This window comes from Balaenoptera musculus, chromosome 1 (genome assembly GCF_009873245.2).
Source record: "Balaenoptera musculus isolate JJ_BM4_2016_0621 chromosome 1, mBalMus1.pri.v3, whole genome shotgun sequence".
NCBI lineage: Eukaryota > Metazoa > Chordata > Mammalia > Artiodactyla > Balaenopteridae > Balaenoptera > Balaenoptera musculus.
This window is the reverse complement of record NC_045785.1, coordinates 16269478-16505492: the sequence shown is the minus strand read 5'-3', so window position 1 is coordinate 16505492 and position 236015 is coordinate 16269478. Positions and strand designations below refer to the sequence as shown.

The following is a 236015-nucleotide window of genomic DNA, read 5'->3' as shown; positions in this document are numbered from 1 at the left end:
TGGGTATATGCCCAGGAGTGGGATTGCTGGGTCATATGGTAGCTCTATTTTTAGTTTTTTAAGGAACCTCTGTACTGTTCTCCATAGTGGCTGTACCAATTTACATTCCCACCAACAATGTAGAAGGGTTCCCTTTTCTCCACACCCTCTCCAGCATTTATTTTTTTATTTTTATTTTTTGTATCTTTATTGGAGTATAATTGCTTTACAATGTTGTATTCGTTTCTGCTGTACAACAAAATGAATCAGCTATATGTATACCTATATCCCCATATCCCCTCCCTCTTGAGCCTCCCTCCCACCCTCCCTATCCCATCCCTCTAGGTCATCACAAAGTATCGAGCTGATCTCCCTGTGCTATGCAGCAGCTTCCCACTAGCCATCCATTTTACATTTGGTAATGTATATATGTCAATGCTACTATCTCACTTCGTCCCAGCTTCCCCTTCCCCCTCTGTGTCCTCAAGTCCATTCTCTACGTCTGCATCTTTATTCCTGCCCTGCCACTAGGTTCATCAGTACTATTTTTTTAGATTCCATATATGTGCGTTAGCCTACGGTATTTGTTTTTCTCTATCTGACTTACTTTACTCTGTATGACAGACTGTAGGTCCATCCACCTCAACACAAATAACTCAATTCCGCTCCTTTTTATGGCTGAGTAATATTCCATTGTATGTATGTGCCACATCTTCTTTATCCATTCATCTGTCGATGGACATTTAAGTTGTTTCCTTGTCCTGGCTATTGTAAATAGTGCTGCAATGAACACGGTGGTACATGTATCTTTTTGAATTATGGTTTTCTTGGGGTATGTGCCCAGTAGTGGGATTGCTGGGTCATATGGTAGTTCTATTTTTAGTTTTTTAAGGAACCTCCATACTGTTCTCCATAGTGGCTGTATCAATTTACATTCCCACCAACAGTGCAAGAGGGTTCCCTTTCTCCACACCCTCTCCAGCATTTATTGTTTGTAGATTTTCTGATGATGCCCATTCTAACCGGTGTGAGGTGATACCTCATTGTAGTTTTGATTTGCATTTCTCTAATGATTAGTGATGTTGAGCATCTTTTCATGTGCATTTTGGCCATCTGTATGTCTTCTTTGGAGAAATGTCTATTTAGGTCTTCTGCCCATTTTTGGATTGGGTTGTTTGTTTTTTTTTGATATTGAGCTGCATGAGCTGTTTGTATATTTTGGAGATTAATCCTTTGTCAGTTACTTCATTTGCAAATGTTTTCTCCCATTCTGAGGGTTGTCTTTTCATCTTGTTTATGGTTTCCTTTGCTGTGCAAAAGCTTTAAAGTTTAATTAGGTCCCATTTGTTTATTTCCGTTTTTATTCTCATTACTCTGGGAGGTGGGTCAAAAAAGATCTTGCTTCGATTTATGTCAGAGAGTGTCCTGCCTGTTTTCCTCTAAGAGTTTTATAGTATCTGGTCTTACATTTAGGTCTTTAATCCATTTGCCATGGCTTCTTACCTCAAGGAGTTTCTAGTCTAAAACAGAGGTTAGCCATCTGCCGGGGGACCAGAATAGCCGTGCCTGACAATTGAGGACATAATTTTGTCAGCAATAAAAGAACAAGTGTTATGACTATTCAATAAAATTAAGTATGCCCCTATGCTTGCATTAAAATGACCTTAATTTCTGGACAGATGGAGCTAGGTTGCCAGGAGTTGTGGTTTTTAATGACCTTATATGGCAATTCTACGTCAGTCCCTGTATCTTTTGACACTGTACAGGCTTGTGAAACCCCAAGTCTGGGAACCACTAACTCAAAGGACACTTGAAGGGGGATCAGTGGACAGGGAGAGCCAAACTTCGGAGTCAATAAATTGAATTCACTCAAGTATTTGCATGTTTATAACCAGTCAGTGAAGTAGTAGACATTTGCCTGTGGGAATGAGTTCCTAGGAAGGCTTTTTTCTATTATCTTTTGCTTGAGCAATTGTTTCTCTGGGGCTGGCATTTCCTTCCTGTGTCTGCCTGCTCCCTGTTACCCAGGTTTGGGACAGAGAAGGGCAAGGGTGAGGTGAGGCTCTGCAGAGCAGGAAAGAGGCAAGGTCAGGAGAGAGGGCTGAGCTGCACCCCTAGGTGTCAGAATCGTATCCTGCCACTCTCCTGCTTTGTGATCCAGGGAACTCACTTCACCTCCCTGAGCCTCCATTTTCTCATCCATTAAAATAACATCTCTTGGGCTTCCCTGGTGGCGCAGTGGTTAAGAATCCGCCTGCCAATGCAGGGAACACGGGTTCGAGCCCTGGTCCGGGAAGATCCCACATGCCGCGGAGCAACTAATCCGTGCGCCACAACTACTGAGCCTGCGTTCTAGAGCCCGCGAGTCACAACTACTGAGCCCGTGCTCCACAACAAGAGAAGCCACTGCTCCCTGCAACTAGAGAAAGCCCACGCACAGCAATGGAGACCCACTGCAGCCAAAGATAAATAAATATATAAATATTTTTAAAAATAAAATTAAAATAACATCTCTTCCCACTGTTGGACAGTTTCTGCTTTTATGCTCAATTTTTTTTTTTTAAGATTTATTGATTGATTGATTGCTATGTTGGGTCTTCGTTTCTTGCGAGGGCTTTCTCTAGTTGCGGCAAGCGGGGGCCACTCTTCATCGCGGTGCGCAGGCCTCTCACTATCGCGGCCTCTCTTGTTGCGGAGCACAGGCTCCAGACGTGCAGGCTCAGTAGCTGTGGCTCACGGGCCCAGTTGCTCCGCGGCATGTGGGATCTTCCCAGACCAGGGCTCGAACCCGTGTCCCCTGCATTAGCAGGCAGACTCTCAACCACTGCGCCACCAGGGAAGCCCTATGCTCAATTTTAAGGCTCAATTTCCTCAGCTGTAAAATGGGCATAAAAATCTTGCCCACCTTATAGCATGGAGGTGAGGATTAACACTTAGCACAGTTCCTGGCACATAGTAAGTGCTCAGGAAATGCTTGCTAATGCTGGCCATTAGCTTTTACTACAGACCTACAATCCCTTATCTGCAATTTGAAATTCATAAAGCTCTGAAAACTCAAGTGTTTTTGTAAGTTTGCCACCAAAACTCATTTGATGGCAGAACCTGATCTGAATTGATGCCAAGCTATTTATAGTCTTAATGGAATAACCCACTGATTGTAAGTTAATGTGGTTGATTACCAGGTGTGGTCCCAGAATATGCACCAAATCACCTTTTTACAATCTGAAAAATTTTGAATTCTGAATCACCTCAGGCCCCTAGAGTTTAGACAGAGGACATTGAGTTTATAGTAAGGGAGATATGATAGAGGCATAAAATAATGACTGGTTATAGCCAGGACTTGCTGGCTGCAGGGAGGGGGAGATCCTTTGTGCTGCAGGAGCCTTAGAAGTGAGAGAGAAGGACAACCAAGAAGAACCTAGCAGAGGGGGGTCTTGGTTACAACAGAAACTGACTCTGGCTAATTTAAGGAGACTTGTTGGAAGAGTATCGGGTTCATCCCAGGGTATTGGTAGGAGGGAGAACCAGGCTCAGAGGCCTCAAGGCCAAGAAACTATCGAAATCACCCACAGAACTGGTCAGGTGAATAACAGCCGAGCCCCAAAGCCACAGCCTGCAGTGCCAATCCTGACCCACAACTGGCACCAGATGAGGGCAGCCACTTCCAGCCTAGCTGCTGCTGCCCCACTGGGCACAGTCTCTCTGTCCCTGCTTTGAATTCAAAGTTTAGAGTGGGAACATCTGATTGACAGAACCAGATCACGTGACCACGCCCAGACTGCAAGGGAAGCTGGGAAAACAAACATCTAGAAATTTTTGCTTTTAAAATGGGAGGCAGTTCTGCCTCCTCCCACGACTCCTAAGGAAGAGACTCCTCTAGAATAGGAAAGAGGGTTCAGATGTCAGGCAGTCAAAACAAACAAGAACAGGCAAAGGCTCAAGCAACAGTTTCTCAGAGGAGGCATTGATTCTACCAGCACCTTGAAGAGAGATCAGACTTAGGCTGGAAGGGGTATGAAGGGTGGAGGGGTTCAGACCAGGGCAGGGGCTTATGTGTCTGGCTGGAGGGTGCTTACTAGATGACAGTCACTGAGCTCAGCACTTTATTCACACTTAATTCTCACAAATGTAGGCAGCAGGGGAACTATTATTAGCAACTTTTTTCAGACAAAGAACCTGAGGGTCAAGGTGGTTAGGTCAACTTGCCCAAGATCATACAGCTAGAAGGTGGCAGAGCTGAGATCTGAATGCAGGCAATCTGACACCTGGCCCATAACCTCTACACTCTACAGGAAATAGGTTCCCTATTGAGGTCATACTCCTATCAATTGATAGTGGCTGCCTGGAGCCCTATGTTGAGAAGGATTCTGAGGTTGTCTCTGATATATAATGTAAGAAGGGCTGTGATCAATTAGTGATATTTTCTTAACGAATTTGACCTGAGAATTCAAAATTCACGTTTTCAAGTGAACATACAATATTTATCAAAATTGACCATATACTGGCCCATAAAAAAAGACTCAACACATTTTGAAAGACTGAAATTATTCAGACTGTATTCTCTAACCACAAAGGAACTAAACTATAAATCAATAACAAAAAAGAAAAATTAAAAACCCCAAGTGCCTGGAAATTAAACATTAAACTCATCAAAGGAAAAATCAGAAAACTGTTTGGACTGAATGATAATAAAGATATCTCATATTAAAACTTGCAGGATGCAGCTAATGCAGTTCTTAAAGGAAAATTTGTAGCCTCAAAATGGTTATATTAGAAAAGGAGAAAGATTTGGAAATTAGTGATTAAAGCGTCCATCTCAAGAAGCTGAAAAGTAACAGCAAAGGGGAAAAAAAAAGAACAAAGGAAAGAAGAAAACAACAAAGATAAGAGCATAAATCAACAATGCTAATAGTTGGTTCTTTGAAAGTATCAATATTAACAAAAAATTGAGTAAGTCATATCTACCATAGACATAATGACAGAACATGTGCCAGAAAGTACCTATCCTTGGAACCCTCTACCTTTTATATGGTATATGCTTACAATAGTATTAGTTAAACTGAATTTGAACAAGGGCAGAGAGACACAATGTTTAAGGAATGATGAGTAATTCAGTTAGGTTGGAGTTGAAATGCTGTAAGGGAGACGAATTAGACTGGATTCTGTTGTAGGTGACAGAAGTCCACATCAAATTGACTTAAGCAAATAAGAGACTTTATTTGTTTGCATAACTGAAAAGTCCAGGAGGAAGTCTGGCTCTACACACAGGTGGCTCTAGGTGTTTAAGTGCTGCTGCAGGAGTGGCTCTTTGTGCTTTTTATCCTCATCTTTCTGTATTCATTTAATTCTCAGACAGTCTCTCCAGCCTAGGCTGGAAGGGCAGTGAGCTACTTGGGTGTTTTCATGGTGATGGCAGAAGTGCAAGAGAACAAGGGCACAAGTGTATTTCAGGCAGCTAAATGTGACTCATTTGCCAATACACTATTGGTCAAAGCAAGTCACATGACCAACCCCAAAGTCTAGGGCTTGGGAAATTCTCTCTGCCCATCCTGAGGTTGTGGCAAGGATATAAAATAAATAATTAGGAGCACAATTCAGTCTACATAGATTCTAACTCAGCATTGGGCTTTCTGGGTCATAGGGTACGTGCATGCTTAATTTCACTTACAAACTGCCCGACTGTTTTCCAGAATGGCTGCACCAGTCTACATTCCCACCAGCAATTCACAAGGGTGTCTCCCTGAATCCTCACCAATGCTCAGCATTATCCACTTCTCTCATTTTTTGCCAGCCTGATGGATGTGAAATGGCATCTCACTGATGTTTTACTTTGTGTGTCTCTGATTATGGATGCATCTAAGTATCTCTGCACCTTGTTAGTCATTTGGATTCTCTTTCTGTGAGTTGCCTATTCACATCCTTCACGCATTTGCCCTCACATTTTGGTTCCTTTTCTTATTGATTTGCAGGAGTTTCATGTATAGTCTAGATATGAATCCCTTGTCAGCTTTTGACATTGAAAACATCTTTTACAAATCAGTTTTCCATCTGTTAATTTTGTTTACAGGGTCCTTCGTTGAACAAAAATCTTTGATATAAGCAAATTCAACATTTCTTCTCATGGCTTTTGCTTTTTGGGTCTAGTTTAGGAGGTGCTTTCCCCACTTCTAGATCACAAAATATTCTACATTTTTTTTCTTTCACATCTAGGTCTTTCATACAGCTGGAATCCACGTTTGTGGTGGCCAGGGGCAAGGAGTCAGTTTTGTTCTAAAAAGTCTGTTCCTTCCTTCTTTGATTCATGGTGCCATCTTTGTTATATATCAGATCTATCTATCCATCATTTATTTTTATCTATCTATCTATCATCACCATCATCATCATCATTGTCATCATCTGTATCTATATTTGTATCTATGTCTATCTATCTATCTGTGTATATGATAAGACAAGTTCTCCCATTTAGTTTTTCTTTTACAAAGTTGACTTAACTCTTTGTGGACCTTATTCTTGCACATATAATTTAGAACAAGCTTGATGAGTTTCTCCAAAATGAAATCCATCTAGAATTTTGCTTGGGATTGTACTGATTTTGTAGCTCAATTTGAGAAGAACCAGCAAGTTTATGACGTTAAGTTACCCTAACCATGAGTATGGAGTAGGTATCCATTTATATCTTCTTTTATATTCTTTAATAGAATTTTTAAAATTTCACCTTAGGGATCTTTTGCATTTCTTAAGTTAATTTCTAGAGACTTTTAATGTAAATCTTAGGATATTAAAAAATTTTTAAATAATCTTAAACATACAGGAGAGTTGTAAGAACAATACAAAGAGTTTTTTTCCTGAACCATTTGAGGTTTTGTTGCCAACCTGATGCCCCATCATCCTCACATACTTTATTGGGTATTCCATACAACAAGGACACTCTCATACATAGCCACCATATAACCATCAACGTTGGGAAGTTAACACTGATGTATTACTATCATCTCATCCTCAGACCTCATTCAAGTTTCAACAATTGTCCCAATAATGTTCTTTTTTTTATATATAAATTTATTTATTTTATTTATTTAGTTTTGGCTGTGTTGGGTCTTTGTTGCTGCGCGCGGGGCTTTCTCTAGTTGCGGTGAGCGGCGGCTACTCTTCATTGCGTTGCGCGGGCTTCTCATTGCGGTGGCTTCTCTCATTGTGGAGCACGGGCTCTAGGCACATGGGCTTCAGTAGTTGCAGCACGCGGGCTCAGTAGTTGTGGCTCGCGGGCTCTAGAGCACAGGCTCAGTAGTTGTGGTGCACGGTCTTAGTTGCTCCATGGCATGTGGGATCTTCCCGGACCAGGGATCGAACCCGTGTCCCCTGCATTGGCAGGCGGATTCTCAACCACTGCACCACCAGGGAAGCCCCCCAGTAATGTTCTTAATGGCAAAAGGAATCACATGTTCAGACCACACCTTGCATTTGCTTTTCGTGTCTCTTTAATCTCCTTTGGTTTGGAACTTGTTCCTCAGTCTTTCTTTGACTCACATGACCTTGATGCTTTTGAAGATCACAGGCAAGTTATTTTACAGAATGTTCCTCAATTTAGATTTGTCTAATATTTCCTCATGATTAGATCCAGATTATGCATCTTTGGCAGGAACATCACAGAAGTGATGCTGCATTCTTCCTGTGGCATCCTACCAGATGGCACACAGTTTCAGTTTGTCCTGTTGCTAATGGTGTTTACTTTGATCGCTTGATTAAGGTGGCATCTGCCAGGTTTTGCCATTGTAAAGTTACTCTTTTTCCCTTTGTAATTAAAAGTACTTTGTGGAGTACTTTAAAATTATGTAAATAATCTATTTTCATGAAACTTTCAATTTATTCATGGTTTTCATTTTATTGAATCCATTATTACCATTATTTATTTTGCTCTCAGATTGTCCTATTTTTGTCTAGTGGAAGCCCTTCCAAGTTGGACATGTCCTTTTGGCATGTCCTCATCATTCTTTTTTTTTTTTAATTAATTAATTAATTTATTTATTTATTGCTGTGTTGGGTCTTCGTTTCTGTGCGAGGGTTCTCTCTAGTTGTGGCAAATGGGGGCCACTCTGCATCGCGGTGCGCGGGCCTCTCACTATCGCGGCCTCTCCCGTTGCGGAGCACACGCTCCAGACGCGCAGACTCAGTAATTGTGGCTCACGGGTCCAGCTGCTCCGCGGCACGTGGGATCTTCCCAGACCAGGGCTCGAACCCGTGTCCCCTGCATTGGCAGGCAGGTTCTCAACGACTGCGCCACCAGGGAAGCCCCATCGTCATTCTTTGAGCCCTTCCTTGCTTTCTCTTATAATAAGATGATCTAGGCTCCTTTTCTACTTTCTCTGCCCGAAACCTGGGATCAGCGATTCATCCAAAGACACCTGGTTCCTTCTAGTGGAGAATAGTATTTAGAAGCTAAGAGCTGAGAATAGGTGTGCTTATTGCTGCTGGGGTATCACTGCTCCCAGGCCCTCTCAAAGCTAGAGAATATATGTTGCTCTCTTCACCTGTCTCAGGCCCCAGCTTCTCATGCCAGGCTTGCCCCATGCTGGATGCCTTCCTCACCCCACTTGAGTCCCAACACCCCACACAGGCTGCCCTTCTGCACAGATGTCACTTTTCTGCGTGCCGCCTAATGGCTTTAGGACTGAACTTTGGGGGGAAGGGCAGGAAAAAGAATAAAAAGGAAGAGGAAGCTAATTTCCTTGTTACTTTAGTATTTTATTTTCCTTTATATTTTTCAGTTAGCTATTGCTGATATGGAAAAATGCTTTCACTTTTTATAGGTAGGTCTTTTATATGGTGATTATTGCATTGGTTTTTCTGTGTAGGTGATTAGTAAATAGTCTGCAAGTAATCACAGGTTTACCTGTTATCTTCTAATCCTTACATTTCTTTTGCTTTTCTTTGTAATGTGAACTAGAATCTCGGGGCTGTTATATAGTAGCTGTGATAGCAGGCATCTTTGAGTTGTTTCTGATCTTAGAGGCATCTAAAGTTTGTCCATTAAGAATATATTTGTTGGGGGGCTTCCCTGGTGGCGCAGTGGTTGAGAGTCTGCCTGCCAATGCGGGGGACGCGGGTTCGAGCCCTGGTCTGGGAGGATCCCACGTGCTGCGGGGCGACTGGGCCCGTGAGCCACAACTACTGAGCCTGCGCGTCTGGAGCCTGTGCTCCGCAGCGGGAGAGGCCGCGATAGTGAGAGGCCCGTGCACCGCGATGGGGAGTGGTCCCTGCTTGCCGCGGCTAGGGAGGGCCCTCGCACAGAGGCGAAGATCCAACACAGACATAAATAAAATAAATAAATTAATTAACTAAAAAAAAAAAAAAAAAAAGATTATATTTGTTGGACTTCCCTGGTGGCTTACTGGTTAAGAATCCGCCTGCCAATGCAGGGGACACGGGTTCGAGCCTTGGTCCGGGAGGATTCCCACATGCCGCGGAGCAACGAAGCCCGTGTACCACAACTATTGAGCCTGCGATCTAGAGCCCGCAAGCCACAACTACTGAAGCCCGCGTGCCTGGAGCCCGTGTTCCGCAACAAGAGAGGCCGCTACAGTGAGGGGCCCACGCACCGCAACAAAGAGTAGCCCCTGCTCACAGCAACTAGAGAAAGCCCGCGCGCAGCAACGGAGACCCAATGCAGCCAAAAATAAATAAATAAAATAAATTTATTAAAAAAAAAAAAAAAAGAATATATTTGTTGGACTTCCCTGGTGGCGCAGTGGTTAAGAATCCGCCTGCCAATGCAGGGGACAGGGGTCCGAGCCCTGGTCTGGGAAGATCCCACATGTTGCGGAGCAACTAAGCTCGTGTGCCACAACTACTGAGCCTGTGCTCTAAGAGAGCCCATAAGCCACAACTACTGAATCCCGTGCGCCTAGAGCCCGTGCTCCGCAACAAGAGAAGCCACCACAGTGAGAAGCCCGCACACCACAATGAAGAGTAGCCCCCGCTCGCCGCAACTAGAGAGAGCCTGCATGCAGCAACAAAGACCCAACGCAGCCAAAAATAAATAAATAAATAAATTTATTTATTTTAAAAAAAAGAAAGAACATATTTGTTCTAAATTTTTGGCATATAATTTTTATCAAAATTTGCAGCTTATTTTCTATTTCTAGTTTGTAAAGAAGAATTTTTAAAATCATAAATTATTGCTAAATTTATCAAAACCCTTTTTTGTGTATATGTGCCTATAATGAAACAAATACGATTTTTCTCCTTCAGTCTACTAATTAACATGGAAAATTTAAAGAAATAATTTTCTGATGGTTAATTCTTGTTTCTTATATGTGATAAACCCCATTTGGCTGTGATTTTATAACATCAACAACAACATAGGATCCAGTTAGCCAATATTTTGCTTAGGATTTTCATCTTCATATTCATAGGTGAAAGAACCTATAATTGTCTTGTCTTGTTTATTTTTCCAATTTTGAAAATAAGATTATACCATCTCATCGAATGTCTTAAACAATTTCTTCTCCCCCTTTTTTCTGATCTCTCTGCTTCAGAATTGAAACTTTGATACCCAGAGAGAGGGATGGATTTAACAAAGATCACAGAGAGAGGAGAGAGTCTGTGACATTTTCTACCCTGAAAAAAATCCTTCTTGGAGATGTCACCCACCTGGGCTCCTTTTTCAGGCAGAAGTGCTCCAGCCACTGCGTGATTATCTATACTTTGTGTGACCAATCAGGTAGAACACTGGGGTCTCAGGTTCAGGTGCTTGCTTTGCCACAGGACTTTGCCTCTACGACCTTGTGCGTTGGTTTCCTCCTCCTTAAAATGGGAACACGGGATCAGGCAACCCTGAGCCTGTTCTGTCTCTGACAGTTGAGGCCTTTTTCAGTCTCAGACACCCTCCTGGGGTTTTAGGCCAAGCTTCAGGGCACAAATAGAATCTGGTGAAAAGGGAAGTACTTGATGGGAGCATCATCTACACAGGCAGCCAGGGCCTTGTTTGTGATTCCAGTCTTGGCCTTGATTGCAGCCTTGTGTGGTTCTCCACATCCGAGAGAATGGGCTCTGGGTGATGTGTCTGCTGAGACCATGGGCAGGGGAGTGAAGGAACCTGGGAGAAGCAGGAGGAAGAAGAACAGACTGCCTTATTACTGACTAGCAGCAGAGTCAAGCCTGGTGGAGCACCGGCCCCGGCCCAGGCCCTCCCTCACCCTTCAGAGGCCTCGTCTGGGTAGAGGAGTGCTTGAGGCCAGGGGAGGCCAGCTCAGACTGGCACCGGCTGCTGGGTCTGGGACTCCAGCAGAAAGCTGCATCTGGGGCCTGACTCTCCTGGAGGCCTGATTGGTTCTCCCTGGCCCTCCTCCTTTGGCACCTCCACCATGATTCCCTGCCCCAGCTCCTGGATGCCAACTCAGCTTTCCAACTCCCAACTGCAAAGCCCATTTCACACCCCAAACCCCAACCCCCAAATCCCTGCCTAAACTCTGCCCTTTCAATCCCAGTACAATTCCTTCCCCCAGACTTACCTAAGCAAGGCTCATTCTTATCTGAGTTCTTCATCTCATTCTCCCCAAGGTGTCCCTGGTCACCCACACAGGTCTGCTTTGGGCCCAGGGAAATATCTAGTATTGATCTATTTCCCTCTTGACTCATCCAGGCTGCCCATGAAGCTGTCCTAGCTATTCCCAGGGACAATCCGTGAGTCCACCCGCTGGCTCCCACCCCACCTGAGATGGAGCTCCCCCTCCTCTGCCACTCCTAACCTTATTATCTACCATACTGGGGCTCCATGCTGGCCTGGGCCCCCTCCAGCCTGCATCATTGCCCCCTTGGGTACTACGACCTGAAGGTTTGCACCAAGTCCTTCCCTGCATGGATATGCTGCCCCCTGCTGGTAAGTTGGTTATAAAACATGAACGGTTTTCCAGGCCCAGGGAGGCTTGCAGAGCTGCCCTGCTGCGCTCTTACCACAAGTTGTAAGCACTTAATATGCTTTATCTAATTGAATCTTCACAGCAGCTTCATGAGGAAGGTTCCGTTATTACCCCTATTTTACAGATTGGGATGAATGGAGCTGGTTTTGAACCCAGTACAACTAGGAATAAGAATGAGAGCAGTTCATCAACCCAGCTCTTCCTTAGGATTCAGAACCGCATTAGGCCTTTCCAACGTGTTGTCTCCTTAAACCTTCTCTCCCACTTTCCACAGCCTGGTATCAAAGGTTCTCCATGGGCCCCACCCAGCAACCACCCCTTCCACAAACACAGCCTGCATGGTCTCCCCCGCTCTCAGCTAGGGACCCTCAAGCTGCCCACAGCACGTGTGAAACTCCTCACACCTGCATCCCTCCTCAACTCCCTTCCCACTACCCACCGCAGGCCAGTCTGCCTCGGTCCTCTGGGTCCTATTCCTTCCTGTGTCCAGCTAATTATCCCTCTTTCTCCAGCTCCTTCCACCCCCCATCTCAACCAAAACTTTCCCGGAGACATTTAAAATGCTAACGTCTCTCTCCTCTTAAAAATATAAGCAAACAATCCCTCCGCCCCCTGCTCTTCAACTCTAGCTACCCTCCTATTTCTCCTCACAGCAAAAGTTCTGGAAGGGCTGTCTACACTCACTGTGCTCATTTCCTCACTTCCTCCTCATTTTTCAGCCCAGGCCGTTTTGGCTTTTGGCCCACAGCTTCAGCAAAGCATCCTAAGGTCACCACTCAGGGGACATTGTTCAGGCTCTGGGCATTTGATTTCTCTCTCAGCTGCGCTTAACGCTCTTGGCCACACCCTCCTTCTGGCAAGAGTCCCTCACCTGTGTTTCTGGCTTCTGGTTCTCCTCCCACCTCTCAAGCCTCTCCTCCCCAGCCTCCTCTGATGGCCTGTTATAATTATCTGGCCATTAGATGCTGGCGCTCCTCAACACTCGGTCCTGGACCCTCTCCTCTTTCCATCCCATTCTCTCACCCTGGGTAATCTCATCCACACCCGTATAGATGCTGATGACTCCCAAGTGTATACCTCTAGCCAAGGGTCCCAACTGGGAGCAGTTTGGCCCTCCAAGGGACACTCAGCAATGTCTGAAGACATTTGTGGTTGTCACAACTATGGAGGGATGCTACTGACATCTAGTGGGCAGAGGCCAGGGATGCTGTTAAATATCCCACAATGCACGGGACGGCCCCCACAGCAAAGAACTGTCTAAGCCGCCAATGTCAGCAATACCCAGGTTGAGGACCCCCTTCCTCTGAACCCCAGGTTGGTACATCCAACCACTTGTACCACATCTCCACTTGGATGTCTCAAACATACCTCAAACTCAACTTGTCCAAGTTGAACTCATGATCTACCCCAACCTGATTCTCTAACAATCTTCCCCACCTCAGTTGCACCCTGTTATGTGAGCTACAAACCTGGGAGTCATCCTGGAAACCTCCCTCTCCCTCACCTCAGTATCCGGTCCATCACCAGCTACTGCCCATGTTCTCTTACCATCTCTCCAACACCCTACTCCAGATACCATCATCTTCTGCCTAGGCTTTTATAAAAGCATCCTGTCTGGTCTCCTGGCAACGTCTCAGGGGATTCCCTCCAATCTTTTCACCACACAGCAGCCAGAGTTGTCCACATCAAACTGTGGATCTGATTGTGACACCTCCTTGTTTGCAACACTGAAGGATTCCCGTTACTCTTTGGATTAAGACCCAAAACCTTAATGCAGCCTGCAAGGCCACATGTTCCGGACCCTGGCAATTCTCCAGCCTCTCGTAAAGCCCTTGCCCACCCCCCTCTCTGCACTCTAGTCACCATTGCTCTATTTTTCAGTTCTTCAAATCCACTGAGCTCCCTCCCACCCCAGGGCCTTTGCATATGCTGTTCCCCTGCCTGGACTGCTCTCCTTCTGCTTCCATTCCCTTCACCTAGTTGACTCCTACTCATTCTTTAGATATATCAACAACTTCAGAGGTCACCACTTTAGGGAGACGTTACATGACCCCAGCATCTAGGTCAAGTTCTATGGTAAACCCTATCAAAGAGCCATGTTTCTTTCCTCACGAAACTTAGTTTAGCATGTAATTTCTTTGCTTATCCATGCAATGACCTGATTAATGTCTGTCTCCCTGACTTGATTCTGTACCCACCAGGTGGGACCACATCTGTGCTTGCTCACCAGTCCCTAGCATAGGCCGGGCACTTAGAGGGGGTCAGTACAATCTCTGAAGGATAGAGTGAGTGAAATCTGATCTTTCCTGCCGGCAACACAGTGAATGGCACAAAGAAGAAGCATCTGAGTCATCACCTTTTCTTTTCCCCTGAAAGGCATTGCTTCTATTTCTTCCTTATCACAAAAGCAATCCATGCTTGTGATGGTAAAATCAGAAATACAAATAAACAAAAGGAAGAAAATATAATCCTGCTGCACATACTATTTCGCAAACTACTTTTTAACCTGAGCAATAAAACATGAACATAGGTATAGATGCGTGTCAGGAGTTACATTTCTTTATTATTGTTTTTCCTGCATAATATCCCATTATATGTTCAGTGTATAGATTCTTTCTCAATGGACCCGCTGCATTAGAATACCAGGAAGCTCTTTAAAATACAGATTTCAAGCTCTACGCCCAGGAGACTGATCTGGGAAGACTTGGGTGGGTCCCAGGTATTGCTACTTTAAAATTTCCCCTGGAGATTCTGCTGGGCTTGCCGGGGTTGGGAACCACTAATTGAACAAATCCTCTATTCTGGGCCACAAAGGGAGCACCCAACATTTTGTTATTCCTAGTTGTGCAGCAATGAGAATCCTTATGTCTGCGCTAGCAAATGACCTCAGTTCTTTCAGAAAGCTGGTTCCCAGGGTGGCCTTGCACAGTGGTAAGCCTGGCTGGGCCATGCTGCCAAACAGCTTTGAGTTTTCAATCCCCTTTCTCTCGATCGGGTCTCTTCTCCCAAGTCAAGTCAAGAATGACTTGATCTGGGAAGGGTAAAGCAGTGGTGGGAGAAGCATGATTTTCATTTCTTTACTTTATACCCTTCTGAATAGTTTGATTTTGTGATGACTGGCATGTATTCTTTTTTTTTTTAATTACTTTTACACTAAGACTTGGGATTTTTATTTTATTTTATTTTAAATGTTTTATTTATTTTATTTTATTTATTTATTTTTGGCTACATTGGGTTTTCGTTGCTGCCCGTGGACTTTCTTCTAGTTGTGGTGAGCGGGGGGCTGCTCTTTGTTGCGGTGCATGGGCTTCTCATTGCGGTGGCTTCTCCTGTTGCAGAGCGTGGGCTCTAGGCACACAGGCTTCAGTAGTTGTGGCACGTAGGCTCAGTAGTTGTGGCTCACGGGCTTAGTTGCTCCGCGGCATGTGGGATCTTCCTGGACCAGGGCTCGAACCCATGTCCCCTGCATTGGCAGGCAGATTCTTAACCACTGCGCCACCAGGGGAAGCCCGGCATGTATTCTTTATGCAATTAAAAAAAAAAAAAAAGGATTTTCTGAAATGTCAAATGAGCTTCCAGCCTGGATGGATCTCTTTTGCTGAGCTCTGACCTTGCTCTCCAGCTGCTGCCTTGTGACCCTCAGGTGTTTTACAGACATCTCAAAATTGACACACATGTGAAAATTAACAGAGCCAAACTCATTCTCCCCTCTCAAACCTGTTTCGCCACAGTAAATGGCACCTCCGCTCACCTAGCTGCTTGGACAGAAGCAGGGAGCCCTCAGCACCCTCTCCTTCACCCCCAATATCCATCCTTCCCAAACCCTGGGGACTCTGTCTACAGATCCCATCTCACACTGATCCAGTTCTCTCCATCCCCACCACCATCATCTTGGTCTAAGCTGTCTTCATCACTTGCTGGACTTCTGCATCTCACCCCCAAACAAGCCATTTTACCCGTGGTAACTAGAGTGGTCTTTCAAAACCTAAGTTAGATCAAGACAACCTGACTCGGGATGTTCTGATAACTTCCTGTTGTACTTAGGATGAAATCCAAGTCTTGAAGGTGACCTACCAGCCCCATGTGGTCTGGCCTTTGCCCACCTCTTCTTGCCTTACCTCTCTCTGGGCTGCAACAGCCCTGGCCTCCAGTGACTCCTCATGACAGGAGGTGAAGCTCCTTCCCACCTGAATGCCTTCACACATGTCTGGAACATTCTTCTGACCAAGCCTCACCTTCCCTTGGCTCTCAACTTGAGCGCCCTTCTCCAGGGGTTTCTCTGACCTGATCTAGGGTAGAATCCCCCTCCACCTTCTTTCTAGCTGCTTCTGCTTCTTCATAACCCTCAGCCTCCATTGCAATGATATGTTTAGGTGTCTGATAATTGGCTATTGTTGGCTTCACTTACTGGAACGTAAGTTCCCCGAGAGAGTAGAGACATGGCTGTTTGTTCACCGTGAATCCAGCACTAGCTCAGTGCCTGACACATTTAAGGTTCTAAGTACATGTTCATTAAAGACGTTGAAGGACAAGGGGTAAGAGTATCATTCTTCCTGTTTTAAAGGGGAGACAATACAGGCCTGAAATGTAAAGGGACTTACCTGATGTCATACAGCAAGTCAGTGGAGCTCAGGGACCTCACCCTGTAGACCCTGGATGCAGTGCTCCCTTACCATCTTAGGCTGCCCATCATTTAAACTCACCATAACCCTGAGAGGAAAGTGATGGTCTCCTCATGTCACAGGTAACTGTGCAAATTCAGGCCCACTGAGGTCATGTGACTTACCGAAAGTCACCGGGTTAAGAGAGTGGACGCTGTACTCACACCCAGTCTGTTCTCTCTCTGTTCTTTCTCCTACAACAAACTACAGTCCACACATTTTTACTGAGTACCTACTAAGTGCTGGGCACTGTGTTGGGAGCTGGGGAAGTGGAGTGAACCAGAAGACACATCCCTGCTCTCCTGGCACTCACATCACTGTGGAAGGAGGCAGGAAAGCACCGCAGAGAAAAGCCCACTAATAATTATGAGTTGTGATATCCGGCTTGGAAACCCAGCCAAGTGCTTTAGGCATCATCCCTGGCACGCCCCCTGTCTCTGGGCATCTGGAAATTCTTCTGCTCCCAGCCCTTCCCCAGGGCCTCCCTAGCTTGCCAAAGCTGGCCCCTTACCAGAAATAATAAAGGCCAGAGTGGAAATAAATGAAATAACAACTAAAAAAAATTTAGAAAAGATCAATGAACAGAGCTGGTTCTTTGAAAAGGTAAACAAAATCAACAAACCTTTAGCCAGACTAACCAGGAAAAAAGAGAGAGGACTCAAATAAATAAGATAAGAAATGAAAGAGGAGAAGGTACAGCTGATAACTCAGAAATACAAAGAATCATAAGAGACTACTATGAACAATTATACACCAATAAATTGGACAAACTAGAAGAAACGGATATTTTCCTAGAAACATACAATCTTTCAAGACTGAATCATGAAGAAAGAGAAAATCTGAATAGACTGATTACTAGTAAGGGGATTGAAACAGTAATCAAAAATCTCCCAACAGCAACAACAACAAAACCCCAGACCATATGGCTTCACTGGTGAATTCTACCAAACACTCAAAGAAAAATTAATACCAATCCTTTTCAAACTCTTCCAAAGTAGAAGAGAGGTGAATTCTTCCAAACACATTTATGAGGTCAGCATTATCCTGATACCCAAACCAGACAAAGATACTAAAAAAAAAGAAAACTACAGGCCAATATCCTTGTTGAACATAGATGCAAAAATCCCCAACAAAATATTAGCAAACTGAATTCAACAATACATTAAAAGGATCATACACTATGATCAAGTGGGATTTATTCTAGGGGTGCAATGATGGTTCAGTATCCACAAATCAATCAATTTGATACATCACATTCACAAAATGAAGGATAAAAATTATGATCATCTCAATAGATACAGAAAGAGCATTTGACAATATTCAACAACCATTTATGATAAAACTCTCAACAAAGTGACTATGGAGGAATGTACCTCACCATAATAAAAGGCACATGTAACAAACCCATAGTTAACATCATACTCAGTGGTGAAAAGCTGAGACTTTCCCTCTAAGATCAGGAACAAGACAAGGATATCCACTCTTGCCACTTGTATTCAACATAGTATTGGAAGTCCTAGACACAGCAATTAGGCAAGAAAAAGAAATAAAAGGCATCCAAATTGGAAAGGAAGAAGTAAAACTCACAATTTGCAGATGACAGGACTCTATGTACAGAAAACCCTAATGACCACCAAAAAATATTTAGAGCTAGTAAATGAATTCAGTAAAGTTGCAGAATACAAAATCAATATACAGAAATACATGACATTTCTATACACTAACAATGAAATATTAGAAAGAGAAATTGAGAAAACAACCCCATTTACAGTTGCATGAAAAAGAATAAAATACCTGGGAATAGATTTAACCAAGGAGGTAAAAGACCTGTAAACTGAAAACTGCTAGATATTGATGAAATAATTTGAAAAAGACACACACAAAAAATGGAGAGCTAGTCCATGCTCATGCATTGGAAAAATTAATATTGTTTAAAATGTCCATACTACACAAAGCAATTCACAGATTCAATGCAATCTGTATCAAAATTCCAATGGCATATTTCATGAACTAGACAAATAATTCTAAAATTTGTAGGAACCACAAAAGACCCTGAATAGCAAAAACGATCTTGAGAAAGAAGAGCAAAGCTGGAGGTATCACTATCTCTGATTTCAAACTATACTACAAAGCTATAGTAATCAAAACAGTATGATACTGGCACAGAAACAGACACACAGATGAACGAAACAGAATTGAGAGTCCAGAAATAAACTCAAACATATATGGACAACTAATTTACAACAAAAGAGCAAAGAATATACAATAGAGAAAGGATAGTCTCTTCAATAAATGGTGTTGGTAAAACTGGACAGCCACATGCAAAAGAATGAAACGGGACCATTATTTTACACCATACACAAAAACTAACTCAAAATGGATTAAAGACCTGAATGTAAGACCTGAAACCATAAAATTCCTGGAAGAAAACATAGGCAGTAACCTCACTGACATTGGTTTTAGTGATGTTTTAGTGGATCTGACTCCAAAAGCAAGGGAAACAAAAGAAAAAGTAAGCATATGAGACTACATCAAACTAAAAAGCTTCTGCACAGCAAAGGAAACCATCATCAAATCAAAAAGGCAGCCTACTGAATGGGAGAAGATATTTGCAAATTATATATCCAATAAGGGATTAACATCCAAAATATATAAAGAACTCACATGACTCAACAATAGAAGAACAAACAACCCTATTAAGAAATGAGGATCTGAAATACACAGTTTTTTCCAAAAAAGACATAGAGATGACCAACAGGCACGTGAAAAGTTGTTCAACGTCACTAACTACTAGGGAAAAGCAAATCAAAACCACAATGAGATATTACCTCACACCTAATAGAATAGCTATTATTGAAATGACAAGAAATAACAAATGTCAGAGAGGCTAGAAACCCTCGCACACTGTTGGCAAGACTGTAAATTGGTGCAGCCACTATGGGAAAAGGTATGGAGATTCCTCAAAAAAAGAATAGAACTATCATACGACCCAGCTATTCCACTTCTGGGTACTTATGCCAAGAACAGGAAAACACTAATTCAGAAAGACATATGAACCCTGTGTTCATTGAAGCATTATTTACAATAGCTAAGATATGGAAACAACTTAAGTGTCCATAGATGGATGAATAGGTAAAGAAGATGTGGTATATATAAAATGAAATACTATTCAGCCATAAAAAAGAGTGAAATCCTGCCATTTGCAGCAACATGGATGGAACCTGAAGGTATTACACCAAGTGAAATAAGTCAGATGGGGAAAGACAAATACCATATGATCTCACTCATGTATGGAATCCAGGCAACAACAGCAACAACAAACAAACAAACACAGATACAGAGATCAGAGAAGTAGTTAGCAAAGAAGGGTATTGGGAGGCGGACGAAATGAGTGAAGGGGGATCAGCTGTATGGTGATGAATGGTGGCTAGACTTGTGGTGGTGATCACTTTGCAGTGTATACAGATGTCAAATGATAATATTGTACACCTGAAACTTATATTAAAAAAAAAAAAGCTGGTCTCTTACCCAGGTCTGTCCCCACCACCACACGCCCACTTCAGACTACCACCAGGGGGCAGTTGTGTGCCATCTCAGATGGTTCCTCCACCAGCGCAGCTTGGGATGGGGAGAGAAGGGGAGAGAAGCAGATATCTAAGGGACAGAAGGGAACTAAAAGGCTGCCAGACTCCCCAGCTCCGGTGTCTTAGGGAATAGGCTCTGCCCAGATCTAGAGAAAAGTTTCTCAATTGTTTTTCCTCCCTTGTCTCCCTCCTACTTTTTTATTTTTTTTATTTTTAGCTGTGTTGGGTCTTCATTTCTGTGCGAGGGCTTTCTCTAGTTGCGGCGAGCAGGGGCCACTCTTCATTGTGTTGTGCGGGCCTCTCACTGTCACGGCCTCTCTTGTTGCGGAGCACAGGCTCCAGATGCGCAGGCTCAGTAGTTGTGGCTCACGGGCCCAGTTGCTCCGCGGCACGTGGGATCTTCCCAGACCAGGGCTCGAACCCATGTCCCCTGCATTGGCAGGCAGATTCTCAACTACTGCGCCACCAGGGAAGCCCTCCCTCCTACTTTTATGTCTCCTCATTCATTCATTTAATAAACTTTTAAAATAGGTTTATTGAGATAATTTCTATCCCATAAAAGTTCACCCCCTTAAAGTGGACAAGACAATGATTTCTAGTATATTTACAGAACTGTGCAACTGTTACCATAATCCAATTTCAGGACATTTTCATCCCCCAAAGAAGCCTTGTACCCATCAGCAATCACTTCCCAGCTTTCCATCCCCTGTTCCTCTCCCTCCCTGCCCTAGGCAACCACTAATCTACTTTCTGTCTCTATAGACTTACCTATTCTGGATGTCTCCTATAAATGGAATCATAGAATATGCAGCCTTTTGTGACTGGCTTCTTTCACTTGGTGTAATGTTGTCAATGTTCAACCATGTTGTAGCCTGTATCAGTACTTACTTCCTTTTTAATGGCTGAATAATATTCCATTGTATGGATAGACCACACTTTATCCATTAATCAGTTGATGGATATTTGGTTTTTTTTCTACTTTCGGGCTATCATGAATAACACTGCTATGAACATTAGCATTCCAGTTTTTTAAATTGAGATATAATTCACATACCATAAACTTCATCCTTTTAAAGACTACAATTCAGTGGTTCTTAGTATATTCACAAAGTTGTGCAACCATCACCACTACCTAATTCCAGAACATTTCATCATCCTACAAAAGACCCCATACTCATTAGCAGTCATTCCCTATTTCCCCTTCCCTCTAGCCCCTGGAAACCATGAATCTACTTTCTGTCTCTGTGTATTTGTCTATTCTGGACATTTCATGTAAATGAAATCATACAATATGTGGCCTTTTGTGTCTGCCTTTTTTACTTAGTATATGTTTTTGAGGTTTGTCCATGTTGTTACATGTATCATTACTTTATTCTTTTTGTTGCTGAATAATAGTGCATTGTAATGATATACTACATTTTATTTATGTATTTGTCAGCTGGTAGACATTTGGGTTGTTTCCAGTTTTTGGCAATTATGAATAGTGCTGCTATGAATATTCATGAACAAGTTTTTGTGTAGACATGTGTTTTCATTCGCTTGCGTATATACCTCGGATTGGAATTGCAGGCAATCATATGGCAACACAAAACAGCTGCACCATTTTCCATTCCTACCAGCAATGTATAGAAATTCTAATTTCTCCGCATCCTCACCCTTTTGATTCTAGCCATTCTCGTGGGTATGAAATGTTATCTCATTTACTCAGTATGCTTTTACAGAGCACTGAACTATGTGCCAAGCCCGTTCTAGGTGCTAGAGATGAGCAGTGAACAGGACAGAGATGGCCCTGCCCTCATGGGGGCCCAAGACCTACTATAGATTTAGATATTCAAGGAGTAATGAATACACTAACCAGACAAGTTCAGGAAGTGCGACAATGACTTGAAGCAGAGTATGGGTGGCAGGGCAAGGGCAGTGGTGGCGGAGCTGCCTCATCCAGGGGATCAGGGGAAACGGCGCTGCTGGGAAGGTGACATTTGTGATGAGACGTAACAGGTAAGAAGGAGCCATCCTGCTCAGCCCTGGAGGACAAGGTCCCAAGTACAGGGAACAGCAGGGGCAAAGGCCCTGAAACCTGATGAGTGTGGTGTCTTGTAGGGACAGCAGGAGAACAGTGTGGTGGGAGCTAAGTGAGCAAAAGTGGGGAGAGGAGGTGACAGGGGTGGTGGAGGAAGATCACTCATGCCTTTGAAGGCTACCATAAAGAGCCTGAATTTAATTCTGAGCTTGGTGAGAAGCCACTAAAGTTTTGAGAGGAGAGTATCTACATTCTCAGAATCTCCCTCTTTCCGTGTGTGGGGAAGTGGCTCTCGGGAGACAAGGGCAGAGCAGGGAGACTGTTGAGGGCACCATTCGCACAGTCCAGGTGAAGGATGGCGGAGGCTGGGAGGGTTAGGCCTGGGTCTGGATATGCTTCGGAGGTAGAACTAAACAATTTACTGGAGGATTGCATGTGAAGGATGAAGAGAGGAGAAGCATGTTCCTTCTGGCCCCTCGCATTTGGCAAACATGCAGTGAGGCCTCAGTGTACTGATTCGATCCAGTGGACCCACCAGGACCAGAAGAGGTACATCTTCTGCCTTCAGCCCGGAGAGCCAGGACTCTCCCCCACCAGAAAATTGCAGGCTGGTGGCCAGTCTTCATCAAGCTCCTGTGGCATCCTGGGTCCTACCCTTGGCACTGTGAGGGCTCAAAAGAAGACCCTTATTTTTGCCCTTAGGAGTTCAAGCCTCATGCCAACCCTACTCTAACTGCTTCTGGTCGTCCAGAACACGCTGCCCAATTCATCTCCCTGGCACCGTGCTCCCACCAGCTCATCCCCGACTTGGAGCCCTTCAGTAGGTCGCTGTGCCCCTAGCCGTGTTTCCCAACTTGAGTAATGTATAGACAGGCTCTCCAAAAGGAAGAAGATCCTCCCATGCCAGATACTGTTGATTTAAAATGCTTTTATCATACTGTTCCTTAAGATATAAAGCTAGGTACAAACTTCAAGGGCTCCTATACAACCATAAAACCAAGTTATAAATTAAATACAAACACAACTAGAAACCTGATAACACTCAGACGAATGTTATTCATTTAATGTGCTGGATGATGTTGTTTTGCAGAATCAAAATCACCCCCTTGCAATTTTGAGCCTTGCAATTTTATTGGCTGTGCCAGTGTGGTGGTTTGTTTTGTCTTTGTTTGTTTGTTTTTACTTTGGAGCTCCTACACGACTGTGTGGGCTGAATCGATTTGCTCACTTCTTTTCTCATGTGGGTGAGGGGAACCCTCTCAAAGGGTGAGCGCATAGCCTCATCATTTGGCTCCTTTGCTGTGGGCATGTCCGTTCCTCTGTGTTTTAAGCCCAGGACTGTTATAAGGACCTTCATAGGCCCACAGAATTCTTACCTTTGGAGGCTCCACCTCACCCCTTGTCAAACATATGAAAATGTACCCACACTTCACATCAACTATACTTTTTCTTTTTGCTATTAAAAGGGATTTATTTTTATAATTCTGCAGTTGAAATTATTTCAAGGAACAATGTTTGCAGGTGTGTCTGTTATTTTAGTTGTTGTTGTTTGTTACTTCAGAGTCATTAACATTCTTTTCTCAGATGTGAAACATTGTCTGGGCCCTTGGCATTCTCCCAGGCCCAAGGGCTGAGCTCACGGTGCTGGAAGATAAACCAGCCAAGCCGAGGCCTGCTTCTTTCTTTCCTCATCAGCCCAAGACAATTAAAGTGGGGCAGTTGGCGCCAACCTGACCCCAATCACAGACCAACATGGGCATGAAAATGGGGTTGGCTTCTCTGGGTTATGAGACCTGGGTCATTCAGAGGAGTCAGAATTATGCTTATACTTGTTGTTTTTAGATTATCAGTGAAATGAAAGCCCTAAATTATGAAAACCCTAGTGAAGCCAGATTACTGGGAACATGCCTGAGGCTCCTCAGAGGTCAGAGACCCCAGTTTGAGGCCCCTTGGCCTTCAAGGTCAAGTCGCAGCACCTCGGCCTGGGACCAAGTGCTGCACATTGTACGGCTAGTTCTCCTTTCCAGAGGTTTTCTCCTCATCACTCCCCTACCCGATACCAAATATAGGAGCTTCTCCACAGCCAGCCTTTGACCCTACTGTTGTCTCTGCTCAAAATGACCCCCTTACAGTTTTCAGACTATTTTATTTTTTAAAGGTTTTAAAACATTGTGCGGGTTATACATGTTAACTATAGGAAAATCAGAAAATACAGGTATAGGAAAATAAAAAAATAAAAATAATCAGTGATCTCATCACAGAGAAATAATCATGATTAACTGATTATTTGCTATATATGCTCTTTAAACTTCAGTTTTCCACATGCATATATTTATATTAACAAAATATAATGAGTGTGATTTTTCAAATGAAGTATCATAAGTAAATAAAAACAGAGAGAGTACTATAACATGTACTTCTCATAACCGAGTTTTGAGAAATCTTAACACTTTTAGCATATTTGCTTCAGCTCCTTAAAAAAAATAATAAAACCTGACAGATGTGGCTGAAGCACCCTCTACCTTTGACCTAGTGCTCCTTGGCAATCCCTCCCCTGCATCCCCCTACCAGAGTCAATCTCTCTTACAAATTTGGGGTTTAGCTTTCCCATCCATGCGCTGGATATTGTTAAACTTCAAATGAATTGCATTGTTGTGCATATATCCTTCTGCAACCTGCCTTTGGGTCTGACGTTATGTCCTACAGGTGCGTTCGTGTTGATTCATGTCACCTAGTTTGTTCATTCACACTGCCATTCCCAATTCCGTGGAATGAATGGACCACAGTTTCTTTACCAATTCCACTGATAATTGATTGTGCAGACTGTGCTACAGAACACCTTAGTACGTACAGTCTTCTTGTGTTGGGAACATGAATTTCTCTGGGATCAATACCCAAGACAGAATTCCTGAGTTGTAGGGCACATGCAATATCATAACCTTCCTTTTTCTTAATTCACTCACAATTCATGAACATTTTTCCATTTCAATACCTATCCCACATCAATATATTTTGTTTGTTTGTTTGTTTTGGTTTTTATAAATTTATTTATTTATTTTTGGCTGCTTTGGGTCTTCGTTGCTATGCGTGAGCTTTCTCTAGTTGCAGTGAGCAGGGGCTACTCTTCATTGCGGTGCACGGGCTTCTCATTTTGGTGGCTTCTCTTGTTGTGGAGCACGGGCTCTAGGCTCGCAGGCTTCAGTAGTTGTGGCATGTGGGCTCAGTAGTTGTGGCTCGCAGGCTCTAGAGCACAGGCTTAGTAGTTGTGGCGCACGGGCTTAGTTGCTCCACGGCATGTGGGATCTTCCCAGACCAGGGCTCGAACCTGTGTCCCCTGCACTGGCAGGCGGATTCTTAACCACTGCGCCACCAGGGAAGTCCTAATATATATATATATATAAAAAATATTTTTTTTCAAAGAGACATCTGCACTTCTATTTTTATTGCAGCATTATTCACAATAGCCAAGACATGGAAACAATATAAGTACTCATCAAATGGATAATATCTCTCTCTCTCTCTCTCACACACACACACACACGCACAATGGAATATGATTCAGCCTCGAGGAAGGAGGACATTCTGCCATTTACGACAACATGGATGGACTTGCACACGTAGAAAGACAGAGTATGACATCACTTACATGTACAACTTAACAAAGCTAAAATTTTAAAAACAGAATAAAATAGTGATTAGCAGGGGATGAGGGGGTGGGGGGACAGATGTTAAGAGTACACATTTACAAGTAGTAAATAAGCCCTAGAGATATAATGCTTAGTACCGTACAATAGGGACAAAAATATTATAATCATCAAACTTGCTAAGAGACTCTAACAATTTTTCCAACTACTAAAAAGAAAGGATAATTTTGTAATGAGATAGAGGTGCTAATTATTGCTACAATCACATTAAAATATAACAATGTCCTTAAATTAACATGTTGTACACCTTGAATTTATATAACTTTACCTGTCCAATGTATCTCGATTTAAAAAAAAAGGATCACGGTCAAGGTCTGGATGAGTCAATATCAAGGCAAGGGTGAGCCTAAGGGTCACAGTCAGGTACAGGATTGGGCCAGTGTCAGGTTGAGGATTTGAATAAGATTCAGTACGTGGGTGGATCTGGGTCATGAGGGTCAGGGACATAATCGAGTCCAGCTGAGGTTCAGTCAAGGTCACAGTCAGTGTAAGGGTGAGGGTCAGAACACCTTCTGGTCAGTCAGTATTATGATGAAAACGTGGAACAGGGTTAGGGTCAAATTCAGATGAAAAGCCAGGTCCAGGATCAGACTGAGTTTGAGGGTCAGTGTGAGAGTGAAAGTCAGAAGGGTCAGGCTGAGGATCAAAGTCAGGTTCAGGTTGAGGTTTGTCGTCAGGGTATCAGGGTGAATCTCAGGGCCTGAATGACAACTTCAGGATTGTTGAGTCTTGAATAGGGTCAAGGTCAGGGTCAAGAGTAGAGTCAGATCTGTGTGAGGGACAGGGTCTGGGTGATGGCTGAGTTTCAAGGTCAAGGTCATAGTCTGGTTTAGTGATGAGTGAGGGTCAGGATTAAGGTCAGATTTAAATGACTTTCAGGTTCACAGTCAAGGTCATAAGAGTTTGGATGAGGAGCATAATCTGTCAAAGCGAACATCAGTGTTACCAGTTAGGATGAGTTAGGGTCACCGTAGGAGTCGAGACAGTGTTAGGATGAAGTCTTCAGTCAAGTTTCTGACTGAGAGTCAGGGTTACATAAATGTGAGGGACACAGGGTCAGGGTCATGGTGAGTCAGTCAGTCAGCATCAGAGACAGGATGGGGACGGGGTGGGGCCTGGTTGGCACCCTCAGGTAAGAGTGAGATTGAGGGTAAAGGTCAAGTTGTGGGTGGGATCATGGACATCAGGGGTTAGGATTAGAGTGGGTATGTTAAAGTTCAGGGTCAAGTTAAGGGTACCAGGATCATGGTCAAGGTGAAGGTCATCAGTGTCAGAGTGAAGTTGAAGGTGAGCAATCCCTGTCCCATTTCCCAGCACCATGTGTGGCTTTTGCAGATGCCACTTTCTGAAATGTTCTTCCTCCATTTACCTGCATATCTATATTCCTCACCTGCTTGGAGTCTTCAGTGCGGCCTAACCCTCCCCGTCCCCCTCCACTGGGATACAAGTATTATGAAGGCAAGGATCTTGGAATGCAATGTTTTGGTCATTGATGGGTTCCAAGCTACTCAGAAGAGTGTCTGGCACAGACTAGGTGCAGTTAAGCTTGTTTAATAGATGACTATGTGCTACATTATTTCTGGGGGAATAAAAGTACATCTGAAATACAACAAACTGTTCACAGTAGCTTTCTCTGGGGTAGAATTACAAGTAAGCTTCACAGCTGATTTAATACATGTCCATATTGTTTTTATTTTGAAAAAATTAACATTGTTTTATAATCTCCAAAAATGGATCTTTCCATTTTAAGAGAAAACAAAGAACTTCAGGTAAAGTTCCTGACACAGTGATTGGCACAAGACACTCACTGAACCATAGCTATTACCTAAACCTCAGGAACTGGCAGCCTTCCTGGGAACCCTGGAGCATCCTCAGAGAAACCCTATTCTAGTTCTCTAGACAGACCAAGAAGCAAGACAACATGGAGAGTCTATTTATTCAACAGCCAACTTTGAAGACAAAGCCTCAGTAGTCTGAGGGGATGTATTTCCCCTGTTTCTACTTCAGTCCTTTTCCACAAGTTTCTGTCCTTTGCAGGCTACAGTTTGATGCAAACAGGCTGGTTGCCCTAGATATACTTATACACAACCTTTGAGGGCACAGTTTGGAGGTGCAGATGCACGGGACACTTGTAAAAGTGGGACAGCAGAGTCTCACTGTCGCCCACAAGGATGTAGAACTTATGTGCAGGTAGCTGCCTCAGGACCAGGGCACAGATCTCCACTTGATTAGCCCGGCGCTTTAGAACAAGCTGGTCAGCCAGGCAGCCTGGGAAGGTGCCCAGCATAAATTTACGAAAGAAAACATCTTCCACTGTTCTCTCTGCAGCGTGGTCCTCCCCAGCCAGGTTACCTGTGTGCAGCGACAGCCAGCCCTTGCGATGGGCGATGTGGTGCGGCCCGTGCGCCTCCTCGTAGGTCACTGGCTTGTCCTCCTTGCCCACTCGGACTCGAGCCGCCCGGTTCTTGGCGCAGACCGCGGAGGTGTGCAGGGCGCGCCAGACGCACGGCAGCTCCCGGCTCCAGGACAGCACCAGCGACCGGAGCTCCCGACAGCAGACGGGCGCCGCCAACTTGGCAAGTCCTAATATATTTTTAACAGCTATAGAAATTCTGCCAAAAATTTCTCAACATAATCAAGATAGGCATAATTAGTTTCTATTAAAATCTACTCTGTGAGGGAGTATCTTTGCAGCTATATTTTTGTGCATATCTTTAATTATTTCTGTAGGAGGAATGCATAAAGGTAGAACTTCTGGGTCAAAAGGGATATGTATTTTCAAGACCAACTTCCCTGAGAGTTCTTTAACCAATTGCTCCTTCCATCAGCTCCCACCTCCTACAAGGGTACAAGGGCCTGTTTCCCCTAAATCTGGCCCACTCACACCCTTAAAGCTTTTGCCTCTGGAAATATTGTCCTTACACCTTCACCTCTCCTGCCGCTTCTCCTCTTCCCTCAGCCAAAATCTGGCCTCTGGACTTTCAAAGCCCTTAATAACTCTTGTATAACATTCATCACTTTCTCATTTCCTCCACAGCTATTTTGGTGTGTGATTTATCTTTGCTCCAGATATAAATATTTTAGTACCAGGAATTCTACTTTCTTCAATGTTATTCTTTCATAATTTATACACCTCCAAGTAACATATACAACGTCTATAGTAAACTACACATGCAGACTGTTTAAAAAATACATGGAGTTCTGGAAAATATTTGATTAAAATGTTCTAAGTTAGTGAAGTTACTGCATTTCCATTCCATTCCACCCAACTGACATTTGTTGAGAAAGCTCTCCGGAATAGGAGCTGTGCCAGGCCCCAGGGAACCAGAGGCAAACAGGCCCTGTTCCCTGTCCTCCAGGAGTTCACAGTCAATTAAATGTTGCCCTGAGCATCCTCTCATGCAAGGCAAAAAGGGAAACATGATGTATTATCTCCAACTCATGATTAAAGAATGAAGGCTATTTCAGCTGTGAAAGACCCTTTACCCTGGTGTTAAAGTACAAGAAGGATTTTTCACATAAGTGCTGCTATATGGACCTATGTTTTGAACAATCTCTTTAGCAGTCTTTTAGAGACAACGCAGAGAGGCTCCGCTCCATGTGGATTTAATTCCTCCATCATACGTCAGAGAGTCAAGGACACACTATTAAGACATCATTCAGGGGCTTTCCTGGTGGTGCAGTGGTTAAGAATCCGCCTGCCAATGCAGGGGACACGGGTTCGAGCCCTGGTCCGGGAAGATCCCACATGCCGCAGAGCAACTAAGCCCGTGTGCCACAACTACTGAAGCCCGCGCGCCTAGAGCCTGTGCTCCACAACAAGAGAAGCCACCGCAATGAGAAGGCCGCGCGCTGCAACGAAGAGTAGACCCGGCTCCCTGCAACTAGAGAAAGCCCGCGTGCAGCAACGAAGACCCAACGCAGCCAAAAATAAATAAAGATTAAAAAAAAAAAAAGAAAGACATCATTCAGTAAGGGTCCTTCTGGGGGTTGGGGCTGGGGTTCCACCAATGTAGCCTGGGTATAAAGTGGCTTAATGTCAACCCCAGAGGAGGACAGCCACCGGGTGATTAGCACAATGTTAGACGCCTAGTAGGGGTCTAACCACACGCCAGTTCAGCCAGCATTTGTTTACTCACTTATTTAACTGACTGCTTACTATGTGTCAGGCATTCAGGCTAAATCCTGGGGACATTTTGGTAGATAAAAGACATGTTGCCACCTCATACACTGCTGGTGGGAATGTAAAATGATATGGCCACTTTGGAAAAGAGTTTGACAGTCTCTGAGGAAGTTGAACATACACTGACCATAAAACCCAGCAATTCCATTCATAGGTATCCAGGTATTTACTCCAGCAAGATGAAAATGTGTGTCCACACAAAGACTTGTAGGCAAATGTTCATATCAGCATTATTCTATAGAGAAAACTGGAAGCAATCCAAAATTGAAAAGGCGAATGGATTAACAAATTGTAGCACAACCATGTTAGGGAATACTACTCAGCAATAAAAAGAAACAAACTTCCAATACTCGCAATATGGATGAAGCTCAGACTTCATGCTCAGTGAAAGAAGCCAGACACAGAAGGTCTCATATTATACTGATTCCATTTATGTGACATTCCCAGAAAAGGCAAAACTGGAGAGACAGAAAGCAGATCGGTGATTGCCTGGCAATGAGGGTAAAAGCAGGGATTAATGGCAAACAGGTCTGAGGGATCTTTTGGGGGTGATGAAAGTTCTAAAACTGGATTGTGGTGATGGTCATGCAATTCTGCGAATTTACTAAAAATCATGGAATTATACACTTAAAATGGGTGAGTTTTGTGGCATGTCTTGTAAAGAGACATGACAAAACAAAAAAGACACAGGCCCTACGTTTATGGGTTTTATCACCTAATTAGGGAGAGAGCAATCAAGCACCTAAGTATAGAATAATAAAGTCTGTCAAATAGAAGGAAGGAAATACAGTGGGTGCGGTGACAGAGAATAAAAAGGGGAAGCTCCTTGGAGAGGTGGCCAGGGAAGGCCTATCTGAAGAGGTGTCATTTGGATGGAGACCTACAAGGAGGAGAGATGGGAAGGGCACTCCAGGAGAGGGAACGGCATGGTCAAAGTCAGGGTTGGAAGCCCATGAGCTATACTTTTTATGCATATTTTGTAGTGCTTCAAAGAGGTGCCCTGACCTGCTAACCACATGGCACATGAGTGATGGGGCAGGTGTTTAAAACAAGGTCTGCTTGTGCCTGAAGTTGGCATCAGTCTTCCTGCCAGTTTGTTCCTGCAGCCGATGCGACTGCCCCAGTCACACACAAGCTGCCCAGCATGTCCACACTGGCCTGCCACTGCCCAGGGCTTGGGGCACAATGGGTAGTGGAGGTGCCCGGGCACATGCTAGGCAAGGAGACGGCCAAGGTATGTGTGACCTCATGCTGCCCCAGCACCTGCTTCCCAAACTGTGAGTCACGGGGCAGGGATGACTGCAGGGTCCCCCTTGACAGACTCCACCCAGGCTCAGGCAGTCCAGAGGGCCAGGGGAGCTATAGGCTCCAAGTGGACCTGCCTGCCTGCACCTCCTCTCCATATCCAGACCCAATGCCCCTGAGGGCAGACCTGGATTCAAACTGACACAATGGCACTTCTGAGCTGTGTGACCTTGGACTTCACTGAGCCTTGCTCTCCTCCTTTGCAGGATGAGGACGTTGGGGTATGGGAAAGAGCAGATCTGGGATTAGAACCCACATCCGCTTGGTTCTGAAGCCCTGGTTTCTCCGCCATGCCAGATGGAATGGCTTCTTGCAACAGGCCTCACTGAGGGGCTAGTTGGGTGTTCTCAGCCCTGACCGTGCAATCAGATCACTGGGGAGTTTGATGAACTTTAGGATCCACCCTCAGGGATCGGGTTTAATTGACCTGAGGTGGGGCCCAGGTGCCAGTACATTTTAAAAGCTCTCCAGATAATTCAAATAAATAGGCTGCCAGGGTTGAGAATCACAGATCCAACCCCTTCATTTTCTTTCCTTTTTTAAACCCCTTCATTTTAGAGATGAGGTGACGGATGCCCAGAGATTCTGAGTGACTGGCCCCATCCCCAAGGTCCTCCAGCCATTTGCAGCTGAGCTGGAGTCTTTGAATTCTCCCCTATGTGTGAAAGAACTACAGTGAGGACATATAAAGCCTCAGTAAAGAACAGGAGCTTTGTAATCAGCTAGAGGTGGGTTCAATTCCAAGTTGTCACTTACCTACACACTGTGTGACCTGGGGCAAGTCACTTCACCTCTCTGACCCTCAGGAACTTCATCTGTGAAAACAGGGGTTATGTGAAGTCTAAACCAAATAGTGTATGCAGAGAGGAGGTGCTCGTTAATCAGGTGGCATCCCCTAGAAGAGACCTTCAGTACAATTCGATAGACACTTATTGAGCACCAGCTACAGGCTGGTGCCTGTTTCTGGGGCTACAGAGCTGGGATCAGACAGGGGAGACCGACAGAGGGAACACAGGAAACAGGCTGGGCTAGACAGAGTGGAGGGGCTATGTTAGCAGTAACATAGGCTGTGGGAGCACAGACGTGGGAGCCCTAATCAGACTTGAGATGGGGCAGGGGTGTAGGGTATGGGGGTGTCTCCATCAAAGGCCTCTTTCCTAGTACCCTGGGTTTGGGGAAGTGAATGTTCATTGAAATAACTACTTTATGTTAAGTCTTTTGCTTTTGTCTACTCACCTAATCTTCAAAACACCCCTTCAGGATAGGTAACATCACTCGCATTTTAGAGATGAGCTTCAGAGAAGTACGGAACCTTGGCCAAGGTCCCTCAGCTGAGGTCAGAATCCACTCAAGGAGTCTGACTCCAGAGTGGAAGCTCATCCCATGGTCCCCAGCCCTAGTCATACGGGGTCTTTTGGGGGGTCTTAGTCCACCATCCTTGGTTCTGACTGGCTGGGCAGCCCCTGGGGAGTTGCCCCCTGAGTCAGTGGGGCTGAGCAGATGGTCTGCTTCAAGGGCACCTGGCTCGATGCTTTTCTCCTACCTTCACCTGCACCCCCAGCCCAAAGTCAAAGACACCCAGGAGTGGGAAACAGCAGCTCCCTGGGAAAGCTCCTGAGAACACAAATATTCAGCCCTTAGGATACAGGACACCTCCCTGAGTGGCAAGGCCTGGCCTGGCTCTACCACTCCCAGCCCCAGCTCACCCACTGTCCTCACTGCTCTAAGCACTCCAGCCACTGGAGTCTTCTTCCTGCCCTCCTGCACCCTTCCCACTTCCGGGTCTTTGCACAGGTCGCTCCCACTGCCTGAGCCCTCTTCCCTTCTCTCTGGGTGTGTGACTCCATCCTTCACACTCAGCTACTCCCTCTCTAGTGCCCCTGACCTCCCCGCCATGTGGAATATCTCCAGCACCAAGCACCTATTCCCCAAGTGACCAGTCATATTTGCTAAGATGGTCTTGACGTCCTCTCCCTCCTGCCTGATCCAGCTTCCCCCACCTTGGCCCTGTCCAGTCCTATGCCCTATCCCATTTCTCTAGAACCTGACTCTCTCCAGTTGTCAACCAACAAATTCACATTACAGAATGTTTTTGTTTATGATCAAAATCTCCTCCATTTACAAAAATTCAGTGGAACCGCTGCTCGGTGGTAAAGCAAACATTATAAAACATGGATTTAAAAGAGAGATTGAAAGCCACTAGAAAGAGATAGGGAGAAATCTATCAGGCTTCTGTACCAAATTAGTAACTGAGGTTCAATATGTAACTTACCTAAGAGCTTCCTAGCAGCCAAAGCAAAAGGGGAAATACACTGGGTTAGAGTAGTCTGGTTCTGGGGTGACTTGGTCCCTTGAAAAAACACATCCTTACTCCCCCCACTGAGAGGGGCTGTATATAGAAGAGCTGCTATTGGCAGGGAAGGCCTTTGAGCCTATGTCCCTCAAATGCTCTTTCAAAGCTCAGGCTGCACTGTTCTTACCTCCTTGGTCCCTGCTCTAGCCTCTCCCATCTTTTCCCACCCAGCAATCTCTGCCCTTTCTCTCCTAGCTTGTTTCTTTCCCCTCCCTCCTCCTGTTACTTGGAGGGAGTGGTTTTCCATTCTCTCTGCACTCCTGTCCCTGCTGGCAGTCTCCGTGCTTGTCCCAGCTAATTCTCAGGCATTTCATCTGCTTCACTGCTCCAGCCTGGCCTACTTTCCCTGGCTCTGGGCTCCGCAAAAGTAGTGGGTTTCCCATCAGCAGAGGTGTTCAGACTTGGGCCATGTGACCTCTGTGGGGGAAGCAGCAGAGGAGATTTATAAATGGAAAGAGGGACTAGAATAGATGACTTTTCACATCTCTTTCAGGTCCAGCCCTCAGGGTCTGTGACTCTGTGCCTGGGTGACCGAGATGTAGCCCAGATCCCCACCCCAGCTCCAGCTCCTGTATGGTCCTTCAGAGAAAACACAGTTGAGTTCAAATCCCATGACACAACTTAAAAGCTGCCTTACTCTAGATTAGTGATCATGTCCCACTCAGCTTCAGGTTCTTTTTTTTTTTTTTTTTTTTTTTTTTCAGGTTCTTAACGTAGAAAACTGGGGTAATACTGACCGCAGGGAATCGTGGGGTCAAGGACAGTGCATGCCTAACTTTTATTTATGTATATTCCTGCCCAATCACAAGCAGAAGGGGGTTTGAAGCTCCTTAACAAATAAACACACAAATAACAACAACAAAAACTAAGCAACTACATACCAGACGATTAAAATAATGGAAAAATTATCTCATCCCAGCTCCCCCACTTGCTGGCTGTGTGACCTTGGGCAAGTTGTTTCACCTCTCTGAGCCTCAGCTTCCTCATTTGTAAAATGAGATAATAGTAGTACCTGCCCCTATTGGGGTATTATAGAATTAAATAAAGTAATATGGAAGAATATTTAGCACAATGCCTGGCATATAGTAAATAGTCAATACATTTTAGCAATTATTAATATTATGTAATCTCATTTTTTTGTTTATAAAAAAGTAACCTGGGTAAAGCTGAGCCACTTTGAGGCCAGTCTCAAATCACTATTGAATTAGAAAGAAACACCAGTTCCTCCCCCCGCCCCAGCAACAAAAAATTGAAAGGCAATTTAAAGGGCTTTTTTTCTTTTTTTTTTAAATTTATTTTTGGCTGCGTTGGGTCTTTGATGCTGCGCACAGGCTTTCTCTAGTTGCAGCAAGCAGGGGCTACTTTTCATTGTGGTGCGCGGGCTTCTCATTGCGGTGGCTTCTCTTGTTGCGGAGCACGGGCTCTAGGCGAGCAAGCTTCAGTAGTTGTGGCACACGGGCTCAGTAGTTGTGGCACACAGGCTCAGTAGTTGTGGTGTACGAGCTCAGTAGTTGTGGCGCATGGGCTCAGTAGTTGTGGCGCACGGGCTTAGTTGCTCTGTGGCATGTGGGGTCTTCCCAGCCCAGGGCTCGAACCTGTGTCCCCTGCATTGGCAGGTGGATTCTTAACCACTGCGCCACCAGGGAAGTCCAAAAGGCAATTTAAATATTTATTCAATTCTTTTGAAAATGTTAAAGGTGATTTTATTCATAATCTCAAAAAAACTTCTTAACATTCCTTTTCCTCTTTCTGTTTCTTTTTCTCGTCTTCCCTCCCACCCTCTGCAGACAGCCTCCAAATCTGTATCCTGAGTCCCTCAAATGCTCTCTCAAAGCTCAGGCTGCACTGTTCTTACCTCCTTGCCCCCTGCTCCAGCCTCTCCCATCTTTTCCCACCCAGCAACCTCTGCCCTTTCTCTCTTAGCTTGTTTCCTTCCCTTCCCTCCTCCTGTTACTCAGATCCACAGAATAAAACCAGGCTGAAGCTACCTGAACTACAGAGTTTTCTTCCTCAAAGGCAGGGAGGAAAGGAGGCTATGAACAGGTGAATAATGTAATGTTCTTCCTCTCACAAAACAGACATACATCTGTTAATACAGCTAAATGCAGAATCTCATCAAGGAGTTAACAGTAGTTGATATTTGAGGAGTAGGATTATGGGGGACTTTTCCCCTATTGTATTTATTTCCATATTGTTTACATTATTTTACAGTGAGCACATATTAATTTCACTTGAAATCAGGGAAAAGGGGGAAAACAGCAGAAAGAGTAAAGCAAAAGCAGGGATAATGTGAGTATCCAAAATATATTCCACTGGTCCTGTATTTAAATCATGCAAAGTGCCAACTATGGGACCCAGCACACACTTGATAAATAGCAGCTATTGTTAGTCAAGACCTAATGGACCGCCAATCCCTCATGGAAACTCAAACTGCCCAATTGAATCAGAGTAGCTGGTGGCCCAAGGAGAAAGGGGTCAGGCTGGGACATGTCGGTCCCCAGCCCCACCCCAGGCAAACTCTCTGCAGGGTTGTATCAGTCAAGAAATAGTCTGACTGGGTCTGACAAGCTCTGCCTGCTCCTCCTGGACCAGCCTCCTAACGGGCTCTTTCTGATGCTTTCCTGACTATATCCTCCTAGGCTGGTGGGTGGATGTGTGTGATGGGGGAAGTCTGTCCCTGGAGAGTCTGGTGATGCCCCCAGGAGCTCTAGACTATAACTTCAGTTCAGTTATGGAAGACAAGACAAAATAAAAAATTAAATAATTCTCATAATGAGTCTCATCCTGTCTGCAGGACTGTGGGCTGTCCAATTTTTCCAGACTCTATCTGACTTGGTACATGGCATCAGCAACCCCCCACTCCCCCAAAAACTCAGTCAACCACTAAGGATTCTTTGGGTACCTACTGTATGCTAGACATTACCGAATGTCTATTCTGTACAAGATGATGACAGAGGCAAAGCAGAGGAAGAAGAATACCAATAATAACTGTTGCCATTTATTGAAGGCCTATGAAATGTAAGCCTCTCCACAAATTCGGGAGGATTCTTCTTGGACCTTGGTGAGTCCTGAGGCTGGGATGGCTAGAAATCACACCTAGACTCAAATGCCAGGTGCCTCTGAGGCCCTCACTCTCCATGGCCTGGACAGTCAGAACCCTTGGCCACAGTGATTGGCCAAGGAATGGATACATGTCTCAATAAGAGCCAATGAGACTTGGTTTGAGGAATGTTGTTGGAACTGTTGAGGAAAGAGTCCCTGTTTCTGTTGCAGCTGCTGAGAGACTAGGATGCCTGGCTGGTGCTGCTGGCAGCCACCCTGTGATCATGAGGAGAGAGCCTGCCAGAGAACAAGGCCAGCAGAGAGGGAAACAGTCTTGAGAGACCAAGAGAATGACACCACCAATCCTGACATCATCTGAGCTCCTCAATGCAGCCATGACTAAAGCTAGCTCTACCCCTGTACTTTTCAGTTTAAGGGAGTTCTTCTACCAGTTTGAGCCCTGATGCTCTGACTGCTGTGCCCAGAAACCTGAGTATTTGGAGGAAGCACCCTCACCATCCAGTCTATAGGAGCCTGACAAGGGAAACATGTTTCCTGCCACACAACCACCCAGGTTTCTGTCAGAGAGCCCAGCAAGCCCACAAATGTCAACAGAAGCAGCATGTTGCCAGCAAAGGACCAAATCCTCTTAGACTGGCTGTGCCACCTTGGGGAAGTCACTTTCCCTCTCTGAACATTAATTTTCCTCACCTGTAACATGGGGCTGGGGTGGGAATCATAGCATCTATAGAATAGAATTGTTCCTAGAAGGCTGTTTGGTGGAGGTGAGTTCTGAGGATCCTCAGGGAGCTGGGGGTTAGGGTCAGAGTTAGCAGCAAACCTTCTCACTGTTCTCCCCTGAGCAGCATAAGACCGGGGCCTGTCTCTCCTAGGCAGCCTGGTGGAATGGAATAGACTCAGCCATAGCACTAGGAGTCCTTCATTCTAGTCCTGGTTCTGCTGCCAGCCAGGGAGTGGCTCTGGGCAAGCCCCTCCCCTGCCAATGTGCCCCCTTCAGAGGTGAGAAAGCCACGCCCTTTCTCCTCTTTTCTTCATAGAGTCAGGATCACACCATGTTCACTGTTGTATCCCCAATACTCAGACCAGTTCCTGCCTCGTTGATAGAGCATTCCAGAATGCCCATCGTGTGAGTGAATAAAATGTGGTCAGGATGCCTGACCTTTCTTTTCTTTTTTTTGGAACATGTTGTTGTAGTATAACATATACAGAAAAAAATGCACAGATCCTAAGGCGTCTTCACAAACTGAGCACAGCCCTGTCCCCAGTCCTTCCATCTCCAAACCACCTTACCAGCAGCCGGAAGTCCCCCTGTTGCCCCCTTTCCAGTCATTCCCTCCCCAAAGGCAACACTGGCCAGACTTCTGACAGCATCGAAGTGCTTTGAACTTCATATAAATGGAGCAACGCTTAACATTTTCCAGTGGTTCATAGCTTACAGAGGGCCCATGTGTACATTAACTCATTAAATCTTCCCAACAGTACTGGGGGGTATGCAGGAATTACAAATCCTATTTTACAGAGGAGAAAACTGAAGCTCAGAGAGGAGAAGGGAATCCCCCAGAATCACACTGCTGGCAAGTGGAAAGCCAGGATAACTGGTTCCATTTTCATGTCTCCCTGGATTTCAGAATGTCCCTCCAGGCATCAGGAATGGTCACGAATCTGAAACCAGGAATGGTCAGGAATCTGAAACCAGCCCAGGCCTGGGCAGCTGATGGTATAAGTTACCAGTCCTCCAGGATGGAAAGAGGGTCTGGGCATCCAGGTCCAGAGAAGTTCTGGTCACCTTTTGGGCAGGGCCCACCCCTCCTTTCTAGTCTGTGACACTCAACAAACTTTGTGAATGCTGACAAGTGGCCTCCTCCCTGTCTCCTTCCCTCCACACTGGAGAATTCAGAGGGCTGTTGAATGGAAACAGGGAGAGTTATTTCCACAGCTCCCTCCCTGCCCTCCAGGTGGCCACACACACTGCCCAGGAGCAGATGGTCCCTTTGTAACCTTGCACTGTGTGCCCAGACCCCTCCTCTGCATGCTCAGTCACTGTGGGCCAGCTCCTGACCAGGGGTGGCTGCCAGCTGCTCTTACTTCTCCTCCTGGCAGTAGATGCCCTGTCTTCCAGAATCCACCTCTGTCACCTGCGACTGGTAGGCAAGATTCCCCAGGTCTTTCCTTCTGGCCTCATGAACTCCTATACATCCTTCAAAGCCCAAACACCATCTCCTCTGGAATGTCTTTGTCTCTCCTAAACATCCACTTATCATGGTTCCTGCATATTAGTTTCTCTCTCTCAACACAACATAGAGATAATCACAAAGTCACATAAACAAAACACACACTTTCACCTCACCCACAATCTTTCTCTCTCTCTTTTTTTTGCAAACTGGGCTACACACACAGTTGTACCAAATAACAGCCTTGCCCCTCTCATGTGCACATGCTACACCGCAAAACCAGAGGGGTTTGGGCTCTACTTGTTTACAGCAGGGACACAAAGTCTCTTTCTACCACACCAACGTGCATGCAAAACAGGCCCCAAAAGCACAGATCACACATTCATACAAATACACAGACACACACCTCTTTCACTCAGGCAGTTGCACAACCACATGTAGAGACAGTTTCTCCTCTGACATACAAACGTAGAGGCATGGAGAAACATCCATCCTTCTCTCTGCTTCCCTTCTACCTTCTCCTCTCAACCCTCTCTCACTCTTACACACACACACACACACACACACACACACACACACACACACACACACACACGGAAGCAGGCAGTAACAAACTCCCAAAATAGTCTCTGCCTTTCCGTCACACATAAACACACAGGCACGCGGGATCCATCCCCCGCTCCGCTTTTTCTGTCTCCTCCTCCCCTCTTACACACACACACACACACACACACACACACACACAGCCCACATAAACACACACACGCAGCTGCAGCGCGCTGGGTCACACTCCTTGCTGGCGCCAGGCAGGAGACAAAGGTCGCCGAGGCTCCCGGCGCCGCACACCTGACACAGCTGAGCCGCTCCCCGGGCTCCGCCAGCCCCGAGCCGGTCTCGGCGAGGTCTGGACACCGCACCCTGAAGCCGGAGACCCAGCCCGTTTCTGCCCTCGGGGGTCCGCACGCCGCCCCGGCCCCGGCCCCGGCTCCAGTCCCAGCGCGCAGAGGGTTAAGGCGCGGGCGCGGGCGGGGGAGGCGGTCCCCGGGCGTGATTGGCTGCGCTGCCCGGGCCCCCCGCCCCGCCATTGGCCCCTCGGCGGGCCCGCCTCCTGGGACTCCGCGCCTGTGCCGCGCTCAGCCTCGGGGCCCCAGCGCGCCGCCGCGGCAGGCAGCCGCGGCGTCCGAGGAGCGCGGCCGGGAACCGGGAGTGGGGCCCGGGGGGCAGCGCGGGGCCGGAGCGAAGCGCGCGAGCTATGGTGAGTGTTGCGCCCGGCCCGCCTCGACGGTCCCCCGCGGCGGCGCCGGAGTGGGACTCGGGGCCCGCCCGGCTCGCGGGGGCTGGGCTCAGGCAGCAACCCTGGGAGGGCGTGGAGTCGAGGGGCGCGCGGGCAGGGCTTGGCTCGCCTGGCGGCGCCGCGCTCTGTCCCGTCGGGGGCGGCCGCGCCGAGCTTGGTTCTGGGCGGCTGGACCCGGCCGGGTTTGGAGGGCTTGGGGTGGCCGATTCGGTTTGGGATCCCTTGGTGCGGTTCTGGGCTGGGGCGTCCGGAAATCCCTGTACCCGGCTGGGCTTGGAGACCCTCGGCTGGTTCCGTAAGGGGGTCGGGGGCAATCTGAAGAGGCTGGATTCGGTAGGACCTGAGTGTCCCGGGCCTCTGAGGTGGTTCCAGGTCTCGGCTTGGAGCATCGTGGGTGGCAGCGCCAAGCGCATTCGTAAGGCTAGGTCGGGCGCCCTGGGACTGTGGATCCAGTATTCCCCTAGGGAGTTGAGAGTGGAGGCTGGGCAGCCAGGTTGACGGCTGTCAGAGTCCAGGGGCCACTTGGGGACCCTAGGCCCAGCGATCTGGTCTCCCCAGCATCTCCCAGTAATGGGTCTTCAGAGGAGGGGCTTGCTGAGACCAAGCACTGACTTGGATGGGCAGTGGCACCGGGGAGAAGGGAGCTGGGCATGGGGATTTCAGGGGGGTTTCTGAAGCCTCAGGAGAGAAACCCATTTGGCTGGGCCGGAGCTGTTGAGGTTGTGTTAGAGAGGAGGGTTGTCTCTGGAAGGAAAGCTAAGACCTTTTAATATCTTTCTGGGGCCCAGTGATCACCTCTTCATCTTGGGGGCCAAGGCCACCTACTTCTCTGTGGCTTCTTTCCCCAAGGACAGGCCCCTCTGATTCTCTCTCTAGTCCAGTTCTGTACCCTGCGGAGTGGATACAAGTCACCACGTAGGGCCTGAGGAGGGCACGTGCCAGTGATGGTGGCTGCCAGTCCCGGGGATGCAGCCACCTCCACTTCTCCGTGGCAATGCTGCCAAGCCTGTGGGGGCCCGGGTGGGGGCAGGATGGGATCCCCTGTAGACTGACGAGTCCCCCCAGGGGCTCCCCAGGTCCAGCCCCTGCTCTGCCCAGGGCTGGAGTGCCCTTACAACATCCCTTTCCTCTTCCCTCCAAGCCAGTCCCCTCTTTTCTCGCTCCACTAGTGTCCGCCTCCCCTGCACCACCTGCCTCTCCGGAGTCAGTAGTAATGCAGGTATGGCTTAACTCCACGCCCAAAGGTGCTTAGAGACCATCTTGGATCCAGCCCACCTCTTGGATCAGGAACCTGCCCCTGGATTGCTCTGCTTGAACAGTTTCAGTGGTAGGGCGCTCACTCCCCGCGGACCGGCACTTGATTTAAGGTCTCAGTATACGGGAAATAAAAAGGGTGTCTTTGAGGTCATATCATCCACTTTGCCTCCAAGCCCACCCTGACCTAAGTTACTCAGAAAGAGAACTGTTTTCTCCTTAAAAATCAGTAAAGAAAGAGAGGTCACCTTGCATTGGTGACACTTTTCAGAGCCTTACAACCTAAGAAGCCTCCCAGCCTGTCAGAGAGACCCCTGGCTTTGGCATCAAACAGATTTGGGTTTGAATTCTGGTTCCTCTACTTCCCCAGAGGGACAAATTACGTCATCACCTCCCAGTATCAGTCTGTGAAACGAGATGATGGGTCTTATCTCACAGGGATGGTGTACAGATTCAGTGAGATAACCCAGTGAGAGTGCTTTGCTCGAATACAGCTAACTTTCCTTTCTTGTACAACCTTAAGCTCAAGGTGGGAAGTTCTGCCTGACATCTAACCTATTTGCTAAGTCTGGAAGAAGGATTAAAATTTATCATGTTGTGGGGAGAAGAAGGGAAGAGTGATACTTAGAGAATGGGTCATTGGCTCATCTTTTAACAAAGATTTATTAACACTTACTATATGCCAAGCCCTGTCTAGGGAGGGAAAAACAGTCATAAACACTGTGTCAGGAGAGCTTCCACCAGTTCATAAATGTCCACGCAATCCTCAGGCTAGGTGGCATATCTTTAGGAGAGGTAGAGAGATCCTGCCAGGCGAGGGCTCCCTTCTGTATGGAGAGGTGAGAGAAAGCTTCACCGAGCAGGTGGCATCTGAGTTGGAAAGAACATCCCAGGTAGGGGAACCTGTGTGAGCAGAGGACCAGAGGTGTGGGAGTACGGGAGAGGCCTGAATGGGGCTTGCCTGACACCTGGGCATCAGAGAGGCAGGAGAGAGGAGAGAGAGCGGGCATGGGATGTTGATGGGGCTGGATGGCTGGAGGCTTAGGCAGACCGAGGAGCCGGAGCTCCACTGTGGATTGTTGGTCCACTGCATGTGGGTGCAGAGGAGCTGATGTCAGGCCTCCTTGGCCCCCATCATTTTGGTTTCCCCTAAGCACTAGTCCCTGTGCTCATTCCTGAGGTGGGGGTGATTCAGGGCCGCTAGAGTGTTTATTCCTTGGATCTCCTGCTCCATGGGTTTTAAACAATTCAGCGTTCCCTCCATCGTTGCCAAGTTTCCCCTGGCCCCTGGGTTCCTAGTGGGGCTCCTTTGGAGAGTGTGTGGGCTGTTTCCTGTTGTCCTGGCTCAATCTCCCTGATGGTTCCAAGCTCCCCACCCAGGTCTCTAACCCCTTGGCAGGGAGTCAGTGCTGTTCTCAAAGACCTCAAGTAGACCCCCCCAGTGCAGGCTTGACATGAGGGTTCTCAGGAGGCTTTTTGTGTCTCCTGTCTCTGGCTGTCCCCATACTGCCCAGCAGCAGGCACAGAGGGGTGAAGGAGATTGCCCAGGGTCACACAGCAAGATAGTACCAGAGCGGGCACAGACCTCCCAGATGTTTGGAGGGTTACCAGACGGACAGGTTGGGGGAAGGAGGCCCAACCCGGCATTGCCAGTCCACTCTTGTGGCGCCTTGAGAATGTTCCTTTACATTCCAAACTAGGGGCTGAGCTCAAAGCCACAGCTAAGGGTTGGGAATCATCTTTACTGTAAGTGGCTGAGTTGAGGACAGGTCCAGCTCCTAGGTCTGAATACTGGATATACCACCAACTTGCTGCGTGACTTTGGATCAGTTATTCCCTCTTTCTACACCTCCTTTCCTACCAAGTGGGGCAGATCTGCTCCTTCTGTAAGATACAATGTAGAAATGCTTCATTACCTATTAAGCACTTGAGGGAAAAAGTATTATTAATTAAAGGTGGGAGGCCAGCCATGTCCCCCCTGAACCAGTCTGTAGGGGGTTCCCGGAACACAGAAGTACCTTTCCCGGTGTGGCCAGAGCCTGTGCTGATAACTGGATTATTGCTAACATTTTGGTAAATAAGCATGTTGTTAACTTTTGTTAAAGAATAAATACATTGTTTCTCACACAGAATTGGAGAGACCAGGAGAGGAGCTGGATTTGAGAAGTAAGAGGGCTACAGGGTGGGTTCAGCAGAAAGTTTCAGGCATCAGCCAAGACATAAGCAGTTTGGCTAAAGTCCACACTTTAATGACAGTGAGGGAGGAACCATCAGCAAATGCTTACAACTTTTCGTTCCCCTCAATTTTTTCTTTTTGGTTGACTAGGTAAGCACCTCGCCCCCCGTCAAAGTGCTGCATTCATTCATTCATTCATTCACCAAACAAGTATGCGTGGCATAATGCCAGGAGCTGGGGCTGTGGGTGGTGTGAACGAGACGGGTAGGTCTGTCTTCCACAGTCCGGTGGGCAGGCAGATATGGAGCAGGAAATTACAAGTGTGATTTCTGTTACCAAGGAGACTCGCAGGGTGCTGAGGAGCAGATAGGGCAACCTGGCCTGGGGATCAGAAAAGGCTCCCTGAGGACGTGGCATTAAGGTTGTAGCCTAAAGAATGAACATTCTAGGCAGAGGGAGCAGTAAGTGGGAGATGGGACAAAACATGGTGCACTCGGGAGTTAATTCATTTGCAGTCTGGGAGGTGGCCCGGGGCAGGCACACCCAGGGAGGGCCAGGTTAAGAATTCGGGGCTCGATCCTAAGTGCAGTGAGAGGAGTGATGTGGTCAGGTCTGCATTTTGAGATGATCGTACAGGCTGCTTTCTGGAGAATGGGTAGGAGGGGTGAGGCTGGAGGCTGGGAGACCAGTTAGGAGGCTGCCAGAGTGGCCCTAGGAGAGATGACAGTAGTCTGGACACCAGTCACTGCCCCATCCACCCCACACCACATCCCCATCATGCTGCCCAGAATGGGCAGTGAGGAGAGGAGGGAGCTGTGGCCACAGAGGTCCCACAGAGCCCCCAGCCCTGTGGACATTGACCTTCCTCTTCTCATGCTTTCATGCAGATAACTAGTGGGGCTCCTGGCCTCCAAGAACTTTGACCTAAAAGAGAGAAAGGCGAAGCTTCTGAATGGCTCTGAAACAAGGTAGAAAACGGGGATGCACCTCCAGAGTCACCCTGGCCATGGAGGTGTATCAGGGAAGTCTTGCCAGAGGAGGCGGCATCTGAGCTGCTTCATATGGCAAAAGTTAGTGTAATGGAATGCTTCTTAGGAGCCAAGCTTTGGAGACATGACAACAAGGAGATACTCTCCTGTCCTTAAAGAGTTATAGTCTGGGGGGCAAAGTTTAATGAGCAAGCAACGCTGACTGAACCCCACTGCCAGTGAGAGGTGCTGGGGGTCTAGGCCCTGAGGGTTCTGCCCTTTCCCCAGCGGCCCTGAGGATGGGGTGCCTGGGATATCCACTGGCCTGTCTCAGCTCGCTTACAAGCCTCAGAATGGCTCCCTCCTCCCCACAGGGCTCCTGGCGAGGTGGGCGGGGTGGGGGGCGGTTTACTGACGGGGAGATGGAAACAGAAGAACAAGTTTCTGGAGAACATTTAGGAAATTAGCTGAGGGAGGACCCAATGTCAGGGCGCAGAGATAGGGAGGTGGGCCTGGCTGCTAGATCTTCTTAAAACCTCGAATGCTTGTGTTAAAAGGGGATTTGTAACCGTCTAATTCAACGTCCCCATTTTACAGGAGGGAAGACTGAGGGATACAATGAGCCTCTACCATGTGCCTGGCACTTAAATGTAACCCTTTTGACTGTCACACCAACCACAGGAAGTAGGTTTATCCCCATTACAGAGCTGTGAAAGCTGGTGCCCAACGGCCACTTAGGGAATTAGGAGCTGGAGCTGGGCAACGGCCTCCTGATTCCTCAAGATTCCGGCGTTAGTCCCAAACTGCCGCTCAATTTAGCAGAGACTTCCTTCCTGGGAAAGCCCCCTGAGGACAGGGATGGGACTCCTGGGCAGTGGCCAGGGGCATTGGGAGCTGATTGGGGCTGGACACTGGCCAGGCTGAAATACTGATTCTCTTTCACCTTTGCACAGCACTTGACAGTTAATGAAGTCCTTTCCTCCCCACTCACCAACTGTACTTGAGTCCCACTGCCAGTCAGTGGCAGAGCTAGGACATAAACCCAGGCCTGTGCTTCCCAGCCCAGACCCCCATCTCCCCAGCTCCCGGCATTGCCCCAGGGGCCCCGGCCCACGTCTCCAGTGGCCCCTGACTGGAGCTGTCCCAAGCTTCCTGACCACATGCCCCCGTGAGTGTGAGCCTGACACATAAGCCTCGCCTTCCCTGGGCTCCTCCCCACAAGCTCCTTTGCCTCCTTGGCTGTAGGCAGCAGCGGGGCGGGTGGCAGCCAGGAGGAGTAGGGTTACAAGTGTAAACACCGTCATGTCAATATTTACCTCTGCCTGGAACCAGAGCCTCCCCTCCCACACGCTGCCCCTCCAGGTGCACGTGGCCTGCTCCAGGCCGCTCTGGTCACTGAAGGCAAAGCCAAGGGTGGAGATACATGTAGCTTCCAGCCCAGCTCTGCCTCTAACTTTCCGTGTGGCCCTGAGCAAGACACTCTCCCTTCCTGAGCCTTAGTTTTCCCATCTGTAAAATGACATGGCTGGGATAGACCGATTCAAGGGGCCTTTTCAGCTGTGACATGTAGGATCACAAGCATAATACTCTGGTTCAGAGCACAGGCGTGAAGTTGGCCAGACGAGGTTTGAATCCCAGCTCTGCCGTTTCCTCACTGTGAGATTGTGGGCAAGTCAGTTAATCCCTTTGAGCTTTGGTTTCTCCATCTGTAAAATGAGATCCTAACATACCTGTTTTGGAGGGTCATTGGTGAGGGTTAACGAGATGACGCATTAATGCGCATAGCTTTTGGCACAGGGTAAGAACTGAGTGATGGTGGTGGTGGCCGTTATTCCAGATAAACATTTTATGATTCTCTGAATCCAGACGCAGGGTTGCGTCACTTGGGGACTGGAGCCAAGGGTGGGGACTCTACCCTCAAGCCCTCCTAGTACTCTGGGGCCACTGGCTGGGCTGGGGGAACCCAAGGGCTGGAAAAGCCCCTTGGTTAACACCACACACACACACACACACACACACACACACACACACACACACCCCTGAGGCTCCTTTTTTTGCATGGAGGTCCAGGGCTGACCTCCGAGACTGTGGCAGTGAGAGCAGCAAGGAAAGGTGGAGGAGGCAGAGCGGGGAGGAAGGATGCATTTCCAAAGCAGCTATTTCACAGAAGCTCCGAGTCCAGTACACACAGGACTGTTCCCTCCAGCCCTGGAGAGGAGGAGGCATGGGACGAGGCAGCTGCCGGTCAGCAGAAGTGGACCTACAGACCAGTGGGCCCAGGTTCAAGCCTGGCTCCCACGCTTTTTGCTCTGTCACTTTGGACAGCATGACACCTCTCTGAGCTGTGTTTTCCTCGTCGCTAATATGGAGATGCTGGGGCCTATTTTGTACAGTAGTTGGAACAGTTTTATCAGGTGCCGTTTCAGAAGAACCCAGCTCAGTCCTGGCACATACAGGGGGCTCAGCCCGTATCAGCCTCATGAGAACCACACGCCAGTCCTGGCGCTGCTTGTCTGGGTGCTTCTTGAGGACAAGGTTGTACGTTTTTTTAAAATTGTGGTATAATTTGCATAAGATGCACACATCTTGTACAGCTCAATTTTTACAGATGTACACACCTACATAATCACTCCCTAGATCAAAATATAGAACCTTTCCACTGCCCCAGAAAGTTCCCATGTGCCCCCTTCTGTCAATCCCCCTGCTACAGGGGGCTGCTGACCTACTTTCTATTACTCTGTTTTGCCTGATTTTGAACTTCATCTGCATGAATTCATATGTACGTACACTTGGGTCTGGTTTCCTTCAGCTTCAGTCAATACTGACCGTTTGTAGTTCTTCCATGCTGTTGCCAGTATCTGTGCCTTTTTAGGCTCTATTGCATCCCACTGGGTAGATGTGCATGTGAATGTCCGTGGATGAGATTTGAATTGATTCCAGTTTGGGCAGCTGTGACATTCCCGTGCGTGTCTCTTGGGTGGGTCTTAGGAGTGGAACTGCCGGGCCGTAGGGTCAATGCGTATTTAAGTTTCCTAGAAACTGCCACACAGTTCTCCAAGGAGGATACTGTTCACCTCTTTGCCCAGGGCCCCATGGCCTAACCTAGAGTACTTTCTTCATGAATGTTTTTAGAAGAAGGATGGAATTTGCGTCCTTTCTTTGTCTTAATGCTTCAGATCCACACTGTCGGCCCTGCCTCTGCTGTCAGGGCCTGGCAGCTCCAGGCAGGGGCTCTGCCTAGACCCTGCCTGAGCTTTATCTAGGCGTCTGTCATTTCTCAGGGCAGGGAGGGGGTCCTGGCCCTGGAGACCCCAGGCCATGAGGCTCTACCACTGATTGGCTGTGTGACCTTAGGCAAGTCCCTTCTCCTCCCTGGTCCTCAGTTTCCCCTTCTGCAAAACACTGTGTGGATTGAGGTTTCCGCAGCTCCCCAGTTTCTGGTGGGCTCCCCTCATTTGGGAGCCATTTGCCTCCAATTGCTCTGTGCTTTTCCACCTCCAGGGTTGCGTTTGTGCCACCTGTGAGCCCCAGGTGTCCCGTATCTCTGAGAAAGGACCATTTGGGAAAGTGGGTAGGCTCTTCATCTTGGTACCCTCCCTACGCACCTCACTGTGAATCAGTCCTCCCTGGGTGAGAGCCCCCCAGAGCAGGCCTCTGGCCATGAGAGCCCCGCCCATGGAGGCTTTGCAAAGGCGATGGAGCAAACCTGGGTCTGTATCCTGCCACTTCTGGGCTTTGTGACCTTGGGCAAGTCTCTCTACCTCTCTGAGCTCCTGTATCCTCATCTGCAGGGTTATAAGGATGAAATGAGGTCGTGCATCATTGTGGGGACAGAGGTGGATGGGGCAGCAAAATCCCTGCCCTTAAAGGAGCTACATTCTAGCGGAGGGAGCCAGAGACTAAACAGACCAACCAACCAACCAGAAAGATCACTTCAGAGAAAGGAAAGAAAAGAAAACAATGATGTGGCTGTGAGGTGGGGGAGTGGGTACTCTAGATGGCCGGGGAAGGATGAGGAGGGGGCAACCAGGCAAAGATGCGGGAGAGGAGAGTTCCAAACAGAAGGAACAGCAGGTGCAAAGAGCCTGAGGCAGGGACGAGGGATTTGGCACGTTATGAGTGGCAGGAAGGCCGATGTGACTGGGCAGAGGAAGCAAGGGGGAAGTGGGTAGGAAGAGGTGGGCATGGAGGGGCCAGGTCCTTCAGGGCCTTGTCAAGTGTGGGGGGAAGCTGGCATTTCAATTTTAGAGTGACGAGAAGCCACTGCAGGGGCTCCAAGTAGGGGATGACTCGTTTGGTTTATGTTTTAGAAAGGCCCTGGCTGCTGTGTGGGGGAATGGCCTGTAGGGGACAGGAGTGAGGCAGGGAGGCCAGTGTCTGGTGAGAGTGGGCCTCAGTACTTTCTCCTCTCCTGAGGGCAAGGAGGCTTGTGTTACTCTAGGATGTGGGATTTTAGCAGCTACTTCAGAGGACGGGAGAGCGGTAGTGGGGGCATCCCAGGTGCTGCAGGATGTTCCTGGCAGCAGAGCATGGTGGGCAAAATTTGCCTTTGGAGCCAGATAGACCTGTCTTAAAACCTCCCTTTGAACTCAGCCTTCCAGGGGGAGCTTGGGATTCTCCCAAAGTGACCCCTTTCCCACCACCCCAGGCCCTGGGGACCCAGGGACATGGAGCCAGAAGGGCACAGAGCCAGGGCCTGCCTCCCCCGCTTCCGCACACCCTGCCGAGAAGTGAGGCGGAGGAAGTGATGGCCTCAAAGGCACGCCTAGCCCCTCTGCCCTCGGGCTGCTGCTCCCACGGCCTGGCTCGAGGAAACCCTGTGGCTTGGTGGTTCCTGGGTGTCCCAGGCTGGTCTGAGGCAGGAGGCGGCCACGAGAAAGCAGTACTTCTCTGCCGCTGTGTGGGTGGTTACTTGGTATCCTGCTGGGCTTCCGCGGGTGGAGGGAAGGAGGAGGGAGGGGAGGGCATGGGGGTTCACAGAGTCTCAGAAGATCTAGTGGAAGTGAGATGTAGATATCATCTACAACAACCTCTTCGAGGGGAGGCAAAGGCTCAGAAAGGGAAAGAGGCTTTGCCTGAGGCCACACGAGTTAGAAGCAGGACTTAGACCCTGACTTCCGGGACTCCTAATTTGGTGCTCTTTCTGTTAAGATGTGGGTTTCAGAGCCAGATAGACCTGGGTTCTAGTCCCAGCTCTGCCGCTTAATCCTAGCTGGGTGATCTTGGGCCAGGGACTGTTTCTGAGCCTCGGTTTTCTCCCCTGTGGAATGGGATGATAGTAATTCCTTTCTCATGGTGTTTTTTGTTTTTTGGGGGGTTTTTTTGGTAATTTATTTATTTACTTTATTTATTTTTGGCTGTGTTGGGTCTTCGTTGCTGCTCGCGGGCTTTCTGTAGTTGCGGTGAACGGGGGCTGCTCTTCGCTGCGGTGCGCGGGCTTCTCATTGCGGTGGCTTCTCTCGTTGTGCAGCACGAGGTCTAGGCGCACGGGCTTCAGTAGTTGTGGCACGCGGGATCAGTAGCTGTGGCTCATGGGCTCTAGAGCACAGGCTCAGGAGTTGTGGCGCACGGGCTTAGTTGCTCCGCGGCATGTGGGATCTTCCCGGACCAGGGCTCGAACCCGCGTCCCCTGCATTGGCGGGCGGATTCTCAACCACTGCGCCACCAGGGAAGCCCGCTCATGGTGTTTTAAAGAGTGATTGAAATGATTCATGTAAAGCTCATAGGATGTGCACATAGTGGGTCCTCGGTAACGGGCGCTGTCAATAATGCAATGATAGTAGGATTGAATAACATTGCTATTGCAGTTCTGTCATTCTGAGCCTCGCGAAGAGCCGCAGAGACCTGCTGCATGCTAGGTTTCGCTTATGCTGTTTTCTAGTTCTGGTGAACGCAGTTAGGCTGGGGAGGTGAGGAAATTCCCATCATCAGCCTATCTCACTGCTGGTTTATTTTACTTCCCCATATAGTTGGGAGATCCTTTAACAAGGCCCTTAATTATCACCACCACCCCAACACATACACATACACACACACACACACACACACACGTGCATGCGTGAAAGGCTTAGGTGGGCTGGAGCTATTCTGTCTGCCTGCAGCCTGAATAGGGAGCAGACAGGCATTAAATGCAGGCCCGGGATGGAACCCTAGGCAGCTCCCACTTTCTGCGCCAGGTCCCTACCACACACTCACTGATTCCTGTTTGTGCAGCATGGCCTTGGGGCCAAGAGCAGGGGTTGGGGTATCAATTTGAACTTGAACCCTGGCTCCACCACTTATTTGTTGTAAAGGACCTTTGAGCAGTTAAGTTTTCCTCTCTGAGCCTTGGGTTTCCTATCTGTGGAGTGGGGATGACAACCCGCTCCGAGGTGTTTGCAAACATTAAACGAGGAAAGATGTGCTCAGAGCACGTGTGGTGCATATTCAGCACTTGACTCTGAGAGGTGGGCGTCACTAATTACAACACTGACATATGTATGTCCCAAACCCATTAGCCTGTTCCTCTTTCCACAGCTGTTCTCAGAAACTTTCTTGACCGCCCCTGGCCCACCCATCCCCTTTGAGGGACGAAGGAGACTGTCCCTTAGCCCCCTTCATTCCCCACCCCCGACTGCCTTCTGTCAGGCTACAAGTCACCTTGGACGGAATTTCCCGCTCTTTCTTGTCTCCTGCACCAATGCAGATCAAACGCCGGGACAAGCCTGCCTGGGTTTGAATCCCAGCTCTGCATTTACTTGAGCAACTTTAGGCAAATCCCTTTAGTTCTTAGCCTCTCTTTCTGCCTGAGTGAAATGGGAAGAATAATAGTACGAAACTCATACAGCCGTTTAAACAAGCAGTATAATTCTTGTAAAGAGCCAGAGTCTGTACCTATCATAATCTGGGATCCATACCATAAGTGCCTAGTAAATGTTAACTGATTTTATTATTGGATGGAGTTCTGCAGGAGCAGAGCCCCTGCCTCTTTATATCTGTATTCCCAGCACCTGGCAAGGATGGGCTTGGAAGGGATTTGGGTTCTGTAGGGATGTGCCCCATGGGCAGCAGAGAGTTGTATTGCCTTACCAGTGAATGGGGTCTCCCCGGAAAGACCTCTGTCAGGGACTCGGGCCATACTGTGAGCTTGTTTATGCCCATGTTATGGGCAGACATTTCCCGCAGCCCTGCTCCGCGTCACCCCGTGCTCGAGAGGGTGTGGGAGAAGGTGCAGGCGTAGGGCTGCCGTGGTGAGCTCACAGTCCACAGGGGAAGCTAGGCACCGTGGCTCTGGTCCAATTCGAGCATGATCGGCACTGGCCGGGCAGGTTGCTTCAGAGAAGACTTCCTGGGGTTGGTGACACTTGATGCCTTGGGAGAAATGGTGTATTAACTTCTGCCTACCTTTGATTTTTCTTCCATAATCCTTTTGTTCTTTCCTGCCATAGCGTTTACTGGTCTCAGCTATTACATAAAGATAATCAGGCTATCATCAAAAAATCCGCAAACAATAAATGCTGGAGAGGGTGTGGAGAGAAGGGAACCCTCCTGCACTGTTGGTGGGAATGTAAATCGATACAGCCACTATGGAGAACAGTATGGAGGTTCCTTAAAAAACTAAAAATAGAGCTACCATATGACCCTGCAATCCCACTCCTGAGCATATATCTGGAGAAAAACATGGTCCGAAAGGATACATGCACCCCAGTGTTCCTTGCGGCACTGTTTACAATAGCCAAGACATGGAAGCAACCTAAATGTCCCTTGACAGAGGAATAGATAAAGAAGATGTGGTACATATCTACAATGGAATATTACTCAGCCATGAAAAAGAATGAAATAATGCCATTTGCACCAACATGGATGGACCTAGGGATCATCATACTGAGTGAAGTAAGTCAGGCAGAGAAAGAGAAATACCATATGATATCACTTATATACGGAATCTAAAAAGAAATAATACAAATGAACCTGTTTACGAAACAGAAACGGACTCACAGACTAGAGAATGAACTTATGGTTACGGGGTGGGGGGGAGCGGAGGAAGGGTGGGGGGAAGGGATAGTTAGGGAGTTTGGGATTGACATGTACACACTGCTATATTTAAAAAGGATAACCAACAAGGACCTACTGTATAGCACAGGGAACTATGCTCAATGTTATGTGGCAGCCTGGGTGAGAGGGGAGTCTGGGGGAGAATGGATACATGTATATGTATGGTTGAGTCACTTTGCTGTGCATCTGAAACTCTCACAACATTGTTAATTGGCTATACTCCAATATAAAAGTTTAAAAAAAAAAGATAATCATGTTTTTTGAGTATTTACTGTGTGCCAGGCACAGTGCTAAGTGTTTTATGTTATCATTTCTCTTAACTGATAACATCAGCCCTATGAAGTATTTATTATTATCCCCATTTTAGAGGTGGGGAAACCGAATCACAGAGAGTAATGTATCTCTCTGAGCCAATAAGTGGTAGAGCAAGATTTGAACCCCAGACAGTTTGGCCACAGAGCCCAAGTTCTTTTTTTTTTTTTTTTTAAGGTGTTTTAGATATCTATTCTTTTTTAAAAAATTTATTTATGTATTATTTTTGGCTGAGTTGGGTCTTCGTTGATGCGCGTGGGCTTTCTCTAGTTGTGGACGGGCTTCTCATTGCGGTGGCATACCTGTTGCGGAGCACGGGCTCCAGGCACGCGGGCTTCAGTAGTTGTGGCTCACGGGCTTAGTTGCTCTGCGGCCTGTGGGATTTTCCCGGACCAGGGTTCGAACCCGTGTCCCCTGCATTGGCAGGCGGATTCCCAACCACGGCACCACCAGGGAAGCCCAGAGCCCAAGTTCTTAACCACTACACTAGAGTGCTTTGTCTGTAATTGACTGTCCCCCACAGTCCTATGACTAGGCAGTCTCGCAGACCCTGACTGCTTCCCCTTCCATGGGAGTCCTTTGCAGCCAGCAAAGGTTAAGAAGTTAATATGAGGTCTTTCTGTATATCCTCCCTAAAGCATCAGCTCTGGCTTGAGCTGATGTCCCTTCAGGAGAAAGGGATCTGGAAGTTGAAACCCTGGAGAACAAAGGGCTTGTATCTGAGAGAGGAACAGGGATTAGAATAGAGGCATTTAGTGGGGCGAGGAAGGGAACTCAGAAGGCTGAAAAAGTTGGGATTCAGACTGAACCAATATTTGCCAAATGCATCTTCTGTGCCAGGTATGGGGGTATCTCTGCCCTCAAGGAACTCCTAGGCCTGTGGGAGAGGTAGACAAGTCGACTGGCCACAAGTGAAAGGCAACAGCCTTTAAAGGATGGAGGAATGGATGACTAACTTGGCCCAGGGAGGTGATATTTTGAGTTGGGTCTTGAAGGATGATTAGGAGTTCACCAGCCAGGCAGAGCCAGTAGTGGCAGAGCCAAAATTTAAACCTGAAGAGTCTGTCTCCAGAGTCTGTGTTGTCACCCACCGTGGCATGCTTGGCTCCACTGCCCTGCGAGGCCTGGCCTTGGGAGAGTGATTCTTCTGGTCCTGGGCCACTCAGTGCGGGCCCTGGGCAACTGTCCAGCCATTTCCCATCCAACCCCTGCTTCTGTCCTCGCAAACCCTGCTGCCCACCCCTTCTGCAAGGGTGGTGGGTGGTTGACCAGCCTTGCATGGAGAGTCTCTGCCCTCTCTAGATGGCCAGGACTTGTGTCCTGAGAAGGACACACAGTTTCCACCTCCGGTGCACCTGTGGCAGCAGAAGAGGCATGAGGAGTCGGTGAAGGATTTCCTGTTTTGTTTTGCAGCTCTCCCCATCTCCCCCCACCCCAGCACCTGAAATGAGCTTTGCATAAGGCACTTCCTCAGATCATTTCCAACAACCCCGGCAGGTAGAGGTTGGTTGTTACATTTTACATCTGCAGAAGGCAACAAAGAGAGGTTGAGCGGCATGTCCAGGGTCACACAGCTAAGCAAGTAGAGAGTCCAGAATTTGTTCCTCACCTTGTCTAACTCCAAGGCATGTGCTCATGTTTTTAAGCCATGAGGAAGCAGAACAGTTCATGATAGGCCTGTGCCTTTCTGGTGACAGATGTTCTCACCCCCATTCCACATAACCTATGGGCTTCTAATCAGGGCCCCAGGAATTGCAGGTTAGTGGTAACAGTAAGACTGCATTGACTGCAGTGCTTCTCAAGCCCAAGTGTACATGAGAATCACCAGGAATTCCGGTGACAAATGCATATTTCATTGCCCTTGTCACAGACATTCTGATTCAGTACGTTTGGAGTTGGGTACAGGAACCTACATTTCCAGCAAACTTCCTGATTCTGACGCTGGTGGGCGAATGATCGCACTTTGGAAATCCTGACTTATTACACGTATGCTCTGGGCCCAGCCCTGTCCTGGGCCTTTTGTTTTGTCACTTCAGCCATCAGAACATTGCTTGGTGGGGGAAATTGATGCAAAAGGAGGTGGGGAGTCTTGAAAGAGACCTCTACCAGTCATAATAAAGACATTTGTAATCAATGTGCCGTAAGTGTTAATTTAATCTTCAGATTAATTGGCTGAGGAAACTGAGGCTCAGAGAGGTTCGGTGACTTACCCAAAGCCAAAAATCTCATCGAAGCAGAGCTGGAATTAGAACCCAGATCCCTCAGCTGCTGATGCCTGTGTTCTTCTCAGGCCCCCACATGGCCTCTTTTGCACACTCCCCCATGTAGATTCTTAGAGGCATGGAATATAGGTAAATATGAGAAGATTGGTGGTGGTGGTAACTACCATTTATTGAGCAACTGCTCTGTGCCAGGCACAGGGTATAGAATGGTAAGCACACAGAAATGGTCTTAGATAATTGCATAGATTTCTGATTTTGAGCAGGATACTGTGTGACCTTATGTCTGAGGAGCCCGTCCCAGGCAGGGGCTGGGGGGAGAGCAGTGGCAGGGAAGACATCTCTCAGGAAGAAACATTTGAGAAGAAATCTGAAGGGTGGGTTAAGTATTAACCAGGTAAAAAGATAGAAAAGGATTCTAGGCTAAGAGAATGGCATGTGCAAAGGTCCTGAGGTGGGTGACGTATAGCATGTTCAGCGCAGCTGGAGTAGAAAGCGAAAGTGACCCAAGGTGAGGCTGAGGGGTCACCAGGGCCTGGGCCCCATGGGGTTATGTGGACCAGGTGAGAGACTTGGACTTCATCCCAAGAGCAGTGGAAAATGGAAAGCCACAGAGTGTGTGTGTGTGTGTGTGTGTGTGTGTGTGTGTTTCAAATCAATAAAGTTTAGGCTTAATTTTCTTCTACACGGAAAGACCCCACTTAAGCCTGCAAAGGAAGAAAAGGCAAACATCTATAACTGGAAGGGTGGAGGGTCCACCTGGCCCTGGAAAGGGTGCCAGCAGGGAGATGGCAGGACCTGAATTGCCTTTTTTTAAACTCTCTCTGGCTGCCGAGTGGAGATGGACTTGGGTGAGGGGGCAGGAATGGAGGTGGGAGATGGTGGTCCAGCCCAAGCCCGTGGTAGTGGTGAGGGAGAGGCAGACAGAGACACTGAGGGGTAGAGTTGACAGTCTTGGTGATTGATTGGGGTGGGACAGGGGATCCAGCCCACTGCCTTGACAGATGAGAACTGAGCCCGGAAAGATGTGTGAGCTGCTCTGGGTCAGGGTCACACAGCTTGTTAGCGGGCCTTCCAGCAAAACTCTGACTCAAGGCCCAGACTCCTGGTAGCTGCTTTTGCAGTCCTTCTTCCAGGCCTTCTGGTGGCTGCACTCGCTCCCTGTGCCCCCCAACTCCCCCACTGTGGAGTCTGCTGGCTTCAGAGAAGGGGGAGGCTTTATGGGCACAGATTCTGTCTTTGAAGCATCTAATGGGGGAGGAGCAGCTCTCTGCCCTCCGGATTCTTTCTCCGTGACCTCTGCACTCAGCTGCCGCCCTCTCCAGGCTTTGAAGGAGTCCGCAGAAGTGGGGCTGGGGTGGGGACTGGAGTCGCTGTGCCCACACAGCCCCTCACTGGGCAGGGGTGGGGGCCTTCCAAGGACCTGAGGAGGCTCCCTGCCGTGGAGAGAAAGGAAACACAAGGGCCTCAGCCTGGGCCTCAGCCGGTGAGGTTTCCCCAGAAGTAGGAGATGCCCCCTCATCCAAACCTCTTGTACTGGAAACTGCTGGCTGCCATTTAAGATTTCTGTCCCCCTCCTGCCCCCCCCCATTAACTCTCTGGCAAATAAAATCTCTGAGATATTCAGTTAAATGAATTTCTAGCTCTGCAGGCCTCTCCCCACCTCCCCATCCTGGTCTAAAGTATCCCCTCTCGGGATCCAAGAGAGCCATAACTCCCCTGTCATGGAGCTCATTCCCTCTGTATCGGAGCCCCCATTTTCCTCTTTGGGGCTCAGGCTCCCCCTTTTTCTCTCCAGGTTCCAGAGCCCATTTTCCCTTCAGGACCCTTTTCCCTGGGAATTGCCCCTGGACCTTGGACCCAGGCCTGATCTCTCTCTGGGGACTGGGTCCCCTGCTCTCCTAGAGATGAGACACCTACACACACACACACACACACGCGCGCGCGCGCGCACACATGCGCTCACAGACACACGCACACCCACACCCCAAGAACTGGAACACAGTAGGTGCTCAAGAAATGTGTTCTCTTCCTCCTGCCGCCCCGTTTCCCAGGCCCCCCCACCCCCACATGGGTATTTTTGCTCCGGGAGCTGCATGCTGTGTGGCAGCTGGGCCTGGGAAGCAGCTACTGTTAACTCAGAACGTCGGGTGGAAGAAAATGAGGGCTGAGAAGGGACAGGGAAAGAGCTCAATGGTACTGGCTCAGCCCCCTGGTCCTGATGTCTTCTTGGGTCGGGATGAGGCAAGATTGGGACAAGTCAGAGGAAGTCCCCTTCCCACAGCCAGGAGCTCATTGTACTGGAATCATTGCGCTGGCAGGACATGGGCAGCAGGTTTAGAAGTGAGGTGGGGGGTGACCTAAGAGCCACTGGTGGCTTCCTGGAGAAAGAAGCCGGGATCTCCTCGAGCCTCTGGCCGCCGTCAGGAGGACAGTACCCTGACCTCTGGTGTTGGTGCAGCTCTTTGTGGCACCTGTTCTCTCTGTCCTCTTTCCTGTCTGCTCCGCAGAGCAGGAGGGAGGAGCCATGGTTTGGTGAGCGTTTACTTTGAGCCAGGCTCTGTGGCAAACGATGTATGTGCTGACTCATTTCATCAGAGTCAGATCTAAAGAGATGGGTCCTCTTATGTCCCCACTTAACAGATGAGGAAGCTGAGGCTTGGTGAGGCAAGGTGACTCGGCCAAGGCCACACAGCTTAGAGCCGTAACTCCAGAGCCAGGAGTTTTTTGCAGGCTCCTCTGGAGCGTCTAACTTCCGGGCAGGTACTGGGTGGGCTTGTGGCTCAGAAAGGCTTCAAGCAGTGAAGAGAGAGGGGCCAGCCGAGGAGGACGAGAGGAAGGTTGCTCTGGAACTCCTACTCGGGATCTCTCTGGAGGGAAGCAGGTGGTCCCCTTCGGGGAGGGGCCAGGCAGCTGGAAGCAGGTTTCGAGCTGGATGAGGATCTGGCACTGTTCTGTCCTCCGGGCACTCACGCCCTTTAATTGTGCCTGTTACTTCTCTGCCCCAGAGGGGAAGCCCTGGAGGGCAGAGACCCTGGCTGTCTTGGCCCACCTGCTCTCAGCAGACACCCGTGAAAGACTGAGTGGAGGGAGGGTGCCACCCCACAGGGCTGGAACAGGGGAGGGGTCGGGATGGGGAACAGCCTTCCTGTGCCAGGGCGACAGTCCTGGAGCCAGTGCATGGTTCATAGTGTCGTTAGGGACATGTCTCTAAGTGTTAATGCCAGCTAATGGAGAAATAGAATTCAATATATGTAATTGCACTTTGCAAGCAATTCTGACCCCCATCTATTGTGTAATGTGTTTCTTTAAGGAACAAAAGCTGGAACAAAATGTCAGGGAGCATTTCTGCCGCTGATCTCGGATCCCTCCATTGAAGAGGGATTTTTCCTTCTTTGGTGATTTGTGAGTTTTCTTGCTGTCCCCAAGTGCCAGTGAGTCAGCCGTAAAGCTCATTCAGGAAAGTCCAGAGGAATTTTCCTTCTCCATCAGGTTCCATTTGGGCAGTGCCGGGACACCCAGTGACACACTTGAGGCTGGATGAGGAAAGCCAGGCACGCTCCACCAGCCACTTGTCTCTGCCACCTCCACCTCCATTTGTCTCCCCTTCCTGGGGCCCAGAGCCATCTCAGCCGGATCAGGCAGGCAGATCAGTGACCCAAGGGCTCTTCCAGCCTGACTCGGTACAGCCCTGGCCCTCTCTGGGGGAAAATGAGTCACTTCTTCAACCCTGAAATGTTTCTCTTTATGTGGAAAGGAGGGGGAAGAAGTGGGGGTGGGGAGAGCCCCTCTTGGTTCCCTCCAGACTTGTTTCTCTGGCCGTGGAGGGAGGGATTCCAGGGCAACTTGTTGGATGGGGCAGCCAGACCCAGTGAAGTCAATAAACCGCAGCTTTGACAGCGACCAGGGTCACCCTGGAAGGAACTGTGCTGAGCTGAGCAAATAGAAGTTCCCACCCCTTGACTAAGGCTGATCCCTCGCCCCTTCCTCTGCCCACCCAGTGCCCTCGGGGTGGGGGGCATGTCAGTCCTTTCTACCCCTTAACCGGTCTTTAACCTGGTCAGGTTAAGGAGGTATATGGGGGTGGGGGGTGTTAATTAGCAGTGACTATTCTGAGGATTTGGAAATCTGACTTCAGCAAGGGAGAGAGGTGTGATGGATTCCATCAGTTGGTGATGTCTGCCAGGGCCTGGGGACAGGGCTGCAGGGTGGAGACAGGTGTTCCTGATCACCTTTCCTGGAGAGGAACTGATGGGCCTGGGTTCACTGCTCTCCCCCAGTTTCCCTGTTATTTCCTAGGTGACCTTAAGTAAATCGTTCTACCTCTTTGAGACACTTTTCTCATCTGTAAAACAGGGCAAATAATACCACCCACAGTTGTGAAAAATAAATGAGAAAGCATCTACAAAGCAGCCTCATTTCCTTTGCGTCTTTACCCAGATGTCACTTTCTCAGAGAGACCTTCCTGGCCACCCTACTGAAAATCGTCCCTCCCCCCATTTTCTGTCCCTTCCCTGCTTGATTTTTCTCTTTAGCACTCACTACAATCCAACATACTCCATATTTTATTTTATTTTTTAAAATTTATTTTATTTATTTATTTTTGGCTGTGTTGGGTCTTCATTGCTGCACGCGGGGGTGAGTGGGGGCTACTCTTCATTGCAGTGCGCGGGCTTCTCATTGCCGTGGCTTCTCTTGTTGCGGATCGTGGACTCCAGGCACACAAGTTTCAGTAGTTGTGGCTCGTGGGCTCTAGAGCGCAGGCTCAGTAGTTGTGGCGCACGGGCTTAGTTGCTCCGCGGCATGTGGGATCTTCCTGGACCAGGGCTCGAACCCGTGTCCCCTGCATTGGCAGGCAGATTCTTAACCACTGCGCCACTAGGGAAGCCCCTCCCTATTTTATTTACTCATTTTATTTCCTCTATCTCTTCCCACTAACCTATAAGGGTTTCTGTGTGTCTTGTTCCCTGGTTTAGCCACCTAGAACAGTGCTGCTACATGGGAGGCACATAAATATTGGTAAAAAGAATGAGTATGTGAAAAAAATGAATGAAATAATGAATGAAGGCACCTGAGCCTGGGGCACAGTCTGTAGCCAGTCGTAGGGCCCGGGTACCTCTTCCTCCTTCTCCAGCTGTGTTATTCTAGACAATGGAGTCCTTTCTCCCCCACTCTCTCCAGGTCAGTTGTCCACTTTTGAGGTTGCATACTTTGTATTTGAGCGTTTCATACCAGTGCACGAGATTGCCCTGGGGAGTACAGTGGGGGACATTTATAGTGAAATTAAAAGATACTATTTTGGAGTAGAATGCAGAATTGGCATGAATTTTTAAGATTTTTTTTTAAATGAAGCTTCAACAAAGGCTTTTTATTGTGTCCTCAGACCTCCCTGGCTACAGGGTCACTCTCTGGGAACCGCTGGGAAGGTGTGAGGAGACTTGGTTTTGGAAGTGACCCCAGCCTCGAAGCCCCATGAAGCCATCCCTCCTGAGCCCCTGTCGGGGATTTCAGCAAACGTGCACGATTTCTACAGGGCACAGATCCCAGCGCATCTGGTCATTCCCTGGGAATGACTTTATTTTTTTTAATATATTTATTTATTTATTTATTTGTGGCTGCGTTGGGTCTGCGTTGCTGCGCGCGGGCTTGCTCCAGCTGCGGCAAGTGGTAGCTGCTCTTTGTTGCAGTGCCCGGGCTTCTCATTGCAGTGGCTTCTCTTTGTTGCGGAGCACGGGCTCTAGGCACGTGGGCTTCAGCACTTGTGGCTCACAGGCTCTAGAAGCACAGGCTCAGTAGTTGTGGCGCACAGGCTTAGTTGTTCCACGGCATGTGGGATCTTCCCGGACCAGAGCTCGAACCTGTGTCCCTTGCATTGGCAGGTGGGTTCTTAACCACTGCACCACCAGGGAAGTCCCGCTGAAACCACCTTTCTTTAAATAAGCATTTTATTTTGGAATAATTTTAGGTTTACAGAAAAGTTGCAAAGATGATACTGAGTCCCTGTATACCCCTCACCCAGCTGCCCCTAATGGTAACATCTCACATGACCATGGTAGGTTTGTCAAAACCAAGAAGCCATCATTGGTTCATTACAGTTAATTAAATCCACGCTCTGTTCGGATTTCACCAGTTTTTATACTTTTCCGTTCCAGGATCCCATCCAGAACACCACATGGCAGTTAGTCATCATGTCTCCTTAGCCTCCTCTGGTCTGTGACCATTTCTCAGGCTTTCCTTGTTTTTCATGACCTTGGCAGTATTGAGGATACTGGGCAGGTATTTTGTAGAATGTACTGTGGCCTTCCTCTCTGTCTGCTGCACGTTGGAGTGGTCCCCAAAGCCATGGCCTTTTCCTCTGCCCTGGACTCCACCCATCCTCTCTTTCACTGATGCTGTCGTTCCATGGTGAAGGCCACCTCTGCACCCGCCCTCCTGCCTCCCAAACCCGGCTTTGCCTGCCCTGCTTTCTCAGTCAGCGGCACCTCTGTTCACAGTTGCCTGCATGAAGTTCCGGGTGCCAACCAGATGCCTTCCTGCCGAAGTTCGATCAGTATTCTGCCTCCCCTCCTCTTCTTTCCACCCTTGCCCTCTGCCAGCCACCCTCTTCCCTGGATTAAGGCAAAGCCTCCTGCTTGCCCTCCCTGCCTCCAGCCTTGCTCCTCCAACCTTGCCTCCTCACTGCAGCCTTAGACAGCTTTCTGAAACACATGTCAAGCCCTGTTACCATCCTGCTTAAAACCCTTCCAGTGCCCCCCATTGTCCTGGAGGAAGTCAGACTCCTCTGTAGGAATTCTGGGTTTTTTGTGACCTAGTCCTTGCCCGCTTCTCCAGCATCGTCTCTGGCCTTTCCCTACCCTGTTCTCCCTGCTTCAGGCAAACAGAAATACAGTCTCCCCTCCCACCCCCCAGTGCAGCTTACTCTGCACTCCCACCTCTGCCCCTTTGCATAGACTGTGCCATCTTTGTCTGTTTCCTGCCATTAGAATGTGAATTTCATGAGTATAGAGATCTTATCTGGCTTGTTCTCCACCTCCCTGCAGTACCTTGGACAGCACTTGGCACATAGTAGGTACTTGATAAATACCTATTAATCAATACGATAAGAGCGTGGAGGTAAGAAAGTTCTTTATCAGATAATCTCAGATAAGCATGAAATTGCAGCAGTGACAAATGCCATGAAGACAAGGGTCCTGATGCTGCACGTACCTGTAATAGGGGGATTTGACTAGTAAAGGTTAGAGAGGGCCTCTCTGCAGATGTGACACTCTAACTGCAATCCGAAGGAGAGGTGGTGTAACTAGGAGGGAAGGGAAGAGCATTCCAGGTACAGGGTGTGTGCAAAGGCCCAGTGGTTTAAGGGAATGAAGGACTACAAGAAAAGCAGAGTCACTGGGGTCTGGGGTAGGGAGGGGGAGGGCACATTGTGAAATGAGGCTAAACAGGGTGGCGGTACCAGAGCCTGGGGTGCTTGTAGTTTTATCTTTATCCTCGGAGCAATATGAGGCTTTTGAATGGGGTATGAAAGAGAGAGAGAGAAGAGTAGAGGGAGAAGACAGGGAGAGAGAAAGAATCATGATTATGTCTAGGCTGTGTGACCTTGGACAAATCATTTCGTCTGCCTGAGTGTTAGTCTCCTTGTCTATAAAATGGGGACAGAACCACCTACTTTGCAGGGTCATTGGGTGCATAAAATGATATAAAACACTTTACCGCATTATGATGCATATTTGGGGACCTGATGAATGTCCCATTTCCTCCCTCCCTCTGTCACGCACCGCACCGCCCCCCATCCCCCCCCCCCCCCCCCCCCCACCCTCCCGCCAGCTGCAAGCTGTGAAAGAGACATTAACAAGCCCTGTTCACAGTCCTGCCATCCTCTTTGCTCATGGTCCTTCCCCTTTTCCCTCCCATCTCAGGCCACCTCCAGCCTCTGCCCTGAAGGGAGGAAGGCAATGTCTGACTGTCCCTCCCAACCCAGACCCACCTCCTGCTCTGACCAGCAAGATGCTAGGATCCCTATTGCTTGCCTCTCCCTGAGTGCTGCAGGGACCAGTGAGCTACAGGAAAGCCAGCCGATCCGTTCGGCTCACTCTGGGGTTCAGGGGTCTGGGTGTGGAAGGGCTGCTCCTGTTCTGATAACTCAGGAACCTGCCCAGCCCCTTCCGCCTGCCCACTTGCCCTCAGAGCACCACCTGTCCTGCTCTGTGGCCACCATTTCTCAAGTCCCCTGCTGTAGATGCTCTGGAGTCATTACCCTGTTTAAGCCACAGGCATTCATGCAGGGCACGAATCAGCGTCCCCTTTTCACAGATGAGGAAACTGAGGCCCAGGGAGGTGACATGATATCCCCGGGGTCTCATAGCTTATTGGTGGCAGAGATGGATTGAAAGCAGGTATACCTGACCCGGAGACCCGGTACCGTGCACTGCCTCCTGTTAGACTTGGAAGTCAAGGACACTGGGAGGGTCCTCTGAGGTTAGCAGCCATTGCCTCTGAATGCAGGCACTCTTGGCATTTTGAGAGAGGCAGTTTTTATTATTTTGCAGGATTGTTCCACATATAGCAGGAAGTTAACAACTGTGGCCCCCAGGATTAAATGTGAGTACTCCCCAGTCATTTGACAACCAAAAATGCTCCCACATATATACAAAAACCCCTTAGAGGGGCAGAACTGCCCCAGATTGAGACCTGCTGATAATTCAATAAAAAGTATGGTAATACTAATAGCAGCTAATATTATTGAGAGCCTAGTATGGGCTAATTGCTTAACCTACATATTTTCACTTAATCTTATCAGATATAGGTACCATTAATAGACCCATTTTATAGATGAGGAAATTGAAGGTCGGAAAGGTTAAGTGATATGCCCAAGAAAGATCACTCAGCTAGTTGATGGTAGAGCCAGGATTTGAATTTATGCTTCTGCTTTAAAGAGAAGGCCCAGAGAAGGCAAATGATTTGCTCAATGTCACATAGTAAGTGAGCATCAGGGATGGGTTTGAACTCAGGACTTCAGAGCAGTGCTCTTTTCATTCCACCTGATGCTTAGAAGGACAAGATGAGCCCCACTGGCTGGCAGCTGGCAAGAGAAGCCACTGGCCTACGGTCAGGGGAGGGTTTCCACCTCTGTAGCTCGATGCCTTGGGTCCACCACTGTCCCCTCCACCCAGACAGCTTTGTTGTGTTTGCCTGCATCCCCATTTTCTCCCTCCATCATCCCTGACCTTGTACCCTTGGGCTGGGCCCATCAAGGCCCTCCTCTAGCCTCACTCTCTCTCCTCGTTCTTGGAATTTATCCTCAGTTTTCGTAGAGTGGGACAGTTTAGAGGATCGGGTGACAAAACTAGTGTGAAGAAGGTGCTAGTTTGATGCCAGGTATGTCCTACAGGCTCAGGAAATGTTTTCTAACTCTGAACCCCATTGTCCTTCCCGACTCCATTCTCTGACTGTCCCTCCGTCTGTTCTCCTTCCTCTCCTCTTCGCCTCTGAGTTTTTCTGTCCTCACCTGGCTAGGTATTTAGGCCAGTTTCCAACTCCTAGTGCCAAAACAGCACACCTCCCTGTCTCCTATGCCAACGGTTGGCACTGTCATTTTTGTCACAGGGCCTGGGGCCTTGGGGTGGAGTGCGTGGGAGGAGGGGCCCTGGCAGTCCCAGCTTGTGCCTTCGGCCTGCCCTTTGCACTGGCCAGGTGAGAAAGGCTGACTGGTCTCCTGCCCTTAGAGCATCCTCTGGTGTTTCCATGGCAGCCGTGCAGCCAGGATCCCTTGGCTCTTGCTGGGCAAAGGGCCACCAAATTCCCCACACGTGCCCATAGTCCTGGAACGGAAGCATCTGTTAGGAGGCCAGAAGTGGGCAGCACTGACTGACCTGCCCCAAATTCTTGGAGAGGGAAGCAGTGCTCAGCTCAGGTGGGTTGTGGGGTCTTCTGGTTTCATCCACACACACCCCGTCCCCAGTCCATCTCACTGGGAAGCTGCGTGTGAACAGCCTCGGTTTCCTCATCTGTAAAATGGGGATATAATGCTGATCTCAGAAGTCTTTCCAGCTGCCCACGTGAGCCAGATGGGGACTGTGGTCAGTGGGCCTGGGGAAGCTGTCCTGGGAGCCTCAGACAGAGCAGGAGGGAGGCAGGACCAGACCAAAGGGACACAACTGTTTCATTAGGACTTGGGAATCAGACAGATCTGCCCCTTCCAAGCAGTATGGTCTTGAGGAAACACCCTTCCTTCTCCAAGCCTCAGTTTCTCTTTCTCTAAAATGAAAATAATTCTTCCTGGGCTTCCCTGGTGGCGCAGTGGTTGAGAATCTGCCTGCCAATGCAGGGGACACGGGTTCGAGCCCTGGTCTGGGAAGATCCCACATGCCGCGGAGCAACTGGGCCCGTGAGCCACAACTACTGAGCCTGCGCGACTGGAGCCTGTGCTCTGCAACAAGAGAGGCCGCGACAGTGAGAGGCCCGCACAACGCGATGAAGAGTGGCCCCCGCTCGCCCCAACTAGAGAAAGCCCTCGCACAGAAACAAAGACCCAACACAGCCAAAGATAAATAAATAAATAAATAAATTTATTTAAAAAACAGCTGTTCTTGTTTAAAAAATAATAATAATAATAATTCTTCCTGTATGACAGGATTGCTGGGAAAATGGCCCAGTATACAGTAGGTGCTCATTAAGTGTTGATTACCTGTGAAGGCACTGGCCAGTCACAGCCACTCAGGGCAAGGTATTCCTGTGGTCAGCCCTGTCTGCACAGACCTAAGTCCTCAACAGACCCCCTTCCTGGGCACAGCTGCTGGGCGCCCCCAGGATGTGCTCTTCCCATGGGGAATTCCTCTTGTGTTATTCATACAGACTTCCCCAGGAAGGCCGAGCCCCTCTCTGTAAATGTCCCCAGCCCCTTATCTGGCTTTCCCTGAAGGCCTTTATCGCTTTCTGGTTTGTGTTAGGTTGTTTGTGTCCTGTCTTATCTCCCCCAGGAGACAGGGGCAGCCTGCTGAGTCAGAGTGACCTGAGTTTGAGTCCCCAGCTCTGCCACTGATTAACTGGGGGATGCTGGGCAAGTGCCTTCACCTCTTGGAACCTCAGTTTTCTCTTCCATAAAATGGGGATGATAATCCCTCCAGCACAGGGTGGTCATGAAGATTACATGAGAAAATGTCATTCAGCGCATCGCATGGGGTAGATGATGAGTCAGTGATAGCCCATCCCCCTCTTTTCCAAACCAGGGGCCCAGCAGCAGCGGGATCCTACAGGCTGTGACCCAGAGCCAGAGAAGAACATCACAGATGATCAAGTCACCACCGAGGCAATGGGCAGGGGTGGCTGCACAGCTGAGCCTGAGGCTGCTGGAAGTTCCCGGCACCCCCATGGCCTAGAGGAGGCTGGGACCTCAGGAAGCCTTCCCAGAATGGAGGAAGGGTGGGAGGGAAGACACAGATGCGGCCCCTACAGGGATGTGGGCAAGGGTAGAGGTTAAGAGCACAGTTTCTGGATCAAGCACACACTTCCTCCACCTACCAAGGGCTGTGTGACCCCATATAAGTGACTCGACCTTTTCTGGGCCTCAGCATTCCACCTGTGAAACGGGGGATAATGACGCACCACATCTCCTGGGGCTGCTGTGTGGAGGTGATGAGATGATGCATGGAAAGTGCTTGGCACAGTCTGGCCAAAAATTTCCTATTATTTATTTTTAAGAAGTGCTCTCAAGGGCCCACCAACTGCTTAGCCAAACTCCTCAATTATCCATAAAACAATTACCCATAAAAATTTTTTTTAATTTTAAGAGCTTATTTTTCTAGTACCTTTCAGGAGCCAGGCACTGTACTCTGTGCCTTCATCATGTTACCCCATGTAACCTTCACTGTCACCTGTTATCCCCATTTTGTAGATGAGGAAACTGAGCCTCTTGAGAAGCTGGGCCTCCTGTCCAAGCCCACACAGCCCTTGACTCCCAGAGCTTGGCCCTCTCTCACTTTGCCCCTGTTCTGGAGATCATCATGGCCTGGGTTAGGGTGTCTTGCCAGGTATCAGCTGGATGCAGCAAACCCCAAACATGATCCGCGGAGAGAACCTGTAAACAGAGGATCGGGAGTGGGCTGGAGGCTCCTGTGAGAGTGACGACCAGCCTGGGAGGCGAGCGGCCTGCAGGGGGCTGGAGACAGGAGCCTGTGAGCGCGTGTGTTTATTCAGACTGTTCCAGGCAGGCAGGGGGCCCTGGCCGGCCAGTGTAAACATCCGGTCTGCTTGTGGGCCTGCTGAGGGAGCTGAGGCAGCCGGGGAACCAGCATCCAGGGCCTCCTGGTGCCCGATGGGACAGCACTGACTGAGCACCTAGTATGTGTCATGTCATTTACACGCATCTAATCACATCTTTATAACAGCCCTTTTTGGTCTCTTATTATTTTTACCTTACTGATGAGGAAACAGAGCCCTGGGAATGGCACAGCCCCAGCTGTCAAAAGCCCACAAAATTTGGTTTGCTGAGAGGGTGAGTTTGTAAAAGTGTAACAATATTCCTTTGCGTCTGCCTCTGCTGATACCGCTCTTCCCATGCAAACTCTATTGGGACCCTAATTCACTTTCTCTCCTGCTGGGTTGTGCCCACCTGGGAGCTGTAGTTCTTGCTGTAAACTACCTCCTCCGGTTTAGTACTTTTTAGCGCATCACCGTGTGTGGGACTAGCCGGGCTGAGGAAGGCCAGCCCAGGGGTTTTGCCCCTTTCTCACCCAGGAAAGGGGATTTTGCTGACTCTGGTTATGCAGCCTTGTGGAGTGAGTCTGATAGATCAATAAGACCTTAGGTATCATCCCACCCATTTTATAGATGGAGAAGCAAGAAGCCCAGAGAGCAGAAATGTTTGTCCCAAAGATTCACACTGAGTGACCGAGGCAGAACTGGTGCCCAGGTCTCCAGGGAGGATGCCCATAGTCCTTTGTTAATGGGGGTGGGACAGGGTTAGGAAAAGGCAGGGATGAAGTAAATACGTTCCCCATATGCTTCATGATTTCACAGCCACCCCCCTCCCTTCTGCCCTCTCCAAGCTGTGCCCCAGAAATGCCCTTGGGCTCTCGGAAACTGATAAATTCCTGTGCTTGTGCCAGCAGGGTGGTTTCACTTGGTTCCAGTGGCTGAAAGCCCATGCCGGGCCCCCTGCTCCCCACCTCCTGCCACTCTCTGCCCCGGGTCTTGTCCTGCTGTATATTCACACGTTCCCGTGCCCGGGTTCATCTTGGCGTCCAGCGGAACTGCCACTTGGGTTGTGCCAAAGCCAGAGGAATCATTTAAATATGCCAGCAGCCCGAGCCTGGGCAGCCGGAGTGATCCATCGAACACCTGTGGGGTGCGCCTGGGCGGCGCAGGTGTTCCCCCCCACCCCGTGAGGGGGTGGCGGTGGCCCCAGTCGAAGGTTGGGAGCATTGAGGTCACGCCCTGCGCCTGGATTTGAACCAGGAGATGGACGCCCGGGCTCAAGTCCCTCGGCCACACCTGTTGGAGCCTGGGACCTGCGGAAGTCGCTCCAGAGCGTTTGTTTGGGTACAAGGTGGCTAAGACTCCACCTGGAGAATGAGGAGTAGGGTCTCGGGAGAGGCCGAGGAGAATTGGGCAGGGAGGGAGCCCAGCATTCCTGCCCAACTCACAGCAGGGAGGGGCACCTAGAAGGCCAGAGACAGAGAGTCTGAGTAGGGGTGGGGCCCTAGAGGGAGTCCAGCCAGCCCAGGCCCATGACTTTCTTTTTTGTGTCCTGGCCAAGGGACCAAGATTACCCAATCCCCAGAGCCCCATATGCGTCACCAGTTAAGAATCACTGAAGGCCAGCCTGGCCTTGGGACGAGTAAACCCTTTTCTCCCCTTGATCTGAGGCCTGTGGACTGGCCCTTCGCCTCCATCCATTCATTGTGGGAGACTCTCCTGAGAGCAGTAAGAACAATAACAGCTGCTGTGCGCCAAGCCCCCCAACAGTGCACCGAGCGCTGCTATGCGCCAAGCCACTGCGTGCCAGGCCCTGCTGTGAGCCATCCTGCCCCCGCACTGTGCGCCAGCCCACCTGCCCCCGCACTGTGCGCCAGCCCACCTGCCCCCGCACTGTGCGCCAGCCCACCTGCCCCTGCACTGTGCGCCAGGCCCGGTACAAACACAACCTTGTTTGAGTCTCAGAAGAGTCGTGGGAGCTAGCAGAGGGGTCTTATGATCCCCACTTCACAGAGGAAAAAACAGCTCACGCATCAGCAGAGCCCGATTCCGGCTCTCCATCCAAGTGTGTCTGCCTCCAAAGCCCATGCCTTTTTTGGTGTGGGACAAAATATTTCAGACGTATAAAAAGCATAGAGTTCAGCAAAAACAAATACTGGTGAACCCACCATCCAACTTAAGAACTAAAACATTCCAAATGCAGCTGAACGTCCCACGCGGGTCCCTCCCTGATCCCATTCCCTACCCACCCCTCTTCCAGAAGAAACTATTTTCTTAAATGACTGCCTGGATTCTTTTACTAGATGCTTCTGCCTCCCCAAATGATACATAGCATTGCTCATGTGTTTTAAAACTTTAATTGGTACAAGGCTATGTATTTCCCTCTGCAGCTTTTCTCTCTGCATGTCGTGTTTGAGTTTGTGTCCATGTCATTGCAGTGCCGTGTCATGTGTTGTGTCACATGAGTCTACACAGTTATGCAGGCTGCGAGAGGTGGCCGTTTAGGTGTTTCTCATTCACTGTTTTTTATTTTAAACTTATTTATTTTATCGTATTTATTTTTGGCTGCATTGGGTCTTCGTTGCTGTGCACAGGCTTTCTTTTTCTCTAATTGTGGTGAGCGGGGGCTACTCTTCGTTGCGGTGCGCGGGCTTCTCATTGCGGTGGCTTCTCTTGTTGCGGAGCACGGGCTCTAGGCGTGCGGGCTTCAGTAGTTGTGGCTTGTGGGCTCTAGATCGCAGGCTCAGTAGTTGTGGCTCACGGGCTTAGTTGCTCCGTGGCATGTGGGATCTTCCCGGACCAGGGCTCGAACCCGTGTCCCCTGCATTGGCAGGTGGATTCTTAACCACTGCGCCACCAGGGAAGCCCTCTCATTCACTGTTTAGATGATGCTGTGGAGCTGCCTTGTGCATGTCTCCTGGTGACCGCGGGAGAGCGTCCAAGGTGTATATATGTTATTTATGTTACGGAGGGGGATCCAATAAGCCCACTGTATCATAGGACTCTTTGCTGAGAGAACTGATCAATAATTTGAGGAGGGTTGCTCTAAGAGTTTAAAAACCGCTTAATGACAGGAGTGTTCCTATTTTGTCTGCTGCTGTGAACAGCACGAAGAAGAGTGTCTGGCACATAGTAGGTGCACAGTAAATATCTGTTGACTGAGTAAGTGCGTGTTCCAGGCCCTGTGTGAGGCCCTTGATCTTAATCAATCTGCTGTGAGGAAGGGTTCTTCTCACTTCGCAGATGAGCTGACTAAGGCTTCAGAGGTTGAGTCATGGTCCCAGTGTCCCACAGCCAGTAGCCAAGTCAGTCAGCTCCAGAGCCTGCTTTCTCCCCTAAGCCCAGGTATCCCCTGAAATTATCTGTGTAGCCAGGGAGTGGCTTCAGAGGCCAGGAGCTGCTTCTAAAGCCTAGTTGCCTGGATAGGTGTGCTTTTAAGGTGGTCCGGAGACTGGTAGAGTGAGGTGGGCCCAGCTGGTTGGTCCCCTTTGGCTTGGAATGCCACAGTGGGGTCGGGGTGAGTAACATCTCACCTCTGGGGCTGATCCATGGGGGAACTACAAAGGTTGGGACCATGCTAGGCTCAGGATTCCAGTGCAGTCAGTGGGAAAGACCCATCATGGGGGAGGCAGTCTGACCCCACCAAAGAATCATTTGCGTGGGGCTTGAGCAGACCTGGATTCAAATCCCAGGCCTGCCGCTTATTAGCTGTGTGACTTTAGGTAAGTCTCTCAGTCTCTCTGAGCCTTATCATCTCCATCTGTTAAATGGGGATATTAACTTTCTCTTGCAGAATTATTGGTACATTTAGAATTGAGTGTAACAATCTTGGCACAGTACCTGCATAGAAAATACAGTGCAGGAGGGAAGGACATTCTGTTAGCAATACATACAAATCACTACAGGTGCACAGAGATGGGGCAGTTTAGGACACAGAGGAGGACTTCATGGAGGAGATGACATTTGATCTGGGTTCTGAAGGGTGAATAGGAGTTCTCCAAGCCAAGGAGTATACTGTGAGTCAAGCAACTTCTATGTGTCCTGACTAGACTTGGTGTTGAGAGGAACATCATAGTGTTGCTTGGGAAAAAAACCAAAACAAAACAAATGCAAATTGCTTACAATTTGACAGAGATACATGATCCTGTGACAGTGGTATAGACCAAGTGCTGACTACATAGACAAAGAATCAGGAATCAGTGGTATTGGGATCAGAGGAACATGTGAAAACTGTGGGCTAGGGCAGTCAGGAAGTCCTGGGGGTGAGGGGTAGGGCTTGAATGAGAAAGGAAGACAAGAAGGAGAGGGGCTGCCTGATTCTTGGTTTCCTGGCTGGGCTGGGTCAGGAAAGGGGCCTCCCCAGCCTGGCAGGGGACTAGAGACAGATCTCATGGGTTCCGGCAGAAGCTCTGCTGTGTCCGTCTCACCAAGGCTTCTGCTGTTTTCTCCTTTGGAAGAGAAGAAAAGTTGTGCCTAATTGTTAATTGTGCAATTGCGAATTGGCTCCTGAGCCAGGCTGAGCAGAAGCCAAGCCCCAGGGGGAAGGAGGAAGAGCCCAAGCTGGATGGCTACAGAGCCAGGGGTTTGGGGGCCCAGGAGGGGGTTTGGGAATGCTGCTGTGTGAGTGTCCCAGGCAGGGACGCCCGCCTGGCCTAGTCAGGCCTCCCTGCCCAGAACTCCCACTCCATTCTGCAGGATCCTGTGGTGCCCAAGAGTTGGGTAGACCTGGGTTTGAATTATATCCTCTCCCCAGCTCTGTGACCTTGAACCAGTTACTTAACCTCTCTGTGCCTCTACTTTCAAATCTCTCACCTGCGGTTGCTGTGATGGTTTAACCAGAAAACACATGTAAAGTGCTTATTAGCACAGGGCCTGGATGAAGTCATTGCTCAAGGAATTGGTTTTGTTGCTGCTGCTGTCGTAGTTGTTGTGATTTAGCAGCAGTAACAGCAGCACCCTTGTGGCCAATACCTGCCATCACGCCTCTGTGACCCAGGCCAGGCTGTTGCTCAGGGTGAAGCCCGGGGTCATCCCAGCCGCCCCTGCCATCTCTCCATGAGCCAGGACATTCCTGTGCCATCTTATTAGCGTCCAGCATCACAGCCCGTCCCCTTGGCAGTGCCCCTCTTAGGACGAGGTGAAATTTGAGTTCCTGTGTGCCTTTTCATGGATTATCTCCTCATTTCTCACCCTGTGAAGTAGGTTCAGATGTCCGCATTTTATAGATGAAGAAACATGCTCAGAGAGGTGAGGTGACTTGCCCAGGGTCACACAGCAGTAAATTACAGGATTCAAACCCAGGTCTCTCTGCTCCAAAACCTTTGCTCTTCCCAATCCAGGATGGGGGAGCAGCTTGTTCCCATAGAAAATGAGCCTGGCACTCTCCCTTCCTGCAGTCACCCTCCACTCCCTTTTTTGTCATGTCCCCCTGTCCCTGGTTCTCCACCCCCTTAGCTCTGCTCTGCGCCTCGGGACCTCTCTGGGCCAAGACTGCAGATGGGGCAGCTTGTGTCTCCTGGAGCCAATACAGCCATCGCTCCCCCACTGTCAGCAGGAGCCAGGCCTCCTCTCCCCACCAGGCATTTCCTCCCGGGCTCCCCGGGAAGCGTGACACATGTGTGGTGAGGGGGGTAACGGGGACCAGATGGGAGGCTGAGCCTGGGGTGGGCTTTGTTAGGCGGACATTCCTGGTCACTGAGGCAACGCCAGCTCAGTAGCATCTGGTTTGGCCGAGGGTCCACCCCGATTGGCTGGGGCTGGACTTGGGGAGTTGCCCTCCCGTGAGGCCTTGGTGTGGTGGCAGGTGGGGACAAGCACTTCCTGCTGAGACAGGATTTCAGAGTCCAGGAGGGAATAACAGGGGGCAGAGGGGCAGAGTGAGAACAACAAGGAGTTCAGAGTCAGACCTGGCGCCCAGTCCTGGCTCTGTCACTTTCTGTCACTGTAACCCAAGCAAGTCACTGCCTGTCTCTGGGCTGCAGTTTTATCTTCTGCAGAATGGGAGACAGTGGTAGTACTTACCCCATGGATGCATGAGGGAATCAAATCAATAGCACCAGGGTCAGAATGCTTTGTATATTTTAATTCCTTTCATTCTCATAGCCACCCATGAGAGTGGTGCTGTGATGATCTCTGTTTTACTGATAAACCGAGGCACAGGGGGTCATGTCACTTGCCCAAGTCAGACTGGTAATAGGAGGCAGAGCTGGTGTCTGAATCCAGGCTGCCTGGGTCCCAGGTCCACCACGCTGCTACTGCTCCATTGTCCTGCCTCTTGGTGATGTGTGTGACAACATAAGAGAAAAGTGCCGTTTCAGCGGGCGATGCCACATGCTCTTTTTCCTGCTTGCCCCAGAAGCCGGTGCCTTTGGTGGCCTGTGGGACAGGCCTGCTGAGCTCATAAGTGGGTGAACAGAGGAGTGGGTGGACGCTGGGAACATCCCTGCACGTTGGGCGAGAGGAGGCACCGGCGCTGTGACTCTCGGTACCCTGCGGTCTGGGCAGCCAGTTAGACCCACTGGTTACCCTGAGAGGAACAGGGAACCCAACTCTGAAGGCAACAGCCCCCATCCCTCAGGTCCCGGCTTCGCTCCACATACTTTGTCCGCATTCTCTTCGTCTGTCATCTTGCCCAAGATCGTAACGTGTGTCTTCGGAAGAAGCTGGTTTTGAACATAAGTCCAGCTGACTGCAAAGCCAGAGCCCTTTCCCTACAGGGCACCAGTCTGGGGCCCATCTCCTTCTTTCTGAGGGATGGGTTACAGTCTCCTTGTCAAGGAGGGTTTTTTTGAAGATGATTTTTGATGATTGTGGGTGGAGGGAGGAGGCTGCAGGGTGGGGTCAGAAGAGCCTAGACGACGATTCACATCCAGGTTGGCCCCTTGGGTGACCCCTTTTACTTCTTGAGCCTCTTTTCCCTCATTTGTTGAAAGTTGTTTACAAGTAGGGGGCAGAGTTGAGTGCTAGAGGGCCCAGATGACCAGAGCCTTGGCCCTTTAAGATTTCATGGCTCAGTGGGTGGGACAGCCACATACCCAGTCCCCATGGCGTCCTGTTATCCAGTAGCAGGTGGGATCTGGTGGAGGGGTGTGCAGAGTGCCAGGGGAGCACAGAGCATGGAAAACTTGCAGGGCCAGGGTGTCAGGGGTGATGGCATGGACATCGGTTGTATCTGTCAGCTTCCCTACCCACTCCGTCTGCTAACAGCAGCCCCTTCCTTTGGAAACTGCTCCTCCCCCACTCTTTGTGCTATCAATTGGGTGCCAATCACAGGATCTTGCCCCACCTCTTCCCAGGGAGGGCACATGAACCAGGCCTGGCCAATCAGAGTTCTTCCCTGAGACTTTATAATTCAACACAGGGAGAGAGAAGGGTTCTTTTCTCTAGGGCTCTTAGCTGCCAGTAAGTAAGCCTGGCCCAATTCTCTGGGCCTGAAGGATGTCTAAACTCAGGAGATAAGAACGAGGGTAACACACAGAGGGAACCTGAGGGATGGGGTCAGACGGAGGGAGAGACCCCAGCGGCAACATCTGAACTGGATCTCCTCCTGCCTGATGCCTGATCCTCCCTCCCTCCCAGGCATTGCAAGCCCAGGCGTTTGCTTGAACTGAGTTACAAAACTCAGTTCAAGCTGGGTTTCTGTCTCTTAAAACCCTGAGGGGCCTGAGGAGGCTTCACAGAGGAGATGGCATTTGAGCCACGTGTCGAAGGAGTTCTTGGGATAAACAGCAATAGTGAGGTTGTGTCAGGCAATGGAAGCTGGTGGGAAGGGCCCAGTCGTGACTTGCCTGGGTGATGGCAGAGGGTGAGGTCTGGGCAGTGCCCAATTACATCCTCCTAACAACCCAGTGAGGTACGTACTATTATTTTACCACTTTACAGATGGGGAAACGAAGGCACAGAGAAGTTAAGTAACTTGTTTAAGGTCACATAGCTGGTAAATGACAGAGCTTGGATTTGAACCCAAGCAGTCTGGCTCCAGAGTTATTTTCTTAATCACAGAGTGGAAGTGACCACCCCCTGACTGCAACGCCCTGACTGCAGAGTTCTTTCCGTGGAACTCCACATCTCATGGCCCAGTGGGGATGGAACTGCAGTGCCCATGCTTGGGATGTGACCCCAGGACCCCGGAGCCCCACTGTGGCCTGGGCAATGGGGAAGAGAGGGAGGGAAGGCCCTGTGGATTCTTTCAGAGGATGTGGGGTGCTCTTCTGGCCCAGTTCCACCCCAGGCTAGCAAGGAGCTGGGGCTAGGTTCCCGCCAGGCGCCCTGCCGTTTCTGCGAGCTGTGATAATCTCCAGAAACAGTGAATGATGGTCTCTGGCTGTGTCCGGCTAAGCCCTCAGCAGGAGGTCAGTAACTTTAAGAAGCTCTGGCTTCTAGCCAAGATGCTGGAGAGTTTTAAAACCACTCCCAGCAGGGGAGGCCCTGGGCGGGCAGGAAGGGAAGAAGTACTCCAAGCTGCGGTCTTTGAGAGTGGAGCCCTGGGGATCCCAGCATCAGTCCACAGCTCCAGTTTGCCCCAGGGTCAGGCGTCTCCCATGTGTCAACAGCTTTTACCTTACACTTACAGAGTTAAGGAGCATCAGCCCCATTTCACAGGTGAGGAGGTTGAGGCTCAGCAAGGCTAAGCGACTTGCCCAGGGTCACACAGCCGGAGTTCCTAGGTCTGGTCTATGTCCAGATTTCCTGGACAGCCTCACTCCTGCCTCTTCGGCCTCATCCCTGAACTCAAGGATTTCTGGAATACATGCCAGAGCTTCCTCAGGTCTCCTGGCCCTTCCCACAAGACACCTTCCTTCTTCTTACCACCAATTCCGCAGAAGGGATTTTTCCCCCATGAGAGAGTACTTTTTCCATTCCTCCAAGGGAGGAGCCCAGCAGCCCCTGGGAATCCTACACAGGTGGCCTCTGGGGCAGGGGCTGGGGACTAAGGCTTCCAACTGTGCCCCTGTGTCCGGGCCCTGGCAGGATATGTGAAAGGGAGCCAATCTTGCTTGTTAGACTAAAGCTCCAAAGAAGGATGACTTCAGCTGCGGACAAAGGAAAGACGCTTTAGGCTGAGCCTCAGGTTAGTCCTTAGAGAGTAGAGCAAGGAGCAAGGCTCTCCAGGTGGAGGAAACAGCGTAAACAAAGGTCCAGAGGTGGAGAAGTAGGTGTGCTCTAGGGGGAGGGTGGCAGTTCCCACGTGGGTGGAGGGGCTGGATTATGGCACCAGGCAAGAGCGGGGCAGGCACGTTTCTAGAGGGATCCAGAAGGTATGTGACCCACTGGGGTCTTAGGAAAATGGGCTTCTCTCCTGTCCTGGCCCAGATCTCTGCCCCACAAGGATGCTTAAGGTCGGCTCAGGCCCCCAAGTGGTCAGGGGCCTCTCCTGTGGGCCTGGCTGCCTTTCCCAAAGGCTTATCTGTTCCTTCCTGTTTCCTGTCGAGCCCGGCGCCCCGGAGCAGCAGCCCCCTTGTGGGCACAGCCTGGCCATAACAGCAGGTCTGGTCCCCGCCGGTAAGGCAGAGAGAGCTTCCACCTCCGGCCCTCGCTTGTTTTCCTCAGCGGTGCAAAGAACCCCAGACTCTTGGCTCTAGACCCAGAGCTGCAGACCTGGTGGGGACAGGTAACCAGAATGGCTCCTGGGGTGCAAGGAAAGCTCTCCTGCCTGTCCTCGTGTCCCTGACGTCCTCCCATCAGTGACTGTGACGATGAGGGATGCCCTTTGTGAAACACCTACTCTGTGCCTGTCCCTGCGCTTGGCATTTTCCACCCAGGGTCTCATTTGACACTCAGGACAACCCTGCCAGGAAGCCACTGCTCTCCTCCTTGTGGGGTGGGGGAAACTGCAGCTCCAAGAGGTGACATAACTTGCTCAACATCACCGTCACTAAACAGCGAAGCCAAGTGTGTCTGACATCAAAGTCTGTTTTCCCGTCCATGACGTGGTGATCCTAACTCCGAACCCTCAGGGTTGCTGTGCACAGCAGAAGCAGATTTAGAGGAGTGATAAAGCAGGGAGTCCAGGGTTGTGCAGCCTGGGCTGGACAAATGTAGACAAGTGTCCTGAGCAGCGAGTCCAGGAGCTGACACACTGGACCTAGAAGGAGGGCGGGGATCTGGGTGCAGGGAGACGAGGACCCATCAGCGGCCCTCAGTCATCCTAAGCCCAAGTTGGCTCCTTCACCACCACCGAGCTCTTAGCAGCCATGGCACAGGCATGCAGGGCTTTGGAAGGAGTGTCCAGAGGCCTGTCTTCTGGGCCTGGCTGTGCCCCTGGTGCAGCTTACTCAGGAGACTTCCTCCCTCTGGACCTCAGCTAGTTCATCTGTAGAATGGGATGGGGTGGGCGTGGGGGTCAGACAAGGCTCACCCCTCCAGCCACACTGCCCTTCTTCCTGCTCCTTGATCTCTGCTTGGTCCTACCTCCGGGCCTTTGCTCTGGCTGTTGCCTCTGCCTGAAGTGGCCCCCTCACCGCTGACACCCCGTCATTCTGGTTTCACTTGATGTGTCACCTGCTCACAGAGGGCTCCTCCACTCCTCCTCAGAGTTCCCGACCACAACGCCCTGCTGTCCTTTCTCTGTAACACAAGTCACTCTCTGCAATGAGGCAGTCAAGGTACTGGTTAGGGTTAGGGACTCCAGAATCAAACTGCCTGGGTTCAAATCCCAAAGTTCACCACTTACAGCTGGATGATCTTGGCTGTAACCTCTCTGTGCCTCAATTTTCTCACCTATAAAACAGGGTCAATAATAATATATATTATTATTTTTGTAAGGATTAAATAAGAAATGCATTAAAAAGCACTTACAGTGCTCAGCACACAGTAAGCACTCAATACATGTTAGATGCTATTATTATAATAACTCTTAGCAACATTGTTTAGGGTCCCTTCTATTAAACTTCAAGCTCGTGAGAGCAAGGACTTTGTCTTGTTCAATGATGTATGTCAAGCGTGGAGCCATTTCCTAGCACACAGTAGGTGCCTAATAAGTATTTGTTGAATGAATGAATGGACAGATGAGCGCTGACATTCCCAGCTTTTATGGGGCTCTGTATAGCTGGATGTAGAGAAGGATGGATGCAAGGAAGGCGACCCCGGGCCAGCCCCGGCTCAGGGCCCAGCAAGCCCCCCATCCCGGCCTGCCCTGATGGGAGTCCACCTCCTGAGGGGACAGAGGGGTCTCTGGGAATGGAGGTGGCTCCCTGTCCCAGACACCCTGACCACAGCCATGTCTGTGGGTGTCCGATGCTGTTTCCAGCTCACATTCTGGCAGCCAGGCATGGGGGCTAATGTAGATGTTCCCCCGTGCTCAGCAGCCCTCCCTCTCAGACCCACAGAGCTGGGCCCAGCCTGCTTTATCTTTACCACTGCCCGTGCCCACCCACCCCACCCCAGAGCATTTTCAGAAACAACCCTAACAAACAGAAATGCCCCCAACTGCCCCTCCCACCACTTCCATGCCTCCTACTTGTTCTAGAATTCAGAGTGGGACTGCTGGCACATCAGTTCCCCTGCAGGCCTTTTCTTGGCTCCCGGTCCTCTGAGCACCCCGAGAACATCGGTTTAAGTGCCCAGTCCTGAGAGAGAGGGAGAGATCGCTACTGCCATCTGTACAGACAACACCGAGGCTCAGAGGGCAGGTTTGCTGGAGGCCCCGCAGTTGGCGAGGGCCAGGGTCAGGGTTCAAACTCAGGTCTCGCCATTTGCTGCTTCTATTCTCATTCATTCATTCAGCTCAGTTACTGAACAGCTACTGTGTGTCAGGCGCTGTGCAGCAGTGATCACAGTGTCTGCCCTGGCCTAGGGCCCAGAAGTTAGCCCAGCTACATAGCCAGCGTGTGCACCAGCGCTGTCCAATAGAACTCTCTGTGATATGGAAACGTTCCGTATCTGTGCTATTAACCATGTCTGACTATCGGGCACTTGAGCTGTGGCTAGTGCAAATGCGGAATTGAATTCTTCATTTTAATTTTATTTTAATTTCAGTAGCCACATGCAGCTAATGGCTACTGGGCTGGACATTATGGGTCTGGGAGTCCTTTGAGAGCAGTCGATCGTGGCCTTGGACGGTAGGTCTCAAACTCAGATGTGAGCAGGGGCACGGCGTTGATTTCCCAGGGGGGCACCTTACGTTCTGTCTTCTTTCCCAGTTGTCAGTATATTAAACTCACAGGTGTTTGCTTCACACCCACAAAGGAGTCAGACAATGTTTTCTTTGAAACACGAGACCCTTCTAACCCATTCTAAGTCTTGCACTTTGTTTTTTTTTCTTACTGAGGTGTAACTTGTATAGAGTAAAATGCACAGGCCAGAAGCAAACAGTTTGATGAGTTTTGACAACTGTAGACACCCGTGTAACCACAGTGGAATCAAGATACAGGACATTTCCAGAACATTTGCAGTCCCCCAGAAAGTTCCCTCATGCCCCTTTCCAGTCAGTCCTGTCCTCAGAGGCAACTGCTGTTCTAATGTCTGTCACCATGGATTAGTTTTGCCTGTTTTTAAGCCTCACAGAAATCATTTTCCCACTTTTTTTTTTTAATTAAATTTATTTATTTATTTATTTATTTTTGGCTGTGTTGGGTCTTCATTTCTGTGCAAGGGCTTTCTCTAGTTGCGGCGAGCGGGGGCCACTCTTCATCGCGTTGCGCGGGCCTCTCACTATCGCGGCCTCTCTTGTTGCGGAGCACAGGCTCCAGACGCGCAGGCTCAGTAATTGTGGCTCACGGACCTAGTTGCTCCGCGGCATGTGGGATCTTCCCAGACCAGGGCTCGAACCCATGTCCCCTGCATTGGCAGGCAGATTCTCAACCACTGCGCCACCAGGGAAGCCCCATTTTCCCACTTTTGACTGAGGCAAGATTATAAGAAATATTTCTTTTCTCTTTGTTGAAGAAGTAGAGTACCAGCATGATGAAAAGTGGCAGCTGAGCCTGGGTTACCGTGAGGAGGAGACAAGAAATGGGGAGGGGTGGGGGGCTGGAGAACCCTGGGTATTCCTGGTTGGTCCAAAGGGGGCAGCCGCTCCTCAGCTCCAGCTGGCTGTTGCCACTTGAGAATGTGGGCCCAGCACTGCCAAGTCTGTTTTTCTTTTTTTTTCTTCTGCCAAGTCTTTTTTCGAGGAAAGCTGAAAATACGGATTTTCATGTAAAATCTCCTTAATGTTGGCATTTCAAAACCTATTACAACACTACAGGCCAGATACTTCACATGTGTGGGCCAGACTTGACCTGTGGACCGCCAGGATGTGCGTTCTGCCTTGGGCTGATCAGAATGTTAGTTACAATAGTAGCTGATATTTGTGGACTGGTTCCTTTGCTTCAGGTCCTGTTCTAAGTACTCGATGTTATTAAGTCATCTAATCTTCCTAACAGTTTATTAATGCATCCATTATACAGATGAGTAAGCTGAGACATAGAGAGGGATTAAGTGACTTGCCCAAGGTTACAGAGTACTTGGCTGGCATTTGAACCCCGACTGTCTGCTTCCTGAGTCCCCGCTCTTAACCACTCCAGGAGCGGGGGTGGAGGGCAAAGCTGCCTGGGATGGTTATACCATTTGGGGTGCAGCTTTGCCAGCCAAGGGTGCTATCACCCTGAACGAGCGATGAGAGAGGCTCGGCCCCACCCGCTGGGACGGCCCTGGCACAGGTCGTTTTCAGGTCCAGGCACCTTGGCTGTCAGTTGATGGAGCCCCAATTTTAGGATGTGCTGGGAAAGCAGCCAGGGGTGGGGTTGGGAGGATGGAAGCATGGTTGATGCTTGATGAGGGTGTCAGGGAGCACTGGGCAAGTGAGGACAGAAGCAGCAGGAACCTGGCAGGGAGAGGGCCCAGGCCCAGAGGGTGGCAGGGGAGAGGAGGAGGTGACGGCAGAAGAATCAGCCAGCTGTCCCAGGGCCAGGCCAGGCTGCTGCTGCGGAGAGCTGGTGGCTGGGGCATCTCCACCCACTGGTGCTTCGTTCAGACAAGCTTGTCACCTGGGGAGGTTGGAAAGGGGAAGATAAGGATAACCAGGCCCAACAGTGCTGCATTTCCCTTGTCCTCTAGCACATCCGCGGGAGAGGAAACTGAGGCCCAGAGAGGGCGCAGCCAGGACCAGACCTGGACTTCTAGCTCCCACTCCCGTGCTTTTGCTGCTCCATTTGGCCGCATTCCTCAGGACCCGGAGTTGTGGGGAAAGAAGGTCTGTGGTCACTGGCAGGGAAGTGTTCCAGAAGCCTGAGGGACATGACAGGGAGAGGCCAGACCCTCCCCTCTGGCCCTTGCCTGTGTCACTGAGCCAGGACCTGTCCTGAAGTAAGTGCTAAATAAGTGTTTGCCATTATTTTTTTTTCCAATTAGGTCTGCACACCCACTTTTGAGAAATGTACTCTTATTATTACCCATATTACCAATGAGAAAGCCGAGGCTCAGAGAGGTAGAGATTACTTCCAGAAAGTCGTTGGTGGGATTGAATGAGTGATGAATGCAGAGTGCTCACAACTGTTCTGGTGCACAGCAAAGGGTCGTGGGCCGTGGGCTGTAGGACGGATGACATGGCAGGGCTGGGCTGTGGTCACTGGCAGGGAAGTGTTTCGGAAGCCTGAGAGACATGACAGGGGGAGGCCAGAACACCACTACCCACCAAAACACCAAGTAACATGGGCTGGTACCCCAGGGCCCTCACAAGCCTTCCAGCAGCCTCCACAGCAGGGGAGCCCCCTGGGCCTGGCTCCAGATCCTGTGCATCGTGAAGGGGCAGCCTGGCCTTGAGGTGCTCATGTCACCTCTCTGAACCTCAGTTTCCTCATCTGTCAAATGGGTACAGTGCTACCTACCATGCAGAGTTATGGTGAGGGCCTGGCATATGATAGGTGCTCAATACCCAGGCATCACAGAACCTCTAGGAAACAGCTATTGAATTGAATTGGACTTTTAAGGACAGAGGACAGGCATATCCCCAGTGTAGCCTGGGAAAGCTTGCTCCACACTTCAGTGCAGAACCAAAAAATCTCAACTACAGCTTTTGAACTTGCATGCTTTAGAGGGTCAAGAGGAGCCACTCACCCCTCTTCAACTACGTCTACACTGGATGAGGGCACTAGGGAGCAAGTTTGCCATTAGTTATTGTTCCCCCCACCAAGGGCCAGCAGACACTTATTGAGCACTTACTGTGGGCCAGGCACTATGCTAAGCCCTTCCTTTATGTTGTCATTTTACACAGGAGGAAACAGGCTCGGTAATTGGACCCTGGGCCCTCAGCCAGTACATGGTGGCATCGAGATTTGAACCTACACAGTCTGGCTCCAGACTCTGTGCTCTTAGGAAGGGAAAATAATCTACCAGAAATAAGTGAAAATATTGATTTAGGGCAGTCTTTCACAGTTGCAAAGCCTTTACATGCATGTGGTTCAGTTTGGTCCTGATGTCGCTAGAGGAGAACGATGTTATCATGCCCATCTTATAGTTGAGGACAGTGAGGCCCAGAGAGGTGATGCGACTTGACCGAGGCCATGTGGCTGGGCTGGAATGTGGGTCCATCCACCTGATTCCAAGTCCAGTGCTCTTTCCCCTGCTTCTCAGTCACCTCTTGGGGAAACAGCTATCTAGCTTGAATGGTGACAGCCAACAGGCCCCAGTGAACTCTGCCATAGGTGTGGCCCAGTCTGTCCCACCCACACTGGGTGGCACCATCCCAGCCCCAGACCACCATTGCCTGCATCCACCTCACTTTGATATCAGAGCTTTAGAGCCATTAATTCTCAGAGAGAAACATAGATGAGGGATTTTTCAAACTCTCTTCCTTGGAACCTCTGAGGAAACCAGGCTCAGGGTCAGGATATGGGGTCATTGAATGCATAAGTGGCAGCTCCACTTATATCTCTTTTGTATTTTGGGTTGCAGTGTTAAGTTTTTAAAAACAAAGGGCTCTGGGAATTCCCTGGTGGTCCAGTAGTTAGGACTCCACACTTCCACTGCAGGGGACCCGGGTTTGATCCCTGGTCGGGGAACTAAGATCCTGCAAGCCATGTGGTGCAGCCAAAAAAAACAAAAACAAAACAAAAAACAAAGGGCTCTACAGGACCCAGACCCACCCACCAGCAGGCCAGCAGCCCCTGCACAAGGCAGGGCCTGGTAGCCAACTGGGTCCCCACCTACCCCGCCCACAGTAGTTGGCCCTACCACAACAGAAGGGCTCACACAGCCCACATAGGGGGCACCCCTAGGGTATACAACTCTGATGACCAGTGGGAGTGTTCTGCTGGCTTCATAGGACATCTCCTACAAAAGGCCACTTCTCCAAGATTGGGAAATGTAATAAACCTACCTTATACATGGAAATAAAAACAGAATTATGCAAAATGAGGCAACAGAGGAATATGTTCCAAACAAAGGAACAAGATAAAACCCCAGAGGAAGAACTAAGTGGAATGGAGATAAGCAGTCTACCCAATAAAAAATTCAAGGGAATGATCATAAAGATGCTCAATGAATTTGGGAGAAGAATGGATGTACACAGGGCTTCCCTGGTGGCGCAGTGGTTAAGAATCTGCCTGCCAATGCAGGGGACACGGATTTGAGCCCTGGTCCAGGAAGATGCCACATGCCGCAGAGCAACTAAGCCCGTGCACCACAACTACTGAGCCTGCGCTCTAGAACCCGCGAGCCATAACTACTGAGCCCACGTGCTGCAACTACTGAAGCCCGTGCACCTAGGGCCTGTGCTGCACAACAAGAGAAGCCACTGCAATGAGAAGCCCGCGCAGCACAATGAAGAGTAGCCCCCCGCAACTAGAGAAAAGCCCATGCGCAGCAACGAAGACCCAACGCACACAAAAATAAAAATTAAATTAAATTAAATTAAATTAAATAAATAAATAATTTTTTAAAAAAAAGAATGGATGTACACAGTGAGAAGTTTAAGAAAGAGTTAGAAAATATAAAGAGGAACCAAACAGCTGAAGAATACAATAACTGAAATTTAAAATGCAGTAGAAGGAATCAGCAATAGATTAGATGAATCAGGGGAATGGATCAGTGAACTGGAAGACAGAATAGTGGAAATCACCCAAGCTGAATGGAAAAAAAAGAATTTTTAAAAAATGAGGATAGTTTAAGGAACCTCTGGAACAACATTAAGCATACTAAGATTCACATTATAGGGGTCCCAAAAGGAGAAGAGAGAGAGAAAGGGGCAGAGAACTTATTTGAAAAGATAATAGCTGAAAACTCCCCTAACCTGGGAAAGGAAACAGATATCCAGGTCCAGGAGTACAGAGTCCCAAACAAGATGAACCCAAAGAGGTCCACACAAAGACATTGTAATTAAAATGGCAAAAATTAAAGATAAAGAGAGAATCTTAAAAGCAGCAAGAGAAAAGCAACTATTTAAGGGAACTCCCATAAGATGATCAGCTGACTTTTCAGCAGAAACTTTGCAGGCCAGAAGGGAGTGGCATGATATATTTAAAGTAATGAAAAGAAAAACATACAACCAAGAATACTCTACCTGGCAAGGTTATCATTCAGATTTGAAGGAGAGATACAGGGTTTTACAGGTAAGCAAACGCTAAAGGAGTTCAGCACTACTAAACCAGCTTTACAAGAAATGTGAAAGGAACTTCTCTAATTGGTAAAAGACCACAACCAGAAATATGAAAATTCCAAGAGGAAAAATCTCACTGGTAAAAGCAAATATACATAAAGGTAGTAGATCAACCTCCCAGTAGGGAGGTTAACAGACAAAAGTAGTAAAAATCATCTATACCCACAATAAGGGATACACAAAGCAAAAAGATGTAAAATATGAAGTCAAGAACATTACATGTGGGGAGGGGAAGTAAAAATGCAAGGTTTTTAGAATGCATTCGAACTTCAGAGATCATCAACTTAAAATAATCATATAAATATCATATTCATATATGTGTGTGTGTGTTTGTGTATATATGTTGTTATATATAAACCTCATGATAACCACAAACCAAAAATCTGGAATAGGTAGACACAAAAGAAGATAAAGGAATCTAAACATTAACTCTAAAGATAGTCATCAAATCATAAAGGAAGAGAGCAAAAGAAGAAGAAAGAAACAAAAAAGAACTACAAAAACAACCAGGACACAACAAAATGGCAATAAGTACACATCTGTCAATAATTACTTTAAATGTAAATGACTAAATGCTCCAATCAAAAGACATAGAGTGGCTGAATGTTTTTTTTTTAGAAAAAAAGACCCATATATATGCTTCCTACAAGAGACTCACTTCAGATCTAAAGACACACAGACTGAAAGTGAGGGGATAGAAAAGATATCCCATGCAAATGGAAATGGAAAGAAAGCTGGGGTGGGGAATTCCGTGGTGGTCCAGTGGTTAGGACTCTGTGCTTTCACTGCTAAGGGCCTAGGTTCAATCCCTGGTCAGGGAACTAAAATCCCACAAACCATGCAGGGTGGCCCAAAACAAACAAACAAGAAAGCTGAGGTGGCAATACTAATATCAAACAAAATAGACTTTAAAACAGAGACTGTAAAAATTAAAGAGACAAAGAAGGACATTACATAATGATAAAGGGATCAATTCATCAAGAAGATATAACAATTGTAAATATATATGCACCCAACATAGGAGTACCTAAATATATAAGGCAAATACTAACAGACATAAAAGGAGAAATTGACAGTAACACAATAATAGTAGGGACTTTAACACTCCACTTACATCAGTGGACAGATTATCCAGACAGAAAATAAATAGGGAAACACTGGCCTTAAATGACACATTAGAGCAGATGGACTTAATAGATATATATAGAACATTCTATGCAAAAGCAGCACAATATACATTTCTTTCAAGTGCTCATGGAACATTCTCTAGAACAGATCACATACTAGGCCACAAAACCAGTCTCAATAAATTTAAAAAGACTGAAAGCGTCTTTTCTGATCACAATGCTATGAGACTAGAAATCAATTACAAGAAAAAAAAACTGCAAAATCACAAACAATGGAGGCTAAACAATATGCTACTAAACAACCAATGAGTCACTGAAGAAATCAAAAAAGAAATTAAAAAATACGTGGAGACAAATTAAAATGGAAACACAATGATGCAAAATCTATGGGATGCAGCAAAAGCAGTTCTAAGAGAGAAGTTTATAATGATACAAGCCTACATCAGGAAACAAGGAAAAATCTTAACCTTACACCTAAGGGAACTAGAAAAAAGACAAACAGGACCCAAAGTTAATAGAAGGAGATAAATCACAGAGATCAGAGCAGAAATAAAGAGAGACTAAAAAACAATAGAAAAGATCAATGAATACACGATGGTTTTGAAAACATAAATGAAACTGATAAACATTTAGCCAGACTCATCCCCAAAAAAGAGAAGAGAGCCCAAATACATAAAGTCGGGAATGACAGAGGAAAAGTTACAACCAACACCGCAGAAATGAAAGGATCTTAAGAGATTACTATGAACAATTATATGTCAATAAGATGGACAACCTAGAAGAAATGAATAGATTCCTACAATCTCCGAAGACTGAATCAGGAAGAAATAGATAATATGAAGACCAATTACCAGTAATGAAATTGAATCAGTAGTAATAATTTTAAAAAAAAAAACCTCCCAACAAACAAAACTCCAGGACCAGATGGCTTCACAAGTGAATTCTACAAAACATTTAAAGAAGAGTGAACACTTATTCTTCTCAAACTATTCCAAAAACTTGAAGAGGAAGGAATGCTTCCAAACTCATTTTAGAGGCAAGTATCACCTTGTTACCAAAAGCAGACAAAGACACCGCACAAAGGAAGGAATGGAGGGAGGGAGGGAGGGAGTGGGAGGGAGGAAGGGAGGAAGGAAAGAAAGAAAAGAAAAAAATTATAGACCAATATCACTAATGAACATAGAAGCAAAGATCCTCAGCAAAGTATTAGCAAACCAAATTCAACAATACATCAAAAGGATCATACACAATGATCAAGTGGGATTTATCCCAGGGATGCAAGGATGGTTCAATATTTGCAAATCAATCAATGTGATACATCAAATTAACAAATTGAAGAATAAAAATCATATGAGAATCTCAATAGATGCAGAAAAAGCTTTTGACAAAATTCAACATCCATTTATGATAAAAACTCTCAATAAAGTGGGTGTAGAGGGAACATATCTCAACATAATAAAAGCCATATATGACAAGCCCACAGCTAACATCATACTGAATGTTGAAAAGCTGAAAGCATTTCCTCTAAGATCAGGAACAAGACAGGATGCCCACTCTCACCACTTTTATTCAACATAGTATTGGGAGTCCTAGCTGCAGCAATCAGGCAAGAAAAAGAAATAAAAGGAATCCAAACTGGAAAGGAAGAAGTAAAGCTGTCACTGTTTGCAGATGACATGACACCATATATAGAAAATCCTAAAGATCTTATAAAAAACTATTAGAACTAATAAATGAATTTAGTAAAGTTGCATGATACAAAATTAATATTCAGTAAACTATTGTGTTTCTATGCACTAACAATGAATTATCAGAAGAAGAAATTAAGAAGACAGTCCTGTTTACAGTTGCATCCAAAAGAGTAAAATACCTAGGAATAAGTTTAACCAGGGAGGTAAAAGACCTACACACTAAAAACTGTAAGACACTGATGAAATAAACTGAAGAAGACACACAAAAAATGGAAAGATATACCATGCTTATGGATTGGAAGAGTTACTGTTGTTAAAATGACCATACTGCTCAAGACAATATACAGGTTCAATGAAATCCATATCAAAATACCAATGACATTTTTCACAGAACTAGAACAAATAATTCTAAAATTTGTATGGAAACACAAAAGATCCCCAAATAGCCAAAACAATCTTGAAAAAGCACAAAACTAAAGATATCATGCTCCCTGATTTCAAACTATAATACAAAGCTACAGTAATCAAAACAAAGAACAAGTGTTGGCAAGGATGTGAAGAAAAGAGAACTTCATGCACCATTAGTAGGAATATAAATTGGTATAGCCACTATGGAAAATAATACGAAGGTTCCTCAAAAAATCAAAAATAGAACTACCATATTATCCAGCAATTTCACTTCTGGGTATTTTTCTGAAGAAAACGAAAACACGAATTTGAAAAGATATATGCACTCCAATGTTCATTGCAGCATTATTCAAAATAGTCAAGATATGGAAGCAACCTAAGTGCCCATTGATAGTTGAATGGATAAAGAAGATGTGGTGTGTGTGTGTGTGTGTATAAAATGGAATATTACTAAGCCATAAAAAAGAATGAAATCTTGCCATTTGCGACAACATGGATAGATCTAGAGGGTATTATGCTAAGTAAAGTAAGTCAGACAGAGAAAGACAAATACAGTGTGATTTTACTTACATGTGGAATCTAAAAAACAAAACAAATGAACAAATGTAACAAAACAGAAACAGAGTCATAGATGCAGAGAGCAAACAGGTTGTTGACTGAGAGAAGGCAAGTAGGGGGATGAGTGAAATAAGTGAGGGAGATTAAGAGGTACAGACTTCCAGTGGCAAAATAAAAGAGTCACAGGGATGAAATGTACAACATGAGGAATATAGTCAATAATATTATAATAATTTTGTATGGTGACTGATGCTAGCTGGACTTACTGTGGTGATCCTTTTGTAATGTATAGAAATATCAAATCACTATATTGTACACCTGGAACTAACATAGTGTTTAGGTCAGTTATACTTCAAAAATAAATAAAATTAAAATAAAATAAAAACTGGAAGTGTTAACTAAAAATAATAATAATAAATTAAATAGAGGGCTTTATGGGGTTAAAAAACATATGCTTTCAAACCACTGTTTGAATCCAGTAACTACCTCCCCATTTTACAGATGGGAAAACTGACTCCAAAGCACGTGCCTTTCCCATAAATGATGATAATATTCAGGCATTGTTCTGAGTTTTTTAACTTAACCCTCACAACCCTATGAGGGCAATACTGGTCTCCATTTTACAGATGAGGACACTGAGGCTCAGATGGTTAAGTGGCTTGCCCAGAGCTTAGAATCCCAGGAGCCTACCTCCCAAGTTCACACTCTCAGCCACTCCCAGCCTGACAGGCACACCTTCTCTTTTTGTCCTGGAGAGGGGAAGTCACTAGCTGAGGCCCAGGGTAAGGCAGTGTTGGAACTCAGTCCAGAATACAGATCTCCTGCCTCCCAGCCCAAGTCCTGATTACCTCCTGCTGTCTAGGACATCACTGGGCTGGAGGGGAAGATGAGCAGGCCGGTATGGACCCTGGATCTGTTCTTCACTGGCTGTGTGACTTTGCACAAGTGAATGGACCTCTCTGAACCTGTTCCCTCACCCTAGAAAATGGATAATGGGGCCCACATCACGGAGTTATCATGAAAGCTAAACAGGATTATCCACATGAGTCGGTTGGCACAGGGCCCGGCACAAAGTGTGAGGGCCCTGGCCACCTCTGTTCAAGGATCCAAGGAGTCCCCAAGGCTTCCTGCCCCGCCTGCTTCCTCCCCCTCATCCCAGTCCTCACCCACCCACCCGTGTAACACAAACACTAATTATAACCATTTCCATGAACTGCTTCCTGGCTGAGCCTAATTACTGGGCAGCTCTGTCATCACCATTATAAATATCACTAAGGGAGACACATTAGCTTTGTCCGAAGTTTTATGTGATTAGATCGACAAATGCTTGGGCATGCTTCGTCTTCCCCGCCTGGGACTTACCCAGCCTGGTCATCCTGCACAGCTTATGGCCCGCTGCAGGTTTCTGGTCTGTCTTGAACTTGGTGCTTGGTTATAAGAGTGGACAACCCAGCCCCTTTAACCCGGCCAAGAGGTGGCGCCTGAAGTGGTAGGGATGGAGCAGGTTGGGGCTGCCATCTTATTTGTCATAATGGCAAAACCACAAGTTTTGAGAATAGATACACCTGGGCTCCAACCCAGGCTTTGTTAGTTACCAGAAGTGTGACTTGAGGCAAGTTACTGACCTTCCTTGCATTACAGTTGTTTTACGCTATCTAACGGGGAAGAGTCAAGGAGATCAGGCTCGGTGCCTGGCGTGTCATAGGTCCTCCCAGTTCCTCCCCTTCCCATCTTCCATCATCTTCAGTGTGACCTGAAGAGCCAGCCCTTTCTGAACCTACCGCCACACACACTGACATCTACTGAGCGCTGCTTCTCTGTGAGGCACTGGACTGAGGACTTTATGCATCTTGTTGAATATGTATAAAGACCCTATGGAGTGGATACCATAATCATTTGATAGATGAGGAAACCAAAGCACAGAAAGCTTTGTCAAGGTCACACAGCTGCACTTGGCTGCTGGTCACTCTGGTGGGATGAGATTCTAGAAGGCTGTGTAGCTGCCTTTGGGGAGCATAGAGCAAGGGTCACAGTAAAGTCCAGGAAGGCTGCCTGCAGGAAGATGCCTGGGAGCTGAGGGGTTAGCCAGGGGAGGGAGGAGAGCAAGGGCCTCCCAGGCAGAGGCCAGTGGACATGCAAAGGCCTGGAAGAGGAAGCACGGTGTGTTTAGGGGGCTGACTGTTCATATTTTACTGAGGTTCAAGCATGTGAGAGAGGCTGGAGAGGCGCCAGGAGCCGATCAGGGCCTGGGGTAGGTGGGGGGGCAGTGCTGGAAGCCCAGCCAAGGCTCATGCTCTCTTCTGCCAGTTCCAGGAAGCCTGCGTGAGAAGGAGAGTGACTGGATCATATCAGTTAGTTTAGAAGGTTCTGCTGGAGCCAGCTGGGATATGGCGGACTGGGGGTCTAATCAGGGAAGGCTTCCAGGCAGAGGCGGGGCAGAGCCAAGTGGGCCTGGACAGAGGGGCAGAGATGACAGATGGAGACCATCAGAACGGTGGGGTGGAGAGAGGCATGGTAGGAGCCTTGCAGGGGGCCTGAACGGTCAGTGGTGTGGTGGAGGGCCTACGTGGGGAAGAAGGAAGAGGTTCCTAGCCAGGTTTGGGGCTTGGGTGTGGGCGAGCCTCCTCGGCAGGCGCTGAGGCACAGTCCGTCGGCAGCACTAGGTAAGGCTCTCAGTGCCTCCGGGGCCCCCAGGCAGGTGAGTCAACACCAGGCCAAGTAGGTGAATGTTTTTCAGCTCCCGGCATGTGTGGGCAAGTCTCCCACTGCCAGCACGTTAAGGGGAGCCCAGCCTGGGACTCTGGTCCAGACTAGGGTGATTGACTCATTGGCCGGCAGGGTTGCTGCCTTCTCCAAGGAGGTGGTTAGCAGCCTTGACCTCCCATGTATGCTCTGTGCCCCTGGCCTTCCAATCTTTCTCACCTTTAGGCCTCCCTTAACTCCTAACTAACCTCTCCTAACTGCACCCTAGCTCCTGCCCACCTTCCCGCTTTCCATGCTCAGGCCTCCAGCTCCATCTGGCACAAAATGGAATCTCCCTTCCCAACCCCAACCCCCCCCCCCTCATTATATCCCTCCCTATTTCCCACATCCCGAATGGGCAGCCTACAGTCTCCAGAAGAGGTCAACCTAGAAAAGAGGAAGAGGCCCTGAGAGGGTCAGGAAGATATGGGTTTGAGTCTCAGCTCTGCCACTAACAGGCAAGCCGCTTCCTTTCTCTGGCCTCAGTCTCCTCATCTGTAAAATGGGGATCCCTGGGCTTATTCCACAGGGTGATTGATCATGAGACACAAATAAGATGAGGGTATAAAAGAACCTTGAGAACTGGGCAGTGCTGGGCTTGTGTCAGTGTCGACAACTTTGTTTTCAGTTTTAGGGGGCAGCCAGTTATTTTTTTTAACAAATGTTTTATTTTGGAATAGTTTCAGATTTATAGCATTATTGGGAAGATAGAACAGAGAGTTTCTTTATGCCCCACACCCAGTTCCCCTATTATTAATATATTATATGGTACATTTGTCACAATTAATGAACTGACATTGATACGTTATTACTAACTAAAGTCTATACTTGATTCAGTTTTCTTTAAGTTTCTGCCTAATGTCCTTTTTCTGTTCTAGGATCCCACTGAGGATACCCCATTACATTTAGTTGTCATGTCTCCTTAACCTCCTCTTGGCTGTGGCCGTTTCTCAGACTTTTCTTGTTTTGATGACCTTGACAGTTTTGAGGAGTCCTCAGCAGATATTCTGTAGGCTGTCCCTCAATTGGGATTTGTCTGATATTTTTCTTAGGGTTAGACTGGGGTAATATGCTTTGAGGAGGAAAGCCACAGAGGTAAAGTACCATTTTTATCACATCATATCAAGAGTACATACTATCTTTCGGTAATTAGACTTATTGTTGATGTTAGCCTCGACACCCAGGAAGTCAGTTGGTTTTGCCTGGAGTACAGCAACAGAGCTAAATTCACGCCAAACGTCAGCTGAACTAAGTCCAAGATCAGAAAACCTGGATGAGAGCAGAAGCAAATGGGAAAGGTGATGAAGGAAAATAAAGAAAAGCAATTTATGAGGTGGGTGCTGTAGTGTGTCCCCCAGGTGCCAGGTCACTTGGGAATGGGACACTCTATGCCAGGCAGTTTGTTTCAGCTCATTTAATCTTTACACTGAACCTTTTTATAAATGAGGAAACTGAGGCCTTAGAAGGGAAATGACATGGTCACATGAGCCAGAGAACCTGGAGTTGGGCCCAGGTCCGTCTTTATTGCCTCACTCCCACTGCTGAATAAATACTTTGAAGCTGCATTCCCAGGAGAGTAGAATAGGGAAGGTAAATTCCTGATACAGGTTGTTTCTAATTCACTTTATTCCACAAAGGATTCCTGATGGGTTATAACTGAAACACATCCAATATAATGATATGCAATAGAAATGAAAAATCAGGAGCAGAGAAAATAGAGTGGAAAATGTGGACAAGGACAAAGCTGAACATAAAGACCAGAAAAGTGCCCATAGGTGAGCTTCTCATTTGGCTGTGAGCTTCCTCAGCCAATTCCTGTGATTCCTATAATCAGAGAGCTAAGAAGCAGTTCACTCCTCCAAGAACTTTGTGGTAAATTTAAAAAGAAATTAATCACATGGAAATTTCTCATGTAAAAGACACTGAGCAGGGCTTCCCTGGTGGTGCAGTGGTTGAGAATCTGCCTGCCAATGCAGGAGACACGGGTTCGAGCCCTGGTCTGGGACGATCCCACATGCTGCGGAGCAACTAAGCCCGTGAGCCACAACTACTGAGCCTGCGTGTCTGGAGCCTGTGCTCCTCAACAAGAGAGGCCGCGATAGTGAGAGGCCCGCGCACCGCGATGAAGAGTGGCCCCCACTTGCCACAACTAGAGAAAGCCCTCGCACAGAAACGAAGACCCAACACAGCCATAAATAAATAAATAAATAAATTAATTAATTAATTAATTAAAAAAAAAAAGACACTGAGCAATGTCATAGATAATGTAATAGTAGTAATAGATGTTACATGGTATCATCTTCAGGAGTGATGACTATATTTTTACTATATGCCCCTTGCCCACAGTTGTCGTATTTGAATTTTACATTGTCATCAAGTAACTAAACTCTACTGTTTCTTCTTTGCTGAAGTCACAGATGCCTTTGCCTTGGTGAAAATCTTGGATACAAATTAACCAGTTATCTATATACCAGGTTCTGTGCTGGACACCGGGGATGGAGGGAAATAAAATGATTGCTGCCCATCCCCCCAGGTCCATCCCTGGGATAAAGACACCTAGACAAAGGCCTGAACAAAATGCAGGTGCTATGCTGGGGGTACACCAGAGGGAAGGGCCTAATTCCCTCTGACTGAGGAGGAGGGGGGACTTCATGGAGGAGGAGGTAGGCCAGTCATGGAGAGCGGTAGTTGGGGTGGAGGGGGCACAGTCTTGGGAGACATAGGTCCCTTGAGGGTAGTGACCAAGTCCTACTCAGGGCTGCCCCCTCAGCTTGCTGCACAGAGCCTGACAAACATCAAGGACTCAGCAAACTCCTTTTGAGTGAGGGATAGATCAGGGGTCAGGGTGATGGCCACACACCTGAGAGGTATGTGGGAAGGGTGAGTCTGGAGAGGTAGGTTTGGGCCAATTGCCGGGCGGCCTTGAATGCCAAGCTAAGGAGTTTGGATTTTGTTCTTTAGGTGGTGGGGATCAATTGGAGGCTTTTGAGCCTTGTGTTTTATAAGAATTGATGGTACAAATAATAACAGCTAACACTTGGTGGGCACATGCTGTGTGCCCAGCACTGTTCTAAGCACTTTATAGTAACCATTTAAGTATCACAACAGTCTTACGAGGGAGGTGCTATTATTTTCATCCCCGTTTTACAGATGAGACAGCTGAGGCACAGAGAGGCTGAGTCACTTGCCCGGGCTCACGCAACTGGGAAGTGGCATAGTGGGGATCTGAACTGAGGTTTGGAACTAGAGCTTTTACTCTATCATTGTGTTTGTTAAATGTAAGTATTTAACTAACATATAACCCGAGTGTGTATTAGATGACATGTAAAGATTCAGCAGATCTCAACTAATTACTGGCACGAGAGGCAAGAACTGATGGGGGCTCTGGCCACAAAGGGCAGCATCCCTAAGGAGCTGAGGCTTAGAAACAGAATGTGAAAATGGCTCAGAGGATGTGGTCAAGGAGTCGCAAGCCTCCGAATTTCACTGAATTTCACTTACAGCTGCCTCTGACGGGCTCCTAGATTTCTTGGAAGATCCTACCGCCCTTGGGCAAACCAACCCCGAGAGCCATCTGAGTGACTAACACAGTCGGGGCAAATGCCCGGTGGGATCACACCCATTGCCCCTGGGCCAGAGGCCTTTGTCATCAGAAACACACAAGCGTTTATAATACTTCTCATTTCTGTTCACCCCAGGCCTTTGATTTCCACAGGGTGGGGTTTCCAGAGCCGGGCACCATCACACCCTCCATCTGGCTTTCCTCACCTTCTCTGTGCAGGCGGGGGGACTGGGGACCGTGGTTCCCACTCCTCCATTCTTGGTCTCCGCCAAGCCCTTCTCACGAACACCAGGCCCACATTTCGCATCCAGGGGCTCAGCGGACCTGGGAGAGGAGGGAGCAGAGCAAGGCAGAGACTCCCCCCCAGAGCAGCAGAGGTTCTTCCCCTTCCCTGAAGCTCCCTGGCTGTGGGCATCCCCACAACCGCCAATGAGGCAATTAGGGAGAACAGCGCTGGCTGCCCTGCCACTCAGCGCCTCTGGACTCCACGAGGTCCCACCTGAAGAAGCAGCTCCCCCTCCACAAAGAGCACGGGACCAGGAGGCCAGGACCCAGGTTCCAGGCCCAGCGCTGCCCCTCACTAGCTGAGTGCCTGGCGTTCTCTGGAGGCCGCGTGGTGAGGTCAGGCAGCGAGGATTCACATCCTGGCATCTCACTCTCTAGGCAGGTGACTTGGGGCAGGGGAGGGGGGCAGTAGGGGCGGGGGACGGTGTGTGCTGCCACCTCCCCAGTCCTCAGTCTTCTCCTCTGTAAAGTGGAGGTGGTGATCCCCACCTCACAGGGCTTCACGGGGTCGGGAGAGATACCTTGGGCCCAGTGGCTCATTCTAGGTGTCTGGTCTGCCCAGCCCCTCTCCCTGCCTTGTCCCCTCCCACTTCTCCTAAAAGGGAAGTGATACCTGCTGAGGTTGGGGCTCTTGGTGGGTGTGGGGATCCAGCAAGACATTGTGTGGAAGGCCCCGCCCAGAGCCTGGCGGGTAAGAGATAGGGCTGCCCTGTCGTTGGAATGTCACTCGCTGACTGGGGCCCACTGTGCTCCCCGTGGAGCGGAGCCAGCTAAGCCATTCCCACGTCTGAGGTGGGTTCAGTTTCACTCCCCAGCCCGGGGCCGGCAGGCAGCATTTCAGGAAGGGCCCCTCATCTTTTGTGTGCTGAAAAATAAACAGCTCTTGGTCTCCGCGGATTTCTGCTTGGGAGGTATGTGAGCTTCCTTCGTCATCCCTCCACAGACAGGCTGGCCTCGGCCCCTGGGATGGGCTGCCAGCCTCCTCCTTCGCTTCTCACCTTCGCTCAGATGCCTGTGGAGGCTCTAGCCCCCGACTAGGCCTTTGGGGATGTAAGGCCTGACGAGACCCAACCCCTGCCTTCAAGGTTCTCCTACTTAAGGTGCTCTGTGCTTTCAATAGAAGGAAGCATGGGATGGGGGGCTTGGGGAGGCGGAGGACACAGAGCAGGGGGCCAGATGCTGCTTGGGGTCAGAGAAGAATGGTCAGGAGAGCTTTCCGGAAGGGCTGACCTCTGAGCTGAGGCGGAAGGAGAAGGAGCCCTTGCTTCACTACACCTGGGCAAGTTACTTCCCCGAGCCTCAGTTTCAGGTTCTGTAAAAGGGGCCAAGAATACCTGCTTCAGAGCCAAGAGCTTAAATGAGATGATGGATGTAGAAGAACTGACAAACACCTCATACCCCTAGATGCCTAGGAAATAGTAGCTGCTGTGCCAGGCAGTAGAGATGTTTGGTGACTTGAATTTCTTTTTCAACGGTCTTTTCCTGGAGTGGTTAACACCTGTTGCTCAGTGTAGCTGAGAGTCCTGATTTCAGAAAAAGCCCAGCTGTAGCCCAGCATGAAATGAAGCAGCCTGGGAGCCCTTTCTCTCTCTCGGGTGGGTAATGGGAAGTCCTGCACCCAGTGGGAGTGGAGCAGAAGACCCCAGAATTCAAATTCTTCCCACGCACCCTGCCTCTCCCAGGGTGCTTAGACATGTTTCCTTTGTCTTTGGGCATTGCAAAATTAGATGCACAAGGATTCAAAGGCACTTCCCCAGAGTAATTTTCACTTCCCCTCTAATTGTTCTACCATTCATTTTAAGTTTATTGAGCACCTGTGGTATGCCAGGTGATGGGGATTCTCTGTGCCAGACAAGGTTCCAGCCCTGATAAAACTCACAATTCTGGGGAGGGGGAAGGAGATAGATGTAAAAACCAACATAAATAAATAAATAACAGACTGCAGTAAATACTATGAAGGGGAAAATGGGGTGCCGTAATCGAGAATGTGGGTGTCTACTTAGGATGGTTGGGATATTTGAGGAGGTGACATTTAAGCTGACATCTGAAGCAGGAGCCGGCCATGGGAGGAGTAGAGATGAGGAAAGAATGTTCCAGATAGAGGGAGCAGCGCTATAAAGGTCTTGAGGGAAGGAGAAACTTGGAGAATCTGAGGAACAGAGGAAGGGCCAGAGAAGCTGGGGCCTGAGTGAGATGAGGTGGGGAGCAGCACGAGATGAGGGTCAGGGTGAGCAGGGGCCATGGGGGACTGGTAAAGGGACTGCCCCTGCAGAGTTTGAAGCAAGGGTAACAAGATCAGAATTTGCTGTTAAAGCCTCGCTCTGGCTGCAGAGAAGGCTATAAGAAGGCAGAAGGCGAAGCCAGGAGACCTCAGGAGCTGTCACTGTGGCTGTGACCCTGGCTGTCACCTCAGCCATCTGTGCCTGCTCCTTCACACACGTGTGACTGTGAGAGTCAAATATGGGAATGAACAGAGGCGCACTTTGGAAAGCTGAGAAAAACGTATAAATGCAGGGGATTCCAGGTCTCACTGGACACGGAGGGTCCTTTGGGCAACTGCTGGGTTAGGGTTGTCTGGGGTCTCGGGTGGGAGGGAGAGTGCCTGAGCACCCCACATCTGAGGGAAGGGTCACCTTCCTGATTTTCAACTAGGCCCCAAGCTGTTAATGTTTTGAGGGTAAGGTCACACCTGTGAGCCTGGAGACAAGCATGGGATTCCCCTCTAGCCACCCAAACGCACACACATAACATTTTTCATTCTCAGTCAGGAGAGTTCTCTGGAATTTTCTGAGATCATCATGAACTCTGACTTAAAGACCCCTGAGCTAGAGGAAGGCGGAAATGAGAGGGGAGGCACATGCCTTTTTTTACACCACCTCTTTTTTTCCCCCTAATCTTTCTAGCTCCAATGGGCAAGACTGCTCTTGGGGCCTGTAAGGGACAATGGTGAGAGGAACCTCTCTCCTGACTGTTGTAGGCCAAATTAGGGGTACTTTCCTAATACCTGACTTTTGGTATCTGCCATAGAGGTTTATTTGAAGGGGAGCTTAATGTTTCTTCGAAGGAGGGGTTGCTGCGAGCCCCCTTCCTGCCTGCTGGGGTAAGGCCCCTCCACCCCGCCCTCTGGGAAAGGGAGCAGCCTCCATCTCCCCGGGGACTCCGGCCCTGGGGTGGTCTCCCCCGCGCGGCCAGGGAGGGAACCGGAGCCGCGCCGATCAGGCCCCGCCCGCGAAGGTGGTGCGAAGCCCGGCCCAGCCTCACAGCCGGGCCCGCCCGGGCCAGACCCGCGGGCGCGCGCGGCGGCGGCGGGGATCCGGGCGTCGCTGGGGGCACCATGCGGAGCCTGTGGCCGCCGTGGCCGGTGGCCGCCGCGCTGTCGGCGCTGGGGGTGAGGCGCGGTGTTGCATAAGCGGGGAGGGGGGTGGCGGAGGGAGGCGGGAACCCCTCTCCCCCGCCGCGGGCCGGTCCGTGGGCCGGTCTCGGTGTCCCGGCCGGGGCGGGGCGCGGCATTGGAGGCGGCGGGTGGCCGCTTCCCCATTCGGGCGTGCGAGCCATGGAGGCGCTAAGAGAATCCGTGCTGCACTTGGCCTTGCAGATGTCGACCTACAGGCGGGCTACGCTGGACGAGGAGGACCTGGTGGACTCGCTCTCCGAGGGTGACGTGTACCCAAACCACCTGCAGGTAGGAACCCGGGCCCTCTGTGAGCCCCCAGCCCAGGCCCACCAGGCAGTCGCGCTGGTGCCGCCTCCACCCCACCCCAATCCTTCCAGCCGGGAGGGAGGGGGCCAGTGCCAGACCGGCAGCTCTGGGCTCCTTGTTGAAAAAGTCTTTCTGGGTTAGAAGTGCCCCTGAGACGCTGGACTCCCCCCACCGGCCTCCCCTCCCCAGCTCTGCACCTCCCCAAACCCTGCCGACCACCTGCTACTGGGGCTACAGGCCAGGTGGCAGAGTTGAAGCATCCTGTAGAGGTGAGCTGGTCCAGTTCTCTTTTCACAGAAGAGGCCGTTCCCTGAGTACTGAGAGACCTGCCCAGGGTCACACAGCCCTTTACCAGCAGAGTCTAAAACTGTCCCAGTTGTAGCATGGAAAGCCCTGGAATCCCATCAGTCCTCGGCCAGCTGGGGTGGTTGGTCACCCTGTCTGGTGGGCATTACCCCATTCTTCCTCTTTCCCCCCAGTCCCTGAGTTTGCTGGGGGTTGGAGCCCATCCTCTGCTCCCCCTTTCCCTGCCCCTTTCAGCCTACTCAGGAAGCCCAATTCCTCCCCCACCCAGGGTCTGCCCCTGTGGGATTCCAATATGCCCACCACCTCCCTGCCTGGTAGCAGACCAGTGAGTGTGGCTTCTTTCTGCTCTTCTTCCCCTGTGGGGCTGAGCTGGGACAGTCCTGACCAGGACCTCAGCCCTGGTTGGGTTTGGACTCAAGCAGGTGGATGGGAGTGAGTTGGAAATATGAAGTATGCCCAAGGGGGCCCTGTGAACTGACTTCCGAAAAACCGGCTTAAAGAGGGGCTGGAGCAGCTCAGTCCAGGAGGACTTCTGCCGGGTTGACCAAGGGGTGCATTGAGGAGAGTCTTGGGGCTGCCCAGTGAACTGACAACAAATCACAACTCCTCCCGAAGGGCAAGCTTAGGGTGTGTGGAAACTTAGGCTGCCAGGCCCAACCCTACTCAGGCTCTTAGAAGCTGGGATAATAATATTAGTAAAGGGAAACAGCGTTGATTGAGTCCCTCCTCCAGTCTGGTTAAATAGGCCCAGGGAGATCCAAACGCATGATCCCAAGTGGTCTGCCCGCTGGAATAGAGCACCTTTACCTACATCATCCCACTTAACTTCAGGACCACCCCCATGAGCTATAGGGATTACTGTTCCCACTTACAGGTGAGGAAACTGAGGCTCCGAAAGGGGAGACAATTTGCCTTAGGTCACAGAGCTAGAAATCTGGGAGTGAGAAATCAAACCCAGTCTGTCTAGACCCTCTTCCCCATAGACCCTTCTTAAGAGGCTAAATCCAGCAGGAAATTAGATTTCTGTGGCAGGCACTTTTCCCTTCCCAAATCAAAACAGAATCTAATCAGCAATCTTTTTCAGTCTCATCTTTCACAGAAGGTTCTAAATATATCAGCACAGAAGCATTTCGGGATTCACAACAAAATAATATGCTGTGTTGTCATCATAACAGCAACCCACGTGGGTATAGCCTTTTTTCAGGCCACAAAGTACATTCATCCGCCTGAGGCTGCCTGGCAGAGTGGAGGCAGCCCAGTCTCTGAAGCCGGGGGCCCAGCTTTGAATTTGACACCACTTGTGATCTTGGGTGAGCAGCTTAATCTCTTTAAGTCGCAATTCCCTCATCTGTAAAATGGAGTTAGAGAAAATGGATGTAATGCATATTTCTGGGCCTGCTAGGATTCTTGTTTTTTTTTCTGATCATGAGGTAAGGGCCCCTGTGGCTATGTTACACATGACAAAGCTGACTCTCAGAGAGGTTGGGGACATTCCTGTGGTCACAGAGCTATCATGTGGTTGGAGTGCATACTGCCACTGGTTGGCAGTACACCAAACTGCCAAACTGGGTAAATCGCCCACTTTTACTACAGGAAAAGGCAAAAAGCTTGCCCCAAGGATTTGGAGGCATTTCTGTGGGTACCCAGCCTGGCTTTCCTTGAGACTCCCCGACTTCCCTAAAGCAAACGTGAACTAGCTAACAATTGTTCTTCTAAGAGTCGAGAACCTGTTTATCTCATCTTACAAAGCAGAGTTTTCTATTAATTTTATGTTTTTAATCATAGGGATTTTTTTTCCAATATAAAAACTTTGCATGCTCATTTGTGGGAAAAAAAAAAAGAGTCAAGTATAAAAAAAGATTTACAAAGAAACAGTAACCCCACCACTCAGAGATAACCGCTTCTGGTTTTTTACATTTGCTTATATATATTTTAGAATATAGTTGAGCTCACTCTAAGTACACAATATTTTGTCCTGCTTTTTTCATTTAATGCCACTTCATAAGCATTTTTCTATGTTGTTAAAAACTTTGTAAACATCAACTGTACCTCAATTTTAAAAATACTTCCACTAATTCCCTGGTGGTCCAGTGGTTAGGACTTGGCGCTTTCACTGCTGAGTGCCCAAGTTTGATCCCTGGCTGGGGAGCTAACATCCCGCAAGCCATGTGGTGGGACCAAAAAATAAAATACAATAAAAAAATACTTCCAAAACATGCTGCCATTAAAAATCATAATACTTTATGGTACCAATATATAAAAGTATATTTACTCAATCTGCTACAGTTGGACAGTAGGCCCAATATCTGTAAAACTGTGGGTGACCATTTTCTAGACTTTCGAATAATTTCCTGTGAGTGATTGCTAGAAACGCAACTGCTCCCTCAATTTTAGGCTTTTTAAAATGGACCCAGTCCCCCAAAATCTCCCTCTCTTGATGGGCAGCTATAAAAATCAGCTACTTGATTTTTCGAAGTTTGGAAGCCCATTGGTTCTCGGAACTTCAAAGTCGTCGATACCAACACTAGTAAATGAAAACTTGCATCTTTCAGCCAAACTTGCCACCTTTTTGCCTGAACATGCTGACAAAGTGCTGTATTTAGCTGGAGCAAATTTCTACCTGTACCTCACCTGAAAGGATTTTTCTTTTCCTTGATCTCATATTTGAGGTACAAGTTAATTACAGTCAACTAAAATTAGTCACTGTGGACTGAGTACAGAATTGAAAGCCCCATCTCTAACACGGAGCCCCAGCTTCGCCTCTCATGGGCTCTGAGACCTGAAAACTACTCACTTAAACCGCTTTTTTTGGCAAGATGGGGTTAATATTAATCCACCTCTCAGAGCTGTTGCAGAGATTGAAATGAGACAATATAAGTGAAAGCACCATGTATAATGCACAGGAAATGCATTTGGTTGTTATCGGGATCATTATCAAAACTCACCAGGCATGATATCTCAGTGATGCCCTAAATATAATAGCTTTGCCTCTGTTCTGCTCAAACTGGCTGCCTGGTCTCCTCACACCCCAGTGGCTCAAAGAGAAATAGCTAAAGATACACTTGCAGCCTAAACTGGGGAGCAGAGGGCCACAACTGTTTACCAAAACCTTTGAAACTCATCCAGTTAATCCTAAAAATCAATTTTTTCAAGAAAAAGGAAAGCCGAGATATTTAATTCTTAGTGGTGGTTTTCTCATTTTTCTACCCGCCCCACCCCCACCCCCGCCATGCACAGAGCTGTCTTTCGCAGGTGATTTCAGAGACAGTCCCACTGAGTACTTTACAGAGACCTCTTGGCTTTACCAGGAAACCCTTTCAGCTCTACCTGCCTGTTAGATCTTTATACTCCTGGCCTTCGAGTTGTTCTAGGATCTGAGCTGGTCAGACCTGGCACCTCATCCAAATTCCTCATTTTAAAAATAGGTGACTGAGGTCCAGAGGCTGCCCAGGGACGCACGAGGGATCTTGATAAAGTCAAGGCTGACCTTTGACTTCTCGGATTTGTGCCCTTTCTCCCGTGCCATCGTGTCATCAGCAGGCTGGGTGTTTCTCTGGGAAGCCAAGAGAGCTGGAAAGTGCTTCTTCTAAATACTAGACTTTGATCCTGTTTAGATATAAGGAGTCCCCTCCCTCCCCACAGGTACTACTATAAGCTGTTCTCAGTCATTGGAAGAGAGTCAGGCACAGGGGCAGAGGGGCAGGTAGGGCTCAGGAAGGAAATGGGGAGGACAGGAGGGCATTATAGTTTCACTCTGGCCTGGCCCCAGTGGCCTCAGCCAGAAGCTCACCATATAGAAACTGTGCTAGAAGAAACTTCCCCAACCTAACACCCTGACGGAGGCAGGATATCACGCAGGGCCAGGCTGTCCTGGTCTGTCTGCTCTGAAAGGCTGACTTCGAGGCAGGCAGCCAGGCCTCCCTGCCAGCCCTCACGGAGTGGTCTGGCCTTTGGGCTGCAGCGGGTGCGCTCCCTGCCAAACCTTTGGCCAGACTGACTCCTGTTCGCTGCTCCACTCAGCCCAGGTCGCTGGGGGGCCAGGCGGCGACTCAGGAAAAGACTCTGCCTTCCCTCTGGAGCCCCTGCTTCTTCTGAAAGCTGGGCTCCCCGCCCCTTCTGCTGGCTTGTCTCCTGGGCCCCGGCGTGGTGTCCCATCCTCGCCTGCAGAACTCGTTCTTGCAGAACTTTGCTGAACCAGGCCCTCACTTCTGTAACCGAATATTTATCCCTCATCAGGGCTTTGTTCCCTTGGCCGTGGAAACCCTGGGAACTCCTGGGCTAGACAGCTAGACGGTTCCTGCCTCTTTCTCGTTCTCCAGCTCTGTTTCCTTCTCGGTCTCCCTCTCCACCTGTCTTGCCAGCGCCTCCTTTCCTTTCTGTTTCATTCTCTCTCTGCCTCACATGACAGTCGCTAAGATGTTAAGCCTGCCAGTGAGCTGAGCATTCACCGTCATCCTTACCCCATCTTCCAGGCGTCAGCTCTGCACCTTAGCTGATGCCCCTTACCTGTTACCTCTCCAGAGACCAAGAGGGCTGCCCGTCACTAATCCCCCGACCCTCCGCGTCCCTGCAGACCCTCCTTTCGTGATCAGCACGCCCTCATTTCCAAAAGGCCGGCTCTGAAGGAGGCGAGGCGGGGACAAGAGGCGCTCAGGGAGGAGACAGCACGGAGCCAGACAGCGGCTCAGACCCACAGCCCCAGCCCTGTCCGTTGCACCCAGGAGTTGGACAGGCTCTCCTGGAGAGGCCTCTTGAGCCCGGCGCGGTCTCCCGGTGACTTCTCCTGCCGCAGGAGGATGCCTCTGGATTTCTTCTGCCTTCAGACACAAGGCTTGTGCAGAAACCAAGAGGCCCGTCAACCTGGTAGTTCAAGTCGAGCAAAGAATAGTACAGAGGCTAAAAACCCTATTTTCAAATTCCGTTTGCCATTTCTGCCTAGAACTATGAATTTTTAATTTAATTCTGACTTAATTCTATTTAAGTTCTGCAGTGAACACCATCTGTTTGTTTGACGTTAAACAATGAGGCTCAGCTCGGCTTGCTGCTCCTGGGGGGCAGCGTGGCCACTCGGCTGAGGCTGTGGGTTCGGGAGGGACGTGGGTTTTCTCACGCTGTCTCCTCGCCCCACTTCCTGTGTTTCTTCTGGAGCTAGTATTCATACCTACTCTTAGGGATGTTGTGAAGATAGAATAGCATCATCTAGCAACAAAATAGAATGAACGTGATGCCAGGAGCACCGAAAGCCCTCAAACAATACCTGCCATGATTACTCTTTTTTTCCTTCCCTCCCTTTGTCTTTCATCCTCTCCCTTTTATTTCTTCTTTCTCTCCCTTTCACCTCCTCAGCTTCCCTGCACCTCGATATTGCTCTGTCCACATAAGAGAGGATTTTCTGCTTCCCCAGCCCTGACGGCTGTGATCCTTGGCCTCCGAGGGGACGGGGTACCTGTTACACCAAGGTCGCTCCATCTCTTAGCTTTTCACCCCTCTCCCCCAACGAGCTGAGCCTTGGTAATGGGGGCACTGAGAAGCCCAGAGTGGGAGGCAGAAGGTGAGACCAGCTCAGGGGCCCAGGAAAAGTAAATGTCAGCATCCCCAGACAAGGCAAATCCTTTGGGGGGCCTCTGAAATACCAGTGCCCAGGGTAAACTGCATGAGAGAATTGATGCCTCTGAAAAAGCACTTTATAGACATCGATTGCTGTGAGCATGTCAGCATCGTCCCAGGCTGTGTCTGCACCAGTAGCGTGGTCAGAATCTTCATGTCTCACGTTTTTAAAAAGGTTCTTAAGAGATTTCAGGAGGCGGCCCACCCCGACCCCGACCCCCACCTGACACAGCTGCTTCTGTGTCCGAGCCTCCCGGACCTCCACAGAATTGTCACCAAGCCTCAAGTTCCTTTTCTCGATTGTAGAACCCATCTGTTTTTTTTTTTCCACAAAAAGTTCTTGTCTTCCTCTTTCTCTAGAGCAGCAACCCCCAGTCATTTTCTGTTCACAGAATAGCCAGTGATGACCACGAGGCTGTTCAATGCCCTTCCCTAAGGTGACCAGCCTCAGATTCCCAGGCACCAGTGTGAGGCTCCCTGAAGGCTGTGACCTGCTCCTAGGGGCACCTGTCCCCTCAGCTGTTGGGGGGCACTGACAGGTCAGAGGCTGGGTCTCCTCATCTCCCCTGACATCACCCCCTTCACCTCCTGGCAGGCTGTGGGTCTCCCTGCCTGCATGCCTGCTCCCCTCCAAGCCTTGCTCCTTCCACCTTGGCTTTTCCAAAGGGTAAATCTAATCGTATCACTCCAGCCCTCAGGAAGAAGTCCCCGGTCTTTCACCTGGCTTACGGCACCCCTTAGGATCCAGGCCCCCCTTTTCCCTTCCCCTCCCCATTCACCTGGCCAGCTTCTAGTTATTCTTTAAGACCCAGCCCAGGCATCCCCACCTCTAGGAAGCCTTCCCAGACTGAACCTCTGCCCACCCCAGTCTATTTCTTTATCTGCCTCTCTGCTGGGCAGTGAGCAGCTGAAAACAAGGGAGTCTATCTTTCCCCTCGGTCCTTCCAATGTGGCCCTGAGTTGGTGCTCGACTGTTGGCCACAATGTCACTAAACTGAACCCCACCTTCAGGGGACCCTTCCTGTCCCGCGGCCCTGGCTTTTGCAGGAAGCGCCTTGTAGAACAGAGGGGAGCCCCCAGCTGGCCTCGGGTCTGAGGGCCGGGCCGAGGACTCTGAGTGCTATAGACTGGTGGGTTCCTCCTCAGCCTGGAAGGCCCTGTCACGCCCTCCACTTCCTCCCATTGTGCCTCCTTTCCTGTTTAGCTGGACTGTTAGGCTGAGGACATTTTTTCCTCCCTCTGAGGACCTGCTCCAATGGAGCTATTTCTCCATTGCATCTCCCCTGACATCTCCCAAGACTCTAATCTCTGACCCACAGGCGGGCTCTAGAATCAATACACTTGGGCTCAAATCCGAGCTCTACCCATTTAGCTGAGTGATGAGAGGCAAGGGTCTCACCTCTCCGGACTTCGGTTTCCTCATTTGTAAAAAGAAACTAAGAACACAGCCCTCATGGGATTATGAGAGTTTCGACAGCTAAGGCTGGCTGTGCCACTGGGAAGTGTGCACCGTGGTTGTGTCATCATGGGGCTTGTGTCACCCCCGGCCTGTTGAAGCTGGAGCTCTGAAGAGAGCCCGGCTGGATGTCTGCTGGATGCCTGCGAGTCCAAACATCCTGTTTTTTTTTTAACTCCTTACTGGAGAAACAGGGAAAAGCTGATCTTTTTTTTTCTTCTTCTACCCGTATCAGGTGACACAAAAAACACAAGCCCAGCTGGGTTGACTGCTTGACTCTGATGTTTAGCAGCGAATCTGAGCTGCCGAGCAGGGTGGTGGTTCCTTTCCTGGATTAGGACTGATTCCATGGGAACCAGACCACCCCTGAGGCAGGAGGGGACATCAGGCAGCCCTGATGTCTCCCCAGGGCTGGGTCCTGCCGTGGAGCCCCCTCCTCCTGGGGAGTGGGGGCCCTGGGCTCACGTTCTCCTCGCCCCGCCTGTCTCCTTCCCTACAGGTGAACTTCCGAAGCCCCCGGAGTGGCCAGAGGTGCTGGGCTGCACGGACCCAGCTGGAGAAGCGGCTGGTGGTGCTGGTGGCACTTCTGGCGGCAGGAATGGTGGCCTGCTTGGCAGCTCTAGGCATCCAGTACCGGACAAGTAGGTGCCCCCGTGTTGCGTGACGGGCTTCACTCACTCCTGCCCCAGGCTCTGTCCACTTGTGTAAGGGGGCTTCCCCAGTCTAGCCAGGCCTGGCCTCCGAGGCCAAGGAAAGAGCTGGGTCTGGAGGCTGGGGTTGCTGCAACAGACCAAGACCTGGGAGCTGGGCAGATGGGTGATGTGAAGGTTTTGGGGTCAGAAGGACATGAGTTCAAATCCTGGCCTGGCAACTTATTGTCCGTGTGGCCTTGGACAAGTCACTCAATCTCTCAGAGCCTGTGTCTTCTCTACTTTAAATGGAGAAAATAGTGCTCAGTTTGGGGATGTCTCTGAGGATTCGAGATGATGTCTGTCCCATACCTGGTGCCCAATAGGCCTTCTCTAGCCTTAGCTCCGGGTACTATTATTGTTAGGATGTGGGCTGGTTCGACACATGGGCTGGCCCTGTCCTCCATCCTTAGTTCCAACAAAATAGCAATAATGGCTTCCGTTTGCTGAATACTTTCCATGTGCCAAATACCAGGCCTCTCCTTTACGGATATAATCTCATTGCCTCCTCACAGCAGCCCTGTGAGGTGTGGTTGCTTCTGGCCCCGTTTTCCGCACAAGGAAACTGAGGCAGTGGCACTAAGTGACTTGCCCAAGGTCACGTGGCTAGTGTGAGAGGGAGTGGGGCAGCTGGAGTTCAACCGTGTGCTGGCGGGCCCCAGAGCTCAGGCTTTGTAATTCATGGTGCACCCCAGGGTGGGTTAGTACTCCCAGAAAAGCTGTCCTTCTGTGAGCCAGGGACCTTTGTGTACCTCTGTCATCTCATTTCTCTGTCCTACCTTGTATAGCAGTATGATCAGACCCCGCTTCAATCCCACTGTCAGGGGCCTGAGGCTGGTTCTCTGTGTCTGGCTGAGTAGATGTAGCAAGTGCCTTACACAGAATCAATGATCCATAAGCTCTTATGGACCTGGAAAGGGCAGATCCAAGTTAAAAATAAGGATGGGAGTCCAGTCAATTCCAGGATCTCTCCCCTGGGCCCCAAGATCCAGCTTTCTGATGACAGTAGCCCACCTGGTTGAGTAGCCTCTGGGGCTTTGCCAAGAGTTTAACCCCATCAACTTGGTCACCTGGTACTCATCCCATCAGAGCGATGGTGAACCTTCACAGGATCGGGGAACATCAACTGCAGGTTTTGTTGAGCCTTCTCCACTGTGAATTTACTGGCCTGCGTGGGTGGCCATGCTGCACTGGGATGAGGAAGGGATTTGGGGGCCTGGAGGGAGGGCAGGACTTCATCTGAGTCATCCTTACATCCCTCCTGGATCAAGCACTCATTCATTCATTCATTCATTCATTATTCCTTCCACAAACATTTAATGAGTACTTAATCTATGTCAGGTGCCTAAGTGGTACCTAAGAAATAATCGCTTGTTTAACTGACTATTTAATGATTTGTAGATGTTTTACCAAATGCGCCTAGCACAGCAGGTGATTAATGCATATCTGATTAATTAATTAATGATTTCTTAACCATGTGTGCTTAGCATAGTGCCTGCATGCCATAGATGTGCAAATACTTTGCAAAATGAATAAGTAAATGATTGAGTGAACAAAGAGCAAGAAGGAGGACTAAGTGGGAACAGCCTTTCTCTACTGATCACTCTTGTCCTGCAGCTGCCATCTTCCTGGTTTTTTTTTGGCCACACCACAAGGCATGTGGGATCTTAGTTCCCCGACCAGGGATCGAACACGCGCCCACTGCATTGGAAGCGCAGAGCCTTAACCACTGGACCGCCGGGGCAGTCCTGCTGCAGCCACCATCTTGCTTCATCCTAAATCAGGTTTAGTTCAGAACAGCCTGCTGGGAAGTATAGGCCCTAGCCAGCCTCGTCTGCCCAGCTCTTGGCCCTGTGAATGGGGAGCAGGCTAGACTCCAGCAGGCAGTATTGCCCTGAGATTGCCCCTAGGAGTTCCCAGGCTGTTTCTCCATCAGAAACCAGAAGGGAGCCCCCAAGGCCTGGCTTCTAGTGATTGGGTCCCAAACACTTCTGTCATTGCCAGGTGGGGCCCACAGAGAGGAATCCTGCTTCTGTCTGTCCCTTCCACCTCGGGGCTGCAGAAGGGTTTTCCCCAGGCTGGACCTGGGTGAGGGGAATTCTTCCCCCAGGGTGGAGCTGGGCCGGGAATCCGGTGACCCTTGAGCCAATTCATGTGTCTTTATCAGCTGCCTGGGCCTGGCAGCGGCCACCCCAGATACTGACAATAACCTCATTACCCAGCAGCAGGTGCTGGCTGGCATCAGCCACATCTGTGCAAACATCAGTCAATGCAAATTCTGATGATTCTGAAAGACTCACCTTTAAGTTATGTCTGGGCACTTAAATACATATTTATCCACCTTCCTGCTGCACCATCCTTTCCAGAAACTTACAGATGCTTTGCAAGCAGTGGCAGCAAAACAAACGATAAATTCTCTGGAAAATATTCTGAAGTGTCTTACTTAGTGTCGAGGCCAGGCACCATCCAGACGAGTGCCTGTGAGCTAGATCTGGGACCTGCTCGACGGATCATGCGCGTCCTAAAGGGAAGAAATATTTTCTGCATCCACAGGTGGTGACCGAGGGCTGGACAAAGCTCTTATATTCACTCAGCCATTCATTCATTCAACAAACATGTATTGGACAGCTGCTAGGTGCCAAGTTCAATGCTGGGCAAAGGAACTATAAATGCAAGTAAGATGCTGGCCCTACCCTCAGGCTCCCATTCTAGTGGGAGATGTAGACAAGGAGACGGCCATGACATAGCATGGTCTGTGCTCAGATAGCGGACACACAGGCAGCCAAGGGACGCAGAGAAGGATGAGGGTCTGGGAAGGTTTCCCCGAGGAGAGGGAGCCTGAGCTGAGTTTTTGAAGGTGTTGACAGGAGATTAGGGGACCTGGAAACCATGAATTAATTAATCAAATGTACATTAAGCACCTGCTAGGCCAAGGATAGTTGGTAAAGCATCTACAAACCAGTAATAGTTAAATAATCAAGTGATTATTGCTTAAGTACCACCTGGGTACCTTGCAGTGTGCCTAGCAGATTAGGTGCTTAGTGAAGAACTCAAGCCTCTCAGACTGATTCCTGGGGGCTGGCTTCTTATTTTGTTTTAAAACCAAGTCCCCGTATGATAACTACAAATACCTCTCTCTCTCTGACACACACACACACACACACACACACACACACACACACACACACACACACATTCTGATGTGTCTTCCTCCCTGAGGATCACCCTCTTAACAGCTGGCTTCTGTGTTTTCCCACCAGCAAAGTATTTGTCAAGCTTTACTTCCTGCAGTTTGTTGTATAAAAACAATAGGTATTCTTTTCCTTTTCCAAATATGAAGTTATATCATAATAGTGAATAGGCTTTTTCAAACTACACAGAAATTTTTTCCCCCCACCCCCTGCCCCCATAAAGATTCTGGTACATTCCCTTAGTCGGGAAGCATGCAACTCAAAGATGTCATTTAGAGATATTTTAAATGGTGCCATGTCCCCTACCATTTCCTTTCTCTATTTTCATGCCTAAGGGCTCAATAATCTTTAATTGTTGTACGGTCATCTCAAAACAAGTAATTACCTCGACATAGAGTCACCCTGATTTTTGTGCTGTTGTGCAACTGTTCTGAGCCCTTTGTCAACCTTCAGGACTTTGGGTTTGTCATCAGATGTTAATAAGCACACAGGCTGCCCAGCCCCAGCTGGCATTGTGTCTCCGAGTGAGAGGAAGACCACCCTGCCAGCCCATGCATTCTCTTCTGCTCTCTGAGGATTGGCCTGGGAACACTGGACCCTAAGACTCCAGGGAGCTGAGCCCCCCGCCCAGCCATGAGATGATCATCACCATGAAACTGGTTCTACTGTTCTTCCTCATCTCCAGATGGAGAAACCGACCCTCAGATAGGCGAGGCCACTTGCATGAGGCCAGAAGCAGAAAGCTGGGGTTTGAACCCAGGTCTAAGAAACAGCCCCCGACGCCTGCCCTGCTGCCTTCCTCCCTGTGCAGTGGGGAACCGAACGCGCCAGAAGGGCTGCAGCAGCCCCTGGCATGACTGGCCAAGGGGTGGTGAGGGAGAGTGGGAAAACCCCGGCCTTGGCGTTGCCGCAGCAGCCTGGAGTGGGGTCAGCCCGGGCGCTCCCACACCACAGAGCGACCTTGCTCCGTTCACTTGCTCAGAGCCTCGGCGTCCTCATCCTCCAACGGGGGTGTCGCCCCCGTATCAGGAAACGGTCCCTCTTGTTGCCGGTCAGCTTGGGTCAGCAGGCGGTGCGGCTGGGCCTGCGTGCTTCGTCACAAGCCTCCGTCTCCTGCAGTCAGCTTCATCTCGTCACCTGGGGCTGGGCCATGGCTAAGGCTGCCCACCGTTTGCTTCCTTTGCTTGAGCCCACCGACCAACCTCGCCGCGGGAGTCCGGCCCCCTCCTCTTGCCTCTGCCCCACGTCCTGGGAGAACCGGCTCAAAGGAAGCTGGTTCCTCTGCTCACTGTGTTTTGGGGGCACTTGGAGGATTTGGCAGCCTTCCACACTGCCCACCTGCGCCAACTCCCATCCCTCCTCATGGTAGCACCTGACAGATGCGGCTGCCCTGCCTCCTGGGCCAGTCATCACCGGGAGGGCTCCCTTCCAGGCCCATGGCAGGCATAGCAGAGAGGCTGGGGTTCAAACCCCAGTGGCCACTGAGCAGGGTACTTAGTCTCTCTGTGCCCCAGTTTCCTCATATGTAAAGATGGCCTTAAGCAAAGTGATCTCTTAGGGTTGTTTCATTTTTGTTTTTTTGAAGATTCAGTGAGATAACTCTGCTGCCTTATACTCAGGGGGAATGATTTTTCATAGTTCCTTCTGTTCCTAAGACTCTTTCCTTCTTCCTGAGTCCTGGCACCGTATTGTCTGCATCACCCATTTGGCGTGGACTCAATATCCTCCGTCTATGTTGGTAGAATAAATAACAGACATTTCTCCTACTGTTGTCTTTTTACTTTTCTTGTATAATGTGGGTATCCCCAACGAAATTATTAACTCTTGGAGGAAAGGACTATGCCTTTTATATCCTCCCCACCACACACACACACACACACACACACACACACCACACACACACCACACACACAAACACCACACACACCACGCACACACCACACACACCCACCACACACACCCACACCCACACACACACACACCACACCCACATACACACACCACACACACACCACACACACACCACACACACCACACACACCACACACACACACCACACACACACACCACACACACCACACAAACACCACACACACCACACACCACACACACACACACCACACACACACCACACACAGACACACATACCACACACACACATACCACACACACACCACACACACACACACAGACACACATACCACACACACACCACACACACACGCACACCACACGCACACCACACACCACACACACACACCACACACCACACACACACACATACACCACACACACACACATTCTGCAAAGAACCTGGAAGATACTCAGTAATTGTTTTGTTGAATAAATGAATGCATGAATGAGCAAATAAATTTGTTGAACATCAGGGAATAATAAAGAAATAAATGAATATTTGTGGAAGGAAGGACTGATTAAAAGAAGCACCTTGGTTCTGGGTAATTTTTAAAGCCATAGAAAGGATTTTAGGCAGCTAGACAGAAGTGTTGTTTTACACGTCAGGAGATCGTAAATCTACTGAAATCTTTTCTCCGTAGTGGTGTAGTGACTGTCCAGTTCCAAATCTGTTTGGTCAGGGCTGGGGCGGGGCATGGCACCCCAGAGCCCCAGGCCACCTGCACTATATTCCCATAGCCTCTTCCCTGCCTGCCCTTCACTGGCCTCTTGTCCTTGACCCCTGCCAGGAACCCCCTCGGTGTGCCTAAGTGAGGCCTGCATCTCGGTGACCAGCTCCATCTTGAGCTCCATGGACCCTACGGTGGACCCCTGCCAGGACTTCTTCACCTATGCCTGTGGCGGCTGGATCAAAGCCAACCCCGTGCCTGATGGCCACTCACGCTGGGGGACCTTCAGCAACCTCTGGGAACACAACCAAGCCATCATCAAGCACCTCCTCGGTAAGCACCCCCTCGGTAAGCACCCAGCAGCGGGACCAGTGGACGGGCTGCAGAGGACGGCTGTCCGCTGGACCTACCTGGCCAGGCCTGGTTGAAGGAAGAGCTTGGCAGGATGGGGAGACGAAGGGCTGCGGAGTGGGTGAGACTGGGTTAAATGTCTGCCCCATCATTCGGTGTGTGATCCTGAGCAAGTTACTTCTCTCTGAGCCTTACTTTCTTCATCTATGAGAACAGGATGAATAATACCCAAACTGCAGAGGTTCGAGAACTAGAGAGCACATGTATGAAGCATTAACGTGGTATGTGTGACATGTAGTAGGTGCACAAGAACTGGTAGCTGTGGTCATTGCTCTTCTGGCTTTAAGCTGTGCCTTAGTTTTTGACTAGTACTGACTGTGAGTTTTGCAAGTTATGAGCAAAAGGAATGAAGGCTGAGCACACTAGATCAGATTTTAAGGTTGTGAGCTGATCAAAATTCTAACAAGTTTTATCTGAGGGTTATTCATTGTAGGCAGAAGTCTTCCTTGGCCTCATGGTAATCGAGCTTGTGTGACAAGCCGTCTAACCAAAGTTCTTCTCTTTATACCTTGTTAGGCCTTCAGCACCTCTAGTTGACCTTGTTGTTGGCTGTTTCATCCTCAGGTTAGAATCCCATGTTGGTCTTGTTTGAAGTTGTATCCTTAGTTAATGTCTGTTGAATTAACATCTGCCTGTTGGGTGCTTCTCCATGTGGAATCAAAACACCCTGTGCTGTAACTTATAGAGGTCCCGACTTAAACCCTTCAGGGCCGAGACCTTCACCATACCTGTCTCCTGCTGACCCCTGCCCCATCCTGGGACTAAATGCTGAGAGAGGCTAGGTCATGAAAAGCCAGTCAATTAATCCACCAATGACAGAACTTAGATTTGACAAATACTTATTCAGTTTAAAAAAAAAAAAAAAGCATCTTGATACTCAAAAGTAGGTAAATTGAAAAAGATACCTAAAAGGGGGCAGATCTTCCCAAAGGGACAGAAACCTTCCCATGAGATAGGAAAAGAGTCTAATTTGATGATTATGAATTTCAGGCAACTGTGTCTTTAAGACGAAAGTGGAAATAAGCAAACTAGGTTAAAGAGACCTTTGCTTGTTTTCCCCACCTCAGCTCCAGGGGGCGTGGCTGCTGCAGGGTGAAACCCACCCACCACTTCTTGGCCCCCAGCAGCTGCTGGGCAGGGCCCCCTGGCAGCCGCCTGCTTGTCTCCCTGAGGGACAGAGCCAGGTGGTGTGTGAAGGCGGGGCTGAGGGAACCCCATATGTCAGGAACAGCAAAGCCCTCTGTGTGCTTTATGCTACCCGGGTGCCTTTGCAAGGGGACCCAGCCTTTTATTTCAGAACTAAAGGCAAACATGTCTGTGGTAGCCAGACTGGAACTCAGGGATGTTCCTTCCCCAGCACCTAAAGACACAGCCAGGGACTGGGCAGGGACCATCAACCAAAGCAGGAAAACAGTCCAGATAGGATAATGAGATGGGCTAGTGCCTCTGCTTCAGTCACCAGGACCTGGGTTCAAGTCCTGGTTCTGCCACTTACTGTGTGATCTTGGGTCAGTTACATAACCTCTCTGGGCTCTTGTCTCATCAGTACAATGGGAACCATGCCTCCTCCAGGTTTGGAAAATTAAATGGGAAGATATCTTTAAAGCGCTTTACCTGGGCCAGGTGTATTGTGGTGGCTGCTGTCTGTGTTGGTGTTACCATTATTATTTACCCTTGACCTTTGCCCAGTACTTTTTTTTTTGCCAGTTTACAGAGCTCTTTTGTAGATATCACCCTATGTGATGCTGTAGGGTAGGAGCTAGGAAACTGTTGCTCACCCCGCTTGATAGACGAGGAAACTGAAGTCCAGAGAGCTCCTCAAGACAGGCTAGCAGGTGGCAGAGCTGGGACTGCCTGACTCCTGGTCACGTGTCCTTTCCCTGTCCCACACCACCTCCACCAGGTGCCGGGGCAGTACGGCTCCCTGCCCATCTTGTTGGGGAGAGCCTGCAGGAAGCACGGAGCTCTGAGAGTCTGAAGGAAAGAAGGAAAGAGGCTGGCACTTGCTGAGTGTCTGCTATGTGCCGTGCTCTGTACCAGTCTCGTCATATCCACTGCCTCCGTAATCCTCACAGCTACCCTGGGACTTAGGAACTGTGGTTCCCATTTTATGGATGAGGAACCTGAGAAAAGTTAAGCTTGCCAAGGACACCCTGCCGTCCAGGATGAAGAGGGACTCCAGCCAGGGGAAGCAGTTAGCACCCAGAGGGGATGGGGGAGAAAGGCGGACGGGCCCTCTAACTCCCCAGTCAGGTCCAGAACTGGCCGTTGTGTAGGACCCCCATGGGTCCTGATCCTGCTGGTTCTAGGAGGATCTTGGGTCTTATCAGGAAGACCTTGGGTCTAGGCCAGGACCGAGCCCATCCCCCTCCCCTACCCTGCTGGCAGGAGTCCTGGACCCTGGCCTTACATCCCCCCTGTCCCTGAGGGTCAAGGTAGGGGTGGGGGAGTGCACTGAGCTGGGCACGGAGCAGCCAGAACCCTGGCCCCGGGGCCGGGGCCTGGTGGTATCAGGAGCGAGCCCTAGCATGCTAGCTTATCACGTGTGGCCTTGGACGAGTGACCCGGCTTCTCTACAACTTAGTTTCACTATCTGTGAAATGGGAATAACGGTGCCACCTAACCCTCAAGGTTACTCTGGGTATTGTCTCACTGTGATGGGTCAGAGTGCTTAGCACAGAGCCTGGCGCCTAGTAGGTGCTCGGCAGAGTAGGACTGCCCTTCTCAGTGGTGGTGGGTGAGCTCCAGCCCAGACGCCTCCCTACAAGCTGTGTGACTACAGAGAGGCTCCTCAGCCTGCCTCAGCCCTTCACCTACGAAGTGGGAACTAACTGCGAGCATTGGCAGGAGTGTTCTAAGGATTAATTGGGTGGTTGAAGAAAGAGTAATTATCGCTTATTTTATTTCTTATAGAAGCACTGATAGAGCCTCTTATCAGGAAAGGAGGGGTAGGGTGTATCCATGACCATGCTGGGTTGTTTACTTGTATTATTTTATTCACGCCATGGAGTATGTGCCCATTTTACAGATGAGACTCACAAATACAGAGGAAACATATTTCCTAGGAAATGGTAGAGCTGGGATTCAGCCCCAGATCTGTGAGGCCTCAGACCTGTATTCTCTTTACTGATTCTGCTGTGCACACAGAGGTCACAGAGCAGCCCACAAGTATGGTTGGCCAACCTCCTTTCCCCCAAGGCTGCTTGATTTCGTTCTCCAGGCCAGGTGAGACCTGGCCGAGACCTCATGAACACAGTAGTTGGGGTCACCTCATGTCGTAGTGACTGAGAGCTTCCCCACAAGGCATATCCTGGCAACCCCTCTCCCCGGGCTCAGTCCCGGAAACCGGTCTGGTTACGGCGCCTCACTTATGGGCCTTGATACCTGGGACTTTGATACCTGGAAACTCCCGAAGAGGCAGGAAGTAGGTGAGTGGGTGACCAAAATATGCAGGAATGTGGGCCAGTGCATTCTTGGGCTTAAGGCCAGGCTGGTTTCAGCTCCCCCAAGACAAAGGGGTCAGCCAGCAGGCCTCAGGAGGGAGCTGGAGCTGGCGGGGATTGGAGCACACAGGGGTGCCCCGCTGTCCAGGCTGGCCCTGGGGGGCGGCTTCTCTAGGAGAAGAAGGACGATTCAGAGGCCAGTAAGGATTGTGTCAGCTGGCCAGGCAGGACAGCTATTACCATCAGCTTGCCGTGTGACCTTGGGCAAGCCACTTCTTTCTGTGAACAGTGAGTTTACTCTGGCACCCTCAGAGGAAATCCAGGCAGATCTGTAGCAGGTGGGTTGAACTGGGCCAAGGGCCACCGTGGTGTGTTCTGGCTGCCTGCTGGCTGGAGGGGGGTGACCTCAGCTGCATGAGGCACAGATGCCTCTCCCAAAAGACACTCTGCCATCCACCCAAGCTGCCAGCTTGGCCTGTCCTCGTAGGCTTTGGGGAGACAAGAGTGTCCTCACTTCATCAGAGGAAAGATACAGCTGGACCCGTCACCCCTTTGGCTGGGCCTTGCCTTAGGCTTTGCAGATTCTGCTTTTAGCACAGACTATTCTGCCATCTAGAATACCTACCTCAACCCCTCCCAGTCCTTCAAGACTTTTGTCAAACCTGCTTCTCCCGTTATGCCTTCTGTGGATACCCAAGGGCCTCTCCGGGCTTGAGCTACAGTTATATTTTGTGTACTTGTCATATTTACTACATTTTATATTCTAAGATTAATCACGCAAAAAAAAAAAATTGATGCCTGCTTGTTGTAACAATTCAAGTAACACAGATTCCATAAAGAAAAAGTTAGTGGTTTCCCTTTCTTCTACTCCTGACACCGGTCTCCCTGAGAAATACAAACAGAATCATTCCAGTAGCATTAAATTTGTCCATGTCAGTGACTTGGCAGTTAATCATGTCACCCTGTGACATCTCTTCTATTTTCATTTTGATCTGTTTTTCCAATATTTACTGTCTAATGTAGTTTCATCTGCCTGTACACATTGGAAATTCTACGGACAAGCTCTGCATCTGAAATGCTTTCTAGCCAATATCACGCCTGCAGCAGCAGGCCTTTCTTTTTCTTTCATGTTTGGGGAGTGGTGAGATGGGCTGATTGATAAATTGATCCAAGGATGGGAGTGGGTATCGGGGGCTTCTTAGGGGTGGCTGGACTGCTTCAGATCTACCTCTGGTTTTCCAAGCCAACCTGCAGAAGAGGCAAGGGAAGCAGAGAGAGCTTAGGCCTCTGCTCTGGCCTCAGCCACTCACTGGTGTGACCTTGGACCGGTTACCCAGCCTCTTGCCTATAAATTGGCACCCAGTGGTGGAAACGGCTGTGACAAGAAACACACATGCAGCCATACCCACACACAGAGGAAGTAGCTCATTTTCTCCGGGAGGCTTAAAAATGCGTGGGTTCAAATTCCGGCGTGCCGCCCATTAGCTCTGCCTCCATAGGCGAGTTCCTTCGTCTCCCTGGACCTCGTTTTCCTTCTGTATGAAACGGGGTGACCGTATCCACCTCAGGGTGTCAGTGTGGTGATGAAAAGATCCCAGCACACAGCCTAACGAGCAGTAGTCACCAGTAAATGGGAATGGTCTTATCATGATTTTTGTTCTTCTACAGAAAAAGGCACTGCCTTATCAGCTCCCCCTCTTACCCTCACCGGATGGGGCTCCTGAGGCCTGTGACTGTCTGAATTGTGTCTGTGGTTTTATCTAAAACAAATGCTGGTCCTGCCCTGATGTGGAGTCGGGGCCCCACAGGCTCCTGGCCAGCCGGTCTGGCTGCAGCACAGAGGGGGGGTGCAGAGCCTCAGAATCCCAGGAACCCCCATCTCTGTAGCGTCCCAGCTGCTGGAGCATTTGTTTCCTCCCCAGGAGTGATGTGGGAAATGGTGTTCCAATAAAAACTCCCAGAGGAAGAAGAGGGCCGATTAAATGCTATGCTCTCTTTCCTCTCGGGGACTTTGGGGAAGTGACTGAGGAAGTTTCTGGAATTTGGGGTCCCTAAAAGGAAGTACCCAGGCAGTTGGGAGTCCTATTATCTGGTCCTGGGCTGCCAGATTGTTTCCAGACCACTGGGGCCCTGGAAGTGCCACCATCTCAAAAATGTGGCCCCCTGCTGGGTCCTTGATGCTTCCCTATCCATTCCTCCTAGGCTGCTCCCCACTTCTGAGAAGTGAACACGGTCGGGGGGTGTCTTAAAGGAAACCAAGCTTTTCCTCAGGAGAAAGTTAACTGTGCCTGACTTCACTCTGAAACCCAGCCTCCTCCCTCAGGCTGAAGTGATGGATGCCTTTCTCTGTGGCACTCCCAGACACGCCTTCATTCATTCTCTCAACAGTTACATACTGTCCACTAACTGTGTGCCAGCATCCCTAGGTGCCTAGGATCCTGTGAGGAATAACAGTCTTTTTTGTGTGTGGAACTTACATTCTCACAGGGGAGACAGACAATAAACAAATAAATGAGTTAATAGATAACATGGTTGTGAACAGTTAGGGCCTTGAAAAAAATCAAGTAGGATGCAGGGCCAGAGAAGGGGGAGGTCATGGTAGCCACGGTGATCAGGAAGGATGGGCCTGCAGAGAAGGGGACATTTGAGCAGAAGCTTGAATTAAGGGAGAGAACAGACCACAAGGATGTGAGGGGAAGAGTGTGGCCGGCAGGAGGAACAGTGAGCACGGTGGCCCTGGGGTAGGAGCATGGAATCGAGAGGGAAGGAACAGAAGACAGGCTAGAGCTGGCGGCCAGGAGGTGGCAGGGCCCAGATCATCCAGGACAGTGTCTCTCAACCTTTTTTGATGACTGCTCCCTCCCTAAAATTTTAATACCACAGATATACTACTGTATGCTTGTTTCTGGAGTGTATGTATGCATAAAAAGAATAAGATGTTTCTGGGGACTTCCCTGGTGGTCCAGTGGTTAAGACCCCACACTTCCACTGCAGTGGGCATGGGTTCAGTCCCTGGTTGGGGAACTAAGATCCTGCATGCCGTGCGGTGCGGCCAAAAAAAAAAAAGAGTAAGATGTTTCTGCCATCCAAGAACTAATTCTCTCCCCGCCATTAGGAGCAATATTGCCCCAGTTGAGAATGCATGCTATAGGGCCCTCTAGGCAATTTTAAGGAATGTGTATACTCCAATGCCTATTTGAACTGAAAGTATTCAAGACAACAGCTCTGTAAACTCCCCCCAGGGTTCCACTTGGATGTTTCATAGACATCTCAAACTTAAAACATCTAAAACCGAAGCGCTTATTCCAGTCCCTGAGCCTACCCTCCATCCCCAGTTTCCGCATCTTAGCACCCCCTTGCTCAGGCCGAGGAAGCCTGGCAGCATCTTGACTCCTGTTTCTCTCACGTTCCCCCTGCTTCTCACCCCTTCTGTGCTGTCACCCTGGCCCAAGCCCCACCATCACTCCATCGCTCACCTGGTCTCTTGCAGCGGCCTCTTACCTGGCCATCTCGCTTCGGCTCCTGTCCCCCAAGGAGCCTGCCAGGTCGTAGGTGCCCTGTGAGTGAGGAGGAAGGAGAGGAGGTGGACAATGTGCCATGGGTTGTCCCGATGGGCACAGGAGCCAGAGGGCGGCGGTGGGGCAGGGGAGGAGCTTTACCTGCTCCTGCGGCTCCTGCCCCAGCCGCGTGGGAAGCCGGGGTGAGGGAGGGGGAGGACACATGCTAACCCCTGGTGGGGCTCACACTCCTGTCCCTTCCTGCCCGGCCTGCCTCATTTCCTCCCCGTGCAAGCCTCCAGCGGTACCGGGCTCATCCCCCAGATAGGGCATCCTTCCTCATCAGAAGCAGACCCTGAGCTCTGTTCTTTCATCAAGTGTCGCTGAGGGCCGCCGTGTGCCCGCCGGTGCTGGGGGAACAGGGGCGACGAGGACGTGCACTAGTGAGTGAGGCAGCCCCAGCACAGCCCCCACCGACACTCCACGTGCAACTCGTCCTTCAACCCCAGGGCTCCAGTTCCCAGGCCGCCCCCTGCCATCCTCTCCAGGCCCCCTGCACTTTCTCCTTATAGCAGTCGCCCCACGTACAATCAGATGCCTTGCGATGCTTGCACTGCTGTCTGCCTGGCCCGCCAGGCTGGCCCCGTGCGGGCAGACCCATGGCCGTGTTGCCTGCTGCCTCCCCACACCCAGCCCGGCAGCCTCCAAACCTTCAGAACTTACTAAACATTTGTGGGGAAACAAGCGGAGGTAACAGCCAGGGTGTGGAGCTGAGAGGAAGGAAGTTTGACCTTGACAGTGAAGGAGAGAGGGAGGCGATGCATTCCCCCTCCTCTCAGTGATCATATGGGGCTTGTGTACAGGTGTCGGGGAACGGGGGTTCCGCCTGGAACTCACTGTAATCGGCACAGCCAGGCTGTTCCTTGGGAGTCTTTCTTTGGGCCTCTTATCTCGGTGGCCTTGGCGCCATGGAGGAGGGAGATGCCAGGCCCTTTCGTGGGCCAGAGCACACAGAACACGCCTCCCCCGACACTGGCCTGGCATTTCAGGGTCATGGCCAGAGTCAGATGCTGCTTCTGGAGTCTGATGAGCAGTGATGATTCTTCAAAAGCCTAGGTGATATAGCTGATTCACTTTGTTATACAGCAGAAACTAACACACCATCGTAAAGCGATTATACTCCAATAAAGATGTGGAAAATAAATAAATATATAAAGCCTAGCTGCTGGGGGCGGGTGTTGTCACAGAAACGAGGCCCCTGGGAGGGGCTCTGCTTTCCCTCATGTTCTGCTTCGTCAGTCTGAGGAGCAGGGCGAAGTCCAGCTCTCCCCACGTCTGCGCTCCCCCTCCAGAAGGCTCTTCTCATGCTCCAGTAGGGCCTGGGGGACACTCAGGTGTTTCCAGGGCTCAGCAGTGGTTGCCTGTGGTCTCCAGGGCTGTGTGTACCCTCCACAGATCCTCGGCACGCAGGCCCCTGGACCTCTGTCTCTGTATCTCCCTTCAGCTAGCCCCAGGCTTGTCCCATCCCCTGTTGAGGGCTGTCACCCTGACTGCAGCAAGACAGGGGCTGATACTCTCTGACCATTGACACCCGTGATGCTGTTCATGGTAAGAGCTGGGGGGCAGAGGAACTCTCGGGAGAGGGGCTGGGAAAGCTAATTAGGCTGGTCAGGAAATGACTCCAGCCCTTTTGAAACAGGCTACACCAAACATTTCTTTTCTCCCGTGCCTTTTTATGCTTCCTTGCTTTTCCTCATACTGTCCACTCCCCCCAAACCCAGTACCCTTTCCCCTCATTTCTACCTGGTGGGTAACTTTTCATCTTTCAGAACCAGCTCAAATCATAGAACATCCTCTGGAGAAACGCCCCCCCCGCCCCTCCCCACTCCACCAAAGGGCGTGACTTTTCTCTGGGTTCCAGAACCATTTGCGTTAGTCAAAACACTATCTTGTCTTGAGGTCATATCTTTGCATGTATGTGTCACCATTTGACCATGAGCTCCCTGGAGGCAGGAGCGGGTCTTAATCGTGTCCATGAAACCTAGTGGCCAGCCCAATGCCTGGCACCCAGTAGGTGCTCAGGGTTGAGGCCCTTCGTGAATGAACCTCTCAGGAGAAGCTTCATAGGCAAGATGGCCTCTGAGAGGCCTTGAAGGCTGAGTGGGGTTTGACAGTATCCTATGCAGAAGGCCAGGGGGAGCTTCTTCTTTATGTGTTTACTTGTTTGTTACTTGTGTCCTCACACTGGAAAGGAAGCTCCATGGAGACAAGGACGTTGTCTTTTTTGTCCCCAAAGCTGGCACAGAGCCTAACACAGAGTGCGCAGCTAGTACCCGCTTAGTGAATGAATGGATAAAGCTCTGCCGGAAAAGGAAGCAAAGGAAGGGGTTTCAGGGTCCAGGAGGGATGAGAATGAAATGAGGAAAAGTGGCCCAGAGCAGTGAGGAGTTCCCCAAGCGGGGCGGGGCGGCAAAATGAATGGCGGGAGCGGAGGGAACTGGGGGCCCGGCGGGGTGGGGGTCTGGAGCAGGGCTCTGAGAGAAAGGCAGATCCTCTGTGCCCTGGACAGCAGGAAACCATCACCTTCACTGGCTGCAGACGGGACACTGCCCCCACTTGTGCCCGTGCAGGAGCGTGGCCTCAGCGGGTGGCATCCCGGCCAGGGCACCAAGGACAAGGAGAAGGGACAGAGGCTCCCGCTGTCAGGGACTGAGATGCCGCTTGTGGGGGACGGGAAGGGACACGGCGAAGGGCCTCTGAGTCAGCTCTCAGTCTGATGAACATGCCCGGCCCCTCTGAGGAAGAAGCGGAGAGTCAGTTTGTAATGAACGGGGCCTTAAAGCTTCCGTCCAAGCCCTGTCTTTACCACAAGAAAGGTTCTCTGGGATCTGAAAAAAAAACCAGACAGGTCTCTGTCGCACGCACCGGCTGGGGGTGTCTGGGTCACACGCTGGCCGGCAGGGAAAGCAGACTGTCCTCCCGTTGGGTGGCCCATGCTGCCAGGCCAGGGGCACATCTGAGAACCCATCCAGCAGAGGGGGAGAAGCACAGTCTCCTTACCTGTGCTCAGCGAATGAGGAGCCCTCCAGTCTGCCCACGGCGGTCAGACGCCCACCGTGGCGGTTCCTCACCTGCGCTCACGGGCCCAAGTCCCAGCTCTTGTCACAGCTGAGAACACCGAGGCTCCAAGAGGGACTCGCCCAGGGCCACCCAGTGTGCAAATGGGGGCGTGTTGCAAACTGCTGTCCCTTGTCGTTCCAGAAAACTCCACGGCCAGTGTGAGCGAGGCAGAAAGGAAGGCCCAGGTATACTACCGTGCATGTATGAACGAAACCAGGATTGAGGAGCTCAAGGCCAAACCCCTGATGGAGCTGATCGAGAAGGTGAACCCCTATGCCACATCTCCTCCTGTCCCTACCCCCTTCCCCATCTCCTGCCCTTGCCCCCTTCCCCCTTCCCCCATCTCCTACTGCCTCTGCCCCCCATCTCCTCCTGCCCCTGTCCCCCATCTCCTACCCCTGCCCCCGTCCCCCATCTCCTACCCCTGCCCCCTGCCCCCCATCTCCTACCCCTGCCCCCTGCCCCGCATCTCCTACCCCTGCCCCCTGCTCCCTTCCCCCTTCCCCCATCTCCTCCTGCCCCTGCCACCAGCCTGTCCCCCTGGCTTCTGCCCCAGCTCTTAGCTGCCACCAGGGCCCAGCCACCTCACACCTCCAGCCACCTCGCCCAGCTGGATCATGGAGTCTGTCTGCTGGCGTGTGTCAGGTTGTCTGAGTGAGTGTGTGTGTGCATGCACATCTCTGTGTAGGTGGGAATGTCTGGATGTATTTGTATGGGGCTGTCTGTCACATGCATGTGTCTCTGGGTGTCTGTGAGTGGGACAAGGGCCCTATTTACAGGGAAGATGTTTCTCTACGTTGCTGCTTCCATTTCCTCAGCGGGCATGTTTGTGTGTGAGGGGGGGGTGTGTTCTGGAAGGACCAACAGAAAGTCTGGGATCAGAAACAGAACCCTCCCTGTGAGGGGGGCCACGCTGACCCGGGCCCCCCCTCACCCTGAGCAGAATGAGGCTTCTTCTTCCTGGGCACCTTCCAGTCAGCCTTGGATGGACTTGGGGGTCGGGGGGACGCCCGAGGCTGGCCGCGCTGCCCAGTGCACACAGAAGGGTGGCCATGGGTGTTTTCGGGGGAACTCCTGCTCCCCGGAGGCCCGCCTCCTAGGTGGGCTCAGGGGAGGCACTGCAGCAGGGTGGGGAGCTGTGGGCATCTGGGACAGGACAGCCCCTCCCCGCTGGCACAGGCCCCACGTGCCAGCACGTGCCCAACCAGGGAAGACTGAGGAGATGAAAAGCATCCCAACTCGGAGAGAAACTCTGGTAGACCTTAACTCACCAAACTTTTAAAGAATAAGGACCCTTCTTTTATAGGCACAATTGAATTTCTGCTTTAACAGGAATTACATTCATGTGATTGAGTATGCAAAAGTGAACAGAGTACAGGAAAAGTCTCCTTCCCATCCCCATCCCCAGCTACCTAGGGAGCAGCCGCTGTATGTTTTCATGACTGGTCAGAAACCCCTAATGAAGACAGACCAGGGACTTCCCTGGCGGTCCAGTGGTTAGGACTCTGCCCTTCCACTGCAGAGGGCGTGGGTTCAATCCCTGGTCAGAGAACTAAGATCCCACAAGCTGCACAACATGGCACGGCCAGAAGAAGAGAGAGAGAGAGAGAGGAAAGAATGAGGGAAAGGAGGGAGGGAGGGAGGAAGAGAGAGAGAGACAGAGAGGGAGGAAGGAAGGAAGGAAGGGAGGGAGGGGGGAGGAAGGGAGGGGGAGGGGGAGGGAAGGAGGAGGGGAGGGGGAGGGGGAGGGAAGGAGGAAGGGAGGGAGGGGGAGGGAGGGAGGAAGAGAGAGAGAAAGAAAAAAAGGAAGACAGACCAGCCCTTTCATTTACTCCTGAGGCTCAGAGAGGTCAGAGGACTGCAGAGGGTCACAGAGCAAGTCAGCCGCAGAGTCAGAATCTACACCCGGTCTCCCCCGACACTGCCTCATCCCCTCCCCGGCCCCCCTCCCTCCCCACAGCTCGGGGGCTGGAACATCACGGGGCCCTGGGACAAGGACAACTTCCAGGGCACGCTGCAGGTGGTGACATCCCACTACCGCACCTCGCCCTTCTTCTCCGTCTATGTCAGCGCCGACTCTAAGAACTCCAGCAGCAATGTGATCCAGGTGAGGGGCCTGGAGGCCCGGGGAGAGGGCCGGGCCTGACCGTGAGGGCAGAGCTGCCCTTGGGTGACAGGCTTCTGGTTTCTGAGCTTGGTTATTTCTGGAGGCTCCCAACTGTGAGATTTTTGCAGGCAAGTTGTAAAAGGGCAGGCTTGCCTTCCTTGGGTAGGTGGGGGTCACTGCAGCACAGGTGAATCTTTGGGGTTCTGATTGGTTACTGTGGGTCCCAGGAGTGATGTCAAGTCCTGGGCACAGCTGGAGTCACCTCCCGGTCACCCCAGCTCAGTCTCTGGCCTTTGTGGCTCTGCTCGGAATAGCTTTGAGTCCACCTCTTCCTGCCAGAGCCTGCCCCAGACTGAGTATCAGCACACCTAGGGGACCCCAGCCCTGGTCTGCCCACCCTCAGATGCAGAAGCGAGAAACCCGGGTTGGGGGTCCTGAAGGCTAAGTTCCCACCCACCTCTGCCACTCATTCACTGCGTGACCATGGGCAAGTGCCTCAACCTCTCTGAGATGAAATTTCCTTATCAGTCAAATGAACTATAGCAACACCTACTCTAGGTATGTCAAGGTGTGGCCCAAGGCTCTGATAGGAGCTATCAGGGATTGACCCTCCCTACCTGCCCAGCACCCAGCAAGGCCCTCACTGGCACTCTCTCCTTGAATCCTCATTCCAGCTCTGCGGGTTTGATAGTTCCCCTATTTTCCAGGTAAAGAACCTGAGGATCAGACAGACTCGGCAACTTGACCAAGGTGACAGTGGCTCTGGACTGCTCACCACCTTGGGAAGTGTTTAATGAAGCAGAAGTGCTCTGCCGAGGCTAGAAGGAGTTTAAAGAGGAGGGTGGTTCCGTCTGACCTTCAGAAGGGCCCCAAATCCCTGCAGCTGACCACATGTGTGGGAAGGAATGTAGCCCGACATGTGTCTGTCCCCTCGCTGGGGGGCCCATCCCAGGGGTGGCCTCGGTTACCAGCTTGTGCTCCTCCTGGGGCCTGAGCTGCTCCTCCATTGCCATGTGCCTGCTGTCCCTGGAGCGGACGGAGACCGCGCGCAGGTGTGTGTGCGCAGGTGTGCGTGTGCAGGTGTGCGTGCGCAACGGGAGATCCTCTCTCACCCCCGCCTTTCTCTTCAGGTGGACCAGTCTGGCCTGGGCTTACCCTCGAGGGATTATTACCTGAACAAAACCGAGAATGAGAAGGTAGGTGTGCCTCTTCAGAGAGAATGGCTCCGGCCCAGACCACCTCTCTCCATGGTTCGTCCCCCTTGGTGTTCCCTCAGTGTACACACCTCTGCGGGTCTTTGAAGCTAGAGGAGCATAGAGGTGTCCCTTACCTGGCAGTCCCAGGCAGGGGAGGGGTATCATTTGTCCCCATTCTAGAGTAAGGCTCTTGCATATTCAGGCACCGTGGGCACAGGGGACAGGTGTCATTTGTCCCCATTCTAGAGCGAGGCAGTGATAACGCCCACCACCTCATATACACATCACCTCTGGCCTTCCCAGTAACCCTGCATATACTGAACATCTCTGAACTTCATTCGCCTTATGTGTCACATGGGTATTATTTTTACCTGGCCTGTTACAGAGGAGGAAATAAGGCTCAGAGATGCTAAGTGACCTTATCAAGGTCACACAGCCAGTGGTCAGTGGTGAGGCTGAGATTCTCATCCAGATCCGATAACTCCAAAGCCCACACCTTTCCCTCCCCCTGGCTGCCTCCCGTGATGTCCTAGGGAGACCTGGCCTGAGGTTCGTCGACTGTCCATTCATGATCGCACCCACTTGTATTGAGCAAGTGCCTACCAAGTGCCTGATGCTAGGGAGATAGTGGTGAACAAGACCAGCTTGGTCCCTGCCCCATGGGGCTTCGAGTCTGGGAGGGGAGGCAGATGTTGAGTAACTAACCACCCGATTAGAGGCACGATGATAAATTGTGAGAAGGGAAGGGTGAGCTGAGAAAGTAACCTGGGGACCTAATTCAAATCTGGGGGCCTGGTAGAGCAAGGGTGGATCAGAAGTGCGTTCCAGGAACTGAGCGATGGCCCCATTGGTGGCTTCCATGTGATGAGCGTCCAGGAGAGAGTATGGGCTGGGACAGCAGGGACCAACCCACTTGGGGACCTTTGTGGGCTTTATCCTGAGGGCCATGGGGAACCAGTGAAGGGGTGCACTGCCAAAACCATTCTTGAAGCTGGTTTCCAGCGGGTGTCCTGGGTGAAACCCCCCAGCCCCGTGGCTCCCTGTGCGGGGCTGCAGCTGGCCTGCCCCGCCCTGCCCCCCTTGTCCAGTGGGCAGTGGGTGGCAGCCACTGACGGATGGGGGTGCTGGGTCCCACAGGTGCTGATGGGATACCTGAACTACATGGTCCAGCTGGGAAAGCTGCTGGGCGGAGGGGACGAGGACACCATCCGGCCCCAGATGCAGCAGATCCTGGACTTTGAGACAGCGCTGGCCAATATCACCATCCCCCAGGAGAAGCGCCGGGACGAGGAGCTCATCTACCACAAAGTGACGGCAGCCGAACTGCAGGTAGCTGAGCTCTGCTGACGCGGAGGCTGAGGCAGCACAGAATTCAGGATGGAGGGCACTGGACTGGGGTGTTTACACCCCCTTCACCAGACCCTCAGAGCAACCCCATGAAGCAGGGATGGTTGCTGTCCCCAGTTCACAGACGGAACTGAGGCTTAGAGAATTAGAGTTGCCTGCTGAAGGCCACATAGCCAGGGACCAGCCAAAGCCAGTCTCTTGCCCTATGCCAGTCTGCTTTTCTGAAACCGCAGCCACCTGGGGAGACTCTGTGGTCGTGATAATACTGGCTCACATTGATTGGGCATTTCCAGTCTCTCAAGCTCAAGTACATCAAGCCTGATGCACAGCCAGTAAACGTGAAGGTTGAGTTCTGATGTCACCTCCCTTTTCCGAGCCAGGAGGTGGTTAGGTGATGTGCTCGAGGCCTCTAGGCTCCTAAGTGGCAGGGGAGCTGGGACCTGGACTCAGGCTTGGCTCACTGGAGCTCTGCTTCTGACCACGACCCCTGGTGACCTCCTGGAGCTGTAACAGGGTTGGGGTCAGAACTGTGACGCTGTCTGCACTGGGTGTACCCTTCTGAGAAGTCGATGTCTCTTCTGTAGGTCAGCCTCTACCAAAGCCTGCCCCCTGGTGGCTGCTTGGGACTTGCAGGTAGTGAGTTGATTGCCTGCCAGTTCCTTCTTTCCAGTTCATGGCATGTTGGTGCCTAGCCTTCCCCCAGGCTCTGGGGTCACAGAGGAATCAGCAGAACGGCCTTAGTCAATCTTCCTATTTCCTGCCATCGCCCAGGAATGCTTGGCTAGGCCATGCTTCCCTGCTAGGAAGGATGTCCAGGCCACCTGTGTTGAGGCTTCACTCTTCCTCTGCCCAGCCGAGTCCTGCCCATCCATTAGAGTTTGGCTCATTTCTGCTGCTTTAGGGAAGAACACCTAGGTCCCTACCCCTTTTTCTCTCTCCATCCCTCCCTCCAACAAGTGTCTGTGGGGCTACCTTGGGGCCTTGCTCTTGACGTGCTTCCAGGCGAGTAAGGGACACCAACGAGGAAACAAGCTCAATCTCATTGCCGAGTGCTTTGGGCAGAAGAAGCAGGGCACTGGGGCCAGGGGCAGAGCTATGTCAGGGAGGGTGAGTCTAATGAATAAGTGAGCAAGAGCCAGGCTGACTGAGTGTCCCAGGCAGAGGTGCAGCCCACACAAAGGCTGGGGATGAGGGCAAGAGAGCCTGGCCTCCTTCTGGGTGCCAGCTGCCCTTTAGGTCCCCAGAGAAGCTGGCATCAGGGGGAGTGGTGCTGAGTGGATTGTCATGGAGATCAGCAGCCTGTGCTGGGCACCATCTGGCACTGTTTTTCCGCTCCGAGGCCAGGAAGTCGAGGGAGATGCTGTTTGTGCAACATGATTTGGTTTGCTCCAGCTGCCCAGTTCTCAGCCCAGAAGGGCTCCAGCAGTCCCTCTCCCCCCTGCAGTGGCCACGAAGCCAACTGACAGCCCGAGAGTGGCCGAGAAAGCACAGTAGCCCTGGGCACATCTGCCCCAGCGTGGCTTCCAGGCTCTGCCCCCAGATGTCTTTTCACCATTGCTTTTGCTCTATTCTTCCAAGCAAGCAAGGAAAGGCTTTTCCTCCCTCCCAGCTACAGAGCTGCCAGGGTGGGGAGGATTTCAGCAGAGGCGGCAGCCTGGAATTGTGTGAGTCCTGGGCTTGGAGTCAGAAGACTGCTCTGGCCCAGCCCCACCGCGAGCCTTGGGCAAGTCACATAACCCCCTCTTTGAGCCTTGGTTTCCTTCCTTGTAAAATGGGCTTTGCTTGCTCATTTACACCTGCTCCGTTGCAGAACACAGAGACAAATGAGGGACAGCCCCTGCCCTCATAAGGGGCAGTGGTTCTTAACTTTAAGTCACAGAATTCTTTGAGGACAGGTTGAAAACTGTGGCGCATCTCCCAGAAGAAATGGACATGGTTACATATAAAAGAATTATGTCTAGTGTTTAAAGAATTCCTGGACCCCTGAAGCCTGGTGTCCTGGATGAGAATTGGCCTGCCCTGCCCATGGGGTTGCATGACGGTGAGATAAGGCAAAGGATGAGATCTCATCTTGTAAACTGACATGCAATTCGAACATATTACAGTAATCGATCTTAGTATTATTCCTGTGTCATCCGTAATGACAGCCCACGTCGCCAGCCCTAAACCAATTTGATTCATTCCACCCTTGGACAGAGAATGTCTTTCTGTTCCCTGGTATCTGGAAATTTGGTTTTCTTCCCAGACTCCAGGAGGCTCAGGGAAAGGCGCCCCAGCCTTTCACAGTGTGGTTCTAGGAATACACGGTGGTTCCAGGCAAGCCCGCAGCAGCAGAGTCTGAATTCAGACCCATGAATCAAACATCCTTCTGTTGCTTCTCTAGAGGCTTGAGGACCTTCCTGTTCCTTTCTAGGACCTTCCACACCAAAAGTTGATTGGGAATGAGCCCCATCCTCTGCTCTAAATTCTTCAGCTGAGATAGAGCCTGGGGGCATCCTCTTTCCTCTCCCACTTTTGCAAGCCTACTTGAGCTGGGTGCTTGGTGACCAGCGGTACTCTTTGGCTGCGGGTGTGGAAAATAGAGCTCATCTGTGTGCCCCAAAGGCTTCGAGTCACAAGTGGAATGTCCTGGTTGGTTAAAAGAGCCGTCTCCATGGAGATGGACCCAGGTACTCGGGTTTAAGTTAGGTGTTCACTAAAGCAGTAAAGATTGAAAATGTGAAAATCTTGGTATTCAACATGCACCCTGTTTTCAGAGTTGTGGGAATTTGCCTGCGCAGAACACCTGCTCTCCCTAAAGGAACAGGGCTTGTGTTAAGTACACGGGGATTTATCATCACCTATATCTGTACCCTGATCAGAGAGTTCCAATCACCTGCAGTTTATGAAGCTCTTGTTAATTGTATAAACAGCGACATTTTGTAAACTTGGCGATTTTCCTGGGGGGCTTTGCCAGCAGGTCACACTGTCAGGTGGCTCTAAGTGTTGAGCCCTGTTTGACCATCTCACCTGGACACCTTCAAGTTTTGCAGCCACAGAAATTTGATGGGGAGCCCCAGAGGTCACCTGCTTAAGGAGCTCCTGCCAGAAAGAGAGGGAGGAATGGACAAGCTAGGGGAAAAAAGAAGCTCGATTTATTGCATAAGCTGTCCCGAGAGGCACAGAGCAGCCCACCCTTGGCAGGGATTTTTGTCTCCATTTGAGAGAAAGGCTGCAAAGTGACTTGAGGTCCAGAGCTGGTTCATGGTGGGGACCCCAATCTAGGTCTTCTCCAAAACAGGGCTCTTCCCAGCTCATCTTTGTGCCAGGCAGGTGGGGATGTACTGGGGCCCACTGGGCACAGCTCTTCCCAACTCTGTGGGTAGTTTGCAATAGGTCATGGTGGCAATGCAAATTATCCACCATCACTGAGAGCCAGTTGTTAAATGTTTACTAGCACACCACTGCCCACGGGACCCGCCCTCCTCAGTCCTTTGAGGTCCTTGTTCCCCAGCAGCTGAGCTGCCCTTTAAAACCAGAGAGACTGTCAAGTGGGAGGTTTTTATGGCTGCCTCTGTCACTGAGAACATTACAAGTATTTACCAGCAGGTTATAGATTCATCGATGTCACAGATTGATTTTACGTTCTTAATTGATCTTCCCGTGTGAAGGCCATTTATAAGGCATCTCTCGCTTCCTTTATTTGTCTTGCATTTTGCCCATTTTCAAGGGAACAAAGAACAGAATTTGGAATCAGTCCCAGGACCACTCTCGGGAGGCTTTGAGCAATGATTATAATAGCTAATCAATGATTATAATAGCTAGCACTGATTGAGTGCTTGCTAAATACCAGATACCACTGACATTACAGGCATTTTTGCTGTAACAGTATATGCAGTCCTGAAAAACCTTGCATCCTGTAAAGCTACAGGACTGAAAAGAACTGAAAAGAACAGAACATATGGGGAAAATAGGACTAGAGCAGTCCATTCAGAAGCTGTGTAACTTGAGGACATTATGCTAAGTTAAATAAACCAGTCACACAAGGACAAATACTGCACAGATCCACTCAGATGAGGTATATAGAGTAGTCAGGTTCACAGACAGAAAGTAGAATGGTGGTTGCCTAGGGTGAGGGAGGGGGATGGGGGAGTTATTGTTTAATAGATTCAGAGTTTCAGTTTTGCAAGAGGAAATCTGTGGATGGATTGTGGTGATGGTTGCACAACATGAATATATTATACTTAATGCCACTGAACTGTACACTTAAACATGGCTAAGGTGGTAAATTTTATGTTACCACAGTTTTTTTTAAAAGTTGTGCCACTTGGTCATCAAAACACTCACAAGACAGTAATTGGAACCTTGAGAAATAGCTCGTGTGGCTGGAGGCTGCCTGGTGGGAAATGGAACTCCTGGCTGTGGACGCGGAGACCCCGAAGACAGACAGATGGGAGCTCTATGCAGTGGGGCTGCCGTTAGGCGGGCCAAGGGCAAGTGCAGCCCTCTGGGAGCTGAGAGTTATGCAAAGTGGCATGTGCCTCTGTGGGGAGGGTTGTGTGCAGGTGCTCCTTTTAAATTATCTTAAAATAGAGCTGACTGGCTTCCTGTGTGGGCATCGGCTGAGCTGAGGGCTTTTACTCTCTTGCTGAGGTTATCATCCTATGCTTGCTTTTCCAGATCCCATGGCTGAGAAAGACCTGCTGTGGACCAGAGAATTCTATGCACTCTACTGCTGTTATTCTTGTAGTTACCAATCATACAGAAGACTGATCATATTGAATCTAGTTGATGTTACAGGACCACATGTTGAGTAGAACAGACAGGATTACTTGTTTAATTCTCACACTAACCCTGTGGGGTGGGTTTTATGATGATGAGCCTCACTTTTCAGATGAGATCCCGAGGCACAGAGAGGCTCATCCACTTACTCCAGGTCACACAGCTAGTAAGCGTATGAACCCAGGAAGTTGGCTCCAGATTCTACACACATCCATTACAGACCCCTCTGAGGCTCAGTTTCTTCATCAGTAAAATGGGGATAATGGTACCTACCGCCTAGGCTTGTCATGAGGTCCAACTGAGAGAAGATGTGTGTCACTGATGGTGGCATCTGGCACTGGAGGGGCTTGACCAACAGTGGCTGCCGCTGCTGTCACTGTGTCTCCTCTTATTCCATTTCAAGTTACAGTTTGGTGTTTGGTGCCTTACAGTTTCATGTACAGCGTCTCTGACAACAGTCAGCCAGCCTGGGTTTGACATCTGCCCAGTGCACCGTCAGCCAGCGCCCAGCTCTTTGCTTTGTCCGCGGTGAGGGCTCAATGGCGCCTTCTTCAGAAGAACGACCTAGAGTCCTGGGCTCTGAGGAGAAGAGCCCAGCCAGAGTCACGCTGTCTGCTTCCCTTCCAGGCCTTGGCGCCCGCCATCAACTGGCTGCCCTTCCTCAACACCATCTTCTACCCTGTGGAGATCAACGAATCCGAGCCTATAGTCGTCTACGACAAAGAGTACCTGAGCCAGGTCTCCACCCTCATCAACAACACAGACAAATGGTAAGGGCACCCGGCCGCCTGGGATGGGCCTCTCGTGGGCAGCCTCTTGGTCACACATGGCCCCTCTCCTCAGCCAGGACGGGGGCCACACTGACTAGGAGCATGGGCCCTGGGCTGGCTTTTGTGAGAGGCTGCAGGGTACCCAGGCTCCTCCGCCTGCCAGCTTGGTAGCCTTGGGCATGTTTCTTTCCCTTTTTCGGGTTCATTTTCCTCATCCATAAAATGGGGATACAAATACAGAGAACTGAGTGAAATAATCTGTGTGAAGTATTTTAACACAGTGCCTGACACTGAATGGGACTCAGTAAATGTAAGCTAATAACTTAGTTAATATTTATGATTTTTAAAAAATATTTATTTAGTGGGCTTCCCTGGTGGCGCAGTGGTTAGGAGTCCACCTGCCAGTGGAGGGGACGCGGGTTTGAGCCCTGGTCTGGGAAGATACCACATGCCGCAGAGCAACCAAGCCTGCGCGCCACAACTACTGAGCCTGAGCTCTAGAGCCCGCAAGCCACAACTACTGAGCCCACATGCCACAACTCTTGAAGCCCGTGCACCTAGAGCCCATGCTCCGCAACAAGAGAAGCCACCACAATGAGAAACCCACGCCCCACAATGAAGAGTAGCCCCCGCTCGCCGCAACTAGAGAAAGCCCACACGCAGCAATGAAGACCCGACGCAGGCAAAAATAATAAATAAATTTTTTAACTTAATTATTTATTTATTTGGCTGCGTCAGGTCTTAGTTGCGGCACATGGGCTCTCTAGTTGTGGCATGCAGGCTGTAGAGCACGCAGCCTTAGTTGCCCCCCGGCATGTGGAATCTTAGTTCTACCACCAGGGGTTGAACCTGTGTCCCCTGCATTGGAAGGCAGATTCTTAACCACTGGACCACCAAGGAAGTCCTATGGTTTTTGTTTTGTTTTGCTTTGTTTTGTTTTGAGTGAACAAATCTGAACTTTATTTTGAATACTGTGAGGAACATTGAAAGCTTAATACTTTTTTTAAAATAATTAATTAATTAATTAATTTTTGCTGTGCCAAGTCTTAGTTGCGGCACGCGGGATCTTCTTTGTGACATGCAGGATCTTTTTTTTTTTTTTTACAAATTTCATGTAATGTCTGAAACATTTATATTAACATACTTCCATACAAATAACCCAAAGACAGTTTAGTATTAGTGGGTTTTTTTGTTTGTTTGTAGTGAAGGTTCTTATCAGTCATCACTTTTATACACATCAGTGTATACATGTCAATCCCAATTGCCCAATTCAGCACACCACCATCCCCACCCCACCACAGTTTTACCCCCTTGGTGTCCATACGTTTGTTCTCTGCATCTGTGTCTCATCTTCTGCCCTGCAACCCGGTTCATCTGTACCATTTTTCTAGGTTCCACATACATGTGTTAATATATGATATTTGTTTTTCTCTTTCTGACTTACCTCACTCTGTATGACAGTCTCTAGATCCATCCACGTCTCAACAAATGACTCAATTTCGTTCCTTTTTATGGCTGAGTAATATTCCATTGTACATATGTACCACAACTTCTTTATCCATTCGTCTGTCGATGGGCATTTAGGTTGCTTCCATGACCTGGCTGTTGTAAATAGTGCTGCAATGAACATTGGGGTGCATGTGTCTTTTTGAATTACGGTTTTCTCTGGGTATATGCCCAGTAGTGGGATTGCTGGATCATATGGTAATTCTATTTTTAGTTTTTTAAGGAACCCCCATATTGTTCTCCATAGTGGCTGTATCAATTTACATTCCCACCAACAGTGCAAGAGGGTTCCCTTTTCTCCACACCCTCTCCAGCATTTGTTGTTTGTAGATTTTCTGATGATGCCCATTCTAACTGGTGTGAGGTGATACCTCATTGTAGTTTTGATTTGCATTTCTCTAATAATTAGTGATGTTGAGCATCTTTTCATGTGCTTCGTGGCCGTCTGTATGTCTTCTTTGGAGAAATGTCTATTTAGGTCTTCTGCCCATTTTTGGATTGGGTTGTTTGTTTCTTTAATATTGAGCTGAATGAGCTGTTTATATATTTTGGATATTAATCCTTTGTCTGTTGATTCGTTTGCAAATATTTTCTCCCATTCTGAGGGTTGTCTTTTCATCTTGTTTATGGTTTCCTTTGCTGTGCAAAAGCTTTGAAGTTTCATTAGGTCCCATTTGTTTATTTTTGTTTTTATTTCCATTACTCTAGGAGGTGGATCAAAAAAGATCTTGCTGTGATTTATGTCAAAGAGTGTTCTTCCTATGTTTTCCTCTAAGAGTTTTATAGTGTCCGGTCTTACATTTAGGTCTCGAATCCATTTTGAGTTTATTTTTGTGTATGGTGTGAGGGAGTATTCTAATTTCATTCTTTTACATGTAGCTGTCCAGTTTTCCCAGCACCACTTATTGAAGAGACTGTCTTTTCTCCATTGTATATCTTTGCCTCCTTTGTCATAGATTAGTTGACCATAGGTGCGTGGGTTTATCTCTGGGCTTTCTACCTTGTTCCATTGATCTATGTTTCTGTTTTTGTGCTAGTACCATATTGTCTTGATTACTGTAGCTTTGTAGTATAGGCTGAAGTCAGGGAGTCTGATTCCTCCAGCTCCGTTTTTTTCCCTCAAGACTGCTTTGGCTATTTGGGGTCTTTTGTGTCTCCATACAAATTTTAAGATGATTTGTTCTAGCTCCATAAAAAATGCCATTGGTAATTTGATAGGGATTGCATTGACTCTGTAGATTGCTTTGGGTAGTATAGTCATTTTCACAATGTTGATTCTTCCAATCCAAGAACATGGTATATCTCTCCATCTGTTGGTATCATCTTTAACTTCTTTCATCAGTGTCTTATAGTTTTCTGCATCCAGTCTTTTGTCTCCCTAGGTAGGTTTATTCCTAGGTATTTTACTCTTTTTCTTGCAATGGTAAATGGGAGTGTTTCCATAATTTCTCTTTCAGCTTTTTCATCATTAGTGTATAGGAATGCAAGAGATTTCTGTGCATTAATTTTGTATCCTGCAACTTTACCAAATTCATTGATTAGCTCTAGTAGTTTTCTGGTGGCATTTTTAGGATTCTCTATGTATAGTATCATGTCATCTGCAAACAGTGACAGTTTTACGTCTTCTTTTCCAATTTGTATTCCTTTTATTTCTTTTTCTTCTCTGATTGCTGCGACTAGGACTTCCAAAACTATGTTGAATAATAGTGGTGAGAGTGGACACCCTTGTCTCATTCCTGATCTTGGAGGAAATGCTTTCAGTTTTTCACCGTTGAGAATGATGTTTGCTGTGGGTTTGTCGTATATGGCCTTTATTATGTTGAGGTAGGTTCCCTCTATGCCCACTTTCTGGAGAGTTTTTATCATAAATGGGTGTTGAATTTTGTCAAAAGCTTTTTCTGCATCTATTGAGATGTTCATATGGTTTTTATTCTTCAATTTGTTAATATGGTGTATCACATTGATTGATTTGCATATATTGAAGAATCCCTGCATCCCTGGGATAAATCCCACTTGATCGTGGTGTATGATCCTTTTAATGTGTTGTTGGATTCTGTTTGCTAGTATTTTGTTGAGGATTTTTGCATCTCTATTCGTCAGTGATATTGGTCTGTAATTTTCTTTTTTTGTAGTATCTTTGTCTGCTTTTGGTATCAGGGTGATGGTGGCCTCATAGAATGAGTTTGGGAGTGTTCCTTCCTCTGCAATTTTTTGGAAGAGTTTGAGAAGGATGGGTGTTAGCTCTTCTCTAAATGTTTGATAGAATTCACTTGTGAAGCCATCTGGTCCTGGACTTTTGTTGGAAGATTTTTAATCACAGTTTCAAGTTCATTACTTGTGATTGGTCTGTTCATATTTTCTGATTCTTCCTGGTTCAATCTCAGAAGGTTATACCTTTCTAAGAATTTATCCATTTCTTCCAGGTTGTCCATTTTATTGGCATAGAGTTGCTTGTAGTAGTCTCTTAGGATGCTTTGTATTTCTGCGGCATCTGTTGTAACTTCTCCTTTTTCATTTCTAATTTTATTGATTGAGTCCTCTCCCTTTTTTTCTTGATGAGTCTGGCTAATGGCTTATCAATTTTGTTTATCTTCTCAAAGAACCAGCTTTTAGTTTTATTGATCTTTGCTATTGTTTTCTTTTTTTTTTTTTTTTTTTTTTTTTTTTAATTTTATTTATTTATTTATGGCTGTGTTGGGTCTTCGTTTCTGTGCGAGGGCTTTCTCTAGTTGCGGCAAGTGGGGGCCACTCTTCATCGCGGTGCGCAGGCCTCTCACTATCGCAGCCTCTCTTGTTGCGGAGCACAGGCTCCAGACGCGCAGGCTCAGTAGTTGTGGCTCACGGGCCTAGTTGCTCTGCGGCATGTGGGATCCTCCCAGACCAGGGCTCGAACCCGTGTCCCCTGCATTGGCAGGCAGATTCTCAACCACTGTGCCACCAGGGAAGCCCCTATTGTTTCCTTTGTTTCTATTTCATTTATTTCTGCTCTGATCTTTATGATTTCTTTCCTTCTGCTAACTTTGGGTTTTGTTTGTTCTTCTTTCTCTAGTTCCTTTAGGTGTAAGGTTAGATTGTTTACTTGAAATTTTTCTTGTTTCCTTAGGTAGGCTTGTATAGCTATAAACTTCCCTCTTAGAACTGCTTTTGCTGCATCCCATAGGTTTTGGATCGTCGTGTTTTCATTGTCATTTGTCTCTAGGTATTTTTTGATTTCCTCTTTGATTTCTTCAGTGACCTCTTGATTATTTAGTAACGTATTGTTTAGCCTCCATGTGTTTGTCTTTTTTACGTTTTTTTCCCTGTAATTCATTTCTAATCTCATAGCGTTGTGGTCAGAAAAGATGCTTGATATGATTTCAATGTTCTTAAATTTACTGAGGCTTGATTTGTGACCCAAGAGGTGATCTAGCCTGCAGAATGTTCCGTGCGCACTTGAGAAGAAAGTGTAATCTGCTGTTTTTGGATGGAATGTCCTATAAATATCAATTAAATCTATCTGGTCTATTGTGTCATTTAAAGCTTCTGTTTCCTTATTTATTTTCATTTTGGATGATCTGTCCATTGGTGTAAGGGAGGTGTTAAAGTCCCCCACTACTATTGTGGTACTGTCGATTTCCTCTTTTATAGCTGTTAGCAGTTGCCTTATGTATTGAGGTGCTCCTATGTTGGGTGCATATATATTTATAATTGTTATATCTTCTTCTTGGATTGATCCCTTGATCATTATGTAGTGTCCTTCCTTGTCTGTTGTAACATTCTTTATTTTAAAGTCTATTTTATCTGATATGAGTATAGCTACTCCAGCTTTCTTTTGATTTCCATTTGCATGGAATATCTTTTTCCATCCCCTCACTTTCAGTCTGTATGTGTCCCTAGGTCTGAAGTGGGTCTCTTGTAGACAGCCTATATATATATGGGTCTTGTTTTTGTATGCATTCAGCGAGCCTGTGTCTTTTGGTTGGAGCATTTAATCCATTCACGTTTAAGGTACTTATCGATATGTATGTTCCTATGACCATTTTCTTAATTGTTTTGAGTTTGTTTTTGTAGGTCCTTTTCTTCTCTTGTGTTTCCCACTTAGAGACGTTCCTTTAGCATTTGTTGTAGAGCTGGTTTGGTGGTGCTGAATTCTCTTAGCTTTTGCTTGTCTGTAAATCTTTTGATTTCTCCATCAAATCTAAATGAGATCCTTGCCGGGTAGAGTAATCTTGGTTGTAGGTTCTTCCCTTTCATCACTTTAAGTATATCATGCCACTCCCTTCTGGCTTGTAGAGTTTCTGCTGAGAAATCAGCTGTTAACCTTATGGGAGTTCCCTTGTATGTTATTTGTCTTTTTTTCCCTTGCTGCTTGCAATAATTTTGCTTTGTCTTTAATTTTTGCCAATTTGATTACTATGTGTCTCGGCGTGTTTCTCCTTGGGTTTATCCTGTATGGGACTCTCTGCGCTTCCTGGACTTGGGTGGCTATTTCCTTCCCCATGTTAGGGAAGTTTTTGACTCTAATCTCTTCAAATATTTTCTCTGGTCCTTTCTCTCTCTCTTCTCCTTCTGGGACCCCTATAATGCAAATGTTGTTGCATTTAATGTTGTCCCAGAGGTCTCTTAGGCTGTCCTCATTTCTTTTCATTCTTTTTTCTTTAGTCTCTTCCGCAGCAGTGAAGTCCACCATTCTGTCTTCCAGGTCACTTATCCATTCTTCTGCCTCAGTTATTCTGCTATTGATTCCTTCTAGTGTAGTTTTCATTTCAGTTATTGTATTGTTCATTTCTGTTTGTTTGTTCTTTAATTCTTCTAGGTCTTTGTTAAACATTTCTTGCATCTTCTCGATCTTTGCCTCCATTCTTATTCTGAGGTCCTGGATCATCTTCACTATCATTATTCTGAATTCTTTTTCTGGAAGGTTGCCTATCTCCACTTCATTTAGTTGTTTTTCTGGGGTTTTATCTTGTTCCTTCATCTGGTATATAGCCCTCTGCCTTTTCATCTTGTCAACCTTTCTGTGAATGTGGTTTTTGTTCCACAGGCTGCAGGATTGTAGTTTTTCTTGCTTCTGCTGTCTGCCCTCTGGCGGTTGAGGCTATCTAAGAGGCTTGATGGGAGGCTCTGGTGGTGGGTAGAGCTGACTGTTTCTGTGGTGGGCAGAGCTCAGTAAAACTTTAATCCACTTGACTGTTGATGGGTGGGGCTGGGTTCCCTCCCTGTTGGTTGTTTTGCCTGAGGCAACCCAACACTGGAGCCTACCTGGGCTCTTTGGTGGGGCTGATGACAGACTCTGGGAGGGCTCACGCCAAGGAGTACTTCCCAGAACTTCTGCTGCCAGTGTCCTTGTCCCCACGGTGAAACAGAGCCACCCCCCACCTCTGCAGGAGACCTTCCAGCACTAGCAGGTAGGTCTGGTTCGGTCTCCCCCGGGGTCACTGCTCCTTCCCCTGGGTCCCGATGTGCACACTACTTTGTGTGTGCCCTCCAAGAGTGGGGGTCTCTGTTTCCCCCAGTCCTGTCGAAGTCTTGCAATCAGTTCCCACTAGGCTTCAAAGTCTGATTCTCTATGATTTCCTCCTCCCATTGCCGGACCCCCAGGTTGGGAAGCCTGACGGGGGACTCAGAACCTTCACTCCAGTGGGTGGACTTCTGTGGTATAAGTGTTCGCCAGTCTGTGAGTCACCCACCCAGCAGTTATGGGATTTGATTTTACTGTGATTGCACCCCTCCTACCATCTCATTGTGGCTTCTCCTTTGTCTTTGGATGTGGGGTATCTTTTTTGGTGAGTTCCAGTGTCTTCCTGTCAATGATTGTCCAGCCGCTAGTTGTGATTCTGGTGTTCTCACAAGAGGGAGTGAGAACACGTCCTTCTACTCTGCCATCTTGGTTCCTCCTATGGTTTTTTAATTGTAAAGATTTGTTGCAGAAATGTTTTTAACTACAGAGAAAAATTGAAATTACCCAAAACACTCATGTTGATCTTATGGGATGTGTATGTGTGTTTGTAGAGAGAAGCATGTATGTGAGAGAGAGAGCAAGAGATGGATTTTCTAATACATGGTTCCTTTTTTCCCCATCATTGTGAACACGTGTATAGTCTGCTTTTCCCTTGACCTTTATCATAAGCACCTTCCCCATGTCATCCCAGACCCTCTGCAGGTCTCATTTTTCATGGCTACATAATATTCCATCAAGTATAAATATGATTATTTACTCACTGTTCCCCAGTTGTCAGACATTCAGGTTGATTCCAGTTTGAGGCTGGATGTTCACCATAGTGATCACTATATCTATGTGTGAAGGTGACTTGCTTGCAAAGGTGACACCAGCCACAGATGGTTCTCTGTGCCCTGGGGGTGGGGCCAGTGAGAGCTCTCATTCATGGAGACCTTGGCCCGGCTGGCCAGAGCTTCCTTTCCTGCCCCTCCGATTCTTAGGCCCCCTTTCCCATCTTTGGCCTTCTGGCTGGGTCTTCCCCAAGCATTGGAAATGGCCACTCCTTCCCTTCTTCAGCCCAGTACCACACAGCATCCAGGGTGCATCTCCATGAGCGCCCCCTAGAGGCCAGTGGGGGGAATGCTCCTGTGCATCCAGCCTGGGGCACTTCTGAGCCTGTCTGTCATCCTCTTGCCCCAGCCTGCTGAACAACTACATGATCTGGAACCTGGTGCGGAAGACAAGCTCCTTCCTCGATCAGCGCTTTCAGGACGCCGACGAGAAGTTCATGGAAGTCATGTACGGGACCAAGAAGGTGAGCACCTGCTGTGCGCCAGGCCCTAGAACTCGCGAGGGAGGTAGATGACAGGCAGAGAATGAAGAGGGCCACTGAAGGGACCCACCAAGGTGTCCCTGGACGCACAGGAGGGGATCCAGGCCAGCCAGGGGTGGGCAGAAGTTTCCAGGAAGAGGTGATTACACCGTCTTCAAGTGTAAAGAGGACTTTCAGTGATTTAGCTAATTTACAGCAAAAGGCGGCCTCTGGTCTTTCCCTGCCGACTCCTTCTCGATGGTGATGGTGATGGTGATAAGGCTTTCCTTGTATAACTCATGTGACTGTCACATCCCTGCAAGGTGGGTATGATCATCAGCCCCCTCTCACACAGGGACCCCCCCAATAATACTACTTCTTCACCATAAATGTAAAACCCTTGGAGCAGCCCCTGACTCATGGTAAGTATGACACGAGTGTCCACTGATATTATTATCCTCCCAAGCCCCAGACCAGGTGGTCTCCACCAGCTTTATTTTATTTTATTTTATCTTTTAGTGTTTATTTATTTATTTATCTTTATTTGGCTGCGCCAGGTCTTAGTTGAGGCACACGGGATCTTCGTTGAGGCATGCGGGATCTTTTTTTTAGTTGTGGCATGTGGGCTTCTTGGTTGCGGCACGCATGTGGGATCTAGTTCCCTGACCAGGGATCAAACCCGGGCCCCCTGCACTTGGAGCCCGCAGTCTTAACCACTGGACCACCAGGGAAGTCCCTTCACCGGCTTTAAATGCCCCACTGTGACCCCTGCCCTCTAGCTACTTCCACCTCCCCAAGGAAGTGGAGGTCATTGTGTCCTTCACACGGCCAGCTAGTGCGTGTTCACTGACGCCCTGCCACCATATGCCAGACTCTGAGCCCAGTATGGAGACACTGAGATGGGGTCTGTGCCCCAGGCCCCCACGTCTGCTGAGGGGGCTGAGAGAAACCGATCAGTCCTCACGTGCTGAGGGGATACACCAAGCCGGGACCCTTGCAGGCAGCTAGAGGTGCCCCAGCCACAGAGCAGTGGAGGCTGGAGTGCCAAGCCCCCCTACCCTGGCACACCCTGCCCACGCCCAGCACCGCAGCTAGCAAGACCCCAGAGGGCGAGCAGAGCTGGCGCCAGGTGGGCTGTGCTCCTGCAGCCCCTCCCAGAGTCCAGGGGAGTGGGCAGAGCCAGATGAGGGCTGGCGGAGAATGGCAGCATGTGGGCCCTGGAGCTGGTCCTGGGGAAGGTTCTGTCTCTCCCTCCCCTTGTACACCCGCCTCTGGCAGGAAGGGGACTGAGGGAGAGGGAGGCTGGGAACAATGCCTGCTCCTGGCAAGAGGGGCTTGCTCAGCCACGAAGGCCACACTGGGCCTGCAGGGAAGGGCCAGGGGAAGAGCTGGCTGCCCTGCCCTCCTTCCTGCCCCACCTGCTCCTATCTTGGACCAGCCCTGGGTGAGCGGCTGGGTCACAGACGCGACAAGGCAGGGACTCTGTCCCCTGAACACGTGGTCTCCCAGGAGACTTTATACAGGAGGGGCCTGACCAGGACCCGGGATGGTAGTTACAGAGACGGCTCTGTGTGGGGGGCACACGCCTCCATCATCACTTTACCCCCACCCCGGGTTACAGATGCGGAGACTGAGGCTCAGCGAGGTAAGGGGTTTCCCTAGTCACCCAGCAAGGAAGCAGCCAAGCTCAAATTCAAACCCAGGTCTGGATGACTACAACTTTTGGCACTTTTGGCTACTCACTATTAGTGATAATAAATAAACTATATCATTATTGGATGTTTACTTTTTATAGGCATTATCTCACCAAGCTCCTACAACAGTTCTGTGTGTTGGAAACTGTTGTCATCATCTCATTTAACAGATGAGGCAGCTGAGGCTCAGTGAGGGGAAGGGACTTGTTCAGTCATGCAGCTTGTAAGTGGAGTGGCTCTCAAACCCAGCACATCTGATTCCACAGCCCGAACCCCTGAGCTCTGCACCCTTCAGCCTCTGCTCTGCAGGAACCAAAAGTTAAAATTGAGCTTCCTGGTGGTTGCCAGGGGCAGCAGGTGGGGAGAGGAGAGTGGGGAGTTGTTGAATGGGTGGAGAGTTTCAGATTTGCAAGATGAGAGCTGGTGGGATACAGGAAGGCCTTGGCAGAAGCAAGGGCAGCTGGGAGACCCTGGACCTGGGAGGCTCTGAGCTGGGGCTCACTAGATGCCCCGGGGCTGAGGGGGGAAGACACTGCCCATCTGTTTCTCATTCTCTGGCCCTCCCCACTCCCCACCATGGCTGCTTCTGGGTCCAGGCCAGGTCCGTCCAGCTTGCGTCCTGCACAACTCAAAGCACAGCCCCGCTGTGTGACCTTGGGTAGTCCTTGTGGCTCTCTGAGCCTCAGTTTTCTCATCTGTTGTTTGGGATCATCCCTGACCTCATCTCACAGGACCCTTGGGAATGGCCTCCATTTGGGAAAACACTTAATTTGTAAAGCCTTATAGAGCATCCAGGTGTCCATCCTTGTAGGGAGGTAATAGCACAGAGCTTTGGGTCAGAAGTTCTGAGTTTGCAATGCTTCCTCTAACCATACAGCCTTGGGCAAATCACTTCATTGGATCAGGGAGCTCAGTCTTCCCATCTGTAAAAAGGGGTAACTAATCACTGCCCTGTTTACCAGAGGGTTGTCTGGGATTACATGAGGGAATCCCTACAAAGTCTGCTGTAAAGGCTACCATACTCCACACCATGTTCTTCATCTGCAGAAAGGAGCACAGAGAGTACCTGCCTCGTAGGGTTAATAATGAGGATTCTACAGGGTAGGGCCCCGCACCCAGTAAACACTTAATAAACATTCACTACTACTGCTGATGCTGGTATGCTTTTTATGCATCTGTCTCTCTCCCCCTGAATGTTCTGGGCATTTCAACTGAGCCCTTTGAGGGCAAGACCTAGCACAGTCAGGGCACAGCAGAACTGCTCAGAGAACACTGGCTGTGTGAATTAATGAACGCATGCGTGAATGAATGGGTTTATGCGAAGAATCCCCTGAGAAGACAATAAGAATCAGTCCATGATTCAGCCGTCCCAGCCTGGAGCCTCCACAGAGCCCAGGAGATAGAATCCCCCCGGTCCCGACCTCCTGTGTGGTCAGGCTCCGCCAGATCCAGGTACAGCCCGTGTCCAGCTGTAGGCTTTGAAGCTGAGGAAGAGCAGTGGGTGGGGTTGGGGGAAGGAGAGGGGCGGCCAAGTGGACACATGGCTGGGAGAGTTTAAAAGAACTTAGAGAAGGCTGGAGTGCCTTTTTCTTCCTTCCTTTCTTCCTTCTTGCCTTTAAGAAAATTTTTAAAAAGGTGTAATTTACACACAATAAAATGTATACATTAAGTATACAGTTTAGTGAGTTTTGACAAATGAAATCACTCCTGTAACCACCAACCCAATCAAGACAGAGAACATTTCCATCAGCTGTTTGTCCAGCGTGCTCTGCACAGGAGGGTCCCTTGCCCCCCATTCCCATCAGTCCCCCCAACCCTGCATCCCCAGAGGTGGGCGTAGATGGGACCACACACTGTGCGGGCTTCTTTTGCTCGGCAAAATGGCTGTGAAATTCATCCATGTTGTGTACCTCAGTTGTTCCCTCCCTTTTGTTTCCAAGTCGTGTGCTGTTGTATAAAAATACCACATTTTGTTTATCCATCTGCCTGTCGATGGGCATTTGGGTTGTTTTCAGTTGATGGCTATTATGAAGCAGGCTACCCTGAGCCTGGGTGGTTTCCACCACCTGCTCTTCAGGGTTAAGAAGACTCGGCTTCCTCTGCAGCACAGGGGTTTATGTGAGCAGGGCCACCACTTGTGGTCATACGGACTGTCCACAAAGGCTGCCAGGGCAGGGGAGCAAGTGGGGCTGAACCTAGCGCCTCACCGGGGGGTGGAAAGTTAACTGCCCGAGGCTCTCTGCCACCAGGATCCTCATCCTCTTCCAGGAGGGCAGGAGGGGCGTGGGGTGTGGAATCAGGCACGTGAGAGTTCCGGTGGCTGGGGTACTCTGGACCAGCGGCTTCCCCTTGCTCAGTATCTGTTTCCTCATCAGGCTCCCAGGTTCATTTTGATGGCTCCGGAGGATACCCTCAGCATCTGTGAAGTGCTCTGCAGGAAGTAGTAGATGCCGGTGATTAGGGCTATCCCGTGGCCTCTTGGTCCAGTGCCTAAAATAACTTCCACTGGGTCAGAAAAGGTCTCCCTCAAGTTCTGGACGGAAGCACGGGCCTAGCTGGTGCTACCTCCCAGACAGACAGGGGTTGGGAAGAAGGATGGGGGCCAAGTAACCCCTCTGACTTATGTTTTCCAGACCTGTCTTCCTCGCTGGAAGTTTTGCGTGAGTGACACAGAGAACACCTTGGGCTTCGCCCTGGGCCCCATGTTCGTCAAAGCGACCTTCGCCGAGGACAGCAAGAACATAGTAAGTGTCTCCCTGTGCACACAGGCTGTGACATCACTCCTGCGATGGCCCCTCACGAGCCTGACAGCCCACGCTCTGGTCTGCTCTGGAACTTCCCTACCCGAGGCCAGGGCTCCAGCTTTAACTCCAAGGTCCTGTTTTCTAAAGCCTTGAACAATCTGAGTTACGCACAATAGCTACTGTGATCGGGTACCAGGCGCTTTATCTGTATTGGCTCATGTAACCCTCACCGCAGCCCGGCCAGGTTATTCCAGTCATCTCCACCTCCAAGGGGCAGGCAGGACCCAGAGAGGTAACGTTGACAGAGCACCCTGACCTCGAGGGGTGACAGACAGAGGAGCCTCATGGCTGAGCACCAGGAGACAGCCAGGCCCCAGCTCAGATCCTGGCTTTACCTCTTTCCTGGCTGGGTGACTTGGGATAATATTCTCACTCCGTGAACGTGGAAGTGGGAGTGTCCATCCTGCCAGTGGAGACTAAATGACATAGTGCACGCAAGAGGGCACCTGGCACAGAATAAAGGCTCAATAAATGGTAGCTGTTACGTCATTGGTACCACTTTAATTTCTAACTTTAACTGCGTAGATATTATTTGCAGTCAGAGGTTAGCAAACTGAGACTCAAATCTATTGCGTGACCAACCATGACCTGCCTGTTAGTGACTGATGCCATCAGTCCCTCTGCTCTTTCTGCTGCCCGACTCCACCTCCCCTTGCCCTAGAGTCTTCAGTCTCCGGGTCTGCTCTCGACATTATCACCCTCAAAAGCAGCCATTCATCTCCAGCCCAAGCAGAGCATTTCTGAAACCGCTCCTCAGAACTTGACCTCTCTAGAATTTTTTTTTTTTTAAAGGAACTCCTTTATTTATTTATTTATGGCTGTGTTGGGTCTTCGTTTCTGTGCGAGGGCTTTCTCTAGCTGCGGCAAGCGGGGGCCACTCTTCATCGCGGTGCGCGGGCCTCTCACTGTCGTGGCCTCTCTTGTTGCAGAGCACAGGCTCCAGCTGCGCAGGCTCAGTAATTGTGGCTCACGGGCCTAGTTGCTCCGCGGCATGTGGGATCTTCCCAGACCAGGGCTCGAACTCGTGTCCCCTGCATTGGCAGGCGGATTCTCAACCACTGCGCCACCAGGGAAGCCCCGACCTCTCTAGATTTTAAAGCACGGTCCGTCAGAAAGGAATTCTGTGGTCCAGTACATCTGAGAACAGCTACATATTCTGGCATCTCTGAAAAGAGTTGCAGTGCCTGTTACCCAGTAAAGGCTCTGAAAAGTCCCGCAGCAAAGAGACTTTTCCAGCGCTCCCAAAGCTTGCCCTGAGTGTATTTGACCAGGGAGCCCTGTTTACAGAAGTCCAGTCTCATCTCACAGGATGTTAGTGTTCAGAGGAGCGAGTTTGGGGGAACGTGGCTGTGGCCCCCCTCCTTAGCCCAGCACCTTGGAGCACAAGGCCTCGAGCCAGGATCTGAGTTTAGTCTCTGGCCCGGCGTCATCCTTCTCCCTGGGATGCCCGCTGCCTTTAGGCAAGTCCAGTGCCCAGACCTGACTGGTTCAGCTGCTGTCTCCTCAGGCCAGCGAGATCATCCTGGAGATCAAGAAGGCGTTTGAAGAGAGCCTGAGCACCCTGAAGTGGATGGATGAAGACACTCGGAAATCAGCCAAGGAAAAGGTGAGGCTGGACGGGTGCTGGGGGGGGTCCCGCACAGAGGGCAGCAGCTGCAGAGGGACGAGGGTGGATGAAGGAGGGACTAGTTTTATCCAGTGAGCGCAGCACAGTTGCTGTCCTGCCTTCAGGCGGTGGAAAGTCCAGCCTGATGGAGGGACAGCCTTGAACACATGATCAGATTAACGACTGTAGGAAAACAAACTGTGCTAAGTGTGCAAGGGAGGTGTGACCATGGATGAGATGCGGCCCAGCGGGGGTGGGGGGGGGTGACCAGGGAAGGCTTCCCTTGGGACATGACATTTAGGCAGAGACCCCAAGGATAAGTGGAAGTTAGACAAGAGAAAGGGACGTGAAAGCTCTGAGGTGGGAGGAGCTGGGCCGTTTCCCCTTGGCCCAGACCCTGAGCCCGGCACCCACAGAGCACTGCTGGGCGCTCACTGTTCTCTGTGTCTCTCCTGCCCAGGCGGATGCGATCTACAACATGATAGGCTACCCCAACTTCATCATGGACCCCAAGGAGCTGGACAAAGTGTTCAGTGATGTGAGTGGCTCCCACCCTGCCCCCTTGCATTCCTGAATGCCTGTGGGGCCCCACTTGGGAAAGGGCAGAGGCTGGGTCTGGGTGGGCCGCTGGAGACACCATGACTGTCAAGACATCTGGAGATGATATGGTGTGGGGTTTGGGCATGGACCGCGAACTAAGGAGCCGTTATCTGCTCCTTCCTCTCCTGGGCCGGCCGGTGACCCCCGCCTCCCCAGAGCCGCCAGCAGTCAATGACCGGCACAGCACAGTCAGCTCTACTGAATGAGTAGGAAATAACGGGAGAAAACAGGTCCTAGAAGGTGTAGAGAGAATCGGTGTCCCTAAAGCATCAGGGGGTAGAGTACAGAGTGGAACCCCTCATACACTTCCCAGCCCCCTGAGTTGCCTCCTATCCCCAGGCTTCTCCCCAACCTCCCCAGAGAAACCTGGACCTCTCATTCGGACTTTGAAATGCTAATGGGAAAGAGGAAGCATAAATCCCAAATGCATGTTTAAGCTTAATTTAGGCAACAAGCGTAGTTGATACATCCCTGGTGGTTAGAGCTTTGGGCAAATCACTCCTTTAAATGGATTGTGCTTCTGCCCCGAAAGATAAAGTTTTATACCTTATAATCGAAATTTGTGAATTCAGGCATTTTTGAAATTGTAATAACCGCTCATCATGGTTATATTTAAAACCAAAGAATATTAAAACTACTTCTGAGAATATGGGACTCATTCTGCAGCCTTTTTCCTTGAGAGTAATTTTATATGCTCCAGGGTATCGTGATATAAGACAAGGGGCTCCTGGAGACAGCCCAGGCAGACCCCACAGGATTGGAGTCATGACCCCAAGGGCCTAGCATTTTACCAGAGCCCTGATGTAAAGCCAAAAAGTTCTAGAGCAGATCTAAGGGAGAACCTTGCACCTGGCAAGAACTGAAAGGCCAGGCTGAGTGGTGAGGAAGGTGTGCAGTAATGCCTGTCTCCTGATGTTTCACAGATCCCAGCTGGATTTATGAGGTCTGTGCTGGCCAGCATGGTAGCTACTAGCCACAGATGGCTACTTAATTAAAATCAAAATTAATTAAAATTAAATAATTAAGTTAAAAGGTTGCACTAGCCACATTTGAAATGCTCAGAAGCCACATGTGGCTGATGTCGACCGTATCTGACAACATAGGCATAGAACATGTCAATCATCGCAGAAAGTTCTGGACCCCACTGGACATATTTCCTGCCTAAGGCCCTGGCACGGCTGCAGGGGCTTCCTGCTGCCTTGAGACACTGCTGGGTGCTGGGCGGCCCTGGGTGAAGCTCTTGGTGTGTCCTTGGAGGGGGGAGGGGGCCAGGCCCCAGCAGGGTGAGGGCCAAGGGAAGAGCCCAAGCCTGCAGCTCCGAGCCCTCCGTTCTAGTCTCTGCCCTGCGGACCAGTCCCCTGACTGCGTGGGGTCTCAGTTTCCTCGGTTTTAGAAGACACGGTTTGCGTTCAGGGACCTGAGTGGGCTCTGACCCTGTGGCTTGCTCCCTCCCGTCCAGTACACCTCGGTTCCAGACCTCTACTTCGAGAACGCCATGCGGTTTTTCAACTTCTCGTGGAGGGTCACTGCCGACCAGCTCCGGAAAGCGCCCAACAGAGATCAGTGAGTTCCTGGGCCTCGCTGGGAGGGCACTGGCTCCTGCAGGCGGGTATGGGGGCCCAGCTCTCCTTCAGCACGAGCCGGGTACGGGATGTGACTGTCGTGAGGGCCCTGTGAGGAGCGGGGGCGGCTGTTACCCCGCTCAGAAGCCGGGAGCTGAGATCAGCCCGAGTCTATGTGCCCTTAGCGCCCAGCCTGTTGCCAGAGGGAGCTTGTTCCCCGGAGTTGAGCGGACCTGGCATCACCGCCCAGCTCTTCAGCGTTCGGAGCCTTTGCTTCATTATCTGTAGATAGGATGCGAGGAGCTTAATAGCCTCCTAGAAAACTCAGATGTAATCAGCCTAGTACTAGTTCTCAGACTAAACTCCCTCCATGCCTAAAGCATTTTGCAGGGTAAATCTTAGAGAAAAGAGAAAGCAACTTCTTTGCCTCTGGCTCCCTCTTGTGGACAACAAGGGTTTGAATTGTCTTCAACCAGGGCTCCCCCTAAACGTACAAGAAGGCGGTCTTTGATCTCCAGAATAAGGCACAGGCACTGCCCCAGTGTTGTGAATTTATTTGAAGTCTTTTAATTTAGCTTAAAATTTTCCATCTAAAGTTAGTCTCCCACTCATTAATATACCCACCCCTAAATACATCTCTGTGGGACTTACTGGAGGAGACATAGTGACGGTCTAGGCTCTTGGAGAAAATATCCTTTCTGTCTCACTCCACTCCCCACTGGCCCTTCCCACCAGAAAAATCATTTGGAAGCCAAGTGTTTCATTACTATCTACCATCAGGGCCCCTTCTACACTCTTAAAAAAATCATTGAACCCCCAAAAGCTTTTTTGTTTATGGGAGTTATATATATATATTTTTTTTAATAAATTTATTTTATTTATTTATTTTTGGCTGCGTTGGATCTTCGTTGCTGCACGCGGGCTTTCTCTAGTTGTGGTAAACGGGGGCTACTCTTCATTGCAGTGTGCAGGCTTCTCATTGCAGTGGCTTCTCTTGTTGCTGAGCACGGGCTCTAGGCACACGGGCTTCAGTTGTTGTGGCACATGGGCTCAGTAGTTATGGCTTGCGGGCTCTAGAGCGCAGGCTCAGTAGTTGTGGCGCACAAGCTTAGTTGCTCCGTGGCATGTGGGATCTTCCTGGACCAGAGCTCGAACCTGTGTCCCCTTCATTGGCAGACAGATTCCTAACCACTGCACCACCAGGGAAACCCTATGGGAGTTATACTGATTTTTCTGAAAATTTTATGAAAAAGAACAATTTTTAAAAAATTTATTGAGAAGAGAGGTATTGTTTTACTTTTTGCAAATTTCTTTAATGTTTGGCTTAATAGAAGACAGCCAGATTCTCACATCTGCTTCTGCCTTCAGTCTGTTACAATATATTGTTTTGAAATATATAAAGAAATTCTAGGACTTCCCCAGTGGTCCAGTGGTTAAGACTCCACACTTCCAGTACAGGGGACACAGGTTCAATTCCTGGTTGGGGAAGTTCCACATGTGGTGTGGCCAAAAAAAAAAGGAAAAGATAGGAATAAAGAAATTCTAGCCTCACACAGACATGTAGTTAGAAAAAGGAGGGACCTTTTAACAGGCTTTTTGATACATGTGCACATCCTTCATTGATACTATACCAAAACGCGACAGGTGTAACTTTCTTAAAGGTTAATTGCACCGCCGAGTCCGAAACCATATTCATAAACTTTTCATACTCTGTTACACTAAAATCCATCGGTCTGTCTTGCACTTTGAATGGATCTTTTACCCCTGTAGGATTTTGTAACACCATGCATTGGTCATTTGGAAAACAATGCTTCACTGAATTTCACATATCTTCCAAACAGTAACTTCTTCATTTTAGAATATCAAAAAAAATCCACATTTGGTAATATCACTGCTGACCTCCAGAGAGAAGTCTTTAAGTATTGCGCAGCTGTCAAGTTTGTGGTGGCGGATACCAGTTTTGCAAATTTTTGCTTGAAACTTCAGGTTTTTGGAAACCTTGAATTTTTATCATTGGCAACAAATGGTGTCGGTCGTTTTCCTTGAGGTGATGAGCTCACTCTACTCATTTTCAAGGATATGCCTGTCAAACACCAGTCATCCTCTCAAGTACAAATGGTGTTCCATGAAAAAAACAGAAATGCTTATGAGTGGTTCCCATCTGGTCACACATAATATTTAGAGACTTGTACTCAAGGGTCTAGATTTAATGAAGTTAATAGTTATGCTGCGTCATCAAGGATGTTCTTAAGTGAAAATGACTTTTTTTTTTCGGGTGAAGAACATGGTGACCAATTGAACAGCTGGTGCCACCAGCCTGACTCAGCTAGGACTCCAGCAGTTTTACCCAGCGTTGCTTTTACACCATCAGTGTAATGTCAACACGATGGGAAAGGCAAATAACATCTTAAAATTATTATGAAAATAGTTTGACCTCACAGAACCCCTGAAAGGGAATTGAGGGATTCCCATCCCGCCAGGTATCCACAGAGCACACTTTGAAAACTGCTGACAAATACATTTTGAGCCTAGATTGTAATGACTTTTTAGTATGTAATGGTCCATTGTGTTCTCTTTTTTTTTCTGAGATGTTCAACATTTAAAAAAATTTTTTTTTTGACCACGCAGCATGGCATGGGGGATCTTAGTTCCCCAACCAGGGATCGAACCCGTGCCCCCTGCGGTGGGAGCGCAGAGTCTTAACCACTGGACCACCAGGGAAGTCCTGAGATGCTCAACATTTTTAATAGTCAGTGAAATGAAATTAAACGTAAAATAAGATTTCACTGTACACTTGCTCACATGGCTAAAGTTAATAGTTTCAGGGATTGTTGTGTGCTTGTGTGGCCTGGGGCCTGGGGTCAAGGGGAATCCACACTTTTAGGGCTCTTGACACCCTCCAGATGGGCCATCCCCACCTGCGCTCCCCCAGCAGGCTCTGAGCTTTCCCGTGTGTCTTGCTTGCAGGTGGAGCATGACCCCACCCATGGTGAACGCTTACTACTCGCCCACCAAGAATGAGATCGTGTTTCCGGCTGGAATCCTGCAGGCACCGTTCTACACCCGCTCTTCACCCAAGTAGGCTGCTCCTGTTGCTCCCGCCCCATCTCCTCCCCCCCCACCCCTCAGTGGATCCCCCAGCCCAGCCCGGCCCTGTGGCCCACAGCTGACCCCACGTGCAAACCCATCTCACTGAGAGCTGCTTGTCCCACCGGCCAGGAGATGTTGCCATGGAAACAACAGCCTTACTCCCTGTGCTTCCCTCCGGGGTCTCCGGGACCGGGAAGCCCCTGTACGGTGGGAACTTGGGGGTAGGAGCCACATATAGAGAAATTCCCCTCTAACAGTGTTCTAGAACAGTCTCAGCTGGGAAGTTGGGAAGAGTGAGGGCACTGTCTCGGAAATGAAATCCACACAGGCCTGGATCCGAATCCCAGGCCTGTTCTCTGCTGACTGTGTGGCCCTTGGGCAAAGTGCCTGAACCATTCCACGCCTCCGTTTGCTCATTTATAGAGTTAGTTACCGAGGCCTAACTCTTTGGGATGACCAAAGAGGACCGTGCGGTGCCACAGAGCACCTGGCACAGTGCTTGGCGTCCAGCGGGCACAGGCAGGGCACGGCAGACTCACCAGGCTCTGACTGGCTCAGGGGCCTGGCTGGAGCCCTGCGGGACTCTGCTGTGTCTCCAGGCTGGGAAAGCAGTGGTCCCTCCCCACATGGCATCACTCTCACCTTCGTGTCCTCCCCTTCAGTGCCTTAAACTTTGGTGGCATCGGTGTCGTCGTGGGCCACGAGCTGACTCATGCTTTTGACGATCAAGGTACAGGTTCCTTGGGGTCCCCTTCAGATGATTCCGCCACCAGCTTCCTGCCCCAGTGCTTCTGCGTTTGCTCCCTTCACGTCTGAGGGCCTTAGCCTGACAGAAGGATCTGGGTTCATATCCTGGCCCGGCCACCTGCCAATTGTGTGGACTTTAGCAAGTCCCGTCATTTCTGCAGGCCTCTGTTTTCTTCTCTGTAAAATGGGCATGATGCTCGTGTGGTGATTGTGAGGACTGGGCAGACTCACAGCGGAGCACCCTGCTCCAGGACGGTGTGCAGTGCCAGGGGTGGGTACCAGTAGTCAGCGGGGAGAAAACGTTTCTCCACCACTCCAGAGATTTCTCTGGTCCAACCGCAGTCAGAAGAGTTAGCGCCTCACCAGCTAATGTCCAGAATCCTCCTCATTGCCTCCTGCCTTGGGGACTCCCAAGGCCAAGAAGGAGGAGGCAAGGCCTTGGAGGCCGGGCCCTGTCCCATGACCCTAGCACTGCTGGCTGCGTTCACCTCCTCCTGGCTCAGGGTCAGAGGCCCTTCACCAGCCTTGACAGTGAATCCAGCTCCACCGAAGCTTTGAACGTGCTGGTCCTTTGCCGAGATCATGTTCCTCTACCCACCCCACCCCAGACCAGCTAATTCATCCAGCTCCTTTAGCACCCAGACCGGCCTCATCTCCCCGGTGCTGGGTGGTAGATGGGTGGGTAGATGGGTGGATCTCTTCTCCCTGGGAGGAGAGGCACAACCAGCAGCACGGGTCCCGGCTCTGCCTCTTCTCCCCCCGACCTGACACTTCTGTCTGACCCCGCAGGACGGGAGTATGACAAGGACGGGAACCTTCGGCCCTGGTGGAAGAACTCATCCGTGGAGGCTTTCAAGCAGCAGACCGAGTGCATGGTGGAGCAGTACGGCAACTACAGCGTGAACGGGGAGCCGGTGAACGGCCGGCACACCCTCGGGGAGAACATCGCTGATAATGGGGGCCTCAAGGCGGCCTATCGGGTAAGAGGCCTCCTCCTCACACACCCCAGGCCAAGGTTGGGACTGTCCAGCTGCTTCTCAGTTAAGGGTGGTTGTAGACAAGCTGGGGCAAGCGCAGCAGCCCTGCGAGCCTCAGTTGCCACATCTGTGGAATGGGTGGCAGTGAGGACTGATTGAAAGGGTGTCTATGAAGCACCTAGCACAGAACTGGCACATAGAAGGCTGTCTACTCTGAGTCCAGCCCGACTGAAGGTCACCAGAAAGGGCTTGGGCTAGACCCACCTGAAGGCCTGCCTGTTCTTCCCTTTGCAGGGGAAGCCACCACTGACTCAGGCAGCAGTGGGCCCGGGAAAGGAGGGAGGGGTCAGTGGTCTTGCAGCCACTTCCGGCTCACGTCCTGGTTCTGGAGTAAGTCACTCAGCCTCCTTGAGCCTCAGGATGCATGGCTGGGTGTTAGAAAGATAGCATGTGACCACTTGGGCTCAGGGCCTGGTCCGGAGTGGCACTCAGAGATGTTAGCTGAGTTGGAAGGGAGACCCCAGAGGCCGACGCAGAGCCTCCTGCTCCCTGTGGTAGTGAGAGCAGAAGTCCTGAGAGGTGCCCCGTATTGAGGCCTTACTGTGTGCCAGGCGCTGTGCTCAGCGCCCCCGACAGCTTTACAATTAGGTATCACACGCCCATTTTGCAGGTGAGGAAACCAACCCAGAAACATTCAGCAACTTGCCTGACGTCCATTAGTCAGTGAAAGGGAATCACGAACTTTCTACCCACCACGTACTGTTGTTGGCGCCGGAGATTCGGTGACAAAACAGACAGGGATCCTGCTGTCCTAAAGCTCACAATTCTAACGGGGTGGGGAGGGGGAGAAAGGCAATACGAACCTACACAAATAAATGAGGTAACTTCAGGTATTGATAAGAAGAAGAAGAATATAAACTAGGCCAAAGTCATAAAGGAAAATGGGGGGAAGGATGGCCAGGGGAGGCCTTTCTGGAGGGGGTGACATTTGAATTGAGACCTAAATGATGACGAAGAGGCAGAGAAAGCTGGGAAAGAAGCGTAATTACAGAGGCCATGAGAGGGACCCAAGCCTGGCGTAGTCAAGGACAGGAAGGAGGACGGGAGCAGCGTGGAGGGAGGGCGGGGCCCAGTGCAGGAGGGGAGGCCGGAGGCGTGGCTGGACCAGACTGCCAGCCTCTGTTGGCTGAGCAAGGAGCTTGGGTTTTATTCTGGCGACAATGAGAGCTGCTGCAGGGGTTTTAAATAGAGGAATGACATGATCTAAGTTATCCTTTACGACAGGGTCTGCTGACCTACAGTCCCTGGGCCACATCCAGCCCTCAGCTGGATAAATCAATAAAAATAAATAAAAACTGGGGGGGACACAGCCATGCCCATTCATCTCCATGGTGCCTGTGTCTGCTTTCACACAGCAGTGGCACCCTTGAGTTGCTGCAGAAAAGAGTGTTTGGCTTTCAAAGCTGAAAATATTTACTCTCTGGCCCTTTACAGAAAATTTTGCCAACCCCTGCTTTATGAGGATGACTTGAGTTGCTAAGTTGGGAGGGGATTGGAATTGGACCTGTTTGAGTCAAGGAGACTAGTTAGAAAGCTGCTGTGAGGTTGTCCAGGCAAGAGAGAGGATAGAGCAATGGGAAAGGTGAGAAGTGGTTAGATTTGGGTTGTTCAGTTGATTGAAAGAGAAGAATCAGGGAAGAGTCCTGGGGTTTGGGCCTGAGTAACTGGGTGGTTGGTGATGTCATTTACTGTGACGGGAAAGTGGTGTGTGTGTGTGTGTGTGTGTGTGTGTGTGTGTGTGTGTGTTAAGTTTGGGATGCATCTTGGATATCCAGCTGGGGCAGTTGAATATACCCAAGAAGAAGCTGGAGCTAGAAGGGTGCATTTGAGAGCCGTCGGTACTTAGATGTAGATGGTATTCAAAGCCATAGGGTTGAATGAGCTCCTCTCAGAATGAGTGCAGGTAAAGAGGACGGCTCCTCTAGGCTGAGCTGAGGCCACCACCAGAAGCTAGTCCCTGTCCCAACTGGGTAGACCTTCCCTGATCTCTCATGGTAGCCCCCCACCCCACCCCGCTTGCTCCTGTGTCATGGGGACCCTGAGCTCTGTCCTCTCCCCCCAGGCCTACCAGAACTGGGTGAAGAAGTACGGGGCTGAGCAGACGTTGCCCACCCTGGGTCTCACCAATAACCAGCTCTTCTTCCTGGGGTTTGCACAGGTGAGTTCATTAGAGAAAAGCCAAACTCAGACACACTCTACCATCTTGAGTTCCAGGAGCTCTGAAAATCAAAAGGCAAATTTCCTCAAACTGGGAAGCCCTAGCTCATTGGTCCGTCCACGGGGCATTTACCCTGTAAAGAGGTGAGCTTCATCATTAGAGAAATTCAAGGAAGGGCCAAGAATGCTATTAGAGGAATTCTTGCATCAGGTAGGTGAGAGGACGAGGTGACTGCTAAGGGCCCTTCTGCTTCTGGGGTTCTAGAAATGTCTTGAAAACTCAAGACGTCCCGGGCTGTTCCTTGAGCTGGCATTCAGCATGTAGCCTTCTGTTGGTGCCCGGAGCCACCAGGCCATTAGACAGTTCTTTCTGCCCGGGAAGTGAGTGATCTGGACTCAAACTGGTTTTGGGGCAGAATCCTTCGTTCAGGTGAAATGTCACGAAGATGCCTGGAACAGACAGACAGCTGCTCTGGCTGCAGCAGAGGAAGCTGGGATGGGGTCCCACCAGCCCCTGTCTCTTCCTAACCCACTTGACAGGCTCTCCTGGCCCCCCGGGGGTCTCAGAACCAGGCGGGGCCCTTATTTCCCTGCTGTGGTGATGGGGCCAGTCTGGCGGCCCCAGGGCCCCGCAGTGACCCTGGCCTCTCCCATGTCGCTCCCCCGAAGGTCTGGTGCTCCGTCCGCACACCCGAGAGCTCGCACGAAGGTCTCATCACCGATCCCCACAGCCCATCCCGCTTCCGGGTCATCGGCTCCATCTCCAACTCCAGGGAGTTCTCAGAACACTTCCACTGCCCGCCCGGCTCACCCATGAACCCTCGTCACAAGTGTGAAGTGTGGTGAGAGGGGTGGAGCACCAAGAACCAAGACGGAGGAAGCAGGGCAGGGGCTGAGGACCAGCCCCCGGGGCGGGGCCGACAAGGCTGCCCGCGCCATCCGGCGTCCAGGGCGTCGCCCGGCCCCCTCGGCCACCTCGGGCCCCCTTCCCCTCGCTGGAGGGTTTTCAGCCCGAACCAAGTCTGTGATGTGGGTTCTCACATTAATCCGAGATTTGCTCCCCTGTGAAGACCCGCTCATCCCAGGCACACGTGTGTCAACTCTGATGGGCATTTGGGTGTCAGGCTGGTTGCTCACCAGGCCTGGGCCCGACGCCGACACGGGCAGCGGGACACAGCCTCCTGCCCACGTCCAGCGCCAGATACACCACAAACACCACTGTGTCAGTGCTTTAAAGATGTATTTTTGGGGAAACTATTTTTTAAACATTGTGGAATACACTGGAAATCTTCAGGGAAATAACGCATTTGAAACACTTTTTTTTTTTTTTTAAGGAAAGGATTGATTATATTTATTATGTTCTGTTTTTCTAAATAACCTGTGGACAAGCCCCACTGATTTACCCCACTCGCTTCCTCACTTGCTGCAAGGTTGGGCTGAAGCAGGATCCCCAGCCACTGAGCAGGTCCCCCAGTGGAGAGCTGCCTCCGTCCTTGGGGTGTGCGGTTTCAGCCTGCTCCCTTGGTTCTTGGTCCCCTGGTGCAGAGAGGAGAGGCACAGAGGCCCGGCAGAGGGAGGGGCCAGCTCGTTGGTACCGCCCCCTCAGTGTGCCTGCCTCTGTCCCCAGAGTCCAACAGTGGGAACCCCAGCAAGGAAGATCTGACCCCAAAGTCACAGCAGGGGACTGATGGCTACATGAGGCCAGGTCAGGGCCCTCAAACCCTGTCTGGAGGTGCCTGAGCACCCTGGATCCGGGTCACAGGAGCCCTGCGAGGCTGAGACATCCCCATCAGGTGTACTCTGCCATGCCATAGATGTCCTCTTTCTGTCCCCCTTCTTTTGACTGCCCCCTGTCAGTCCCGGGGCCTGTTGCCTCTCTGCAGCATCCTGCCATCCCAGCCATTTTGGGTTCTGCCTTGCAGACCCTCTTCTCCCAGGGAAGAAGGAAAGAGAAGGCAGCTCTCATTGCCCAAGGGCCCAAATCCTCCCTTCAAGCTCCGTCCTCCACCACTGGCCCGGGCCGGGCTCCCAGGACCGCAGCCAGGCCCGCCCGCCCTTCTCTAGTGCCTTATCCAAGGCTGCGCCTGGGCTCCCCGCAAGGAGACAGCCCTCCGCCCCCAGGGGCCCCTTGGCCTCCTCAATGAAGCCCCCCAAGTGTCCTGACTGGAACACAAGGCCATACCCCCTACTGCCAGTGCCACATAGCTGCCCCTCATGGCCACCCAGAGGCTCTGGCCTGCAGGTCTGCGGCACTGAGGTCAGGAGTCTGAAGAGCCCCTGAACTTGCCCTGGGCTCCGGCCCACCCTCAGCCCCTTGGGTTGAATCAAGACGATACTTGTAGCAAGATCCACTTCTCTTCTTGGGGGATGCACTTAGCCACGGGAGGCTGCGAGGGGAAGGCTCCCCAACCTGGTTGGTCTGGCCTGAGGTGCTAGGGGACCAGGAATGTGGTCCCCTCCCTGCGGCCACAGTTTCTCTGGGCTCCCCACCTGGTGGAGCTCGCGTAGCCCCAGGCTGGCCCTGAGGAAGCAGGCACCCATGACCAAGGCAGGAGCCGCCTCAGCCCTCCTGCCTGGCAGCCAGGCCACCGGGCCAGCCCCGCTCCCACAGGGAGCCGGAGTTCTCCTCGCCCACGGTGAGCAGAGGCTCGGCCACTGCCTCGCCCACCTTCAGCTCGGCCCTGCCTCTGGGGCAGGGGTGTTGGCAGCGGGCTCCAGGTGAGGCCCCTGGTCCCCACCAGCGGCGGGCCTGCTGTCTCTTCAGAGGAAAGGGAGGACAGGAGCCAGAGAAGGAGCTGGAGTGGGGAGCCCGCCATGCGCACCTCACCGCGGAGGGACCGGCTCTCCCGGGCCTGCGCCCTCCCCTCCACCACCCTCCTGCCCTCCAGCCTTCCCCGAGGAGGGTCGCAGTCCCGGCACCGTGGGCTGGGACCTGCCAGCCAGAAGCAGGGGTCCTAGGGCTGAGGGTCCAGCCGGAGGGAACGTCCTCTGCCCTCATTGCTTCAGGGAGTGGCAGGGGGCAGGCCGAGGGGGACTCGGGACCAGCGGGGACGGAAGCAAAGGAAGCACTCCCACTGCCTCCCCCGCAGAGCCTTGGGCAGCTGCCCTCTGAGAGGCCCCTTCCTCCTAGGCCTGGGGAGCCATAGGGGCGGCTTCTCCGTGGGCACATGGACATGGGGTTTGGAGCTTGGAATCTATTTTTTGTATTATCATGTTTTGTGCTACTGTAGTTTTGGTGTGGCACTATTGTAACTGAAATAAAGTACTTGTACCGAGGACCATGTTGGTCCAAGTGTGTGTCCTTCTGGGGCGGTGTGTGTCCTGTGGAGCTGAGGGAGGGCGCCCGGCCAGCACAGAGCTGCTAGCACCCCCAGGGCCTACTGCACCTCCTCTCCAGAGCAGAGGCCTTGGACCCTGACAAATGCCAGATGGTTACGCAGTGCCTATGCCCACCTGCCCACACTTCCTTCATCCATATGATCGTGTAAGGGCCCCCTGCTGGTGAGAATGATGCATGTCACCACATGGGCTCAAGGGACCTCCTGGTAAAAATAATTTTTCCATTATCTTGGAGCAAAGGATGTCGGCAGTGGGTTTCCAGGCCTCAGGTGCTTGGGCAGGGCAGGCAGGAGAAGGGGAATTCGAAGAAGTTCAAGGAAGAGTCTCTGACATACACTCATGCCTCCTCCTGGGTTTTGCATGTATTCTTCCCTCTGCCTGGAATACTTTTCGCTGACTTCTTTTGGCTGATAAACTCCTACCCATCCTTCAATGCCCAGCTCAGCAGCACCTCTAGGAAGCCATTTCTGACCTCCAGTCCCGAGCAGGTGGCTCATACAGGCTTCCCTCTCCTACCAGAGTGTCTTAGTGCCAGGGCTGCCATAACGAACTATGACAACGTGGTGGCTAATACAACAGAAATTTATTGTCTCACAGTTATGGAGGCTAGAAGTCTGAGACTGAGGTGTTGGCAGAGTTGATTCCTGCTGAGGAATGTGAGGGAGAATCTAGGCTAGAAGCCTGGTTTCTGGTGATTTGCTGGCAGTCTTTAGTGCCCCCTACTTGTAGAAACATCACTCCGGTCTGCCTTCATCTCACATGAAAATATGAGAGGCTGCTAAAAACAGTACCGCCTCGGGAAGCACACACACACACACACACACACACACACACACACACACAGGCTGAAGGTGCAGAAGGGAGACATTTTTTCCTGCAGAGGCCCATCTTACCGACACTCTCCCTTTCCCAACGACCAAGTGAACAGGCTCCTTTCTCTTCCCCACTCTGAGTCCTGGGGCCCCTGCTTCTCCCTTCCCAAACTGCCTCCCTTTTTTGTTAGCAGCAGATCCTCCACTTCCAAAGCATACCCCCCTCCCCAAGCAGGAATTAAAACCCCAGCTCGACCCTCTAGGAGTTTATCCTACAGTTAAGGAGATAGAAACACATGCAAGATGCGATTGAGAACAACTAGAAAATGTATACAACCTATAATAATAATTAATTGTGAAAGCAAAAGGATTCAGCAGAGACTCTCCATAAGAGTTGAGGAACTGCAGAGGGAGGGATGAGACAATATTCTAAACTTTAAAGAATCTACTACAATAATAATGAAAAATGGGTGAGACCTTTACAAAGAAAACTAAAACTTTCCAGAAGACCATAAAAGAAGACCTGAATAAATGCAGATGAATACCCTTATCATGAATGGAAAAGTTCTCCCCCACGTTAATCTATAATTTCCATGTACTTTCAACCAAACTTCCAAGATAATTTTCATGGAATTTGATAAGCTTTTGATTCACATTTGATTCACATGGAATAGAAAATGCACATGACCAAGACAATTTTGAAAAAGAATAATGAGGGAGCTGGTTCTCTCAAAATATGTTATAAAGCTTTAGTAAGTAGTATGATGTGGTGTTGGTGTAGGATTAGAGAAATGAAACAACTTGAATAGATTAGGGAGACAAACAATTCTATGTATATGTGGGAACTAATATAGGATAAAGGAAGCCCTTTAAATCAGTTGGGAAATGATGAACCATTTAATAAATTGTGTTAGGATATCCACTTGGGAAAAAAATGAATCTAGATCTTGCCTCTCTCACACAGTTTTCACACACAGTGATCACAGCGATAAATTCTACACATACTGGAGACCTAAACATGCAGTAACTATAAAAGTATTAGATGAAATATTACAGAAGATGTTCATGACTTTGGGTAGGCAAAGTCATCTTTGAAAAGACACAGCTATTCACAAATATGAAAGTAATTGTAGAATTTCTAAAAATATTGAAAAAAAACTCTAAAGAAATGAAAATCTACCATGATCCTATCATCCAAAGACACACACACACACACACACACACACACACACACACACACACACTTGGACTTCCCTGGTGGCGCAGTTAAGAATCCGCCTGCCAATGCAGAGGACACGGGTTCGAGCCCTGGTCCAGAAAGATCCCACATGCCACAGAGCAACTAAGCCCGTGTGCCATAATTACTGAGCCCACGTGCCACAACTACTGAAGCCCGCACGCCTGGAGCCTGTGCTCCACAGCAAGAGAGGCCAGCGCAATGAGAGGCCCGAGCCCCGCAACGAAGAGTGGCCCCTGCTCACCACAACTAGAGAAAGCCCACGTGCAGCAACGAAGACCCAACGCAGCCAAAGATAGATAAATAAATTAAATTTTTTAAAAAGCCCTTTAAAGACACATACACAAAGATACAAGTGAATAAAGAAAAAAAAACATAAAAGGAAAAGACTAATACATTTGGCAACATGAAGATAATTCATTTATAAACAAGATACAATAAATAAAATTAAAAGATTAGATAAACAACACGGATCTACTATATAGCACAGGGAACTATATTCAATATCTTGTAATAACCTATAATGGAAAAGAATCTGAAAATATATATATATACATACATATATATAAAAACTGCATCACTTTGCTGTACATCTGAAACTAACACAACATTGTAAATCAACTATACTTCAATTTAAAATTTTTTGAATTAAAAAACAAGTGACGGGTCCAGTGGTAAAGATCTGCCTTCCTATGCAGGGGACACAGGTTCGATCCCTGGTCAGGGAACTAAGAACCCACATGCCGCAGGACAACTAAGCCCACACGCCACAACTGCTGAGCTTGTGCGCCTCAACTAGAGAGCCTGCATGCCGCAAACTACAGAGCCCACGAGCTCTGGAACCCGCGCCACAACTAGAGAAGAGAAAACCCGCACACCACAACTAGAGAGAAGCCCGCACGCCACAACGAAGAGCCTGCACACTGCAACAAGGACCCAATGTAGACAAATAAATAAATATATATATATTTTTTAAGTGACAGACTGGAAGAAAAAATTTGCAACATGCATAGCTAATGATCCAGAATATATATAAGCAACTCATAAAATAAAAAAAACCCAATCAGGTGAAAAAGAGAGCAAAAGATTTAAAGAGATCATTCAGAGAAGAAAAAAATACAAAAAGAAAAAAAATTTTTGAAACGATAATCCCACTAATAATATGAGAAATGCATTTAAAATTACGATGAGGTAACATTTTTCACCCATCAGTTCAACAAAAGTGATGATATTTGATATTAAGCATTGGTGAGGATGTAGGGAACTGGGTACTGCCACCCACTGTGAGGGCCAATTTGACAGTGTTTATTAAATGTCAAGTGCATTTACCAGGACTTCCAGGCTTGGAGGACAAAGGTGGCGCCCTAATTTCAAGTGTACCCACTCACCCAACCCCCAAAGGAAGGTAAATCAACAAAGAAAGGAAATAAAACCACACAGGAACCTTGAATTACTTGAAGTAGAGAAATAATCCAAATTCCAACAGAAGTCCCACCACATACAGCTGCAAGCCTGTGGGTGCCGAGAGTGATGGAGAGAAAGTTTCAGAGACATTGTGAAAAACAGTAGAGGGGCGTGGCAGTCTTAGGTGACCCACAGACAAAATCACTCTCAGGATGTCCAACACCAAATGCCAAAACACTGAACACAGTTGGGGCATAATAGCCACCAGCAGCACCAGCAACCGGGAGGAATCTGGAAAGAATAGAAAGGATAGCTTTGTAGAAGCACTGCTTCTTGGAGAGAAGCAGATATATAGAGTAGGGCTGGTTCCCTTGTAGATGTGATAGTGAAGGAAAGAAGGGATTAAGAAGGGAAAAGTAAGAATCCTAAAAAACAAACAAGAAAGCTAATATGATAGTGTAAGTCAATTATACTTGAATTAAAAAAAGTGAGACCTAAGAAAAGCCAATTCCCCCACCACACCACCACCTCCTCCTCCACACTGTTTATAAAGGATGTTGAACAGGGACTGCAGGACGTACAGCAGAGGGCAAGCTTGAATAAGAAGTCCTGTCCATGAATGACTAGGACTGTAAAAAGGCAGATCACATACATTCAAAACTACTGTTAAAAAAAAAAGAGAAAATAAATGCAAATCAGAGCATCTCAGCAGAAGAAAACTAACACGACACTCCAAACTGAATTAAATATCCTCAAATAAGCCTTTAGGGATATGGAAAAATACCTCAAATCAGAAATACAAAAACTGACAGCAGAAATAGGCCAAAAAAAGAGGAAGAAAAGAAATGAGAATTGATATTGATCTTGGAGAAGAAAATAACAAAATCATATCATAAATGAAGATTAAACTAAAAGGTGTCCAAGGGACAATAGATTCAAATGAAAACTTACTAAAGGACATTGAAGAAAAGCAGGAAGACAACCAAGAGGACAAAAATTAGATAAAGTAAAAACGGTCAGAGAGAAAATGGTGGAAATGAAAGACAGGCAAAGAGCTAACATTTAAAACTATAATCCAGGAAGACTTTCTAGAAATAAAAGACCTGCATCTACACATCAAAAGGGTTCACTGGGTACTATGTAAATTGACATTGAGCAATCAACTCTAAGATAGATCCTTGTAAAGCTATTGGACTTTAAAGATAGAAAGCAGGGCCTCCAGGCAAAAATATGAAATAACTTAGGCAGACTTTTTAAAAAATAACATACATTATATGAGGTACCTAGAATAAACAAATTCATAGAGACAGAAAATAGAATAGAGATTAGCAGAGGCTGGAGGGAGCGAGGGAAGGGGAAGTTATAGTTCAATAGGTACAGAGTTTTTGCTGGAGATGATGAAAAAGTTTTAGGTATAGATAGTGGTGGTGGTTACACAACATTGTAAATGTATTTAATGCCACTGAATTGTACACTTATGAATGGTTAAAGTGATAAATATTATACATATTTATATATATTTTGACGCAATAACAAATAAATAAGATGCAAAGAAAAGCAATAGTGGAGCAGCATTCTCAAGAAACTTACAGAAGCAATCCAAGGATGTTACATTGAACCCAACTGTCCTTCAAATAGCAAAACTACAAAACAACAAATAACATACAAGGGAATCCCCATAAGGTTAACAGCTGATCTTTCAGCAGAAACTCTGCAAGCCAGAAGGGGGTGGCAGGACACATTTAAAGTGATGAAAGGGAAAAACCTACAACCAAGATTACTCTACCCAGCAGGGATCTCATTCAGATTCGACAAATAGCAAAACTACAGAAAAACATCTGCCCAGCGAAGGGAACTATCAACAAATGGAAAGGCAGCCAATTGAATAGGGGAAGCTATTTGCAAATGGGGGAAGATATATCTGGTAAGGGGTTAATATCCAAGTATACAAGGAATTCATACAACTCAACATCAAAAAAAAACCCAATTAAAAAAAATGGGCAGAAAATCTAAATAGACATTTTTCCAAAAAAGATATATGGGCTAACAGACACATGAAAAGATGCTCCACATCATTAATCATCAGGGAAATGCAAATTAAAACCACAATGAGATACGACCTCGCACCTGTCAGAATGGCTATTATCAAAAAGACAATAAATAGCAAGTCTTGGCAAGGATGTGGAGGAAAGGGAGCCCTTGTGCACTGTTGGTGGGAATGTAAATTGGTACAGCCTATGGAACCGTATGGAGGTTCCTCAAAAAATTAAAAATTGAGGGCTTCTCTGGTGGTGCAGTGGTTAAGAATCTGCCTGACAATGCAGGGGACACGGGTTCGAGCCCTGGTCTGGGAAGATCCCACATGCCGCAGAGCAACTAAGCCCGTGCACCACAACTACTGAGCCTGTGCTCTAGAGCCCACGAGCCACAACTACTGAAACCTACGTGCTGCAGCTACTGAAGCCCGCAAGCCTAGAGCCCGTGCTCCACAACAAGAGAAGCCACCGCAATGAGAAGCCCACGCACCGCAACGAAGAGTAGCCCCTGCTCGCCCCAACTAGAGAAAGCCCGCGCACAGCAACAAGACGCAACACAGCCAATAAATAAATAAATAAATCTTTAAAAAAAAATAAAAATTGAACTACCATATGATCCAGTAATTCCACTTCTGGGTATTTTTTAGAAGACAACAAAAACTCTAATTTGAAAAGATATATGCACTCCAATGTTCATTGTGGCATTATTTACAGTAGCCCAAATATGGAATATATGGTCAGGAAAAGACAGTCTCCCAGTATCTCCCCCACTATTTACCCTGGTTCCAGATGGATTAGCCAATGTAATTAGCCAGGAATCAGAAAAGCAAAAATAAAATGATCTCTACTTGCAGATGACATGATTGTGTACCTGAAAAACCCTAGAGAATAAATGATAAAATTAACTTAATAAAAGAATTCATCAAAGAAGCAGGTTATAAAATTAACATGTAACAATAAATAGCACTCATACACACAAATACTTACCAATTAGAAGATATGATGGATGAGGAAAACTCATTTACAGTAGCAACAACAGAAAATAAGATGCTTAGAATAAACAAGTGTCAGTGCCCTTTAGGCAAAGACCCCCAGGAACACACCGGTGGTTGGACAAATTGGGATTATTGCTTGTTGCATCAGAGAGCACGCACACTATGGGAATCATAGGGTGTCTCAGTAAGTGGGTGTTGGAAAATACTTATTATAGAATTTGGTCTTGTGGTAGGTGATCTTGAGGAGGGTTTAATGAAGTGGGGCTTTAGTTTGGATGCTGTCAGGAAATGAAAGTACTTCTATAAATGGTATCTTTTTTTTTCAATTTTATTGAAGTATATTTGATTTACAATGTTGTATTAATTTCTGCTGTACAATAAAGTGATTCAGTTATACATATATATTCTTTTTCCTACTCTTTTCCATTATGGTTTATTACAGGATATTGAATATAGTTCCCTGTGCTATACAGTAGGACCTTGTTGTTTATCCATTCTGTGTATAATAGTTTGCATCCGCTAATCCCAAACTCCCAATCCATCCCTCCCCCACCACTCCTCCCCCTTGGCAACCACGAGTCTGTTCTCTATGTCTGTGAGTCTGTTTCTGTTTTGTAGATGTTTATTTGTGTTGTATTTTAGATTCCACATGTAAGTGATCTCATATGGTATTTGTCTTTCTCTTTCTGACTTACTTCACTTAGTATGATTATCTCTAGGTCCATCCATGTTGCTGCAAGTGGCATTATTTCATTCTTTTTTATGGCTGAGTAATATTCCATTGTATACATGTACCACATCTTCTTTATCCATTCATCTGTCGATGGACATTTAGGTTGCCTCCATGTCTTGGCTATTGTGAATAGTGCTGCTATGAACATAGCGGTACATGTATCTTTTTTTTTTTAACATCTTTACTGGAGTATAATTGCTTTACAATGGTGTGTTAGTGTCTGCTTTATAACAAAGTGAATCAGCTATACATATACATATATCCCCATATCTCCTCCCTCTTGCACTCCCTCCCACCATCTCTATCCCACCCCTCTAGGTGGTCACAAAGCACTGCGCAGGGGCCATGCTAATCTTCTCTGTATCGTTCCAATTTTAGTATATGTGCTGCTGAAGCAAGCACTCTTATAGAATCATAGTTTCCTCTGGATATATGCCCAGGAGTCGGATTGCTGGATCATATGGCAACTCTGTTTTTAGTTTTTTGAGGAACCTCCATACTGTTTTCCATGTATGAATGGTAGCTTAATAAATCTTATCTAGTTGGAAGACTAGACTGAGGCTAGAAGGATTTGTTAATGTTTTGACAAAAAAAAATTTTTAAGGTCACGGAACAGTTTTAATTTCCCCCTATTTAGCTCATTTAAATCACACTTAGTTTTCAAATAAAGACAATAATGAAATCATACTTCCACCTAAACATGATACAACTATCCTGCCTACAACCGAAACACACCAACCCTTCTCAAAAAGAGGATGCCGAGTCTTTGGGTGATGTTCACTTTTCTCCTTTGATATTCTGTAACCTAAATTCTGAAAATAAGCTTAACTCTTATTGATAGATCTTATATTAGATGATAAGAGAATAGGAGAGGGAAGAAAACAAAAATATTTGGATAATATACATACAAACATATTCATAACAAAATAAGGAAGAGATATTCATAACTATTTGAATCCTCGTTTCTGCAATGTGGTCAGAGCTGGTCTTTATAACTCCCTTCTTCCATTACTCATTCCATATTTCCTTTGCCCTCAACAAGCCTCTTAGTTGGTCATGACTCTTTGCCTGATGGAGTGACCCAAACCTTCATTCTTGAAAGGTCTGAGCCATTAACAGTCCTGCTTATGTTGGGTTGTTGTAGTTTTTCTTTGGCTTTATTCACAGGACATGGTAGAGATGCCATAAGGCAGCTCCTGTATTCCAGACATACTCTTCCTTGTTACCATTGTAGAGTAGCAATCCAACTTGCCCTTGGTAGTCAGGATCAATTGCCCCAGCCACTATAGAAACCTCCTTATTTGCCTGTTAATTCTGAGGCATGAGGAGCCCAAAGTGGCTGGGTGGCAATTCAATATACTCATTGCCACATTGCGTAGTGGAATCATTCATTCCTCCCTTTAGAACTAAGACCTCTAGATCAGCAGATCCTAAGGTCACAGGGGACAGGGAGCAAAAATGTTGCTAGTAGATCACTAGGCATAATAGGGAGAGGACCCACTCTTATTTCCACCCTTTGATTCCTGGCCCTGTGAATCCTGGCTACGAGAAAAACAGCACCATCCATTGGATGCTGATTTAGAGCATATACAGCATGGAGGACATTGCTGCAGCCCTGCAAGGTATTGCCACCTAGATGGCCCTGTAATTGAGTCTTCAAAAGGCCAGTACAGGGACTTCCCTGGTGGCACAATGGTTAAGAATTCGCCTGCCAATACAGGGGACACAGCTTCGAGCCCTGGTCCGAGAAGATCCCACATACCGCAGAGCAGCTAAGCCCATGCGCAACAACTACTGAAGCCCACGCGCCTAGGGCCCATAATCCACAACAAGAGAAGCCACCGCAGTGAGAAGCCCTCGCACCGCAGCGAAGAGTAGCCCCCGCTTGCTGCAACTAGAGAAAGCCTGCATGCAGCAACGAAGACCCGACACAGCCAAAAATAAATAAGTAAATATATTAAAAAGGAAAAAAAAAGGCCAGTACACCATTCTATAAAGCCAGCTGCTCCAGGATAATGGGGAACATGATAAAACTAGTGAATTCCATGAGCACAGGTCAATTGCCAGATTTTGTTTGCTGTGAAGTGAGTTCCTTGATCAGAAGCGATACTATAAGTCCACGGATGGTAAATTTGGCAGAAAGACTGTGTTCAGGGACCTCCTTGCCATCAATTTTCCCATCATGTTCTTTCCGAGTCCCTTATGACCCAGCTAACCACTGAGCATAGCCTATGAATCAATATAGACTCATACCTCTGGCCATTTCATCTTCTAAGCAAGATGAATAATCAGGTGCACTGCTTGAAATTCTGCCCACTGGAAGGATTCCCCTTCATCACTGTCCTTCAGGGATGTCCTAGAAAGAGGCTGTACTGCTGTAGATGTTTACTTGGTGCAGAACCATGTGTAAACCAAGCCTGAGTTTTCTCTTCCTCAGTCAGCTGGTTGCCAGCAACTCTGCAGGAGGCCGTAAGTGTGGGATGGGAGAGAGAAGGTAATGTAGTGGGAATAGGAGTCATGAGCATTTGAACCACTTCCTCATGAAATTTACTTGTGCCTTCTGGGCCTCTTCAAGTACAGTCTCGACGATACCACCTGCATTTCATAATGAGCACAGTGGTACTGCCCACTCTTATGGCTTGGTAGGTCAGACAGTACCTAGTTCATGAAGGGCAGCTCAGATCACATGGTAATGGGGTAGCCTATGGTCAAGTGGCCAGTAGCAAGCCAAAAGCTGTTTCCCAAAAAGAGTAGTCACCCACAAAATCCTAAGGGTCTGTTCTATGATTTACCTGTGGGAACCTGCCAAAGGCTCCAAACATCTCCAACTGCCAGTGACATTCCAAGTGCCGTTGGATCTGCTGGATCGTGTAGCCCAAGTGGCGGAGCAGCTTACACAGCAGCCTGGACCTGTTGCAGAGCCTTCTCTTGTTCTGGTGCTACTCAAACTAGCAGCTTTGAAGGTTAATTGGTAAGTGGGCCCTCGTAGCACACCTAACTGTGGAATATGTTGCCTCCAAAATCCAAAAAGACTCACTAGACATTGTGCCTCTCTTTTGGGTGTAGGAGGTGACAAAAGCAACAATTTGTCCTTTACCCTAGAAGACATATCTTGACATGTCCCACACCACTGGACCCCTGGAGATGTCACTAAGGTGGGAGACTGCTGAATTTTTGTGGGGTTTATTTCCTACCCTCTGACACACAATTGTCTTATCAATGTCTAGAGTATTTGCTACTTTCTTTTATTTATTTATTTATTTATAGCTGTGGCGGGTCTTAGTTGTGGCACGGGCTCTTTGTTGTGGTGCGTGGGCTTCTCTCTAGTTGTGGCGTGTGGGCTCCAGAGCGCGAGGGCTCTCTAGTTGTGGCATGCAGGCTCAGTAGTTGCAGCCCGGGGGCTTAGTTGCCCCATGGCATGTGGGATCTTAGTTCCCTGACCAGGGATCGAACCCGCGTCCCCTGCATTGGAAGGCAGATTCTTAACCACTGGACCACCAGGGAAGTCCCTAGAGTATTTGTTACTTTCTGCTCACCAAGTCCAATCAGTACAATATCCATAATGGACCCGCATGATGTCTTGTGGAAGGAAAAGGCAATCAAGGCTCCTGGGGACTAAATTATGACATAGGGCTGGAGAGTTGATACACACCTGAGGAGGGATGATCAGGTATATTGCTTGCCTGTCCAGCTGAAAGAATACCACTTCTTGAGGTCTTTACTAAGATGTATTGAAAGAAAAGCATTTGCCAGGCTGATAGTTGCACACTAGGTTCCAGGATGTTATGGGCTGAATGCTTGTGTCCCTCTCAAATTCATATGTTGAAATTCTAACCCCCAATGTGATGGTATTAGGAAGAGGGTACTTTAGGTCATGATTGTGGAGCCCTCATGAATGGGATTAATACCCTTATTAAAGAGACCCATGGGACTTCCCTGGGGGTCCAGTGGCTAAGACTGTGTGCTCCCAATTCAGGGGGCCCGGGTTTGATCCCTGGTCAGGGAACTAGATCCCTGATAGTTTCAGGGAACTAGAACCTACTGCAACTAAGACCTGGTGCAGTCAAATAAATAAATAAATAAACATTTTAAAAAAAACATTAAAAAAATAATAAGAGACCCATGTGGGAATTCACTGGCGGTCCAGTGGTTAGGACTCCGCACTTCCACTGCAGGAGGCACAGGTTCGATCCCTGGTCAGGGAACTAAGATCCCACATGCCGTGCAGCGTGGCCAAAAAAAGAGAGAGAGAGAGACAGAGACCCATCTGAGGACACAGCAAGAAGATGACCCATCCACGAACAAGGAAGTGGGCTCTCGCCAGATGCTGAATCTGCTTGATCTTGGACTTTCCAGCCTCCATAACTATGAGAAATAGGTGTTTGTTGTTTAAGCTACCCAGGCAGTGGTATTTTTGTTATAGCAGCCTGACTGGACTAAGACACAGGGGGGGTCTCAAGCAATGAGACCATATCTGGAACAGCAGCGGCAATGGAGTCAGCGTCTGAATAAGTTTATGATAATCCACTGTCACTCTCCAAGATCCACCTATTTTCTGCACAGGACAAACGGGCAAGTTGAATGAAGATGTGGTGGGAATCACTATTCCAGCACTTTTCAAGTCCTTCATGGTGGCAGTAATGCCTACAGTCCCTCTGGGAAAGTGGAATTGCTCTTGGTTTACTAATTTTGCAGATACAGATGGTGCTAGTGGCTTCCATTTGGCCTTTCCTACCATAGTAGCCCTCACTCCACAGGTCAGGAAACAATGTGGGGATTCTTCCAGTAGCTGAGTATGTCTATTCCAATTATGCATTCCAGAACTGCAGAAACAGCCCCAGGTTGGATTTCAGCCACCACTGGGCAAACTATGAGTTGGACCTGAGCTAAAACTCCATTGATCTCCTCACCTCCATAAGCCCCTACTCTGACCAATGGACCACAGTGGTGTTTTGGATCAGTTCAGAGCTAGCATCCAGTAATCCCTGGAAAATCTGATTATTTCCTTTTCCCCAGTGCACAGTCACTCTGGTAAACAGCCACAGGTCCCTTTTGGCAGCAGGGAATTCCCTGGTGGTCCAGTGGTTAGGACTCAGCGCTTTCACTGCCGCAGTCCGGGCGGGTTCGATCCCTGGTCGGGGAACTAAGATCCCACGTGCCACACAGTGTGGCCAAAAAAAAAAAAAAAAATTCTTAGCTTGCAAGTTGTACAAAAACAGCAGAGGGGTGGATTTGGCCCATAGACACAGTTTGCCAATCCTTGCCTTGGGGGTTAGAATATACATCTTTAATTAATCTCCATCTGATTTCAAATAATATTATGCTACTTCACATATAGGGAAAGAAACTTACAACAGTATACTCACAATTCCTCCCTCGCATCTTTTGTATATTATTGTCATCTGTTTTATTTTTGTATATGCTATAAATCCACATCGCTATTATTTTTGCTTTAGATAGTCAATTATCTTTCAAGTTGATTAAAAGAGTCTAAACATGCCTTTTATATTTACTTTATTTTAACCATTTCTGGAGATCTTCATCTCTTTGTGTAGGTTCAAATGTCTATTCTGGTATCACAGTCTTCCACATGAAGAACTCCTTTATGATTTCTTATAGTATAGGTCTGCTGGTGATGAGATCTCTCAGCTTTTGTTTATCTGAGGAAGTCTTTACCTCACCTCATGTTTTAAAAATTATATACAGTAAAACTGACTTTTTTGCATACAGTTCCGTGAGTTCTGAGATAAGTGTAGGATTCTCTAACCACCACAATCAGGATACAGAATAGTTGTGCTTTCATTAAAAAAGAAAAAAAAAGCTTTTTACTTTGAAATAATTATAGACTCATAGGAAGTTGCAATAAAATAGCATAGAGAGTCCTGTGTACCCTTCACCTAGATTTCCTCAGTGTTAACATCTTACATAACTATTGTACAACATCAAAACCTAACATTGTCAATTCAAGAAAATGACATTAATACAAGTCTGTTAATCAGACTTATTAACACCTTATTTACATTTCACCAGCTTTTATATGCACTCATTTATCTGTGTGTGTGTGTGTGTGTGTGTGTGTGTGTGTAGCTGTATGCAATTTTATGCCATGTATGGATTCATGTCACTAGCACCTTCATCTTTGAAAGATATTCTTGCTGCAAATAGAATTCTGGGTTGATGTTTCTTCAGCACTTTAAAGATGTCAGTTCATTGTCTTCTGTTTGTATAGTTTGTATGGCTGTTAGCATCATTGACTCCATCTTGGGCCCATTCAGTTCCTCCTGTCCTTCCACTGACACTACCTTGGGCTGTACTGGGTAGTAACTCTCCTCTCTGTCATCAAGGGCTTTGTAGTTAATAGATAATGTTTAATGATCGTTAGGTCCAGGTGGCCTCTATGGTCTGTTAGTTCCCAAACAATGATGAAGACGTTTGCTGACGTATTCCCAGCGCCCAGAAGACTAGCTACCTATTCATAAATCTTGACTTAGGAATGCATTCTGTGTTTCCAAGCACGTAGCCCCATACCCTAGGTTAACTATAAAATGGCCCCAATGGCCCCTCGGTGGTGCGCAGTGCAGCTGTGAGTGCTTATGGGTCGCTGCCTGCCCTGTAAGTTACCCTTTAACAAACTGATCCATGGATTACACGAAGCTGCTTCCCTCATTTTTCAATCTCAAGATATCTTTTCGGGGGCTTCCCTGGTGGCGCAGTGGTTGAGAATCTGCCTGCCCATGCAGGGGACACGGGTTCGAGCCCTGGTCTGGGAAGATTCCACATGCCGCGGAGCAACTGGGCCCGTGAGCCACAATTACTGAGCCTGTGCGTCTGGAGCCTGTGCTCCGCAACAAGAGAGGCCGTGATAGTGAGAGGCCCACGCACCGCGATGAAGAGTGGCCCCCGCTCGCCGCAAGAAAGCCACGAGAAAGCCCTCGCACAGAAACGAAGACCCAACACAGCCAAAAATAAATAAATAAAAAATTAATTAATTAATTAATTATTTTTAAAAAGATACCTTTTCAGTTCAGTGAGCACTTTTTGCTCCCTCTGTCCTCCAACACAGTTTCTGATGTCTGCAGTAATTCTTTTTTATTTTTTAAATAATCTTTCTGTATTTAGGAAACAACATTCTACTTTTTTTTTTTTTTTGGGTTTCTTTTTCTTATTTATTTATTTATTTATTTTTGGCTGTGTTGGGTCTTTCGTTTCTGTGCGAGGGCTTTCTCCAGTTGCAGCGAGCAAGGACCACTCTTCATCGCGGTACGCAGGCCTCTCACTATCGCGGCCTCTCTTGTTGCGGAGCACAGGCTCCAGACGCGCAGGCTCAGTAATTGTGGCTCACGGGCCTAGCTGCTCCGCAGCATGTGGGATCCTCCCAGACCAGGGCTCGAACCCGTGTCCCCTGCATTGGCAGGCAGACTCTCAACCACTGCGCCACCAGGGAAGCCCTGTAATTCTTATCTTTGTTCCTTTGTGTGTATTAACGTATCTTTTTTTCCCTCTGCCTGCCTTCAGGATTTTCTCTTTACCTTTGTTTTTCAGCAATTTGACTATGATGTTTCTAGGTGTTTTTTCTTTTGTGTCCTTATTGGCGGGGGCATTATTTATCCCACTTGGTGTTCTCTGTGATTCTTACATCTATGGTTTGATGTCTTTCATCATTTTTGGAAAAGTCTCATCCACTATCTCTTCAAGTGTTTCTCCTGCCCATTCTCTCTCTTTCTTCCTTCTGGGATTCCAGTTGCACATATATTAGATAATTTGATTTTGTTCCACAGCTCTTGGATGCTCTGTTCTGTTTCTTTGTTTTTTCACTTATTTTTCTCTTTGTGTTTCAGTTTGGATAATTTCTATTGAACTGTCTTCAAGTTAACCAATTTTTTCCTCAGTTTTGTTGAGTCTGGTGATGAGTCCATAGAAGGTATTCTTCATTTCTGCTACCATGGTTTTTTTTTATTTCTAGATTTTCTATTTGACCCATAACTTCCACCTCTGCTGAAATTCCCCATCTGTTTATGCATGTGGTCCCTCTTTTCTACTAGTGTTTCTAACATATAAGTCATGATTGTTTAAAAGTCCCTGTCTAATAGTTTCAACAACTGCATCATTTCTGAGTCTGGTTTGGTTGACTCTTTGTCTCTTGACAGTGGTTTTCTTGCTTTTTAGTGTTTTATAATTTTTGACCAAATTCCTGACATTGTGTGTAGAATGGTAGAGACTAAATTAAATGGTATTAATTCCTGGAAATGGGCATGTATCTTCTGCTAGACAATTAGTGTAAGAGCTTAAGTCAGTGTAGTCAGGAGCTGGTTTGGACTGTGTTGTTGCTATGGTTACCTTCATTGCACTACTGGCTTCCAGTTCGTCTAGCATCATCTCAGACAGGATGGGGACTGGTTTGCTGGAGGGTTTTTAATCAATGCTCCTGCTCCACCCCTCAACTTTCCATCCCTTGTTTGGGTTGCTGTTGCTTGTTACTTGGTGCTTGCTAGCCTGGTGGAGGGGGGTAGGGTGTGTATCTTATCCTGGTCCAGCCTCAGTCTTTGGCAAACTGAATCCCTGGGCTTGGGGGTGGGGCTTCCTCAGTGATCCTGCTCCTCCTCCCCATGGCAGCAAAACTCTGCCTTGTTACCTTTGGCAGATCCATATGGGAGAGTTTCCTGCCCCTCCCCAGTGATAGGAGCCTTGTAATGGTATTGGCATAGGATCCTGGTACAAGAAGGTTTCCTGCCCCTCCCACTTTCCTCAGCTATAATAAGTCGTCATATGTGCCCTGCAGGGGAGGGTTTGCTGCCTGTCCCCAGCAGCTTCATTCTACAGAGGGGAAGGGTCCTGGTGAGGCTGAGACTTCCCACCTTCCCTGCAGCTGCAGCCACTTCCCTCCTGCAGGCCTGATGGAGGTCTGTGGAGAGAAACCTGCAAGAGGGTACAAACTCATGTTGTGTCTGAGATTTCTGGGGGTCCATAGATGGCCTGTAGCAACTTGTTACAAATTTTCCTGAACCCCTTACATGCTTGGCACTTAGTACATGCACAATGCATACTTATTGTATATTCAGAGGAAATCATTGAACTTTTCTGAGTCTGTTTCTGCACCTATAAAATGGGGCTGAGAAGGCCCACCTCACATAGAGTTCATATGAGGTATTGGTTATGAAAGGGCTTTTAAGTGGAGAGTAGCAAGCACATAGACAGGATGATTGATCCTGGGGTCTCTGCTTCCTTAGCTGTGCAAAGGCTTGGAGGCAGAGAAGGCTGAGAAGTGCTGTGAGACCAGGACGGAGCGTGAGGAGGGTGTGGGTGGTGGGTGTGGTGAGGATACTGGTGGGAAGAGAGGATGCAAACCGAAAGGTAAGCTCCAGTTCAGACTGTCTGGATTTAAATTCTGGCTCCCACAGTAAATCCCTATGTCACCTGGGGCAAGTTGAATAACCACTTTGAGGCTCAGCTGCCTCATCTGTTATATGGGTTTTGAGATTTGTGGTAATTCGATTAATTAATACTTGTCAAGAGTTTAGAATAGTGCCTGGCATAAAGTACTTAATAAATATCAAGGGGTTTTTTTTGTTTGTTTTGTTTTATTAATTCATTCATCCATTCAACAAATACTTAGAACCTACTATGTGCTAGGCATTGTGCTAGGTGCTGGATATACAGCATTGAATGAGATAGGGTTCTTGTTGTTAGCTATCAAGAGAAGCAGTCACTGGACAAGAAATCTCCATTGTAAAGAGCTCTCTAAACTTGAAAGTGCTGGGGAGGGACTTTCCTGGTGGTCCAGTGGTAAAGAATCCTCCTTCCAATGCAGGGGACGGGGGTTCGATCCCTGGTTGGAGAACTAAGATCCCACATGCCGCAGGGCAACTAAGCCCGCGCGCCTCAACTACTGAGCTCACGCACCTCAACTAGAGAGCCCGCGTGCTGCAAACTACAGAGCCCACGTGCTCTGGAACCCCGGCGACACAACTAGAGAGAGAAAAACCTGCACGCCACAACTAGAGAGAAGCCTGCGTGCCAAAACGAAGAGCCCGCACTGCAACGAAAGATCCTGTGTGCCTCAACAAAGACCCCGCCTGCCGCAACTAAGACCTGACACAGCCAAAAATATAATAATAATAAAACAAAGAAAATTTAAAAAAGAAAAAGAAAAAAGCGCTGGGAAATATTAAAGTGTATCTCCAAGGAAGTAACCTTTGAGCTGAGGCTTGAAGAACAAGCAGGAATTTGCTAGATAAAGGGCAGGGAAGAGTGGGAATTCCCTGGTGGTCCAGTGGTCAGGACTCCTTGCTTTCACTGCCAGGGCCCAGGTTTGATCCCTGGTGGGGGAACTAAGATCCCGAAAGCCGTGTGGTGTGGTCAAAAAAAAGGGGGGGGGGTGGCGGGGAAGAGTGTGCCAGGCAAAGGGAACAGCAGGTGTAAAGACTGAATTAGGAAGACTCAAGCACCTGGAAGAAGGCCAGTGAGGCTGGAGATCGGAGGGGGCAGGGGGAGGGAATGGCCATTGGCCTCATCCTCAGGACTGGGCTTTATCTTAAGATCAATGGGAAGCTATTGGAGAGTATAAGCAGGGGAGTGACACGATCAGCTTTGGGTTTTTAAAAGCGGTTCTGCCAGCTGTGCAGAGAATAGATTGGAGAAGAGTTGGAGTCGAAGCAAGGAGACCAGTCAGGAAGCAGAGAAAAAGGGGCGCATGACACATCTAAGGCAGCAGGGAGTCTGCACTTGGACCTTGTGTACCATTTCCTTTTCCTTCCAGAGCACCAAGACAAAAACCTGGTTCTAGAGAGAGAGTTTGCTAGGAAGTGCAAGCGAGCTGATTCTTGCTAGTTTTAAGATATGACCACCAGAGGGCGCAAAAACACTAAAGAGACTCGGGATCAGCCCTGATCCACCTCCTCAGGCTGAGTCCTGGGATTCAAAGGCAGCCCGAGGGCGTCCCCTCCCCTCGCCCAGTTAGATGGCTGACTCTGGGGCCCACAGGAGGCAGCCTCCAGTTCCTTTGTTAGAAAGCAGTGAATAAACTGAAGGAATCCTGGACTGGGAGCCTGAAAATGTGAGTTCAATCCTTCCCCACAGCTCCCCAACTTGGGCAACTTGCCCCTGTTTTCCCTTCTGCCCCCTCATTTGGCCCAGGTCCCCAGCCCTCATTTCAGAGAGAAATGTAGGGGTTCAGAGCCTGGTGTTTGAGCCACCTGGGCTTAATCCCCATTCCAACCACAAACTAGCTAAATAACCTTGGTCAAGTGATTTCACCTGTCAAAGCCCCAGTTTCCATCTCTGTTAAGTGGGAATCCCGACACATCCCTTGCACGGTTGCAAATTATGAGATAATGTCTGTAAGTGCTTAGCACAGTGGCTGGCACATAATAATTGCTCAATATATGTTTATTATTCAGGTGGAAATGTGACTCACATTCATTAAGTGCTTACTTAATATCCAGGACTGGGGCTTTACTAGTAATTCTTTTTGTGGCTTTTGGCAAGATTCCTTCCTTTTTCTGAGCCTCAGTTTCTCCAACAGAAGAACAGAGGGTTAGATCAGAGTGGATTCTCAGTAGGAGCCATTCCAGCCCTGACACTCCAGGCTGTTTCTATTTCTCTCCCTCCTACCTCTCCCTGCTTCCTTCCTTTCTTCCATCTATCCATCATTTATTCATTCATTCAACAATTATTTATTGAGTATCTACTATATTCCAGGTGCAGGAAACAAAACAGACCGACATCAAAACAGGTGTCCATCACTGAGAGCTAGTCTGTTGGAAGCATGTTTGTTCTAAACCTTCTTTGTCCTCTCTTCCAGCAATCAATCTTGCAGGTTATTTCGTATTTAGAGCAGGAAAAAATTGTGCCAAGAGTTTATTTCTGTGCATCCCTGTGTGGCTGTGTACACACACACATTTATATATAACATTTGCAGCAGCGTTGTCATGGGAACCGTTTTTTGGTGTCTCTGGGCATGAGGGCTGCCTGTGAGTGGAGGAGCTTTTATGGAGCACCCCCTGCATGCACTTTTGTGTGGCGAGAAATCCTGCTGGGAGAGTTCCCCAAGAGCCTTTGTCGGCCCTTTTGATCATTGCTGCCTATTTTTCTCATTGATCTTGTCAGATGTGAGTGAAATTGACTGGGGGAGTTGAATGTCAAGCTCAGTGACTGGCAGATCAAGATCCTCCCGGACATCTGACAATGAGTGGTGTGGATAGGTCAGCTTGGGCTTTTTGTCTTTTTAAACCCTTGATTTGGGAATGTTTAAGGCTTCGGGGAAGACTTGGATGAAAAGGCAAAAGCAGCCAGGGAATGTATTTTCAGAAACGACAGCTGCAGCAGCCGCTTTTGAACTTGGTAGGCAGTGCCAGAGCCGGGAGGGGCGGAGTGCCAGCAAGAGGGAGAGAAGGGACTCACTATTCACCACGCAGCCTGGCCCCATCCTGGGTGCTTTGCATACGTTATCTCCGGTAATCCTCGAATCCAGCCTGTGAGATAGACACTGTGGTTCTTAGCAGGAAACTGGGATGGAGAGGAAAAGGGGCCTAGCCAGGAAGTGGCAAAGGTGCGAGATTCAAACTCAGGCTGCAGGCTGACTCCAGTGCCAGGGTTCTACCCACTACTTGGGCCACTGGACCACTCTGCAGCCAGGTTCCCCTCACTTCCAGGCCAGGAACTGGGGGGAAGGGCAGCCAGGAATGGCAGCCCAGAGATTCAAATCCTCACAAACCCCAAGTCACAGCAGCAGATCCAATCATGGGCAGCCATGAGATGAACAAATCAAATCTACACACATATTACCTTCACTCTAAATACAGGAGCTGGCTTGTGTTTTGGTGTCGTGAGAGCTTCCCGTGTACGAGGCATTGTTTCACTTCTTTATTATTAAAGTCTGTGAGACCGATGCTATCTCATCATTACTCTATTACAGATAAAGAGAGTGAGGTACAGAGAGGTTAAATGTCTTGCCCAAGATCACACAGTTAATGAGCTGAGATTTGATCCCAGGCAACCTGGTTCCCGCGCCTGAGCTCTTAACTGCCGTGCCTTTCTGGTCCATGAGTTAGGGTTCTGTGTGTGTGCAGTTCTAACGGAGCCATGTGGACTCTCCCCTCCCCAAAGAGCTTCAGCTATTTGAGAGATAAGAAGAGTTAAAGGGAGAGGGAAGAGGATACTCTTTTATTGATGATCTCCTATGTGTCCAGTACTGAGCTAGGCCTTTCCACCTCACAACTTTGCTGGAACATTAGAACTACTATAATCCCCTTCATACAGATGAGAGGAATCAAGGTCCAGCAAGGTGAAGTGATGGGCTAAGGTCTTAGAACTGGGATTCAAGCGAAGACCTACATTTTCCAAAACCCAAGCCCTACGCTGTAGAAATAAAACAGCACTGCCCTGGGCCCTTCTCCCACGTTTCTCAGCTATGGTGCCAAAGAGGTGTTCAGGTGTTCCCCTGAGAGCAGGGAAGGCCCCTTTAGAGACCCTTGTACGGCAGAGGACCCTGACCTGCCCAAATCGAGGTGCTCCCCCAAATCTGCCAGAGTAGGGTTACACTCAGTAGCTCAACCAGCATCCATCCCACAACTATTTACGGAGCGCCCCCTAGTGCCAGGCTCTGGGCGTGTAGCAATGAAAGCGAGTCCCTGCCATCGGGAGCTTACTTTCTAGCAGGGAACAGCCATGATACAAGTAAGTACCTGCGTGAGAAGTGCAGGGAGCTGTGGGTGTGAATAAGAGACTACTGGGCCTGGGTTGATAACTGATGTGGGTGATTTATGTTTATTTAAGAGGTACCTTCCCAACACTTTGGCTTGAGAAGGTCAAAGATATCACTTAGTGCTTTTGGCCAAAGCCGAAAGCTGGCCACACTGCAGCATGAAATGAAAGAGGCTTCTATTTTCTTCATGTTCAGAAATCAGGCTGTGATACTTATCCTCAAGCCATTTCCAGCTTCATAGAAAAGATAAATAAGCTAACGTCTGTTGAGTATTTATTATGTGCCAGGTACTAGGCTACATTTAAGTCCCTTATGCACACAGTGTGATAGAATCACAAGAAAATATCCCAGCACAAAAGTAGCAGAAGGTGGGGATGGATTAAATTTGTCTGGGAAGGAGGGGGATCACGGAAAATGTGTCCCATAAGATGATACTTGAAAAAAAAAAAAAAAAAGATGATACTTGAGCTGGGTTTTGAAGGACAAATAGGAGCTCGCCAGGCAATCCAGGAGCAGGAGACACTTCAGGTGGAGGAAACAGCGTCTGGAAAGATTGGGAGACATGAAAGTGTGTGACCATCCAGGGGGCATGTGGTGGGAACTGAGGTTGCAGAGATTGCTAAGAGCCAGATGCAAAAGGCCTTAGGCACCTGGCTGAGGAACCTGGCCTCTATCTAATCCCCACTTTCCCTGCATAAGGGTGAGATCCAAAAACCTTCTTCAACTTCTCTGTTCAAGTGGAAGAAAAGGCGTGCGACAAGGGTGGAGGGGAAAAAGCATGATTGCCAAATTTGGGAAGCTGAAAAGTGTTCATCTGCAGAATTAATTCTAAATCGCTGCTATTTTCATTCTCATGCTGGTGGGAAAGGCAGAGCATAGCAACACTCCTCAGCCTTTTTCCAGGTGTCTGGAGTGCTGGCAGGCCAGGCCAGGCCAGGCTGGCAGACCGGCTCCCACGGAGATCACTGGAGCCAGCCTGATGCTTGGAGCCAGCTGTGGGCATCTGGAAATCCAGCTTCCTCTTCTAGTCATTAGATGGGGGGAAATCGGAATCCAGGATTTTCCCAAGGCAGTAAACTTGGCAGGATGATTAAATGGCATTAGGCTTGACAAGGGCCAGGGCAAGGCTGGACCACCCAGGGTAGAAGGTTGTGGTTTCCAGATTCAAGATGGGATATGAGGGTGACTGTGCGAAGTCCCTTGGTTTAGAGAGCACTGGAGGCCTGCTGGGCAGGTATTAGAGACCTTTCACTGGGCCAGACCCAGTGGCCATGCAGGTTGATCTCAGTAACAGGGCAGCTCAGCAGATCTGGTGTGTAGGGGGTTCTGCTAATAAGGTGTGGAAGCAGTAAGATCACATGCTGCCTTGCCCCAGGCCAAGCAGCCACCTCCTGAACATGTTGGGTGACAGCCAGACAAGGGAGGAAGGAAGGCCCTGTTATGATTCACCTCCTATGTGCGGGTAGTATTGGTACCCAGATCTCCACTGGGGTGTAATGAGAATTAAATGAGTTAATACATGTAAAGAGCTTTGCCCAATGCCTGGCACACAGTGAGTGTTCAGTAAATGTTAGCTGTTATTGTTTTTATCTTCTAGACACACTAATGTTTTTTTTCCACTTGCTACCTTACTTAATCCTCACAACAGCTCTAGGAAGTAGGAATTAATAGGTTAAAAAAAAGTTTGCTTTTTACAGTTGAGAAAACTGAGGTACAATGGGGGGTTATGTAACTCACTCAAGGACACATAGTTAAAAGTGGCAGAGCTGAAGGGAACCTCTACAACTCAACAACAATAAAAAAAAAAAACCCAATTCAAACATGGGCAAAGGACTTGAATAGACATTTCTCTGAAGAAGGTATCAAATGGTCAGTAAGCACCTGAAAAGATGCTCAGTATCACTAATCACTAGGGAAATACAAATCAAAACCACAATGCAATTCCACGTCACACCTATTAGGTGGGTTATTATAAAAAAAGAAAGAAAGAAAAAGAAAACAAGTGTTGGTGAGAATGTGGGGAAATTGGAACCCTTGTGCATTGCTGGTGGGATATAAAGTGGTGCAGCCATTGTGGATAAACAGTATGATGGTTCTGCAAAAAATTAAACATAGAATTACCATATGATCCAGCAATTCCACTTCTAAGCATGTACCCCAAAGAATTGAAAGCTGGTACTTGTGAACAGATACTGTACAAGTATCCCACCCCTGTTCACAGCACCATTAGTCACAATAGCCAAAAGGTGGAAACAACTCAAATGTCCACTGATACATGAATGGATAAACAAAATGTGGTATATCCATTCAATGGGTTATTATTCAGCCTTGAAAAGGAATTACATTTTTGACACATGCTACACAAGATGAACCTTAAAAATACTAAGTAGCCAGACACATAAGTATTGTATGATTCCATTTATATGTGGTACTGAGAGTAGTCAAATTCATAGAGACAGAAAGTAGAATGGTGGTTGCTAGGGGCTGGAGGGAGGGGAGAATGGGGAGTTATTGTTTAATGGGTACAGAGTTTTTAGTTTGGGACGTCGAAAAAGTTCTGGAGATGCGCAATGTAATGACTGCACAACAGTGTGATTGCCCTGAATTGTACACTTAAAAAGAATTTTAGGTTGTATCTTACAATAATAATAATAATAATAAAGAGTTGAAAGAAAGATAAGTGGCAGAATTGGGATCAGGACCAGGTCTCTTTGTCTCCCAGGCTCTTTGGGATGGTTCCCTGGGCCCACTTTCTCCTTTCTAGGAAAATGCACTCCAGTTTTGTTCAAAACTGACCGGTAGAGAGAAAAGCAGTGTCTTGAGGATGATGGGCACACCCCGTCGGAATTAGTTCAAGGCATTTGCAAGTGATGTTCAACTTGAAGGACAGGCTAATTCTGAACTCTGTACGAGCTGGGTCAGAGAGCAGAAGACTGAAGAGTCAGAGGCGGTGCCCGTGCGCCGTCCTCTTGTTCTCCTCCCACCTCCACCACCTGCGCCCGCACAGCGGCCATCATTTTGTGTCAGTCAGTCCACAAGTATCTACTGGGCCCGCCGGTACACCACGAGACAACTCTCAGCCACCAGCTAAGTATCCTACAATTTAACTCAACTCTGACACCGTCTACCTGGAGAGAGCTTCACATCCCACAGCTCATTTATAAGGGATGGTCAGGGAAGGCCTCTCTGATAAGGTGAGGTTAAGGGCTCCGTCCTACAGGGGCACCCCGCCCCGCCCCCCTGCTTCAGGTGACAGTCGCAAGCCCAGGCTGCTACCTGTGCTTCGGATCCACTGGCTAGAGATTGGAGGTTCCCATGACCCCCCTCCTTGGGTTCAATTAATTTGCTAGGGCAGAGCACAGAACCAAGACAAACATTTTACTTACTGGATCACCAGTTTATTATGAAAGGATATAACTCAGGAACAGCATAGGGCAAAGAATGGGGAAAGGGGTGTGAACCTTCCATGCCCTCTCTCAGCACCTCCATGCGTTCACCAACCTGGAAGCACTCGGAACCTTGTCCTTTTGGGTCTTTATGGAGGCCTCACCACATAGGCTTAACTGATTAAATCATTGGCCACTGGTGATTGAGCTCAGTCTCCAGCCCTCTCCCCTTCCCAGGGGTCAGGGGGTGGGAATGAAATTTCCAACCCTCTAATCACAACGTTGTTTCCCCTGGCAACCAGCCCCTCCTACTTAGGTGACCTAGGGCTTTCCAAAAGTCACTTCATTAACATAACAAATGACACCTTATTGCTTTCCTTGCTTAGGAAATTCTAAGAGTTTTAGGAGCTCTACACCAGGAATGGGATAAGACCAAATATATATTTCTTATTATAAATCACAATATCACAAGCACACAATACATGTCAGGCACCATTCTAGGGCCTGGAGATACCGCAATGAACAAAACAGACAGAATCCCTACTCCTCTAGGGCTAACATTCTAATGGGGAGGGATAGATAGTAAACTCATGAATATGTAAATATGTCACTGGTTAGATGGTGATGAGTGTAATGAAGGAAATTAAAGTAGGTTAGGGTAGCCTGGGGTTGGGGGTGGGTTGTTAACTTATAAGGGATGATCAGGGAAGGCCTCTCTGATAAGGTGGCATTTGAGCAGGGACGTGAAGGAAGTGAGGGAATGAGCAGTGCAGATATCCCAAGGACAGGAAACAGAAAGTGCAAAGGCCCTGAGGCGGGGAGTACATAAAAAGGAACATTGTAAAGGCCAGTGCACTAAAAGAGAAGAGTAGGAGAGAAGCTCTGGGATGTAAAGGTGGGGGTGGGAGATGGAGATCATGTAGGGCCTCGTAGGTCATTGAACAGATTTTGGCTTTTATTCCAACTCAGAAGTGAGGACAGTGGAGGGCTCTGAGCAGAGAAAGTGACATGACCTCAACTTTTCTTTTTTTTTTTTTAAGATTTAATTTATTTTTGGCTGCATTGGGTCTTCGTTGCTGCGCGCAGGCTTTCTCTAGTTGCAGCGAGCGGAGGCTACTCTATGTTGCAGTGCACGGGCTTCTCGTGGTGGCTTCTTTTGTTGCGGAGCACAGGCTCTAGGCGCCGGCCTTCAGTAGTTGTGGCACACGGGCTGAGTAGTTGTGGCTCGCGGGCTCTAGAGCGCAGGCTCAGTAGTTGTGGCGCACGGGCTTAGTTGCTCCGTGGCATGTGGGATCTTCCTGGGCCAGGGATCGAACCCGTGTCCCCTGCATTGACAGGCGGATCCTTAACCACTGCACCACCAGGGAAGTCTTTAACTTTTTAATGTAAATAATTATGGGGATTATTTAACTTGTAGGCCCAGTTACCTGTCTCTCTTCCCTATTAAGACGTGGCCTCACAGTCCTTGCTAGGGGCCCAGAACAGTGCCTGGTACATAGTTGTCACTCAGTAAATGCTTGTTTAATAAGTCCTGAAGATTGGTTGTGATTCCAGAGGCACACGGGGAGGAATGACCGACACCTGAAGTGGGAAAAGACTGGGGGTGGGGGGATAGGGGGATCCGACTTCTAAATGAGAGGATGGTATCAGATTTGAGAAACACCTTGGTCCAGCAGTGAAAAGAGGCCATGAGTTTCAGTCCAGGTTGTGCTGCTTACTTGCTGTTTGCCCTTGAGAAAAAGCCTTTCTTATATCTGGGCTCTACCCCTAAAACACTGGGTAAGGTGATCCCTAAGGCACCTTCAGTCCTGACTAGACTCTATTACAATACTTCAAGAAAATTGTGGTAAATACAAATAACATAAAATTTACTGTCTTAACCATTCTATGATAATATTTTTTGTTCCCTCTTGCATTCTGGTGAAGCTGAAGCATCTGCTGCCACAGTGCTGGCGGGGGCTGTGGTCCCCTCCAGGAATAGCTGAGAAATGAAGACCATTACACACACCGTGGGCAAAGGGGTAGGACGACTTGGCCCCAGAAGTGGGAGTGGGAGTGGCAGCAAATTTTGCCTTGGAGGCAAGAGGGAAGGAATGAAGCTTTGTTGAGGTACCTACCATGCCCTAGGCCCTGGCGATGCTCTCTACAGACCAGCTCCTTTACCATCTTGCTTTCAATCCTTTAGAGGCAGACCTCCTGTTTTTATTTTGCAAATGGCCCAGAGAAGTTAGGAAACTTGCTTAAGGTTGATCAGCTAGTCTGTAAGGTTAAAATCCAGATCTATCTGAAAGTTTACAACCTCTGAAAGGAACTACCACCCTTACATGGCACCCTACCACTGGGCCCTTTGACGCTGGGCAGGGCCTGCTGGCACAGCTCTTTACTGAAGAACATTTTGTGGCCAATTATGAACGGGCCTGCAGTATAGGGAATGGGACAAAATATTTCTTTACTATTCCCATTGGGCTTTCTCTCCTTCCATCCATGTCCATTTCAAATGGGTGCCATGTAGTTGCTCCTTCTTTGGTCTTTCTTCCTCCTCCTCCTCCACCTCCTCCTTCTTCTTCTTTTTAAAATGTTCTTGCCCTCCCATCTCTATGTCTTAACTGCCTAGGGTCTAGATCTTGGGTCAGCAAGTTCCATGCCCAGCTCTATCTCATCAGGCCTTGGTGGAGGTTTGCATGTCTCAAAGAGGAGCACCTAATACCATACAAACCTTCTGTGGCTACTAAAGATGGCTTCTGTTGTGCTAAAAGGCTAGTCCCTTCCAGGAGAAAAAAAAAAATGAAAGGACCAGAGAACTCCAGCTTGCGACAATATTTTCAAAAGTTTTCAATTAAGAAATTAAGGGGTCCCCCTGAGCCCAATCTTCAGTTCACTTAGAGAAACAGCACAGTGACCCCACATGATAACAAATAAGCAAAGCACCATCACCCAACCACGAGGAGATGTGTAAACCAAGTCTTCACCTGTCTGCTGGCTCTTTGAATGAGGATGGAGAGGTATTTTGATTCCGGGAGGGAATGCAGGTCTCTGTTGTGGGTAGCGTGGTGGGCTCTGGGAACAGTGGCTGGCTGGTCAAAAATTCAAGACTCCTCCTGTGAGCCAGCACTGCCTTCTCCAGGAAGCTCTCACCCTTTCCGCTCCCTGTGCAGTGAGGCCCAGCCTAGGCTCTGCAGTACCCAGGGCTTCTCCAGGGTAACCTGAAAATCCTCTGGCAGTTCACAATTATTCTGTCCTTTAGCAAGCTTCACATCCTTTTTACTGAGTGCTAGATACAAGGATATTTTATTTTATTTTATTTTATTTTTTTTTTTAAATTTTTTGTTTATTATTTATTTATTATTTTTATTTTTGGCTGTGTTGGGTCTTCGTTTCTGTGCGAGGGCTTTCTCCAGTTGCGGCAAGTGGGGGCCACTCTTCATCGCGGCGTGCGGGCCTCTCACTGTCGCGGCCTCTCTTGTTGCGGAGCACAGGCTCCAGACGCGCAGGCTCAGTAGTTGTGGCTCACGGGCCCAGTTGCTCCGCGGCATGTGGGATCTTCCCAGACCAGGGCTCGAACCCGTGTCCCCTGCATTGGCAGGCAGATTCTCAACCACTGCGCCACCAGGGAAGCCCTACAAGGATATTTTAAATGACTAGGTAATGTTCCTATGTAAATGAATAATAGTAGCTAAAATGTATCCAACTATTACTATGAGCAAGGGACCGGACTTTGTTGTCTTATTTCTCATGAAAAGAGGTGGAGTCTCCATTTTACAGATGAGAAAACTGAGGCTTGAGAGGTTATGTGATTTCTCCAAGGTCATACAATTAATCAATGGCAGGGCTGAGAATCAAATTCAGGTAATTTGATTCCAACAGCTCTACTCTTTATTGCTCAACACTGAGCTTTAAGCATCTATTTGGGAGCCTAGCTCAGCCTCGGGAGTGAGGAAAGGCTGCCTAGAGGAGGTGAGGCTTAAGCCAAGCCTTGAGGCAGGAGCAGGCATTAGCCAACGGGCTGAGAAGGGAGAGGATGGTTTGGGTTCGTAGTCCACACACAGACCCCAGGGCGAGGAAGAGAATGGCTTTGTCTGCAGTGGAGCAAGGTGGCTGCAGTTCTGGATCTGAGGTGGAGAGTGGCAGGATGGAAGCAGAGTCCAGATCCTGAAGGGCCTTGAATTTAGACTGGATCCTGAAGGCAACAGGGGCGCCATGGAGGGCTCTCAGCAGGCAAGTTCACAAAATCAGCTTCGCTTGTTGACAGTGCCTCTGGCCAGCGTGGGGAGGTTGGTCTGTGGAAGGCAATGGTGGCAAATCAGAACTGGAGTCAGGTGCCTGGGTTTGAATGCCAGCATTTCTACTTGAAAGTTATACAAGTTGCTTCTTCACATCTTTAAGCCTCAGTTCCTTTATTTGTGAATGGGATATAATAATACCTTGCAGAGTTGTTGAGGTGAATAAGAGTGAATCTAAGCAGAATGTTTAGCAGAGTTGTACCCTGGCACCCAGGACGTGTTCAATAAATATTAGCTTCTCTGTGCCAGACGGGAGGTGTTGAGCAGGGCTATGCTTTGGATGAAAGGAGAGTGCTCTACCTTTCTGACTTTGCTCCCTATAAGCCTTCCACATTGATTGCCTGGGGCCAGAATCTTATCAGGGACTTTTACATTATTTTGCCCAAGGTCTATCTGTTTCAAGAGAGATAATGCTCATAAAGTGCTTAGCAGAGACCAGACACACAGTAATCGCCAGATGCTTGTAGCTATTAAGTTAGGAAATGAAACTAGCTCAGGAAAGAATAACAATTAAGCAATTATCAGTCTGTTATCAACCTAGTATAAATGGGAAGCCAAATTCTTTCCCAGGAACAGGTTTCCATTGGGATAAGGAAGTCTGAGATCTGGAACATAGAAGGAGAATCTGGGGAACTGCAGGACCATTTGGGAATTTTTCCTGGAGCCGGTCACGTCTAGAGAAGAGCAGAAAAATCCAATCCCAGTTAAACAGGTGTTACAAATCCAAATGGTTTAGGATTCCAGAGTATGAAGTAGCTCCTGCCTTCCAGCCTGTAGATGGGGGGATGATGCTTCCTTTTCTACACTAGGAGCTGTGAAACCCTCTCCAGAAAGATGCAGTTGTGGTATCACCCTCTTCCAGATGCTTTTTCCCAGAGGGAGCTTTTGGAGGTCCCAGGGACTGTCAAGAATTAAGCACCCACTATATGTAGAGCTTAATGTGAATTGAAAAAAAAAAAAAAAGGAAGGCAGTGTGAGGCAGTATAGCAGGAGGCAGAACCCAGCTCTAATTTTGTCTCTGCCAGCTACACTCTCCATGTGACCTTGGGAAAGTCTCTTGTCCGTTTCGAGCCTCAATTTTCTCAGCTTCTTCTGTTGTGTGATGGTATTGAGCCTCCCTGTGCCTCAGTCGCTACATTTGTGAAATGATTACCACCTCTTTCACAGGACTTTGTGAGATAATGAACTGCTCAGTGCCTGGTTACAGTTACTCCCTGGCTTGCTTCCTCATCTCTGCAATTCCTTTCCCCTCAATGCTCCTGTGCTTGCACAAGACCCCAATTGGGGGTGGAGTGTGTGGGCAGGGGGTGGGGGGGTGTTGGCTGGCCCTGCTGGGGAGAAAAGGAGCTTATCACCAAGTGTTATGCCGGCATAGAACACCGGGGAGCCGACCACTGGCTGCTGGTCAAAAGGCGCTCCAGTCTCCGGGCAGGCCTTGGAAGAATCCATCCACAGATCCCTAAGTTAAGGCTGCTGATTAGATAAGGAGGGTCGGATCAGGTCCCCAGGCAACTTGGGAAGCGGCAAGGTTCATTCGGACGAATGAACTTGGATTTCAGATCCAGGTTTGTCTCTGTCCTTTCCTGGCTGGATGACCTTGGGCCGGTCACTTTTCCTCTCTCGGACTCAGCGTGCTCTGGAAATGGGGCTCCTCATCCCGCTCACCTCTCTGAGTGGACGAGGGCGAAATGTAGACACAATGGACGGGAACTGCGTTAAGGGCCGGCGAGTGTTATTTGTTATGCTAATAGGTGCACGCGGCGGGCTCCTATCCAGCGGTTTCACCCCGGTTAAGCGGTTCCTCCCACCGTAACCGAGGTTTCTCGCCTCACCGCCTCCCGCCCCTGCGGACAGGGCTCTGCGGACCGCAGGGTCCAGGGCCGTTACCATTGTTCTTCGAGGCTGGGCGGCAGAGGAGGGCTCTCGCAGACCAGACCTTGCCTTTGGTCTCTCCCTCCGCCCCGCACCCCAGCCGCAGCGAGCCTGGAAGCCCCTCTCGCCGATCTTTCCCGAGGAAGCGAGTCAGCCCCGGAGAACTGCCGAACGGCGGCCGAAGGCGCCCCCGAGTGTTTCCGAAGAACCCCGACCTCTCGCAGTCTCCGGAAAGAGCCGAAGGAGCTTCTCACCCTCGGCCTCCCGAGCTACTCCGAAAAGGCCCGAAGTTTTCCGAGCGGCCGTCCTGCCGGACTGCTGGAGGCGGCCGCAGCGCCATGTTGGATGCTCTGCTCGTTGAGTGAAGAAAATCCGCCGGCATCGCCTGAGCCCCGCTACCGAGAAGGGCGCCGCTTCCCCCGGGGAGGGGGATAAAGACCCCCTGCCGCCGGCCCATGAGGATATTGCCGTGAAAGGTCCGGTCTCTCCGCCTCCTGCCCCCGCCGGGTCCGGCCCCCCCCCTGGGGTCGCGTTGTCACGGAGACCGGCAGCCGGTGGTGCTGGCCCGCGGGGCGGCTGCTGCTGCCGGCGGCGGCGGCGGCGGCGGCGGCGGCGGGCGTGTGTGACCGGCCCCGGCTCCCTCCTCCTCCTCCTCCCAGCCTCCCCCCGGCCCCCTGCTCCCGCCGCCTCCCCGGGTCTGCCCCCATCCCGCCCCCCCGCTGCCCCCGGCCCCTGCACCCCGGCGCGCCCGGTCCCGCTCTGGGGGGGTTGGTGGCTTCGCTTTGCCATGAGTTTACCGCAGAAACCGGCTCTGAAATCAGGCTCAGCGGCTGCAGCAGGAACCGGACCCGGCACCGGAGCGGCGGCGGCGGCGGCGGCGGCAGCGGTACCGCCTCCTCACCCGGCGGCGGCGGCGGCGGCGGCGGCGGCAGCGGCCCCTCCTCACCCGAACATCAGGGCCCTCCAGACCCAGGCGCCCCAACAGTATCCTTTTCACCTTCCTGCCGGCCCTTTGGCTCTCTTCGCTGCAGACCAGGGGGGCTGTGGCCCCTCCGGGGACTCTCCTGCCGGCAGCCACTGCCCAGCCAGGGAAGGGGCTGCTCCTCCAGCCCACGCACCCGGCTTGGCCGGAGCTTTTGGGGTCCCCCGGCAGCAGCACTGCGGGGCACCCCGGGACCCTCTGCACTACTGCGAAAACTAGCTCCACCGGCCTTGCTTCTGCAGCCCTTCCCTTTTGGAGCTGGGGGACCCTTCCCCTCCTCGCCTCTCCTCCCGTAAACCCTACCCGCCCCCCCCTTTATTAGGCCGAATTTGCTGGTGCCTGTGACCAGCCCTGCAGGGAAGGCTTTTCTCTGATTGTTGTGAGGACTACACCCTCCTCATCTCCCTTCAGCTCCCCCTGCAGCGGGGCATGGTGGGCTTCTCTAATTATTATTATTAATACATAATAAACTTTATTGGTAAATTTCCTGTATGAAACTAAACTCAGCTCGTTCCTGAGGTAAGTTGGATTTTAAATCTACGGTGAAATTTTGCAGAAAGCACTCCCTCTGGCTAGTGTTTTTTAGCGATTGGGGGAGTTGTGGTTTGTGGTGGAACGCGATCTAGGGAGGAAATGTTAAACCGGACGCTTCCCTGCGTTTGACCTTTTTAAAGGAAGAGGAAATTAACAGACATTACCCATCACCCCCAAAAGTCTCACTTCTTGGAAGGCTTGTGTTATGCTGAATATTTTTAAAGGACTTTCATTTACTCTTCATAGGCCTGATGTCTAGAGGGTGCCAGGGCCCCTGGAGGAAAGTCTAGTATTGAATGTGTCTAATTTCATGTTATTTGCTTGATTGTAGAATTTTTGGACAGCTTTGATTAAAAAGACTTGGTGACGAGGTATTTTAGTTAAAAACCAGCCGGTGAAGGTAAAACATTGAGTTCATGAATTCCACGGAGACTTAGAAAGGTATTATTAGCTACCTTAGAATAACATTTCATCATGCATCCCTCCCCCCAATCCATTGTATTTGTGTAAATCAATAAATAATCATTGGATGTTAGATGTGTTGTGTTTTTGTATTTGTGTCATCGTGTGTTTGACTTTTAGAGAGAGTAGGGTATTTGAGTAAGTGAGAAGCTAACTGCTGTGAGGTCCACAGTTATTTCACAGTCTGTAGTTTGATTCTTGTCTGTGTCCATTGCTTTGAGAAGGGGAAGGTATCTCCCTTCTAGAGTCATTCCAGGTCATCGTTTTGCTTTCTGTCAAGTGCCATTTTCTCTATTCTTTGAATATTATTAGTCCACATTTTTTCAATCCAAGCAGTGGTGGCGCAGAGTAAGATAAATTCCATTCCAGTGTCACGTGTGTACTGATTTCATAAGGTTGAACTGCAAGATTCTGTTCAATTAACAATTGTTCACCAATGAGAATGGTTAGTGATACCTGAGTGTTTGTTTCTCCTCCAAAACCTGGTTAGTTTTGATCAGTATCCCTAGTTGCTTTACTCTGGGGGAAGAAGTTTGGCTGATATGCCTACTTCGAGGTGGAATTCAGTGCTGGATCTCTTAAACATATCTTGACTTAATGCTTTGTGAGTTTAAATTCCTTTTTAATTTCAGTTTGTTTTTTGTTGTTTATTTTTTGGTCTTGATTGCCCATATTTGGTTAGGGCTCTAAGTTTCTATACTGCGCCACCAAGTAAATTATTCCTTACCTGCGTCTTGGAGCTGTTTTGGAAATTAAATGAAAGGAGGTCCACAGTATGTTTTCTTGACTACAGAGTGATAAGTAAGGACCTGAGTGTTGAATATGACAGTGCTTGGTGAGTTTGGTGGTGTTATTTGGACACAAAGAGCTGTGACTTAAGTGTTTCAAGTGTACTTTTTCTCAGCGCATTTCACAAAGGAAGGACTTATAAAAGCTGTGAGTTGGTTGCAACATAAAAGTAGTTACTACTACTGCAACAGTTGTTAAAGGGGATTTAAGATGTAATTTCTAGTGGAAATAACTTTTATACCTACACGTAGTAATATAGGATACTTGGTTTTATGTGGCTTTAAGTTTTTACTTTGCCTCATGTCCTCCAAGTAAGATTAAATTTTCTTCTTGATGTATTTCACAATTCTATTATCTTCTCTTTGCTTTACACATCGAAAGGTTACAAATTGCTAAAATCTAAAAGCTTGTATGGTAAATGAAGTGTAGATTACAGATTTCATTACAACATACCAATGGTGAAATGTTATCAGTGGTAATGGGGAATTGGTTAAAAATGGATTGAAATAGAGCAATTCTGCTTTTGTACACTGAGTGTGGGAATTTGTATTTGTTTGATGAAAGTGGTTATCGTATAAGTTGATACACATTGAAGCATTGAGACTGGAGTGCAAATTTGGAGTTGCTCTTTCTATGGCTTGATTAACTCTCCAGTTCCTCAAAATATACGGGTGCAGTTGTGTTTGAATTGAATTAATAAGTTCAGATAGTATTTTAAATTTGTAAAAATATTAGAGATTCATGTAACAAGATGTCCTTCATTTGTACTTAGTGTTCAAGTGACAAATCAGAAATGATAGTGAATTTGAATTTAAACGGAACCTGCTTAAGTAAGCATTGGCATGGCGTGGCAGGCTCATAAGGCCATTTCATGGAAAGACGCCTTTGACTGCTGAGAGGCAAGGGATGGGGCATGGCAGAGGGTGGGCAGGAATGGTGGGGATGAAAGAAGAAGATAAACCCTGATATAAAAAGTGCTAATGGCAAGGGAGAAATATGCTTGGAGTTTTATAACATAATCCAATATGAATAGTTTATGAAATTGGCACCTTAGGATACTTGCCTTGAGATTTGCTCACCTCAGCTTCCCAGTATGAGGTTCCAAGAGGCTCTACTGAGAATCTCAATAGTGATTCTTAACCTTTTCTGGGTAACAAACAACTTTGACATTTTGATGAAAGCTTGTAGATCCTCTCCACAGAAAATTGTACATGCATAGAAAATCTTGCTTACATTTTCAGGGAGTTCTTGGGTCCCCATTAAAAGCCTAGTTCTTTAGATGGAAATTGCTCACCCTTGAGATAATTAAAGATTAATGAGTTTGAATTCAGGTCCCCAAGTAGTTCTGACTTAAACAGAACAATTTTGCAGTCTGTTATGAATACATGGTGTTCTATTTATATGGAAAGACTTCAGGGTGTAATTTCTCTCAGGGCTGCTGACACTTCTGGGGAGTCTAGTTACTGTTTGGGGGGAGTTGGTTTGGTTAAGAAATCAGAGCAGTGGGTTCTTTAAAGGAACTAAATTTGGCCTGTGGTGACCCAAAAATGACTTGTGTCCTCAGCTATTTTGTCTTAGATATGACATATATTAAAAGCAAATATTCCCTTTTTTTTTTTTTTTTGGTATTACAGTTTTCCTTTTTTTGTGTTCTGTGTTGATTTTCAGTTTTGTAGGCTGAAGCTAATAATGTTTGCTTTCTTCTTTTTTGCCTCTACCAAAGCTAAATCTGAATAATAACAATAGTGTTCATTTATTGAGTGCCTACTATTCTAGGAGCCATACATACATGGTTTTATTTAATTCTCACAAGGACTGTAATGAGTCTGTATATATTCCTCATCTGTAAAATACTGTCTGTATTTTACAGATGAGGAAACTAAAGTTCAGAGAAGTTAAGTAACGTTCCCACAGTTGTCTCTCTAGTAAGTAGTGGACTGCAGTTCAGACCGTGGTTCCAAAGCTTATGAATGTCCTTTGTAGTATGCTGTGCTACTTCTTACCAAGTCTGCATGTGGAAGTGGAAGGAAGGATACCCTCCCATGTTTGATAGCTAGGGGAAGTCTGTATTAAGTAAAGGAGCTCTGTGGAGTAATCTAGAATGCAGTGATGCTGCACCTTGTTTTAATTAGCTCATAGCCACACACTGCTAGACAAGTAGGTTATCTTTACCTCATTGAGCCTTAAAGCATAGGAATAGACCTGCCACATTTGATTCAGTGCTGTTTCTGCTTGTTCAGATGTTAGCAAGGCCTCCAGCAAAATACCTTTATAACTAGCAACTAGAACTCTGTAGCTTACGCAGTGGCCAGCAGTCTGTTTACTCCTAAGCCCCACCATCAACAAAGATGGATCTGTGCTTCGAGAGAGCAGATCCTCATCATCCTCTTCTAGCACGGGAGAGAGGGAGACCAATGCAAGATGGAGATAAAGAAGGAAGAAAGTTAGATGCCTGAGTCACATCAGCTCACATCAGTCACATACTGCTGCTACTCCCTGTCCTAGGCTTATGGGTATTTTCCGTCAAACTGAGAATTTAAATTACCTAAGGACCGATATGGTGCTTTTCCACGTTGGGGTTTCTGATAAGATTTTTACAAAACGTCTGCTAAAAAATGTTTGAAACCCGTGTTTTAAATCATAATAGGGTTGCTATTTGTATTGGAGCTTTAATCTAAGTGGCAGGTTTTAAAATTGTTCATTTATCCAGCACCTACTGTGTGCCATACTCAGTGCTAGGTCTGGGGTTGAAATCTTTGCCCTCAAAGAACTTGGTCCAGACAGGTAAACGGACAGAATACCATGAGGCAAGTACAATAACTCTGCTATAAGAGCCTAGCCTGGGGGAAGGAGGAATTAGGGCTTCCTAGAAGAAATCTGAGCTAAATTAGAAGGATGAGTAAGAATTACCCAAGGTTTACAGAGCTTTCACCTTCTGCCGGCTGACTTTTCACAATTCCTTTGCTGTTGCTGCTGCATAGAATTTTAGTACTAAATGGATTTCAGGCATGTTTCAGGTTTTTATCAGGAGCAGAGAAGCTAGAAGGAGGTACCAGAGAACATGGTAATCAAAACACAATTGCTGTAGATTCAAAATATCTTCTGCATCATAATATGAGGAATTAGAGTATGAGAAGATATGTATCAGATCTGATCTCTGTGGTTGGTTCTTTCCTGGTCTCCTTCACACTCATCCCATAATACCCCCTTGCCCTTCTGATATTGAACTTTGGCTGGGAAGTGGTACCTGCTGGCCTTAAAATACAGATTTTACTTGGTGTATTGAGAAGTCCACCTGATTTGGAGTAAAAAAAAAAATCTGGATTCAAGTTTGGCTTTTCCATTTTAATGTGTTATCTTGGACTAGTCACATAACTACTTTGGGCATCAGTTTCCCCTTCTCTAAAATGACGGGGTAAGACTAGTTTATAGTTTACAAAGTGATCCTCTTGAGTTGTAATGGCTTTTAATTCTGAAGATTATGGTTTGAGGTTTGTTTTGTTCTTGCAAGTAGGCGGGAAGGATTTATAGAGACCTATTAATGGTTTCTTAGTTTGTCTGATGGTCAGTGACACGTTTCTGTGGTGACTTACTGATACTAGAGGCATTCTGACGTGGATCATAGGGAAGGCAGCTTGCTCATATGAGAAGAAACCTCTGGTTTTTGTTTTATTAACGTTAGATTTAGCCAAACAGACTGAAATACTTCTGTGACTTTAGTAGTGAAGACTGTATTGTCTGTGGTGGGATGGCTTGAGGCTGTAAAATAAGGTTGCCGCCATGGTCAGATGCTGCCTTGCTCTGGGTGATGATCCAGGTAGTTCATTATGAGGTATGAGGGAAAGTAAGTTCTGAAGTAAACTCCTGTGATGAGAAACAATCTATTTTTACTTTAGGAATAATACTTCGAGCTAATATAATACGAAATGAAGTATTTCCTGATTATTAGGTAGGCGCCTGACTTCAAGTAATGTGTAAACTGCAGGTGAGATTTACATGGATGAAATATTGCAGGATCCCAAGATACTTCTGAATTCTCAATTGGTTCCTAGTTCTTTGGCTTGCTGCCAATCAGAAGTTTTTCAGTCTCCTATACTCTTAACTGAAATTTGAGATAGTTTGAACTATTTAAAGTACATTTGAAATTTGTCAGTTTTTATGATCTTTATTAACTAGTAGTTGTTTTGTACTTTTTTGAGCCCTGTGTGTGTGTTTCCTGACTCTTCTGAGACATTAAATTTTATTTGTAGAGAATGTAAACTCCATAAAGGCAGAGATTTTTGTTGCTTTTGTTCACTATTGAATTGCTAGCACCCGTAACAGTGCTTGGCAGGTAGTAGGAAGTCTATAAATATTTGTTGAATGAAATGTTGATTAAGTTAGAGTCTAGGAATCAGTTTAAGATAAGTTTTGGGGTAATAGAGATGGCATCACAACACACTTTTCGCACTCAAAGCTGCCCTAAATTGTTTGCACTGATGTGTAATTGAATTGAAAATAGTTCCATAATTTCCTTTGAGATGGCATAAGCATTGACCCAGTTTACATAGCCATCTAAAATGGCTGGGTTACAGTTGAAGTATAGATACTGAGGATTAGAATTTGTATAAAGGCCAAGGAGAAAAAACATTTATAGTCAAATGTTACTATTAAAATTTTTGTTTTATAATTATGAGTAACACATCATCAATTCAGAAAATTTTTAAAATATGGAAAAGTAAAAAGTCAGTCATAATCTTAGTACATAGAGATAACCACTGTTTAACATTTTGGTTTATTTCTTGTCCTTTTTTCTATGGACTTAATTTTAATGGACTTAAAATCTGCCCTTTTTTGTAACATAACTTAAGGTTAAATTACATATAGTTTTGTATCTTGCTTATTTTGTTACTTAACTATCTGCCAGCAGAAACTACTTTTTGAATAGTTTTATTCTTCATCAATTTGGAATGAACTATTTTTGTTTCTTTGGAAAGCTCTTCTTTCACCTTTGGCTTGTAGCTCAGAAGTTATCACTACACATTAGAAAGAGAAGGGCTGAAACCTTTATCAAGAAGTCAAACATTTTTGACTTGTGCCTATAATGTTTTGCATTATTTACGACATTAAAACTTGATCTAACTTCACAGATTTTCCCCCCTACAGTTATGTACATTTAAAAAATTATTCCTTTGAATCCATCTTCATCCATATATTCAATCATACTTAAAAAAGACGTGGCCAGGGTGGTATTTGCTAGTTATGAATTGTATACATGTGTGATATTGCCTTGATTCCTTTAATTTGTTTCAACAAACATTGGTATTATATGGAGTGATTGAGGAGGGAGGAAAAGACCATATGCGGTCTCATGTGGAGTTAGGGAAATAAGATTGAAACGTGGGAACAAACAGAATTTTGGAATAACAAGAGGGAAAACTAGGTGGCAATAGAAATAAGTACAGCCAGTTTTGAGCCAGAATACAGTATTTTTACATTGAGAATGGAAAGGACTGAACCTTGAAGATAGAATGGAGGAATGTAAGAAAGAAAGGGTGAGTGACTCCTGACTCTTTCTAGGCCCTAGAAAATAGCATATAAGAAACAATTTGAACTGAAAGATGAATTTTTAAAAAATTAAAAAGAAGAGTTTAAGCCTGTAGTCAGGCTTAAGAGTTTAACCCTGTAGTCAGGGTTTGGTTCGGCAGAGAGGAATGGATTGTGGTGAGTGGGTGATCAGCATGAACAAAGATTTGGGCCTGAAATAAGCACGGTGTATGCTGGATTGTAAGAGTCCTGAGCAGTATGCTTGGAGTGGAGGAGTCTTGAGGTTGAATGCTTGAGATAATGGATCCAGATTCTAGAGGACTTTGAATGAATAAGAGAAGAGCTTAGACCTCACTTGTGCAAAACCATTGCTCTTTTTTTTGGACAGCTTTATTGAGATATAATTTGCATACCATACAAGCCACCCATTTACAGTGTACAGTTCAGTGGTTTTGAGTATATTCACAGAATTCTGCAACCATCACTGTAATAAATTTTGGAATATTTTCATCACTCCCAAAAGAAACCCATTAGACTCACCAGTCCCCCCCCCCCCCCCCCCCCCCCAGTTCTCTCTGCCCTAGGCAAGTACTAATCTACTTTCAGCCTATAGAGATTTGCCTATTCTGGACATTTCATATAGGAATAATACAATATGTGGTCTTTTGTGAGTGGTTTCTCTCACTTTGCATAATTTTTTTGTGGTTCATCTATGTTGTAGCGTGTTTTAGAACCTTTTTTTAAAATTGTTGGAGAATATTCCAAGTATTACATTTTCTTCATTCATCTGTTAATGGACGTTTGGGTGGTTTAAACTTATTTACTATTATGAATAATTATAATTGTGTGGATGTATGTTTTCATTTCTCTTGAGTATATACCTAAGAGTACAGTTGCTGGGTTTTATGAGGTAACTCCATGTTTAACATTTTGATTAACTGCCAAACTGTTTTCCAAAGTGACTACCATTTTACATTCCTACCAGCAAAAGATGAAGGTTCCAACACTTGGCATTGTATACGTCTTTTTGATTATAGGCCGTTCTAGTGGATGTGAAGTAGTATCTCATTGTGGTTTTGATTTGCTTTTCCTTGATGACTAATGATGTTGTGCATCTTTTTGTGGGCTTATTGGCCATTTATCTTTGGAGAAATGTCTGCTCAAATCCTTTGCCCAGTTTTTAGCTTGGTTGTCTTTTTATTATTGAGTTGTAAGAGTTCTTTATATATTCTGGATACAAGTCCCTTTTCAGATATAACATTTGCAAATATTTTTTCCCATTCAGTGGGTCATCTTTTCACTTTTCACCCTCCAAAGCACAAAAGTTTTTAATTTTGATGAAGTCCAATTTATCTGTTTTTCTTTTGTCACTTGCGCTTTCATATTGTGTCTAAGAAGGCTTTGCCTAATTCAAGGTCATGAATATTTACTTCTTTGTTTACTTCTAAGAGTTTATAATTTTAGTTTGTACATTTAAGTCTCTGATCCATTTTGAGTTAATTTTTGTGTATGATGTTAAGTAGGGGGTCCAAGTTTATTTTGCATTTGGATATCCAGTTGTTTCAGTACTATTTGTTGAAAAGACTGTTCTTTCCTCATTGAATTGTCTTGGCACTTTGTCAAAAATCAATTGCATTTCTTTTGTTTCGTTTTTTTTTTTTTTTTAATTGGGAAACTGGTGATGAAAACAGTAGTTTTGAAGATTTATTTGGTTGAGGTGTGCAAGTTGAAATAAGGAACAGGAAAGATTAGGAGAGTAGGAATGGCATCACAGAACTATGTGTAAGGTTTTATAATCCATTAAATGTTTGAGATTTAGTGAGGTGTGCTAATTTTTTATGACTTATTGAATAAACAAACTTTGACCATTTCTTCCTTTTGTATAATGCCTAGAACTATTCAAAAGAGATTTTGCCTGCTTCTATTATTAAGATAATTCCTATTAGGCAGTGATAATTTTGTAAGAAGTAAGGTATGGGCATTTGACTACTTTGCTGTCCTGTGAAGAATTGAAATTGTAAGTTACAAATTCTTGGGTTATTGTATTTCACATAGAATGTTAGTTCTGCATAAAGCATTTATGTAATTTTCAAGTTAAATTTGATTTTTTTATTTATTAGGTTATACCCTCAGTCTACGCTAATGTTTCTTTATATTATTATAAAGAAACAAAATAGAGAAATACTGCTAATCTCTAACAGGATTCTTTTTACTATTTAGGAAAAGACCACATTAAAGAAGAGGCTCTGTATAACCTTTCAGGTCTGATAAAAACAGGGTTTATTTGCTTTGGATGAAGATTTGCCACACACAAGAAACTTCTTCAGTGACTTGAAATATTACAGTGTGGGAATGGGGTTGCTGATTTTTAAAGATTATGTCTGTCTACTTTTTAAGTTTTATAAATTACTATGCGTATCTTTAGCTTAGCTCTTACTAAATATTCAAAGGAAGAGGGTCTTAATTAACCTAAATGTAGAATTTTAAGGACATCAATACCTGGTTAATATTGTTGAGTCTTTGAGGCTAATATGTCATATTCAGCTGATACTTTCAATATTGTTGATCTTTTTCAGAAATAATAGAATTTGGAACCAGTCCAACTTCCTGAGGTAACTGCTGTTTCAAAAGCATACAGCAGAGTACTTAACCTTAGCTTATTACCTTTTATGCAGTGACTGGGTGAGTGTACTTGAATGTGGTACATTTTAGGCAAGGCAGTGAAAGCTGAATGCTGCTCTGGAAAGTCAGTGATTTCATTCTTGACCTTTAAAAAAATCATAATTAAAAAATCGAAGCATGTAAATATGCATTAGCTTACTTTCGCATTACATAAGTCTACTTGGGATCTCCCTGTCCAACTTTATGGCCCTCTCCCTCAGGGGCGTTTGTTCAGAGGCTAAGGGAAATGAGGATGACTTGCCTAAGCATCAAGTTTATGCCAGCTCAAACTGATTTGAAATCTTTAATAACATGAACCACTTTGACCTACTAGTAGGGTAACCGAAGATCCCCTTTCTCCTGTAATGGTCCTGGTTTGGATGGTAAATTATAGGGTCATCCTACCTAGTAACCATTATATAGCTTAGAAAATTAGGCATCTTTATGCTATTTCTAGATATGTTACTAAAATGCTTTGTGAGGCAGCAAAACATTTTATATCCTTTGGTCCAACAATTTGTATTTTGTATTTGACCTTGTAGTTATTATAGAAGTCTTTGACATTAGCATGTCAACTAAGTAGGAGCAAAGTATTGTCAGCTCCCAAAAAAAAAAACTTGATTTGAACTAATTTTAGACTTGCAGAAAACCTGCCAAAATAGTAGGAGGAGTTCCCTTGTATCTCTCACCTCCTTCCCCTACTGTTAGCATCTTCCATAACCAGTATAATCATCAAGAACAGGAAATTACCATTGATACAGTATTTTCAGCTAAACTACAGACCTTATTAGAATTTTTACCAATTTTTCCACTATCCTTTTAGTTATTATTTTTCCTTAGTCTTTTCCAGTCTGTGATTGTTCCTCTGTCTTTCCTTATCTTTCATGACCTTGATGCCTTTGAAGATTACCAGTCAGTTATTTTGTAGTATGTCCCTCAGTTTGGGTTTATTTGATGTTTTCTCATGATCAGAATGAGGTTATGAATTTTGGTAAGAATAGCAGAATGCATCCTTTAGTAGTGTATCATATCAAGAAGTTCGATAGTGTATCATATTAAGAAATTCCTGATGTCCGTATGTAATGGTTACTTTGATTACTTGGTTAGATTGGCGTCTGCATGGTGGGTCATTCTACTGTGGCGTTACTATCTTTCTCTTTGTAGTTGATAAGTATCTTGTGGAAGACTTTGCAAATACTGTTTCTCCTCACACTTTGGCCCACTAATTTCAGCAATTGGTGGATCTTAACATGCAACGTTTATTAAGTTTGTGGTTGCATAATTGGGGCTATTTCTCTCTTCTACATTTATTAATTGTAATTCTGCTGTGAGGAAGAGCTCTCCTCCATTTATTGATTTATTCTGTTATATATTTATATCATCACGGAGTCACGGATATGTATTATCATTATTTGTTTTGTTGCTCAGATTATTCCAACTTTGGCCATTAGGAGTTCCTTCAGATTGGCTCCTGTGTTTTTCTACCCAGCCACCAACCTGTTTGTTTTTTGCCGTGCTATGCGGCTTGCAGGATCTTAGTTCCCCTACCAGGGATTGAACCCAGGCCCCTAGCAGTGAAAGTGTGGAGTCCTAACCACTGGACTGCCAGGGAATTTTGCCCACACCCCCCTCCCCTTTCTTTTTTAAAGCATTTCTTTACTTTCTGACAACACAAGATGTTTCAGGTTCATATTGTATTTTTCCTGCCTCAATGCTGTGATCAAACACTTCTCCAAGAAATCCTGACTCTTTTTATTGGAAAATGGTATTAGTGACCAAGCTCTGGGCCGAGGTGTGTTCAATGTTACTGGAATGTCATTGCTTCTAGGCCCTATCGGCAGACAAAATTAGGAAATATATATATATATATATACACACACACTAACCCACTTGTATACACATTATCTGTATTTCTGTATTTGTATATACATTAAAAACCACGAGTTTATACTAATAGCTCGAGTTCCACTGCAATGCCACCCAGTTTGTTTTAACATTCCCCTTTTCCTTATTTATTAAATATCTCCAATAATGAGAAACCTGGCTCTCATTATCTACAATCTACTCAGCTAATTATAGTATACACATAAAAAGTTTGAGAATTGCTAACCCTATTCCTCTACTTTTAGTTTTGATTGTTTATTTTGGATATGTGAAGCATTACTCTGGTTCTAAGAGTCTGAGTTATATTAAAAAAAAAAAAAAAGATATACTCAGAGAAGTGTTACTCCTATCTCTGCTACCCAGTTTCTCTTTCCCCCTTCTTTCCCACCTGTACCTGGAGGTAACCAGTCTCTTAATTTCTGGTTTATCTTTCCTGTATTTCTTTTATACAAATGAGTAGATACCTGTACATTTCTTATATCCCTTTTCTTACATGAAGGTAGCCATGTGGTCGTGGTGAATCCCCTAATTCCTTGAGTTCTAGTTTTCTCATCTGTAAAATGAGGACAATAGTACCTCTCTCCTTTTCCAAGGGTTATGATAATGATTGAGATAATGAAAGAGAAAATGCTTTCTAAACTTTATGATGGCGTTTATAAAGCAACAGCATTAGTGGTTTCTGTTCAGGGAAATGACTTATTTGACCTTGTGACACAGTACAAGAAGCTTTTGTTACTGTGAAACAATTTGAGAATTAAAACATAGTTTTTTTGTTGTTCTACTTTTTCATTTTTATTATTTTTACCAATTTTCAGTATGGTTTTAGGTTATCACAGCATATCATGTGTAATTACTTAATTTTTTATTTTTGAGCTTGGCCAGCATCTGAATTCCCCAAGAGTCAACGTTTTTAATTTGTATTAAAACTTGGTCAGATTTAAAAAGTATTCCTTCTTCTGTTAGCAGAGTAGATAAAAGAAGGAAATGTGTAGAGGTTTTTGTATTGTTTTTGTTTTTGCTTTGTTTTGCTCCCAGAGACTTGAATTTGAAGGGCTTTTTATGTTTAGGTTGTATTGGGAACTGCAGGTCCAGTGTCTTTACTTCATATCTAACAGTTTGATTTAGTCAGAAGATGTACGTATTTCACATTCTTTGAGTTTTTAAGAGTAAATTCTTTTGATGAGATTTGAGGTCGGAGATGTACTCTAGTTAATAACCCTGTGGATCCCATGGATAAACCACCTACATTGTTTTTTATTGTTGTTAAATTTTGAACGCCAGGTCTGATGAATTGTTTTACCTGAAGGAGCTTAACTGAAATAGAAATTTAGTCATTAAAAGTTACAGTTCATATGCAATTTAAAAATCACAACCCCCTTTCTTCTATTAACCATATATTTATTACGGAGTCTAGGTACAAAAATAAGTCTGCATACATTTAGTGAAATTAAGGCTTTGGTCTATTCATAGGAGTACTGTGTGTGAAAATGAGTGGCAGTGGTAAGGACAGTTGTGAGAAGCCTCCAACTGTCAGATGGCAAAATAGCCTTCACACACATACTGCTGGTCATTCTTTCTAATTTTTCTCAGAATATTTGGAGAGGCAAGTCATGTTTCTTTTGTATTCCAGAAACATATTTGTGAAAATAGCTTAGTTGCTATTCAACTGAATGGAAGAGGACAACTGGTAATGGTAAGGTTAGGATGCTCAAGGGAGAAGGAAAGAACTAATGGAATCTTGAGAAAAGAATAAGAAGTAGAACAGGGAAGGGAAATATTGGTCATTGTTTTGATACCACAGGTTAAGCTAACAGTGCCTGAGGCTTAGTAGACACACAATCATTGTTTATTAAATGAACAAAGGAGCAAGTTTTATTAAATAATAGTACGTGCTAGCTGTTGAAGGAGATACAAAAGAAACCTGAAATGTGCTCTCTGCCTCTTATGTACTTTAGTCAAACAGTTAAAAATTTAAGGTGCTCTCTGAATGGAGGTAGGAGATCAGAGGCCTGAAAGATCAGTGAGAACTAGAGGAATAGGAAGTAAGATTTGGGTAGATGTAAGGGGAAGGACATTTGCAGTTTATTTATTTATTTATTTATTTAGCTAGCTAGCTAGCTGCACTGGGTCTTAGTTGCCGTATGTGGGATCTTCTAGTTGCGGCGTGCAGGGTCTTCAGTTGCAGCCTACAGGATCTTCAGTTGAAGGATGCAAACTCTTAGTTGTGGCATGTGGGATCCAGTTCCCTGACGAGGGATTGAACCCAGGTCCCCTGCTTTGGGAGCACAGAGTCTTAGCCACTGGACCACCAGGGAAGTCCCAGGAGGAAATGGTACATAGTATGTTTGGGGTAGTCAGAAGACCTGCTTGGCTGAAATGGAAAACATAGAATGTGCAGTACATGTGATAGTTTTGGAGACTTTTGCGTATTTAGCTAAATAATCTGTACTTTTATCTTGTAGTAGGTGGAAGTTTATTGAAGACTTAAGACCTGCTAACATGTTTGGTCATTACCGGAAGATGAAGATTGTGCTGAATGGGTTGAGAGAGACAGGAGGTATGGAGACTATATGCTAGTTCCATTAAAGGTTTTCCAAGGTTTTACTGCTGCACATTGAGGCTAGAGGGAAGTGAAAAGGAAAGGATGGTCATATCATGAAAGCTATAAAAGAAAGAAAGATTTGACTATCCTTGATAAAAGAAAGTAAAAAGTTAAAACTGACTCCAGGTCTTTGAGACTGGAAAATTATGCTGTCATTGATGGAGTAAGAAAGATGTAGGGTTTAATTTTATATCACGTTTTGAGATAGTGGGCAGATAAATTCAGTTTAGGACATGTTGGATTTGAAATGAATGGAACGTCTTACTCATTTAACAAATGGAGATAACTGGACATGTTTGGAAATAGGGAGATGAAGGTCACATGAGCAGAAAGGGCTGGGAAAACAAATGTGTGAAAATATAAGCATAATGGAGAACGTGAAGAGAAAAGCAAAGGTTCTAAGTCCATGCAGTGTCCAGTGATTTGATGAAGATGATGAAACTGTAGAAAAGAGGAAGCGGCTGAGAGGAAAGAGAACCAAGAAAGCACAATCTTTTTATGCTTTCCTGGTTAGGTTCCCACTGAGCTTTATGTAGCTGGAGAAAGTGACATTTAATACTTGACAGGTAGCCTTTTGATTTTTTAAAAAAAATAAATTTATTTATTTTTGGCTACGTTGGGTCTTTGTTGTTGTGCGTGGGCTTTCTCTGGTTGCGTTGAGCAGGGGCTACTCTTTGTTGCGGTGCATGGGCTTCTCATTGTGGTGGCTTCTCTTGTTGCGGAGCACGGGCTCTAGGTGCACAGGCTTCATTAGTTGTGGCATGCGGGCTCAGTAGTTGTAGCTCACGGGCTCTAGAGCGCAGGCTCAGTAGTTGTGGCACATGGTTGCTCCGCGCATATGGAGTCTTCCGAGACCAGGGCTTGAATCCGTGTCCCCTGCATTGACAGGCGGATTCTTAACCACTGTGCCACCAGTGAAGTCCTAGCCTTTTGATTTAAACTCCAAACTCTGCTTAAGTAATTGTTGCTACATTTAAGGAAGATTGGGGACCAAAGAGAAATTTCTTTCTCTTTCTTTGCAAGCCTGAAATTAGTCCTTGATGGACTTTGGTTTGGGTACTTATATTTAAATCTATACTTTTGCTTATTCTCTATAATAATGGCATATTTTATAATAAAAACCTTTAAATATACTTAAATCACATATTATCTACCTTGGCTACTCAAAAGCTGTTGTTGTTGGGGTTCTGGGCTCAGTTATTATGAAATCATTCATTTGAATTCACATTTTTAATAAAGGATTTTATATACTAATCAGGAATTAAGCATAGCGTAATGAACTCAGTGTTACCACCCTTAATTGATAAATTTCAAGAAGGAGAAAAGGAACTGATGTTTTAGCAAGTTTTTGTCTCGTTATTGTGGACTGATGTATAATTTCTTAAGCTTTTTGAAATAGTGAAAGTATCTTGTGGATGATGAATTTTTGTACCTAAGGAGTTTGGTTTACAAGTTGGGAACTGCTTTGTTAGTCCAGTATTTGTACCAGCTGGGAACTGGTGATTTGGCAAGCTGTTTCACATGGAATGTAGAACAAAGCAGAGATGGGATACTTTCTTCATAGGTTCTAAATAGAAATCTGTTTTGGGGACGTCCCTGGCAGTGAGTCCAGTGGTTAAGATGCTGTGCTTCCACTGCAAGGGGCACGGGTTCGATCCCTGGTCAGGGAACTAAGACCCCGCATGCCACATAGCACAGCCAAAAAAAAAAAATCTGTTTTCTTGTTTATGTATCCCAGCTTAGTCATTCAGTAGATATTTATTGAGCACTGACAATGTGTCCTGGGCTAAGCACGGAGAAGTTAGAAATAAGTCATAGTCTTTGCCCTCAAGAAGTTTACAGTCCTAATGCAGGAGACAGATATGTAAGAGGGTAAGTAAACAGGAATCAGAAAGCATAGGACCCGTGAGAGCTCTGAGGGGGGTCACTTCACTTAAGGGTGTGGGTGGGAGAGAATTGGGAGGAATGAGGGAAGAGGCTTCCTGGAGAAGGGGGTACTTCTAAACAATCTGGAAGGATGACTGAGCCACGTGAAAGATAATGGTAGGACAAAGAGTATTTCAGCCATGAATCAGCACATACAGAGACTTAGGACAGTGAAAATGACTTGTTCATCATTGCTGGAACAACAGTTTGGAGGGGAGAAGTGGATAATCAGAGGCCACAGAAAAGGGCCGTATAAGCCATGCTAAGGAGCACGGATTTCAGCCAGATGACAGTGAGGAGCCATCAAAGCTGTAGGCTGGGGAATGATGTGGCCAATTTGTGTTTTAGAAGGACCCTTCTGGAATGTTGTTAGGCAGGAGGATCAGATTATATATTTTTAGTAAATAATTCAAATCCAAGATTGATACATGGGTTATAATTTTTACTTGGGACTCTTAAGATAGGTTGTATATACTTTTCCTAAGGATGACTTTCAGTTCATTTACTTTTTTATCTGCAGTTTTCCAAATTTATGAATTATGTGTAGATATATTTGTTTAAGAGACTTGGAGCTAGGTTAATTTCCCTGGTTGTTACCAACCTGTATTTAAAGATAACTCGGACTTTATATATTTTAAAAAACACATGTAGTTCTGATTTAAGTTTCAGCCTTTGTTTACAGTTGATGCATGGTTTGTAGGAGATTCATGGTGGATAGCTTGTAAGTTTATAGTTTAAAAGGCATATTGTCTTGGTACTCAAATAAAGGAACACTTAATAGTGAAAGTACCTCCTGGCTAACAGGGCATCTTTTGTCATAGATATATATGTATTGTATATATCTATATCTCCTTGTTAGTTCAGCTAGGAATTTGAAATATTAGGTTAATTTGACTGCCTTTGAAATGAAAAGGGAAATTATTAAGGTGTAATGCCCAGATGAGCCATGGGATATGAAACGAGAAAGCAATTAGGAGTTGTTTCTCAGCCCAGTACTTTATTGGAAATCACAACTTTGAAAAATATATTTGGATAAAAGCTCTCCAGAGAGTGGGCATAGAGGGAACCTACCTCAACATAATAAAGGCCATATATGACAAACCACAGACAACGCTCTTCTCAGTGGTGAAAAACTGAAACCATTTCCTCTAAGATCAGGAACAAGACAAGGTTGCCCACTCTCACCACTATTAATTCAACATAGTTTTGGAAGTTTTAGCCACAGCAATCAGAGAAGAAAAAGAAATAAAAGGAATCCAAATCAGAAAAGAAGGAGTAAAGCTGTCACTGTTTGCAGATGACATGATACTATACATAGAGAATTCTAAAGATGCTACCAGAAAACTACTAGAGCTAATCAATGAATTTGGTAAAGTAGCAGGATACAAAATTAATGCACAGAAATCTCTTGCATTCCTATACACTAATGATGAAAAATCTGAAAGAGAAATTAAGGAAACACTCCCATTTACCACTGCAACAAAAAGAATAAAATACCTAGGAATAAACCTACCTAAGGAGACAAAAGACCAGTATGCAGAAAACTGTAAGACACTGATGAAAGAAATTAAAGATGATACAAACAGATGGAGAGATAGACCATGTTCTTGGATTGGAAGAATCAATATTGTGAAAATGACTATACTACCCAAAGCAATCTACAGATTCGGTGTAATCCCTGTCAAACTTCCAATGGCATTTTTCACAGAACTAGAACAAAAAATTGCACAATTTGTATGGAAACACAAAAGACCCCGAACAGCCAAAGCAATCTTGAGAAAAAAAAAAATGGAGCTGGAGGAATCAGGTGCCCCAACTTCAGAGTATACTGCAAAACTACAGTAATCAAGACAGTATGGTACTGGCACAAAAACAGAAATATAGATCAATGGAACAGGACAGAAAGCCCAGAGATAAACCCACACACATATGGTCACCTTATTTTGATAAAGGAGGCAAGAATATACAGTGGAGAAAAGACAGCCTCTTCAATAAGTGGTGCTGGGAAAACTGGACAGCTACATGTAAAAGAATGAAATTAAAACACTCCCTAACACCATACACAAAAATAAACTCAAAATGGATTAAAGACCTAAATGTAAGGCCAGACACTATAAAACTCTTGGAGGAAAACACAGGAAGAACACTCTTTGAAGTGTGTTGCTGTGAAGTGTAAATCACAGCAAGGTCTTTTTTGACCCACCTCCTAGAGTAATGGAAATAAAAACAAAAATAAACAAATGGGACCTAATGAAACTTCAAAGCTTTTGCACAGCAAAGGAAACTATAAACAAGACGAAAAGACAGCCCTCAGAATGGGAGAAAATGTTTGCAAACAAATCACGAACAAAGGCTTAATCTCCAACATATATAAGCAGCTCATGCAGCTCAATATTAAAAAAACAAACCACCGGATCAAAAAATGGGCAGAAGACCTTAGTAGACATTTCTCCAAAGAAGACATACGGATGGCCAAGAAACGCATGAAAAGCTGCCCAACATCACTAATTATTAGAGAAATGCAAATCAAAACTATAATGAGGTATCATCTCATACCGGTCAGGATGGCCATCATCAAAAAATCTCCAAAAAAATAAATGCTGGAGAGGGTGTGGAGAAAGGGGAACCCTCATGCATTGTTGGTGGGAATGTAAATTGATACAGCCACTCTGGAGAACAGTATGGAAATTCCTTAAAAAGCTAAAAATGGAATTAATATATGACCCAGCAATCCCACTACTGGGCATATACCCAGAGAAAACCATAATTCAAAAAGACACATACACCCCAATGTTCATTGCAGCACTATTTGCAATAGCCAGGACATGGAAGCAACCTAAATGTCCATCAACAGAGGAATGGATAAAGAAGATGTCGTATATATATACAATGGAATATTACTCAGCCATAAAAAGGAACGAAATTGGGTCATTTGTAGAGACATGGATGGACCTAGAGACTTATACAGAGTGAAATAAGTCAGAAAGAGAATAACAAATAATTGTATATTAACACATATATGTGGAATCTGAAAAAATTGGTATAGACGATCTTATTTACAAAGCAGAAATAGAGACAGACCACAGACGTAGAGAACAAACGTATGGATACCAAGGGGGAAGGGGGGGTGGTGGGATAAATTGGGAGATTGGGATTGACATATATATACTATTGATACTATGTACAAAATAGATAACTAATGAGAACCTACTGTATAGCACAGGGAACTCTACCCAGTGCTCTCTGGTGACCTAAATGAGAAGGAAATCCAAAGAAGAGGGGATATATATATATATGTATATATATATATATAGCTGATTCACTTTGCTGTACAGTATAAATTAACACAATATTGTAAAGCAACTATAGTCCAATTAAAAAAATAATTTAAAAAAAAAGAAAAATGTATTTGGAGGGACTCCTTCTTATGACAGAAGGATTCTTAAAGGTGAAACACTTTTTGTTCTGAGAAGTGAAACTGAGTTGAACCAGAACAGGAGAAGGTAATTCCATTGAGTATCAGGTTATTTGGCCTCTCCGACTCTCTCAAAAAAGATTAGTAATTCATATTTTATCCACTTGTTTTCAGTTCCTTTAAATAAGCACTGAACTGTGCTTTAGTTAACAATGTTATGTGATTAAAAAGAAAAAAAACCCCAACCCTTATTTGTTTTTCTTATTGGAAGCACTTCTTCCTGTGTCTGAACATGTATAACATTAGTAGTCTATGAAGAGAACTGGGTTATTGTGATCAGAGGCACGCTCCTAGTTGCGAGAATGGTTTTTGAATGCTCTTTTAGGCACTTAAATTATTTTTGCTTTGAGAAAAGAGATTGTTCACTGTGCTTTAGGAGCTGGTAACTAAGTCTGATGCTTATTAGCCCTTAACTAAGAAAAATGGAGCTTGCTGACAAAAAATAGGTGGTTTTATAGGCCTGTGAAACCCGACAGCATGTTCAGCAATGTAAACAATGGCAGCTGTCTTATGCTGGCTTGTCTGTTCGAAGTGTAATGAAACTGCTTCTCACAAATGGCTTCACCTGCTGACTCATCTTCCAGTCCCTAAACAACCATAGTATCCAGCATTATTTAATGCTGGGATTGAGAAGAAAAAGAATCCAACTCTTAGAATCTGAGGGTAGGAATGGATCATGGAAATCCTTTAACTCAGCCCCTTCTCAGATGGCCTCGAAAGAAAGGTTATTGTGGTGGATGCCATATTTTGATAGTTATAAGAATTAGTGGTACTACTATTCAGAGAGCCATTAGAATCTTCTTGAATGATTGAGGGCTCTTTTCTGTATAGAAATCCTTGAGATGTACTTTTTAGCTTTCCTACAAAAATAATACATTCTGAAAGTGGTCGTAAGTCACTGGTACAGGGGCAGCACACATTTAACGCCTGCTGTATACTGTAGGAGGAATGTGGGAAGAAGTAAAATGAAAGATGGGCATTGTTCCTGAAAAACTTCCAATTTAACTAGAAAATAGATATGAGAAAAGAGTGGGAAACATTTAGGAGTCAATTTATTAATGAGTGTATAAGCTGATTTACCTGATACATTGTGAAAGAGGCTTGTGTAAATTTATGTGAGCTCTTAGAGCAGTGGATGCAAAAAAATCTCTTGCAGAAGTGAAAACTTCCCAATTATATTTTAATTCTATAGATTGGAAATTACATTCCAAGAAATTGAGGCAAAATTTCCACAGAAAACACAGCGAAAACCGTTGACTTAAAATAGTGGTTCTCAGGGGTTTTTTTGTTGTTTTTTTTTAAATCTCAAGAGTCCTGTACATTATTAAATATTATTGAGGATCTCAGAGAGCTTTTCTTATGTGGGCTGTAGCTGTTGATATTTATATTAGATATTAAAATGAAAAAATTAAAAATATTCACTTAATTAAAAACAAGACAAACCCACTATAGATTAACTTAAATAATTGAAAAATAACTTTTTCAGAACAAAAATTAGTGTGAAGAGTGACGTTTTATATTTTTGCAAATCTCTTTAATTTCTAGCTTAAAAGAATGTAACTGGATTCTCATATCTGCTTCTGCATTCGTTCTGCTATACAGTGTTTTGTTTGAAGAAAATCTGGTCTCAGATCAGATTTGGGAAGGAGACTGGGAGGGAGAGGAGTATTTTAATGTCTTCCTCAGATAATTGTGGATATTCTTTATTATTATATGAAAACTTGACAATGGTAGTTTCTTTTCTTTCTTTCTTTGTTTTAAACCTAACTTTCTGACAATGGTAGTTTCTTAAAGGTTAGTTTCAATTTGGAACCTGAAACCATGTCCATGAACTTATTTGTTTATTTGGTTGCGTTGGGTCTTCGTTGCTGCACGCGGGCTTTCTCTAGTTTGTCGAGCGGGAGCTACTCTTCATTGCAGTGCACGGGCTTCTCATTGCGGTGGTTTCTCTTGTTGCCGAGCTCGGGCTTTAGGCACGTGGGCTTCAGTAGTTGTGGCTCGCGGGCTCTAGAGCGCAGGCTCAGTAGTTGTGGCGCACAGGCTTAGTTGCTCCGCGGCATGTGGGATCTTCCTGGGCCAGGGATTGAACCCTACATTGGCAGGCGGATAGTGTCCCTTGCATTGGCAGGCGGATTCTTAACCACTGCGCCACCAGGGAAGTCCCTCCATGAACTTCTCATACACTTAAATCTGTTGGTTTGTATGGTACTTTGAATGGATCTTTTACCCATGCATGATTTTGTAGCATCATGCATTGATCATTTGGAAGATAATAGTTTTCAAATGTTGATAGATTTCATTATACAGTATTTGGGAAGTTTTTGAGCTCTTGGTGGTCGATACCAACTCAGCTGTGACTTATGAAGTCTGGAAGGATAATTGAAATTGCATTAGTAACCAGTCTTTGGGTTGGAGGGAAATGGATTTCATTTTCATGAAGAAGCTCCATGTTGATGACCCTGAAAATGGGGCATTTTATTGTTCTTGTGCTTTTTCCTAGTGTTAGCAGGTTTGATTATTCATTTAAGGGATGCAGAACTGGAAATAGTTGGCCTTTTCAAATAAATTTGTTAACCTGGAGGAATTTCTCTGATGGAATGTGCAGGTGTACTTTTGAACATGGCTGCTCTAAGTGCTTGGTTCCCTGTCAGTTATAGGTCTGGGAGTCTAGAACCTCTTCTAAACCTTTTAATTTCCTCATCCTCCAATTGAAGATGGATCTCAGCAGTGTCCATTTAGAGTCCTGGATCAGTTTTACCTCACGGAATTACTTTCAGTTCTTCCCCAGGCTCTGCCACTGTTTTCTTTTCTTTGAGCTTAGTCTCTTTCACTAAACAGGTATCTAGGGTGAGACAGAGATTAAAATTAATTTCTTTTCCAAGTGGGATGAATGAGATGGTTTGACCTAGGATTTTGCTTCTTGTGTCCCTTGGTGATGAAACAGAAATTGGACTGTTGTTATAATAAACTTTGTTAAGGTTCTGAGGTCAACATATATCCAAGGATTACTTTGAAATCAGGCTTGGTTTTTTGTTTTTGTTTTATATAATATCATCTGCTTTTACAGAATTGTACTTTGGAAGTCAGTGTTTAAATAAAATTCTGATTGTTGTCATGTCATCATTTATAATAGCAAACCTTTTGAAACATTCTAAGGCCTAGTAATAGAGTTCTGGGCAAATTCTGGGCTCAATATCCATTGAAATACTATGTAACCCTTAAAAATGTTGCAAAACACTTACTGACATAAAAATGTCCACTTTGGGACTTCCCTGGTGGTCCAGTGGCTAAGACTTCGTGCTCCCAAAGCTGGGGGCCCGGGTTCGATCCCTGGTCAGGGAACTAGATCCCACATGCCGCAACTAAGAGTTCACATGCTGAAACTAAAAAGATCCTGCATGCCACACCTAAAAACAATGGTCCTGTATGCCGCAACGAAGATCCCACGTGCCACAACTTAGACCCGATGCAGCCAAATAAATAAATAAATACTAAGAAAAAGTCCACATTTATTCTATGGAAGCCAGTTAAAAGTAGCATGTGTGATCAAATTTTATCTTAAAAAATATATAGAAAAAGTGCTTGCTTATACAACAGTGTTCATAGGGGCTATTTCTGGTTGCTGGTGATATTGGGTGATTTTCATTTTCTTTCTGTGCTAAGTCTTTTTTTTTTTTAAATTTCTGAGATATACATTTTAAAGTAATAACTAGAATTATGACTTATAACATACCAGAACATATAAGATTTTTAGAAATTTCATGTAATGTCTGAAACATTTATAAACGTATTTCCATACAAATAACCCAAAGAAAGTTTAGTATTTTTGTTTGTTTGTTTGTTTGTTTGTTTGTACTGCAGGTTCTTATCAGTCATCAATTTTATACACATCAGTGTGTACATGTCAATCCCAATCGCCCAATTCATCACACCACCATCCCCACCCCACTGCAGTTTTCCCCCCTTGGTGTCCATACGTTTGTTCTCTATGTCTGTGTCTCAACTTCTGCCCAGCAAACCGGTTCATCTGTACCATTTTTCTAGGTTCCACATACATGCGTTAATATACGATATTTGTTTTTCTCTTTCTGACTTACTTCACTCTGTATGACAGTCTCTAGATCCAGCCACGTCTCAACAAATGACTCAATTTCGTTCCTTTTTATGGCTGAGTAATATTCCATTGTATATATGTACCACAACTTCTTTATCCATTCGTCTGTCGATGGGCATTTAGGTTGCTTCCATGACCTGGCTATTGTAAATAGTGCTACAGTGTACATTGGGGTGCATGTGTCTTTTTGAATTCCGGTTTTCTCTGGGTATATGCCCAGTAGTGGGATAGCTGGATCATATGGTAAATCTAATTTTAGTTTTTTAAGGAACCTCCATACTGTTCTCCATAGTGGCTGTATCAATTTACATTCCCACCAACAGTGCAAGAGGGTTCCCTTTTCTCCACACCCTCTCCAGAATTTGTTGCTTGTAGATTTTCTGATGATGCCCATTCTAACTGGTGTGAGGTGATACCTCATTATAGTTTTGATTTGCATTTCTCTGATAATTAGTGACGTTGAGCATCTTTTCATGTGCTTCTTGGCCATCTGTATGTCTTCTTTGGAGAAATGTCTATTTGGTCCTCTGCCCGTTTTTGGATTGGGTTGTTTGTTTCTTTAATATTGAGCTGCATGAGCTGTTTATATATTTTGGAGATTAATCCTTTGTCCGTTGATTCATTTGCAAATATTTTCTCCCATTCTGAGGGTTGTCTTTTCGTCTTGTTTATGGTTTCCTTTGCTGTGCAAAAGCTTTGAAGTTTCATTAGGTCCCATTTGTTTATTTTTGTTTTTATTTCCATTACTCTAGAAGGTGGATCAAAAAAGATCTTGCTGTGATTTATGTCAAAGAGTGTTCTTCCTATGTTTTCCTCTAAGAGTTTTATAGTGTCCAGTCTTAACATTTAGGTCTCAAATCCATTTTGAGTTTATTTTTGTGTATGGTGTGAGGGAGTATTCTAATTTCATTCTTTTACATGTAGCTGTCCAGTTTTCTCAGCACCACTTATTGAAGAGACTGTCTTTTATCCATTGTATATCTTTGCCTCCTTTGTCATAGATTAGTTGACCATAGGTGCGTGGGTTTATCTCTGGGCTTTCTATCTTGTTCCATTGATCTATGTTTCTGTTTTTGTGCCAGTGCCATATTGTCTTGATTACTGTAGCTTTGTAGTATAGGCTGAAGTCAGGGAGTCTGATTCCTCCAGCTCCGTTTTTTTTCCCTCAAGACTGCTTTGGCTATTCGGGGTCTTTTGTGTCTCCATACAAATTTTAAGATGATTTGTTCTAGTTCTGTAAAAAATGCTGTTGGTAATTTGATAGGGATTGCATTGACTCTGTAGATTGCTTTGGGTAGTATAGTCATTTTCACAATATTGATTCTTCCAATCCAAGAACATGGTCTATCTCTCCATCTATTGGTATCATCTTTAATTTCTTTCATCAGTGTCTTATAGTTTTGTGTATACAGGTCTTTTGTCTCCCTAGGTAGGTTTTATTCTTTTTGTTGCAATGGTAAATGGGAGTGTTTCCATAATTTCTCTTTCAGCTTTTTCATCATTAGTGTATAGGAATGCAAGAGATTTCTGTGCATTAATTTTGTATCCTGCTACTTTACCAAATTCATTGATTAGCTCTAGTAGTTTTCTGGTGGCATTTTTAGGATTCTCTATGTATAGTATCATGTCATCTGCAAACAGTGACAGTTTTACGTCTTCTTTTCCAATTTGTATTCCTTTTATTTCTTTTTCTTCTCTGATTGCCGTGACTAGGACTTCCAAAACTATGTTGAATAATAGTGGCGAGAGTGGACATCCTTGTCTCGTTCCTGATCTTAGAGGAAATGCTTTCAGTTTTTCATCGTTGAGAATGATGTTTGCTGTGGGTTTGTCATATATGGCCTTTATTATGTTGAGGTAGGTTCCCTCTATGCCCACTTTCTGGAGAGTTTTTATCATAAATGGGTGTTGAATTTTGTCAAAAGCCTTTTCTGCATCTATTGAGATGATCATATGGTTTTTCTTGTTCAATTTGTTAATATGGTGTATCACATTGATTGATTTGCGTATATTGAAGAATCCTTGCATCCCTGGGATAAATCCCACTTGATCGTGGTGTATGATCCTTTTAATGTGTTGTTGGATTCTGTTTGCTAGTATTTTGTTGAGGATTTTTGCATCTCTATTCATCAGTGATATTGGTCTGTAATTTTCTTTTTTTGTAGTATCTTTTTCTGGTTTTGGTATCAGGGTGATGGTGGCCTCATAGAATGAGTTTGGGAGTGTTCCTTCCTCTGCAATTTTTTGGAAGAGTTTGAGAAGGATGGGTGTTAGCTGTTCTCTAAATGTTTGATAGAATTCACCTGTGAAGCCATCTGGTCCTGGACTTTTGTTTGTTGGAAGATTTTTAATCATAGTTTCAATTTCATTACTTGTGATTGGTCTGTTCATATTTTTTGTTTCTTCCTGGTTCAGTCTTGGAAGGTTATACCTTTCTAAGAACTTGTCCATTTCTTCCAGGTTGTCCATTTTATTGGCATAGAGTTGCTTGTAGTAGTCTCTTAGGATGCTTTGTATTTCTGCGGCATCTGTTGTAACTTCTCCTTTTTCATTTCTGATTTTATTGATGTGAGTCCTCTCCCTCTTTTTCTTGATGAGTCTGGCTAATGGCTTATCAATTTTGTTTATCTTCTCAAAGAACCAGCTTTTAGTTTTATTGATCTTTGCTATTGTTTTCTTTGTTTCTATTTCATTTATTTCTGCTCTGATCTTTATGATTTCTTTCCTTCTGCTAACTTTGGGTTTTGTTTGTTCTTCTTTCTCTAGTTCCTTTAGGTGTAAGGTTAGATTGTTTACTTGAGATTTTTCTTGTTTCTTGTGGTAGGCTTGTACAGCTATAAACTTCCCTCTTAGAACTGCTTTTGCTGCATCCCATAGGTTTTGGATTGTCGTGTTTTCATTGTCATTTGTCTCTAGGTATTTTTTGATTTCCTCTTTGATTTCTTCAGTGATCTCTTGGTTATTTAGTAACGTATTGTTTATGTGCTAAGTCATTTTTGTTTACATTAACCACATATCACTTTTTTTAAAAAAAAATAAATTTATTTATTTATTTATTTATTTTTGGCTGCATTGGGTCTTCGTTGCTGTGCACAGGCTTTCTCTAGTTCCGGCGTGCGGGGGCTACTCTTTGTTGCAGTGCGCGGGCTTTCTCATTGCGCTCGCTTCTCTTGTCGCAGAGCACGGACTCTAGGCACGCGGGCTTCAGTAGTTGTGGCTTGTGGGCTCAGTAGTTGTGGCTCACAGGCTTCAGTAGTTGTGGCACACGGGCTCTAAAGTGCAGGCTCAGTGGTTGTGACGCACGGGCTTAGTTGCTCCGTGGCATGTGAGATCTTCCCGGACCAGGGCTCGAACCTGTGTCCCCTGCATTGGCAGGCAGATTCTTAACCACTGCTCCGCCAGGGAAGCCCCCACATATCACTTTTATAATCAGAAAAGTAAAGCAATTTCTACTTTGAAAAATGAAACTAAGCTAAAATGTGACTCTTTGCAAGTTTCTCACTAAGCAAAGACAGGTTAAATTACATTCATTATTTTAAGAGTGAAGAGGATTTAAAATACATTTGTAGTTTTTTAACAGGGAATCAAGGGAGAGAGGGAGCGTTTTTTTGTTAATTATTAGTTAAGTAAAAACTTATGAATTGTGTTCCCCATGCATTCTGATTAAATTGATCTTTACCATAATAGTAATGCTTATGCGGATCTTCCCAAATTTGTTTTCATGATACCAAGAGAAGCGGCTTAAATTACTTTGAAAGAGGCATCATTTAAAAAAAAAAAAAGCCTTACTTTTAATGATGTGGCAGATTAGTGCAACTTTTTTTATGATACATCTTATTTGTTACAGAGTTTCCTTTTTAAAGTCCTTTGCCATCTTGTCCTTGCTGTCCTGGCTTTCATCTGGGGCTACAGCAGGGCTGAGCCAAACATGGCTGCTGCTGCAGCATGGGCGGACGTAGTATAGGATTCAGCTGCTGTGGTTCCTGTGACGAAGCAGGAGGAGAAGCCTGGAGAGCGTGCTCTAGGTCAGGATTCTCTTAAAGCTTGTTGCCAGGAGAATTGGACTTTTCTCGTGGAGGAGATACTACATTTCAGATTCTGCTGTTGAGAGGGAATGCCACTGTGTATTGGGATTTATAGCCTTAGCAGGAGAACCACCCATTCTCTGCAGAAGTGAGAAATCTTAGCATATGCTGTCATTTGCCAGGCAGGATTGGCCATTTTTAGAAAGCAGCAAGGCTTACCTGTCTGTTTCAGTTGATGACAGAGAAGTGTCCAGAATGACAGTGATTTCTGGCTTGGTGGGTAAATTTACTAAATGGGTAGCATTTCTCTCAGGGGCAGACTGGGTGGCATAGAGTAGAGGATTAAAATGGTCTGTCCCCATGTGCAGCTTGTGTGAGGATTACTGTATCACATCAAAAGTAAACCTAAAACGCTGGGTAAGAGATGGGGAGTGGTTTGAGTGGAGACTTGAAGTTGCTGTTCGTGCTGCTTAGGCTGCTCCCTAGAGTGAATGCACTGCCATTTGGATGGGGCGTATTTGTGCCTGAGTTTCTGTCCTTTCTGCCTGTGACTGGAGATGGGCATGATGTAGGATATGCTGCTTGACAACCAGTAAGATATGATATATCTGGATGGATAGTAACAAAGCTTCATTCATTTCTCTGTTTAATATGATGAAGAGAAAAGGCTTTTAAAAAAGAAAAAAGCTCCCTGCCACAGAAAAGCCATATGTGATCATTGTAAAAATCACAGGGAAAAAAGAAAAAAAATCACTTGTAACTTTACCACCCATTGATAACTATTGTTAGCATTTTGATATATTTCCTTGGAGGAGTTTTTAAATATATATATGTTTATGTATACATGTGTTGGCATATGTGTTTATGTACATATACTCATATGTGCATAGCTGCAAATCATACTGTGAATATTATTTTTTCTATTTTAACATATTGATACATTCCCATTTCAATAAAAAATTTGAGAAGGCTTCCTTAATGGTTTTATAACATTTCTGTATATGGCTGTACCACAGTATTCTTAAAGCACATTGCTTATCACTGGATTATTCAGTTAACAATTTTGTTATTAAAAGAAATGCTGAGACTAACATCTTTGTGTATAATATTTTTCAATATTTCAGATATTTGTTCAATAAAGTAAAAATTACTGGATCAGCAGGTGTGAACATTAGGATAATTGATGCATATTGCCCTATTTTTACCAGCATTAAATATTCTTTTAACTTTTGTTAATTTAATAGGTGAAAATTATATACAGTTTTAATTTGCATTCTTAGATTACTTATAAGATTTAGTTGTTTTCTCCCATGTTTATTAGCTTTTATTTACTGTTTTGAAAATTATCTGTTTATATGCTAGTTTCATGTCTTTATTCAGATCTTAGTTTAGTTTCAAAACAGTCAAGTAATGCATGTGTATTATAAAGAATACAGATTATATTGATTTATACCTTTATATTATATATTTAAAAATAATTAAAAACCTTTTTCACTTCCACTTCCATTATTAGCAGCTATAACAGTTGACAGTTCAGCATCTCTCTTCTTACAGATCTTTTTGTATGCATTTACAAATTGAGAGAAAGAGGAAGGGGAAAAGGGAAGAGTGTCAGGGAGTGGGAGAGAGGTGGAGGTTTTTAGAGGATGGCCTCTGGAGCTGGACTCTGTGATTTGTATCCTAACTGCTGGAAGTGTGAAGTGTGATCTTGGAGGATTTCGAGTCCCATAGATGATAGTCCCAGCTCCCATGGTTTAGTGGCTGTGTACCTTGGGAGAAACGATTTAACCTTTTTGTGTCCCAGTGTCCTCATGTAAAAGGGTTAATTATAGACTCTAGTGCCTAAGGTTGTTGTGAGGATTAAATTAGTTATACCTATAAGGTACTTAAAATGGTACCTGGCACTTTGTGTTATATAGTAGTAAACAGCTATTACTATTATATTACTTGCGTAACAAGATTATAAGTGGGATTATACTGCACATGCTTAGTGATTGCTTTTTCATGTATTGTATAAATCTTTCCCATGTTGATACATGTAGATTATTCTATAGTTGTACCATAATTCATTTAACTCTTTCGTATTGATGGATATATGTATAGTTTCTAGGCTTTTTTGTGTGTGTTAAAATGTATAGTGCATATCCTTATACCTATGTGTGAGTATTTTAGTAGGATGGAGTCCTATAAATAGAATTGCTGAATTGAAGAGTATGTAAGTAAACATTTGGCGATTACTTTTTTAATATCTAAGAATTTTTGTTTTCTCTCCTTTTCTGTGTGTAGCAGATGCGTCTTATTTTATGATTGGAATAGTATCTTGTATCCTTTCATAGGTACTAATTGGAAATTAAAAAAATCTTTTTCTGTTCCCTGCGCCATCTCACTCCCTCCAGGGTTGGTTCTGTTTATTCATCTTGGTTCTTTACTTTCTTAATGTCTGGTGATTATTTAGTTTCCATTCGTGTTTATGAATGGAAGATGAGGTAGATTAGTAGAGTTGACAGATGGATTTCCTGCAGTTGGGTAACAGGCCTCAAAGGTTGTCTTTAAGTGTTGTGGGTGGCGCCTGACACCAAGGACATTTTACTGAATTTGTGCCTTTATTTGCTCTTGGAATAAATTTTTTAAAGGACCGTATTACTAATAAAAGTAGACTGATTTCTGTTAAGTCATGTTAACAAGTTGGTAGTATAGTCAGCATTTTATATATTTGCATATTGTCTGTGTTTTGTGGAGTTTCTCATGTACAGTATTTTCCAGATATATTTCAGTTATGATTTTGGACTCATATCTTCTCACAGTTGGAGACTGTGAAGTGGAAATCCTAAAATATCTTTTTTAAAAAAATAAATATATTTATTTAATTTTATTTTTGACTGTCTTGGGTCTTCCTGCTCACGGACTTTTCTCTAGTTGGGGCAAGCAGGGGTTAACTCTTTGTTGCTCTGTGTGGGCTTCTCATTGCGGTGGCTTCTCTTGTTGCAGAGCACGGGCTCTAGGCGTGCGATCTTCAGTAGTTGTGGTGCGTGGGCTCAGTAGTTGTGGGTCGCAGGCTGTAGAGCGCAGGCTCAGTAGTTGTGGTGCAAGGGCTTAGTTGCTCCGTGGCATGTGGGATCTTCCCGGGCCAGGGATTGAACCCTGCAGTGGCAGGTGGATTCTTAACTACTGCACCACCAAGGAAGTCTGCTAACAACTTTTTTGCTCTTAATTCCTTAGCTGAAGAGCTTAGTTGAAGCTTCAAAGCGTTCATAAAACAAGGAAGTAATTAACCATCTTTCAGTCCTAACCCTGAATATGTCTGCTTTTTTTCAGATCCCATTTTGTGCAGTTTGTTGATTGGTCTTGTTTTCAAATGGTCATCTTCACTGTCATCCGTTGCTAAAAACTGCTTTCTCTTATTTTTATCTTTTTATAACCTGCCTCATAAATAATTCTGCCCAAGCTATTGGAACCTTGAATTTTAGTGAAATGAAGAACATTTTATTGTTCCTTCTCTTCTCTTATATTAGTTTATTCCCATCTTTGCAATTTGAAAATCAATTTGTTAACTGTTTTGTCATTGTGTTGGTTATCCACAGATGTCTAGAAAACATTTTATTTTCCTGACAAAGACATATTGTGATACACTCTTGATGAGAGAAGTCAGTGTAAAACAAATTGGGAGGATGTGTTTAAGAATGTGAGAAGTATTAATTTTTTCAGTCATTGAAAACTAAAGTTAGTTAATATTTTCATTAGACTTGATTGACCCAAGTAAGTAATCTTTTACTTTTTTTTTAATTGAAGAAAATGCCAACTTAATTAGCATAATTTTAGGGATGTGTTAAAGCTAGGGTAGTAGTTCTCGATTTAGGCTGCTCATTGGAATAATTTTTGCAACTTAAAAAATATACAGACATCTTCTGAATCATATTTTGGAGTTGAAGTTTTAGATATATAATTAAAGTTAAGACTCCTAGCCTAGAAAATTGAAATGGTCAATTGTGAGTTAATTAGGTCTTACGTATTATATAAATGACATTAAATTAGCTTAATTATTTGGATTGTACCTTTTCTGAGAGCTTTGAGTACTAGCATGTTGCTTGTTGTTGGATTTGAAGTCTCTTCTTTGTTAAGATTCTTGATTTTTAATGATCAAGAAATGAATGATTCCTTTACTTCTCAGTAGACAAGTCCTTTAAGTTTCATTTGTAGATTCATACTGAAATAGGATTTGGCAGATGACTAGAGGAAGATGTTCATATCTTTTGAAATAGGTTGGTTCTGAGACCTGGTAAAAAGTTAAAGGGCAAACCAGGCATTTTGCACCTGACATCCTCTTAGAACTTAAAATATTTTATTATCAGTATCCGATTGGTCATATTGACAAACTAATGGACACTGACAGCCTTTATCTGTTTTCTTTCCTGTTATGAAGTGCTGTGCGGCTTGCGGGATCTCAGTTCCCCAGTCAGGGATTGAACCTGGGCCATGGCAGTGAAAGCCTGGAATCCTAACCATTAGGCCACCAGGGAACTCCGTGAAGTGAACTTTCTTAATCCAGCAAAGTTTATTGTGTGCAACGCGTAGTCCTGCCCCTGTTGTTATTGAGGATTATTGGGATTACCGTAAACCTGCCTAGAATTTTTATTTATTTATTTAAAAATATTTATTTATTTATTTATTTATTTTTGGCTGTGTTGGGTCTTCGTTGCTGCGTGGGCTTTCTCTAGTTGTGGCGAGCGGGGGTTACTCTTCGTTGTGGTGCCCGGGCTTCTCATCGTGGTGGCTTCTCTTGTTGCGGAGCATGGGCTCTAGGTGCGTGGACTTCAGTAGTTGTGGCACGTGGGCTTAGTTACTCCGCGGCATGTGGGATCTTCCTGGACCAGGGATCGAACCCATGTCCCCTGCATTGGCAGGCGGATTCTCAACCTAATGGAGCAGATATAAAAGCTTTCTTATAACTTTAGGTGTAAGAAATTAGGTGTAAGAAATTAGATATATAAAATTCCTACAAAGGAGAGATTCGTGCCCTTTGAAAAACAAAATTCAGTGTTTATTTAAGAATACGAGGCTGAGGACACTCCAAGCTACATAAGTATTATGTCAAAAAAATATATTTGTCAGTCTTTCTCTGTTTTAATAACATCTTTGGATTTATTGCCTTGAATTTGCTTTTGCTCATAGTGAAGTAATAAGAGAACTTAAAATTACTTTCTTCTGTATTTTTATTTATAGGTCATGGAAATGAAAATCAGTCAAGAAGCAGAAACACTCTTACTGTGGTTTTCATTCAGATAACATTTTCAGAGTGACAGAAGTGATTTCATTTTTGAGAAGCAAATTATTTCTCTCCCCTTAGTTCACTTTCATTGTTTATACTCTTAACTTGTCATTGGAAATATGTTTCCATTGAAAATAACTAGTAAATATTCTACTTTCAGTTTTAGCTGCCTGTATTTGTGGCTTAATTGAAATCTATTCTGACTAGTAGGAATAAATAGATTCTGACTATGAGAATAAATAATTTATGTGATTATATTATGGAAAGAAAAAGTAAACTGCCAGTGAAAGCATTTAAATAATATATTAGGGTTTGTAAGGGGAAACTTAGGGTCTCTTACACAAGACAGAACTTTGGTTGAGAGTTTCTTGACCTTTTACTATTACTTATCATTCCCTTTTAAGTATAGACTATTTTGATATTTTGGATAATATGCCATAATTCTGTAAAAAAACTAGAAGTTTCTGGCTTTCTGTGCACTCTGCTTTTTGTTTTCCCTTACCTGTTTGGTCTGCTTCTAACATCTCTTCTTTTCTGTAGGTTATTTTACTTCTGTGTGCTCAGTCTCTTTCTCTGTAAAATTGGTTAACTAGACTAAACTAATTCCAAAATCCTTTTTGACCTTTTTATTAGCCTATGATTAGGGTAAAAATAATCTCATATATTCTTTTTTTCACCTTCCTAGAGTATGGGCAGCAGCCCTTTTTGTTACTAAGGGCTTTCTTTTAGGCACAACAGGGAAATATGTGGGAGAAGGGGGTTAGTTGATAATGAAACTTTAGCAATAAAGAATTATCAGAAAAGTTTGAAACATAGTTGATATTAGAGACAGTCTTGCAGAAGAACTCCTTTCCTTTGGTTGTATTGTTTACTATTGGAATTTGATGCACATTTAAAACATTTTTCTTTCTACCTTTTCTCTCTTAGAATAATAATCCTGTTAGGAAATGCCTCCAGAATCAAGGGACACTCCAGGCAGTGTCCAATAGAACTTTCTGTGATGTTGAAAACATTCTGTGTCTACACTGTCCAATATGGCAGCCACTAACCATACGTAGCAACGAGCACTTGAAAGGTGGCAAGTGTGACTGAGGAACTAAATTTTAAAATTTCATTTAATTTTAATTAAGTTTATATTTAAATAGCTACATGTGGCTAGAGGCTGCCACATTGGACAGCATAGCTCCATATTATCCATTCAACCAGCAGATTTTTTTTGAGCACTCAGAGATATGCCCAGCATTGTGTTAGGTGCCAGAGATATTAGGGTCCTGCAATGTGGTGAGGGAGAGATGATTAAAGAGATAAGTGTAATATGTGTGATAGTTGCTGTATTAAAGAAAGGCACAGGGTTCTCTAGGACCATAGATACTGGTTCTTACCTAATCCAGGCTGAGGGTGGGTCACTTTGGGGGTGCTCTTATTCATTGAGGTGCACGGGCTTCTCATTGTGGTGGCTTCTCTCATTGCGGAGCATGGGCTCTAGGCATTCAGGCTTCAGTAGTTGTGGCTTGTGGGCTCTAGAGCACAGGCTCAGTAGTTGTGGTGCACGGGCTTAGTTGCTCCGTGGCATGTGGGATCTTCCCAGACCAGGGCTCGAACCCATGTCCCCTGCATTGGCAGGCGGATTCTTAACCACTGGAACGCCAGGGAGGTCCAAAGTGGTTACCTTTATTTTTTTATTTTTTATTTTTTTTCTCTTTTATTTTTTGTTTATTTACTTTTAACATCTTTATTGGAGTGTAATTGCTTTACAATGTTGTGTTAGTTTCTGCTGTATAACAAAGTGAATCAAAAAATATGGAACGCTTCACGAATTTGTGTGTAATCCTTGCGCCAGGGCCATGCTAATCTTCTCTGCGTTGTTCCAATTTTAGTATATGTGCTGCCGAAGTGAGCGCTCAAAAGTGGTTAACTCTTAAGTGGGTGCAGTTTAGGCAGTTTTTCAAAGGCCACGTCTTGCCCTCAAATAACATTTTGTTTGTGTTATAAAGTACTGGCAAGGAGGCTGTCTTGGTTCTGTGATTCCTGGAATATATATTATGGACATCCTTGGGGTCAAATTTCCTGGGCTTTGGGACTTTTACATATGAATATTGAGTGGAAGAGTAATAGTTCTTTAGCTTCTTTAGTACTGATCTTTATTTAAGTTCTTCTAGAGATGAGGGAATGCCTAGTCATGTCTTAGGGCCCCTGGATGTCATTTGTAGTCTCTCTGGGTCCATTTATAGTCTCTTTGGTTTGATCTATTTAGAACCTTCTCAGCCACGTAAGTCTCCTTGGCTTGGGGAAGGAGGGCCTTTGGAATTCTCTCTTTGCTCTTACGCTGGTCCTTCAGGTGACTCTTGAGGAACTCAGGTCAGTGTGAGTCATGTACCTAATGAATTAATTTTCATGGCCTCTCTAGATACTAAAGAGCAGGAGCTTTGACTTTTAGCCCCAGAGGTCAGATTCTGTAAGAATGCACTTCCACGTAATTTAAATGAATTGAGCGCTCATAAGTAAATCCCTTGTTTTTAGGGTGTTTTGAAGTTTACTTCTCTGTAATTATAAAAAGAGCTTGGGTTTTGATGCTGTGGTATGGTTTTGATGAACTGTGGTATACTGGGCTATTTCTAGTGTAATTCAGTGTAATAGGAGGAGGAACAATTTTACTGAATATTAATTAATCTAGAAAAGTAACGTTTGTGGTTTCAGTTTGTTGGGTTAATGAGTGTCATTGTCAGACCATAAACACATGCCCTAGGTAATTAGAATTTTGACAACATAGATCCTTTCTTTCTTCATGTTTGATTTTTAAAAAGATTGAATTTAGGTATGGTTATAGGTTACTTTAGCTAATATTTTTGAAATTTCAATCTAAGATTCAGATTTAGCTAGTCCTTACTGAATACTTTTGAAGTGCATTATGTATTCAGTTTTAATTTTTTTTATGGATTATTTGTTGGGTGGAAATATGTAAACCAGCTGTGTAATTTTAGATTTTCTAGTAACCATGTTACAAAGTGAAAACAGGTAAAATCAATTTTAATAACATACTTACCCAGTATATCCAAAATATTATCATTTCAAGATGTGATCATTATAAAAATTATTAGTGAGATACTGTATTTTACATTCTTTCTTTGTACCTAAGTCTTTGCACTCCAGTGTATATTTTACACTTAGAGCACATCCACCTTGTGGTAGCTGTATTTCAAGTGCTCTATAGCCCCATGTGGCTTAGAGGTTACCTAGTGAATAATGCAGTTCTGTAGTATATAGAAAGGTTAAATACTGCTTTCCTGTCTGCTTTCAGAGAAGACCGGGACTAGCAGAACTGGGGGCAAGGGAAAGGATAAAGAGGAGGAGCTATATGGCAGAGAGTACCAATCAATAGGGTGATACTTCACACCTCTTTCCAGCTGGGTTAGTTGCTCTACTACCAGCTATAGATAAGCTTATTATTTATTTTCTTTACTGAACTAAATGCTTAAGGCAGGAATCATGTTTTTTGTTTCTATTTCTCTCGGGTCTGTTAGTGCTAGGCACAAAGTAGACACTAATAAATAATGTTTACTAGAAGTCTATACTGAGAACAGGAAGCTTTAAACACTGCCTCTGAAGATTTTTGGCATCATTTATTGCATTTCTGGGAGCTAGACATGTTTTTCACCTATGTTAGTTATACATGTATCCATTCCCAAGGTTATTCCACAAATTAGGAGTGGAAGGAAATGTATACACTGTCAGGAATAAGTACACATGTGAAGACCTACAGTTTGTAAATACTGACATACAATGTCATATTTTTTGCATTTTTGTACTTTAGCAGTTGCCACTAATAATAACTAACATTTGATGAACATGTGGACTGTTCATTTTTTGTCCCACTTCGTTTTCATAATACTACTGTGGATAGGTAGGTGGGATTGACCTCACTGTAAAAATGATGAAAATGGGTTATACTGTCTTTTGTCACAAAAGGCATTTACTTGTCGTCTTTGGAGTTAGTGTGTAAGTTTAGTGTATGTGGTGGGATATAGTTCTTCTTCTAGAAACTGCAGTAATAGTATGGTAATGATTATTTACATTTGTGTTCAGGGAGATAAAGAGTGACATCTGGTTTGAAAACTTAAAAGATGTATTTTGAAATACTGCAGATACTATACAGAAGTGCACTGTAGTATAGCAAACCCAAGTATCCATCAACCAGCTTCACAAACAAAACATTATCAGTATATTTAAAGACCTCAGCATGTACCCCTCCTTTATCACTTGATTCTTTCATTAGAGGTAACTGTTATCCTGAATTTGGGATTTATTAGTGCAGTGTATTTCTTTTATATTTACTACATACTTATATTTGAGTTTTCTAAATCTTTTTAGTTTTAATTCAGTTGTGGAAGAAATCAGAATTATTAAATCTAAATTGTTTTGTGTGTAATTTTTCATCCTGTGAGGATTTTCTGAACTTACTTCCAACTTTGTATTTCTGTATAGAGTTATTAAGTCATTTTGACTGAGAAGTTGCAAGGTTTTGTTTGAAAGAGCTAATCTAAGTATTATTAGCCAACATTTTGAGCAATTAAGATTTTGGGGGACTTCCCTGCTGGTCCAGTGGTTAGAACTCCAAGCTTCCACTGCAGGCTGCACGGGTTTGATCCCTGGTCAGGGAAGTAAGATCCTGCATGCTGTGGGGAGCGGCCAAAAAGCAAAAGATTTTTGTCTCCTAAAGGGTAGGGACAAGACCATTTCAAATTATTTTGCACAGTGAAGTATAATTCTTACGTGAGGTTTTTATTAAATATGGTCTGTTCACTGTTAATAGGCATAAGCATTGAAGAAGCAAGTGACATTAAAATACACAGTGGAAACCTAGGAATACAATTTAAGGACTAGGGATAATGCATATGATGATAGCGATCTCTTTTTTTTTTTTTTTTCATTTTGCCGCGCGGCATGTGGGATCTAATTCCGCCACCAGGGGTTGAACCTGTGCCCCCTGCATTGGGAGTGTGGAGTCTTAACCACTGGACCGCCAGGAAAGTCCCGACAGTGATCTTTAAGGATCTAAATTCTGATATCTGTACTTCCTTATCCATAAATGGCAGTAGGAGTACTTACGTTATTTGGATGATGGGGAGGACTAGAGTATATAAAGCCCCTTAAACCATCCTGGGTGCTTTATTATCAGCATATCAGATATTTTTCAAACCTTAGTACTTATGGCCTTTGGGTTTAAAGAGCTGCCTGGAAACCTAGTTTGTTATTAGCCTCTTTTTTAATTGTTGGAGAAGATGGTGATGAGTGGAATATGTAAGCTATAAGCTGCTCCTTTTTGATTTTTATTACTCTGAAAGGTAGGGCTATGGTAGAAGGTAGGACTGTGTTTACTTGATTGCTCTGCATTCACTTTCCTGTAACTAGCAGTGATACTCCATACCGGTATGGTATAGGCACCAACTATGAAGAAAGAAAGGGTTTGTACTTGACTTCAGCCCTGTCTCTAAAGTGCAGTATTATTTAACTATGGTACATTGTCATTTTTGTGTAATAGGATTTTTTTTCCATCTGAAACAAAAATAATAACTGTTCATAATGGAAAATATGAAGCTTTAGATGTTGTGAAGAAAAAAAAATCAAACATAATTCTACTATTCAGAGAGAACCTTTTTTTTTTCATTCAGCATTTTTCCCTAGGTTTGTTTCATTCTCTTTTAATTGTTTCAGTTCCTCCATAGTATTCTAAACCATAGACTGGATGAGAGGTATCAGGTTTAACAGGAAGGGCTTTTAATTAATTAATTAATTAATTAATTAAATTTTTGGCTGCATTGTGTCTTCGTTGCTGCATGTCGGCTTTTCTCTAGTTGTGGCGAGTGGGGGCTACTCTTCGTTGTGGTGCATGGAGTTATTGCTGTGGCTTCTCTTGTTGCGGAGCATGGGCTCTAGGCACACGGGCTTCAGTAGTTGTGGCACGCGGGCTCAGTAGTTGTGGCACATGGGCTTAGTTGCTCTGCGGCATGTGGGATCTTCCTGGACCAGGGCTTGAACCTATGTCTCCTGCATTGGCAGGCTGATACTTAACCACTGCGCCACCAGGGAAGCCCAGGAAGGGCTTTTAGAGGCGTGTTTAGGAGATGATAAACTTTCATTTGAATGTTAAGGAAAATATCTGAGTATTATGGAAAATAACCTCTCAATTTTTTAACATCATTTCAAGGGCAAAGACACTTTTTACCATGTTTATTGCATTTCAAGTAAAAGTATCTAGCAGTATTTATCTTCAGTTTGGCATGGAGAACATTGTTTAGGTTGATAGTGATCTTTGCCTTCATGATGAAAAATAATTTTCCTGCATATAGAATTCTGGGTTGACAAATTTTTTCTTTTACAGCATTGAAGTAGTGAAAAACATTGTCTTCTGGCTTGCATAGTTTCTGATAAGATCTACGGTAATTCTTATCTTTGTTCTTGATTATGTATGTAGTATTTTTTACCCCCTCTGGTTGCCTTCAAGCTGTTTGATGCGGCTAGGCAGGTATGTGTTGTTGTTTTATTTTATCCTGCTTGGGATTTCTTTAAGCTTCTTGAATCTGTTTGGTATCTTTTATTATTTCTGGAAAATTCTTGGCCTTTATCTTTTAAAGTATTTCTTCTGCCTTAGTCTCCTTTTTCCTTCTGAGACGTCATTTACGTGTATTTATCTTTTAAAGTATTTCTTCTGCCTTAGTCTCCTTTTTCCTTCTGAGACCTCATTTACGTGTATGTTAGACCATTTGATAGTCCCTCAACATTGGACCTTCTGTTTTTCTTTTTTTCTCCCTGTGTTTCAGTTTTGATAATTTCTATTGATGTCTTCATCTATTTTCCAAGTTTATTGATTCTTTCATCAGCTGAGTCCAGTCTGCTGCTGAATCTGTAGAAGGAATTCTTTATCTCTGACATTGTATTTTTTATTTCTAGCATTTACATTTAACGTATAGAAAAATTTTCATCTCTTTGCTGATATTATCTAATCTGTTCATGTATGTTGTCCACCTTTTTCACTAAGTCCTTTAACATATTAATCACAATTTAAAAAAATATTCTTCTCTGATAGTTCTAGCATCTGGATCATCCCTAAGTCTACTTGTATTGGTTGCTTTTTTTCTTGACCATAGGCCGTTTTCTTTTTTTGTGTGTCTCATAATTTTTGCTTAGGTGTTGGGCATGGTGTATAGAACAACAGTTGAGACTGAGGTAAATTGTATTTATGTTTGGAAATGGGTACACCCCACTTCTGTTGGGCTGTCAGTGTGTGGTGTTAAGCCAAACTAGTCATGAATTGAACTAGTTTGGAGTTTCATTGTCGTTATCATTACTTTCAGTGCACCGCAGTCTTCATAGTCTTGTAGTGGTGGCTACTGTTACCCCTGGTGGTAGAATGCTGTTGCTTGCTCCTTGGTGTTATGATTATGTTGGAGGCAGTTATCTCAGTTCAGCTTCAGTCTTTTGCAGACCCTGTTCATCTGGGCCTTATAAATAGGACTTTGTCATTGTTCCCTCTCCTCCTTGTGGCAGCCACTGTTTGCCTTGTGTTTGTACTTATTCTTGGATAGGGTTTCCTGCCCCTCTCCCAGCATTAGGAGGCTCCTGGATGGTGTATTTGTGTGGGATCCTAGGCACAAGATGGTTACTTACCCCTCCCCACAGGGATAGAGGGATTTGCTTATCTCTTTATCTCAGCAACAACAGATGTTTGCCAGTGTCCTAGGACAGAATGGGTTTACTGCCCCTACTCCAGTGGCCTAACACCTTTGCTTCATAGGAGAAAAGGATATGGGGAATCAAGTGCGGCTATGTTCCTGTTCCCAGCAGTGACTGGTCTCCTCCTGAATTCCTGTGCCATTGAGTGGGACTCTCTCTGGTCTTCTGCCATGAAACCAATCTTTTTAATGAGCACCCTTTGGAGGCCAGTGGAGAAGAGCTTGCAAGTGAGTGCAGACTCCTGTTGTGGATAGGGCACCCAGTTGGGAAATTGGCATGCTAGCCTATACCTTTTAGGAATTCAGTAAGTATTTAGCAGATCTTTTTATTCACTGTATTATGATTACCCCTTTCTCTTCTCATCTACCGTATATGTTCTTTATTGGAGGGTCTTGTTCCTCTTTGGAATTCAGGTTATTTGGTTGCCTTGCAACTTCAGCAGTCTGATGGGCTCAAGAAAGGTTGTGGTGTTTCAGGTAATCTGGTCTTGTCTTCTTTTAGAGAGGGTGCCATGTTTTTGTAGTTTTCTGTATCTTAAGCAGAAACAGAAATTTAATAGTAATCTGTAGAGTTAATTAATCTGTGCTAAACTTCATTCAAAGAAGGATTCAAAGTGGTTTACAAAAATACTTGAAATAATAATAGATGATAAAATTAGGTAAAGATGGCCTTAGCAATATCTTTTTAGATCTGTCTTCTCAGGCAAGGGAAACAAAAGCAAAAATGAACAAATGGCGTTACATCAAACTAAAAAGCTTCTGCACAGCAAAGGAAATCATCAGTAAGATGAAAAGACAACCTACGGAATGGGAGAAGATATTTGCAAATGCTATATCTGATAAGGGGTTAATATCTAACATATATAAAGAACTCATACAACTCAACAACAACAACATGATTAAAAAATGGGCAGAGGAGTTGAATAGACATTTTTCCAAAGAAGACATACAGATGGCCAACAGGCACAGGAAAAGATGTTCAACATTGCTGATTATTAGGGAACTGCAAGTCAAAACCACTATGAAATATCACCTCACACCTGCCAGAATGGTTATTATCAAAAAAACAAGTGGGACTTCCCTGGTGGCTCAGTGGTTAAGAATCTGCCTGCCAATGCAGGGGACATGGGTTCGAGCCCTGGTCTGGGAAGATCCCACATGCCATGGAGCAACTAAGCCCGTGCGCCACAACTTCTGAGCCTGCGCTCTAGAGCCCATGAGCCACAACTGCTGAAGCCCACGTGCCACAACTACTGAAGCCTGTGCGCCTAGAGCCCGTGCTCCACAACAAGAGAAGCCACTGCAATGAGAAGCCTGTGCACTGCAACGAAGAGTAGCCCCTGCTCGCCGCAACTAGAGAAAGCCCACATGCAGCAATGAAGACCCAACACAGCCAAAAATAAAGATAGATAAAAAAACAAGCAATAACAAGTGTTGGCAAGGATGTGGAGAAAAGGGAACCCTTATACACTGTTGGTGGGAGTGTAAATTTGTACAGCCACTATGGAAGGCAGTATTGGACATTCCTCAGAAAAGCTAAGTATAGAACTACCATGTGATCCAGCTGTCCCACTTCTGGGTATTTATCCAAAGAATGCAAAAACACTTTGAAAAGATATATGCACCCCTGTGTTCATTGCGGCACTATTTACAATAGCCAAGCTATGAAAACCACCTAAGCGCCCATCAGTGGATGAATAGATAAAGAAGATGTGGTGTATAGACACACACACACACACACACACACACACACACACACACAGTGGAATACTACTCAGCCTTGAAAAGGCGAAATCTTGCCATTTGTGACAACATTGATGGACCTTGAGGGTATCATGCTAAGTGAAATAAGTCAGACAAAGATGAATATTGTGTGATTTCATTCATAAGTGGAATATAAAAACTAATAAACAAAATAAAAGAACAACCAAACTAAACAAAACCAAATATAGTTACAGAGAACACAGTAGTGGTTACCAGAGGGGGAGGGCAAAATGGGTAAAGGGGATCAACTGTATGGTGACAGATGGAAACCAGATTTTTGGTGGTGAGCATGCTATAGGGTATACAGAAGTAGAAACATAATGTTGTACAAATGAAGCTTATATAATGTTATAAATCAGTGTTACTTCAATAAAAAAATAAAACCAGATAAAGAAATCAAAGCAAAGGGGAAATAAGGATAGGGATTAAAAAAGTACCAACAAACAGACAGATAGGTAGAGCATGAGTATTATATAGAAATGAATGCCAAAGATGCTGGATGGTTGTTGGTTGTGGGTTACAGATTTGAATCTGAGCTTCATTATGACAAAAGCAAAGTTACATGACTGACATTGCTCAAACTTAAGTTCTTTTCATTGGTGCCTTTTAAATTGTAGGAAGAAATATTTTTTTACTTTTACTGGCAGAGCTGGTGAAGTGAATTCTGTAATGTGTAAGACATTATATATATATTTTATTGAAATATAGTTGATTTACAATATCATGTTAGTTTCAGGTGTACAGCACAGTGACTCAGTTATATGTATATATATATATTCTTTTTCCGATTGTTTTCCCATATAGGTTATTACAGAATATTGAATATAGTTCCTTGTGCTATACAGTAGGTTCTTGTTGATTATCTATTTTATATATAGTAGTGTGTATATGTTAATCCCAATCTCCCAGTTTATTCCTCCCCCCCCCGCTTTCCCCTTTGGTAACCATAAGTTTGTTTTCTATGTCTGTGAGTCTCTTTCTGTTTTGCAAATAAGATCATTTGTATCTTTTTGGTTTTTTTTTTAGATTCCACATATAAACGGTATCATATGATGTTTGTCTTTCTCTGACTGGCTTACTTCACTTAGTATGATAATCTCTAGGTCCATCCATGTTGCTGCAAATGGCATTATTTCATTCTTGTTTGTGGCTGAGTAATATTCTGTGTGTGTGTGTGTGTGTGTGTGTGTGTGTGTGTGTGTGTATCACATCTTCTTTATCCATTCATCTGTTGATGGACATCTAGGTTGCTTCCATGTCTTGGCTATTGTAAACAGTGCTGCACGAATATTGCGGTACATGTGTCTTTTCGAATTATAGTTTTCTCCAGATATGTGCCCAGGAGTGGGATTGCAGGATCATATGGTAACTCCATTTTTAATTTTTTAAGGAACCTTCATACTGTTCTCCATAGTGGCTGTACC

At 46.9% G+C, this 236015-nt stretch overlaps 4 protein-coding genes, 1 non-coding gene and 1 pseudogene across 13 annotated transcripts in view; 2 read left to right on the top strand and 4 right to left on the bottom strand.

The window, feature by feature from the left end:
- Positions 1–27783: 27783 nt before the first annotated feature.
- LOC118882610 (28S ribosomal protein S24, mitochondrial-like) lies at positions 27784–40026 on the bottom strand. The gene is made up of 2 exons (XM_036828637.1): positions 39788–40026; positions 27784–28478 (listed from the first exon to the last, which is right to left on the bottom strand). Exons 1-2 carry the CDS (start codon positions 40024–40026, stop codon positions 27935–27937), a joined length of 783 nt encoding a protein of 260 aa, XP_036684532.1. The 3' UTR covers positions 27784–27934.
- A 56-nt stretch (positions 40027–40082) lies between these two features.
- ECE1 (endothelin converting enzyme 1) lies at positions 40083–160334 on the top strand. 2 transcript variants are annotated; one of them, XM_036844121.1, is made up of 19 exons: positions 40083–40196; positions 98934–99020; positions 106907–107048; positions 112990–113202; positions 123482–123603; positions 125301–125447; positions 126578–126643; positions 127781–127972; positions 133379–133521; positions 141647–141761; positions 146086–146196; positions 147764–147862; positions 148323–148400; positions 149922–150025; positions 152992–153102; positions 153777–153844; positions 154651–154841; positions 156961–157056; positions 157725–157901. In XM_036844121.1, exons 1-19 carry the CDS (start codon positions 40194–40196, stop codon positions 157899–157901), a joined length of 2265 nt encoding a protein of 754 aa, XP_036700016.1. In that variant the 5' UTR covers positions 40083–40193. The 2 variants fall into 2 exon arrangements, with proteins under 2 accessions (XP_036700016.1, XP_036700007.1); XM_036844112.1 differs by lacking the exon at positions 40083–40196 and adding an exon at positions 98607–98726 and having other exon boundaries at positions 157725–160334.
- A 7610-nt stretch (positions 160335–167944) lies between these two features.
- On the bottom strand, positions 167945–168013 carry LOC118887114 (annotated as a pseudogene).
- Positions 168014–188414: 20401 nt separating this feature from the next.
- Positions 188415–191713, bottom strand: LOC118900403 (serine/arginine repetitive matrix protein 3-like). 2 transcript variants are annotated; one of them, XR_005021139.1, is made up of 2 exons: positions 191649–191713; positions 188415–188976 (listed from the first exon to the last, which is right to left on the bottom strand). XR_005021139.1 is itself a non-coding variant. In XM_036862748.1 (2 exons), the coding sequence occupies exons 1-2, from the start codon at positions 191638–191640 to the stop codon at positions 188921–188923; spliced, it is 591 nt and encodes a 196-aa protein (XP_036718643.1). In that variant the 5' UTR covers positions 191641–191643; the 3' UTR covers positions 188415–188920. The 2 variants fall into 2 exon arrangements, 1 of the variants encoding a protein (XP_036718643.1); XM_036862748.1 differs by lacking the exon at positions 191649–191713 and adding an exon at positions 191106–191643.
- EIF4G3 (eukaryotic translation initiation factor 4 gamma 3) overlaps positions 191506–236015 on the top strand; it is a 391513-nt gene continuing 347003 nt past the window's right edge. For 5 of the 7 annotated variants that reach the window (XM_036862730.1, XM_036862729.1, XM_036862728.1 and 2 more), the window contains exons 1-2: positions 191506–191835; positions 192341–192352. In XM_036862730.1, the coding sequence (XP_036718625.1) occupies positions 191639–191835; positions 192341–192352 (209 nt within the window). In that variant the 5' untranslated portion in view covers positions 191506–191638. Of the gene's footprint in view, positions 191836–192340; positions 192353–192780; positions 192809–236015 lie in introns of those variants that run through there. The other 2 variants (XM_036862726.1, XM_036862734.1) reach the window with 2 other exon arrangements.
- LOC118887023 lies at positions 226892–226998 on the bottom strand. The gene has a single exon (XR_005017859.1). It is a non-coding gene; the product is annotated as a U6 spliceosomal RNA (small nuclear RNA).

Excerpts from the sequence above, each read along its gene's own strand:
- LOC118882610 (XM_036828637.1), bottom strand. The coding sequence starts at position 40,026 with ATGGCGGGGCGGGGGGCCCGGGCAGCGCAGCCAATCACGCCCGGGGAC. Across the intron at positions 28,479-39,787 it reads GAGCGGCTCAGCTGTGTCAG|AATTTCTATAGCTGTTAAAA; the intron begins GTGTGCGGCGCC and ends AATTTTTGGCAG.
- LOC118900403 (XM_036862748.1), bottom strand. The coding sequence starts at position 191,640 with ATGGCAAAGCGAAGCCACCAACCCCCCCAGAGCGGGACCGGGCGCGCC. Across the intron at positions 188,977-191,105 it reads AGTAGCTCGGGAGGCCGAGG|ACCAACCTCCCCACGCTGGC; the intron begins GTGAGAAGCTCC and ends TGCCTTCCACAG.
- ECE1 (XM_036844112.1), top strand. The coding sequence starts at position 98,673 with ATGCGGAGCCTGTGGCCGCCGTGGCCGGTGGCCGCCGCGCTGTCGGCG. Across the intron at positions 150,026-152,991 it reads AAAGCGCCCAACAGAGATCA|GTGGAGCATGACCCCACCCA; the intron begins GTGAGTTCCTGG and ends TCTTGCTTGCAG. Across the intron at positions 154,842-156,960 it reads GCCTCAAGGCGGCCTATCGG|GCCTACCAGAACTGGGTGAA; the intron begins GTAAGAGGCCTC and ends CTCTCCCCCCAG.